Source organism: Balaenoptera borealis (genome assembly GCF_965194805.1).
Source record: "Balaenoptera borealis genome assembly, chromosome: 18".
Taxonomy (NCBI): Eukaryota; Metazoa; Chordata; class Mammalia; order Artiodactyla; family Balaenopteridae; genus Balaenoptera; species Balaenoptera borealis.
Window position 1 is genome coordinate 5,635,953 of NC_138877.1, and position 251,828 is coordinate 5,887,780.

Below are 251,828 nucleotides of genomic sequence, written 5' to 3' on the forward strand. Positions count from 1 at the left end.
TCTGAGGGAATGTTGCTACTAGCATTGGACTAAACAAAATCAGTGTTCTTTAGCTATTGGGTAGGCAAGCAACAGCGCCACAAAATCGAGATCCAAATAACTGTGGTTCTTAGCTCCCACCGCTACCACTAAGCCCCCCTCCACGCTCCCATTCATTTCTGGCCGTCCCAAAGCACTATCTTTAGTTTCCTCGTGTGCAGCCCAGGGTGCCACCAACCACCTCCACCCTTGAGCCCAACAACGCCATGCAGCCTCCGCTACTCCAAGCTATAGATCCCTGTTGATGGACCTTAGACTTTGTGTGCCCTAACGGCCTGGCAGACCCTGAGAAGTGAGAGTGAGAACGGCTCCCTCATCAGGTGTGTTTGGCCTTAAGGGACAAAGTGCTGGGAATTAGGGGACAGTTCCACGGGTTAGGACTACAGTCTTTTTCTCCCCATAACACACACCTCATCCCTAAGGGCTGGGTCAGAGCAGATCTACACACCACCCTCCAGCCTGTCCTGAAGACACCTCTCCCCGTCTGTCTTGTACAGAACCCTCGATGAATCCTCTCGAATGCCTCAGAGCCCCTCTTCACACTATGACCACCCCCCATCAGCTCACGCTCTCGCCTTGGTCCCAGCCTCATTGCTAAACACCCCTGAACTGTATGGAGCCCAGTTTCAGATGTAGTTTGTTTTCCACCGAGAGCTTTTCTGCCCTCATTTAAATCCGTAGCCATAAATAGATACTTGGGGTGGACGGGAAGAGATACCACATATTCTGTGAGCCACACATACCTCATCTCAGCTGTTTCAATATGGTATATTCAGTCATACATGAGTATGCAGTAATTTTTAATGTGTGTAAAGGTGGAGTTAAGAAATGAAGTTCAAGCAGGATGGAGGGGCCAGAATACTCATTCACCCAGAAATTCAACAAGCAGTCAAAAATTCACGTCCAACTTTATAGTCAGCCCTCCATATCTGTGGTTCTGCATCCACATATCTGAATCCACAGATTCAACCAACTTTAGACTGTGTAGGACTGTCATACGTTTTTATTGAAAAAAGATCTGCATATAAGTGGACCCGCACAGTTCAAACCGGTGTTGTTCAAGGGTCAACTGTATTAGAAAAAATATATCTAAAAACAATAATTTAAGTGTCTGTCCAAAGAAACTAGTAAAAGAAAAACAAATCAAGCCCAAAGTAAATAGAAGGAAATAAGTATCAGAGAACAAATCAATGAAACAGAAAACAGAAAAACAGAGAAAATCAAGCAACCAAAGCTGGTTCTTTGAAAAAGTCAAGATTGATAAACGTTTTGCTAGACTAGCCATGAAAACGGAGAGAAGACATAATTATATGTCATGAATGAAAGAGGAAGCACTACTACAGACTCTACAGAAAATAAAAGATGATAAATAGAAATAGAATAGAGCATTATGGGTAACTTGATGCCAACTCCGATGTGTGCTTTTTTCCCCATATCACCAAGCAGTTCTCCAACACCAGCTGGGTTCAACTCAATTCTGACACTATCTGCCTGGAGGCAGCATCAGTTCTACAGGTTAAAGGTTCAGTCCTACAAGACTGCTCACCCCTCCCCCACTTCAGGAACCAATCGCAAGTCCAGGTTGTCACCTGTGCTTCAGACTGACTGGCTATAGATCAGCCAGTGATACCCATGACCCCTTGTTGGGTATGATCAATTTGCTAGAGTCACTCATAGAACTCAGAGAAACATTCTGCTTACTAGAGTACCAGTTTATTATAAAAAGATATAATTCAGTAACAGCCAGAGGGAAGAGATGCATAGGGCAAGGTATGGGAAAAGGGGCACAGAGCTTCCACGCCTTCTCCAGGCACACCACTCTCCCAGCAAATCCACATGTTCACATACCTGGAAGCTCTATGAAGCCATCCCTTTGGGGTTTTATGGAGGCTTCATTATATAATCATGGTTGATTAGGTCATTGGCCATTGGTGATTGAACTCAATCTCAAGGTCCTCTCCCCTCCCCTGAGGTGGTGGTGGGTGGACTGAAATTTCCAACCTTTTAATCATGGGGTTGGTTCCTCTGGCAACCAGTCCCCATCCTTAGGTTACCTAGTGACTTTCTAAAAGTTACCTCACTAACATAACAAAAGACACCATTATCACTCTCATCACTTAGGAAATCCCAAGGGTTTTAGGTGTTCTGTGCCAGGACCAGGGATGAAAATCAAATATGTATTTCTTATTAAAAACCACAATATCACACCAACAAATTACACAACTGAAATAAGACAGAAAAATTCCTAGGAAGACACAAATTATCAAGACTGACTCAAGAACAAACAGAAAAATCTGAAAAGACCTATTAGAAAGTAAAAACATTGAATTAGTAATTTAAAATATTCCCACAAAGAAAACCACAAGCCTAAAGGTTGTAAATTCTGGTGGTAAATTTCATAATTTTTACCAAATATTTAAGGAAGAAATAATACACATTTACACAAACTTTCCCAGAAAATTGAAGAAGAAAGATTATTTCCCAACTCACCCTATGAGGTCAGCATTATCTGATACTAAAACTAAACAAAGAAATTACAAGAAAAGAAAGTTACAAACAAGTATACAAATTTTTAAACAAAGTATTAACAAATAGAATCCAATAATATATTAAATGGATAATGCACCATGGCCTAATGGGATTTGCCCCAGGAATGCAAAGTTGATTTAACATGAGAAAAATCAATCTGTATAATTCACCATATTAGTAGAATAGAGGACAAGAACCACATGATCATCTCAATAGACGCAAAAAAAAATTTTTTTGACAAAATCCAACATCCATTTCTCATAAAAACTCTCAATTAGGAATAAAAGGGAACTTCCTCAACCTGATAATAGGCATCTATAAAAATCTCTAAGCTAATATCACAATTAAGAGTGAAAGACTGAATACTTTTCCCTAAGATCAGGAACAAAGCAAAGATAACTTCTCTTATCACTTCTATCCAACACTTAACTGAAAGTTCTAAGCCAGAGCAATAAGGCAGGAGAAGTCAATTAAAGGCATGCTAATTGGAAAGGAAGAAATAACATTTTTATTTTTCACAGGCAATATTATCCTATATGCAGAAAGTCCTAAGAAATCTATTTAAAAACTATTAGAATCAATGAACAAGTTTAGCAGAGCCGCAGGATCCAAGATAAACGTACAAAACTCAATTACAGTTCTAAATTTTAGCAATGAACAACCTGAAAACAAAATTAAGAAAACAGTTCCATTCGCATTTTAGTTGTTACTAAAAATATGAAATAGGGATATTTCTGACATAAGATGTTCAGGGCCTGTTTTATTACTTTTTCTACTGCTGTGTTGCAAATTACCACAACCTTAGCAGCTTGGAAAAACACTCAGGTTTTTCGGTCAGAAGTTTAGGCACAGCTCACCTCAATCCTCTGCTCAGTTCTCCCAGGCTGCAATCACGGCGTCAGCTAGAGCTGTGGTCTCATCTGAGGCTCGGGAACCTCTTAAAAACTCAATCAGCTGGTAGGCAGATTCAGTTTGTTGCAGCTGTAGTACTCATGGAAGTTTCATCATCTTTGAGGGCAATAGGAGAGTGTCTCTCTGGTGCTTTATCCTCTTTTAAGAACTCCCTTAATTATGTCAAGCCCACTTAAGATTATATCCTTTTTTATTAACTCAATTATCAACTGATTAGTAACCAAATTACAGGGGTGAGGTCCCATTACATTCATAGGTCCTACCCACATTAAAGGGAGGAAACTATACAGGGCACGTATACTAGGAGGCGGGAATCTTGGCCGCCATCTTAGAACTCTGCCGACCACAACCTGTACATTGAAGACTACAAAACATTGCTGTGAGAAATTAAGGAAGACCTAAGTAAAAGGAGAAGTATACCATGTTCATGGGTTGGAAGACTCAACATTGACAAGATAGTCAGTTCTCTCCAAATTGGTTTATAGATTCAATGCAATCAAAATAAAAATCCCAACAGGCTTTTTTCGTAGACACTGACAAGCTGGTTCTGAAATTCATATGTGAATGTAAAGAATAGCCAAAAAACCTAGAATAGCCAAAACAACTTTGAAAAAGAAGATCCAAGTTGGAGAATTAACACCACCTATATCAAGACTTAGCATAAGGCTACCATTATCAAGTCAATGAGTAGGCAACGAGATGAATGAAACAGAATGTAGATTCAAAAAACATGTGCACAGCTGGCTTTTTATGAAGATGCAAAGGCAACTCTGTGGAAAAATGATCCACAAAAGAAAAAGGAATATAGGAGACTTCGTCAAAACTAAAACCTCTGCTTTTTGAGAACTTTATTAAGAGAACAAAAAAATAAATAAAACCAGCCACAGACTGGGAGAAATATTTGAAAATCATATAGCTGATAAAGAACTTGTATCTAGAATATATATTTTTAATCAGTTTTTTTCTTTCAATTTTGAGATAAAATTGACATACAGCAGTGTATGAGTTTAAGGTGTTCAGCATAATGACTTGACTTATATATATTATGAGATGATTACCACAATAAATTTAGTTAACATCTGCTACCTCATACAGAAACAAGGGGGAAAAACAGAGAAAAAAATTTTTACTTGTGATGAGAACTTTTAGGATCTGTTCTTTTAGCAACTTTCAAATATACCATAGAGTAGTGTTAACTATAGTCATCATGATGTACATTGCATCCCCCATACTTATTTATCTTATAACTGTTAAGTCTGTACCTTTTGACCACCTTCGTACCATTTGCCCATCCCTCACCCCCAGCCTCAGGTAACCATAAATCTGATCTCTTTTACTATGAGTTTAGTGATTTGGGGGGTTTGGGTTTTTTTAGATTCCACAAATAAGTGAGATCATATGGTGTTTGTCTTTCTCTGTCTGACTTATGTCACTCAGCATAAAGCCCTCAAGGTCCAACCATGTTGTCACAAATAGAATATATTTTTAATACCTCTCAAAATTCAAGAATAAGAAAACAAACAACCTAAATTTTTTAAATGGGCAAAGATATACAGACAGAAAATAAACACATGAAAACATGCTCAACATGGTTAGTCATAATGAGAAAAGCAAATTAAAACCACAAATTCCAGTACACATCTATGAGAATGGCTAAAATTTAAATGACTGACCATAACCAGTGCAGCAAGGATATGTAGCAACTAGAACTCTCATTCGGAAAACCATCTGGAAGCTTCTTAAAAAGTTAAACATAGGGCTTCCCTGGTGGCACAGTGGTTAAGAATCTGCCTGCCAATGCAGGGGACACAGATTCGAGCCCTGCTCTGGGAAGATCCCACATGCCGCGGAGCAACTAAGCCCGTGCGCCACAACTACTGAGCCTGTGCTCTAGAGCCCGTGCTCCGCAACAAGAGAAGCCACAGCAATGAGAAGCCCACGCACTGCAACGAGGAGTAGCCCCCGCTCCCCGCAACTAGAGAAAGCCCGCACGCAGCAACGAAGACCCAAGGCAGCCAAAAATAAATAAATAAATAAACTTATTAAAAAAAAAAAGTTAAACATAAATCTATCATATGATTCAACAATTCTACTCCTAGATTTTTACCCATGAGAAATGAAAGTATATGGCCATACACAGATTTGTATATGAATGTCCACAGTAGCTCTATTTGTAATAGCTCCAAACCGGAAACAACCCAAATGCCCATCTACCGTGAATGGAAAAGCAAATTATAATATACGCGCACCTTTTAACGGAATTAAAGGGAATCAACCAGTGATGCATGCAACAACACGGATGAATCTCAAAATAATTATTCTAAGTGAAAGAAGCCAGACAAAAACGCAAGCATACACACCGTATGATGCCATTTATTTAAAATTCTACAAAACGTGAACTAACCTATAGTGATAGAAAGCAGATCTATGAGACGGAGAGACATGGGAAGTGGGAGGGAGAGACTGAAAAGGAACACAATGACATTTTTGTTGGTCCATTATCTAGACTGCAGTGATGGTTTCACAGTGTATACATATCTCAAAACGTAACAAATTGTGTGCCTTAAATATGTGCAGTTTACTGTCAACTCTACCTCAATAAACCTATTCTAAAATTTTCAAGTTAAACATGTTTGGTAAGAATACTTCAGAGGCGATGCATGGACCTCATACAGCCTCACGTCAGCAGGTCCATAACATCAGGTTGTCCCTTTATTAGTGATGCTGAGCTTTGACAACTTGGTAAGGTGGCGACTGCCAGGTCTTTCCGTTATAAAGTGCATTTTTCTTTCTGGAATTAGTGAAATGATGTATAGAGTGATACACTGGCACCATGCAAATATCCTCTTCCCCAACTCCCAGTCAGCGAATTATTTTTGAAAGTTCTAGCTATTAAACAACTTAGGTTTTGTGAACAATATGGTCTCTATTTCAAGGACTCAAATCTGCCACTGTAGCACAAATGCAGTCCTAGGAACATGTATGAACAAGCATGGCCGTGTTCAAAAAAATTGTACTTACAGACACTGAAATTTGCATTTCTATAAATGTCACTTGTCAAGAAACATTGCTCTCCTTTGGACTTTTTCAACTATCTAAAACTACTGAAACCATTCTTAGTTCATGGGGTACACAAAATCTGGGGGGCAGAGGGGCTGGATTTGACTGGGGGGCTGTAGTTTGCTGAACCCTGGTTTATAGAATCCACTTATTGCCTGAATCAATTATTTCATTAAGGTTTGCAAAACAATAATTTTCCAATTCCATCATTCTTTCCACATACATTAGCTGACATCCTTCCGTAAAGGACTGCTTCTCATCAGTTAAGAATGAAACGCACTTTCCCCTCAAAAGGCAGGATAAATGCTCAATTCTTTCCCTTTAATGGCAAATGTTCGGAGAAAGACATTTGTGTCGCTGTCATAACCCAGGTAAGTGATCTCCTCTCTCTTTTTCCATAAAACTATGGAACCATGGATTTTTTAATTCAAACATAAGTAAAATATTTATTTATTTATAATCAATCTTAGTCTTTTTTTTTTTTTTTCCCCTGATGCTCAAATTGTCCCAAATTTGGCCATGAGAAGACCCCTTTAGGTTGGCTCCTATAAGTTTCAGGTGTAACCCCATTAATCTTTGACAGCTTCCTTTATGGCACATGATACACCAGGCTCACCTTATACCTCCTCTACCCAGATCTGGAATCACACATTTCCCCAAAAGCCCTGATTCCTTTCGTGAGGATTAATATTAGACTTAATTATACAAAAATGGCAATTTCACAGGTTTCAACCTAATACTAAGAAACCAAGGTCTGGATTTAAGTGTGCCCATTACTACTGTAGTATCATTGTTTCCAGGCCTTTCAGCAGACAGAGATAGGAACTAGTTTTCTTTTTTTAAACTATGAATCAGTATCAGTATTACCAATTCAAAATTAAAGCTAAAGGTGTTTTTCTTAACTTTTCTCTCATCTTGAAAATCTTGATTCACTACATCAACAACTTTACCTATTTATTTCATCCTCCAATGTACATTAGTTTCAAAATTACTATACCATTACTACAGATAATAAAACTGAATGAAATTTAAGATTTCTCTGCTGGGCTTCCCTGGTGGCGCAGTGGTTGAGAATCTGCCTGCCAATGCAGGGGACACGGGTTCGAGCCCTGGTCTGGGAAGATCCCACGTGCCGCAGAGCAACTGGGCCCATGAGCCACAACTACTGAGCCTGCGCGTCTGGAGCCTATGCTCTGCAACAGGAGAGGCTGCGACAGTGAGAGGCCCGCGCACCGCGATGAAGAGTGGCCCCCACTTGCCGCAACTAGAGTAAGCCCTCACACAGAAACGGAGACCCAACACAGCAATCAATCAATCAATCAATCAACCAATCAATCAATAAATCTCTGCTGTTCTCTTTGACCTTAGAATACATCCCACGGTCAGAGACATGCCACATTTCTAGAGAATGAGACATGCAACAAGGTCTTAGAAATAAAAACACGGTAGCTGTGGCACCGGACACACAAAGGGACCAATGGAATAGAGCAGTAAATTCACAGAAGATCCACGTGTGTAGGACTGTGACCAAAGGCACTGTCATTGTCTTGGTGTTTCAGCCGAGGCCCCGTGGCCGAGAACAAGAGATGACAGGTACCCACGTATTCTAGCGATACCGGGCCATCTACGTGGACACCGCTCAGAGGTGCCCCAGACACAGTCTCCATCGAGGTGGGGCAGTGATGGGAAGACAGGGGAGGGAGGTGGTCAGTGGCGAGGAAGGACTCCCAGCGGGGACATGTCAGGGCAGCGGTACTGCCCCTCGCCGCCAAGGCGGAAGAGAGGCGCCGCTCCCCGCCACCACCAGCGAAGGGACTGCAGCCCCTGCCCCGGAGCAGGAAGCAGTGCCGGGGTGGGGGGCGTCGGACCCTGCGGAATGCGAGGAAGTTTGACGGAGCAGCTGAGGAGAGATTATCCCCTCTGCTTCTGCGCAATCCCCGACAGCTGAACGCGGGGTGAGCGTGCTCCTGGGGGTGTGCTGTGCTGGGGGGGACCCCTCCCCGGCCTCTCCAGTCAGCCTCCTCCGGGATAAACCCGGGCGGGGCGGGGCGGGGGGCGTGGGGGGAGGTCAGGTTACCAAGATGCCATCGCACCCGCCAGGGCTCTTCCTGTCCTGCAGCCTCTCTGAGCCTTCCACCTGGTCCGTAGTGAAGAGAGGAGGCTGGCTGGCCTCACCTTACCCCAGTAAGCCCCAGGAAAGGAGTCCCGCCCTCTGCTCCCTCCAGGCATGGATTTGGTGGCTTTTATTGGGGCTTTTCGCACAAATGTTAATACATTCACTCTGCTGTACGGACCCAGGATTGCAGCTGGGAGGCTCCAAGCTGCTGACCGACCCTAAGCTGGTCGGACGCCCAAGCATCATCGACAGAGGCCAACACTGGACGCCAGGAGCCCCAGATGAGTTCACTAGTCTTGACAGATGTGTGGTGACCTCCTCACGCCCACGCCTTTGGACGTGTTTTTCTCTTGCTTGTAACTCCCACCTCCCGACTCCCCCCGCCCCCGCCAAATCCTCGCAGCCCCAGCGCTTTCCCCAGCATACCTTCCAGCTCATGCCTCTGACCCGAGAGTCTGCCCAGATCACAGACACCCTGCGGGTGTTTTCTCCAATCATCTGCAGGTCCCACTTCCCCAGCTGGGTTTTTGTTTGTTTGTTTGTTTGTTTTGGGTTTTTTATTCTGGCCCTGTGTATTGCAGGATCTCAGTTCCCTGACCAGGGACTGAACTCGTGCCCCCCCCACCCCCGCCCCCGCAGTGGAAGCGCGGCGTCCTAACCACTGGACCACCAGGGAAGTCCCCCTAACTGGGTGTTTGATGCTGGCCCTAGTGTCCTTTCCTGAATGCCAGTCCCAGGGCTCTCTTACATGATGAGCTCCAGGTAGATATTTTCAACATTTAAAGAAGAAGGAACATTTGTGTATGTTTGGAAAACTACATAATAAAAAGTCAGTTAAAACATAAATGTGAGGCTCCTCAAAATATTAACACTGGCTCCCCCCTACACTCCACCATGAGTCACTCGGGGCCACGTGTTGACATTACTAAGTAATCACCAAGTAACGCAGCTGACAAACCATTGCCAAATACAGCCCGTTGTGCTTCAACGTGACATCTGTGTTTCTAAAAACCACTGCTGCACACAAAATCACTCAATAAACAGCACCTGGCTTACGGGAGTAAATAAGGCCCAGGAACAACTAAATACCAGAGACACGTTCAAAACAGACAGTACCCTAGCGAAAACGGTAGCAGTTTTAACATGATAGATGGCTCATAAACACAAAAATTAGAAAACGAGCACGGCACTTTACCTTGGAAATGACCTGAAGCGGGCTTGCGAACGGGGGGCTGGGCGGGGCTGCAGCCTCCGTGTCCTCGAGGACGGTGGAAACGGGTAGGGCCCGCTGTCCTCGGTTTTCCTTGACACTGTCAAAGGGAAGCAATCCTTCCAGCCTTTAAGCCTGAGGCATGTGTTTCTGCCTTGGAGAGATAGGGCCTTTGAAGCAAGTGTTTACAGTAAATATCTGTTTCATCAAAGTTGAAAATCTAAGCCAACATTATAGACTTCTTTTACAATTAACTTGGGAATCACTGCCGGACATTTGTTTTCGACCTCTTCGTTTTCTATCACCGGCGCTCCGTGCTTTGGAAACCGCAGCGAGGCCTGAAACCACTGAGCCAGCCAGGACGGCGCGGAAACGGATGGCTCCTGCAGGATTCGGGGATTTGGGTGAAGGTGTGCACACACAAACGATGCCTTCCCCGCACGTGCTCCCTGGAGTTCTGAACCTGGAGCCTTAGACGTGGGCGGCGTGGAATGACTGTTTCTTCTTTTTTCTTTAATATAGAAAAGCTCACCTATGCAAAAGCAGAGGAAAGCCCAGCCTTTCGGGACCACAGGCGTGGTGAAGTGAGGTCGCTGGGAGCTGCCTGAGGCGTCCGGCTACCTGCGTACGCGTGCATGTGTGCGTGCTCGCGCCTGTGCGTGCGTGCACGTGTACGCGGGCGTGCACGTGTACGTGGGCTGTGCGTATGTGCGTGCGCGCATGCGTGTTTGTACAGGAGTGTGTGCGTGCTCGTGTCTGTGTGTGTGTGTGTGTGTGCGCGTGTGCACGTGCGCATGTTGAGAATTCCTACCCCGCTCAGTTCAGCTGGATACGGCTTGATGCTCACGGGCAAACGCAAAGTTCACATTATGCTCAGATTTTTCCCTAACGTATCAGTTGCTTTGGAACAAATTCACAAGAGTTATAAACAAAACTAACTGGAAGTGGAAACTTACACGGAGACATCCTTTCTTCTGAACACCACTCTCTCTTCGGTATATTATTTACTGATTTTGATCAATAAATACTTTATTTCATCAACACCTGTAACCCTCCTGAATATAGGTTTTATCAACTAGAAAAAAATAGATGTTTAAAAAAAAAAAAGGGCTTCCCTGATGGCGCAGTGGTTGGGAATCCGCCTGCCAATGCAGGGGACACGGGTTCGTGCCCCGGGCCGGGAAGATCCCACATGCCGCGGAGCAACTGGGCCCGTGAGCCACAACTACTGAGCCTGCGCGTCTGGAGCCTGTGCTCCGCAACGGGAGAGGCCGCGACAGTGAGAGTCCCGCGCGCTGCGATGAAGAGTGGCCCCTGCTTGCCACAACTGGAGAAAGCCCTCGCACAGAAACGAAGACCCAACACAGCCAAAAATAAATAAATAAATAAATAAATTTATAAAAAATATATATATTAAAAAAAAAACTTTAAAAAATAGAAAAGGAGAACAGGAGGAGGAGGGAGGCCTGGAGGAGAGGCTGCACCTATTCCTGGTGACCTGCACGTGTTCGAGGGGTGTGTGTGTGTGTGTGTGTGTGCACTTGTACACCTCTCTCCACATACTAAGCATAATTCCAAGCTGTTGATAGGAGCTTGCAAAATGCTTCTTCCTATCAATAGAGCATGCACAAAAGATACTGAAGATGGCATTAGTGGTGTCTGGATGGCATTCTTTTCTTTCAGGCTAGGAACTCTCAAGTCATATCCAATTTCAGCCCTAAAGTTACCTACTCATAATGAGCATGTCCTCTAAAATCCCACTCTCCACTCTCTTCAGTGACCCTGGGCTGAGCTCTCTCGTCCTCAGCCCTCACCAGCGCCTGTCAGCAGGAGAGTTAGTGTGTTTAAATATCCACAGACGTGTTTACAGTTTAGACATTTCCCAGGAGAGGCTGCCTCTGTGCTCTGCCCGAGTCCCATGCCTTGATGGTAGTAAGTCCTTTCAAAGACCTTACTATTCCTGATGATAATAATCATAATAATCATAAGAATAGTGACAGTCACCTTGTTCTCAGCACATCCTCTGTATGTGCTGGGGTCAGAGATAAAGGTTTGAGGCACATGATCACATTCTATATTTACCACGACCCTATGAGCCAAGTATTACTAACATCCTGGTTCAACAGATGAGCAAACAGACTCAGAAAAATTAAGTAAATCACTTGCCCAAAGACACACAGTTAATAGGTGTGTGTTAAAAAGTCACCAAAGACACTCCAATTGCTTGCTGCTGCCTCTGCCCTTCCCCTCCCCCCATCTGGTAACCTATCTGAAACCACACCTCTTCCTCCACCTTTCCTTGTCCCTTCCTCTGCTTTATTTTTGTTCACCGAATTTACCTTACCTGACCTCATATCATATCAATTATTTGTTTATTGTCAGTCCCCCCGTGAGACTATTAAGTCCTCAGAGGTGGGGACTTGGTTTTGTCACTGCTGAATCTCCAACACCTAGAAGAGGCTGGTCCCCAGAAGTCACTCCAAAAAGATTTGTTCAGTGAATGAATATATCTCACGCTAATTCAAATTAGGCAAAGTTGAAATGGTGTCATGCAAAATATTATTAAAGCTTCACTTTGTTTGCCAACATTTGAAGTGATTCGAATGTTTGCAGATTGTAAGAATTCATCAAGAAGCACACAATTTCAAAGCTGGTAGGACAGGGAAACTATAAGTTGTGTTTATACTGCTAACCATGGTTAAAAGAAAAACCTCGGCTTCTGTACTCCGAACACTTCAGATACTGAAGTGTGGGTTTTTCCACACCAAGCAATACTGACTGGGTGCTACAATTTAACTCAATTCTGACACTGACCGCCCAGCGTCAGCCCAGACCCCACAGGTTAAGGGCCCCGTCCCACAAGACTGTCCCCAGCCTCAGACACCAGTCACAGGGAGTGACTCCCCAGGTTAGCCACAACTTCTGCCCAGCTTGGCTATAAATTGGAGGTTCCCACAAGCCCCCGTCAGGTTCAGTAATTTGCTAGAACTGCTCACAGAACCCAGGGAAACAGTTTACTTATTGTTACCAATTTATGATGAAGCCTTCACCCCAGGAGCAGCCACATGGAAGGGATGCACGGGGCCAGGTGTGTGGGGAGGGGCCCGGAGAGTTCCAGGTGTGCCTCCCTCCCAGACCTCCAGGTGTTCACCCACCTGGAGACTCTCCAAAGCCCTTGAGTTTGGGTTTTCATGGAAGCTTCATTACAAAGGCTGATGGATTACATCCCTGGCCTTTGGAGACTGGACTCAATCTCTGGCCCTACCCCCTCCCCAGAGGCCCAGGGGTGAGGCTGAAAGTTCCAACCCTTTAATCACAGGGTTGGTCCCTCTGGCAGCCAGTCTCCATCCTCCCAGAGTCACCTCATTAACATATATTTGAATGAGGTCAAAAGGGGCTTGCTATGAATAACAAAAGCTGTTCCAATCACCTCTATCACTCAGGAAATTCCAAGGGTGCTAGAAGCCCTGTGCCGGGAACCTGGGACAAAACCAAATATATATTTTTATTATACGTACAATATCACCACGGGGGCACCATTTCAGCTGGAAACTCTGGGTTCAAGACCCCCTGAGCCAGGCTGTTCTTAAACATTGGAAATCCTGGGAGTGATTTTGATGATTCGTATGCTATTATTTTCTCATTCACTAACATTATAATTTAAAGTATTTTGGGTGCCTATAAAAATGTCACCCAAGTACTTACCATGTGCACATGGTGAAAAATTTGCCTGAAGTTCACTAACTTTGGAGCAGAAGTTAGATGTGATGAAACACTCTATAAGGAAGCCCAAACCACACCCTGGGCCCCTCCCTGTTCATTTAGGGGAGCGGACTCAGAGAAATATCAGAGCCACTGGCTGAGAAAACGAAAAAGAAATTACAAGCCCCAGATGGAGGCATTTGTGCCTCACCCTCACCCCGCAGCAAACCAAGACTTAATGGCAGTTTCTTTCTTTTTTTTTAAGAGTTTTTGTTTTTTGTCATTTATTTAGTTTTGGCTGCGTTGGGTCTCCGTTGCTGCGCACAGGCTTTCTCTAGTTGCAGCGAGCAGGGGCTACTCTTCGTTGCGGTGCGCAGGCTTCTCATTGCGGTGGCTTCTCCTGTTGCGGAGCACAGGCTCTAGGTGGGTGGGCTCCAGTAGTTGTGGCTTGCGGGCTCAGTAGCTGTGGCTCACGGGCTCTGGGATCTTCCCGGACCAGGGCTTGAACCCGTGTCCCCTGCATTGGCAGGCGGATTCGTAACCACTGTGCCACCAGGGAAGCCCCTTAATGGCAGTTTCAATCCCTCCTAGAAATGTCACCTTTAAAACAGCCAATCTGCAATTTCCTGATCAAGGCTGGTGAGGTACGACCCCCGCCTCCTCTTCTCCCAAAAGAGGTCAGCCTGGCCTGGAACAATCCTTTCTTTTCTTTGGCTAATAGCTCCCCTTCCCCACCCTCCTTCCGCCTATAAAAACCCCTTGAGTCCCCCACCTGGATGGGATGCCGCCCAATTCATGACTCAGCTAACAAAGCCAATCAGATCTTCAAGTTCACTCAGTTGAATTTTGTTTTTATAACAAAACATATGGCAACAATAATAATAGTTAATGACTTCTTTGCTTTGTCTTGCTACTTTGTATTTCTGTGGCAAAATAGGTCTTGAATCATGTGAGCCAAAAGTCACCTCTTGCCTGTAACGCGACCACCGGGCTACAGGGCCCCAAGTCCCACCTTGTCTGTGGTTCCTGATTCAGCTCCACCTGCAGGGTTGGCGGCGGGAGACGGGACCCCGCCGTCAAGCCATAAGGGTAGTTCTCCAGCCACTGTGTCCCCCGGGGGCGGGCCCCCAACCCTTCACGGCCAGCCCTGAGCTGAGGTTTCTTCTCACCTGGATTGCAGGAGGTCCCATCAGCTGCCCAGAATAAGCTGGACGGGCTTCCTGGGCAGAAGCCTTCGATGATGCAAACCCGTGGCTCCCCTAGGCCACCAAACCGTTCACGGGGCCCTGTGAGAAATAGGTCACTCCTTTGTCCGGAACCCTCCTGTCACGGACTCAGCTAAACGGTAGCTCCTCTTTCAGACACAGAACCAACTGCCAACCCATATGCAGCAGAAAGTAACTTGAATGCTAACTTCCCACACCTTCTGGGGCCCCGCACCGGCCTGTAAGGAAGAAACCAGAGTTAGGTTTGAACCTTGAGGCAGCTCAGTCCATCTCCCTCAGACCCTCCCTGCTTCCTGGCTTCATCCATTGACCCAAATCCCATGGCACTTTCTCCCACAGGGCTGTCCAGTGATCTGACAGCCTGGGAGACCGTGGCATGCTGAGAAGGCCAGTAGGTGGCCCTGGGGGACAGTCAGGACACTGTGACGTAGGAGGAAGGGCTGGGGGGGCCAGTGGGGCGAGGAAGGAGGGAGGCTCTGTCCACAGCGAGCGCTTACCGCATTCCAGGTGGGGCTTGGCCCTGGAGTGCAAAGACAGCAGGACACGACTCGGCCGACCAGCCGGGCACAGCCGGGGGCCTAAGGCTTGAGCACGAGCAAGTCAGACGCCTAACGGGGGTCCTGCAGAGCAAGGAATTTGGGCAGGTGTTTGGGCTTGCAGGACTGCCAGGAAGGTGTCCCTCTGTGCAAGCAAGAGTCTCCTCTGGATAGCTTCTCTGGAGAGCGGGAAATGAAACGAAGGAAATGAAAAAGACAAAGATGGAAAACATGCCGGGTGGGGTAATGGACAGACCACAAACCGAGGCCAGAAACACGAGGGCTAACGCTGAGCTCTTCTGGGAACTGGCTAGGGGGGTGGGGCAGAATTCTTCAGGCTCCGATTTGCTCAGCCATGCAAGGCTCTGGCTTGATTAGGAATAAGCCTACTGTGCACAGGGCCTGACCCCCAAACAGGGCACTGAGAGGCAGCTGCGGCTCTTAGCACGGGGATGCCCAGCTCCTGCCCGTGCACCGTCAGATGGGGGTAAGAGACACCCCAAGGATGCACCGACTTCAAACTGAAGTCACTGATTTCCACGATGCCTTGACACTATCCCCACAAACATGTGCTGAACACCCTCAGCTGCAGAGGTAGGAACTCAGGGGCAATCCCAGCTGACCACGCCATCCCTGGGCTGTGGGTCATTTTGCTTTTACCCCTAGAGTTGCTTCCAAGTTAAGGGAAGAGTTAAGCTGTACACCAGCTCCGTGGAGTCATGGCACTCTGACCGATGCCAAAGCTCACCAGCCATTTTCAGTGTGAAAATTTAGGTGCAGGCAGTGCCTTGCACTGAAGAGCATTTAAATAAGTGCTTTGGGGAGCGGAACGCATGCATCATACACTCTGCTTTGGAAACAGATGGATTCTGGAGCTCCCACGTCTCCTAAAAAGAAGGAAGTGCCGCAGCCCAACCCAAGGTGGTACCACAGGGTGACCATTCCAGAGGCAAGAGCCGGCATCTCCTCCCTGTGTCCCTGGCCGGCATCTCCTCTCTGTGTCCCTGGCGACGATGCACGTGACTGTGGAGGAAAAACTAGTTCTAGATCCCTGGGAAAAACACACAAGGAATGAGATGAAACGTCCTACTTAACTGGCCCCCGAACTCTCACAACCTGTTTTTCTGCTCTTTTCTATTTTATAAGCGTCCGTCCAAACTTTCTCACTCTGTCACACCCGCAGTCCTCAGGCCTGGACCTGCCTTCTCACGTGTCCCCACCCTATCCGTCCATGTCCCTGCACACTGGTCCCGGCTCATCCACAAAAGAGCTAAAACGGGTTGTTGCTGTCTCACATCAGCCTCAAGGAGCTAAGGTCCTTTGTCTATAAATTCAAGACAGAGAATAAGGCCTGGAGCTCACTGTTTTGACCTGCCAAGTAATTTCTAACCATAGAAAAGAGGCATGCAGGCTTCCAAATACCGCTCGGTGACACACACACACACACACACACACACACACACACACACACACAGAGAATGACCCAGTATGCACAGCCAACAGGCATCTAGGTCCTTGGGTGGAGATGTCATTTTGAAATTGCATCTGTAGATCTGGAGGAGAATCTAAGTTTACCCCTTTCTTTCCCAAAGAGAGTTTACTGAACAGACAAGAATGCCGGGCCGTTGAGGCCAAAGCACAGAGGGCCTGATTGAAGGAGTGTACTTGGGGTTTTACGCTCCATATCAGATTTAAGATACATGAAGATTAAAAACACTGGAACTCACCCAATAAGACAGTGTTGGTTGAGGGGCTTCCCTGGTGGCACAGTGGTTGAGAGTCTGCCTGCCGATTCAGGGGACGCAGGTTCGAGCCCTGGTCCGGGAGGATACCACATGCCGCGGAGCAATTGGGCCCGTGAGCCACAACTACTGAGCCTGCGCGCCTGGAGCCTGTGCTCCGCAACAAGAGAGGCCGCGACAGTGAGAGGCCTGCGTACCGCGATGAAGAGTGGCCCCCGCTCGCCGCAACTGGAGAAAGCCCTCGCACGGAAACGAAGACCCAACACAGCCATAAAAATAAATAAATTAATTAATTAATTTAAAAAAAAACAGTGTTGGTTGATCCCATACTAGTGAACTTATTACTTACAGGGGCACAGTTCCAATGACTGTGGGACCAGGGGACCGCTGATTTGGGGGCTGGAGCGCTCAAAGAAGGTAGGACGTTTCTTGGTGAGGTGGAAAGCCGGGCAGGTCTGGAAGGTCCCCACTTGTGAAGTGTACAGACGCACATGGTCTCTCTACTGACCGGCTTTAAGGTGACACTAGGCAGAGATGAGCGAGGGGGTGAGTCAGAATCTGGCTTCGGCCGCCGGGCCTGCAGCGACACACACACACAGATGGAAGCTGTGACCCGCTGCCCTGGGCCAGCTCCATTCCTGTCCTGTCGCCGAGCCCACATTCCAGACTCCATTGTGCCTCTCGGGGCAGCCGAGGAGCCTGCATCTCGGTTGAGGGGGTCTAGGCTCCTGTTCACGGCCCAGCAACGAGCCCTATAGGCCCCAGAGCAGCCTTCACCCCGCGCCCAGCTCCTGAGTCACCCACAGCAGAGCCCCAGCTTGAGTCACTCCGCTGTCATAAATGCCTTCTCATTTCAAAGCTCCTCCTCTGAAAATACTGTCGACCACCACGTCACAGCATAGAAACAAGAGCCTTAGAAACCGAATCTCAGAGCGGTGGGGTGAGCACGTGGAAAAGCCGTGTGTGCACAGCTGACCCCCCAACCAGCAGATGTTCCGATGGGGGGCACCGTCCTCAAGGCTCTGCTCCCCCTCCCCGCCTCCTTCCGGTCCCCAGGAGGGAGTGGACTGAGGGTCCCCCAACCTCTCTGAGCCGGGTGGCCCAAGGGGGTCAGCCTGACTCTCTCTCCTGCCCTCTCGGGCTCACTCAGCAAATTCACTCCCTCTGGCTCTCTAGGATCTCTAGGGTCCTGGAGGCAACAAGGTTAGAAGTACAAAACTGACTTCAAAGCAAAAAGCATCCACAGAGATAAGGAGGGTCACTTGGTAGTGATAAAATGATAACATCTGGACAGTTTCCCACGTGGGGCTGTCCGGTGCCACCGGCAACGCACAGTGCTCTTATCAACATTCTTGCATTGAAATCAAAATTGTTTTGAATATGATCCATTGACCAAGAAGCTATAACAATTTGATATATCTAATAACCTAGATTTAAATATATAGAGCAAAAAAAATGACTGAACTAAAATGACAAATAGACAAATCTACACACATAGTAGGTGATTTTGACATACTCTTTTCATAATTAACAAACATGAAAGTCAGCCAGGATGTAGATTTGGACAACCCAGATACCTCTTGGAAAAACAGTTCAGCATCATCTTTAAAATTACAGATATGCAAATCCAGAACTTCCATTTCGCAAGGTACAGCCCACGGAGAAACTGCACGTGACTCATATTCAGAAATATTCATAACAGCATTGCCCACTGCCAGCAGCCCTGTACGACAGCCAATTCCCCATCTACAGTCAAATGAATAAGCAACTGTGGTATACTCACTGGAGAGGGTCCTATAAGCAGTGAAAACCAGTGGACCAAGTCTGCGCACAACAGCGTGGACGAATCCCAGAGCACGATGCTGAGGCAAAGGAGCAGGATAAAGGGACAGAGCGGGACGCCATTCCTACGCGGTTTAGAAATAAAGCTGAAGTACAGTGTTTAAGGTACACACATGCATGCTCGCACTGTAAAGGGCAGTAAAGAGATGGTTATCACACAGTCAGGCTGTTGGTCACTCTGGGGGGGGGGGGGGGGGGTCAGGGGGTTGACCAGAAAGACGCACTCAGGGGACTCCTAGGCTGCAGGTATTAAACTGTACGTAGATTTTTATGCAACTTTAGGTATGTTGTTATTTACCAGTAAAAGCAATACTTTCAAAACTTAAGAAAAGCTGGTCAGAGCGCCCCCAGGAGCTGTCCTGCCCGGAGAAGCGCCGCCCTCTCCTCCTCTGGTCCCTTCAGGCACCTGGTCCTGCCCGCACCCTCAGCCCCCTCCCCACCCAGACGGCCCAGGGAGGTAGGCAGCTGATCCTGGGATGGAGGCCCGGGCTCTGGCCTCTCCCTGATGGGCAGGCCCTTTCTAGGCAGGAATGCCTGTTTCCTCCCAGGAAAGAAGCAAGGCCCACGCAGCCTGTTTGGGTTCGGGGCCCTGACCTGCCTTCAGCCCAGGAAAGAGGAATCCCTCACAGGGGCCACACTAGTTTGTAAGGACCCACGTGGGGCTTTCTTGTTATAAAAAGCACACGTCTGCCTTCACCTCCCTGTCTCGGGCTTATCAAGGGCAAGCAGGGCTGTGCTGGGGCAAAATTCAAAGATTTAGGATCTTCAACCTGTTGGCATCGGCTGTTCCCAAGGGCCGGAACCGAAGGGTAGAGGCAGACATGGCAGAAAACTAAAGCCAGGCCGTCCGGGTAACATCTCTGAACCACGCTCCTTCTTCCAGCCCTCGGCAGAAATTCCTGGTCCCCAGGGGTGACCCGATGCGGGATATTTCCGGTCCGCGCTAGGGACCCAGCCAGGTCCTGAGGCTTCCGGGAACCCTTTTTTTTTTTTTTTTTAATAGATTGCTGACACTTGTATATAAAATACATTCCCATAACAGACATTTTCCAAAAGCTCTCCAACCGCAGAGCGTCTACCTAAAGCCTGAGAAATGTGAGCCTCTGGCTTATTTCCCCTCTGCTCATCCACGGGCGGCGCCGCCAAAAATGGGCAAGAGCAGCCTGGGCCCACCTCCCAACGCCTCAGCTGCGGAGACAGACGAAAAGCAGGCTTCGTCGTCGTCGCTGGGCCCAGTCCCGCCTTCTTCCCTCTAATGAACCCAAAGGCCGCGGCACCTCGCGCTCCAGGGCGCCCCTCCACTCCCATCCCCCGGGGACGCGCCCACCGACATCCCTGTGCCCCCCCTAAGCTCCCCCTCCCCCTCCCTTCTGTGTCCATCAGGCCACCTGTAGGGGTCACTCCCTCCACCTCCACCTGCTCCTCTCGCTCGCCCGCACCGCCCTGGGCGTCCGGTCCTCCCTGCTGGTCCTCCTGGGCGTCTCTGCCTGGGCCCTGTCTGTGCCATGTGTGACTTTTTGCTTCCACCTTTGCCCCCCTATCTTCAATTCTCCATACAGCAGCAGAGCAGCCTTTTGAAATGAGAAATCAGACCTAGCCAGGCTCCTTCCCCTCACCCCTCCCACCACGTGGCTTCCCTCATTTTCTGGGTAAGATCCAAAGTCACCCCCGTGGTGACCTGGCCCTGCCCGTGTCTCTCCTCACCCCGAAGTGCTCGCCTTCCAACCCGCTCCCCCAGGTTCCTTCAGTACGTCCAGCTCAGGCCCGGCTGGGGGTCTTGCCCCACTGGTCCCTCTGCCCCTATAGTCTTCCCTTGGATCTCCACGTGGTTCCCCATGTGATTCCCTCTCTGGTCTCACGTGTCCTCATTACAGAGGCCTTTCCTGCCCTTGCCTCCTCACCCCATCACCGGCTCTGCTCACCTGCACGGTTCACAGAGGTGCATGACGTCATAGGTATATATTACACGCCTGTTTCCTGCCGCCTCTTACACTAGAAGGTACGTTCTGAGCACAGGGCCTTGGTTGGTCTGAATCATTTCTGCATTCCCAGAGCTGAGAACACTGACACACAGTAGGCACTCAGTAAGTATGTGTTAAATGGATGAATCAATGATTTAAAAATTATATAAATACTTTAAACATTTTATTTTACCTTAAAACACATATATATGGTCAATTATTTGCCAATATTTTGACCCAGGGCCAAAGCCTTTTCTTTGCGCAGTGCCCCAACTGGGGATTCTTGCTGTCTCCTTTTTTGCATAAATCACACCTATAATGTATTATCCACAATTTCAAATTCTGATTACTTTAAATGGGCAGGAGATCTTACAGACTGTTGAAAAGCAAATTCAGTACAGAATGCTTCCGTTCTTAAATTACTTTCCCCCAGTCTCCCCTACACTTACTTTAAAGCAAATCTTTGTTACCTGTATTGAATCTTTCCAAATCATTCAACTTAGCTTTCAAAGAAGCAGTTCTCCCTTTTACACTCATTATATTCACGTACGTAATAGTTAATTGGCTGACTTCTTAGTGTGTCATCACATTTCCTAAGTACAATAACATGAACCATGGGCATCAGCTGGTTTAGGAACAAACCCGGCTCCCCTCAAAGGTGTGCAGGTGAGCTGGGGAGACACCAGGTTCATTGCTACCTGCCAGCGAGTTTGCTCCAGTGAGACAGCATAGAGGAGGTCGGAAAATAGGACTCCTGTAGAAAACAAGTCCCTGATGCAAGCACATGGTTTATCTGATGGAAACCGGTCTGGGTCCCACAGGAGAGACTCAGAAAAGCAAAATTAGGGCAGCTAAATGTAGCGAAGATCCAAACACAGCCTAGGCAAGAAATTTCCTTCTGCCCCTCCTGGCCAAGGAGCTAGCGTTCATGAGAAGGGACTAAAGTTAGTATCAGAGCCATACTGAATGCTGGGTTTCAATCACTACAGTTAACCTGTATCACTGGTTAGTAAACTGAACCTAGCTCTCACTCTCTAGTAAGAAAGACCGGACAGTCATCCTCAATTCTTTGGTGATCCTTTAAATTCTAAATAACTCAATCCTTTTTAAAAGACAGACTTCTGGGGAGTTCCCTGGCTGCCCAGTGCTTAGGACTCGGTGCTTCCACTGCAGGGGGCCCAGGTTCAACTCCTGGTCGGGGAACTAGGATCCCCCAAGCCACTCTGGTGTGGCCAGAAAAAAAAAAGACAGACTTCTGAACCCGAAGTGAACCTAACTTTGAGCTGCTTTCCTCCCTGGGTAACATTTTATACAACCCCAATGTCTCAGTCACCCTGTTCTTCTGGTCATTTGTCACCCACGTGCTGATGGGGAACGATGGCCTCAGCTGTGGGTCTCCTCCCACATGACTCCCCATCCGGTCACTCACTGACACCCTCTTCCTAATGTCCCCCTGCTGGGATCCCGGCCTGGCAGGATCACATGCACATTGGTCATGGGATGTTCATCTTCCCTCCTTCTCAGATGTACGGGCTTCAGAAGCTGCTGGGCCCTGGTCCACCATCCCCACCTCGGCCCAGATGTGGGATCAGTAACGAGCTCTAAAAGCAAAGTTAAATGTTTATAATCCTTCAGGCAAAATTTTAGCCACAGCTTTCATGGCAGTTTTCAAATCCTCCTTCGGAATGAGAAGGACAGAGCTCGAGGCCCAGATCCTTTCCTCTGGGGCACTCATATGTATGTTTATGACACGTGCTTTCATCAAACCAGAGCTACAGGGACTTCCCTGGTGGCGCAGTGGTTAAGAACCCGCCTGCCAGTGCAGAGGACATGGGTTTGAGCCCTGGTCCGGGAAGATCCCACATGCCACGGGGCAACTAAGCCCGTGAGCCACAACTACTGAGCCGGAGCGCCACAACTACTGAAGCCTGTGTACATAAAGCCCGTGCTCTGCAACAAGAGAAGCCACCACAATGAGAAGCCCGCACACCACAGTGAAGAGTAGCCCTCGCTCGCCGCAACTAGAGAAAGCCTGTGCACAGCAATGCAGCCAAAATTAAAAATAAATAAATAAATTTATATTAAAAAAAAAAAACAGAGCCACGGTCCAGACCTTCCCCTTCTCTGATGGAATGAATGACCAGTCATTTTGTTAGACACAGATGTGAGCTAGTTCTGCTGCCTTGACTCCCATTCTGGAATCCATTTCTGAATGACCTGATAATGGTGACCTGCAAAGGTGATCTGGCAGCAAACCGACGACATGCCGTGCAGACCGATTCACGGGTGACAAAGGACCTGGCAAAGAGGGCAGGTGCATCCAGCCTTCCCAAAGGGCACATACCCTTCATGGGATCTCAGGCCAGACGGCAGGCAACTGTCAAACCATGTGGCCACTTCCTCTGTTCCGAGTCCTTCCTCATCATGTGGCTTCCTTAGGAGCTTGCTTAGAGGGAAAATATGCTGTTCAGGCCAACACATATACTTGGTTGATTTGACAGGTATATTTTTCATCATAAATTAATAAGACGACATTCAGACCTCTCCATTTCACTCTCACCATGTGTCTGTCTCTCCAAGACCAATCACCTCGAGGGTTCTGATGAGATAGTTCTGAACGTATGAGGCTGAAGGCCAGACCCCAAGCGAACACCACTGTGAGGCTTCCTGACGTCTGGTCAGCCTGTCGCAGCTGATGAGGACGCAGAGCAGGGGTTCTCAGCCCTGACAGCGCATTAAGTGCATGTTTAAAAGAATGTGGAAACACAGAATTCCTAGAAGAAGACACAGGCTCTTTGACATCAGTCTTAGTAATATGTTTTTGGATCTGTCTCCTCGGGCAAGGGCAACAAAAGCAAAAATAAACAATTGGGACTACATCAAACTAAAAAGCTTTTGTACAGTGAAGGAAACCAGCACCAAAATGAAAAGGCTGCCTACCGAATAGGAGAAGACATTTACAAGCGATATATTTGATAAGGGCTTAATATCCAGAATATATAAAGAACTCACACAACTCAATATCAAAAAAACAAACAATCGTTTAAAAATAGGCAGAGGACCTGAATAGACATTTTGCCAAAGAAGACATACAAATGGCCAGTAAACACATAAAAAGATGCTCAACATCACTAATCATCAGGGACATGCAAATCAAAACCATAATGAGGTATCACCTCACACCTGTCAGAATGGCTATCGTCAAAGACAAGAAATAACGAGTGTTGGCAAGGATGTGGAGAAATGGGACCCTCCTGCACTCTTAGTGGGAATGTAAATTGGTGCAGCCGCTATGGAGATTCCTCAAAAAATTAAAAATAGAACTACCATACGATCCAGCAATTCCACTTCTGAGTATGTATCTGAAGAAAATGAAAACACTAATTGGAAAAGATACATGAACCCCTAAGAAATCTTGCCATTTGTGACAACATGGATGGACCTAGGGTACTATGCTAAGTGACATAGGTCAGGCAGAGAAAGACAAACACCATATGATTTCACTCATATGTGGAATCTGAAAAAACAAAACAAACAAACATAACAAAACAGAAAAAGACTCATAGATACAGAGAACAAACAGGTGGTCGCCAGAGGGGAGGGGGTGGGGGGGATGAGTGAAACAGGTGAAAGGGATTAAGAGGTACCAACCTCCAGCTGTAAAATAAATAAGTCACGGGGATGTAATGTACAGCATAGAGAATATAGTCAATAGTATTGTAATAACCTTGTATGGGGACAGATGGTTACTAGATTTACTGTGGTGATTACTTCCTAATGTATATAAATTCAAATCACTATGGTGTACACCTGAAATCGTATAATATTGTATGTCAACTATTCTTCAGTTGAAAAAAGAAAAAGGGAAGAAGAACACCCGGCCTCATCCCAGATCAGTTAAAAGCAGAATCTTTGGAGGTTTCCCAGGAGATTCTAATGAGCTGCAGAAACTGAGAACCACTGGCTTAGTGTATTTCCCTTTCTGAGATGAAGAAAGAGCCCTTGGGTTCTGGAACCAATGTGTACAGTCTTCTCATCTGAGTTCTACTAAGCATTCGTAATAGTACTGGTTACCATATCCTGAGGGCCTAATCTTTGCCAAGCACTATGTTATGCACTTTTTATTTTTTTATTTTTATTTAATTAATTAATTTATTTATTTTTGGCTGTGTTGGGTCTTTGTTTCTGTGCGAGGGCTTTCTCTAGTTGCGGCAAGCAGGGGCCACTCTTCATCGCGGTGCGCGGGCCTCTCACTATCGTGGCCTCTCTTGTTGCGGAGCACAGGCTCCAGACGCGCAGGCTCAGTAATTGTGGCTCACGGGCCTAGTTGCTCCGCGGCATGTGGGATCTTCCCAGACCAGGGCTTGAACCCGTGTCCCCTGCATTGGCAGGCAGATTCTCAACCACTGCGCCACCAGGGAAGCCCCTATGCACTTTTGTATACAGTATCTGAACACCTAAAAACAACCGTATAAGGTAGACATTGTCATCCTCATTTTAAATGTTTTAATTTATTTCATTTTTTTACCTGAAAAAATAGACTCAGAAAGGTTCAGTAACTTGACCAAAACTCACACAGCTGGTCAAGTAAAGAATCCAGGTTTATCTGATTCCAAAGTCCAAGCTTCCCCATTCTGCCATGTTGCCTCTTGGCCTTTAATGATTGTAGGAAGCATGATTCAAATGTTCAGATTAGTAATGTTTTGGCCAAAATTCCATCCATGGAAAATCCAAGCTGGGAAGGCTGTTTCTCCAGAGACAGTTGACGTGAGGGAAACGGCTTGTGTTTAAGAGACTCAGCTCATTTACGACTGTCATCTAATTTTGTAGAACAGCAAACTAGAGGATCATTTTGAGCTGAATTACATTTGTATTTTTAATCAAGGGGCCAACATTATTGAGTATGTAATAACCCATCCTCTCTGTTTATTTTAATCCTTGAGAAAACAATAATTTCCCCCGTTCAACTCACCCCTGCCTTGATTTTGGAGACTCACTGCCAGAGTCTGACAAGACTCCTGCATGGAACAAAATTAGGTGCATAAAATATCAAAATGGAGGATCGCTCTGTTGCAGAAGCAGTTGCTGAGATGTAAAGGGTCCATGGCACTAGGCTAGAAGCACTTGTGGGGAGTGGCCTCCCCGTCTCTCCACACCCCCAGGCTGCCAGCCCTGTTCCGGAGTCATCAGTGGACCGCCACACCGGCTCTTGGTTCCATAACAATTGCTGGGAAACCAAAGAGCTGGGCTGAGCTGTGCAAACACTGCCCTGCACGGAACTCTGCTGCCGTCTCACACTGCTCACGAAGGTAATATCCTTTCATAAACTGGAGAATTAGGCCTCAGCGCTCAAGGTCAATGACGTGCACCGCGTCAGGGGCGCTGGCGTCCACAGTGCGGGTGCAGGAAGGACCCTCCTAACAACATGGTTGGATGGTTGGATGGTGTGTCCAGACATTTTACTTCCCTTTGCGAGTTTGTGATGATCTCTCCACTTTGATGCCCTCAAACCCTGGACCCGCAGCCTGAACCCCGAGACACTGTTCCATGGAAACAGCGGATAAATCTGATGTTTAGCCCCGTGTCTCGGCGGGAGGTTCATAAATATTTGTTGGGCGAACGAGGGAGATGGGGGCAGGAGTGGCGCGTCCCCAGGCCTTTGGTGGGGGCCGTATTGTGTTATTGCATCACGTAAACGTCACTGCTCTACCCATCTGGCCTCGCCGTGGCGGGCCTTGGGTTTGGTCTTGGGTTTGAGAGTCAGCTCCATACATTCGGTGACGATCCATCCCGCCCGCAGGGCCCGGAGCCCGTGCTCTGGGGCCGGCCGGCCACGGCCCTCTGGTGGCCAGGAGAGCCCAGGACACGACGGCCCAGCGCGGCAGTGACATCCCGCTGAGGGATCCGCGAGGGCACGATGAGCATGAGGGCAGAGGGCACGGCCTGCTCTAAGGCCCGGGGCAGAGAAGCTGGGCCCGGGAGTGGAGGTAGGGTGAGGGCGGTCCACTGTGCAGGCTGCAAACTCGAGCCCGGCGTCTCCTGGGTCCGCATCCCAGCTTCGCCGCTTCGCGAGCAGCGGACGTAACCCCTCCGCGTCTCCGTTTCCTCGCCTGGAAAACGGGAACCCGCTCCTCCTGTGGGGCTCGCCCTCTTTCCCAGCTCGCGCAGGGGAGAAGCGGCGGGCGGTGCGAGGGTAAGGCGAGCCCCGGCCTGCCCACGAGTGCTCCCTAAGTCGCCCCCGTCACTCCTGTTCCTGGGGGTGCAGTGACAGCGCGGCGTGACTGAGGACAGGGCCTGGGCAGAAGCAGCCTCCCTCCCCAGCACTTGGCACGCTGCTCGGCAGGTATTAGACATTCGTCGGGATGTCCCTGAATCTCCCACCCGTCCCAGTAAAACAGAGGGCATGACCGCTGCTCCAAAGCGTTGGGGTGGGGATTAAACGAGATGAGACACCTGAACGCTTTCCTGCACGATGCCTGGCCGGGGCAGGTGCACAGTAAAAGCCACGTGAGTCTGACCTCCTCCAGGGTCAAGTCCAGGCCTGCTGGGCCTTTCTAAAGCAAGATGTACAAGTTCAGTATTTCTCAAATCCAGGGAATGCCTGTGTTCCATGAGATGCCAATAGTGTTCTGTGAAAAAAAAAAATCAGTGCCCAAATACTTTCTGAAATGTATTAAATCGTCGGACACAGAAAGCACTAGGCACTCCTGTGTGCTTTTTGGTATTATTTTTCACTGAAGGGCTACTAAGACGTGGAAGACCAGGGGGTCACAACTATATGGTCCGGGGACTAGACGGGCAGATCTGGAAGCCAAAGAGAGGGCCCCAGAGAGCGCCAAGTTCATGTGGGATCTCAGGACCTGATGGAGGTGGCATTTCTTCAAATCAATGGGGCAAAGAGGTTTTATCCAGGGAACGACATTGTAACAAGTAGCTGGCTGTCTGATTTCTCCCTTCACTACTTCCAGGAAACATTCTATGATGTGCACAGAAGACAGATGTAAACATTTTTAAGCCATTTTTCCAAATCCCCACCTAATGAATATTCCAACATTTGCACTCAGCAAAACACTTGCTCCATTTAAGACACAGCAGAGAAGCAGCTCGTGTTGAGGATTCCCGGTGAATCAGCCACACGATCTCGTTCTGCACTAGCTCGGTCCCATTTCATGTGTGCGTTTTAGGTGAGTTCTTCCAGCATGTATTCAGAAAGTGTGCGCGCTTTAAAAAGAGCCCTCAGGGGCTTCCCTGGTGGTGCAGTGGTTGAGAATCCGCCTGCCAATGCAGGGGACACGGTTTCAAGCCCTGGTCTGGGAGGATCCCACATGCCGCGGAGCAACTGGGCCCGTGAGCCAGACTTTGCAAGTTGCCCTTCAACTGCATTTTTTTCTCTCGTTCTAAAAGCCCCTCCACGGTCCTTAGGACGTATCATCTTTCCATAGAAGGAAATTATTTATGCCAGAGCAGAGGATAGATACGATTCATTTCCAATAAAAGCTTTCAAGACACCCAACATTCTTCACCATGAGGCTGCTAAGCTTATCAATCTGTCCTCGGTTATTAAATACCTCAGAATCACTGTAGACCTTGTAACACATTCTGGGAGTTCACTGGACACAGAGTCATTATCTCAGAAGTACAAGAGCCATTTCAACTTTGTACCTAATCTCAAATTCTAATGTTAAAGCTTTGCCCCGTGGCATGTGGGACAGAGGCTAATAGATCCTGAGCGTGTGAATTCCAGTAATTCCCCAGCCATCAGGGCTAGGCCTCCCCAAACTGCCAGGCAATGTGAGTTTGTTAAAAGCAAATGCTTATAAAGAAACCGTGGTACGTTCATACCGTGGGGTACTACGACGTAACCCCCAAGCCTCGTCCTCCTCCAGGGTTCTCAGCAGAAGGTTTCTGTCTCTTAAGTTGTGCCAGCGAGACAAATCCAGGAGTCCCCCTAGACACCGCTCCCCTCGCCTCCGCCCCAGCCAGCCCGTGGCAGAGTCCTGTTGCCCTGAAGCTTCCTCACACACACCGACTCTGGCCCCTCCAGACCCCTCTCCACACCACAGCTCAGGATTTCCTTCTCAAAGCACAAATCTCCCCACCCCTGCCTGCCTGCTTTGGGATAGGATCATAAGCCTTATCTCACTTTGTAACTACATTCAGTAAATCAATGTAATTTCAAACCGGTTCTCGTCAATAGCTTAATACATAGTAAAATAGAGTATATATGATGTATAGAAGTCCAGACACTACATTGCTCATACGTGGGTTCACGATAGGAACTTAAAAAATACATCTGTTGGGCAGAGTGCAACAACTGAGATGGCTTTTAGAACGATAAATACATGTAATGCTGGGGAAATAGGTAAGATGCTTATATTTTCTGAAGCTTCCATTATACCATCGAATCATCTTATCCACGGACAGGCCATTTTGTAAGTCTACCTTCCTCATCATCCTATGATCACTTTTTATTTTTCCTTAAAATAAGTACGACACTCTGGCAGGTTATTAAAAACTAGCCAAAGTTCAGCCAAGAAATTCATTTTTGCAGCCTAAAACAAACACCATTTGGAAAATGGTTCCTTCCTGAAGGGAAAAGCTACCAGCAAACAGAAGTTTCAGTAAATAGGTTATAAACAACACAAGTAATCATTGCTTTTATCACCCCAAAATGTGCACAGACAGTATGCGATCACTGTCTTGTTCCTGGGCCTTGCAGTGGGTGAGACTTTGTGACGACATGGCCGAGTACAGTAGAATCACGTCTCTTCTTCTGCAATCTTGTCAATGACCCAAGATGCACTTTCCAGGATTTACTGGGCAAGGGCTGCACCACCGCACAAGGTGAGCCGTCGCTCCTCGGTCACTTTTTTAACGTCTTCGATCAAGTCGGCCACAATTCGGAGGTTCCTCAATCTGAAGAACCTGAGTGTTCTCCAAAGGAAAGCATTTTGAGAGACGGTGGAGTGCGTTTCTTATGCAGGGTAGGTTCACCCAAGGCCGTTGTGCCCGCAAACGGAAGGAATACGAAATCAGCTCCTGCCACCTGAAACCTAGAGACTGCTGTGCTTTGCTCAACCCACCTCCCTCTTTTCAAGTCAGGGACAGGCGAAGGGGTGCTTCCCACCCTAATGACCAGTGCAATCTAGATTCTGCCTGCAGTAAATGATAGCACCCTACGTCCAGCTATCTTAAAAAATGCAAGGCAGTGTGGCGTGGAGCTAACACGAGCCCTGGCCTAGGACGCACGGCCCCTGTCCGCCCTGTCCCTGCAGCCTCACGGGGGAAGCAGCTGGTTTTTCTAGCACAACCTCTGAGCCAGTCTAGGCACCCCACCTGCCAATGGTGAAACGCGTCAGCTTGAGGCTTCATTTCTTATCTTCTCTCACTGCTGAACCAACAGAGAGCTCTCCCTTGTGCTTAAGGGCCTTTCTGCTCTTCCCAGTGCTCTGTCCCAACTCAACCCTAGAAGCAAAACACCCCCTCGATGGCAGCCCTTCAAATGCTGTATGGAAAGACAAGAGTTCTGTCCCTCTTAAGTATCCCATGAGTATTCCTTAGATGATTTCACTTTTTCACGATGCTCCCAACAGGTCAACTCCAGATTGGCAGTGAACTTATAGAAACCGTGATCTAGAACTTCAGGTGAGTTCTAATACAGGCCCAAACCTGGATGATTAGAATCACCTGGGAGCCTTTGCGAACTCGATTTCTCATCTCCAGTCAGTCAAAATCTTCGGGGATGGATCTCGGGAATCTGAACGTTTGTAAAATTCCTCCAGTGATTCTGCTAATTATCCAGATTTGGGAATGACTTATCAGTAGAGTGGGACTGTTTTTTTGATCTTCAAAGAGTTCTGCTTCTTTGAAAACAATTAGAAGGTATGACGTTTTCATTAAGTCCTAGATCAGTTTAATTATAGGGCAAATCATTGACAGCAGGTGAGGAAATTTAAGAAAGGAACCCATTATTAAGGTGGATTATAGTAAGTGGCATATGACGAATAGTGTAAGCTTGTTTCTTCAGAAATCAGGGGTCCATAGTGGCTGCTTGAGGGAGAATTCCTGAGAGTAATTTAGAACCTTCCACAGGGAAACAAGGGGTTAAGATCCACTGACACCTGGATCTACTACCTTCCAGCTGAGAGACTTTGGGAACAATCACTTAACCTCTGAAAAGCCTTAGTTTCCTCTTTTGTAAAATGAACCTCATAGACACTGTCTTTAAGATGAATCTTTAAAAAACGTAAAATGCTGAGTACAGGGCCTATCACATGCTCAACTCAAAAATGGTGGGGGGCTTCCCTGGTGGCGCAGTGGTTGAGAATCTGCCTGCCAATGCAGGGGACACGGCTTCGAGCCCTGGTCTGGGAAGATCCCACATGCCACAGAGCAACTAGGCCCGTGAGCCACAACTACTGAGCCTGCGCGTCTGGAGCCTGTGCTCCGCAACAAGAGAGGCCGCGACAGTGAGAGGCCCGCGCACCGCGATGAAGAGTGGCCCCCACTTGCCGCAACTAGAGGAAACCCTCGCACAGAAACGAAGACCCAACACAGCCAAAAATAAAAATAATAAATAAATAATAAATAAAAAAATTTAAAAAGAAAATGGTGGGTTATTTCAGCAGCTCTGGAGATTTTTTAAAAAAGGGTTATCACAGAAAACACATCAATGAGGAGAAGAGGAAAAGCTTTCAAATAACACGCACAGATACTGGAAGACAAGGGAACTTAGAAAAGGGAGGGGTGGTCTTGGCTTTTCAACAGTCCACGAAAAACTCTTGAAAACAGACAATGTCATTTACTCAAAGTTCAACATGATACAGATGATTATCTCAGTGTCCCACCTGCGGGTACTGTGTTCACTCTGAGAACAGTCCTTCGGAGACGTGAATAAACAAGAGCGCCTCCAGGCCGGGGTTCCCAAGAATGGTGAGGATAAGTAAACAGCAGTCACTCAACAGTTGACGAAGCTTCAAGTTCTCAAGTTCATGTGCTGATTCTACAGGAGCAAGTACTACCCTGGAAGGGAGGAGGGGTGCTAGGAACAGTGACTGTTTAGATATTTTGCCCTCTGAGATTGTAAGTTTAAATTTCTAAACTTGGGATTTTTTGGAAAGACAATGCTACTAAATAAAGACATAAATAAATGCAAGGTACGTGCTGAAGAAACACGCAGGCGCGTACGGAATGCTATTTTACACAAATGGGATGTGTTCTGGGAAAATCTCTTTGGGTCACAAAAGTAGTAACTTTTGAGCAAAACCAGTAACACAGTGTCCGAAGTGTGTACTTCTAGTTTGCAAATGCATTCGAGGAAAAAAGGAAAAAACACACAAAACCCCACAAGCACAAATAAACCAACTTTAATAGATATTATTTTGTATTTATATAGCGCCTTCTTCAAGAACCTTAGATGCTTGACAGACATTATATCTAATTAATCCCCACAACAACCCTGTGAGGTAGGTATTACTCCCATTTTACAAGATAGGGAGACTGAAGCACAGAGAGGTTAAGTGACTTGCCCAAGGTCACACGGTTAAATTCACTGAAGAGCCAGGACCTGAGCGCCTTAGCCTCCCAACTCCCAGGTAAATACCTCATGAGAGAATCTTTATTGAAAAGTAGCTTTAAAGAAAGTATCAAGAGTAGTAAGTTATGGAAGTGAGGTCTTTCTACTGCCGTCAAGGAAAGAAAAAACCCTACACGGATGGTTAGAGGCGACGAGACCCATATATTACATTCCCCACCTCTTCCCTTTGCCTAAAGTCTCAGGGCTCCTGTCTCGAGCCAGCTTCTAAAGGTAAAGCCGCCAAGACAGAAGCCATGTGACTTAGAAGTGAGACTTAATTTAGAATATTTACTTTCAGTTATGATAATTTATAGAAATTTTTATTCCAATATACAAAATATGGGATAGCCATCCCAGCAAACATGTACACAGTTAGACAGCAATCAGCCACCATTTACAACTGAAACCCGCCCCTCGTTTCAATCAGTCGGACCAGCACACAACCTCACAACGTGTTCTATATGGGTCACTTTTCTTACTTACTATATCTGCATTTTCCCCCCCGACCCTAACCCTACATGTTTTTAAAGTATACTGTATTTCTGAGAAGCTTCAAAACATTTTACGTAGATGCAGCTGCACTTAGAGTGTACAAAGAAAATTGAGAACCATCACCCCATCGTCCCCTCCTGACAAGTCATCCTATTAAACAGGGTGTAGATGTGAACAGTGTGTGACTACCATGGAACTCAAAAACAACGCTAGAACTTGCTTTAACAGGAAATTTAACCTTGGCTTTTACTTCACTGTATGTTTTTTAAAATGCAAAATGTAAAAACAAACACAACATAGTATCCCAATGCTGTACCTTTATGCAAATGACTTCATCTATCTTTCTCATACATGTTGTGGCCCAAAGCAAGTAAAAACTGGTTCAGCTTCACGTTACTCCTCGTCTCCATACTGAAAGCTGCAGAAATTTAGCTTTAAATTCCAAGACAATTTGGCTGAAGCCCTCAAAATAAAAAATGCATCCACCTCCGCAGCTATCACCTTGCCCACATTCTTGGTTGTGATTCTCTGTGCCATGTTAGTAGATCAGGCAGGCCATATAATTTGTACAGAACCATTCCAGCCAGGGTAAGGCTTTAGAAACTGTCTCTTAAAAAGCAATCTGTCAAAATATATCATCATTTTCTCCCAGCACATCTGTTTCAACAGCCCAATTAGCTAAGTGACCCTGTTAAAGATCTATTCATGGAACGAACAGGTGAAGTCATTTCCTGAGCTAAAAGATACAGATAATAAATGTTAATAATAGCAGCAGACAAAATATTTTTTTGTTGCTTGTTTTTCAGATTCAACAGTATTAGTAAAATAAGTTTACAAAAATTAAAAAAGAAAGATTACTGCCTGGAAAAACATGGATAAAGAACATCTAAGACCTGATTGCTATTATCTTGAATATATATTCAATTATTTTCAGCCAGTTACATTCGGCCACTGTCAGACAACTTCCTTGATGCATGGAAAAGTGTCAACTGCAACGGTTTACATACATCTTACATCACACATATTACTTCTTGAAACTCCCAACAGAATGAAGTCTTAAACACAAAGTTAAATTCCAATAACATTTGTAAAGGTGGAAGGGGAAAAAAAAAAGACTTGCTTTCAAAGTACTTCTGGTCGACCTCATTAAAATGTAATCCTCACAGGGTCTGTTAGCTCTCCAGGCGCTGGGGCTGGGATGGATCACTTCTTTCCAGGATAAAGAACATTTGAAAATAACGTAACTGCTATGACATGAATTTTCCAAACGTGGCCTCAACCTGAAACAGAGTACTGAAGAACTCTCAAGACCAGCACACCACCACTGCACCAGGATTTCTTAGATCATTCCACAATGATAGGGAATTTTTGATAGTTTTTAATTTTGCTGAAATTAAAACTGAATAAAATAACTGACTGACAACTAGGACAAATATTTAGCCAGAGATATCAGTTCCTCCTGAAAAAGAATATGTACCTCCTCTCATTGCAATTTTTCTTAAGGAAACTTATGATTTAAAACAGAGTTTAAAATTCACCTTAAAAACAGAAACAAACAAAAGGATTAGTTAAACTGACAAAAACTAATAAAAATATGCTCAAATTTACTGACACAATCATGGGCACTTCATACAATACTTAGACTCTACCAGTTTTAAGTAAAATAAATAAGGAAAAAAATTATAGTTACAAAGCCAGTCTTTCCCCTTGGGGAAAAAGCCACTTTTGACCAACTGTTCCCTAGATATACATATACTGTATATTATTATAAGCTTCTTCAGAGAAGCAAACGTATTTGTCTTCCTGACACTGGATTCTAGTATCTGTTAGTTTCTTTACATCAGGAAGGCAACTGCAAGTGTTGGGCCCAAAAGTATTTCTGGTTTACGCTTGAAAAGACCACCCAGTATTGCTTCTCGACGTGTTCAACCAGGCAAATGTATGCAGTGTGTTCAACATCATCTCCTGCAATTGTCAGTACAACCTCACAGACTCCTTTTCTTTCTCCTGCACCCCCAAGGAGTTCAATCATTATTGGTGCCATTAATGAAGAGAAAACGCATGTCAATTACTGGAAGGCTGTTTTACAAGAGGAGCTGGTATCTCTGATTTCACTGCCTTGTTGTATGGAACTGCACAGCCAGCATGACACCTGAGCAAATCAATCAGCTACCATGCTAGGAAGAGCGTGTGAATCCAGCCTTTGCTTTACCGTGTGCAAAGTGTGCTACTGCCCCCTGAGCTTCCTGCATTTCTCTTTTCTTGGAAAACTGGTGCTTGATCCTTTCCCAAATAACCAGAGAAGAAATGAGGCAGAAAGTCTCTCTTCATAGCGGTTCCCTCAGTCCCGGGACTGATAGAAAAGGATGTAGCCAGACTCAGAGTTCTTTGAGATATCTGACGTCAACCCGTAGAATTCTTCGATAGCTTGTGCATCTATTTTCTGTGAGGCAAAACATAAACGTTAGTACAAAAACGAGCTCTTTGAACTGCTTAAATCCAATAAAATCTCCAGCCTTTCTTAGAATAATGCCTTTCATTTTCTCATTCATAAAACAGCTCTGCACAATCCAAATGGCTTAAATCAAAAAGACGGATGATACCAAGTATTGGTCAGAATGCGGAACAAATGGAACTCTCATTCATAGCTGGGAGGAATGTAAAATGGCACAGACGCTGGGGAAAATGTTTAGCAGCATCTTCTAAGGCTGAACATACAAATACCCTGTGTGTGACCCAGCAATTCTATTCCTGGGTATAGGCCGAACTATAGGAAACCACTAGTTGTCAACCATTTGGGACCTACAAAAATGGCTATTTCATGTGGTTCAATCTAAAATATACCCAAGAAAAATGAGGGCCTATGTCCAACAAAAGACTTGTACAAGGATAATCAAGGCAGTTTTATTTCTAATAGTCAACAATGGACAAAAAGTCAAGTTTCTAACGTGGTATATCCGTACAATGGAAAATTAGACAGCAATAAAGAAAGAACTACTATTGCAGGCAACAAGATTGAGTTGCATAGGTACTGATGAGTGAAAAAAGCCAGACACAAAAGCAGTCACACTGGATGAGCCCACTTATATTCAAACATAGGCAAAATTAATCACAGTAACATAATAAAATTCAAAATAGTGGATTCCAGAGGATGGTGGGTAGGGGAGGAAAGCTGTGGGTACTGACCAGGAGGAGGAATAAGGGACCTTGTTGGGGTGTTGAAAATATACTATATCTTGATCTAGATGGCGGTTACGTGTGTGCGTGCGCATGTGTGCATTCACATGTAAAAATTTAAGTTGTTTAAAATTTGCATACTTTACTGTGTCTTATAGCTCAATAAATTATTTTGTTAATAGTGTTTTTTTAAAACTAGCTCTGTTGTTGAAAGATTTCCCTTGTTTTATTCTAGACATTTTATTTTATTTTATTTATTCATCTATCTATCTATCTATCTATCTACGGCTGCATGGGGTCATCGTTGCTGCACGCGGGCTTCCTCTAGTTGTGGAGAGCAGGGGCTGCTCTTGGTTGCGGTGCAGGTGCGAGGGCTTCTCATTGCGGTGGCTTGTCTTGTTGTGGAGCACAGGCTCTAAGTGCGCAGGCTTCAGTAGTTGTGGCACGCGGGCTCAGTAGTTGCGGCACGCGGGCTCAGTAGTTGTGCTGCACAGGCTTACGTGCTCCACGGCATGTGGGATCTTCCGGGACCAGGGATCGAACCCGTGTCCCCTGCATTGGCAGGCGGATTCTTAACCACTGTGCCACCAGGGAAGTGCCTATTCTAAACATTTTAAAGGTTAGCTGGCCATTCCAGCAATGGGACTGGATGTTAGGGAGTAAGAAGTAGAAATTAGACTACACTCTGAAGACCTGTCATATACAATGAGAAGCTGGAAGGAAAAAGTCAAGAGCAAAATACATACACAACTTTGAAGAAAACCAAGAAATTAGGAAACTACTTACTTCTACAATGTCGTCATCAAACAACAACCAAAAATCATGACTCTTAACTATTGCAATATAATGGCCTCGATTGGGACCACTAAAACAAAGAGAAATAAAAGTTAATTTTATACGAAGTTTATTAGCATTGCTCTTCTATGCCCTATATTCTACGTTCTATAAAGTAGAAAAACTGAAACAGATAAAAATATTCCTTACCTATTCTTTCCCTCAAAAGATCAAGCTACATTGATCTGAACTGGCATTCAATTTTAAAACCAAATAATCAGTACTCTACTTTGAGAGATACAACCAGTATTCTCCTTATATAAAGCTATACTATAAAATTCTTTGTTGCCTTTTAAAATGATTATTTTTGAAGTAATTTTCCAATTTGCTTCTATAAAAGATTTAAATAAAAATTTCTAGCATTTTTTTGGGGGGAGGAGAGGCGATCACAGCCAGAACATGCTGAATTAAACTACAAAACAATGCATGTAGAATTATTTCTGAGTCTTAACCCTTGGCAATAGTTTTTCTCGAGGAAAGATTCCATGTGATGCTTGAAAAAGTAAAGATATTGAATCCTTGGTTCTGAAATCAAACTCCAACTTCATAAACTTCTTTAAACAAGTGACTTTTTTTAGTATTATTAGTGCTAGCTTTAAGTACTTAACTCTTAGCACCACTATAATTATTATAATTGCCTCTGCATCTCACTTTCAACAAATCTGGAACACAGAAATCTAGAAAAATGTAAAAATAAAGGTGGGATTATTTCTTTTAAAAGAAATTCTTTTTTTTTTTGCGGGATCTTAGTTCCCTGACCAGGGATCGAACCCCGTGTCCCCTGCAGTAGAAGCGCAGAGTCCTAACCACTGGACCGCCAGGGAAGTCCCTAAAAGAAATTCTTTACAAAGAACACGTCGAAGATTTTTAACCTCTCCCAGTTTAAATATGACTCACTGTAAAAGCTTATATATAATTTTTAAATCAAATTATAATTCTACCACAATTATTATATTACAGACTTTGAAGTAATTTTCAACACAGATTATTCTTTATGGTGAATACTCTTTTAAAAGTAGCAACCTCAGATATAAGAATAAGCTGCCTCCAAGTTCCCTCACATCTTTGATTCCACAGTTGAGATGAATATCTTAGGTGACAAAATGACACAGAGAGTACTTTTTCACTGTAGAGGAAAATACCTCAAAACTTAAAAAAAAAAACCCACTTTTAATGCTAAAATAAACCTCCAGTCTGATCATTACACCAGGGTTCTGTAAGGTACCCGATATCGTTTTCCTCTGTTCAGATGTCATCACTCTTACTTTAGAAACATAATGCTCCAAAAATGGAAAACAAAGATTATTGCTGAGGATAAGAGGCAGGAGGTGGGCTGACACACACCACGGAGGTTAAAGACTGTGACAGAAGCGGACTCCCTCCCAGCTGTCCTGACATATTCTGAGCAGAAAGCTGGGCGAGGGAGGGACAGCTCATGAGAGGCTGGGGTACAACGCGCTGTTAGTACAAGTTTCCAACAGCCGGGGGGAAAAGGATGAGTGCCCTGTTTTAAATTTATTACAGGAGGAAATTCCCTGGAGGCCCAGTGGTCAGGACTCGGCACTTTCACTGACGGGGCCTGGGTTCCACCCCTGGTCAGGGAACTAAGATCCTGCAAGCTGCACAGTGCGGCCAAAAATAAATAAATAAAAAATAAAATTATTACAGGAAATTCTAAATAGTCAATGAAGACTGTATGTTCCAAATATAAATGCTGATTATGTGATACTCTTGTGGTTTGAGAATTTTTTGAGCTATTTTATAAATTAAGATCTATAGATGAGACAGTACACTATATTGGCTAACAGGAAACAAACACACGGACTTATAAAATCAGAAAGCTTATCTTTGAAGACTATCTCCAAAACCTTTTTTTAAAGTGTTTTTCACAATCATTAACATGATCAACATATCCAATTAATCTCAGAAATAACTTATTTTGTAAAATCTCTTTGCGCAGTGTTTTTTACCAATAATCAAGAAAAAAGAAAAGGAAAAGAAAAACTAACAGGACTTAAAGTTCCCAGAATAATATTTAAATAATAAGAACAAGTATCAAATCCAGGCAATAACACACTATTTTAATACATAAAGGTTTTAAGAAGGAAGTGGTAAAATGTATCTGAAACATCCATTTGAAATAAACTTATGTTCGTCCTACAGCACCGAGGGCTACAGAAACCTCCGAAAGGCCTGCATCCGCGTGGCTCACGAGCATCCTGTGCGTGCAATGCCCACCACCGAGCATCTTGCCAGCACGGCCCACGGCCCTGTTACCTTCCACAGTGAACCACGACGGCCACGAGGTCGTACATTCTGTCAGGATTGGTTGCATCGCCTGAAGTGTTAAATAGACGAAGTTCTAAAGGAAAAACTACCCGGTAAGAAAGTTTTGTATATCGATGAAGTTGATCCATATATTTAAATCTTTTCAGATGCAGAGCTAGGATCATGGGCAGCTTTTTAACTTTCATCCTGTTAAAATAAACATGAAAACAAAATTTCATAAAAGACATTCACCATGTCCTTAAAAGAATTATCAAACCTCACGATTCAAGTAACAGTTGATAGTTTTCATAGCCTGGCACTGCCCACTTTTGCATATTTCTACCCATGACTTTTGTATTAGCAAAGCAAAATTCTGAAAGTCTTAAGACGGCCCCTGCCCCCCATCATCACCAAACCACATAATCTACACAGCACTCGGTATGGCTCCCAAAGAGATATGATGGTACATTCCTTTATTAAGAATTCTGTACTTCTGAAATATAGGTCACTGTGCCAGCTGCAGGAAAAACCAGTTCCTTAAGGCCGCTCGCTCCTTTGGAGGTGAATGGAGGCTGAGATCCATTTGTTCTATTCAGCTATATAATTCAGTAACAAACTGAGAGCAGGAGACAGTGAGAAAAGCATTAAAGACCATCCATTAAAGGCGCTTGCCAGAGACAAGGAACAGCTCCTTAGTAAGAGCAGTGGCTGCGTGCATCCTGGAAAGGGAATAAAATAACCTGGAAACGCAGGAGTGAAGCTTTTACCTGTGAAGCACGGGCCTCCCCATCCCCAAACGCCCTGAAGACCCCTCCAGGCAGCCTCTCCCCGAGAGGCCTCTGCTCCCCCATTTCACTTCAGCGCCAACGCTTGATCTTCTGGCACAAATAACTGTTCTCCTCAACCCTCCATCAGCACTTTACAGATTCACTTCATATCTGTACAGTTTATTACACTATAAAACATTTAGATGATTCTGGGTCTTTCTCTTCTAGGGTCTGGACTCCGGAAGGACAGAAACCGTCTCTTTTATTATATTTCTCCATCTAGCACACGTAGGTACTTGACAAACACTACAGAACTGAATTCTGTGTGTGTTCAGTGAAGCAAAACACTTTTCATAATTAAAAAATGAAATTTATTAAACCTCTGCCTCTAATGAAGTGAAAACAAATCATTTTATAGCATTATTCTAGATCTGCATTCTACAGATCTTAAATGTGGTACGGCAGCTTATTATCCCAGAAATGTTTATTAACCTGGCTTTTGGAAAACATTAGTGAAAATAAATGTAAAACCTAATCATTCCTGGAAAGCAATCTAGCAATACGAATTAACAGCCTTTATGGCCTTTGCCTCAGTAATCGAAACTAAATATATCATCTCAAATACAAGACTTCTGAGAAGAATTCAGTTCTGGAGTTATTTTATACTGTGAAAAAGTGGGAGAATCCTAGCTATTCAACAACAGGAAATACTGAAATACATTACAATACAAACACAACAGAATATTATACAACTTCAAACAATGCTGTTGAAAGTTTCTAAAGGGCATGGGAAAATACTTACGGAAAGTAAAAAAGTCAAGATATATATTTATATACACAGTAATCCAACTCTTAAACATCAGATGTTCAATTAAACTGGTATAGAGTTGTTAAAACAAACTCTTTCAAAACAATAAAAGCAAACTATCGTTTGAAAATGTCCAGTGAGGTGCAAACCCACAAGGATTTTTCTAAGTGTTAAATATGTTAGTAGTGTATTAGATACAGTCAGTTAAGATTAGGAAGAGGAGACAGATATGGTCTGGGGGTTAGGAAAAATGTGCTTTTAGAAATTAAGCCAGGGCAGAGGGGGGAAAAGCCCAAATGGAGAAAAGAGAACATGTCCAAATGCTGGCTTATAAAATACACCCCGTCAGACAACACGGGAGGAACACGAATCCTCCCAGCAGCACTTCTTCCCAGAGGAAACCCAACACTTGTGAAGAGACACAGGATAAAGTCAAACACAAATATTTGTGGAGCCACATTTTAAAGATGACGAGAGACTATCTCACAAAATTTTTCTCACACTGAAATGGCTCAGGAAGAAATGAACACATATATAAGCTGAGTCAAATTCATTACGGAGATGGTGCAGCAGAAGGAAGAACAAAGAAGTTGATTTCCTGCTTGAAACACCAATTCCACCAACACACCAAAGAACTGATAGGATTCTGGTTTTCCTTCCATGCAAACATGTGTGGAGAAAGGTTACCTTAGGGAGCTCTTGATCTCTGTCACTGTTGTTAAAAAAGTGGTCTCAGAATGTCTTTTGGCTCTCCAAAAGACAAATATGCTGAAGAAAAACACGGGAGGACACAGAACTTTTTTTTCCTTTTTTAGTTAAAGTTTGAAATAGACATTGATTTTTTAAAAAATATTTATTTATTTATGCACGCATGCATGCTGCGCTGGATCTTAGTTGCAGCACGTGGGATCTAGTTCCTTGACCAGGGATCGAACCCGGGCCCCCTGCATTGCGAGCACAGTCTTAACCCCTGGACCACCAGGGAAGTCCCCGACATAGATTTTTATCTTCTGTAAACTGACTTATAAATTGATTTTCTATTTAGATTTTTTTAAATGGCATTTACCTACTACACAATGATTAAAATTTGGATGAATTTATGATATACATTTTCTTGCTTTTACATCTTTAAAACAATAAGGTGTGTTCATTTTGCACTAACGTAAGAGGTATTTACCTTTCTATTATCTAATTATAATTAGATAATATCTAATTATAATTTAAAACTATTTTTAAAAAGTAGAAGGATGGAAAAAGACATTAACAAAGTCAGCAAAGCTGGCTCTGGCTGATTCTGATATCAGACAAAGTAGAACCCAAGCCAAGGAGTGTTACAAGAGATAAAGAAGGACATTCCATAATAAAGAGGGCCAATTAATCAAGAGGACACAATCTTCAAGTACCAAATACCAAAGCTTCATGCTCCAAATACCAAATTTGATAGAATTAAAGAAATAAACAGATAAATGCACAGAGTTAAAGTCTTTAACAGACTTCTCTAAGAAAAAAAGTCAGTAGGAATAGGGAAGGTATGAACAACCAAATTATGTATCTAATCAACATTTCTGGAATACTCCATTTCAAACTGAAGAATATATGTTCTTCTCAAGTACAACTGGACATTCACTAATGTACTGGACAATGAAAGAAGTCTCAATAAATTCCAAAAGACAGAGATCACAGGATATATTTTCCTGACAAAAATTAAAAAACAAAAAAATAGCAAAAAAACCCTGAAATACGGAAACTAAGCTATATACTTCTAAATAATTCATGGGACAAAGACAAAACCACAAGGGAAATTAGAATAGATTTTTAAATGGATGATAATGCAAATACAACCTGTTAAAATTTGTGGGAACACAGCCAAAGCAATGTTTAGAGGAAAATTTATAGCTTTAAATGTTTATATTAGAAAAGAAAAAGGGCAAGTCTTGACCACACAGAAAAGCTTAATAATTGTACATAAAATTCCATAGTTTCCTCTTATAAACTTAATGTCAAGCAGGACCAACTGGGGCACATGGTGCTGGGGGTGAGGGGAACACAACCTATGACCATACATGACTGTCAGCAGACATTTAAGTTGCTTCCACCTCCTCTTGGTTATTGTAAATACTAGAGCAATGAACATGGGAATGCACATATCTCTTTGAAAATCCTGTTATCAGTTCTTTTCGATATGTACCTAGAAGCAGAATGCTGGATCATACGGTAATTCTATTTTTAATATTTTTGAGGAACCTTCACACTGTTTTCCACAGTGGCTGTAACATTTTACATTCCCACCAACAATGCACAGTTCCCTTTTCTGCACATCCTCATCAACACTCATTATTTTCTCTTTTTATTTGAAAGTGGCCATCCTAACTAATGTGAGGTGGTATCTTATTGTGGTTTTGATTTGCATTTCCCAGATAATTAGTTATGTTATCTTTTCATATGCTTGTTGGCCACCTGTATGTCATCTTTGGAGAAATGTTTATTCAAGTCCTTTGCCCATTTTTTAATTGGGTGATTTGGTTTCTACTGTTGAGTTGTGTGAGTTCTTTACATTCTGGATATTAACCTCTTATCAGATATCTGGTTTTCAAATATTTTCTCCCATTCTGTTAATATTCTGCAAATATTTTCTCCCATTCATGTCACTTCATTCCGTTGTTTCCTTTGTTGCACATAAGTTTTTAAGTTTGATATAGTCCCATTTATCTGTTTTTGCTTTTGTTGCTTGTGCTTTTGGTGTCATATTCAAGAAATCACTGCCATACTCAACATCGTGAGGATTCTTCTAAGAGTTTTATAGTTTCAGGTGTTATGTTTAGGTCTTTAACCCATTTTGAGTTAATTTTTGTGAATGGTATGAGGGAAGGATCCAACTTCCATCTTTTGCATGTGGCTACCCAGTTTTCCCACCACCATCTGTTGAAGATCATTGAGCATATAAATGCGGGTTTATTTCTGGGGGGGCAAGGGTGCGGTGATAAGCCTGGCTACCTACAGGGGCACTGACCAAACTATTAAATATATAAGGATAATGGGAGCCAATCTGTAGTGTCAGAGGAGGGGCTTACAAATATTAAAAAGGAGAAAACCAGAATAAACCCTATGGTGTTGGATGAAACTGGAGGTACCGCTGTGAATTTGTGGTTTTTTGATATAGATAGACCAACAGATAAATAAGTACAGATGTAAATGTGTGTACATATGTACACACACGAGCACGCATGTCCTCCAGTTCTGTTCACTAAGGGGGCCCAGGAATAGTGACATGGCAACGGCAACGAGCACACCTACACCACAGTCCTGGTTTTTAAACGTTATTCTCCCCCTAAAAGGAACCAGGGCTCCTTCGAGAAACGGCTGGTACCACTGTGGGGGGCAAGGAAAGTACAAAGTGAGCCTGGACATCTTGTTGCACTAGAGAGTAAAGAGGGGCTGGAGAACGAAGGGACGGGGCAAAAGACACAGGAGGCAGCGGGAAGGGGCTCCTGCTGGCCAAATCGGGATAATGTGAACATGAAAATAAACGAGACAATCATTACCCACGGGATAAAACAGGAATCCCTGAGTCCTCACTGAGATTTAAAGAATGAAAAAAATTGTAAATATCCCCATTTCTCATCAAACTTTCAATCTCAAAATACGTATGAATTACAACTGGGGAAAAGCACAGCTTCACAGTGAAGAATCCTGGGAGACAGCACCTTAGTCAAGTGTCCACAGAGAACAGTACCAGTCACGGGAGGTGCAGGACAGAGCCTCAGAGCAGGCCTCAGACTGTCCTCGGAAGGGCCGGGTGCAAGGACGGTGCTGGGTTAACATCTGGGAACCTGACTGGGGGGTGTCCCCACTGTTCCCTAACTGACAAGCGTGTCTCGACGCGCCTGAGAACTGTCTGTGCAAATCATATGGTTTATGCCAAACACCTGCTTTCCTTCCGGGAGCCTGGAATTTTGGTACATGCCAGGCAGAGGATGCCTACATGTCCAGCCCCCAATAAATCTCGGCCACTGAGTTGGTGATGAGCTTCCCTGGGAGACAACACTTCTCCCACGTTGTCACATTTGATGCTGGAGGAACTAAGTACGTCTGCGTGACCCCACGGGGACAGGACTCTTGCAAGCTGGCCTGGCTTCCCCTTGGCTGACCGTACTTGTCCCCTTGCCCTGTAACAAATCTCAGCTGTGAGCACGACTATATATGCTGAGCCCTGCAAGTCCTTCTAGTCAATCCCCAAATCCAGGAGCGGTCTTGGGAACCCTGACACTTGACACATATCAGAATCGTGTGCCATTTAAAAGAACACAATGAGAAGAACACAGCATCACTTCTGTGTGATTCCTGCCCAAAATACATAACCTGAACCTAATCATACAAAAACATGAGACAAACCCAAAGAAGAACATTCTATAAAATAACTAATCTGTAATTTTCAAGTGCCAAGGTAATGGAAGTCAAGAAAAGACCAAGGAACTGTTCTAAATGTAAAAAAGACTAAAGAGACATGAATACTAAATGCAATGTGTGATTCTGGACTGGATCCTTTTTTCTATAAAGGACATTATTGGGACAGCTGGTGACACTAAAATAGGGTCTACGATATCAGTAGCACATCAGTGTTACTTTCCTGACCTGGATGGATATGGTACACAGGAGACATCCTTTTTGGTAGGAAACAGCTACCCAAGTGTCCAGCATCCTGGGACATCATTTCAGGAACTCACTCTCAAATGGTTTAGGGTAAAAAAAACATTGTTAGTATTGTTCACGCAACTTTTCTGAGTTTGATTCAAAATACACAGTAAATTAATCAGGATGATGATGATGATGATGATGATGATTCAATTCCTTGATACCAAAATACCATCTTTATAATAATATACTGAGAGAAGGTACAAAATCCTATCTAGGAACAGTGGAAACTAGGGTGAGGGTGAGTGAAGTACTTTCCCGTCATCCTTCCTCACCAAGAAAAAGTTTACATAATCAAGAAAGCTTCAAAGCAAAATATTTTAACTGTATTGGTTTATGATTATTAAACAATCACTAAATGCAGAAAATCACCCGATGGTACAGAGTTGAATACTGTTTATCTAGTAATTACCTAATGAGTCTGAGCTGTTGGTGATAAAAGAAAGAATGTTCTCTCATTGCAAATTGTCATAGATCGCTTTCAGCTAGAAAAGCCCATCTACAACACTGCCAAAGAATCACTATAAATGTCAAAAACACTAACTTACCGTTTGTGTGCTTCCTGTTTGCTGCGGCATTCTTCACAGTAGTATTTGTATTCACTGCATAGAGTTTCTGTGTTGCTAAAACCCCTGTGTAAAACACAAAATAATTTTGTCCATACCAGAAAATTATGTATTCATTTAAAAATATTCTAAACCAAAGACAGTCATTACATGTCAAAATAAATAACTCTGCACTTACCTTAAGCAGTGAGTAATGGATGTGTTTTGTTCCACGTCAACAGAAAGGTCTAAAAAATCTTCATCTTTGCTGCTTATCTGTAAAAATAGGGAAATACCTTTGATTTCTTTTTTTTTTTAAATCTTCACATTGGAGTATAATTGCTTTATAACCTTTGATTTCTTTAATCACAGTTCCAAAATGATAGAATTAAGTGCACTCTATTATTAATATTATTAAGTATAATTAAGTATATAAAGAATTCTTTTTCCCCCAAGTTATCCAAAAGGACACTGAATGAATAACTTTCATTATTTGTAGAGGTAAAACACCAAAGTGCACCTGTGACTGATTTTCTTACTGGCAAAGGCTAGTGTGATGTGAAATTCCACTACTTGCCCTAATCGTGGTAATACTGTGAAGCATAAAACAAACTGTGCTATATACACTATTTCTTAAAAAACACAGGCCAAGATTGAATGAGAATGTTTGGCAAAGGACGTGATATCTGTATTGTTTTATCATTTAAGAAAAAAATTTAGCCCTAAAGGCCAAACTATAATCTTCACTTATGACCTTCTTTTCCCCCCAAAATTGAACAATGTTCTGTTTGAATTATGAATGTCATCTTATAAAAATGAAGTTACTACTTATTCATCTGAACTGGAGTAGGACAGAACTTTAGTCATCACTTTTCCTACGCGCAAGGGGACGACGCGATGCAATGGGAGGGACCTCCGACTTGGTCCCCGGGGCCTCCCACTCGCAACAACTCTACACCCATTGATGGTCTGTTATGACTTTTCAATACAACACCAAAAGCATTTAAAGAACATCGAAAGCATTTCCATGAAGGAAAAAACTGGACTTTATTAAAATTAAAATTTAATACTTAAAATTAAAAACTTCTGATCTACCAAAGACACGGTTCAGAGGATGAGAAGACAAGCCACAGACTGGGAGGAAGTCTTTGCAAAAGACACACCTGATAAAGGACTGGTATCCAAAATATACAAAGAACCCTTAAAACTCCACAATAGGAAAACAAACAACCTGATTTTAAAAATGGGTCAAAGACCAGTAGAGATACCTCACCAAAGAAGATATACAGATGGCAAATAAGCACATGAAAAGATGCTCCACATCATATGTCATCAGGGAAATGCAAATTAAAACAACAACAAGACACCATTACACATCTACAACAGAAGAGCTAAAATCCAAAACACTGACAACAGCACACGCTGATAAGGATGTGGAGCAACAGGAACTCTCACTCATAGCTGGTGGGAACGTGCAATGGTGCAGCCACTCGGGTGGTTCCTTACAAAACTAAACACACTCTTCTTACCACATGATCCAGCAATTGTGCTCCCCAGGGCTGCACTAACCAAAGAGGCTGAGAAGTTATGCCCACACAAAAACCTGCACATGCATGTTCATAACAGCTTTGTTCGTAATTATCAAAACTTGGAAGCAACCTAGATGTCCTTCAGTAGGTGAATGGATAAACTCCGGTACCTCCAGACAATAAATCGTAATTCAGCAATAAAAAGAAATGAGCTATCAAGCTGTGAACAGACACGCAGGAACCTCAAATACATACTGCTAAGTGAAAGAAGCCAATCTGAAAAGGCTGCATACTCTATGATTCCAACCACATGGCATCTGGAAAAGGCAAAACTATGGAGGCAGTAAAACAACCAGTGGCTGCCAGGGGTTGAGGAGGAGGGAAGCAGGAATATGTGGAGCACAGAGTGAAACCACTCTGTAGGATACTGTAGTGACTGACACATCAGTATACATTTGTCAAAACAAAGAGAGATCAAACAACAGGCAACACCAAGAATGAACCCTTACGTAAACTATGGATTTTAGATAATAATGTATCGACACTGGCCCATCAATTGCAACAAATATATCTCACTAATGCCAAGGATGTTACTATTAGGGGGAAGTGGGGAGGGGGGCAATTTGGGAACTCTCTGTACTTTCCACTCCATTTTTCTTAAATCTATTAAAAAAAAAAAAAAAAAAAAAGACAGTTCCTTATTAGTCTCTGCCAGTATAAGTTTATCTGATTCAGTTAACTGAGTAGACTATGTTATTCTTTCCAACATCCATAAAGCATTTCCCTTACTTTTCTTGCTTGTGGACTCTTTTCCAGTTGACCACGCTACTCTCCTCTGCTATTAAAAACTAGCAGTACAACCATCACAGTAAAGACTGGATTGGGCAAAAATCATCAGTGAATGCTAAGTCTGGGGGGAGATTTTGATGAGGAACAAGAATATCTGTGTCTCCCACAGTCTGCCTACTAGTTACAAGGGCATAAAAAACAGTCATTATGAAGTGGAGAAACTGAACAACATCGTGAATGGGAGATCAAAATTAATTTTACCAACGAGGGGCAGACGGAACTGTGTGCCTGTATGTGATATCCTGACGAGGACACATTAACTATGAATTGTTCCGGCCAAGAATGTACAATCGGGGCTTCCCTGGTGGTGCAGGGGTTAAGAAACCGCCTGCCAATGCAGGAGACACGGGTTCGAGCCCTGGTCCAGGAAGATCCCACATGCCACAGAGCGACTAAGCCCACGTGCCACAACTACTGAGCCCACGTGCTGCAACTACAACTACTGAAGCCCGCGCGCCTAGAGCCCATGCTCCACAACAAGACAAACCACCGCAATGAGAAGCCCGCGCACCAAAACAAAGAGTAGCCCCCGCTCGCCACAACTAGAGAAAGCCAGCGTGCAGCAACGAAGACCCAATGCGGCCAAAAATAAAAAATTAATTAATAAAAGAAAAAAAAAGAACGCACAACCTGCATCTCATTAGAAGGAAACATCAGACAAACTTGATACGAGGAATGTTAGATTAAAAGGGGGAGGGGCATAGTCTTTAAAAATGTTAAGTATCATAAAAGACAAGAAGACTATGAACATGTTCCAGATTGCAGGAGGCTAAAGGAAGCATGGTGACCACAGGCGATGCAAACCACTGAACTCTAAAACCAGACCCTGTGCTGAGAGGAGGCTGTGCTGTGAAGGGGGTCACTGGCAGAACTGGATAAAGGTGCCTAAGTAAGAGTCTGACCTTTCGTGCGTCAAGGGAGAACAAGGTAAGAACTTAACCGGAGGCCTGCGTTATCCGACCCTATGAGTAAACCGTTTTCAAGAGATTTACCTACTGCTCCTCTTCACAAACTACCCAGCAAGGGGGTAGTTTCCCTCCTTGAGTGTACACAGTAGGCTTCAGTTTTTACTCCAACCATAAACAACAAACATAATTGTAGGAAAAGGAACAACAAATTAATATACTTCCCTGACCTGTAGGTTTCTTACGAGCTCAACTAAGACTGTAATTTCCAGAACGCGGCTCTATGGTCTCCTGTAGTGAAACAAACTCAAATAGTTCAAACTGAAGCGAGTATTTCTCTGCCACCTCAGTGTTCACTATTAATAAGCAGACAACGGAGAGGCGCATCTGTCACAGTCATATACTCTACACCTGAGGATTACAACTTTCAAGTTCATCTCTCATATCCATTCTCAAAGAACATTTAATATAATGGATTAGATTTGTTCTATATGAAATTTTATGATATACTTACAGTTTCACAAGTAAGACATCTGGTTTCATTAGTTAATGTTCCCTGAAAAATCTCATGAACCCACGTTGGGTCTGGTGTGCTGTTGTTATTTTCACTGTCAATATTACCGTTGGGCAAACGACCATTTTGTTTTTCCTGCTTTCTCTCTTCTTGTAAAATATCAGCAATTGTATTTAGTAGGTAATTTAAGAATTCATGGGCATCTTGCTGCATGTAGTTGTCAAAAAGCTCTAAAAATAAGAATATACAGAGACTTATTTCAGAATTAATAACTTCATTAAAAAACTAAATTAAAAAAAATTGTATTCTATCAAAACTAAGGAAAATGTTTGGAACTGTTATAGTAATGTACAAGAAATAGGTATCTTTCACATATACAAATTATGACTGAATTTGGAGAAAATAAAGTTATGATGAAAGAGAATCTTAAAAAAAATACTAATAGATCAATGAGAAAAGAGCAAAACCTATCCTCACACATAATGTACTAAGGAGATAAGAAACAACTGCTTTTTATTAGCTCACTTAATCTATTACTCCACAAATATTACAACATGGCAAGTTTTTTTTTTTGGCTGCTGCATTGGGTCTTCGCTGCTGCACGCGGGCTTTCTCTAGTTGCAGCGAGTGGGGGCTACTCTTCGTTGCGGTGCGCAGGCTTCTCACAGCAGTGGCTTCTCTTGTTGCAGAGCACAGGCTCTAGGCATGCGGGCTTCAGCAGTTGTGGCACGTGGGCTCAGTAGTTGTGGCTCGCGGGCTACAGAGCGCAGGCTCAGTAGTTGTGGCGCACGGGCTTAGTTGCTCCGCTGGTATGTGGGATCTTCCTGGATCAGGGATCGAACCAGTGTCCCCTGCATCGGCAGGTGGATTCTTAACCACTGCACCACCAGGGAAGTCCCAACATGGAAAGTTTTAAAGTGGAAGCTGGACAACCTCTTGGCAGTGCCAACGCAAATGCATAGAACCACAGAGGAAGTTGTTAACATTAAACAATACTGGGCCATACATGCCAGAGATTCTGATTAAGTCCGAGATGAGGCCTGGAACCTGCACTTTTCAAAGCTCCTCCAGGTGAGTCCGCTGTGCAGTCAGGTTTAGGGAACAAAGGCACCATGAACTACCTATTTAATCCAGAGAATCTCTAAGGCCCCTTCCAAATGTGAGGTCTGTAACTCTGTGGAACGTTCCCTGTAGTTACAGGAATAAGTAAATGTCGTGGAAACCTGAGGGTCACTAACATTAAGGGCTTGACCTGTGCTTGCATCATGCACCCTGAGCCTGAAAAGGAAGGACTTCAGGGGCAGGGTCTCATGCCCTGTGACACTGCTATTAACGGTATTTCACAAGTGAGGAAAGGGGATCAAGTGGTAAAGTCACTTCCAGGAAGCGGCAGGGCCAGGATTCAAGCCAGGCCATCCGGCCCCAGCGACCCACACACAGGCAGCCGGGGCCACCTGGCCACACAAGGCGCCCGTGGTCCAGCCAACAAAACGCACTCAGATAACCACCTAGTCAGGAAGCTTCACCTTCAGAGCTTCCGTAAACATTTAATAAGTGCCAGGAAGTTCACAGTTTACATTATTTTAAATGATAGAATAGAAATTGAGAAGAAAACTTAGGGAAAGCCTTCCTAAAATAAAAGGAATTAAAAAATTACAGACATGACTGCATAAAACTAAGTTCCATGCATTAGAACTCATTGAAAAAGTTAAAAACAGTAAAACCTGAAAGTTATTAACATCTTCAACATATAATATAAAGAGTTTATCTCAGTTGGCAAAGGACTTGAAATCAACAATTTATAGAAACAAGATTCAAAAGTTTAAATAAAACACATGAAAAAACATTCAACCCCACTGTAACGAAAAAGGTCTCGATTTTCCTGTCTCTAAAATGGAATACCATCTTCCTCTGCAAGGTTATTATAAAGACAAAATGGGAGCAAGTGAAAATATTCATTTTCATGAATATTAAAAGAAAATAATGATTTTAATCTAGGTGTCAAAAAGACCTTTGAAAAGTATCAGATTTAAGGTACAGGTGCTAGAGCAAGACTGTCTGGATCCGTCCTGTGGTTCCACCTCTGGTCGCGGGCATGTCACAGGCCAACACAATGATGCTAGGACCGCACCCGGAGCCATACTTCACTTCTCTGCTGTAAGTCTGTCCTGAGGGGTTTGATTAGCCTTAAACCAACTCCCCATGTTATTTTTAAGAACAATAAAAGCCCTGAGTCCTAAGAGTTACTGCATTAGCCCATGTGGACTTAACCTCTAACTGATCTGTAATTTGTTGTACTGCGTGTCTTCTGGGTTTTGCCCACGAGGGACAGTGGAGCCAAAGCATCTGACACCACTCCACCACCTGCTCCGGCAGAAGTCGCCGCACACCACCCCCACCGTGAGACGCCTGCACCTCTGCAAACCCTCCGGCTATCCTCTCCATCTCCGAGATCAAGCCAAGTCATGCTCGGAACCCTCAGATGGTGCCGCCAATGGACTGGTCTATGCCAAAGGTGAGATAACTGAGGTCAACGACCTTTCCCCTCGCCTCTCAAGGCAATCATCTCCATCCCTAAGAACACCACCCTGCCCCTCACCCCAGTCTCCTAGTCTCCACTATTATTGTACCTCATTTCCTTCCTCATCCTAGGGATTTTCTTCTTTTGCAACCCTTTGTCTGCTGTTCCTTCTAAGAGCTGCTTTCAGTTCTAAACTCCCCATTTCTTTGGCATCTTCTAGCTTCCTGCTGTCACCCCTAAACCACTACACTTTCACTTGCATATAAAAACTCTCTCTCAATCAAGAAAGCTCGTAAGATCTGGCCATCCTACCCTTAACCCTCACCCTTCTGGGGTCATGGCTAACCTCCGCTCGTGCACTAATGGCCTGATCCATGGTTTCTCCATCCACCCCGACTCCTGCCCTAAGCTGCTCCGTGTCCAGGCAGCTCCTGGACGTGAATGGAACCCCTCAAAAACCAAGAGCCTCCATCTCTCACTTACCCCTCCCCAGGTCACAGAATCACCAACCTCAGGAGGCCCACTAAGATGAGGACTGCAAGGAGATTATGCTAGAGGTGATTAGGGGTCTTGAGCAAAGTGGAAACAAACTGGGGAAGTCATGGAGAATCTAGAGGGAGGGATGATGGGAGAGGACCAGGAGAAAGACTCTATAATCACTGCTAAGGGCCTGGTTACGGTGAGGGATGAATAATTCACCACAGCGGATAGCTACATGATGGCTTAATGCCACAAGCTAGACTCACTCTTCCCTCTTAAATTATTTTAGCATATATGCATGTTTTTCAAAATAAATATTTTTTTGTAAAGCAGAAATATGCAAATGTTTTAATTTTTTTTAAAGTTGAAATATCTTTTTTGGGGGGATGTTCCTTTAATACAGAACAATGACATCATATTCAAAGAAATACCTCAATTGACCTGAATGCTCTACAAATGAGACGCAAAGTAAATCAGAAAATACTCTATTTTGTTAAAATATTTTAAATATTATAGTCCACTTTCTATAAACATAGTAAACCGAACATACCAGAACCTTGCAGAGCCTCAACTAAGAGCAGCCACTGTAGTTTTAAACACCAACCAAGACCACATAAACATCTGAACATCATCAACTAAATGGCCTCATGACAATCCCTGTAAACTGTATTATATTTCTAAACTCTTAGCTTTCTTATGGGTGGCTTTCTTCTCTGCAAAGCAGCATAATGGGCAAGGCGGACTTCAAACTTGCTTTGGCAAATTAAACAAATTCACTCATTCATTCACTCATCCAACAAATATCTAGTAAGCACCTCCGATGTGCCAGGAACTGGATTAAGTGCTCGGACTACAAAGGTGCATAGGAACAAATGGCTCCCGACACTGAGGAACTGACAGTCTAGCAGGAGAGACAGACAATGTCAATATTAAATAAACGTATATGAAATGTATAAGCTATCAAAGTCTTGGTATAGCTGTAACATCAATGCAAAAAAATAAAAGAGGGAAACTAAATCACTGCCTAAAAGTAAGTTTTCTTCATAATTCAGAAATAGCTACAGCTTTTCATCATACAAAATATCTTTCATGCTCTTTTGGAGAAAAAGGATTAATGAATATGAGAAATTATTTACTAAAATCTATTTAATAGCTGCTATTTGTGAACAACTAGTTATTTCCTCGCTTGAGGAAGACGAATACTTGAAAATGTGTTTATATTTTGTATCTGTATCTCTCCATAGCACCCGAAATGCTGCTGTGTACACACAGGTTCCCTGAGAACCAGCACCCGTCCCACTGCATTCACTGCTGTATCCCCAGCACTCCGAACAGTACTGCCACACATTAGACGTGCCTGACATGTCTTGAGTGAATGAATGAAGGAACAGATAACAGGGGTTGAAACAGCTAAGACGACATGAGAAGAAAAAACTTGGCCCCAAACAACAATGTGAATAATGCACTTTGCCTCGAGCCAGCTGGTCTGACTTCAAGTCCTCCTTAGATGATCCAGCTGAGTCAACTCTCGGTAAGTTAGGTCACCAACCTGTGTGTTAATTCTTCTAAACAAGGGAGAGCTGACAGAAGTCAATCATCATAAACAGATGGCTTCGTTTCCTACCTCCACGACTACAGGAGTCTCCCGGCCAGTCGCCATGCTTCTCCTCGTGCTGCCCATGGGCGCCCCTTCCTGCCACCAGGCCCCCGGCAGCCAGGGGACCTTCTGATGCGGAGCGGAGCCCTCCAGGGGCCTCCCGTGGCTTTCACAATAAACCGGGAGCTGCCTGGCCCTTCTTTCTCTCTGACTTGACCTTCATCTCACTCCACTCTAGCTGCAGTAATTTTCTTGCTGTCCTTCAAGCACTCAGGGCAACTGCAGTTTCTGTTCTACCTGCTTGGAACAACCCTGCTTCTGGTCTTCAAATGACTTGTCTCTCACTTCAAATCTCTGCTCTCACATCACTTATCAACTCCCTCATCCTCTACCACCTTGCCCTGCTTACTTTTATTTGTACCAATGCCACATTATCTTATGTAACTGTCTGTCTATCTTTCTCGCTAGAATGTCAGCCCCGTGAGGGCAGAGGTTTGTCTTATTTCATTATCCCTAACTCCTGCACAGTGCCTGGAACACAGTAGGGACTAAGCATACAATCATCAACGCAATGCAAATATTCCCTGTCATCAAAGACAACATATGTGTGGAGCAAGTGTTACCACCCCGTGTGTAGGAGCACAGTGCTGTAGTGTCTTCTGCTTTGATTAGGTAAAATGAATTAAAATTTTAAAAACACAAATCCATTACTGAAATGCAAATAGATTCCTTCCAAGGGATATCTAAATGATTAGTAATATAAAGCAATAGTGGTTAAAACAATATAGAGCTAACATCCACTGGGAATACAGAATGGGAAATTTTTAACATAACATGGAAGGAGGCTGATTTAAGAACACTCCAGAAAATACATTCTAAGATGGCGGTGTGGGAAGATGCCGAGTTAGCGTCTCCCAACTAGGGTGCCTGCCAGCCACTGGTGGGGACCTTGATGCCCAAGGAGACGGGAGGAACCCCCAAGTGAACCGGTAGGACGTGGGGGGACTGAAGGGGGAGGAGAAGTGGAAGCCAGACAGGGTTGGCGCCCCTGAGGCGGGGGAGATCAGGAAAGGCAGGCGGGAGGGACCGTTCCGGAGGAGCGAAACAGGAACAGAAGGCAACTGCCTGGCCCACTCGGGCCGGGGAGCCTGCTGAGCTCCCAGGCTGGTACCCCCGCTCCAAAGCCCCCTCCAGGCCACGTGGGTCCTGGGGACATAGGAGGGAGGCTGGGGAGATCAGGAGAGGCAGATGGGAGGGACCCTCCCGGAGGAGAGGGAGAGGAGCGCAGGGCGTCTGCCCTGCCCACTCTGCCCGGGGAACCTGCTGAGCTCCCAGGCTGGTCCTCTGCCCTCCAGGGCCCACCCCTCCCCCTGGCAGCATTGGTCCTAGGGGCATAGGAAGGAGGCCAGGGGAGAACAGGAGAGGCAGGTGGGAGGAGCAGGAGAGGAGAGAAGGGCGTTTGCCCCTCCCACTCGAGCCCAGGAAGCCTGCTGGACTCCCAGGTGAGGTCCCCTGCCCTCTGAGACCAGGGGTGGGGGGCACGCCTGGGCCCCTTCTGTTCCTTGAGCCTAAGCCGCACCCCCTATAGCTCCCAGGGCCTTTTCCAGTCATGTGGGTCCTGAGCATGGGCCCCGCCCACCACCCAAACCTCGCCCTTCCTTAGGCCCCTCCCTCCACAGCCAAGGGCTTTTCCCCCTCTTTTTTCTCCTTTTCTTTCTTTTCTTTTCTTTCCTTTTCCCTCCTCCTCTTTTTTACTACTGTGGTACTGATGTACTTTCCGGTTGTTGATTCATCTATATTTTCATTTTTATAGTCTTTCTAACATATCTGTTAGTTTCCTACTCTAATTTTATTTTTTACTTTGTTATTCTTCTCTCATTTTTTTTTTTTTTGCCACCCCATGTGGCTTGCGGGATCTCGGTTCACGAGCCGGGGGTCTGGCTGAAGCTCCTGTGGTGGGAGCTCTGTGTCCAAACCACTGGACTAACAGAGAACCTCAGACCCCAGGGAACATTCATCGGAGTGAGGTCTCACAAAGGTCCTCATCTCATCACCAAGACCCAGCTCTACCCAACAGCCTACAAACTCCAGTGTTGGAAGCCTCAGGCCAAACAACCAGTAAGACAGGAACACAATCTCACTTATAAAAAAAAAAAACAAACAAAAAAGAGATGACAAAAAATATGTCAGATGAAGGAGCAAGGTAAAAACCTACAAGACCAAATAAATGAAGAGGAAATAGGCAATCTACTCGAAAAAGAATTCAGAGTAATGATAGTAAAGATGATCCAGAATCTTGGAAATAGAATGGAGGCACGAATTGAGAAAATACAAGAAATGTTTAATAAAGACCTAGAAGAATTAAAGAACAAACAAACAGAGATGAACAATACAATAACTGAAATGAAAGATACACTAAAAGGAATCAATAGCAGAATAACTGAGGCAGAAGAACGGATAAGTGACCTAGAAAACAGATTGCTGGAATTCACTGCTGTGGAACAGAATAAAGAAAACAGAATGAAAAGAAATGAAGACAGCCTAAGAGACCTCTGGGACAACACTAAACACACCAACATTCAAATTATAGGGGTCCCAGAAGAAGAGAAAAAGAAAGCGTCTGAGAAAATATTAGAAGAGATTATAGTCCACAACTTCCCTAACATGGGAAAGGAAATAGTCACCCAAGTCCAGGAAGCACAGAGAGTCCCATAAAGGATAAACCCTAGGAAAAACACACCAAGACACATACTAATCAAAATAACAAAAATTAAATTCAAAGAAAAAATATTAAAAGCAGCAAGGGAAAAACAAAAAATAACATGCAAAGGAATCCCCATAAGGTTATCAGCTGATTTTTCAGCAGAAATTCTACAGGCCAGAAGGGAATGGCAGGATATACTTAAAGTGAGGAAAGAGAAAAACCTACAACCAAGATTGCTCTACCCAGCAAGGATCTCATTCAGATTCAACGGAGAAATCAAAAGCTTTTCAGATAAGCAAAAGCTAACAGAATTCAGCACCACCAAACCAGCTTCACAACAAATGCTAAAGAAACTTCTCCAGGCAGGAAACATGAGAGAAGAAAAAGAACCACAAAAACAAACCCAAAACAATTAAGAAAATGGTAATAGGAACATACATATCAATAATAACCTTGAATGTAAATAGATTAAATGCCCCAACCAAAAGACAAAGACTGACTGAATGGATACAAAAACAAGACCCATATATATGCTGTCTACAAGAGACCCACTTCAGACCTAGGGACACATACAGACTAAAAGTGAAGGGATGGAAAAAGATATTCCATGCACATGGAAATCAAAAGAAAGCTGTAGTAGCAATACTCATATCAGATAAAATAGACTTTAAAATAAAGACTGTTACAAGAGATAAGGAGGGACACTACATAATGATCAAGATCAATCCAAGAATAAGATATAACAATTATAAATGTTTATGTACCCAACGTAGGAGCACCTCAATACATAAGGCAAGTGCTAACAACCATGAAAGGAGAAATCGACAATAACACAGTAATAGTAGGGTCCTTTAACACGCCACTTACACCAGTGGACAGATCATCCAAATAGAAAATAAAATAGGAAATACAAGCTTTAAATGACACAATAGACCAGATAGATTTAATTGATATTTATAGAACATTCCACCCAAAAGTGGTAGAATACACTTTCTTCTGAAGGGCACATGGAACATTCTCCAGGACAGATCACATCTTGGGTCACAAATCAAGCCTTGGAAAATTTAAGAAAGTTGAAATCGTATCAAGCATCTTTTCTGACCACAACGCTATGAGACTGGAAATCAATTACAGGAAAAAAAACTGTAAGAAACACAAATACACAGAAGCTAAACAGTGTGCTACTAAATAACCAAGAGATCACTGAAGAAATCAAACAAGAAATAAAAAAATACATAGAAACAAATGACAACGAAAACACGACGACCCAAAACCTATGGGATGCAGCAAAAGCAGTTCTAAGAGGGAAGTTTATAGCAATTCAATCTCACCTCAAGAAACAAGAAAAATCTCAAGTAAACAGTCTAACCCTACAGACTTAAAACAACTACAGAAAGACCAAAGAAAACCCAAAGTCAGTAGAAGGAAAGAAATCATAAAGATCAGAGCAGAAATAAATGAAATAGAAATGAAGAAAACAACAGCAAACATCAGTAAAACTAAAAGCTGGTTCTTTGAGAAGATAAACAAAACTGATAAACCCTTAGCCAGACTCATCAAGAAAAAAAGGGAGAGAACACAAATCAATAAAATTAGAAATGGAAAAGGAGAAATCACAACTGACACTGAAGAAATACAAAGGATTATAAGAGACTACTACAAACAACTATATGCCAATAAAATGGACAACCACAAAGAAATGGACAAATTCTTGGAAAGGTACAATTTTCCAAGACTGAACCAGGAAGAATTAGAAAATATAAACAGACCTATCACAAGTAATGAAATTGAAACCGTAATTAAAAATCTTCCAACAAACAAAAGTCCACGACCAGATGGCTTCACAGGTGAATTCTATCAAACATTTAGAGATGAGCTAACACCCATCCTTCTCAAACTCTTCCAAAAAATTGCAGAGGGAGAAACACTCCCAAATTCATTCTATGAAACCACCATCACCCTGATACCAAAACCAGAAACAGGTATCACAGAAGAAGAAAATTATAGATCAATTTCATTGATGAACACAGATGCAAAAATCCTGAACAAAATACTAGCAAACAGAATCCAACAACACATTAAAAGGATCATAAACCATGATCAAGTGGGATTTATCCCAGGGATGCAAGGATTCTTCAATATACGCAAATCAATCAGTGGGATACACCACATTAGCAAATTAAGGAATAAAAACCATATGATCACCTCAATAGATGCAGAAAAAGCTTTTGACAAAATTTAACACCCATTTATGATAAAAACTCTCCAGAAAATGGGCATAGAGGGAACCTACCTCAACATAATAAAGGCCATATATGGCAAACCCACAGCCAACATCATTCTCAATGGTGAAAAACTGAAAGCATTTCCACTAAGATCAGGAACAAGACAAGGATGTCCACTCTCGCCACTCTTACTCAACATAGTTTTGGAAGTCCTAGCCACAGAAATCAGAGAAGAAAAAGAAATAAAAGGAATGCAAATTGGAAAAGAAGAAGTAAATCTGTCTCTGTTTGCAGATGACATGATATTATACATAGAAAATCCTAAAGATGCCACCAGAAAACTGCTAGAACTAATCAATGAATTTGGTAAGGTTGCAGGATACAAAATTAATGCACAGAAATCTCTGGCATTCCTATACGCCAATAACGAAAAATCAGAAAGAGAAATTAAGGAAACACTCTCATTTACCACTGCAACAAAAGGAATAAAATACCTAGGAATAAACCTGCCTAAGGAGGCAAAAGACTTGTACTCAGAAAACTATAAAACACTGATGAAAGAAATCAAAGATGACATAAACAGATGGAGAAATATATCATGTTCTTGGACTGGAAGAATCGATATTGTGAAAAATGACTATACTACCCAAAGCAATCTACAGATTCAGTGCAATCCCTATCAAACTACCAATGGCATTCTTCACAGAATTAGAACAAAAAATTTTACAATTCATATGGAAACACAAAAGACCCCGAAGAGCCAAAGCAATCTTGAGAAAGAAAAACGGAGTTGGAGGAATCAGGCTCCCCGACTTCAAACTATACCACAAAGCTACAGTAATCAGGACAGTATGGTACTGGCACAAAAAAAACATATAGATCAATGGTACAGGATAGAATGCCCAGAGATAAACCCACGCACATATGGGCACCTAATTTATGACAAAGGAGGCAAGAACATACAGTGGAGAAAAGACAGCCTCTTCAGTAAGTGGTGCTGGGAAAACTGGACAGCTACATGTAAAAGAATGAAATTAGAACACTCCCTAACACCATACACAAAAATAAACTCAAAATGGATTAAAGACCTAAATGTAAGACCAGACACTATAAAACTCTTAGAGGAAAACATAGGAGAAACACTGTTTGACATAAACCACAGCGATATCTTTTTTGACCCACCTCCTACAGTAACGGAAATAAAAACAAAAATAAACACATGTGACTTAATTAAAGTTAAAAGCTTTTTCACGGCAAAGGAAACCATAAACAAGACAAAAAGACAACCCGCAGGATAGGAGGTAATATTTGCAAATGAAACAACAAAGGATTAATCTCCAAGATATACAAACAGCTCATGGAGCTCAATATCAAAAAAACAAACAATTCAATTAAAAAATTGGCAGAAGACCTAAATAGACATTTCACCAAAGAAGACATACAGATGGCCAAGAGGCACATGAAAAGACGCTCAACATCACTAATTAGGGAAATGCAAATCAAAACTAAAATGAGAGGGCTTCCCTGGTGGCGCAGTGGTTGAGAATATGCCTGCCAATGCAGGGGACACAGGTTCGAGCCCTGGTCTGGGAAGATCCCACATACCGTGGAGCAACTGGGCCCGTGAGCCACAATTGCTGAGCCTGCGCGTCTGGAGCTTGTGCCCCGCAACAAGAGAGGCTGCAACAGTGAGAGGCCCGCGTACCACGATGAAGAGGGGCCCCCGCTTGCCGCAACTAGGGAAAGCCCTCGCAGAGAAACGAAGACCCATCACAGCCATAAAAAAAAAAAAAAAAGTCTATTGTGTATCAACTGACTCTGCCTAAACACACAAAAAAATCAAAAAAATTGAACTACTAAAAAATAACAAATACTGGAAAGATATCCCAGCTTTGATAAGCAAACATATAAAGCTGCAGGTATTAAACCACACAGAACTTTCAAAACACAGAAACGTGAACTCTGCGTTCAGCAGAAGAGTCGATCTAAATTTAAAAATCACTGTTCAGGGCTTCCCTGGTGGCGCAGTGGTTGGGAGTCTGCCTGCTGATGCGGGGGACACGGGTTCGAGCCCTGGTCTGGGAGGATCCCACATGCGGCGGGGCAACTGGGCCCGTGAGCCACAACTACTGAGCCTGCGCGTCTGGAGCCTGTGCTCCGCAACAAGAGAGGCCGCGATAATGAGAGGCCCGTGCACCGTGATGAAGAGTGGCCCCCGCTTGCCACAACTAGAGAAAGCCCTCGCACAGAAACGAAGACCCAACACAGCCATAAATAAATAAATTAATTAATTAATTTTAAAAAAAATCACTGTTCATGTAAAGATAATGTTATGGACTGCATGCACCTGCCCCTCTCCAAATTCGTATGATGGAACCCTAATCGCCAGTATGATGCTATTTGGAGATGGGACCCTTGGGAGGTCACTTAGGTCTTAAGGGCTGAGAATAGTGCTCTTACAAGAGACTCGAGAGAGCTTGCTTCTCCCTCTTTCTTCGCCATAAGAGGCCACAGCGAGAAGGTGGCTGTCTGCAAACCAGGAAGACAGCCCTCACCCGTCAGTGAATCTGCCGGCACCTTAACCCTGGACTGCCTGGCCTCCGGACTGTGAGAAATAAATGTTTACTGTTTAACCCACCCAGTCTATGGTGTTTTTGTTACAGCAGCCCAAACTAAGACAGAATACATGCGATATATTACTAAACAATCAGGTCAAGGAAAATGTACTATTACGTGAAAAGGAAAATAATATGCGTTCTGTATAAGTTTATGTTTCCCATGTTGAACATTTCTAAAATACTAACAAAGTCACTGAGAAAGGATGGCATGTTCAATTATCATGTACAGCTAACCCTTGAACAAAGCAGGGGTTAGGAGAGGTGACCCTCTGCACAGCTGAAAATCCACATATAACTCACAGTCGGCCCCCTGTATACATGGTTCCTCTGTACCTGGCCCGCACCTGTGGATTCAAGCCACTGCAGATGCTGCAGTGCTATAGTATTTACTAATGAAAAAAATCATCATATAAGTGAAGCCACGCAGTCCAAACCCATGTTGTTCACGGGTTAACAGTACATGAGTTTTCTACCAGGACAAAATTTTCTAAGTTTACTACCAACACAGACAAAAAGACTCTCTGAGAAGACTTGAATCACTCAGTCCACATTCTAACAGAGTTGTACTTGGCTTTCTTACCAACAGAAGATACTATACACATCTGTAATTCAAGAAAGTAAGTAGGTTTAGCTTTAGTCAGGGAAACACAAAAAAGATGTGTTTTTGTGAGCAATTAATCAACTGATCTATATTTGTATATGGAGAAAATGAACAAAATCTTTAACATAGGTATCAGATTCAAGAGTAGTAACCTAGAGCCATATTATTTCAGCATCTTCGTATGTTTTAGGGAACGAGATATGACCCATGCTCATCTCAATTCATGTGATAATGAACAGTGTCAACTGACTGAAGGGCAGGCCTCCCCTCTGGTGTGTTTAAAAACCAACACTAAAGACTTCTCAAGTCATATTTCTGTGCACATCATTATATTTGACAGATAACAAATCAAACGAAAAATACTACTCAATTTTATTTCTACAATGATTGAAATGCCTACATCCAAACAAACGAACAAACAGAATTCTACATGTTTCTCGAGTCCATCTGAACCTTCTGAGGTAGCACACCACACTGGACAGAACACGGGGCTCAGATGTCAGGAAGAAGTGTGGGGCTTGACAGGTGACCTTAACGTCTCTGAGAGCCAGTGCCATCACGTAAAGTGAGGAAGTAATGTCTAACTTATGGGCTTGCTAGGAAAATTAAATGAAAAATATTTTAAGAGAAAAAAGGGAAGTGGGATGCAATCAGTAACTATTTTTAAAAGGGGGGGGGGATGGTGGGGACAGGAGGTGAAGTTAAAACTACCTACCCTAAGCTAGAAAGTTTAATTTATTGTGTTAGGTCTTTCCTTTCCCTGGGGTGTGACTCCTGGCAAGTCTTTTAGCTTCTGTTTTTTTCATGGCTAAAATGGGGGAAGTCACATGCTCTCTCATCGGGTTATCGTTAAGGATCAAATGAATTAACACACATGAAAGCATTATGAAAACAACAAATGAACACTAAGTGAAAGAAAAAAAAAAACCAAAACCCCACAACTTTTCTTGATAGAAAAGCCAAGCAGGCAAAAAAAGAGAAATTATGATTTCTCATTTCCTGGCGCACAGAATTTGATCTTTGTACAATATACTTCAAACAGTGATCACACCTCACAGCAATCACTGTGTGACTGTCTCCTCACTAAACTGATGCTGCATTAGAGACAGGAGTGTCACCGTTGGCTTTCCAGCGGCTAACGCATCATCAGGAGTAAAGATGCTCAGCTGATGCTCGTTGCACCTGCTCCTCCTGTTACGTAAGCGACACATTAAGAAGTAGGAGAATTACCATTTTCTTTCCGTAATCTTGTTATGAACTTCTTAGGAGGTATGACGCCAACCTTTTTCTTCTGGGTCGCGATGCTGTGGAAGAGGTCTGCTAAGCACGTGAGAAGACTCTCCTTCTTCCTAGGCTGACTCTTGTACGCGAGAACTTTTTCCCGAAACGGACGACAAAAATAAAGTGCTTGAAGAACTGAATTGCAGTAGCAAGTATTCCCAAACTAGAATAGAAAAAAACATTTTTGTTAAATTTGAGGCAACACGTTTTTCAGAGAAAGAATTTCTATGTCTACAGCTGAGAGAAGAGAAAGACAAGATAGGGAATTGATGATCCTCATAAATTAAAAGGTATCTATCTGAGAGTAGAAATAATTGTCCTGACTGCAAATTACCCATTTTAACATTAAATGGATGCTCCTGGCATCAGTTTCAGGTTAAAACTGAAGAAAAATACATGCAATAAATTTGGCCTTTATTAAAACTGAGTTAAATAACTACATAGGTTAAATAGTGAGATTAGTTAAGGTTTAGGATTCTGGAGAATTCCTTTTTCAATTCCCATTGTTATGACAGTATTGGTTGTATACAAAGCATTTTCTATACTGCACATTTAAAAATGTAACTCTCAAAAATTCTTTAAAAAAAACCATAAAAGTGAGGTTTACTATCAGGTTCTTCAGTGCCATCCAAAAAATAAACAAAAACAAAAAATAAGGAAAAACAAGATACTCTGAAATATTAGATGAAAAAGTCATCAACGTGACAGCCTAACTACCACTGAAAGGCCGAAATGCCAGGTCACATTATTCTCGATCCGTCAGAAGGACGTGGCCTCGGCTCCAGAGCTGAACCCTGAGCTGCAGCCCCACCTCTCACTGGCCACTTGGCCTGGGGCAGGTGACTGATCACTCAGCCTCAGCTTCCTTCTCTTTAATAACAGGGGAGAAAGTCGTCCTACTTTACAGAGAAAATAACACAGACTTTGATAAATATTTTCTGCCTTCTTTTTTCCTTCCCATTAATAGACACTGACTCCCAAAGCCGGCTGATAAAACCCCTAGAAGTCCATCACTGAGGACCTGGGGAGTAAACAAGGAACGAGGACAATTCTCAGAGAACTGCCACGGGGCGGGGTCAGGCACACAGTGACCAGATACAGGCAAGTGGAGAAGAGTGTTGAAGAACAGGCACTCTTCAGCTATGTCCATAAACACGTGCACACGTTTGCTTATATTTTAAAACTAGGAAGGATATATCAAAAGCTAATAAAAACAGTTATTTATAGAGAAAGGGAAAAGAGTAGAGAGCAATGAAAGTGAGACTGCTGTACATGTACACGGTTATAAAAAGTTTACTTTGTACCCATATTTTTAAAAACTAAATTAAAATGAAAAAGAAAGAATAAATTCCTACAATTGAAAATAAATAGAAATAAATCAGACCTAAATGTGTACCGAGTTGGTGGTAGAACTACATAAAGAAAAGAATGAGGGCTTCCCTGGTGGCATAGTGGTTAAGAATCCACCTGCCAATGCAGGGGACGGACACAGGTTCGAGCCCTCGTCCGGGAAGATCCCACATGCCGTGGAGCAATAAGCCCATGCACCACAACTAGTGAGCCCGCGAGCCATAGCTACTGAAGCCCGTGTGCCTAGAGCCCGTGCTCCGCAACAAGAGAAGCCACCGCAATGGGAAGCCGGCACCACAAGGAAGAGTAGCCCCCGCTCACCGCAACTAGAGAAAGCCCACGCACAGCAAAAAAACCCCAACACAACCAAATAAAGTAAATTTTAAAATAAATAAATAAATAAAGCTTTAAAAAAAAAAGAAAAGAATGACTTCAAATAATTTTAAAACACAGGATTTTTACTATCCATGCCTACTGAACTACAGTCTAAAAACAAAAAGAACAAAGAAATCTTAAAACAGCATTCAGTACTCACACTGCTAGAATTAACCCATTGATATTGCTATTTTGAAACCACTGAAGATATACTGTAAGACAAAGCAAGGAAGGAATTATGTCAGTATCCCCTAGGAATCAAAAAAATTTTTTTTTAATTTATTTTTGGCTGCGTTGGGTCTTCGTTGCTGCGCGCGGGCTTTCTTGAGTTGTGGCAAGCTGGGGCTACTCTTCGTTGTGATGCGTGGGCTTCCCATTGCGGTGGCTTCTCTTGTTGCGGAGCACGGGCTCTAGGCGTGTGGGCTTCAGCAGTTGTGGCGCACAGGCTCAGTAGTTGTGGCACGCGGGCTCAGTAGCTGTGGCTCACAGGCTCTAGAGTGCAGGCTCAGTAGTTGTGGCACATGGGCTTAGTTGCTCCGCAGCACGTGGGATCTTCCCGGACCAGGGCTCAAACCCATGTCTCCTGCATTGGCAGGCAGATTCGTAACCACTGCGCCACCAGGGAAGCCCGTAATCAAATTTTTTAACGTAAAGGAAAAAAGATACAATAGTAAAAACCAGAAGAGTAAAAGCCCTTTAAAGTTAAATTGGAATTAGAAATAGCAGTATAAACTCATGCCTCTTTGTAAATCTTAAAATAAATGTGTGTGTGTGTGTGTGTGTGTGTGTGTGTGTGTTTGCGTTCTCAGGTTCTGTCCACTGAAAAGGTCTCCACATCAATAAATTTCCCCTGCATCCAGATTGTGGCCTCTAAAAACCCTTTTCCCACAAAAAGGAACTAGGACGACTTACAGATATGGCTATACAACGTAATGGACAGGAAATGTACAATGTACAAGATTAGCCTGGAATATCTTTTTGTGTGGCTTGAAGAGCCAACTTTCATCAAAAAGAATTACTGCAATGGATTAAAAAGCACATCAACTACACAAATATCTATGTGGTTTATTAGTCTCCAGTGGAAGTTGTAAACAAGAATATAAAAAAGAAAAGCATCAAAGTTTTACCCCACCTTTCTCATAAAAACATTATTTCAGGGGGCATTAAAGTTATTGTTTAGAGAATAATTCTGGCTAATAAATTCAGAAGAAATCATTGTAAATAATGGATTGGGTAATAATTATCCCTGGATACCTAAAACATTTGGTTAAAGGTTGATGGGGAACTTTAAAATGGGGAGCTCAGACCTGAACGCCCAATGCATTCCAGCATCATTAAAAATGAACAGCCAAAACTTTACATCCTGTGATGTGGTGCACCAAGAAATATGTAGCAATTCCTATAAAGTATTCTTGCCTTAAAAAACAAAATAAAATCCCTAAACTTTAACCAAGTGTCTAGATTGAACTACTAATTTACAAGATACTCAGGGAACAGAGGAAGAAGTTAAATACCCCAAAAAAGGAACAGGACAACAGACTCAGAGAAGATTTACAACTTCTATGTTCACATTGCTAGTCGGAGCCAAGAACTGATTTCGTAAAGATAGATGTGTTTACAGGCTTTCCAGAGAAATGCTAAAAGTATATGACAATGATACATTGATATTATTGATCATGAATACAACCATGGATATCCTTCAATAAAGCCTATCCAGGGGCTAAGTACACCTGCAGTAGAATCTCCAATATTACTATGATTATCTTACCAATTAATCAGTATTAATTAGTCTGAAAAATACTAGTAATTGTACAACAGTCTAATGACTCCAATGACCAACAAACTATGGCTTTGTAAACTGAACAGAAGATACAATCCCCATAATTTGGACACTTTATTAAAGAATAAACAACAGGGAACTCTAACAACTTCCACAGAGCAGGTAGATAAACAAAAGACAGCATCTCACAGTATATTAGAAACATTTATGATGATGAAGCTTGACCTACTAATAAAAAAGCAAATAAAATAAGCTAAGGAACTGGCATGTAGACAATGCTGAAGTCAGCCTCCTGCTAATCTTCTGACTACAAGCAATAGGTAACATTACAACCAATCTTTGAGGCTTTCTATTATGGTCTTCTTTACTTACCTTCATCAACCCCATTAAGGAAAAATTAAAGGTTGAAAGTACTACTATTTCTCCAGAATAAACTAACTTTCAATCTTATTCATAACTTTGAAGCTTTTCCTTCAATTTCTCTGATTTTTAATAGTAACTTTCAGTGAAGTTCCTGAAACCTAAAAACATATCCTTCAAGTATATAGCTTTCATGCAAAAGACTGTCTGGGATGATTTCCTCTGCACTCTTGCTTCTGAATAGGGTTGAAACCTACCCTGTGCTTTTTCAGCTGGTTCTGAAGATCAAAGGTATGACCAGGTTTAGAATCTGGGGAAGCAAATATTAAAGGTCTGATCACTGACTTCTCAATTGTTTATTGAACACAGTGACCTATCCCTGCTTTCTCTAATGCTTTTTTCTCTAAGTCTTGAAAAAAAAAAAAAAAAAAAAGATTTCTCATATCCCCATCAATAAGATCATTTTGAGCACATATCCCTAATACATGCATATTTGTTTAGAAATAATATATGTACATTATGTACACTAAAAATACAACAAATATGATTAAGATGAACATTTCAAATTATTATATTAATTTTTTGTTTTCACTAAAAATTATTAAGTAAGAGCAATGAGACTTAGTATGCTTTTTTGTAAACTATGGGTTATAGATTTTAATAGAGTATTTGACAGTTCAGTTATTTGGCTACATAGTTTTAAGGGATATCAAAGTTGAAAAAGGTATCTCCGCGAAGATACATACATAGGTCCAAGGGGAAAAGACTCTCTCCTTGACAGCCTTTACTTTCTAAACTATGGTATTAGATAGTCGATCCTATCTACCAAATTTGTTTGAATTCGTTTAAGTAATTATCTGTCTTGATACCAGCAAAGCCTGGCCACTGAGCACACAGGATCTGAAACCAAGCTATCTAGGTTCAAGTCTGGTTCTGCTACCCGACCCTGGGAAATTACCAAGCCACTCTCTCTCCATCAGTTTCCTCATCTGTAAATGACATTTATAACAGCACCCACCTCTACAACCTTGTAAAGAATTAAATGAATGATCTGCATGAAGAACTTAGCATGGTTCGGAATACCTCATCACTACATGGTTACTTTTGAAACAACCTTTTTTGAGCCATCTGTCCCTTTTGAAAAATTAGCTTAGCTGAAATAGATTAAATCCTGTAATCCCTAAGTCTACACTTGAATCATAATAGATTGCAACAGCACAAATGAATAAGAGGGGTGATACTGTTAGCCTTTGGTACCATGCAACTTGCAGTGACATAGGACCACTACACACGTGGACAGAGTAGTATGGGTGCCAGTGTCGACCAATTATTAAGAATTAGTAAAGCTTAACCTATATCTTTCCTTTTTAGATAAAAATAAACACTAGAAATGCTCATATTTTGGTCCCCAATGAATCATCTTACATATTTCATTTGGAAACTACTGGTTTTAATCACAATTATGTCAACAGTATTACCTTTAAAAAATGTTTTTAAATGTTTAAGTGCCCCACGGTCCCCCACGCTGGCTGGCGATGATGCCATCCTGTGAACACCCTCCCTTCTACGGGAAGGCCCTCCTCCCGCAACCACAATCTGTTTAGGTGGCCCTGTTTTACGTAAGTCTAGACCCCACGTGCCCCTACCCACCCCCTCTCTGCAGCCAGGTGAACCTAATCCAGATTCTCGTGGACATCTGTTCCTCCCCTCTCCCTTGCTCCCCCGCCCCAGGCTTCCTCACGGGAACCGACTTCTCTGTGCAAGTTCTGTATGACTGTCAGTCACAAGCCCTTTTGTAGACCCTGCAACAGGGTCGGGCACTGGATCCAATCTGGCCAGAGGCCTTGGGGCAGAGTTCTTTGGTCAGGTTTGATACAGACGGTCTGGGATCTCTGATGATATAAGATGGCCATCAGGTGGAGAGAAGCCAAAGGAGAACGAAACCAATGCAAAAGGAAACCAAGAGACATAGGCCTAATCAACTTTACAACCTACAAATGGAAAGTTTCATTTTTATTTCTCGCTCTCCTCCATAATGGCCCTTGTTCCCTGGATTCAGAGTTCCAACTAGTGACTACTAGCAATTCAGGTTAAAAAGACTTCTATAAGACAGTCTAGCCCCACAAACCTACTTGTGTTTGGGAGCCTACTGTGTTAGAAAATTAAAATAAAATCATATAATGAAATGATTTTTAAAAGGCTATTAAAAATGGAGAGACTGGGCTTCCCTGCTGGCGCCGGGGTTGGGAATCCTCCTGCCAATGCAGGGGACAAGGGTTCGATCCCTGGTCCGGGAAGATCCCACATGCCGCAGAGCAACTAAGCCCGTGTGCCACAACTACTGAGGCTGCACGCCACAACTACTGAAGCCCATGTGCCTGGAGCCCGTGCTCCGCAACGAGAGAACCCACTGTGGTGAGAGGCCCGGGCACCACAACTAAGAGTAGCCCCCACTCGCCGCAACTAGAGAAAGCCCGCGCGCAGCAACGAAGACCCACTGCAGCCAAAATAATAATAATAATAATAATAAAATTTTTTTAAAATGGAGAGACTGCACAGAAAGTAGGAAAGAGATACTACTAGTCTAAATCACTACTATCAACTTTACTAAAATAAGTACTCATTAGCTACAAGATATAAAGGAAAAAGGCAATCTGGTTTATCAGATTAAACAATTTGTTTTCAAAGAATTTAGCTGACTATAAACAGCGGACACGTAAGGGGGGTACTTCACAGCAAGAGAAAGCTTCCAAAGGCTCCTCTCCCTCCTCAGGATGGCTTCTGCACCCCCCGAGCCACACAAGTATTTCCCCTCTCCTAACGTCCTGTACCATCAGAAATACTAACGTACTCACAAGAGTTAACCCAACAGGAAATCCCCACTCTATGTATTATGCAAATCATAGTGATGGCATCAGAGTTACCATTAAGAGCAAACGGCCATAAAAGCTATCATTTGTGAAAATATTCCTCCAAGATAAAAACATCTACAACTGAAAATAATGGAAAACAGACTGTTATTAACAAAGTGAAGAGTAACCACTCTGAATTTTCTGGTAGATTAACTGTGGGGTTTTGGGGTGTTTTTTTTTTCCTTCTCTCCACTAAAAAAAAAAGAAAAAAAGTCTAATTTTCTAACTGCCCAAATACACATACTATTTCCCAAAAGCAAGTGCTGTTGAGTGATTCTACCACTTACTGGTCGCAAAAACGGATCCAATCAGGCAGATCTAATGGGAACCCTTTTCAGTATTAGCTTTTTGTAAGAGCAATTAAAATGAACCTGCACACTTAGCTAAGAACAGACTGATGAAAAGAAAATATACATGCGCCTCACTTTAACAGGATCCAATTGCTAGGAAAGACTAACCACCAAGTGCCTTAAAGCAGCTACCTTCCATGTTGTTTACAACACTGACTACTTGGCAGACAGGCACAGGGACAGGAGGAAGATGTTAAAACGTTCATCTCTTAGTTAACTAAGCCATCTCCCCGACCCCTCAAAGCTCCAACCTTAATTTTTAAGGGATTCTGTAATAGTGTGATAACTCTACGAAGAAAAAAGGGGGAAGGAAACGAGAGAGAAGGGTGATGACAATTTAAGGGCTGAAAACAGGGCTTATGGAAAACGGTTAAAGGTATGCGACACAGCCGCCAAGCAGCCTGAGAGCACAGATCAAAGAAGTTCATCGCTATCCTCGTTCTGCTGCATCTACTCTGACCACCAGTTTATTTCTGCGTGTAATTCAAGGTGTTCCTCAATCTTTCACAGCTGGAGCCCTGGCTACCTTAGGGATCTCAATTCTTCATCATAATAACCAGGCACAGAGATCAGAAACTGTATCAGAAATTCTTGCTTTCCTTGGTTTTATTGAATCTCGGTTACTCAGCTTCAGGGAGAAATATAAATTCTACCTTTTGAATTTAGATTGATGCACATGAAGTAATAAAAGTGATACCTTCTTAGAAACTTTGTTTTTTTACACACAACACTGGTATTTGGATACTGGTATCCAATTAAAAACAACGTATCAGCAGAAGAAAAAATAATATAGAGCTTTAAGACTCGTTTACTTGTTTTGAGGTTATCTGCAAAAAAGTTAGTTAGACACAAAATGGAGAGATTGGAATGTTTATGCTGGAGAAGGGAAAGGGAAAACAGCCTTCAATATAGAAAATACTACTATTCTAAGGAAAATGGGTTCTTCTGGGACACTAAAAATGGGCACAACTTTTCTACGATTTAAGACACAAATTAGCTTTGGAGGCTGAGCCAAATAAGGGTGGTAGCCAGCCACAGGGAAAGGGCAATGAGACTGAAGAACTGGGGTCTGCCAGCCCCAGAACTGAAATGAGGTTTCTGATCACTAGACAACTCTGTAAGTACGAGCATTTCAGATATTAGAAGTAGAGGCCAGACTGCTCAATAAACAAGAAAAATTAAATATATTCATTTAACTCTCCTCCCCATGATACCCCAATAAAATGACAGTAAAAGAACAGATGAGGCAAAAACTCAAAAGGCCAAAGAAGACAACGACAGACTAGAGATATCAGTGAACTTCAGAAAACAGAAGGCAGACAGAGGAGAAGTAGCCCAAAAGTCTCTAAGAGACAAATGGGAAACAATAGACTCACCTCTAAAGGGTCAGAGACATTTTGTGGGGTGGGGACCTCTGAGAACACAAGTCTGGTCGTCAGTCTTTAAAAGGACCATTTAGACCCCCAGGCACTCAACTGTTCCTTCAGCTGCAGGTTTAGTCTCCACAGAAGATGAAGAGGAGACTCTGGGTGGAGAACCCTTAAGGACAGCAGTGAGGCACCGAGCAGGAAACAGGACCAAATAAAACCCCGAATAACCCCCCCTGCCCCAGACAGGCACTGGAGGAGGCCTCCAGGCAGAAGATAAACAGCCCCAGAGAGACAGCTCCAGCTACTGAAATGGGATGGGGGCCGTGGGAGGGAGGGGCATTTGCCAGGGGCCACTCTAGACTGAAAGAGCAGCCCCACCACAACACAAGAAGCCCCAGTCATCCTTTCAGCATTTCACCCTTATAGATGAGTACAATTTGAGGAAAGCTTCCAACAGGAAAGATACCAAAGTTTAAAAGGGGGCGGGGAATAAACTCCAAGGTCTCAGAAGCAATCCAATAAGCATAAGAAAACCTCAGCAACAGCAAAAACTATAAATGACATCCTGAGAAAAGGAACAGAAAATACTGCCCCCATGAAACAAGAGAAGAAAAAAAAGTAACATTCTAAGAAATAAAAAATTCAATGAGCTGGACAAAAAAGTTGAAGATATAGTCTAAAATGTAGAATAAGGCAGATGATCAAAAATGGGAGAATAAGAAAAATAAAGAGTCAGTCTAAGTGTTTCAATATACAACTAACCATATCAAAAAAAGACAAAACAGAGAAATTACAATGATAGGAAGAAAATCATCCCAATAATAGTATCAGAAATGTGTTACAACTGAGGGAAATAAATCATCGGTCTGAATGGGTCCATAAACACTCAGCACAACAGGGTCCCCATCAAGACACACGATGAGATTTCAGAACACTGTGGATAGAGAATATCCTTAAGGCCTCCCAAAAACTTTGTAAAGGGGAAAAAAAAAGCCCCGTACATAAGAGATCGAGAACCAGAATGGCATCCACCCTCTCAGCATCAACAGAAGCCAGAAAGCAGCGGAGTAAGCCCTGAAAAATTCTGAAGGAAGGTTGTAACCTAGGATGGATATCTAGCTCTAACAATAACCAAAACAGTCTTAAATATACAAGATCTCAAAGTTTGTATCCACGCACACTTCCTAAACAAGCATCTACAGAATGTGTTCCACAAAGCAAGGGAGGGAAAACCCGGAAAGAAGTCGGGATGAAGGAAAGGACACAAGTGCGGGGAATGTGAAGGGCGATGGAAGAGACGTTGCCAGGCAGAAGCTGCACAGCAGGAGGACAGGGGGCTGGGTGGTACCTGACAGGCACGGCTCGGTGGAAACTGATATTGAGAAGGTCTTTTTGGCTTTCTTTAGTTCTGCTGAAGGCTTTGGGAAGAATAAATGAAAGTTTAGGACATGGAAAAATAAAGCAATGATTAATTCCATATTGGGAGAACGGGGGAAAGTGAAGTTGGGCAGGGATGGTGAGAAAAGAGAGTGAAGTTTCTTATCTGCCAAAACAGGAAGTCAGTAGATTTTTTTTTTTTTTTTAATGGCAGTATAAGTACCTTATTTAGGCTGTAAGGATACATTCCAGAAAAAAAAGCCCGAGGACTACTGAGCGGCCTCCTCTAGGGAGGGGAAGAGGAGGAGGGTGGGCACTGCTGATCCTGTGTTACTAGCTTACGCCCAGCGCAGACACGGAAGGGTCCCCAAGCAAGGCGAGACACACATACCACTGCAACTGCCCTCCTCAAATCGCACAAGAAACCTATCTGTACGTAATGACGTGCTAGTACTCAGTAACACACCAATCTGTTCAATATAACTTACGTTACCTGTATTATCACCAATACACATATTTTAAAACACTCACCATGGATCCACCTAACAGTACAGTACAGCATAAACTACCATGACAACTATATAACAAAGATTTGTGGTGTTTTCTCATGATTCAGGAAAGAGTTAAAAATTCTAAAGAAAGTTCTTCCAAAGTTTTAATAATGTATAATTACAAGGATTACCTCCACAAGGGCAGGGCTATGTTTTTTTCTTTTATTTCACACTTTTAAATCTATACCACTGGGATAACGCCAGAAGCAAACTGACAAAGACTCTATAGATACGTGGGGGCATTTACAAAACTATATTTATATCTGTACATTTGGACCACTTATATTTAGACACGTAAATAATTCTCAAAGAATCAAAGAGATCATTTGGTCTAGGCCATATGAAATTTTGGTTATGAGAAAATTCTGACACAAAATAGGAAAAAAATCAGGCTGACAAGTTAGAAACTGTTCCAAGACTCTTAAGACTTCAGGCAATGGGGACTTCCCTGGTGGCGCAGTGGTTAAGAATCCACCTGCCAATGCAGGGGACACGGGTTCCAGCCCTGGTCCAGGAAGATCCCACATGCGGCAGAGCAACTAAGCCCATGCACTACAACTACTGAGCCTGCGCTCTAGAGCCCATGAGCCACAACTACTGAGCCCGTGAGCCACAACTACTGAAGCCTGTGCACCTAGAGCCCGGGCTCTGCAACAAGAGAAGCTACCGCAATGAGAAGCCCGCACACCGCCAAGAAGACCCAATGCAGCCAAAACAATAATAATAATAAGTAAATAATAAATTTTTTAAAAAAGACTTCAGGCAATGTTGTTTCCCTCCCATTAGAGATAATTTTGAAATTCCAAGTCACGTTTCTTGGCATTAACTCTACTGATACAAAGGAACAAATTTCCTTTAAAAAATTATGAACTGCATTCATCATTCTTAACACTACTTCCCAGCATAATCTGAAGGCTACGTATCAACGGATACTTACGTTGACTAATCCAAAATAGTGCTCATTGACTGGAAACTGTTCTGGACCAATCTCTTTCTCTAATGCCGAGGCATTGGCGCCCTATAAAATGAAAAACAGAAATCTTAGTATTTACAGTATTTTCCCAATACTGTCACAATTATATACACATTACAGAGAAACCCTTAAAATAATTTTCTTGTTCCCTATAACTACCTAACATTATGGAAAGAAAATAAAGGGTGATAGTGAAGAATAAAGGGTTTTAATAATATGACTAAAAACTAGTTTGCAGGAACGTTCTCATGGACAAAGCCTGGATCAAGGAAGTATATCAAATCCTGCTCCTTGTTTTAAGTAATGGATGAGAGCCCCTGCTGTACCACATGGTCTAACAGGAGTGTAATCTCAGAGCAGCCATCTCAGAGAGCTGAAGTTTTGTGAAATTAAATATGCATATATTCAGTGACCTAACACTTCTTCAGAGGTATATACCTGAAAAATTCTCACACAGAATTAAAGGTGACAAGAACGTCTGCTGAAATGTCACTGACCACTGCACAGCTGACCGCAATCTAGATGGTCTATAAAATGACAGCACAGGGCTTCCCTGGTGGCGCAGTGGTTGAGAATCTGCCTGCCAATGCAGGGGACACGGGTTTGAGCCCTGGTCGGGGAGGATCCCACATGCCGCGGAGCAACTAGGCCCGTGAGCCACAATTACTGAGCCTGCGCTCCGCAACAAGAGAGGCCGCGATAGTGAGAGGCCCGCGCACCGCGATGAAGAGTGGCCCCCACTTGCCGCAACTAGAGAAAGCCCTCGCACAGAAACGAAGACCCAACACAGCCATAAATAAAGAAATAAAAATTAAAATGACAGCACACCATGTAGCAGTCAGAATAAATGAACTAGATTTACATACAAAAACATGGATATTTGTCAAAAACATAATATTAAGTAAACAAAGTAAACACGAGATCAACATAGACCACTACCACATACATATATAAAACAATACATGGCAAACGGGCTGGAAGAATGTACATGAAACACACTTCAGTGGGGCTGGAAGAAGAGGGCCGGGATGTGGAACTGCAGGGTGAAGGGCAAAAAGGAAAAAATAAAATAAAGCCCAACAAAAGAGGGGCCTTGCTCAGGCAGTAACTGTGCGTCACGGTCTCAGGAATACGACCGACTCAATTCTGCGCCTCTGAGGTCTCCAAGGGAAAAGGGACGCGGAGTCGGGGGAAGTGGTGGGCAGCACACAGGCCCTGAGCACCGGCACACACTAGCAAATGGGCTCAGGATGTCGCCTGAAAGGGAAGTAAAAGCCATTCTGAAAACACAGTAACTCTGCATGAGTCTACCTGGCAATTCCCAAGAACACACACTACCAGACAAACACAACTGATATTACTCACAAAACAGCCGACCACCACCTTGCGGATCTGCACACAGGACGACAACACGACACACACGCCATGCCTCCCCAAGGGTGCGGTCACGGTCACCACCACCCGGTGCCCATAGCCCGCCCCTGCTGTTTCCTGAGCCTGGGAAGCCCAGACCTTCGTCAGACGACGCCTCTTCGACTTCCTGACGGGCCTGAAATGAGTACTGATGAAAGGGACCGGGTGGGTTGGTGGTCAAGTCCCACCCAAACGAGACATTTCCTCTAAAATGCCCTCCAGCCACCCAGCACTTCTATATATACATGGTACTGTCTTTATTTTTTTAATTTAGGAATTACTATTCGGCTTTATATAAATCCCCGACACAATCACTAGTTCACAGATACTATTTATTTCTAAATTTGGCTCTCCATGAACTGTTTTATAACGACATGAAATTCAGTTATTACAGCAACTTCAAGATCCACTGAACAGAACCGTCTTGGTGGAAGGCTACAAGCCCACTCTCCGCCCCCGCCAGCTCAAGTATCTTGTCGCAGAATTTCCTCACATATGTTGAAAACTATCACTAAGCCAGATGTAAGAACTTAAACTGATATTGGTGTATTCAAATGAGTATAACCCCTTTCCCACAAAAAAAAAAAAGATAAGAAAAGGTGCTATTATCCAAAGTACAACCTCATGCATCTATGTACTTGGGACAATAAAATGCCAGTACACATACCTGGGGAAAACATTTCTGGCCCTCGGAATAAAGCAAGAACAGAGCACCACGTGCGCATTCTCCGCTGTAACACCAATCGCATGCCACACCCGTGCGCTCTGACCACCCTGATGTCCCACTGGTGTCCCTACACGCTTCCAGGCACTGCTCAGAAAGCCCTTCCCCCACCCATCCTGGCCTCAGGGTAGTTTTGACTACGGTTCAAGTTCTTAGCCTCTCTGTGCCTCAAGTTCCTAAGGGTAAGAGGGAAATGGCACCAACTACTTTACAGAGTGGCTACGAATAAACTGAGTTGAAGCTTCTGTAAAAGCATCTGGCTGTGCCTTGTACGTGAGCCAGTGTCCGCAAATGCTGCTTCTCTTCTCTCCCTTCCCTTCAATTCCAAGGGGAAGAAAAGCTACTCTCATTGGCCAGTAATATTAATAAATATGACCAGCTCCATGCAATAGCTAAGAAATAACAAGAGAGGGAAACAAAAATCAGAAGGAGAAAATGAGGAAGCTTCATAAAAAAATAGGTCATCTCCTCAATCTGGCCAACTCCACAACACGGCCCCTGGAAGAACGCTCATAATACTCCCCAAAAGCCTAACCACCAGCAGAACCACAATCCAACGAGGCTGGATTGAGGAGGAGGTTAAGTGCGATGAAGTGGAAACTCAGACCACTGTCATTTAACCTTTCTGGTAATTTAAGAATTTTTATTTGCAAAATAAAAGGGCCAGTCTCCTCAGCAATTTTCCAAACCCCCAGCTCTAAGCTTATCTGTTGGGTTTTCAAGTAAGCCTTTACACAAACATAGGTTTTCACAGCCAAAGATCAGGTAATTTCTAAAGTGTCTTCTAACTTAACATTGTCATATTTCCAATCACTTTTATCGACACTTCTGAGGACACTACTGTATTAACACAAAGCTCCAGGGAATTCTAAGCCAACTGACACATGCCAAGCAACACGATTCGACAGGGAGGGATTGTGGCTGCAGATACAGCAAGGGCAGCAGATGGAAACGGACAGTACAGAGAGGACAGAATTTGCTTGGCGACAGTTCTAAAGTAAGGCACAGCACAGTAAACTATACCTCAGTACAGCATAATGACGCCGCAGAGCGGATTCCGTGAACTACAGGAGGATAGTCCCGCGGCAGGAATTCAAGACTTTCTTGCAGAAACGACCAGAGCACATGTCTACCTCTAGCCAAATGCTAACTACAAAGGCAAAGTGTAGACAAAGCAATCCAGTTTCCGATGAGTGTTTTTTTAAATTTAAGTGTTTTCAATACTACAGTTAGATACAACTGGTGAAAAACCACCATGAAGCCAAAAACTTGCCTCACAATTTTTAGTACGTTTACCAGAGTTCTCAAACATCATCCCTTGAAGATTTTATTGAAGGCTGACACACCCTATCATGTCAAATAACAGTCAGTCAAGCACCGCAAGATTTAAATTGAGCCTAGAACAAGTCAACATCCAATAGTAATGGCTCTGAACAGCCTTGCATCCCCACACTTGAGAAATATGACCCTACTGCAATTAACAATGCTTTACGAAATCACGATTCTTTACTGGGATAAAGGGAAGAAATGTTGGTGTTCTCAGTTAGGAATTTCTGCTCTAAAGCTTTCGTGGGGATCAGGATTCATTTGTTTTGTCTGAGAACACAACACGCTCAGAAGGAAGAAGACATTCTTTCTGACAGTTCTGTCTCCATTTTTGGAATTTACATAAGATTATTTTAGACTCAGTACCTATTACTACAAATTCATCAAGAAGAAGTAATTAGATACTTGTGACCCTCCTGATGAAAACAACCAAAAGGTGAATGAATTTTTTAATTAAAACAATAATAATTTACTGAGCTGGTGAGAAAATAAGGAATCTGCAGAAACCAAAAAACGAAGCCATGGGAGAACCCTGGGAGATAAGCAAATGCCAAAGACAGATTTTACATGGAGGTCACCTGCCAACACTAGTGACCTGTGCACCCTACTCTGACAGCTGGATGGAACAGGTCATGGTAACCGATGCTGAAGCTTAGGGCCCACCAAAGACAGGGAGGCCAGCAGAAGACCCCAGCACGACAGTGAGCCCAAGAGGGCTATGTCTTCAGCTAAGGGGGAACGAGAAATAACCCTGCACCACAGAAGGAGACGGCAATGAAACCTGCCTGACTTGTCCTTGGTGTGGGAGTGGGGGAGATGATAAATATCTTCCCAACAGTTATAACCACAAGCTGGCCGTAATCAAAGCTTGTGACCCAAATTCACACGTGCGATATGATCTTACAAACAAACAAAATTAGGCAGAAAATGTAATTCAAAGAGGTCCTGAGTTGACAGTGCCCTCTTCCACCCTACAACTAGCAACCAACGGAATTACAAACTCACTCTAGAAGACAAATTCAATCCACCCCACGAAGAATTCCCACAAATAAACCTCCAAGAGATTTGAGTTCACAATCAAAAATCACACATACACAGAAAAACAGAAAAACAAAGCACCACGAGTAAAAGCCAGCAGAAGCACAGACGGCAGAATTAGATTCAAGATATTAAATACCAGGACTATTTCAGACATGATATAAAACAAATGCTTAATATGTGCAAAGAAACAGCAAAAGCTTGATTATAAGAACAAAGATGAGAATTTAAAGCCTAAGCTGATTTTTTTAAAGAACCAAATAAAACTTCTAAATATAAAAATTATAAAACTTTTAAATATAAAAATTAATTGAAAGTTAAAAACTCAATGGTAACTATGGAGACAGTTCAAAACAACAACAACAACAAACAACAGTGGTTGCCAGGGATTAAGGAGAAGGAGGGATGAACAGGCAGAGCTGAGAGGATTTTCAGGGCAGTGAAAATACTCTGTACGATACTATAATGATGAATACACGTCATTATACATTTGTTCAAACCCACAGAGTGTACCCCAAGGGTACACTGTAGTGTAAACTATGAACTTTAGGTGATTATGCTGTGTCAGCATAGGTTCATCAGTTGTAATAAGTGTGCCACTCTGGAGGGGCTGTTGACAAGGGGTGAGGCTGTGCACGTGTGGGCAGGAGGTATATGGGAAATCTCTGTACTTTCCCTTCAATTTTGCTGTGAAACTAAAACTGTTCTTAAAAAAAAAAAAAAAGTTTAATTAAATAAATAAAATCATAAAGAAAAAAAACCTCAATGGCTGTGCTTGAGAAACAAGGTTAATATTGGATAATATTTTAAAATCAATATCCCTGTCAATATAATGCTACTAATTGAAACTAAAGGTTTATTAAAAATAGGAAGTATTGTTTTACGGAAAAAATTTCACGGAAAAATGGAGCCCTTATGGAGCTACTGAGAGAGACCAGGGTACACTAAAAATAGCACTCAACTAGCAAAGCTACAGGCTTGAGTCTGGCTCTGGCCATGCCACTAACTAGCTGTAATACCTTGAGAAAAAATGCTTCTCTCTCGGGACCTGGGTTATCTCGTAAGATCTTGATCTCTATAGTACCTCCATCCCTACATTTCTAACAATGTGTGAACCTACCGGCTCTTCCAATCTTATTAAAACATTAAGGATAAAACGTTGCACAGTCGATTAAAGGTCAGACACTAACAAGGTTCTGGATGAAAGTTAGTACAGTATCATCCTCAGAAACAATCATCCCATGTAAGACTCTGCAGGCCATGGAGTAAGTGCCTCCTTAAACCTACCTAGTATGATTCTTAGAAAGCTGAATCATGCCAAAAATAACCACTCAAGGGAAAGAAGAGTAAGTTGAAACTATAAGGATACCCTTTATTTGTTGATAAGGATACCTATGTTTTGAAGATACCATCTGCAAATAGGAAAAAAGAAAATCACTTGGGAGACAGCTGCTTCTGATTAAAAATGTTTACACAGTCAACCGTGGAAAACACACATCTGACTGCCCTGCATCTGCCATTATGAGAAAGAAACAATTACACAAAAGCAAACTGATACCCAGGAATGTTTTCAAGAAAGTAAATTAAGGAAATCTCTTCCACAATCTAAAGCTAGACTATGGTAAAAAATGGTATCTATGAAGACATATCATTTTGAAAAGCTAATTATGTTCAATGTATACTGTTTAAGAAAATAAGGTACTTAATACATTTTAGTAGGAAATAAAAAATGATGAAAACCTAAAAGATGAACATCTCCATCAAGAAAACATACTTATCAAGAATACAGTCGTCTCTCAGTATCTGTGGGGAATTGGTTCCAAGGACCTCCACGTGTACCAAAATCCAAGGATGCTCAAGTCCCTTATGTAAAGTGGTGCAGTACTTGAGTATAACCTATGCACATCCTCCCGTATGCTTTAAGCCATCTCTCAATTACTTATAATACTCAATGCAATGTAAATGCTACGTAAATAGTTGCCAGCACACAGCAAATTCAAGTTTTGCTTTTTGGAACTTTCCAGAATTTTTTTCCCAAATATTTTCAATCCTCGGATGCGGAACCCACAGATATGGCCGGCTGGCACCTCCTTCTTTACATTAGTTAGTTCTTTAGAGCAGATAGTCTGTATTTAATACAAACATGAGAAAATACATTTTCCCCACTTCTGTGCTTCAAGTCATATCTTAGAATCCAGCGTTTATCATTCCAAGTTGAATACTGAAGTGGGTCAGATCAGGTCAGTGCCCAAAGGAGAACTGCCAGAACAGGCAGGAAAGGCTTCCTGATGATCAAAGGAGCAAGTGACCTTAGCAAACTAAGAACAGTTCTGGAGGCACAGGAAGAGCCGATGTGAGGACGTGAACACAACGAAGAGGAAATGAATGTGAGTCGTAAGAGGATGATTCCAAAGTAAGAAGATGTGAGAAACAAGTTTCTGTCTCCTAAACAAGAAAACGGAGAAGAAAGAGAGGGCTAAAAGTCCATGCCTGTTCTCCCGGAAAACGCTGTATCCCTCAAACTCAATCAAAGACAACACACATTTTAACGAAAAAACAAACCATTTCCATACCTTCAGTTTCAGGCATCATAAAAATCATCTCAAAGCAGTCCTTCAGAAAAGATGAACCTCAGTAATTATCTGAGTACTTCTGCCCAGCCCTGTGCCCAAAGCCGTGGAACGTTATTTTCAAACGGTCACACCCGTTAGCGGGGGGTGAGAACAATTCAGTGGGTCACAACCACCATTTTCTTCTTCAGTAAAGCAGAACAGATGACAGTACGTCTCCCTACCAAGAGTAAACAATGGTTTGTGGAACTTTTGTTCCAATACTCCAGTACGCATATATGAGGTCTAACTGTAAAACTAATCTTCACTGTGGGTTCAAATCCGAAAACTTTTGATATACATTAAAAAGGATAAAGAGAAACTGCCAAAGCCATAATCCAATTGGGGAGTACACAGTGAATAAAAGTTAGTTTTTCATGATGACAGGTAGAAAATTATTTTTAAAATAAATCTGAAGTCATAAAGGAGAGAACAGATACCAAACTGCTCTGCTACAACACAGCATGCACTACAGGGTGTCAGGACAGGAAAGACGCTGAGCGCTGGAGAATCTGGGGAAGGCTTCACAAACAGATGGAACGAAAAGAGCCAAGCCTCGATTTTCCTTCAGAGGTATTTTCATCAGCGCTTTGCACGTGCCCTGATGCACGTGAGGGCACGTCCCCCTCCAGCTCAGGCTGTGTGGCACTGAGCGAGGCCCACAAACCAGGAGGCCCGCCTTCCTGGCCTGGTTCTAACGCACGAACAACTAAGCAGCGTCACCTTCTGCAAATCACTGCTCACTTTCCTCACCAGCAAGGTGACAGAGACCAGATAGATGTGCGGCACCTACTGACAACCTAAAATGCTTCAATTCTAAAACAGCTAGCAGCAATATAGAGTCACATTGAAGGTGTGAATTTAGGGCAAGCTATTTCACCCCGAACCCCACTTGCCCCATCTCCCAAACAGGACAAACAACAGCCCCGCCGTGGCCCGTTTCCACCAAATGGACTGAGGGCGTTTAGAGCGAAGCCTGGCACAGAAGGCACTGAACACAGTCCCTCTGCCCCTTCCTCCTCCCACCCCGGGCTGGACCCCTCGAAGACCTGAAATTCCCACAGTGACTGAGGACGGACCTGGGGGTCCCACACTCAGGACAGTCATTCTAAGAATCTTAGGCCCGCCACAGTGGTCTTCTCCGCTTGTAGCTCTGCCACCAGAGCTAAAACGGGCTCCACGGAAAGGACAAAGGACCCCCGGACTGGCCCGGACCTAAGACGGCGCTGCCCTGTTGCAGCAGATCACAGGGGCTGCGAGTGCTTTTGAGAAGCAGCGGCCACACGGGGCAGAGCCACCCTGGCGAGACAGGCTGTGCTGCCAGCCACACTCAGCCGCGCGGGGCGGTCAGAGCCCAAGGCCAGCGCACAAGGCAGGGCCCGAGGCAGGTCCTCCGGAAGCCGTCTCCGTGAGCTCCTCAAAGAAGGGGAAACCGGACAAGTTCACTGTCCAACGGCAGGTGTGCACACCGTGTGTACGTCTCACCCTCCCTCCTACCCGCCTGACCACACCCCGCCCCCCAGGATTCTTCCCAAAAGAAATTAAAGGAGCTTACTTTCTCCTTCAACTGCCACCACAGGAGCACATATTACACGTGTAAAATTCCTCATCTAAGCTCTTCGGGAAAACTCAGTTCTATGATTAATCACTGGCCAAAGACTGAAAATTTAAAGTTACTCAGAAGTCGGCACTTACGTAATCCTTTTCACCTAAAAGTGATACATGTACAGACATGCCACGTAAAAAAAAGAAGCTAAGCAACAAATTACACATCTGCATCACTACCGTAAATCAATGACTAACGACCAAACCAAAAACAATAGGCATATAATTTTAACCTCTAAAAATTCAAATATCCACTAAAATTCAATGTTCCTATCAGACGTGAGCTAAAAGCTACAACCTTCAAATTATCTGACCTAATATCTCCAACAACGAAAAGTTTGGTTATATAATTCATGGCTAAATGTGTGTTACTTATAGAGAATATTTATATGAAGAGAATAAAAGAAGACATAGATTCATTTCAAATCTTTGAAGTCAGTCAAGGAATGGAAAAGTGTTGGCACTGACCTGGTGCCACAACCAAAAAACCCATGCTTTGACCTGTATGTGATCACGAGACGAAGAATTACTGAAAAAAATCTCGTTAATTCAACTCTGTCAAAGTAACAGCAGTGACACTGGCCCTCTTTAGCAAGAATTACTCTGTAACTCCTTCACATTTAGCTTAACAATAACATCAGAAAGAAAATTCTCCAACATGACCAAACATACTTAATGATTTGAATGGGCACAATGAATTTTACAAATCCTACCCTTCTACCAACGCCAAATAATTCACAAAATACCTTCATGGACGGTTAAAACATTTAAAACACAGCTATATCTGAACTCCATCACTGGCGCCATACCTACGACCAAAAAAGGGGGCAAGATTTGGTTTCCACATCATCTCTGCATACCTTTCAATGCAGAGATTCACCTGCATGGCCAAAAAAATTTACAAGAAATGTTTCACCATTTTAAGTCTTTTCTACCACATTCTTGACAGTTTTTATATTCTGTGTTACCGAATGTTTCAGCTCTATAAAAAAACAAGGGGCCCTGGACTGGCGCCAGGCCAACCCCCAGACACCTGACTTGGATGACTGACCTGTGTGCTGGTGCTCAGTCAGAAAACGTGGGGCAATGCTTTTCCACTTACGAAAACATGAGCACCTCTATTTTCCCCAAATCCTATGTTACAGTAAAGTGAATTATTTGTAAAGTCCCTCAGATTCCTGAGAGGAAAATCACCATATAGTTAAAAGGTATTATTAAGTTGAAGTGAAATCAAAACTATGTAAATTATTGACTGACTTATGCTGTTACTATAACAACAGAGTTCATACTCCAGATTCTAGGGGCTAACTGTAATAAAAACTAAAATTATCATCAAACTTAAACAGTTTTGTCAAACATAGAAAGGAACTGACTGCAGCCGGCACCACGTGGAGTCCTGTCCAAAACATCACTCAAAGTGGAATGACGTCACAGAAAGGACAGAGCAGGAAGTTCCAGGGGTCAGTCCCTCCACCAACACCATTCAGCTGAAAAATCCTCAGCATCAACTATTTCAGAACACTTACAACCAGGGGTTGTAAAACTCTTCTGATAAATTGAGGAGAAAACACTTTCTAACTCGTTTTATGAAACCAGCATTACCCTGACTCTGAAGCCAGACTAAGACTGTAAACTACAGGCAATATTCCTTACGAGTAGACGCAAAACCTCAACAAAGCACCGACAAACCAAATTCAGCAACATATTAAAAGGATTATTGACCAAGTGGGATAAATATCCAGAGTCAAGAACTCCAACAACTCAAGAACAAAAAAAAAACCCAATTAAAAAAATGGGCAAATGGGGGCTTCCCTGGTGGCGCAGTGGTTGAGAATCTGCCTGCTAAAGCAGGGGACATGGGTTCAAGCCCTGGTCTGGGAAGATCCCACATGCCACAGAGCAACTGGGCCCGTGAGCCACAATTACCGAGCCTGCGCGTCTGGAGCCTGTGCTCCGCAACAAGAGAGGCCGCGATAATGAGAGGCCCGTGCACTGCGATGAAGAGTGGCCCCCACTTGCCGCAACTAGAGAAAGCCCTCGCACAGAAACGAAGACCCAACACAGACAAAAATAAATAAATACAATGAAATTAAAAATTAAAAAAAAAAAGATAGCATCATGTAATGGCAATTCTATAAATCTGGGTTTAAAAAAAAAAAATGAGCAAATGACTTGAATTGACATTTCTCCAAAGATGATATACAAATGGCAAATAAGTACGTTTAAAGATGCTCAGTATCACTACTCATTAGAGAAATGCAAACCAAAATCACAAGGTACCACTTCGCACCCAACAGGATGGCCAGAATCCAGGCGGAAAAAAATGGAAAATAACAAGCACTGGTGAGGATGTGAAGAAATTTGGTGGTTCCTCCAAAAATTAAATATGGCATTACCATATGGCGCAACAATTTCAATCCTAGGTATATATCCAAATGATCTGAAAACAGGAAGTCAGACACTTGTATGTCAATGTTCACAGCAGCATTAGTCATTATAGCCAAAAGGTAGAAACAACTCCAAATGTCCATCAAGAGAGGAATAAAGAAAATGTGGAATAATATAATGGAATATTATTCAGCCATATAAAGAAATGAAGTACTGATTCATGCTACAACATGCATGAACTTTGAAAACATTATGCTAAGTGAAATAAGCCAGACATAAGAGGACAAACAGTGTATGATTCCACGTACATGAAATACCTACAACAGACAAATTCACAGAAGACAGAAAGCAGACTAAAAAAAAAAAAGAAAGCAGACTAGAGGGCAGTGAAGTCTGCAGACAGGGAGGAATGGGGAGTTTTACTGAATGGCTACAGAGCTTCCAAACATTTTGGAATTAGATAGTGGTGATGGTTGCACAATATGCTAAATGTAATTATGTTACTGAAATCTACACGTAAAATTGAAATGGCCAATTGTATGATATATATATTTGACCACAATTTTAAGAAAAAAAGAAAAAGACCAGGTGATCAAGGGTCAAGGATGCTACACTGGGATCCCAAAACAAGAGTTAATAAATACGCTTCCTTTCCCACCATCGTTTTCCTGGAGAGCAAGTCACTTGTTGAAATCCAAAATTTCTTGGGTGAAAAACATAACTGCGGGGATCAGATAAGGCCAAGTGTTGCTTGTTTAGTGTCACAAGCCCAAAAAGATAAGTTATCCTTGAAGCAAACAGCATCTACATTGCACTGCTTTGATTCAGCAAGCTACAACAGCGCAAAACAAAGACATCAGGAAAATTCTAGGAGGCACCTATGTCTGAGAAAAGATCCGTTCAGCAGGGTAGAGAGTAAGTGTCGTCCAGCTGCTGAAACAGCAAGAGGCTCAATGACACCCAGTGTTCATGGGTGGCACTTCTTAAAAATTGCAGTAAAATTCATCTTTTAAAATAAACACAGATTTACGTATTTTAAATACAACTAGAATACAATTTTCAGAATGCAGGGAGAAATCAGTGTGGGAACCTGAGTTTGGCGACATTATAAACTTCCCGTGCGGAGGCAGCGGGACCAGCGGGGGCCCGGAATCGGGGACAGCGTCTGAGCCCAAGCTCGGCACCACTTCATGAGTCATGGACGAGTCGCTGTACCCGGCTTGGTCTCCTCACCTTTTAATACAGGGAAACACCTACTCTGCCGAGCTCACAGGTGTGGAAATCAAACAACGAGAGTGAAACTTCACTTCGTAAAGGAATTAGAAGCATCAGTCACTCAAAATTCTCCTAAGTGATCGTTTTACCAAACTGATCAACACAATGGAAAATTCCAATAGAAGACAGTGAAGTACTTTACTTGTACTTTGTTTTGGAAGCTACTTGTGTAGGTAGAAGGAAAATACACAGCTCTTTAATCTATCCAAAAGTCTGAAGTTAGCTCCCTCTGGACAGTTGTAATAAATACTAGAACGAGCATCAGATCCCTTTTGTATGCCTCGTGTAACACTTTTATTTAATAAACACTGCAGGTTCACACACTGAGAACAACGCAAACTGTGGAGGGTAGAGAGTAAATCCTAAGTGTTAATTGCCACTCCCACCCTTCAGGTCCTTTCCCCAGAGACACCGGCTGTGAACAGCTTGGTTTCAGCTCTTGTTGTGGTTATTATCACACCTGTAAATAATCGCTATCTCGTCAACAGCTTTAAATCCGCCCTGCAAATGAAAAACTGGCGCGCACACACTCCAACTCTCCTTCCCCACGTCACCTCCTAATTTTTATTACAAATCATGAGATATAACACTGCTTCAGGGAATCTAGTAATTCTACATTCAAATCTCTAGCTAGAGTAACCAATTTCATAAAGGACTAAATTCCCGCTATGAAACCAGTTGCCTCTCCCTCTACCTTTCTCCCTCCTCCACACCCCCATCACTTGTTTACCTACACAGGGACCGTAACACTTACCTTTGCTTCTGTAGTGATAACTAGATCTGCCACCCTTTACTCCAAACCCAAGAGCTCCATGGACAGCGGCCCAAAGGGCAGCTAACGCCGCTCAGGAGCTTGACTCGAAGCAGACGGGGAGAAAGGTGCTGAACAACTTGGACGTAAGAAGAGCTTAGTTACGCATGCGAAAAACTTTATAGGTAACTGCCAGAAAACAAAGAAAATATCATCACTGCAACAAAAGGCAGTACAGGAAAGCCAAAAAGAAAAAAGTGAAGGAACAGAAATGTGGCCCTTGGTCATTAAACTACTGCCACTTAAAGGAGAACCAAGTTTCTTGTTCTCTTTCAAGCTCCCGCTTTTCCTTAAGTTTCTGGAAATCCTTGCTTAGCTGTTCTGACTCGTGAATGATAGATGACCAGCATCGGTATCTCTGGCTGGGACTCCTCCGCATTTGTCCTGAAAGCTCTGGTTCCCAGTTCCAAGGAAGCGGGTGCTTGGAGGAGTAGGGAGGCCGGGTACCAGGGGGCGTGGCTGCGGATGGCTGCTTCCCGGCCCCACGTCTGCAGGGACGCCGGCCCGCCGCACGCCCGTCCCTGATCGCTCCGCTCCTGAGCCCTGGCGGCCTATCCGCCCCCAGATAGAAGGTCACCCGCTCTCTGCAAAGACCACGTCGCTGGCCAGACCCCACGTGCCAGCTACTCCGTGTGAACAGGAAGACAGAAGGCTCCCCTGAGCCAGCTCTTCCAGCGATTACCATGGTGATGGCATCACAGCCACGCGCCAGCCGTGAACTGCAGGCTCCAAATTCAAGCCTCCACACGGGCTCTCTTGGGAGGACCACAGTCAACTGTTGTTTAGTGGTTCTTTTCTTTCCTGTCACTACTTTTCAGTCCTCTAGGAATTCCTCAAAAAGATCTGGTCCACCGGTAGCACCATTGACCCTCTACCTCTACTGTAGTTTAATAAACTAAGCACAAGCAGCCACGCAGCACACGCACGCAGACACACCTTTCTGTTACTCCCACAGACACTGCTGAAGAGCTGGATGTGCACAGACTGGCCTCAGGGTCCCTTACGACAGATCTCTTATAAAACAAGAGCTTTTATTTTAACAAGTATAATATCACTTCAAGTAGTCTACTCTCCACAGAATATAAATATTGTCTAAATCATATAAAAAACTTTACTAATAAACACCTACAGTAATGGAAAGAGCCCCTCTGGTGCTAAATCAATCTCAGCAGAAACTCGCAGCCCACACCAAAGGCTGTTTCATTCAGACCACTGTTCCCAGCAGTAATTTCCAACAATGTTCTCTTAAATATTACATATAGAAACGTAAAAGAAATTTATAGATCAATTATCTACTTCAGAAAAATATTCAAATTTGTTCTAATTTATAAAAAAAATAATTTTATTAGTCATACATATAACTGAAATGTGTCACCACACTCAAACAAAAAGGACTAAAGAAGCTCTCTTTATAGGGTTGCTAAAGACCCATGGGACAGAACTTGGAGGCAAAGTCCAGGGAAGTGCTTTGACCAAAAGCAATTCAATTTCTAAAATTTCTTTATCACATTTGGCTTGCCATCTAGACTCATCTTCTGTTATATTCTGAAACTGGCACAGGAAAAGGGGAAAAAAAGGTCTCCCCTATTCAGTCCGAGAGGAGGGAAAAGTAAGAGTTCAGTGAGTCCAGGGTGAGAATGTACACATCACCTGCCCAAATACACGGGGCACCCTCAGAGAAGAGGGAGCTTCTTTCCATCCCGGTCCCCTAGAGTCTCTCCTATTACCAAAAAACACTCTCACAATTACTTCATTTTGAACAACAAAGGGTTATCCGAGGAAGTCTGAAACAACCCCAATAAATGATAATTCTAATTCCTTTAGAGAAGTAAGAAATTTGAACACATGTATTAATTATGCTAGAGATACGATCTCATTATAGTATGTGATGGATGTTATAACAAAGGCGCCTTTAAAATCACTTATTTATTTATTTATTTATTTATTTATTTGACTGTGTTGGGTCTTCGTTTCTGTGCAAGGGCTTTCTCCAGTTGCGGAGAGCGGGGGCCTCTCTTCATCGCGGTGCGCGGGCCTCTCACTGTCGTGGCCTCTCCCGTTGCGGAGCACAAGCTCCAGACGTGCAAGCTCATCCAGACGCGCAAGCTCAGTAGTTGTGGCTCACGGGCTTAGTTGCTCCGCGGCATGTGGGATCTTCCCAGACCAGGGCTCGAACCCGTGTCCCCTGCATTGGCAGGCAGATTCTTAACCACTGCGCCACCAGGGAAGCCCTAAAATCACTTTTATAAAGGGTAGACTAGGTCAGCAATCAGTGATACATTATACGGCGATACTGGCAAACGAGCAAGCAAAACCCAGCGGTCAATACTACATGAATAGATATGCCATCCCAAGCCACAGCATCCACCAATGCTTCAAGACAAATTTAGCAGTGCTGCACGTAGGGATAGATGCACTTAAACGAAAGTAGAGATGACGCGCTCTGACCAACTGCGCTGGATGTCACAAAAGTGTCAAGAACAAAACGCTGCTGCTAAAGATGCCTACGAACAATCCGAAGATGAATAAAATTACATCATAAAATGAATGAAAACATTCACAATTTATTTTTTTATCTCAAATCTCTATGTGTAACAAAACTTATAAATTAAATATAGATAACCCTTTACTATATCAGCCGCATCCCTAAACACTTACATATTCAAACACTTAAATATCGAGGTCTATGAAATATACAAGTCCTAAGATATCTGCTGTTTTCTACGTAGGATACAACCATATATCAGCATGCGCAGCCAGGAGCAAGCTAGGGAGGGGGGGGCGAAGGAAACATGCTTCCTTCGCTATCAAGCTGGGTGAGACGCCCCACCCGGAATGCACGAGCTTTGTGTTCACAGGGTCCTTCCGTCTAGAAGTCAGGCAGAACTCCGTCTATAATTCTTCCCACCAGAGGCCCGGGTTACTGCGGAGCTATGTTATCAGGGGACTGTCTCCCCGACACAGGTCCATGTGAAAAGCACCTGCAAAGAGCAGGTGAGGCCCCACTGCCGGGGGATTCGGAAATGACTTTGTGCACGTGTGTGTAGCTGCCTACCCACTGGGCACCACTAGGACAAAGCACTAGGACAAAGCACCACTAGGACTAGACAGTCCATATCCACAGGGAACATACAGTACAGAAGGGGAGGACCAGGATCCAGCACATAAAACGTTAAGTCACACGGTATTTCAATAATAAAGCGATACCTGGGATTTGCCTCAAAATAATCTGGGAGGTTTACAGTAGGTGGGACGGAAGAAGACACAGGCTGGTCAAGGGATGCTCTGGGCCGTAGCCAGCGGACGGGTGCACGGCGGCACACGATACTATGCAACTACCTTACAGATGTCTGTTTTTCCATAATAAAAAGAGACTACGCTTGGTTAAAACAAAACGCAAAACACGATTAACTGCCAAATAAGTGATACAGGTAACTGAATAGTTCAGAAAGAGGCAGCCCCTCCACATAATATAATCACAAGTAAGATGTTTACCACACAAAGCAAGAATCAAACCTCAGTCAGACTGAGACTTCTCACTGACCGTGAACGCGGCATTGTGGTGGACAGAATTAAAGCGCTCTCCTCAAACGTGGGCAGGGCCCGTGACTTGCTTCTAACCAACAGAACATGACGAAGTCACGGGACGACAATGCTGAGGTTGCAGAAGCCTCTGCACTGCTCCCGGGCTTGCTCTCTGACTCAGTCACTGGCTTCGAAGAAGCAAGCTGCAGTGCTGTGAGGCAACCCATCCCGTGGCAGAGAGGGCCATGGCAGAGGGCGCCGCTTGGAGGAGAGGACTACACGGAGGACAGGTTCCACGGAGGAGAGGGCACGTGGCCAGGAGCCGTAGGCGATCTCTCAGCGCTAAGAGCCAGCCAAAAGCCAGGGCCCTCACTCAGCCGGGCCCTCTGCAAGGCTGCAGTCAGCGTGCTGGCCAGAGCTCGGTTCTCATCAGAGCCTCAGCTGGCAGTGGATCTGTTATGATGAACGTCTGTCGGTTTAAGCTGCTAAATTTGTGATTACTTTCAGTTCCAAAGCTCTACATTTGCCACATTTTGTATAGTGTTTGCCCCTTCAGTTGTGCTATTATTCCATCTCTTGAGTTTAAAGAAATAATGATTCTAGAACTCTAGGATACGGCAGAGACATCCATGTTGACTCTGCGATAGGACAACGACGCCCCGCCCTGCCTGAGACAGTGTGCCAGGTGTCACGGCACACCTTTCACTTCCAAAGGGCCCCAGGTGAGACAATAAATGATCCCGCGGCCTTGTATTCACATTCTATACGTTAAACATTATCTTTCCAAGCACAATCACCTTATTCTTTTCAGTTTGCTCCTACTGAATACACTACACATCTCTAACTATTACTGTTAATATTTTGCTGGACTTTTCCCAGATTGATGATTTCTTTGGCAAAGAAGTTCAGCATACAGTTCAAAATATAATATTTAAGATGCAGACACACTTAATAGAGCTTGCCTTAGTTTACATCTGAATGGAGTATGATCACTTTCTATAATGCTGATATACCCTATATTCCTACAGCTGTGATAAATTTCCTACAGCTTATGCTACACACATGTATAAAACTGTTTCTAAAACAGTCGTTCTTAGATAAATTTAATGTCTGAAACTCCCTTAGAAAGACAGAGTTCTCCCACAGCAATTCTATACATGCAAGGCCCACCTTAAATTATTTTACATGGTAGGATATAAATAAATGCAGGTAAAGTCATACACAAGTACTTGCCTATACTGATTCAGATATTTAATTTAAAAACAATTTCTTATATGGCTAATGTGTACTAGGTACTATGCTAAGGACGGAGTATAAAAGTTTACTTATCCCTACAGAAAAGGAAACTGAAGTTCTGCCTTTGTTGTTCACCATCAATGTACAAGTGACAGCGAAAAAGATATTCTAGTATTATTGTCCCTCAAAAAGGTTCTACTAATTACCCTATAATAAGGTGAAATACAAATTAAAAGCTCACTTCCTACTTGCAAAACATATTACTAGTGTACTTTCATTAAAAATCACAATATGCAACGTAAAAAGCTATTTACAAAGCCCTTTTAAAGTTTCTCATCTAACATAATTCTAATCTCAAAAACAGACTAGTTCTTTTAATACATACAGTATGTTTTTGGTAGGGCCTAATAGAGAAAAAATAGAAAAATTCCTGCATTGTCCCATGAAAGAGAAGATGGTGGGAAGATGGTGGGTAGTGACTGGGAGGGAACATGACGGTGGCATCAGAAGTGCTGATAATGTTGTTTCTTAATATTGGAGCTGGTGGGGCTTCCCTGGTGGCGCAGTGGTTGAGAATCTGCCTGCCAATGCAGGGGACACGGGTTCGAGCCCTGGTCTGGGAAGATCCCACATGCCGCGGAGCAACTAGGCCCATGAGCCACAACTACTGAGCCTGCGCGTCTGGAGCCTGTGCTCCACAACAAGAGAGGCCGCGATAGTGAGAGGCCCGCACACCGCAATGAAGAGTGGCCCCCGCTCGCCGCAACTAGAGAAAGCCCTCGCACAGAAACGAAGACCCAACACAGCCAAAAATAAATAAATTAAAAAAAAAAAAAAATTGGAGCTGGTGCATAGGTGTATTTAATCCGAAAATTCACTGAGGTTTATACTTATATGTTAAGCTAATCAGTACAGTTATGAAAACATATAGAAAGTCAAAAGTTTTAGATTATGAAATCTTGATCTACATCAACAAGGTATATTAATCAAATAAGTTATTTTTAAGGCTTATTATGTCCCCATAGGCAATATAAGCTACAATAATAATATTATAATAAGAGGTACCATTTATTATCTATAATGGGCCAAGGATTATACTAGGTACTTTATATATATAATCTATTTTATCTTCAAAACAACCCTTTTAGATATTATCCTAATTTTATAGATAACAAAACCGAAATTAGCACTTTGAATCCTTAAAAGACTGGAAATTTGACTAATGCTACTCTTTCTTCATATGTAAATGAAGCAATATCTAGCTATAACAAATTCATTTTAAAAGATCTTAACTTGAAATTAAAATTTTTTAATTGCAAAATGTTCATTTGCTCTAACAAGAGACTGGAAGATTTCACAATTATTTCCATGTCAGCTGACAGTGAGTATTCAGCCAAAACAACATACTAAAACTACAGATTACTACATAATTTCAAAACACTACACAAGAATTCCACTAAAGCCTTCTGTAAGCATTCCAATTAAAAAGGAAGAAGATTCAAAGAAGTTAAGGGGTAAAACTCTAATGTTAATCTGATTTGAAAATATTAATGTGAACTATTTAAAAATATGATTTCCTTCATCGAATATGTGTGTAACGTTTAATCTAAAGGTTAATTTTTTTCACTAGGACCTAAATTAAGAAAGAGGTAAGTATAATTCAGAACTACAAAGAGAAGGCCCTACTCCCCGGCGGGAAGTGCTGACGCGTCAGGGTTTCCAGGCGCTGATGATCCCGGACACCCAGTGACTCCACCACTGTGCTGGACAGACCCGTCCCCGTGCCTGCCCCTCCCCCTTTCCACTCACCCCAAAACTGCCTACATTTTTTTTTTAATAAATATATTTATTTTATTTATTTATTTTTGGCTGCACTGGGTCTTTGTTGCTGCACGTGGGCTTTCTCTAGTTGCGGTGAGCAGGGCCTGTCCTTCGTTGTGGTGCTTGGGCTTCTCATTGTGGTGGCTTCTCTTGTTGAGGAGCACAGGCTCTAGGTGCGCGGGCTTCAGTAGCTGTGGCTCGCGGGCTCTAGAGCACAGGGCTCAGTAGTTGTGGCACGCAGGCTCAGTAGTTGTGGCTCACGGGCTCTAGAGCGCAGGCTCAGTAGTTGTGGCGCACGGGCTTAGTTGCTCCGCAGCATGTGGGATCTTCGCGGACCAGGGCTCGAACCCACGTCCCCTGCGCTGGCAGGCGGATTCTTGACCAATGCGTCACCAGGGAAGTCCCCGAAACTACCTAAATTTTGACTGGGGATTTCCACCTGCAGTAAGAAGGTAATGTGTAGACAAATCAAGAGAAGTACTAGTATGTTATTAAAACTTATTTTGCTGATACAGGGAATTCATAATTTGTGATTGAGTACACAGTGAGCCATGAAAATACAGGGTTGCTCGCAGACACCTAAGGAGCTGAAGAAGGGACCTAACATTTACTGAACCAGACCCCTGACACAGTATCTTATTTACTCCTCCTAGTAACCTCAGAGCAGTATTTTTGGGCAAGCAGTTGAGTATGGCAATTATAAACAAAGACTCTGGCTCCAGACTTCCAGGGATTTGAATCCCAGCTCTGTACGACACTGGGAAAACTCCTTAAGCTATCTGTGCCTCAGTTTTCTTATCGGTAAAAGATAACACCCGTTCCAACCTCACAGGACTACTGTGAAAACTAAATGAATTAATCTATGTAAAGGGCTTAGAATAATGTCAAGCACACAGTAAGCACTACCCAATTGTTACACATATTATTTTTGGCCCATTTTATATGTAAAATAAACTCAAGGGTTTATGGTAATATGCCCAAAGTTGTCACTAATAAATGGCAGAGGGGGAGCTTGAATGCGGGTCTGTGTCAGACACAGAACTCCTACCCTTCATCACACTACCCTTCCCAAACGTCAGGTGCTCAAGTAACCATATAAGAGTAAGACATTTCCCAGTGAGTCTCCTTCTTGAAGAACGACAGGTGGCAAAAGACATGAAATTCTGAGCCCCACTTTTCCACGTGGCAACGGCAGCCCTTCTGCATGAACCATGGGCCATGACGCTGCTGAGCCAGAGTAACTGATCAGGGCTGAAACACACCTTGTCCATTTGGCTAAGGAGCTGAATTTATACACTGTTTCTATGGGAGAATCAATAATGAGCGCCAATCAACTGACTTTAAAAAAGACCTTTGAAAAAAAAAAAAAAAAAGACCTTTGGAAATCAGTCTGTTAGTTGAAGACTTCCTGCATAACCACTTTCTTCCAATGCTTGCTATTCCAGTTTGGTAGCTTCCCAGAAGGAAGGACAAATTAATAATAACATAAACTAGTTCCCACATAACTTCAATCTAAACCACCATGTTGAAGGAGTTCATTTAGAATCTGCTCATCACTGTGAAATATCGGGATCTCAGATTTAGTTCCCCTGCACTACTTACTTGTCACTATAAAGGGCTAGTTGTCATAAGGTCCTTTTTTAACTCCAAAACTCTCTAAATCTGTTACACCAAACTTCTTTTATCAGTAGAGAAAATGAGAAACAACAAAAATAAGTATATCTTGGTTTCCAAGACATCACACAAGAGAAAGATATTAGAGCAAATATATTAAAATGTCTGATTTGAGAGCACAAGCATTAATAATTAACTCAATTACCCACAAATTGTGTTTTAAAAATCATGTTTGCCACGCATGGAAAAGACCAAGAGAACATACAAAAACATGTTATCAAATACTAGTAATTGATTAATGGGTTATAGGTGATTTTTAGTTTCTTTACACATTGCTGTCCATCACAAACATTTATTCTTTTTACAATCAGTAAAACAGTAAATTTCTTATTAAGTATCCATGTAACCAAAAGAAAATATTCCACAGCTGTGAAAGACTTGGGTGTGGGGGGCTGGGTAGAAGGTGACGGGTTGAGCAGTCACAAAGAGGAAAAAAAAAATCAAGCAGTCAGCTAACTACTGATACATCCACTTCCAGAAAAGGTCAGCCATTATTAGTTTAATGCAAAATTAAGTACAAATTCCACCACTATAGAGCTCCAATCCTGGCTCATTAAGTGAGGTTAGACATATTTAAACTAGTTAGTTTAAAAGATACCCAAACTAACTAATTGCTACTCCCCTTAAAAAACTACAGTTCCAGGCTTCCCTGGTGGCGCAGCAGTTGAGGGTCTGCCTGCCAACGCGGGAGACACGGGTTCGAGCCCTGGTCTGGGAGGATCCCACATGCCGCGGAGCAACTGGGCCCGTGAGCCACAACTACTGAGCCTGCGCGTCTGGAGCCTGTGCTCCGCAACAAGAGAGGCCGCGATAGTGAGAGGCCCGCGCACCGCGATGAAGAGTGGCCCCCGCTTGCCGCAACTAGAGAAAGCCCTCGCACAGAAACGAAGACCCAACACAGCCAAAAATAAATAAAATAAATTTATAAAAAAAAAAAAAACAAAAAACAAAAAACTACAGTTCCTTGAGTCCCTATCTTATTTCTGAAAGAACTTAAGATGGCAATACTCCTTTAAGCCATCTGTTATGAATTGAACTGTATCCCTCGCCCCAAAAAAAGATATATGTAAGTCTTAACTCCCAGTAGCTTGGATTGTGACCTTACTTAGAAACTGGGTCTTTACAGAAGTAATCAAGTTAGAATGAGGTCATTAAGGTGAGCCCTAATCCAATGACTCGTGTCCTTATAAAAAGGGGAAATTTAGACATAGACACACACAGAGGGAAGATGTGAAGGGACACAGGTGAAAGTGGCCATCGACAAACCAAGGAACATCTGAGGCTCAATACTTCCAAGTGAGGCTATCAGAGGCTAGGAGAGGCCTGGAACAGATCTTTCTCTAGCACCTTCAGAGGGGGCATAACACTGCCAACACCTTGGATTTGGACTTCTGGCCTCCAGAACTGTAAGGCAATCAATTTCCCTTGTTCTATGCCACCCAGTTTGCAGCTCTTGTTACAGAAGCCCTAGAAATCTAATACACCATCCGATAAACATGCAGTGGGACACCCTCATAACCACTGCTTTTCCAAAGAACACTAAACAATTTTATCTGTAGAATAAATATACAGTGACACTAATCTACAGGCACAACAATATACAACTCATGAAAGGAATTCATACTATCATTTCATTTTAGTGTCCAATTTTCTTATGAATGTCTTCTGCGAGAATGTAATATTTAACTATAGTAATATATTCCTGGTTGAGACATAACGATTCTGAATTAATCTAATCATCCTGACCTACAAAGTTGATATATTATACTATAACTGAAATGTTACCCCCCCGCCCCCCCCAAAAAAAACAAACTCCCAACTGAAAGGTACAGGCTTTTTTTTTTTTTTTAAACATCTTTATTGAAGTATAATTGCCTTACAATGGTGTGTTAGCTTCTGCTTTATAACAAAGTGAATCAGTTATACACGTACAATATGTTCCCATATCTCTTCCCTCTTCAGGCATTTAACATAAACCAGAATTTAAGAATACATAGGTCAGGGCTTCCCTGGTGGTGCAGTGGTTAAGAATCCGCCTGCCAATGCAGGGGACATGGGTTCGAGCCCTGGTCCGGGAAGATCCCATATGCCGCAGAGCAACTAAGCCCGTGCGCCACAACTACTGAGCCTGCGCTCTAGAGCCTGCGAGCCACAACTCCTGAGCCCACGAGCCACAACTACTGAAGCCCACGCATGTAGAGCCCGTGCTCCACAACACGAGAAGCCGCCGCAATGAGAAGCCCGCGCACCACAGCAAAGAGTAGCCCCCGCTCACTGCAACTAGAGAAAGCCCGCATGAAGCAACAAAGATCCAACTCAGCCAAAAATAAATATAAATAAATAAATTTATTTTTTTAAAAAAGAATATATAGGTTATAAAAACAAAGAGACCCACAAACAGGCACATGATAGTGAAAATGCTGAAAGTCAAAGACAAGGAGAAAAACTTGAAAGCATCAAGAGAAAAAGGATGAGTTGCTTAGAAGGGACGCCAATAATACTGACAGCTGACTTCTCAACAGAAACAAGGCAGCAAGAAGGCAGTGGGGTAACATTCAAAGTGCTCAAATAAAAAAACTATCAACCAAGAATACTAAATCTGGCAAAGCTTTCAGACTAAATGTGAAACAAAGATTTTCCCAGACCAAACCAAACAAAACAAAACAACCCTGACAATTTTTTGCTAGCAGACATGACTTACAAGAAATACTAAAGGAGTTTGTTCAGGATGAAAGCACATGACCTCAGATAATAACTGTAGTCCACATGAACAAGAAAAGAGGACCCGTGACAGTAACTGTTTCAACTACAGAGGACACCATAAACACATTTTTTTTTCTTGTCTTAACTGATTTAGAAAGCAATTGTATAAAATAGTATGTATGTACAATATATAAAGTATTACTGGGACTATAATATAGATAAATGTAATATACGTCATACATATACCAGTAACAGCACAAAGGGGTGGGTTGGAGGAAAGCTGTAATAGGCTTAGCAAATAGATGGTAAAGTACTAATTATGACAACGTATTGCTACGTTTATAACATTAACAGATGTAATATATATAAAAATAAAGCCCTAAAAGGGGAGAAAGGGAATGGATCTATATAGGAATAACATTCCTATATATCACTGGAATTAAGCTAGTATAAATCTAAAGGTGATTCTGACAAGCTAAGATGTATATGGTAAAATTTCTAATTTTATAGATTTTTTCCCTGACTCCTGTCTTTTTTCCCCTCTATTTCCCCTTTATTGCTTTCTTTTGCATTAAGTGTTTTCTAATGTAGCATTTTACTTTCATTATTGATTCTTTCATATATATGAAAAAATATATATATATAAAGGACCGCAAGTCCTTTGAGGACAAAGTCTGAAACTTAAATGCAACTTGAGTGTCTAGTACATAACCTACTTAACGAACATCATCGATACTGATTCGTAAAAATGAACCTGACTGCTCTATTGTTGCACTGGGATAAATCGTATCCCCCAATAAAAACATCTGAAAGTCCTAACACCCAGTACCTCAGAATATGAACCTTATTTGGAAATAGGGTCATTACGAGGGTAATCAAGTTAAAGGTCATCAGGGTGAGCCCTAATCCAATATGACTGACGTCCGTATAAAAAGGGGAAATGTGGACACAGAAACAGACGTGGACCGAGGGAAGACGACGTGAAGGAACAGAGACAAAGTGGAGGACATCAAGTGAAGATGAAGGCAAAGACTGGAGTGACGCATCCACAAACCAAAGACTGCCTGGAAACCCCCCGAAGCTACAGGAGAAAGGCAGAGAGCAGTCTCCCCACCGCCTCCGAAGGCGCCAGCTCTGCCCACCCCCAGCCCCTGCCAATTTTGGACTCTGGCCTCCAGAGCTGTGAGACAGTAAAACTCTGTTATTTTAAACCACAGTTTAGGGTTCTTGGTTTTGGCAGCCCTAGGAAACTAACACAATTGATGTTAAAGAAAATGAAAATATGCAATCAGTATTATATAATCCAACCTTTCTAATATGATCGACGCTGAAGATGATGGAGAATTAAAAGGAGCACAGTTTTGACCTAGAATGAACAAAATGACAAAGAAAAATGTCCATTATGTTCAATACATTAAGTGAAAAGAGCAAGTTGCAAACTTTATTGGGGGGGGGGGGCGGTGATGACACACACAGTACTGTATGTTTATATATGCTCAAGTAATGTCCAGCCACACAAACACACACACACAGACTCTAACAAATAATTAACTCCTGGAAAGGGCTGCCCCTCCTTCTCTTTGCAGGAGATAGGTTTTTTTACTTCACACAATTTTGTCCTTTTTAAAATAATAAATTTTTTTGACTTTTTAAAAATGAAGAATTAAAAGAAACTACTGTTTCCAAGGAAACCAAAGGTCATAATATTCTTTAACAATGCATACAGCTAAACCTGAGTGGTTTATTTCACTTTTAAAATCCTCATTTTGATAGTTCAAAACAATTCATTCAACCTCAAAGGCATATATGCCACCCCATTTCTGAAAGTGGCCACGTCATTATAGTTCAGAATCAGTACTAAACATAGGTTGCTTGTAAAAAAGACAGAAGGAAAATAAGATAAAAATAGGTCTATTAATAAACATTTCCTATAGGAAAGTATTTAAAGAGGAGTTCTGCGGTATTACAAATAAATAGATGGAGAAATAAATACTTTTGAAAACTTTTTTCTAGCATTTAAATTCAATAAAAATAAATAATTGACAGCTTTAAAAAAATAATATTTATCAACCACTCCATGTCTACCAGGAATACAATTCTGAAGGTTTTTTCAAATACTCTATCGTGAAATTTCGTTCCTCAACTGGGCCACGCCTATTCAGCCCAGCCTTCTTCCGGTCACAGCACCACGTCACATTTAGAGAGGGCGCATCAGCTTTATGTCAACCAAACGTGGACCCAAATGTCCTAATTCTTGTTAATGATCCAGCCTGGATTTATCATCTCTAAGTTTGCGAAGTACTCAGCACCAGCACCGCTAAGACCCACCGGGTGCCAGATCTCCGCACACGTTCCCCGGGAAGCTGAAAACTACAGAAGGCACCTCCCACTTCACCAAGTTTGCTGAGGTGACCCTGGTCATCATTAACAGAACACACTGAGGTGGTAAAATAACCACAGTGCAGTCCCAGAAGTAAAAAGGAAAGACGGTGACAGCTGGGGTGAAACACTGCAACCAAGAGAGAGAGACGGCAGGACACGAGAAAGGAGGGGCAAGGCAGCCACGCCACCTTGAAAGGACTAAAGTAACAGAACAAACCACAAACAGAGAGACAAAAAAGGTGGAAGAGTCCACTTATATCTTTTCAGTTGAAAAGGGCAATCTATAAATGTCTTCAAACGAGAAGACAACGATGCAGATTTTCAAGTGTGGTCATCGGGCGAAGGCTGGACTTTCACAGGGAAAACCCACCAGAAGTTGGGTGTTCTCTGCACGACCATAACCCATTTGGGACACACTGAATGGGAAGCTCTGTAAGACCAGAGCTTATCATGGTCATCTCTGTATTCTCAGGACCCGCATACACCCTGACAGAATGCAAGCCTCCGTGAATACTTCCTGAAAGTACTCATGAAGAAAGGCACTCTTTACAAAAAAAGAAAAAGAGAGAGAACATGTTGCTATTAGCTTAAAAATAATAAATCCACCCCTCCTTCCATGAAAAGCACTTATATACTTACTCACCATCAGGCAGAAGGCTTACTTAGGTCACTGAAATAAAAAGCACTAAAATAAAATCAAAGGCAGTAATAGTCTAACTCCATTAAAGTACACCACTATTCACAAGTAGGAAATGCTGGTTGGTTCCTGCACCTATGAAGCATTTCAATAGGAACATCTGTCCATTATCACTGGAAGAACATCCACTTCTTGTTTTAAGTTGGAAATAAATTTTTATTGGCATGCAGCTTTAGACGCATGGACGACTACACATGGAGATTCTAAGCAACCTTAGACATTCTGTAGACACCACACAACTCTTAGGAAAAGCTAATGATCTTTCTTTTGAAGCAGCGGCAGCAAAGGATAAGCCAGTGAACACACAGGAGAGTGAAGATACACAGCACCTCACGCAATCATGTTCTATATTAAATATCACGTACTTCACACTACAGTATCACAAAATTCTTGACTGAGTACTTTTGTGAAAGTAAAGACTTCATAGTTTTTCTTCCAAAATGAATTACATATATAAACTGTCTCTCCCTTTCTAATACAAATTCTATGCACAAGGTTTTAAATGATGAAGTCTTATATATAGGTATTTTCAACAATACTGGGTCTCTGATTAAATTTTTAAATTCAGCAACCCATTAACGCCTCAAAACATCTAGCATTTACCCTTTTCTACCGACACCTTATTTTACAGATATTTAAATAATCCTCTTCTAAAAGCAGGTTGGGTAACTGCACCGCAGGCCAACAAGAGATATCATTCCAGTGGGGGCAGAGGCATGAGTGAATCAAGTGCAACAATATGGCCTCAGGAAAGAACAGGAAAATCTGAAAGGAAATAAGGCCTGAAGCTAACTTTAAAACACACGCTTCATTCTAACAATGACAAAAAGTTGGTATGCTTTTTTTTTTAGTAGAAAAAATAAGACTTTTCTTCTGAAAGTAGTATTCCCAACTTATCTAAGCTTCTAGAACATATTTGAGAATGTTACAAATTAGAACATTTTTATTCCCAGACGAAAGGAATAAAATCTGTCTACAAAATATTCAAAACAGGGTAAAAAGATAATCTACATTCTTAGTCTGCAATATTATAATCTAGCTCACTTAACTTCAAAGTAAATGTCTGCTTTCTCAGAGGCATATACTATTAATAAACTAATTTTTCTTATGATGAAAATGAACTAAAATAACTGCATTTTACTTTAAAAATTTCAATTTTGGTTACTAGCATTAGTAGTGCCAATGAGTCCTTACCTCATGGAGGGGAGCAAATCACTTTACAAAGGTAATAACAATAACTACAAACACTACAGATGATTAACCCTGGGCCAGGTACCATTCTATAACCCTAGGAAGTGGACATTATTTCACCCCCATTTTACAGATAAGAAAACCGTGGCACAGCGAAGTAACTTGTTCAAGGTCACACTCACACCCACAAAAATAAATGCGGAATATCAGAAAGGGCAAAAATTCAAGTCTTTTTTTTAAAATTTAATTTAATTTTATTTATTATTTTTGGCTGCGTTGGGTCTCCGTTGCTGCGCGCGGGCTTTCTCTAGTTGCTGTGAGTGGGGGCTACTCTTCATTGCGGTGCTCGGGCTTCTCATTGTAGTGGCTTCACTTGTTGCGGAGCACGGGCTCTAGGCGCGCGGGCTTCAGGAGTTGTGGCACGCGGGCTTCAGGAGTTGTGGCTCGCAGGCTTCAGGAGTTGTGGCTCACAGGCTCTAGAGCGCAGGCTCAGTAGTTGTGGCACACGGGTTTAGTTGCTCCGCGGCATGTGGGATCTTCCCGGACCAGTGATCGAACCAGTGTCCCCTGCATTGGCAGGTGGATTCTTAACCACTGCACCACCAGGGAAGTCCCTCAAATCTTTTTTTAAAATGGCATTGGAAAAGAAAAAAACGTCAAAAATAAGTAAACAGCGTGGATTAGCCTGTTAATGAATAAAATGGTGATATCACTAACCTCCAGTAAATACTTTTGAAGGAAGAAATATATTTACTTTGGACCGTAATTTTCCATAAATTCTATAACATTTAAAAAAAAAAAAAAAAAAAACAGGGGGACCTCCCTGGCGGTCCAGCGGTTAAGACTCCACGCTTCCACTGCAGGGAGTGAAGGTTCAATCCCGGGTCAGTGAACTAAGATCCCACAAGCCGAGCGGTGTGGCCAAAAACACAAACAAACAAACAAGAAAAGAAAAAACAAACTAGGAAACTAAGTATAATTCATATTTAACTATATCTAATTCCACGCTCCTTATATTATCTAAAACATGATCAGATGCAACCTACTGAATGGGAGAAACTATTGCAAACCATGTATCTGATAAGGGACTAATATCCAAAATACATAAAAGAACTCAGACAACTCAACAGCAAAAAAAACCAATGCAATCAAAAAATGCACGGAAGATCTGAATAGACATTTTTCGAAAGAAAACATACACGTGGCCAACAGTAACCTGAAAAGATGCTGTACATCGTCAACCATCATGGAAATACAAATCAAAACCACAATGAGATATCACCTCATACTTGTCAGAATGTGTCAAAAAGACAAGAAATAACAAGTGTTGGTGAGGATGTGGAGAAAAGGGAACCACTGTGCACTGTTGGTGGGAATGTAAGTTGGTGCAGCAACTATGGAAAACAATATGGAGGTCCCTCAAAAAACTAAAAATAAAACTACTATATGATCCAGCAACTCCTCTTCTGGATATTTATCAAATAAAACAAAAATACCAACTCAAAAAGATAAATGCATGCTTATGTTCAATGCAGCGTTATTTACAACAGCCAAGATACGTAAACAACCTAATGTCCATCAATGGATGAATGGATAAAGAAGATGTGGTACATGTATACAACGGAATATTACTCAGCCATAAGAAAATGGACTAAAAGTCTTACCATGTTCGACGACATGGATGAATATCATGGGTATTATGCTAAGTGAAGTAAGTCAAAGACAAATACCATATTATCTCACTTATATGTGGAATCTTTAAAAATAAAAAAAGGCTCATAGAACAAAGAACAGACTGTTGTTTGCCAGAGGTGGTGGAGGTGGGGGGGGGTGGTGGAGAGAAATGGGTGAAGGGGGTCAAACAGGTAAAAGAAAATTAATTAAACATGATTAGCATTCCCAAAATGATGGTATCAACAATCATTTATAAACTCTCAAAGGATCAGAGAATACTGAGTTTTCTATCTAGAAGAAAACAAACACAGAAGGAATATTTACATGTCTAGTCCAACCCCTTTATTTTACAGATGAGAAAAACCAACTCACAAAGTTTTAGGAGACTTTCCCATATGCACAGATCTAAATGTCAAAATCTGGACTAGAAATTTCCTTCTGGTTCAACTTCTCTTTTTAATATATCATGCAGTAGGATACATTACAAAATACTATATTAAGTTTCTGGAATTGAGCTACTGAAAGAGAATTCAAAACAAAATCAGATTATTTAAATCTAAAAAAATGAAGGTTTCTGGAAAGGAATTAATGCTAACTAAACAAATGCTTCAATAATCTTTCCTGAGACAGTAAAAGGTTCAGGAGAGCTTCAATAAATCTGACTTTAAAGGCAGGAAGAAAGAACTTGTGAGAAAATGGAAGTGGACTCAGTCTCTGGGGGCCTATCAGAGGCCCAGAACCAAGGAAGAAAACTAGGTGTGTTGCCATCAAGCCTGGCTGAACGGGCCACATGGGTCGTGGGACAGTAAATAATTAACCTACTCAGAGATCTATTATAAAAAGATTAGCTGGAGGTGGAAGGAGAAAACCACCAAGAGGTAAGCAAAGCCAAATGATATGAGACTAGAGTCTTTATACCTGTTTCACCTAACTGAATACGGTATTTAAAACCATACTTCTTAAGCATATGAAAAGTTTCAAATTCCAATGGTCTTACCTTTATTTGTGGTAAGTGCCAATAATGCACGTGGAAAACTGAAATGTGAAATTTTACCTAGGGCATAGTTTTTTTAAAAAGACAAGACGGACTTCCCTGGTGGCGCAGTGGTTAAGAATCTGCCTGCCAATGCGGGGGACACAGGTTCAAGTCCTGGTCTGGGAAGATCCCACATGCCGCGGAGCAACTAAGCCCGTGCGCCACAACTACTGAGCATGTGCTCTACAGCCCATGAGCCACAACTACTGAGCCCGCATGCCACAACTACTGAAGCCCGTGCGCCTAGAGCCTGGGCTCTGCAACAAGAAGCCAGCGCACCGCAACTAGAGAAAGCCCGCGCAGCAACAAAGACCCGACGCAGCCAAAAATAAATAAATTAAAAATAAATTAAAAAAATAAAAGATAAAAATAAATAAAAAATAGACAAGACAAGCTCTGGGAGGTAAAGTAAGTTATTTTCTTTTCTGCTGCCTTAAGAGTTTCCAAACTCTTTTTTATAGAATACTTTCCAAATTTTCTATAATGAGAATGTGCAATTTTTAATGTCCAATATGTATTTTAGCCAAATTCGAATGATCAGCAGGCTTAAATAAAACTTATTCTAAACGATCTCTCTGCCAAGGTCCTCACACACATGTTCAAACATTCCTTACCAACCATTTATAGGACAGAAGACTCCCTATTTTTGAAGTTTTCATCTCTCCTAAATTAACATTAAAAACAGCAAAATTAGTAAACCAATGGCAACTCACTTTGAATGTTCCCATCATAGAAAACTTTTTTACTACTAAAATATTAATAAAAATTAATTAAATACTTCGCTAATAAAAGAATCACACCCACCCTATTTCTCGAGAAGGAACAAGGGCCGCTATCATTTACTCTCATATTCGGACTACATGAAGAGCCTATCCCGCACCCCGAGGAGCAAGGCGCCACGGGTTTGAGGTTTTCCTCCCGCCCCCCTCTCTGGAGTGATAAACTGCACTGACCACACAACGCATCTGACTCTGCGTGAGTGACCCCAGTGAGACTCAAACAATAAGAAAAGACAAAGAGCCAGTCTCACCTGTGACTTTCCTGCACTAAGTACAGTCAGCTTAAAGTTTCCCACGCGCAGAGTGCTGTACTGGGTACAGGCTTTTTCGAAGCAAACCTGTCAGACCCACGGAGCAGCGGACTTGTGGCCTTGGCTTCAATGACACCATGTTCTAGGGGATCGAGCTGGCACCCAGTGACTGGGGGTGGGCAAGGAGCCAGGCCTCCCCACGATCGACCACGTTCCCCTGCAACGACTTCTCCTTTATCCAACCCCCTCCCCTGCACACCCTTCCCCGCCAGGACTCCTACAACCCAAACAGGAAGCGAGGGTGCTTCTCACATCCGTGGAGCCCCCAGCGCTGTGCTTCCTAACAACCCTGACCCGTACGGTCACTTTCTAGTCCCGGGCCACCACAAGCTGCTCTACAACTTCCACTTCAATTTCAAAACACAGGCCATCCCTCTACATGCATTCGGTCGCTCTTCCCATTATTTCACAATCATGAAGAATAATATTAAATATTAGGTAGCTACTCTGTGCCAGGCCCTGAAGTCTGAAGCTACTTCACCAGCAAAACAAGCACCATGTGATACTGAAATTATTTCATGGGCAAACAACAAGAGGCATTTCTAGAGGTACCCTGCAAATTGATTCGTTGTAACCTAAACATAATCACTCACCCTGTCAGCCTGTAACACTAACTTAAGAGAAACAAACTTAACTGATGTTCCCATGTCAGAGGAACAACTGTGATCTAGAATAAGACACATCGAAAGAGATTTGCTTTTAACAGTTACTTAACCCTATTAAGGTATTGCTATTTGCCCAGGTACCTTGTGTTGACATGTGAAAAAATTATGTCAATGTTATTATTTATAGAATAAAACGTCAACTCATTATAAGCGTTTTCACAGCTGCTGATTCTGAGAGATCATTCCCATTAGGACCAGCCCCTCTCCTCTGCATCGCCCCACACACCACCCCCATCTCAGGCATGTTTAACCAAACTTACTCCCCCTAGACATCAGCAGAAGAAATGAAGGATGCGGGGAGACTTTTACTGTATGCAGAAGGTAGTGCACCACCAAACTGCAGAAATAAATGATAGTCCTTTCACTTAAGGCCTTCAGAATCTAATAAGGAGATAAGAGAAAAATTTACAACACAGCAAGTACGGTAAGTGTTACTGAGATCACAAAAATGCTGTGAAATTGTATGAGGGGGATGGAGGGTGGGGAGGGACAGGGCTAAGATTATTCAAGGAAGGCTACCTGCTTGAGAGACAGCGGTGACCAGGTCAGAAACCTACAAAGGCACAGAGATAAATACCTTTGCTTTTCTTGATTGTCAATTTTGTAGTATCTCAGAAGACAGACTGAAGTTCTCTTTAAAGAATAAGATTGTAGGATACTTTGATATACTTAGCACTACCTTGGGAGCGCATCAGAATGTATTCAAACATGAACATGGGCACATACAATTTTAACACTACTTTTGGAGCAATCTCATTTGGCCGGGCACTGATGTTTCCCTATCTGCCAACAATACACACACCCCGCATGTAATGAATGCACCTGGGCGGAAGCCCTAGAGAGAGTTTTGGAGTCTAAAATTCTTGAGATCAAAATCCCACTTACTCAGTGTTTGACTTGGCAAATCTCTCTCTGCCTCATTTTCTTAACCTGATTAGAGCATATATGAATACGTTTATGTGAATATTGTTTGTCTCTCTTAATTAGAATGTAAACACTATGAAAGCAGAGACTGTCTTGATCACTGCTGTATCCCCAGCACTCAGCACACTCTCTTGTACGTAGTAGGTGCTAAATGTATACCTGATAGACTTGAGTGGATGAAACAGTGAAGAGCAACACATCACTCCAGAAACTCTAGACTTTGACAGTGAACTATGACCTGACAATCTGTGTAGCTCAGCAATCTGGTAAGATTATCACTTTCAAAGACTTAATTATCACATTCCTTTTGAAAGAGAATAATAACTGGCATATCTAAAAATAATTAATCTACCTGACCCTTGGAAATCCTTTTATTACAGTCCCTTTGGGCTTCCCTGGTGGCGCAGTGGTTAAGAATCCGCCTGCCAATGCAGGGGACACGGGTTCGAGCCCTGGTCCGGGAAGATCCCACGTGCCGCAGAGCAACTAAGCCCGTGCGCCACAACTACTGAGCCTGTGCTCTAGAGCCCGCGAGCCACAACTACTGAGCCTGTGAGCCACAACTACTGAAGCCCGTGAGCCACAACTACTGAAGCCCACGCGCCTAGAGCCCGTGCTCCCCAACAAGAGAAGCCACCGCAATGAGAAGCCCGTGCAGCTCAATGAAGAGTAGGCCCCGCTCGCCGCAACTAGAGAAAGCCCGCGCGCAGCAATGAAGACCCAACACAGCCAAAAATAAATAAATAAAATTTTTTTTAAAAAATAAAATGAAAAAAATACAGTCCCTTTAACATCAATGGTTCCTAAAATATGAATTGTGCAAGAAAAACAAACATCCATTTGAGGAAATGGATTCTTCATGATTCTTTCTTCAGTGTGATGTCTTTAATACTGTAGATTTTAATCCCACTTGATTTCAGCCATTTTTATACTGTTCCTCAGCGTGCAGTACAGAATCTGCTTCTAAAGCATCTTTTCGATCTGATTCATCGCTCCTTAAAGAAAGGTATATGAAACGTACCACCCTTAAATGGAAGATTGCTGGGGGGGATCTCCCACATGCATAAAAAGGGCTGATAAGACGTAAAACAGAAGGAAAGATTTCAGAAGTCTTTAATAACATCATCAATAGGCCCACGTGGTGAAAAATAACTTTTTTTCTGTGATGGCTCATACTTAAGATCGCAAGATGTAAGTCATAAGGAGCTAATGAAACGAATTCGCCCCACAGTGTGGAAAACTGACCAATCACAAAACACCAAGATTTAAACGCACCCACGTTTTGCTCAACTCGGGACTTTTCCACAGGTATTAGCACTTTTCCCTTAAAGTCGATTTAAAAGCCCCAGTAAAACACAGACAGCAACCCTTGCCGTCAGTTCCTGCACAGAAACACTTCAAGCCACACACTGATGCGTCTGGGGCGTTCAAGTAAACAAATGACAGGAATGCTTAAGCTATTTTCAAGATCAACGTGGATTCCCAAAGACAAGACTGCCACCTGGACACGCGGCTGGAAACGGGAGAGCTTGTTCCTCTCAGGAGAAAAGGGGGAAAATTTCGACAGCACTTATTTAAAGTTTCCACCTTCACACACACCCCCTTCCCCTCGGCGCCGGCGGGGACTCGGCCTCGCCAGAGGCGCGGGGAGGAAACCTGAGCCGACTTCCGTGCCCTCGCGGCCGGTAAGGGGATCCTGCCTTCCCGCCGCAGCCCCTCGCCCGCCGGGGACGCTCCCGGCCCGGCCGGCCGGGCCCGAACCCGCGCGCCGCCGGACGGAAACGCGGGCGCCGCTCGCGTGCTTCCACCTCCGGCCCCGGCCGGGCCCGCGCCCCGGCTCGCGCGCCCACAGCCCGGCGCCTCTCCGCTCCGCCCCGGCGCCGCGGGGACCCGCGGCCGAGCCCAGGCACCGACGACCCGCGCCGCCCCCGCCGGCCACCCTCGCGCGCCCGCCTCGCGGGGCCGCTCCGCGCTCGCTTGCGCCCCGCCGTCCAACCGCCCCCGCCCGGCCCGCGCCGCCCCCTCCCGGCCACGGCCCCGCGCTAGGCCCCGCGGGCGGCGAGGGCGGGGACGAGGGCCACCCGCCGCCCTCCCGCCGCACCTACCATGGTACAGATGGAGGCGAATTTGGAGACTGTCATTAGGATTTCCATCCGCCCAGCGCCATCTTCCACCCAATCACAGCGGCGGCGGCGGCGGCGGCGGGCGGGGGAGGAGGGCAGCCGGGCCGCCCGCTCGCACCGCAGCCAGCGGGCGGACCCCGAGCTGCTGCGGACCCACGCACCGAGCCTGCTCAGCCGCCGCTGCCGTCGTCGCCGCCGGCGCTCCGGCACTCCCTGCCGCGGGCCCCAGCCCCCGCCTGCCGGCTGCCCGCCCGCCCCCGGCTCCTCCCCGGCGCAGGGCGCAGCCGCTGCCTCGGGGCCCGCGCCTGCCCGCGAAGCCGCCCGCCGCACACCCCGCCCAGTGCGCTGGGGAGCGGGCTCCGCCGAGGCCCTAATGCCCGGCCTGCTGGCAGCTGCGCGGCCCGGCGGCGCGCCCCGCCCACTCCCGCGCGGCCCCGCCCACTCCCCGCGCCGGCCCCGCCCACTCCCCGCGGTTGCCTCCCGGGCTCCGGAGCGCGCGACTCGGGGAACTCCCGCGCCGGCTCCACCCCGCGCTCGGCCGGGGCGGGGCTCGGGCGGGCCACCGCCTCCCGCCCGCGGCCCTCGCGGTCCTAGAGCCCGCTCTCCGCGAGAGGGGCAAGAAGGGTGCTGGGGGCGACCAGCGTCAATCCTGGAAGGGGCTGACCAGCAGCCTCTACCAAGGGCGAGGGAATAGCTAGCCCAGACAGAAAACTGAGGGGGTGATCTCGATAATTCTGGGTGCGGTGGGAGGAACCCTGCTTCTGAACGGTTAAAATAGCCCGGGTCATCCAACGTCCCAAGCACCTAAAATGTAAGGTGGTTTGTTTCTTTTTACGTACATTGGGTGAATAACCTGAGTCAGAACACCGTAATTTAGCGAAAGACAAATTAATTAATTAAAAGTGAAAGAGGCAAAGAAGAAACTATATTTGGCTCCTTGAATTAAGAAAGGTAAATTATGGGGAAGGGGGCGAAGCTGATTTCCGCCCGCTTGTTGGCCATAAATTTAGAATTTGATTATAAATATAGTATCTAAATATACTTGTTCTGAAAGTTGAGTTGCAAAATAGGGAAGGCTCTCAACCCAGCAGTGATGATGTTATTCCCAGGGACAAGGAGTCCCGCAAGTAAGAAAAATGTCGTGTGAGAAATGCTAAAGCAGTATTAGCCAGGGGGGATAGTTCCTACTTTCCGCTTTGATAAAATGCATCATTGCACCCTGTTCTTCGTGCCAGACAGCTCAGCTTCGTTTCTTCCTACTTGAGAAAGAAGTTCAAGTTAGTAGAATAACTTTATAAATTATTGTATTAGAAAGCTTGTGATTTTTCATGATTGAAGAACTGATGGGATGCTTCTTTAGGTTCCCCCATTTCAGTGGGGCAGAAATGATAAATGACAGACGGATCTCTAAAATCAGATATGCCTTAACTCTTCAGTTCAAAACATTTAAAACACAAAACATTCAAACAAAATTTAGGTGAAAAATAGATTTCTGGTACATGCATGCTGTTTCCATAGTGATTCCCATTATAAGCTTGCTTGGGGGAAACAAAATTGCCAACAGAATATAGCCAAGTCCCATAGTAGCTGGCCTGCTGCTCCAGGCACCTGCCTCCCTGGAAGCCGAGACTTCCCTCTCTGCCCTGATACCCGAGCCAGTGCTAGAATGTGCCAGAACCACACATTCAGGTAGCTGGGGTGCTCACCTACCCATTCCCCTGCCTAGACTTGGAAGTATCACCCACCTGAGTTGTTTCTTGCTATGTTCCATCCTGCTTAGACCTCCAGGGCATGACTGGGCCTCCTACCAGTGTTGCCATGCCCATGACAGACTGGACCCTGTCTGTCTCATCTATTTGGATGAAAGTCTAGTTGTCATTCTGTCCCGTTGAACAGGCCTAATGTGCCAGAATTTGAGCCCCATCTCCATCTCGGCTGCCCACCAAGATCTCTCCTTGTCCATGGGACAGAGGCCACCAGCTTTATACGTAAGTGTATGTAAGAACAAGGGCTTTTCTAAATGGATTTCTGGTAGAATTATCTGAAGTTGTGTTTAGTTGATGTTATAGCCAGCTAAATTCACTGATGAGGGACTTCCCTGGCCGTCCAGTGGTTAAGACTCCACGCTTCCAATGCAGGGGACACAGGTTTGATCCCTGGTCGGGGAACTAAGATCCCCCATGCCGCGTGGCATAGCCAAAAGATTTAACATTTTTAAAAATTTAAAAAATAAGTTCACAGGTGATAACACAGATCCTAATAGCAAACCTCCCAATGCCTCGCCTCCTCAGCGTTAAGGTTGAGTGGAAAGGCACAAACGTAAAGAGAGAATCTTCCACGTGCTAGGTGCTGCACTGGGGTGTTTGTTTGTTTGTTTGTTTTTTACCATAAGTAATGCAGATGAAGATAAGATATAGCTGAAATGTCACACTTGTGCCCCCAGAGCTTGAAAGGGATCATCTGGACTTAGAATACAGTTTTTACCTGCAGCCGTATCAGCTTTACAAAGAGCTTCATTGTACGTAGGGAAAGATGAGTTTGTGTACAACTGACCTCTTTCAGGCCTTCCTGAGTGTATCAGCTACAAATTACACCCTGAAAACTTCAGGGACCAAGCAAGTAAACAAATTAGGGCAAGCTTATTCCATTTGGTTAGCACGATGTTTTTAAATGGTTTTGTTTGAATAATTTTACACAATCCTTTACGGTCCGGTTCCTTGCAAGCCACTTCATCTTTTCTGTTCTCTTCCTGTCTCCAGTTAACCACGTGTCACTTCATATATTTCTGCCACCTCTCTTTTCCCCGAAGCCATTTGGGTTTGCACCAGCTGACATCAATGAGTGAAATGCTGCCCTTGATGGGGCGAGGAAGGATGTGGTGGAGAGCGGTTGGAGAGGCACATAAGGCAGCCACAGCGACAGGGAGTGCTTATCAAGGAATTACGCGTGCACTAAGCATTTTCTCAAATCCCCGTAACAACCCAGTGCAGTAGGTGCTATTATTGTCCCCATTTTCTAGATGAGGAAACGGAGGCACAGAGATAACTTTCCCAAGGTTGCACAACTAATAAATGATGGAACAAGGATTTTAACCCAGCTCCAGAGGCCACACTTGCATCCACCCTGCTAACCCAGCTCAAGTCAAAGTGCCTCATTTTGATTCTAACAGAAGGAGGCTGAGAGGCACTCACTCCTTTGGGACCAGGTTACAGCTACAAAATAAACGCAGATAAGTATTTCTTTGTCTCACTTCCCTCATCTGGAAAATAAGGGAAATGATTATGCCTACCCCAGAGGGGTGTGACAAGGATAAAACATGGAGACACAGTTAGAAAAGTGCCTGGCACTCAGCATAGACTGGAGAGCTTTGAATGGACATTCAGTATCAACATTTGAAAAGTCAGGATGGGCAAGTACAGCCCTCAGGGCTGCCAGTTTACTCTCTGATGTAACAAGCCTCTGCCGTGTGCCAGTCGCCTGATTAGTATTTTAGATGCATTTTCTAATGTAACCTCCCAGGGCCCTTGGAGCTGGATCATTTTGTGCTCATTTTACCACGTTCACCACGGCCCTGCCCAGCCAGCGCAGGGCCAGGGGCCACGCCCAGACACTCTGACTTGAAAACCCAGGGTCTCTCCCCTTCTCTACCCTGCTCGTTGACAGCTGAATGAATTAACCTGCTTGGTGGCGTTAATTAACATCATCCAGCTGTCCAGAGGTGGATGTTAATCAAAACAGTGATGTTCTTTTGTTGGTTTGAATCAACAAATCAGTGACTTACTTTTCAAGGCTGATTTCTAATTCAGATGAGTAAAGTCAAAGCATATGCCCTATGGATATATGACTCTGATTTGCCGGGCAGCATGGCATATAGCTAATGTATCTAAAACGTTGTCGTTATTTAAATCTAGGTTTTCAAAGAGGGCCAAAGGCACAGCCCCTTTACGTTCTATTTAAAACTGAAAAATGAGTTCATTCATTAAAACAGATATCTATTGGTCACCTACTGATGATTAAGGGAAATCTGTGCGCTCAGGGAGCACACAGTCCATTGGGGTAGACAGATGAGTTTTATGGAAAATGAGCTGGGAGAATGGAGAACTAAGTGCAGTCAGCTCTGAGGCGGGTGAGACTAACCCTGCCTGCAGGAGGGACAAGCTGAGGACAGCCTCACAATCCAGAAGAATAGGATGGACAGTGGCGGGGGAGGGGAAGGCAGAGGGAAAGTCAGGTGCACTGACCCATAGGAGCCAGGGGTATGTCTAAGGCTGCGGCACTGAGTGTTCTGTGGAGTTTGTGGAGATGAGTGTGGAATGTTAAGGGGACAATCTGACCCACAGTGACACCAGCAGGGATTACGATCTCTGGAACCTCTACCATCATATCCATCAGTACTAAGTGGTAGAATCAGCCTACCTAAAAACCTGTTCCTTGTTCTTCATAATCTCCATTTGGATTCCCACCCTGGAATTTCTTGAGGCTAAACATGGCAGAGAATCCCAAGGAGACATCAAACTAACAGGTATGTACCTGGGGAGAAAGCCTTGACTTCTGGTGAGCCCAGAGGTAAACTGGAGTATTTTCTTTTGCGCGTAGCTGCTCGCTAAGCAGGGCCTGACTGCACGAGGCCGGGGAGGATGACGGGGAGCATCCCGCCGGCTGTTCAGGAAAAGTGCAAAAGTTGCTGAGCTTAACTTGAGAAGGGGATACCTTTTCAGATGCTCCCATCAGCCACCCCTTTCTTCTGTGAAAAGGGGAGAACAGAGCGAGACAGAGCCATAAAGCGACAACCCTGGATACAAACATGATCCGTTCCAGTCATGTAATTACTCAGCAATGTGCATCTGAGTTGCTTTTTTTAGTCAACACATATCTGTTGAGTACCTCCGACTCGTGGAGTCTTGTGGGAAACAGGGAACAAAGAAGCTCGTTCCTTCAAAAAGCGTGCCATCGGGACTTCCCTGGTGGCGCAGTGGTTAAGAATCCGCCTGCCAATGCAGGGGACACGGGTTCAAGCCCTGGTCCGGGAAGATCCCACAGGCCGTGGAGCAATTAAGCCCGTGAGCCACAATTACTGAGCCTGCGCGCTAGAGCCCGCGAGCCACAACTACTGAGCCCACGTGCCATAACTACTGAAGCCCGTGTGCCTAGAGCCCGTGCTCTGCAACAAGAGAAGCCACCACAATGAGAAGCCCACGCACCACAATGAAGAGTAGCCCCCGCTCGCCACAACTAGAGAAAGCCTGCGTGCAGCAACGAAAACCCAATGCAGCCAAAAAATAAAATAAATTTTAAAAAAAGGAAAAAGTAAAAAAGCATGCCATCTAGTTGAGAGAGAAGACTTGTACACAAATCACTTTAAGTACCAGTTGTGTGATTTATAGTATTATAAGGGTTCAGAGAAGAAAGTGATTGTTTCTTCTTTGGGTCATCCAAAATGCTACCCCTTACTAGAGAGTAGGGTCACCTGATCCAAAGGGAAAAGTTGGAAAATCTCAAAGAGTAACATAATTATGTCTTTTAAGTAACACTTGCCTCTGTCTTATTCCTCAAGCACCGACAAGCTCCATGCCACCTCTGAGCGTTTGTTCTGGCCGTTCCTTCTCCCTGGAACACTCCCCCTCCTTTACAGGGCCACCTCCTCTAGCCCTGATGCCACCAGATCCCCTCCTCTCGTGTAAGCTCAAGAGAACTGGAACCCTGTCTATCTTAGAGCTCTGTCCCCAAAGCCTGAGAAAGAACAGTAAGTGCTCAATAAATAAATGTTAGTGAATGAACGGAAACTGATAAACACCTACACTTTAAGTATGTCCGCCTCCAGAGCAAATAAAAACAGAAGAATCCTGGTACATAGAGCTGATTTATCTTGACTAATCAACACAATGAATGTGAAGTCTCACAAAGCACTCGCAGATACTCTGCTGTTTCTCTGACTGTCTTCGGTCTGGAGTTTCCCATTTTCAGTTCAGCATTTGCTCAGCTCTTGTAAGAAGGTTCATCAGAAAAAAAAAGAAAAGAAGGGAAAGAAAAGAAAATGTACTTTCTGGACTCCAGAAAGCCTCAAGCATCTACAACTTCCCCAATCACAGCTCTGATTTTCTTTATTGTGCCTTTAGGTTTTTTCCTCTGGAGACAGCTTCTTACTTCATCCTGCCCTCTCCTTAACAACCTACTTCTCAGAAATGTCAGGGTGGTTTTTCTATATGATTTACCAGAGTTTAACCATACACTTGGAGTTTGTATTGTAAACGTTTGGCTCTAACTTGTGATTTTACTGCCATTTTTGCATCTTCCGGCCCACCGGGCCTCCTGGGCACTTGACCTTGAGGAACCTGCCTTGAGGGCACCTAGTACGGGGCAGTGTACCCCCTGGGGGTTTCCTGAGACACACAAGCTCTGTCGTCACTTCAGACAAACAGGCATGGCTCCCACTTCTTCTTTTTAAAAATTATTGAAACAGCAGAGCATAGCAATGTTAAACAAAAGCAAAAATTCCAAAATAGATTTAGCATACAGAAACTCCTGTCAGACATAACAAGAAACTGTTCATGGTGATCTCCCAGGATTGTGGAAGTGGGAATGGGTGAACTGGGGAACAAGATGGAAGAGAGAATTTTTACTGCATACTTTTTATGCTTTTTGAGTTTGGAAACATGCAAATGTATAACTATTTCAAAAATTAAGTAAATTGAATTTTTTTAAAACTTAAATAAAAGACAGTTATGTGACAATATTTTTAAATTACTAGGCACAATCCAAACCAAAAAAAAAAATTTTTTTTTAAGTAACTTAGTGCGAGCCCAGTTCAATTCTGGTCTGTCTCTGCCTAAATAGAACACACACTTGAACTCTGACACTTCCTTCCTTAGGACTCTGTTTGGGCTCTTCTGCCTGCATTGGCTCAGACTCTGCAAGTTAAGAAAGATAACAGTCTCTTTACAGAAGGGCAAGCTTTTGTTTGCCTGCTTCAAGAGGGCTAACCATGGGTGCTTCTCCTGCTCTGTCAAAAGGAAGAGGTTGTGGAGGAAATGAGAGGTGGGAAGAAGGGAGGTGAACTCAGAAAATCCTCTCTGTTCCTGGCGCTCCATCCTCAAGGCCCAAACAGAAAAGAGGTGAAGTGATCCCCGTTCCTCACGTGATCACGTAATCAGTGATCACATGACCACCATTACCCAACACCTGTCCACGGCACAGTCCTGTGCTTTTCCCCAGCACAGGAAGAGTGCTCGTCTTCCCAGGCATCTGAACCTTTTCTGGGTGTTTTTGTAGGGCTTTTTTTCCCCTTTCCTTTAGCCTTTCCCAATTCCCTCTGGTCAATTCTACTAAGCGTGGTAGAAATGTTACTTTTTTTTCCTTTTAACAACAGTTACACATAGGAGCAGATATATCTGCTTTCTGACACAAAACTTGAGGATACACAAACGACAGATGATACCAGAATTTCTTTTAATAGGTCTTCCAGGTAACAGGGAAACGCATGCCCATCTTTCCAAGGCGCAAGCCCAGGGCTGCTCCTTTTGACAACCTGGGCACACAGTGTCCCCAGAGGAACTGCTTCCTTGTCTTTGCTGCCTGTAAGCAGCAAGGAGCTTTTTATTTTAAGGATTCCATTGTCAATCATTACTAAGAAATAGGAAATAGACAACGAAAATAATAAGTAAGGGAAAAACAGATTTTATAAAGCTCTACGGTTGTTAGTAGTAGTCGACTTCTGAGATACCAATGGGCTTCAAGTTAAGAGTTAGGGTGTCGCCTTGGCTGAATCCCTCCCCTCCACCCCCAGAGGATGTCCAGTCTGCGATCCTGAACAAGCCCTTTACGCTCTAAGCTCCAGTTTCCTCGTTATACGAAGGGAAGATCCCTACTTCATCAGGTTGTTGGGGAGATTAAATGAGATACTGCACAGAAGGACTCAGAACCACAGCTGGCCCCCGTGATGAGTGAGATAAAAGAGTGCCTGGCGGCTTCCCTGGATTCTTTCCTCTTTTCTCCTCAACAAGATGATTCAGTCAGAACAGTGTATGGTTGCTTGATTCAAAGAGTCATGAATTCACCATAGCCAGATGTGGAAACAACCCAAGAGTCCATCAACGGATGAGTGGATAAACAAACTCTGGCAAATATATATAATGGAATATTATTCAGCCTGAAAAATGAACAAAATTCTGACACATGCTACAATATGGATGAGCCTTGAGGACACTATGCTAAGTGAAATAAGCCAGTAGCAGAAGGACAGATACTGTATAATCCTACTCACATGAAGTATCTAAAATAGTCAGATTCCTAGAGGCAAAAAGTAGAAGAGTGGAAGCCAGGGGCTGGGAGGAGGGGGGACGGAGAGTTGGTGTTTAATGAGTACAGAGTCTCTGTTGAGGCTGTTGAAAAGGATTCCGGTATACACGGTGGTGATGGTTGAACAGGAATGTGAATGTACTTAATGCCATTGAACCGTACACTTAAAAATGGTTAAAATGGTAAATTTTATGTTCTATATATTTTAGCACAATAAAAAACAATCATTAAAAAAACTCACCAAGGACTTATAGATAATGCCAGTGTTCCTTTATACTGACTTCCTTTGCCCTCTGGCCTCACAGATCACTTCCGTTATGTTGACTTGCCTCCAGATTCGCCTCTTCTGCCACCCTTAGGCGCTGTCTTCTCAGCGCTCCCAGGGGTCTGCCTGGGGATTCCTGCTCCATTCTGAAGCATGACCGGGAAGCAGAGGCTACAAACACGCCAGGTATGCCTGTGGCTCAACTTGAAACCAGGCCTCGGTTCCTGCCCCTCTGCCCATCTGCTTCAGTGCTTCTCCTTCACAGACTTCCCTGGTCTCCCTCTTTTCCACCTGTGCTGACCCTTTGGATCGAGGGACTTAGCTTTTGGCTTGCCCGCTTGGCTGGGCACTTAGCCCTGCGAGGTTCAGCTTCCTGTACCTGCTCCCTGACGACTCTGAGTCTGCCAAGCAGCTGAGGTCGTTTTCTGCGTGTCACCAGCAGGAGCCACCAGTCACTGAGGCTGGACACTTGAGCATCACCCATCTCTGCTTTCCCTCCTCTGCCCTTCCATCAGTTCCACCTCAGGAACACCTAGTGTATGTGTTTCCTTTGGGACCCACCCTCCCATCCCGCTTGAGATCAGGGCCCAGCATCCCCTAATGAGCCACCGCACCAGCCTCCATTCTGGTCTCCCTTCTCTAGTCTGGGTCCCTCTGGGCCTCTCTCCCTGGGACAGCCAGAGCTGTTGTCCCCAGATGCAAATCTGGGCCTGGTGCTCTCCTGCCGAGAAGCTCCACAGATCCCCAGGGCTGGAGGACCAAGCTGAAGTTCTCTGCTTGCCAAGACAGGTCCCTCGCATTGGCCCCCACCTGCCACACCAGCTCCCCCACAACCGCGCCCCACTCCTCATCCCAACACACCGAGGTCTCCCTCTCCCCACGGGCTTCTGCCACCTCTGCCTTCGCCCACATTGCTCCTCCCGCCAAGAAGGAGCATGTGGCCTGGTTTGCCCAGAACAGTCTCTGTTTACACCTGTTGTTCAGTGTAATTGTTAATAGCCTTCCTTTCACTCTCCCAAGTGTCCTGGCTTAGGCAACAAGTTGTGTGGTCGCTGCATTTGCCCTAATTCTTCACCTGGCAAAACTCTGCTCATCCTCCACGATCTGCTGGATGTCGGAGGTGCTGCGAAGCCTTGCCCGTCTCCTGCAGGCGGTGCCCACTCAGCCTTCTCCCTGCAACTTCATGGCAGTGTTTATCACGGCGCATCGTTAGGGAATCGTCTGTCTCCCCTGCTAGACTCCTGGAGTCTTATATATCTTCTCATCCCCAGCACTCAGAAGAGTCCCTGACATAAAGTAGGTGATCAATTAAAGTTTGCTGAAGAGGAATGGGAAAGATAAATTCATTTATTAAGTGAGAACTATGTGCCTGGCGCTGTTCCAGATGCTTGGCGAAGCAGATGACCATCCACGTTCTCATGCAGTTCACATTTAAGGGGAGGAAATGGACATAAGTTAGTTTCTGAACAGATCACTGGCCGGGGGGTAGAGGTACAGGATTTGCTTTGACCAAGTGGGCTCACCCCCAGAGCTGGGCTGTCCCCTTGAGGCACAAGGCTGTCTGAGGGATGAAGACCACCTTGGCCAAAGCAAGCATTTGGTCAGAAGGGAAGAAGCAAAATGTGTTGATGAAAGCAGGGTCAGGGAGATGCTAGGATGCTGGCTTTGAAGATGGCAGAAGGGGGCACAAGCCAAGGAAAGGGGGTGGGCCCTCAAAGCTGAAAAAGGCAAGGACATGGACCCCTTCCTGGAGTGTCCAGAAAGGAATACAGCCCCATCCAGATCTTGAGTGTAGCCCAGTGAGACATGTGTCAGACTTCTGATCTTCAGAACTAGAAGATAATAAATTTAAGTTCTGAAAAAAGGAGAAGGGAAGAAGCAAGGAACAGATGCTGGGTAAATGCATCCATTTGGTAGGATTAGGGGAACGATCCACTTCCAGGCCAGAGCTGCCTCTGGTAATGTCTTCTTTCCATCCTGTCAGCGTATCTCTGGGGCAGTATGTTTAACTCGTTTGAATGTAATTCAGAATGTTATCATAAAGCCGTGGATGAGTAGCCCCCCTGGGCACACACCGCGTTAGAACCTGTTCACATTAGTACGGGGTCAGGATCAACCAGCCTTGTCATGGAAACTTTCCTCAACCATTCTTGCTCCCTAACACTTACATTAAGCACCACTGATAGTCCTTTTTAGTCATCATAATATCAAATCTGTACGAAAATATTCCCAGATTGCTCCCATTCAAATATTAAAATAAAAACAAATCAACAGACATGAAAATGGCAATATGGTCTATCCCGTGGACATAGTTCCAACAGAAGAAGGCACTCAGGGCACAGTAATTACCAGGCCAGACCTCTTCAGGATTAGGCCTACCCTGGAAAGCCCTAAATACCTTTCCTCCTGGGTCTACTATTAAATGGCCTGAGAAAGGCTCAATCCTATAGCCAAAGCACATAAAAGAAATTTTCTTCTCACTGTCTTTTTTTTTCCTTCAGAGATGATGGAGCACCAGTTTTGTGGATGAGAATATCAAGTAGGCATTTTGGTGATGCTCATAATGAAGTTAGTTGCAGAAAATGGGAGCTGCATCAGACAATACCGAATAAATTATTTTGTGCTGTCTCCTTTTAATGCCTGGGTTAAAGCAACCCAACCCAACTGCAGTTCTGCAACACTGGGTGAGTGCGCCAATGAGGCAGAACCCTGCTCCATCCAACGATCCATCACCTGTTTGAACCTGAAAAGGTGTCACTCTTAATCTGTCCCTCTTCACTCCATGCCACCACTCTAATTTAAGTAATTTTCCTGCTTCCAATACTGCAGTAGATTTCTTCCTTCTTCTCTTTCTTCTTTTTTATGAAAATTTTCAAACATATAAAAAAGTAGAGGAAATAGTAAAATCAACCCAATTTACCCATCACCCAATTTTTCTACAAAAAATTTACATATGGTAAAATGCATGGATTTTAAGTGTACGATGTTTTGCTAAATGTATATACTTGTTTAACTGCCACCCCTAATCAATATATAGAACTTTCTCATCACCCCAGAAAGTTCCTTTGCCATCCCCCAGTTTGGCAGTTATCAATACATAGCCACGCTTGTTTCATCGGTGCCCCTACCCCTGGACCCTCCAGGATGATTTTGAAGTAAATCCAGACATCAACTAGACATGCAACTAGAGAAAGCCCGTGTGCAACAACAAAGACCCAAAACAGCCAATAAATAAATAAATAATGTAAATAAAATAAATTTAAAAAAAAACAATGATTCTTTAACATCAAATACAGTCTGCATCCACATTTCCCCAATTCTCTATTTTTTAAAAAAATATTTATTTAGGCTGTGTTGGGTCTTAGTTGCGGCATGCGGGATCTAGTTCCCCAACCAGGGATTGAATCCGGGCCCCCTGAATTGGGAGCACGGAGTCTCACCCACTGGACCACTAGGGAAGTCCCTCCCCAATATTCTTTTAATAGATTTACACTTGGTCTCTTCACTTTTGATCTATTCCATTGATTTTGAAAACCACTCCAGATGAACATTTCCAGTCCACCATCATGATTACCTACTGTGTGCTCCTTAGTCTAGCATACCTGGACTCTGTATATCTTTCCAGTTTAAATTCCAATGTTCCTCCTCATCTGGCTTATCCTTCCACAAAAGAAAACTAGCTTTTGTATGAATAAACCTGTTTCCCCACTGCTGAGAATTTGATTATGTGTCTCTTCTCTCCACCCTGCCCACAAATGTTCATTAAATAAATGTTTGCTGGACACCTACTAAGCACCAGGAACGAGCTAGTAGCTACAGAATAAGTAGTGAACAAGATAAATATAGCTCCTGCCCTCAGGGAGATCATGGCATCCTCCCCTCTCTACCTGTTGGAACCCCATTTACTTTAAGGTAAAGTCCAAATGTCACCTCCACTGTGAAGACTGCCCTGATCTCTTCAGGCAGAAGTATTCTTTCACTTTTCTAAAACTCCTGCTTTGCTCACTTGTTCTGCTTCTAGCCTACGTGCCACATAAGGACTTTGAACATAAGACATGTAGACATAGTTACTTCGTCTTTGTAATACTTTCACCATCTAGTGGGAACACAGTGAATGACTGAATGAATATGTTAAGACTAGTTATTTAAAAAACTGCCCATGGACTGCTGAACCTGAAACAACTGGTCAAGGAAACATCTCTGACACAGTTTCAACTCGGCATAGGTGACTGCAGTGCCTTGAGGACACTTGGGGAGAAAGTTCATCTATAAAGCAACTGGCAATTGGCCTGGAGATTAAGAGGATGTACCCTGAAGTCTTGCCATTTTTTAGTTATTTTGTCCCATTATAGTATGTTTCTGAACTTGGCACAGGGAATTAAAAAGCTGATTTTCTACGGTCGGAAATTCTTAAAAATACTTCTCTGTCATGATAAAACTTTGAAAACATGTAAAAGCATGAAGAAAGAAATTAGAATCATCCATAATCCACCATTCAGACAAAAATCACGGTTAACGTTTTGGTGTATTTCCTTCCAGTCTTTTTCGTCTGCAGTTTGAAAAGAGTCTGCTCTGGAGTGCTGGCTCTTACTCTGGTGCTGAGGATGGGCGGGCTTACGGAGGAGAACATTCTGCTTTCCGTATTAAAGCAGTGTGGTCTCTGTCGCCTCCACGTTCTGCCTTTCCTCGCTGATGACTGTTTCTTTTTCCCTACATTGCGTTCTACCTCTTCCCCCACTGAATGCAGAGTTATGGTTTTGTGACCCTACTTTGGGTCTTCACGCAATCTCTGGTCCCCACATCATGTCCCTGATCAGGATCTCAGAGCCCTGTCACTTCAAATCCATTCATCGCACCTCCTTGACTCTGAAACCAAGTTCCTGGGCCAGATCTGGTCTTTATCATACTTTCGCCCCACTTGTAAGCATTTTCGCATGGCATTAAAAAGCCTCTGTAAATTGAAATTGAATGGTTGCATATTATTCTCTTTTATGTTTGGCCATAATTATCCTAACCATCCTCCAATATTGACCTTACGTTAGTTTCAATTTGCCACTATTGTGAATAACATTCCAATGAATATCTTTGTAAATAAATCTTTAACCATATATCAGATGACTTTCTTAGGTCAACTGCATAGAAACAAAAGGACTGACATAAAATATGGCACAAAATATTTGATATATATTGCTAACTTGATTTCTAGAGAGTGTGCAGACTTACACTCCCACAGCAGAGTATCGTGTGTGTCTTGCGGCATTGTTGCCAACCTTGAGCATTATTGTCAAAATAGAGAACAAAAGGGAATTTTGGAATAAAAAGTAGATTTCTCAACCCGATCAAGAGCATCTGAGGTACAGTAGAAACTAACACAATATTGTAAAGCAACTATACTCCAATAAAAATTTTTCTTAAAATTGAAAAAAAAAAAAGCATCTGAAAAATGTACAACTAGCGTCACAGTTAATGGTTTCAGACCAAATCCTTTCCCCCTAAGATCAGGAACAAAGCAAGGCTGTCCACTCCAACCACTTCTATTTAATGGTGCATTATTTTAAAATATTTGCTTATATGAGATATTTAAAAATCACTGTGCATTTTAATTTGCATCTCTTTGTTTTCGAGAGTAACTTTTCTTAAGTTCATTAGCTATTGGTAACTCTTCTTTTGTGAATTATGTATCCGAAGTCTTTGCCCACGCTTCTGTTGGTGTCCTATGGTTTTTTAAGTTATTTGTGTGAGCTCTCTATATTTTTGTCTTAAATATTTATTTTTACAAGTTTGTAGTTTGCTTTTTTGAATGCCACATTTTTGCAATATAGAATTTTTATTTTATTTTTTAATAGTGATCAAAACTATAGAGTTTGTCTCTTTTTAAGTTGTTTTTATGCTTCACCATCTCTTCTTACAATTGCATGGTACTACAGAAACGATACTGCTTCCATATTCAAGAACTGGTTGGGTAGTTCAAAGCCCTATAACCAATTTTCCTATGAAAAGTAGTTCTTATATCCTGAACTGATATTATTTGTGTCACTATAGTGCATCAACATGAAAAAAAAAATGGCTCAGAGAATCTAATTTGCAATATTGGTTCAAAGTTACAATGTGTAGGATTTATATTAAGCTCTGAGTCATGCTTTTATCTATAATTCTCAATTAAAAAGATGGTGAGGTTGATTACTCAAGAAGCCAGAAAGGAGCGTAAAAATTTATGAAAGAATTTCACCAGGAAGGATAGTTTAATTTGGACTGAAAGTTCACCTTACTAATTGTTCAAACTGGAAGTGAAGAGTTTTCTCCTGTTCAAGAATAGCTAAAGGAGAATAAATAAGAACGGTTATTTTCATGTGTCATCAATCAATAGTTTATTGACTATATTGAGTATTGAATTTTCCAAAGGTTGTTAGTCTAAAAGGGGATGATTTTTTAATGTTAGTCTGTTAGTTTATGAAAGTGACACTAATGAATCTTTCATTTGACTTTATTTGTAGCTTAAGTCATGTATAATATCTCCAGGTCATAGCTGATAAATTACTGTATTTTTATCATACTTCATATTCTATTGTCTCATAATGAGTTTGGATGTGAGTCAGTAAGATAAGATGTACCTCAGAGTAACTACTTTCCAGAATTAATATCAGCATGTGATGAATAAGATTTTTATGACATCAATATTCTCAACATAAAACAAAGAGAAAGTCCAGGTGAAGCAATTTAAGAGAATAATTTAGACGAAAGTACAAGAAAGAATCCTGGATTACTGACCTTCAAAAAGAATGCATCTATCAATCACAATTTCAAAATACATCAGTGGAAAGAGGAAAATCGCACTATACAGCACTGCTGAAAGGCGCTCTGAATTTAGAAACACACAATTTGAGCCCCTAGCTACCTTGCCTGCTCTGCTTCCCCTATGCCAATTCAGTCCAGCCTTTCTAGAATTTGCTTTCTGTCCCAGCACAATGCCTGCATGGAGCAAGGACTCAGCACATGGTAACTCTTATGAACACCTTTTCGGTAGGTCCTTGGGGAACAGAATCAATGCTTAAATGCCAGGAGGGTGGGCTGTAGGGTCAGGCTGTGGGATGTGACCTTGAGCATGGTTATTTAACCTCCGGGTGTCAGTGTACTCTCATTTAAAGTGAAAATAAGAATAGCATCCTAGGTTTCTGTCAGGATTAAATGAAACAAGGCATACCAAATACCTGGTATATAGTAAGCATTTTTGGTACACTTGAGCTGTTCATACACAGAGGAGAGAAAAACACAACCAGCTGGATATCCTCTGTCTGTATCGTCCTCTACAAGTGAAACAAAACAAAACGAAACATATATAAACTCATTCTAAGGGCCGCTTAATCAGGTTTAGCTGCATGAAATAAATAAATACCCTTCCCCCCACCACACACATACACACCAGCAGTTTAGGAAAACAGAAGTTAATTTCTCTCACACACTAAATAAGCCAGAAGGTAGGCAGCCCAGCGCTGCTCTAATCGGTACGTGATTATCTGGATCCGGGGCCTTTCATTGTATTGCTCTCCATCCACAGAGAGCTGCCTCATGGCCCCTGGAGGGATCCTTACCATCTGGTCTCCTTTTCCAGGCAGTGAGAAGGAGAAAGGGGGGGAAAGGGCCTGCCCTTACCCTTTAAAAATATTTGTCAGTTGTTGCATCCAACACTTCCATTAACATTCCATTGGTCAGAACTTGGTCTCAGGGTCCCATCAAGTTGTGAGGGAGCCTAGGAAATAGTCTTTACTCTGAGTGGTCATGTATCCAGCCAATAACTGGGGGTCTGAGCACAAACAAAGGAGAGAATGGACACTGGGAGGAAAACAGCCCAGCAGATAACAGACTGGCTCAGAGCAGGAAACAGAATGATAATATTTAAGAGGAATGAGGGCAACCCCCCAACTTTATGTATTTGCTTCCTTATTTGTTAGGGCACAGTTGTCAGTGGTTTGCTTCATTGTGTTTTATGTTTTAATCCTAAGAATTATGAAAAGGATTACAGTCTCAGCCCTCCTGGAAATGCTTACCAGAAGAGTATCCAATCCATTCCGACCTCGGCGCTTAGCGAGGAAAAGCACCTAGGAAGGATTTCGAAGAAAAGCCACCAGATGACTAACCGCTCAGAATAAGACCTAGGACAGACCTTTAAGGAAGGGGCGTGAGCCAGCCAGGGAAAGAAACGGCTAGAGGGTGACTAAATAATGATCTCCTGCTACCCAAAGGACTCTGCCCCAGAGGAGAGGGGAGAGGAGGAGGAGACAGAGGAGGGCCAGCTGTTCATCTCCGCTGAGACTGGAGAGAAGGGAAGAAGCAGCAGTGACTTAGGGTGACCTGTAAGGAGAAATGTGCTGACTGGGCGGGCGGCTGTTAACACACCGCAGGTGGAGATTATACACGTACCTCTTCAAACTCTGAGATATTGGCATATGCTCCTCCCCGAAGGCGGGGTTGGGGGCAGGAGGGGCGGGGCACAGGTTGAGGGGGGGTGAACCACTTGAACATCAACGGTACCCTCTCCCGTGCCTCGGTTTCCCTCATGGAATAACTCTGCTTCGGAGTTCAGAAAAGGGATACTGTGTTGATCTGAAAGATAAGCTCTGGTTTTGCATGTGTATAAAAACCAATAACTACACAATGTCAGTATCTTGCAGATTAGATCCTACAAGGAGAGAGGAATGGATTTTCCATGTTTTAAGATATCATTTTAAGAATTATAGTAGTAATACAATGGCTTTCCAATCAAGATGGTACAGCAAGGTGCATTTCATCCTCTGTGAAAACAGTAAGCAATGCCAAACGAAATGTACACAGAGAAAATTTTTTTAAAAAAAGATAGAACATGGCTCGGAAATAAGACAACTACTCATGAGGACAAGAAAGAGAAAAGAAACGGTAAGAGCCGAGTGGGACCTGGGCTGTGGGTCTCAAAACAAGCAGTGGTGGCTGAGAATCTGGCTCCTATGGTGACGAGGACAGAAAGTCCCACCTGAGGCTAAAGACCAAAGCCATGGTCACTGCTGAAGCCAGGCGCTGGGGTACAAAACCCCCTTCCCCCCTTTCCCTTTCCCTTCTCTAGGTCCCACTCCGCAGGGGGAAGGGGTTTCCCTCCGAGCTCTCCTAAGCTCTGTAAGAGGCGGCCACCCTGTGAGGTGAGGTCACCATGGATCTGCAGGTCTTTCTGCCTCTCTCCCATTCCCTGTTTCTGTTCAAGTTCGCCATTGCTCTTACATCTTCATTCTGTCCTACAACTATAATTAAGTCTTTTGTGCTCTGTATAGAGGTTCAGTGCAAAAACAAGTGATGTGAGTGAACCCACAGAAAAGGAAAAGTATACTGTGTCATGACACCTGCGTCATGACTAAAGACTTTTCTAAATTCTCTGTATAGCTCAAAATCACGTTTTAGTTAGCTTCCTGTTCGGATCATGACTAGCTTGTACAGCATTTGTTATGTTTTCCCCAGTTTCTAGTTTCCTTTTGTGTGTATGTGTGTGTGCATGTTTATATGTAGTTATTGAAATATCTTCACTTTGTCATTAAGTATTTCCAGGTTCCTAAATATTCAATGTGTGTAATGAAATCTATTTTCTTCCTAAAGACATCTTCTTGGAGGGCTTTTACTTCCTGTTTTAATCTGAACTGACAGCTTTCCAGGCCTGTTACACACACGACCCCCTGTGGTTCTTTTCAATGACTTCCTAGGCTGGTTCCTGGGCTTCTGGGATTCACACCTCCCTCTTTCTTGGATTTCTTCTCCCACAAGGAGGGGCACATCCTTGAGTAATTTTTCCAGAAAGGGAATATGTAGAGATAAACTTTGTGAGTGCTTAACATTTTAATTTTATCCTCACATTTGCTTGTTTGATTGGATGTAGTTTTAAGTTTGGGGATCATTGCTCCCCTATGTTTTAGCAAACGATGTCACTTTAGATATTTCTGATTCTAATTTACTCCTTATTTCCTATGAGAGACTTCTTTTCTTTCCTCACTGCAAAATTTAGCGTTTTTCTTTTTAAACTTGGCATTCTGAACCTTAATCAAAATACGTCTGTGTGTGTGTGTGTGTGTGTGTGTGTGTGTGTGTGTATTTAATTCCTTGCCTTTGGTACTAGTCAACTTTTTCCATCTGAACACTTGAGTTTTTTTCAGTTCAGGGAAATTATCTTTAGTTATTTCTTTAAACACTTTCTTTTCATTCACTGTTCTCTCCTTCCAAAACTCCTATTAGATAGATACCGAATCCTCTCTGTTTCTTAACTTTCCCTCATTTTTGCTCCATATTTTGGAATATCTCTCTGTCCATATCTTCTGGATCACTGTTTGATCTTTTACTTCATTCAGACCTTCTACTTTTGAGTTTTCATTTTAGCAATCATGTTTTTAATTTTTGAGAATTTTGAATTTTCTCAGGGCTCTTTTTTCATGGCCATCTGTTCCTATTCTTCTTTTCAATGGATAAATAGTCTATCTTTTGGAGTTTAGATTAGAAAGTTCTTTTTTAAAGTTTTGTTTCTTGTCTCCCACTCTCTGAAAGGATGTGTTCTACTTGTTCAAATTGGTCTTTCACAGCATTATTTGCTTTTAAACGTTTTACGACCTTTGATTGACATGGCTTGGCTTAGGAATGATGGGATACATTGATTTTTACAGGCAACTTACATGCGTTTCCTTTGCAAATAGCTATAGACCCATTTACCTGAAAGGCCTCTCCCCCACGCCACTCCCACCCTCCATCCCCACCAGAACGGGGGTTGGGGGGGTAGGATGACTAAGAAGTCTGTGTAAATGGGTCCGTCCCCTTCACAGGCAGGCTCGGAATTGTGAGCACCAACAGGAATCCCCTCTGATAGTGGAGACCTTCACTTGGGGCTCCATATGGGGTCCCGAGTCTTAGCCCCTGCTCTGCCTCAGTCTGCTGCCCCCATCCCTTCACATGGGATCTCCGCAGACACAGCTTTTACACTGTCGGAGTCAGGACTCCCAGGGCTGCGGCCCCAGCAAGTGGTGCTGCTCCAAATATTTCATGGAAGGGAGGGACTAACTGTCTGAGCCAGTCTACAGATGGCCCTTCAAGTCATCACTCCTTCTCTCCCAACTTGCTGACTCCAAGTCCTGGAATTTCTCCAGGGCTCTGCCAGGAAAAACAGCCACTACTTCCATGGTGGTCTGGAGTTATCATTTTGTTCTGCTATGATCCACTTTCTATCCACTTTCTATCTGCTATAAATCTTCTAAAATGTCTTGTACGAGGATGGTGCTTTCTTCTTCTCAAGGGCCCCATGTCTTTCCACTGTTTTCCTACATCCTTTCCCATTTCCCTGGGATCTACTCGGCTCTGGGCTTACAAGTGGGAAGAAGACAGACACGGTCCCTTTTCTCGTGGGGTTTATGATCTTGAGTAGCTGAACAGACAACTCATGGCATTAGCACAGTGTTACAGGAGGGATTCCCTGACCAGGTGAGAAAAGGCCTGCAAAGGAAAGGGTGTTTAAGCTGAGATCTGAAGGATGATCAGGTTTTCTGTTGGTACAAGAGGAGGGGTGTGGCCAGAACAGAAAGGAAGGAGGAACCGCACTCTAGCCTGGAGGAACAGCATGTGAAAATGTGTAATCCCTGTAGGCGAGGGTGGCCAGCACCTAAGGGATCTATCTACACGTGTCCTTATGTCTCATGGGATAGGATGGGCCCAAACAAGCTGCCTCTGAGAGCTGCCCACCTGTCCTAAGATGGTTCCTTTCCTGTGTTTTGTTTCAAAAAGGACCAATGTCTTTTTTCCCCCAATTTTTAAAACTGTAGCAAAATACACATGACATACAATTTAACATCTTAACCATTTTTAAGTGTACAGGTCAGTGGCATTAAGTACATTCATATTCTTGTGCAACTGTTTCCTCCATCCTTCTCCAGAACTCTTTTCATCTTGCAAAAGTGAAACTCTGTACCCATTAAATAATAACTCCCCTTTTCCTCTCCCCCTAACCCATGGCAACCACCATTCTACTTTCTGTCTCTGTGAGTTTAACTACCCTAGGTACCTCATCTCATTGGAATCACGCAGTATTTGTCTTTTTGTGACTGGTTTATTTCACTTAGCATAATGTCCTCAAGGTTCATAGGTGCCAATATCTTAATACCCTGTACCTCCTGATAATCTCCAGAAGGAAGAATGTGCCCCAACTTGAGTGGAAAGTGGGAGGAATTAGGTTGTGATAAAACTCAACCTCATTAAGGAGACTGTTGAAACAGTGGTGTATCAGCAGAGGACACTAGAATTTTCAAAATCTCAAATCCTGCACTCGCTAGCATGTAAGATCTCTGACTCCATTGTATATTAAATAGTCAGAAAGTGCATCCTGTCCTGGCAGTCTAACTTTAATCGGTTCGATCCAGAAAGCTTCCTGCCCAGTGACGTGACCCCTAAATTCTATTCTTGAGAAAGGACCCCTCCCTTAACATTGGAGCAGGATCCAATTATTCATTCGTTTATCTGGTGTGTGCTATGTCATGTTCCAGTATGGTGGCTGGTTTCCATTTGCATCTCTGACCCAATCTCCACCTTCTCCACTCTGCCTTGTGTCCCACGGGCTGACCTGTAGGATTGGCTTTCAGTTGGACTTGGGTAATTGGAGGCACCAGCAGGAGATTGGAGACCGGTTGGCATATTTATTACCCTGGCTTTCTCTCAGCAGGGTTGCTGTGGGTTGGCTGCTTGAAAGGCAACACTTTCGGACACCTAGTATGCACCTAATTATCTGGAAAATGCTTTCACTATGCCCTTTCTCTATCAGCAAAAAAAAAAAAAAAAAAATTAAAAGTAGTTTGCCTTCATGTGTCAAGGATAGCACTATATCTTAACTGTCCTGCCTTAGAGCTAAATCAAATCCTGCTATCATAATATAATCTGGAGGGAGCTTGTTTGTCTTGATATTCTATAGGACATCACGCTGGTCCATTACACTGATGGCATTATGCTAATTTGATTTGGGGAGCAGGAGGTGGCAAGCGCCTTAGGTGCGTTGGTAACACATGGACTTCAAGAAGTTGGGAGATAACCCTCTGGGAAGTCCAGGGCTGCAACATCACTGATGTTCCAGGGGCCCAGTGGTCTGGGGCATGTTGGGGTGTCTCCTGCTACACGGGAGAGACAGCTGCTGCATCTCGCCCCATGTACCACATAGGAGACACAACATGTAGTGAGTTTAGAGGCAAACTAAACCATATTTTTCTGTGTGCCGCTCTGACCTAATTACTCGGTCTCTCACAAGGCTACTGGTTTGGAGTGGGCACAGGGTATGAAAGGTTCAGACACAAATCCAGGCTGCGTTACAAGCAGTCTGAGCAGCAGACCCAGTGGCGTGGAAGGATCTGAGGCAGACGGAGATGCTATCGGGGGCTCCTGGCAAGCCCAATAGGACCCAAGTAAAGTCAACCGCTGATAACTAGTTTTTCAGTTGAAAAGCAGCTCCTGGACTGTTGGAGAGGCCCATAGGGACTGAACATTTGACGCTGGGTCACAAAGGACTATGTGATTTAAACTGCCCATCACGCCCAGGACATGCCCAGCAGCACCGTTGTAAGTGTGAATGATACCTTGAGACCAAGCTCTGCCGGTCTGGAAACCACAAATCAGTCACTCCAGGCTCCATGGTACCTCTTCCTACTGCTTGACTACCTCTCAACACACGCCGATGGCCTGATGGCGAGTTCCCTGAAGCCACATACAGAGGAGGAAAAGCGGGGCTGGATTTATTAATGGATGCACACGGTAGGGTGGAACCAGACAGCAGGGATGAGCCACTGAGCTTCAGCCCTGCGCGGGGATGGCCTGAAAGTAGGGAGGGGGAGGCGGTCCCCCCAGTGGGCGGAACTCCAGGCATTCCTTCTGGTTTATTCTTTATGGAAGGGAAGGAGGTCTGAGGAATGCCATCCATCCAATTCATGGCCAGTGGTAACATGTTCACCACGTTGATTGGGGACTTGGAAAAAATAAATTGTCTGTTTAGTGACAGGAGAGCTTGGGGAGAGACGTGTGGCTGGACTTTTTGGAATGTGCACAGAACGTACACAGGCTGCCAGAATACAATTCCACAGACTGGGAGGCTTAAACAACAACCGTTTATCTTCCCACAGTTGTGGAGGCTCAAAGTCCAAGATCAAGGTGCCATCGGGACTGGTTTCTGGTGAGGCCTCTCTTCCTGGTTTATAGAAGGTGGCCTTCTCTCTGTCCTCACCTGGCCTCTCCTCTGAACATGCATGGAGGGCTTTTTGATGTCTCTTGGTCTTTTTTTCCCTTTGTTCCTCATTTTTGTTTATTAAAATTTTTTTCCTGCTTTACTAAGCTATAATGAACATACAATCGTCCTCTTCTTCTAAGGGCAACAGTCCTATTGGATTGGTACTCCACCCGTATGACCTCCTTTAACTTTATCTCCTTAAGGCCCCGTCTCCAAATACAGACACACGGGGGTTATGGTTTCAACACATGGATTTAGGGGGTACAACGCAGCCCAGAGCGATAATCAGGTGGTCAAGATGGTCCCCCCTGTGGATGTGTATACGTCTCTTCCTCGCCACCCACGTGCCTGCTCCATGGGCCCATGAGCAAAGGACACACGAGGCGGGGGTAGAAGCTGTGCACAGGCCAGTAGCGTACTCTCTCTCACCAGCGCTGGTCTGGCTCCTGACGAGGCTGAATGTCCAATCTGCCAGCAGCTGATCAACGCTGAGAGCCTAAAATGGCACCGCTCCCCAAGGGGACCAGCCGGAGACCCCCTCCATCACGGAGGGGCCAGAACCAGCCTCAAAGAGACAGATCTTTGCTCCCATCATGGATTTTCCTCCCCTGCCCCCAGGACTTCTGCCAGCACCAACATTCCTGAACTTAGAGAATGTCTTATCTATCACCACAGTGTTGCAACTCAGCATCTCCTCCCCAAAGAAGATGCATTTTCAGAGGCTGTCATTTGCCAGTGGGAGCTTGACCATGGAATTCACTGGCTTTATCACATGCTTCATTCCCTAGAAAGAGATTGCTTAATAGAGGGGCCTGCTGAAGACAGATATGGTGACAGCTGGAAGGCAAGACCCTGCAAGGTGGGTACCTGCCTAGTGGATGCAGTCAGTTCCCCAAACCAGCAGCCAGCATTTGGTGCCACTGCCCCCATAACCGGACTGCAGTGGTCTGGGAACCAAGGCCGGGGGATAGGAGTGGCCCTTCTCACTATGACTAGTGGCCCTTCTCCCTATGTCATAGTGAGAAGACCTGCTTCCTGTCTGACCTTGGGCTTGTGGCCTAGGAAGGATATTTCTGCAGGGAACACATAGTTCCATTCAATTGGAAGTTGAAACAGAGTCTGACCCTCAGCTATTTGGGGCTCCTCATGCATGAGAACTTTTAAGATCTACTCTCTTAGCAACTTTCAAATATACATACAGTGTTATTAACTATAGTCACTGTGATGTACAGTACATCCCAGGATTGATTGATTGATTGTGGCCGCACCGTGCAGCATGCAGGATCTTAGTTCCCCAACCAGGGATCGAACCCGTGCCCCCTGCAGTGGAAGCGTGGAGTCTTAACCACTGGACCGCCAGGGAAGTCCCAGGATTTATCTATTTTAGACCTGGAAGTTTGCACCTTTTGACCACCTTCACCTATTTCACCCACCCCCACACTCATTTTCAGGTTAAAGTGGGAACAGAATCTTAAAGACCTGTCCCCAACCTCCTGATGCAACATGTAGCAGAATAGCATGCAGGACGGAAGGCAATTCCGACTCCCCAGATCTTCTCAAACTTTAATACTGTTGCATGTCATCCGGCGACTTTATTAAACTGCAGAGTGATTAAGCAGGTCTGGGTGGGGTTAAAGATTCTGAATGATAACAACGGTCCAGGTGACGTTGTCCTTGGATCTCACTTTGAAGTCATACAAGGCTGTAGCTCTGTGGTTCACAACCTGTTACAGTTTAGACTCACCCAGGGGCTTTTAAGAAATACTAATGTCTAATCCCCTCTCCTAGAGATTCTGATTCAATTCACCTGGGGCTTGGGTTTTTGTTTTTTTTTTAAAGTCTGCCATATAATGCTAATAGTTCCTTAGAGGAATGTTTTTAGGACCAAGTGACACAGTTGATTATTTCCAGTTCATTAATGATGCATTTTGAAACAACCTTTCATTCAATCATCCATTCATTTATTCAACCTCCAACTCTTATGACTGTATGTTCCATTTTAGAGAAATTATGTCTATGACTTCATTTTTCAAATAATTTTTAGCATTTTCTAGAAACACCTACATTCTTTCTGCTGGATTTTCATTGGGTTACTACATAATGACATTAAACTCTGAGTAGCATCCTTCCCACAAAGTTCACACTAAGCTGCTCCTTTTGGAACTAGACAATAGCAAAGGAGAACAAAATTAAATAGCTTAGACAATGAAGAAAAAAAAATCTGTCTTCAGTTTATATTTTATTAGAGGTGACTTGCCAATCTGATGATAGGTTAAAATTATCCAGAATAAAAAAAGAGTGAGTAGTTCTACAAAAATCTTCTTTGTTAATTTTTAAGCACTTCCCTAAGGAGTTATGCATATAACTAAAATTCTAGGTGACTTCATCCAGAGAGGTAGACTTTGCATCTATTCAATGCATGCAGGAAAGAAGGTAGAAATACTGTTTCTATCTTGCTATGAATGTCCTTATGGATGGCTCCTTGTGTGCATGTGCAGAAGCGGTTGTAGGGTACATACTAGTAGAATTGCTGAGTTACAGGGAATGTGAACATTCAACTAGCAAGGTATTATCAAATTGTGTCCAAGCGGTTGTGTATATTTATCATCCCACCAGCAGTGTGTAAGAGTTTCTACTGATCTTTGAGACTTGTGATTATAAGACTTAGTTTTAGCCAATTCAATGGGGTTTATGTGGCATGTCATTATAGTCTCTTTTTGCATTTCCTTAATTACTAATGAAGTGGAGCAACTTTTTTCCTGTAAGTACTGCTCTCATCGCATCCCTTAAATTTTGGTATATTTCATTTTCATTCATCTCAAAGTATTTTCTTTTTTAAAAAAACATATTTATTTATTTACTTATTTGGCTGCACCGGGTCTTAGTTGCAGCATGTGGGATCTTTGTTGCAGCATGCGGGATCTTTTAGTTGCAGCATGCGGGATCTAGTTCCCTGACCAGGGATCGAACCCCAGCCCTCTGCATTGGGAGTGTGGAGTCTTAACCATTGGACCACCAGAGAAGTCCCTCAAAGTATTTTCTAATTTCTATTATGATTTCTTCTTTGATCCATTGGTAACTTATAGTGTATCATTTAATTTCCACACATTTGTGATTTCCAAATTTTTCCCTTATGTTTCCATTGTGGTTTGAGAACATATTTTGTATGATTTCAGTTATTTTGAATTTTTTGAGAGTTGTTTTATGGCCTACTATATGGTCTATCCTGGAGAATGTTCCATGTGCACTTGAGATGTCTATTCTGCTATTGCTGTTTGAATAGTCTATAGATGTCAGTCAGGTCTAGCTGGCTGATATAGTCTTGCTAATTTTCTGTCTGATTGTGCTATCCATTATTGAGATGGGGTATTGAAGTCTCTACCTTTTAGTTCTGAATTTTATATTTCTGCCTTCAGTGACCTTCTGTTTAATCTTAACACTAATCTCAGAGTAATCTTTTACAAAAGTAAGTCAGATGTCACTCCTCTTCAAAATTCTCTAATGCCTTCCCACCTACCTCACTCAGAGTTCAAACCAAAGTACATACAACGCGTAGAGGTCCCCCACTACCTCTCACCGCGTTCCATGCCATCTCCCCTCCTCTTTGGTCCAGCCCATTGCCAACACCCCACCCCCAGCATTGCTAAAGCATGTCGGACACTGACATCCACAGACACTCTTTGTCCACAGGATCTTTGCACTTGCTGCTCTCTTTGCTTGAAAGGCTCTTCTCTCAGGCATCTGCATGGCTTCCTTCCTCACTTTCTTCAGATCTTTGCTCCTTCTCAGTGAGGTCTTCTCTGATCACCCTATTTTAAATAGTAATGTCTCATCATTCCCCTTTCCTGCTTGATTTTTTTTTTCTCCACAGCACTTGTCTCCATCTGTCATAATGTGTATATCATAACATAATCATGTAAATGGTATATTATTTATGATCTGTCGTTCATCATTAGAATGTAAACTTCAAGAGCACAGGGATTTTTGTCTGTTTTATTCCTCTGTATCTCCAGCGTTAGATCAGTGCCTGTCACATAATAGGTGCTCAGTGAATGCATGCTCCGTGAATGAATGAATGCCCTGAGTACTGCTGAGGAAACCAGTCAGCTGGGCAGCAGACAAAGTTGGATTCATTACCAATCTCAAGTGGACCCTAAACCCCAATTCATTCTGTTACTATAAGACTCTGCAACTGTGAACGAGTTTTCTTAAAACTCCATTAATACTATTAAAATCCAATTGGGCCATCTTGTTGCTTCCATCCATTTCCATCTTTTCCATCTCTATTTCCAAATATTTTTTGAGCATTTACTACTTGCTAAGCACTGGATACAAAGTAGTACGCCAATAGTGACTAAGTCCTTACCTTTATGATGCTACATTTAAATTTTCTGAAATCCATTGTGCCAAAGAAATCAGACCACTAACCCCAGAAGTTCCCTATCCAGTTTACCCTCCAGTTTCAAATATCTTCTCCTAGATCAACTAAAATTAAATATAATTCTAGCAAATTATTTAAATTGAACCTTACCAATTTCATGCATGTAAGTCAGCTTTCAAATACTACAGAAACCAAATTTTAAGTATCACAGATTCGTGAAAACTAGTTTGAAGAAAATAATTGGCAATGGAATTGCATTTACAAAATGTGAAAGCTTTGTGAACATTAGCAGCATTAAAACAATGTCTGACAAAGATTATTCACATAACACTTTTTGCTTCAGCTACAAGTCCCAGTACTAAAACTTTTAAAAAGCATTTTGTATCAGTTATTTTGCAGAAGTATATTGATGTCATTGTGGTTCATTATAATGGTTAAAGTTATTGTCATTTTTCCAAAAAAGTCTATTTCAAGAATTCCTGGCATATATGAAACTTTAGCCAGAGTAATTTTTCTAATGGCTAAAAAGGTTTTAGTCTTTTGTCAGCAAGTACTGTAGTCAAAATATTTCAACCACAGATTCTTCTTTATTCCATCAGAGTACAGCCAAGTACCTGAATGACAGCAGAAGGTAGAGACAGGACACTGTGCCAGTCAGCAGAAAATTCTGAATCTAATCAGAGGACAGAGGCCTAATTGCTCACCTATTTCATCTGACAGCCAGAAAGACTGTTTTGAGAAAATGTCTGTGGATTTCTTTTTAAAGTGTCTCCAAGAGAAATTTTAACAAGCATAATCAAGTGCGAGTTCCATACGTATCTGATTTTCCCACAAATCTGACCTAACAAGCAGTTTCACTGGAAATATAAGGACGTGAGAGAATAACAGTGAAGCAAAATTAGCCTAATTACAGGATAAATTAAAAATCCAAGAACTTGAACTTCCCTGGTGGCGCAGTGGTTAAGAATCCACCTGCCAATGCAGGGGACATGGGGTTGATCCCTGGTCCGGGAAGATCCCACGTGCTGCAGAGCAACCAAGTCCGTGTGCCACAACTACTGAAGCCAGCGCACCTAGCGTCCATGTTCTGCAACAAGCCACTGCAATGAGAAGCCCACGCACCCCAATGAAGAGTAGGCCCCGCTTGCCGCAACTAGAGAAAGCCCATGTGCAGCAACAAAGACCCAACGCAGCCAAAAAATAAATAAATAAATAAATTTATTATTTTTTTTAATCCAAGAACTTCAGTTCAAGGCAATTCAGTAGTTGCCGTTGCAATTCTGATAGGAATTGCATTGAATCTATAGATTGCTTTGAATAGTATGGACATTTTATCAGTACTAATTTCATTCCAATCCATGAGCACAGAATATCTTTCCACTTATTTGTGTCTTCTTCAATTTCTTTCCTTAATGTCTTATAGTTTTCAGTATACAGGTTTTCACTTCCGTGTTTAAATTTATTCCTAAGTATTTTATTTTTTTTGATGCAATTATAAATGGGATTGTTTCCTTAATTTCTCGGATAGTTGTTAATGTATAGAAATGTAACAGATTTTTACATACTGATTTTGTATCCCGCAACTTTACTGAATTCATTTATTAGTTCCAACAGTCTTTTTTGATGGATCTTTAGGGTTTTTTGTACACACACACACACACACACACACACACATATATATAAATATACATATGTAGTGGAATATTACTCAGCCATAAAAAAGAAAGAGATCTTACCATTTGTGACAACATGGATGGAGCTTGAGGGCGTTAAGCTAAGTGAAACAAGTCAGACAGAGAAAGACAAATACTGTCTGATCTCTCTTATACATGGAATCTAAAAAAAAAAAAAAACAAAGACAAGGTCTTAGATATAGAGAACAGACTGGTGGTTGCCAGAAGCAGGGGGAGGGGTGAAGGGTGGGAGAAATGGGTGAAGGGAGTCAAAGTGCCAAATTTTTAAAATAAATAAATAATAAAACAAATTAAAGGATAACTTAATCCACTGTGTCTGATTCATTTACACTTAGTTCATCAAAATGTATTTTGGGGCTTCCCTGGTGGCGCAGTGGTTGAGAGTCTGCCTGCCAATGCAGGGGACACGGGTTCGAGCCCTGGTCTGGGAAGATCCCACATGCCGCGGAGCAACTGGGCCCGTGAGCCACAATTACTGAGCCTGCGCGTCTGGAGCCTGTGCTCCGCAACGGGAGAGGCCGCGATAGTGAGAGGCCCGCGCACCGCAATGAAGAGTGGCCCCCGCTGGCCACAACTAGAGAAAGCCCTTGCACGGAAACGAAGACCTAACACAGCCAAAAATAAAAAAAATAAAATAAAATAAAATAAAATAAAATAAAATAAAATGTATTTTGTTGTAAAATAGATAGCTAGTGGGAAGCAGCCTCATAGCACAGGGAGATCAGCTCGGTGCTTTGTGTCTACCTAGAGCGGTGGGCTAGGGAGGGTGGGAGGGAGATGCAAGAGGGAGGGGATATGGGGATATATGTATATGTATAGCTGATTCACTTTGTTATAAAGCAGAAACTAATGCACCATTGTAAAGCAACTATACTCCAACAAAGATGTTAAAAAAAATAAAAAAATAAAATGTATTTTGTAAGACCCATTTAATATCCAAGAAATCTTTTGAGCCTTTTTAAGACAAGTCTTTTGCCTTTGAACCAGAGTTCTAATTTTCCATATGAATGACGCTTGGACCTTGAAAGATAGACGATCAGTTGATTTTCAACTTAGATTCTTGAAATTTTAAGTGAAATGCAAACTTGATATTCTGTTTATTGTTTGAGCACTGAATAAGGTCATTAAAAAAAAAAAATTTCTCAACTCAGGTCCAGGTAGCCATAATCAATCAAACAGGGCTAACAACAGACGTGAAATTTGTCTGTCACATATTTCCAAGTTGTGCCTTACTGTCTAAACATAACTAGGTCTCCATAAATCACTGCAATGTCTCTCCCAACTCTCACTTCAATACTTTTTCTGTCTGAATACTCCTGATATTTGATTAGGTTCTTCCTCACGTTGCTCTGGCCTTAAAGTCTAGGGCAGTTGAAGATATTTTAGAAGCTGGAGCAAGAAACAGGATTTGGGAACAGAAAAATCTGGATGCAGATAATGAAGATCTGAGTTATGGGGCTGAGATTCAGTTTGAATGTCTAATCACATGGTCACAAGCTTGTTTATGCCTGTTTTCATGTAGAGAATCAAGTTCTGGAAGGGTATAATCTTTGTCTTACTTGATTTAAAAAAAAGTTTACCTTCATTTTTTTCTGCTTCTCAAGATCTCAAATTAAAATTTTCATGGAAAAAAGATTATTTTGTGTAATTATTCTTCACCGTATGTTTTTCAATTATTCATAGTATTTCTGCCTCATTACTTTGGCTATCATTACAGTAACATTTTCCTGGAGACAAAATTCTCATTATATACTTTTTTTTTTTCTATTAACAATTTAATTTCTGAACTCACCCAAACTTCAGCTATTTTTGCTTAGGATTGAGTCTACATGCCAAGGGTCTAATGTATTTTTTTCTCTTTTTTTCTTTTTTTAACATCTTTATTGGAGTATAATTGCTTTACAATGGTGTGTTAGTTCCTGCTTTATAACGTACTGAATCAGCTATACATTTACATATATCCCCATATTTCCTCCCTCGTGCCTCCCTCCCGCCCTCCCTATCGCACCCCTCTAGGTGGTCACAGAGCACCGAGCTCATCTCCCTGTGCTATGCGGCTGCTTGCCACTAGCTATCTATTTTACATTTGGTAGTGTATATATGTCCATGCCACTCTCTCACTTCGTCCCAGCTTACCCTTCCCACTCCCCATGTCCTCAAATCCATTCTCTACGCGTCTGTGTCTTTATTCCTGTCCTGCCCCTAGGTTCTTCAGAACCATTTTTTTTTTTTTAGATTCCATATATATGTGTTAACATACGGTATTTGTTTTTCTCTTTCTGATTTACTTCACTCTGTATGACAGATTCTAGGTCCATCCACCTCACTACAAATAACTCAATTTCGTTTCTTTTTATGGCTGAGTAATATTCCATTGTATATATGTGCCACATCTTCTCTATCCATTCATCTGTTGATGGACACTTAGGTTGCTTCCATGTCCTGGCTATTGTAAATAGAGCTGCAGTGAACATTGTGGTACATGACTCTTTTTGAATTATGGTTTTCTCAGGGTATATGCCCAGGAGTGGGATTGCTGGGTCATATGGTAGCTCTATTTTTAGCTTTTTAAGGAACCTCCATACTGTTCTCCATAGTGGCTGTATCAATTTACATTCCCACCAACAGTGCAAGAGGGTTCCCTTTTCTCCACACCCTCTCCAGCATTTATTGTTTGTAGATTTTTTGATGATGGCAATTCTGACTGGTGTGAGGTGATACCTCATTGTAGTTTTGATTTTCATTTCTCTAATGATTAGCGATGTTGAGCATTCTTTCATGTGTTTGTTGGCAATCTGTATATCTTCTTTGGAGAAATGTCTATTTAGGTCTTCTGCCCATTTTTGGATTGGGTTGTTTGTTTTTTTGATATTGAGCTGCATAAGCTGCTTGTAAATTTTGGAGATTAATCCTTTCTCAGTTGCTTCATTTGCAAATATTTTCTCCCATTCTGAGGGTTGTCTTTTCGTCTTGTTTTCATTATATATTTTCCACACTAGAAAATCCTAATTGGTTCTTATTTGAAATTGTCCTCCTGCCAATTCACCAAGACAAAGGGCAAATCCGATGGAGCTGATTGATACTCAGAGTTTCCAACTAGAGCCTCACACGTAAGAGGACAGATCCATGTTTCCTCCTAGCTTAGAAAATTTGCCCTGCTGGAGTTAAACTGCCAATGTCTCCTGAAAACCAAAATAAAACAAAACGTATACTTTGTTAATCTGCTTCTACAAGGAAAAATACAAAAATGGAAACAGAGATGTGAACTTACTTTAATGACCGAAAGTTACGGGTTTCTCTTAGTAGTTTACTCAAGCCTGGTGCAAAGTCATAAACTGGCTTCATTTTAATGTCACATTCCTGTTCATTTGTTGACCTTATTTTCTAAGGCTATTGGATGGCTTTCATTTCTCTGAGTTTTAAAGTTGTTATCCATCTGTATGCCTTTACATATACAAAAATACTTTCTGCCTAAAATACCCTTACTACTTGTTCTCTGGTCAAAGTGTGACTTCTTCATCAAGTTCCACCTCCTCTGTGAAGCTTCATTTTTCAATCCAGGGATTCTTCTCTCCCATGCCTTCCTCTAATCTAGGCGCAGTGGATCACCCACAGAACACCCACACTGCTCAACTCCATGTCGTCTGCTTTTCCACTTAGAGTAGTCTAGCATCTTCCGCTTCCACCAAGCTCTCTGTGGAGTCCTTGAGGGCAAGGATCATGTTTTATTCATTTTTATAGTCTCATCATGCACTTCAGTACCTTATTTAATCTAGATGCTTATAAATATTGAATGAATTTTGAGTTTTCCTACTTTCTACATTTAATTTACTTCACATTTCCTTAAGTTTCAATCCTTTTCTTATTCTTTTTTACATTAATGATCTCAAACTGGAGGTAAATTGACCTTTAGACGCTTAGGAAACCACTTTGCTTTTCAGATCTGTACGATGGAACTAATGACACAAACCTACTTTAAAAGCCTGTAGTATAAATAATGCCTTACTCTCTTCAGAGGAAAATGGTAAATAAATAAAAATAGAGGTTCACTTTGGAAAACCATTTGGCAATTTTCTATGAAGTTAGAGATACCTTATGATCAAGCAATGCTCTAGGTATCACCCAGAAGAACAGAAAACATATTCACAAAAATATTTATGGCAGCTTTTTTCATAGTAGCATAAAACTGAGGGGAAAAAAACCAAATTTCCATCAAGAGGAGAATGTATAAATAAATTGTGGTATATTCATATAGTAGAATACTACTTAGCAATAAAAAATAAACTATTGGTACAAGCAACAACATGACTGAGTCTTAAAAACACCAAGCTGAAAAGAAAGAGCCAGACAAAAAGTGTACATACTGTACAGTACCATTTATATGAAATTTAAGAATAGGCAAAACTAATCTATGGTTATAGAAATCAGAATGTTGGATTGTTCTAGTTGGGGAGGGGATTAGCTGGGACGAAGCACAGGGAATTGTTAATAGGAACGGCAATATTCTAGATCTTGATTGGGGATATTGGTTGCAAGGCTATATATTTACATTAGTCAAAAATCACCCAAATGGGATTTCCCTGGTGGCACAGTGGTTAAGAATCCTCCTGCCAATGCAGGGGATACTGGTTCGAGCCTGGGCCAGGAAGATCCCACGTGCCACGGAGCAACTAAGCCCATGCGCTGTAACTACTGAGCCTGCACTCTAGAGCCCATGAGCCACAACTACTGAGCCCGTGTGCTGCAACTACTGAAGCCCGCATGCCTAGAGCCTGTGCTCTGCAACAAGAGAAGCTGCCACGATGAAAAGCCCGAGCACCACAACGAAGAGTAGTCCCCACTCGCCGCAACTACAGAAAACCCGTGTGCAGCAACGAAGACTCAACACAGCCAAAAATAAATTAATTTTTTTAAATGTACCATTTTGTTTCACTAATTGAAACAACTGTAGCATACTAATGTTAAGATGTTCACAATAGGGTAAACTGGTGCCAAGTATACGGGAATTCTCTGTACCATTTTTCTAAAAAAAAATTTTTTGCTAAATCTAAAACTACCCTTTAAAAACTATTAATACTTATTAATATTAATATTTATTAATATTAATTAAAAATAAATTTAGAAAATATTAAAAGTATAGTGATGAATAAACAATCACCTCCCATGTACTCAATAACCAGCTTAAAATTAGTCAAAATAGTTAAAGCCTCCTGTATACCCCTTTCTTTACAGTCCCCTCCCTACCAGACAAGACCACGTTTCTAAATTTGATTTTCATTCCCTTGTATTTCTTGACTACTTTCACTACATATGCATATATGCCTAAGCACTATATACTATTGTTTTGCATGTTTTAAAATTGTACGTGTATAAATTGTCCTATTATGTTTGTTCCACACCTCCCTCTTTTTGCTTCATCACATTTGCTGGCTCACTCTTGACTTACTGGCATGTAATATTCCACCGTATGGATACCCCATAATGGGTTTATGCTCTTATTGGTGGACGTCTCCAACTTTTTCCTTCTATTCCTAGTGCTGTTATGGATATCCTTGTCTACACAGCAAAGTTCCCATAAGATAAGCAGTTAGAAGCGGAATGCTGGAATTCGGTATTTGCATATTTTCGGTTTCACTAGATTTTGCCAAATTGCTTCGCAAAGTGGTTGCAACAGGGGTACGTACCTACCAGCAGGTGCGTAGTGTTTTGACGCATTGAGGGGAAAAACGTTTGAAAGACATATAAACTGTACAACATGCTTTCTTCACCATAATTCTGCTTTTGTGCCCACGTAACCATCCCCACAAACTACAGTTCGGAACACAGAAAAGAGCCCAGACAACATCGGACCAGACCGCTCCGATGCCCGAGGACGCAGGTACACGCCCACTTCCCGCGTGGCGTCGGACGCAAGGGCTGACGTCAGCACGCTAGCGACGTCTGCGCCTGTTTGACGCCCTTGAAGGCCCCTTTCCGGGCTGTCTGGCAAGATCCCAGTGTCAGCTTGTGTCGGTCGGTTACCTCTTTTTCGCAAGAAAGGAAAATATCCTCACAGGTTCTTCTGGTTCTCAGGGACGACACCCTTACCCAGGAAAGAGTGGCTGTCGGCCGGCTTTTTCTCAGGCAGCGCCGCGGGCAGCCCGCAGGCCCTTCTAAGGCGCGCGCGCGGCGCCGCCTCCTTCTTTTCGGCCGGAACCGCCATCTTCCAGGTACTGCACGCGCGTGGCTCTTGGAGCCTCCTGTCCCTCCCCCTGTTCCTCAGGCGTGAGTCCCAACCCTGTGGCTGCTGAGGCCGTGCATTGGAGCCCTAGGGAGATTATTTAGCCAGCCTGGGGTCCGCTGGCCCGGGCGGTGGAGCTGTATCCGTCCAGACTCGGCGCGGCGGGCGCGGGGCCGGGGACCAGGCTGCGATGCCGTGGGTCTGCGGGGGGGACAGGCTCTGGAAAAACGAGGCCGAGGCACCGGGGTGAGGCGATTCTGGTCCATCGAGAAAGGAATTCGTCCTTCAATAGCCCTCGCAGCTTTAGCCCGGCTCTCCTGGGCTTTCTTGGATTGGTTCTGGCGCCGCGTGGCCGCTTGCTTTTCCAACGCCTTCAGTGTGGCATCTTAACCCCTATTGTAGGATCTAAACTGTAATGCTCTGGGGTAGGAGCTTCGGGGCAGTTGGAACGGGTTGAGAACCAGGCGCCGGGTTTAATCTCCTTTGAGACCTGGGTGTGTGTGTGGGGAAGTCGGGGGTCGTGGTCGGAGAACTGCAGAGGTGCAGGATCCTGAGTCGCCCTGGATGAAGAAGCCCAGCCCATTCGTCGTTGACGTGGGAGATTTCCGGTTGTCTTAATTCTGGCCCGGGACCGCAATTGGAGAAAGGGAAAATACTTTGTTTGCCACGGGTATTGTTTTGTTCATGCCAGGGCAGCAAGTGTTGAGCGAAGGGATTCCTGAATAGCTGTGTCTGATTTAGGCGTTTAGGGGGAAAGTTAACTGAATAACTCCTTAGTCTTAGTTTTGCATCTTTGTGTCTAGTTTGTAGCAGCCAGCTGCCAGAGTTGAGGAAACTGCGGGTTGCGCCCCCGTAATGGGTCCCATTTTTGGTAGTATTATAGACTCTAAATCGTCATTGCTTGGGACGTTAAATATTGTTTTTAAAAACTCACTCTATAATATGTGTATTGGGTCCTGATGGATTTCGAACTCGGAAAAATGGGTCTAGTGGAAGGAGCGTGGGCTCTGGAGTAAGAAAGGACTTTCAGGGCTTCCCTGGTGGCACAGTGGTTGAGAATCTGCCTGCCAATGCAGGGGACGCGGGTTGGAGCCCTGGTCCAGGAAGATCCCACATGCCGCGGAGCAACTAAGCCTGTGCGCCACAACTACTGAGCCCGCGTGCCACAACTACTGAGCCTGCCCTCTAGAGCCCACGAGCCACAACTACTGAAGCCCGTGCACCTGGAGCCCGTGCTCCGCAAGAGAAGCCACCACAATGAGAAGCCTGCACACTGCAACGAAGACCCAACGCGGCCAAAAATTTTAAAAATAAATTTATAAAAAAAAAGATACTTAAATTACTGATTCTGTCACTTTGTCTCTCCGTAAAGTGAGTTGACCTGCAGAGCATGTCTCCTTGTTTATGAACTTAACAGGAGTTTATATGAACTTAATGCAAATGTAGACTTGAGAATTAGAGCAGTACTTGTACTTGATAGATTTTTTTCTCACCACTTAAAGTGAAGTGTGCATTCGTTGTAACAGTGGTTTGGCTTTGATGGGTTAGCTGAAACATTCTTCGGTCTCCTTGCCACACAAGTTACGTGAAAAAGGTACTTAGGAGTCACTTTTCTTTAAGGTTAAGATGTGGTAATAAATTGAGAGGTTGACTTACATTAGAACACCGTCGACAACCTAAGCTGGTCTTTGGTGTATTTTGCCTTGTGGTAGGAGTAGTCAGCAATGGTAGTTGTGCCCTTGGATGATCTGAGGCAATTAAAACCATTATTTTGACCTTTTGGGAAACAAAGTGAAAGGTTCAACTCAGTAGCCTATATGTGAACTCTTAGGCAGTGATAAAGTACTGTTTACTAGTGAGCGCTTTGCATGTGCTAGGAATTGCTCAATGTTTTGTAGACATTACCTTAGTTGGTTATAAAAGTATTAAGACCAGTTTACATATGAGGATCAGGATTTAAATGTTGGTCTCCCAGCAGGTAAGTGGCAAAACCTATGTCAAAATCAAGTCAGTGATTATAAAGCCTTCTACCTCACATTTTCTGGTAAACAACTGAGTAATTAGATATATGAAGTGAGTTAGACATTTTTGACAGTTAATAGGTGCCGTATTAGAGAAATCCATAGGTTGATAAGAAAAGGGGTTTAATCCATTATGTAAAAATGCAAAACTGAGTTTTGTCGTGCTTTGCAACAATAAACTGCCTTCTAGTTCGTAACTCCAGTGTTCTTGGCAGTCTAAGCTGGGTTCTACAGATGTAGTGTGGCGCAAGTCCTGTTGTGTTGTTACATTCTAATAGGGAAAATACTGGTTTGGGTTCTAAAATTCAGTTCTGCTTCTTAGGAGTTGTAGGCAGTTTTGGCAGAAATCTTGGTAAAATTACTCTTTCTTACCGTTTATAAGAGCTATTGATTCGTGAGCCAGCTTTTTAGATAGTTGCCTAATTCTGGTGTTGCTACTGAACTTAGTGCATTTGTAATTACACATTTTTTGGCTAAAGGGGCAAATGTCAATTTTGCAGTTGTATTTGACTGTTTGATACTTTCTGGTTTCAGTAATTCGCCAAAATGACCAACACAAAGGGAAAGAGGAGGGGCACCCGCTACATGTTCTCTAGGCCTTTTAGAAAACATGGTGAGTAGATCCACCCTCCTTGGGAGCAAGCGTGGCATACATTTGTGTTTTATTACCTATGTGTTGTGGTTCATATAATGTGTTCTTAATAAATGGCATTAATTAATTAGCACCTACCTAACTTATTTGTAGTAAATAAAAAGCATGAATTTTATATAGTGGTTCTTAAACTGTCGACTAGCAAGATTTTAAAGTACACGTAACTGCCGAAAAGTAGTGTGTGTTGAAAGCTAGTAAGGTTATATATTTCTCTTACTCTTGACTTTTTAATCTTGATATTGACTGTATTGGGGTTTTTTGTTTTTTTGCAGGAGTTGTTCCTTTGGCCACATACATGCGAATCTACAAGAAAGGTGATATTGTAGATATCAAGGTAAATTATAAAATTGGGAAATAACTACAGAGTAACATCAGAAGTTAGAAAAATTGTGTTTAATATTAAAATCTGAATAGGGTGTATTGCATCTTTTTATCTTCCTAATCGAGGGAAAATCCATTTCCTGAAAAAGAGCTCATGAGAGTATAGAATAGCTATTTTATGTTATATTTTTATTTTTGTAATAAATTTATTTATTTTTGGCTGCATTGGGTCTTTGTTGTCAAGTCTTCGTTGCAGTGCGCAGCCTTCTTATTGTGGTGGCTTCTCTTGTTGAAGAGCTTGGGCTCTAGGCGCGTGGTCTTCAGTAGTTGTGGCTCACGGGCTCTAGAGCATAGGCTCAGTAGTTGTGGCGCACGGGCCTAGTTGCTCTGCGGCATGTGGGATCTTCCCGGACAAGGGCTCGAACCTGTGTCCCCTGCCTTGGCAGGCAGATTCGTAACCACTGCGCCTCCAGGGAAGTCCCTAGAATGGCTATTTTAATTTTACTCTCATAAACGAGAGTTTTTAAAGTGCTATTCTGGAGTCTAAGAATTTTCTCATTACTTGTTTTTAACAGCTAGTGGAAAAATTAAGGGGGGGAAATCATGTGAATTTGTATTTAAATGTGTCCTGGCACTCTAGAGCTTAATGATGATTGTCTTTTTGATTGCTTAAAGCAACGTGAAAATGACATTTCACCGGCTCTGAAAGCTCTTGAGTTGCCATCTAAAGAAAAAAAAATCTTGGAATATCTCAGTTACTTTGGATTTAAAAGGAGGGGGAAATTGCTGGCATAACATTTATCTCCTTTCTTAACAGGGAATGGGCACTGTTCAAAAAGGAATGCCCCACAAATGTTACCATGGCAAAACTGGGAGAGTCTACAATGTTACCCAGCATGCTGTTGGCATCATTGTAAACAAACAAGTTAAGTAAGTAATGTCATAGTTCTTTGTGCCTACTTAGTATTCCCTCACACCCCCCTTTCACTTTGCCAGTTGGACTTATGTCTTCATTGGTCATTCAAGTGGGGCAAAGGAAATACCTTTTTAAAACTCAAGCAAACTGGGTGTTTGTCTTGTAACCTGTCAGAGGAAACAAATTGTAATAAACTTACTGGAAAGTCTTGGGTTTGTTAGCTAAGCCGTTCTGGTTTTCACAGTGTAAAAAGTTTAATAAGTTGTAAATTTTATTAGCGGTCTGGTTTTGCTTAAATTATTTGGTATTTCAGAGTCTGTCACCTCATCAGAAGAGAGCTTAAAAGTGGGGATGTTTGCCTCAAGGCCCCATTCAGTAAGATTTAATAAATGATTATAAATTTGCCATCACCTTGTTGATTTATCCTATCTGGGTAAAAAAATGTTCATGGTTTAATTAATAAATGAAACTGTTGAAAGAATTTTCTGAATTTTAGCTGTGTTTTTGATGCACTTAAGAGTGTCTTCTCTCTCCAGGGGCAAGATTCTTGCCAAGAGAATTAATGTGCGTATCGAGCATATTAAGCACTCTAAGAGCCGAGATAGCTTCCTGAAACGGGTGAAGGAAAATGATCAGAAAAAGAAGGAAGCCAAAGAGAAAGGTACTTGGGTTCAGCTGAAGCGCCAGGTGAGTGCTTGGCAGGGTTTCTTGGTATTGCATACGTTTTCAGTTCTGGGAGCACTTTGAAATTGAGTTACAGTACTTTTCATAATTGTTCCCTCGCCTTTTTTTAATAGCCTGCTCCACCCAGAGAAGCACACTTCGTGAGAACCAATGGAAAGGAGCCTGAACTGTTGGAGCCCATTCCCTATGAATTCATGGCATGATGGGTGTAAAGAAAATAAAAGACCTGGACTGTGTAAATGTTTCTCTTAATTGGGTAGAAGTGTATGACCCCCTTCCCCAAACAAACATTTAAAGCACATTTTAATTGTGTCCGAATTCAGTGGGTGACATCTTTTTACTTTTCAAATTTAGTGATTTTTCTTCCTGAAAGATGTGAGGTAGTTTGTTGTGCAGTATACTCCACTGGTTAATAAACTGCTAGATATTATAAAATACTTGTACTAGTTTGAAAATAGTCTCTAAATTCCTATGAACAAAGGATTTAAAATGAAAGTTATCTGTTGCATTATAGTTAAGCTTAGGAAAAGTTGATACTCATAATTGCATCATAAATTAAGTAGCTGTGTTTTGAGGATCGGGAACTTTGAAGCCTCCTATTTAAAAATACATGGTTTAAAGCCCCTTCCTGGTCCTTTGTGAGTTACATGTTAGTTCTGAGTTGTTTAGACCTTTCGTGCAGCAGGGCTCAGAAAAATGTTAAAAACTAGAATACCTTTTTTATTTAAACTGGGTAAGTATTTGTATAGCATCTAATATGTGGCATTCTAAGCACTTTACATAATGTACTCATAAAAAACTTGGAATAAGTTTTGTTTTGCCCATTTTACATGAAAGGAAGCTGAGGCACAAATAACTTGCCCGAGGTTACAGGTGCATAGTGTTGGGCAAAGATTCAAACCCAGGCAATCTGGCTGCATAATCGGATTTTAGTCATCAGTTCTATATTGCTTCATATTAATAGGAATATTTTAAAGCTACTTTGTCTAGTTGGAACACATTTTAGGTTTTGTTACTTCCTGGATATTTTTAACTGGATGTGGTAAACATCCAGTAGGGAATTGATCACATCCCCCTGCCTTCAGTATTCTGTGATAATACCTGTAGCAAGCTTATTTAAAATGAAAACCTTGACTACTCACTTGGTATTCTCTCCCCACTATTAGACTTGAGGACAAGAACCTATTTATAATTTTAGTAAACACTGTGAATAGGTGAAAACCGAGTGTTAGTGGCCTTCAGTTTCATCTAGTGTTGTGTGATGGTAATAGGGCTGCTTTGGAATCCAGCAAACCTTGGCTTTGAATCTTGGATTCCTAACCTAACTCAGTAAATGGTGGTTATTAATTGCTCTTAAAGATTCACATCTAGTGGTAGAGGGTTATGTTTAAACATGACTGTGTTGGTCAAAAGAAATTGTTTACCAGCACCACCACAGAAAAGAAGGAAAACCTTATAAATTGCGTCAGTTGGCATTCCTGTTCTGTGTTTTTCCATCTTAAGTTGATGGTACCACTTATGCACCAGGTTGAAGTCACTTTGCATATTTTAAAATTCTATTTCATGAATATCTTTCATAGCCATTTCTTCATTCCTGCCCCTTTAGGCACATTTTGATTTCTCCTTTAAACTATTAAGCAGCTTCAAGGCATCATGTTTATTGAGCCTCCTACTGTATTGCATATTGCTTAACCTGTGTGTCTCTGTAACTCATGGTTTAATTTTCAAGGTATGTGTAACTAGTCTGGTTCCTACTAAATTGTTTTTCTCTTTATTTCTGTTTTCCTACGTGATGGCTTTAACTATTAGGAAAATTGTGTTACGGAACTGCTCTTTGTTGCCCCAGTTTTGCACACGCACTTGCCTTTGCCCGAAATACCTACACTTTGTTTGATGGAATTCTTGCTTGTCATTTGATGGAATTCTTGCTTGTCGTTCACTCACCTTGAGTCATAGGTGAACCATCCCTGATTAAAGCATTTTAAGGAGAGGAATGAAAGTGCTTGGAATCAGAGATTACTTCTGGTTTGGGTTGGTGGAATAAAATCCCCCATATTTTTGTGTGTTTGCTTCTCACGGTGTTTATAGTTTTTAAAAACTTCTGCTTTCCTCACTAGACCTGAGGTTACGGACTGTGCCTTATATTTTGCATTTATAGTGCCTGGCACATAATACACACTCAGTAAATGCTCTTTAATGAGAAAAGCACTGCTTTTTTTTTTTTTTTTAAGACATTTCTTACTTTATGTTCAGTTTTATTTTCTTACGTACTTTATAAAACTATAGTGTTTCTGAATTTTGAGGGCTAACCAACCATTTTGCTCAGGAGTAATTGGGATTATTAAATCCTTCATGTGGAAAAATCAAGAGACCTCAAACATTTCTTTGTTCATTCTCCAGACAGTCATGTTAGTTAACCTTGCTTTCTGTTGCTGCTTCTGTAAAATGAGGGTATCATCTGCAAGTAGGGATTGGACTGAATGATTCCTAGAGGTCCCTTGCGTGCTTTGAGTCTGATTCCATGTTTAACTATGACTAAGTGAAAGGAAGTATAATTGTGACTTGTCAAAAAGGAAATGGTGGTGTAAGATATCTCAGTTCAGGAGGGCTGGTGAGGCTGGACATTGGGAAAAGGAAGGGCTGCAAACAAGACTGGCTAAGGGGAGTTATTCTTAGGGCAGGTAGTCAGAAAATGTGAACTCTTCATCTGGTGTATGGTGCAGCAGTTTTCTAAAATACTATCAATGGCAATATTATGTGAATATGCATAAAGCTTTTTTGGATTTTTAAAGATGGGTTTTCTCACATGCACAATACTGAGTTTAAAATGTGCTTTCCAAATTCTTGGTTTATTTTGATTGCTTTCCTAAAAGGTTGTACCAGTTAGCCCTCCGTGAGTGAGTGAAAATGAAGTGCCTTTATTCGCACGTTCAAAGCCCTATATCATCTGCCCTCTACCTACTTTTCTGACCTAATCTTCTACCACTTCCAGCCCCAAAGTCAGATTCAGTAAGTTACGAGATATTTGGAGGTCAAACCCCATTAAGGAAGTTACAATCTAGGAGGAGCAGTACAATCGGAAATCCTATTTAAATCAAGGCAAAATAAGGCTTCAGGGAGTGTAAAAGGACAGTAAAGGGGAAAGTTGATGTTTACAGGGCCCTTGTTTTCACTGATTTTTCGTGGTTTCTCTTGTTTGCTTGACCCTTTCCACATACTGCTTCCTTGGCTTCAGCTTACAGACTAGTGAAAGCCAGCAAATTAAGCAAGCAGCTTTTCGTTTGTCTTCCTCATTCTTTTGTAGCTTAAGTTCCCAGTCTCCCACTGCAAATATGGCTTCCGCCTACACCACTCTAATGAAACTACTCCTAAAGGTTACCAAACACCTGCTAATTAAATTTAGAGACTTTTTCCAGTTTGGCTTTATCTCCCTGGTATTTGTCAGAGCCAACACCTTTCTCTTTCTGAGGCTTCTGCCATCACACATTAGCCAGGTTTCCTTCGTCCCCCTTATTCTGGATTTTCCTTGATGTTCTACATCTGTCACTCCTAAGTTCTTTCTGGGTGATCTAAGCCAGTGGTTCTTCAGGTGTAGTTTCCCAGCTTGCAGCATCAGCATCTGGGAACTTGTTAAAAATGCAGACCTACTGAATCAGAAATTCCGGGGAGTGGGCGTGGGCAGCACTTAACAACAAGCTCTCTGGGTGATGGAGATGCATGCTCCAATTTGCAAACCACTAAATTTATGTCTAGCCGTCTCTAATACACTTGAGACTCAATTTCAGAGCTCACTTTCTCTGAAGCTCTAGATGTGTATTTCCAACTCCCTCTTGGGCACCTCCATTTGGTGCAACTATTACACAGATGAGCTTGGATGTTTTTATTAGCGGAGAGATGAATTAAATTGAAACCCTTGAGATTTGACTAATGTGTGTTGGCTGATAAAATTACGTGCCTGCCTTGAAATGCAGGTCCTTTAATGAGTAACCATCACAAAGTGAATTTATAAATTAATCCCTACTGTACAATTCCCTTTTCTCACACTTAACCAATGAGAATGAAGGAAAATATTCTAACTATAAAACTTTTCACCCTGTTCGTAAGTTAGTAAGAGCCATGGTTGGGAATGAGGCTGCGTGGCTTCTTGAACTTTCTCTTCTGATCTAGCCAGGTATCTCTTAAGGCCTGTTCATGTTCAGTTGAACCTGATCCGAAGGGCTGAATAAACTATATCACACTGAAATTTTCTTCTGAACGTTGTGGCCAAAAAGCCCCCCAGTTTCCTGTATCTTCTGTACTCCCGTCAGGGTAGATTTGCATTTTTCTCTGCACTAGGATGGGAAAAATTGTAAATATAAACACTGGCTAACATTTAGCAGTAAGCGTCGCTAAAATATAAGAAGTTAGGTTTATCTTATTTTTTGAGCACAAGAGAATTTTAAGCTGAATTTGATTTGAGATACGAGTGTTCATAGCATATTCATCCAAGCCCCACTTAAAGGAAAAAATTGGTATTGTTCAAGCAAGAAACCTTCATAGAATCTTAGACAAATTGCTTGGTTATAAATAACAGTGAGGCAGCATCTGCAGCTGTTGCTTCAGAGGTGGAGAAAGTGTGTAGAGGCGTGAATAAGCAGGCCAAGGTTCTGTATTGTGATTCTTTTCCAATAGCAAAGGTGAGTGGTGAGGAGCAACTGATGGGCCATCTCTCAAAGCCCCTAATGGGAAAGGCACAGAGAATCCTCTCAAAGCTTTCCTAGCAAGAGTGCAATTTGTGGAAATCATTTGGATCAGAAAAGAAATGCCACGGGGTACTCTGCTGTCTACAGAATGAGATGATGGCTTAGCCCAAGTGAAGATGTGATTGGATTTTTGCTCCTGAGAAAGAACAGAGTTCAGATTAATTGCTCATGGCAGATGAGTACGTGAACAGTCTGAAGATTCTTGAGAGCAGAGACCATCTCCTGTCCTTCGGATGCTTCTAGCTCTGTCACTTGCATATACTAGGGGCTGCCTCAAGAACAGTTCAGTGGCGTCCCATAGCCTCCAGATGATTCCTTACTGAGGCATTTATTGCCATCCACACAGTCTGCTCCCCAACCTTTGGGTCATCTAGTACATTACTAATCTTTGACACTGCTTGCTGTATATTTCCTGCCTTCCTGCTTTTGCTCGTGCTGTTCCCTCAACTACGTAAGACATCTCTCTACCCTTGTGTTTCCATCTGTCAAGTATGCTCAGGGACCAGTCGTTTCTCCCTGTAGCTTTTCCTTACCCACCCCCCACTTCAGATTTCTAACAAGTTTCAGGTGTACAGCATTATAAATCAACGTCTTGTGTACACTACAAAGCGATCACCAAAGAAAGGTACAGTTACCATCCGTCAGCGTACATTTGACTCCGTTCACCCTTTTCACCTACTTGCCAACCTTCTTCCCCTCTGATAACTACCAGTTTTGTTCTCTGTATCCATGAGTTTGCTTTTGTTTTGTTTTATAAGATTCCACATATGAGTGAAATTATTTGGAATTTGTCTTTTTCTGTCTGACTTATTTCACTTGGCATTATGCCCTTGAGGTCCATCCATGTCACAAATGGCAAGATTTCAATTTTTTTACAGCTGAGTAGTAGTCTCTTACATATGTCACATCTTCATTCATCCATCTGTGGACACTTCCATATCTTGGCTATTGTACATAATGCTACAATGAATATAAGGGTGCATATGTCTTTTCAAATTAGTGTTTTTGTATTCTTTAGGTAAATACCCAGAAGCTGAGTAGCTGGGTCATATGGTAGTTCTACTGTTTTTTGAGGAACCTCCATACTGTTTCCATAGTGGCTGCATCAATTTACATTCCCACCAGTGCACAGGAGTTCCTTTTTCTCCACACCTTACCAACATTTCTTTCTTATCTTTTTGATAATAGCCATTCTAACAGGTGTGAGGTGATATCGCATTGTGATTGGTTTGCATTTCCCTGATGATTACTGATGTTGAACATCTTTTCATGTGCCTGTTGACCATCTGAATGTCTTTGGAAAAGTGTTTATTCAGATCCCCTGCCCATTTTATAATCGGATTTTTTGTTGTTGTATTAGTTCTTTATACATTTGGATAATAGCCCCGTACTGGATATATGATTAGCAAATATCTCCTCCCATTCAGTGGGTTGCCTTTTTGTGTGTGTGTGTGTTTTTAAGTATAGCTGATTTATAATATTAAGTGTACAGCATAGTGATTCAATATTTTTATAGATTATACTCCATTAAACGTTATTACAGGGACTTCCCTGGTGGTACAGTGGTTAAGACTCCACGCTCCCACTGCAGGGGGCTCAGGTTCGATCCCTGGTCAGGGAACTAAGAAGATCCCACATGCTGCGTGGCACAGCCAAAAGAAAAGTTATTACAAAATAATAGCTATAATTACCTGTGCTGTACAATATGTCTTCATATACATAGTAGTTTGTATCTCTGCCTTTCTGTTTTGGTGTCTTTTGCTGTGCAGAAGCTTTGTAGTTTGATATAGTCCCATTTGTTTATTTTTGCTTTTGTCTCCCTTGCCTTTGCAGTCAGATCCACAAAAACATTGATGTCAAGGTTATTGCCTATGTTTTCTTCTAGGATTCTTATGGTTTCAGGTCTTACATTCAAGTCACTAATCCATTTTGAGTCAGTTTTTGTCTATGGTGTAAGATAGTGGTCTAGTTTCCTTCTTTTGCATGTTGTGGCTGTCCAGTTATCCCAACACCATTTATTGACGAAACTGTCCTTTCTGCATTGTATGTTATTGGCTCCTTTGTCGTAAATTAATTGTCCATATATGTGTAGGAAAAAGAAAAGACATTCAAATTGGAAAGTAAGAAGTAAAACTGTCGCTGTTTGCAGGTGACATGGTACCATACATAGAAAACCTTAAAGACTCCATTAAAAACTGTTAGAACTAATAAATGAATTCAGTGAAGTTTCAGGATGCAAAATCAATATACAGAGATCTGTAGTGTTTTTACACTAGTAACAAGCTATCATAAAGAAAATTTAAGAAAATCCCATTTACGATCACGTTTAAAAAAAACAAAACTTTAATTCAACCGAGGAGGTGAAAGACCTGTACACTGAAAGCTGTAAGACGTTGATCAACGAACTTGAAGAAGATGCAAATAAATGGAAAGATATTCCATACTCATGAATTGGAAGAATTAATATTGTTAAAATGTCCATACTACCCAAAGCAATCTACAGATTCAGTGCAATCCCTATCGAAATTCCAGTGGCAATTTTCACAGAATTAGAACAAATAGTTCTAAAATATATACGGAACCACAAAAGATCCTAAATTGCAAAGCAATCTTGAGAAAGACAAAGCTGGAGGTATCATGCTCCCTGATGTCAAAGTATACTACAAAGCTATAATTATCAAAACAATATAGTATTGGTATAAAAACAGACACAGAGATCAGTGGAACAGAGTTGAGAACCCAATAAACCCATTCAGATTAAATTCTCTGTTGCAGCTGTATTGGAGTTCTGAGCCCGTCTGCTTTGTCATTGCACTTACATGACCAGTGTTCTCCATCCTACTCTCCACAAGATTTGAAATCAGGGGGGTTGAGATGCCCACTATTGAATGGCTCTATGACTTTGAATAAGTGACTAAACTTGTCCAAACCTCAGTTTAGGAGATATTTTACCCATTTCACAGGATTAAGATTAAGGAAGAGTTAATTGAGAATTTTTTTGGTAACTCAACAGTGATAGATAAACGATAATTATTTTAATTAACTTCACTATGGGGATGTCTGAAGTCAGGCAAATCTTATACGTTGTTGTCCTCTCAGTAAATGATAATAGAAAGCTGTTGTTTATGTTCTGTACCAGCACTTAACAGCCTCGCAGCAAGTAGATTTTCAATCATTTGGCTGCTGAATTAAAGTAGGGAGCTGGTAGAGGAGAGAGGCGTAATTTTTATACTGGGGAAAGTACTTGAAGGCGAAGTCTGAGTCTCCAGCCTCAATATTCAAGGATTTAGAATAGACAGGAAAGGTAGTTGATATTGGGTGACGGATGGTGGTAGGAGAGACATTCTTGAAGTAGGGGAGGACCCCTGGCAAAGTTTTGCCGGAGGGCTAGAAATCAAGCTTCTTTGGCTGGTGAAGGGTTAATAGCTTTCCAAGCCTGATATTATTTGCATATTACTAAATTCTACCCTTCACAGTCATTCTAAACACCCATGGATTTGTGTATTCATATCTGCCTACACATTTCTATTATCTTTTTATATTATTTTTTTTTCTATTATCTTTTTAAAACCACTTCAGCATGCCTGTGTCATACTGCTTGCACCACAATTTTACATAACTGGATACAAAGGAATCCCAAATGAAATAGAGGACAGGCAGCAACAATTTAGGCACGGCTGTTTATAATTCTACAGTCAGTAACATAGTACCGCATAAAAGGCCACGGATGATCTTGGGTATTTGCAAATGCAAAGAGCTTCCAAGGAGAATGAATAACATTTTGAGTTCTGAGCAAAGGTGCACTGTACGTGCAAAATGGAACATAGCTGTCACCAGGCAGAGAACAGTCTTAGGAATCTTACTTATGGGGCGACCTTAACCTAAAATGATCTTATACCTGACAGGGAATGTAAGGGAAGGAGGTGAGGAGATAAGCCCATGATTCAGCCAAGAAAGGGCTCCCTTTTCCCTTGTTAAGTTCTGCATTTTAACTTCAGGAAAGTGAAGGGTGTTTGGACAGATCCCATTGACTGCTGCCTCTTCTGTTGCTGGATTTCTAACAGGGTAGCAATGTGTGTGGCCTTCAGGGAGGAACTGATTCAAGCTGGTCCTGGCAACCCTGGTATTCTCCGCTAGGTACATGAATACACTCGTTCCCAGCTTCTCAGTTCTGGCCACTGAGATGTAAGAGAGTCTGCTGCGTTCTTCTGAGAATTATTTTATTTCATAATAAAAAGAGATGAAGAGGGTCCCTCCCTCCCTTCCTGTTTGGATGAGTACTTGATGTTTAGTGAAGTAGGAGCCATTTTGTGTTCAAGAAGGAGAGGCCAAGAGAATCTGAAAGGCAACCACCCAGGCCCCTGTCACTGAACTGCTCAAGGACCCCTGGAACCTAATCGTTTCAAGGTTGTTCTGTAAATAGTAACTGTCTTTATGGTGACTTTTCCCCAGTCAGGAAAGGCGGTTCCGGGCTTCAAGTCTTTCCAGTCAAACTGAAGTTGAACAGAAGGGGACTGCCTTGTGCCGAACCAAAGGACAGTACAGCTGTAATAAGGCAGTTCAGCTCAGGACATTCCCTGGAACACTTTCTCCTGAGAGCCGATTGCTCTCAAAACCTAGGTATTGGGATAATGGTTACACATGTGACTTCCGTCTTCTCCAGTTCACACAGTGAAGACACCATTCATTCAGAAAGTCTGTCAGTGTACAAACATTTATTAAAGACCTCACGAGCCCCAGCTGCCACTGTGTGCTGGGCACTAAAGACACAAGCTAGAGGCCCTGCCTTCTGGGAGAGAGACATGAAATAAATATTCCACCAGAACGTAATGACAGTTGGGATCAGTGCTGCCTTAAGGGTGCCCTGAGAGTACCTGGGATACAGGGGTGGGGATGGCAGCAGTGACCAGAGGAGGCTCCCCCGAGCGGGGGGCAAGGAAACCAGTCACCCTCTCTTCCCGGTCTGCTTCAGGGTTCTTCAAGTGAGAACCAGAGACAGCAGGAGCGATGGAGAGGACGAGGTACCAAGAAATGGAGGCAGAAGAAGTGATGGAACTTGGTGATTAATCCATGTGGAAGCGAGAGGGGTTAGAGTCGAGGCCTCTCGGGGGCCAGAACCGAGGGCTGGGTACGAGTGTTCAGGGATCCGGCACACAGGTTGCTGGCTTGGGCTTCTGGGCGGATGGAGGCACATTCGCACACTCACCAGTGTGGTCGACTGCCAAAACGGACCGCTTTTCCTACCCCTCTCTGCATCCCAGCCCTTTCAAATGCGGCTTTGCAGCTCTCTTCACCAAGGAGTGGAGTGCACTTCCGGCCCCTGGAATGTGGGCTGGCACCACGACTTGCTTTGGCCAACAGAAGGCAGCAGGGGTGATGGGTTGCCCCCAGGAGCCTAGGTCTCAGGAGGCCTGTTACACCTCCACTCACGCTCTTGGAACTGTGCGCAGCCACCATGATCCTGGCCCGCCTTCTGGGTGAGGAGAAACATGTGGCGCAGCCACTGCCCCTCCCACCACCGCAGCGGGCAGCCGGCCAGCTGCCTGAGGACACCAATCTGGAGCCACCAGCCAGTCCCCACCCCCGCCCCCATCGCCCCTAGCCCGCTGCCGCCAGGCCTCTACACATGCATGGAAGAATGAAAGCCTGCGGCCAACGTCAGCTGAGCCGGGCCGGGATTAGGATAACCACTGCACTGACCTATGGACTGGTGAGCAACCGTGAGGGATTGCGGTTTCAAGGCAGTAAGTTTCGTGCAGTTTGTCAGGCAGCAAAAGCTAACTGATTCAACCAAGATGGAGAAAGGGGTGAGTGAGGGTGGGGCTGTCTAAGAGGCAATTGGACCTGTGAGGCTGGAGCACAGGAGGCAGAGGCCTGAAGGTCTAACCTGCAAGGACAGAATCCCAAGCCTTTTTTGCCTTGCCACTGTGGGCTCCCGAAACCCAAGACTGGCCGGATTTTGCTTTTGTGTCCTCTTCCTCCCACTTCCACTCCCACCCTAAACTCCGCTTTACACCTATAAATAAGTACTTGAATGATGAAGCAAAGGTGTGACTCAAGTCATAGGACGGTGTTTGATGGAGAATTAGTCCGGAGCCGAGCTCTCAATTAGTTTATTGAGTTCGCTAATGAGTCAGCTCAGCCAGCACCAGCAGCCCGGGGCTGGGTTCGGAGGCTGAGCTGTAGACAATGACTGTCCCCAAGGGGCCTTCACAAATCTGGAGCAAGGTCACAGTGTCTGCAACTCCCTTATACTGATACTAAGTCAGGGCTCTTTTTCCTAATAATGTCACCCCTCAGCACCTTTCAAAAGTAAAAAGGGCAACATTCGACAGGAATTTATCCTTCCCATTGTTGCAGAAACATCCGACCGATTGCATTTTTCCTTTCTTTCGTCCCCCAGCTCATAATTCTGATCTCTGGTCTAGTGACCCGGTCTCGCCTCTGCAGGATGGAGGGGGCCGCCAGGGCTACGCAGGCACAGCGGAGGCCAGATCTCCAGGGCCCGGAGGCCGGAGCAACGTAGGCCCCCGTCACAAAGCGGGCGCGCGCGCCGCGGTGACGGTGCCCTGGGCTCTCCGGCTCCGCCCCCTCCGCGCCGCTGCGGGAAGGGGCGGGAAGAGGAGGAGCCGGAGGCGGCCGCGGGGCCCCCAGCGCGCCCAGCCCTTTAAAAGCCGCCGGCCCGGCCCGCCGCGCCGGCGGCTGAGGTCCCCGCGCACCGGTGTCCCCGCGCTCGACCGCGCGCTCCATGCGGGCGCCCACCATGTCCGGACACTTTCTGCTCGCGCCCATCCCCGAGTCCTCCTCCGACTACCTCCTGCCCAGGGACATCAAACTGGCCGTGCTGGGCGCCGGCCGCGTGGGCAAGAGCGGTGAGCGCCCCGGGGAAAGCGGGGGCTCCCGGCGGAGGGGAGGGCGCATGGGGGCCCGGACGCTTCCAGGCCGCTGCCGGCCTCCCCCCGCCAGCCTGCTTTCCCGCCGCTTCCCCGGACCTTGCACTCCTGGGCCCTCGCCGGCGGGCACCTGTTGGAGAATGGGTGCCGGTGCGGCGCGTAGCGCACCCCGGGCCGCACCCGCCCCAAAACCCGCGGAGGCCGCGGCCGCACGCTTGGCGCTGCGGGGCCTGAGGATGAAGGCAGCATCCGCGGTACTGCGGCCCGTCACGCCCCCATTTCCCCGAGACGGTCCCGGTTTGACCGTCTCGTCCTAGCCCTTCGGCTTATTTGCCTCTTTCCTTTTCAGCAATGATTGTGCGCTTCCTGACCAAGAGGTTCATTGGCGATTATGAGCCGAACACAGGTTAGGTTCGTTTCGTTCTGTTGAGGCTGCGTGCTCTGATTTTCTTTTTCCTGAGGAGAGTGTGAGAATTTAAAACTCAACTCTCCTTCTTTCTCCAGGCAAGTTGTACTCGCGGCTCGTGTGCGTGGAGGGAGACCAGCTCTCCCTGCAGATCCAGGACACTCCCGGGGGCCTCCAGGTAAGGACCGCAAGAGCAGGCGGCTCCTCCGCTCCCAGAGGCCCGAGCCCGGTGTCTCAGCGCGCCTGTTACGCGTTCAGACGGAGGGATGTGCCGTCCCCGGGTGGGGCCAGTCGTCGGGGTGTTAGAAACCGTCCACGATGGGGGGCGGGGAGGGTGGGTGGTTATAGAGGCCGCCTGCCCCCGTCTGCCACCTCGGAAAGGGCAAGAGATGCTTAACTTCTCTTCGCAGCCCTGGCCGGGGCATCGCTGGCTACACGGGTCTCACCACTTCTGTCAGAAGCAGCTCAGCCTTGGAACCCGGAACAAAACTGGGGGGGTGGGATTCTGGGGAGGGTCTTCTCCCCTAGCGAGGACCGCCGAAGTGCTCCTGTTTCTCGCTGTTCCTCGCAGTAATTCCAATCAGATAACCCCATGGCAAGCAGTCAGGAATGTAACTTGATTAACAAGTTACTAATTGCTCTCCCTTCTAGGGAGGAAAGGTCTTGTGGAAGAACAGAAAGAAGGAATTTGTTTCTGTAACATTCTCAAGAAGGACATGCTAAAAATATACTTATGGGTTGGGGAATAGATATTTATCTTGGCTTATTTTCAAAGTTCTGTTTATTCTGAGTTAGTTCCCTAAAAATTGCGCCATCCTGAGTTGAAGTTCTCATTGAAGTCATCACAGACTGGTTCAATCACAGGCTACCTGCCAAGCAAGGGGGTTAAAAGTAATGTGTCGGTAACAGCTAATAAAATAGCCCAGGCAGGGAGCTTGCCTGAGATTTGGCTCTTTCCATATCAAAAGCCTCCTTCTGCAGAAGCTGGGTAGACTCTGAAACTATATTTAGTGATTTCTTTTTCAAACGTTTTTTTCAAGGGTGGCTTTGATGTTCTTTCCAGTTTCTCCCACCGAGGGCGTCCTTGATCCGGGCTCACTTTGCTCTTTTCAGGTCCAAGACAGCCTCAGCCAGGCGGTCGACTCCCTGTCCAAGTGCGTGCAGTGGGCAGAGGGCTTCCTGCTGGTCTATTCCATCACGGACTATGACAGCTACCTGTCTATCCGCCCCCTGTACCAGCACATCCGGAAGGTCCACCCCGACTCTAAAGCCCCCGTCATCATTGTGGGCAACAAGGGGGACCTTCTGCACGCCCGACAGGTGCAGACCCGTGACGGCATCCAACTGGCCAACGAGCTGGGCAGCCTGTTCCTGGAAATTTCCACCAGTGAAAACTACGAAGATGTCTGTGATGTGTTTCAGCATCTCTGCAAAGAAGTGAGCAAGCTGCACAGCCTTGGTGGGGAGAGGAGAAGAGCCTCCATCATCCCCCGGCCGCGTTCTCCCAACATGCAGGACCTGAAGAGGCGCTTCAAGCAGGCTCTCTCCTCCAAGGCCAAGGCCCCCTCCGCCCTGGGGTAGACCCATCTCCACTGGACGGACTCGTCCCCTTTTTATCACGCATTCATGCAGCTGAGAAGACTGGGGGGTCACCCTTTTTAATCACACATTCAGAGTTTATTTTTATACAAACTGTTGGTTTTCAAGTGTATGTGTATTTCTGAAAATTCAAACAGTGATTGCCTAGAAGTTGGATAGAGTTTTTTTTTTTTAATAAAAGATTTTTTTAAAACTGTAACTCCTAGCCACTTTTCCATTAAAGGCAAATGGCAACATTGCTCCTTGTTTTTAAATGTCTTTTTATAGAAATCATACTTGCACCAGAGCCCAGAACTGCTCCAAGCTTACCCCCAGTCTGAACTCTGATTGGTGGCTTCTGCAGGGAGGGGTTGATGCAGAGGGAATCTGGTGTGGGAGAAAGGACAGTCTGCAGAGGAGGAAAGGGATTTGAGTAACTGCAGGATGTCTTTAATTAGGGCACTTTGTCCCAGGCATGAAACTGACACCATGTGATTTTCAGCGGAAGGGGTTCATTGTGCACAGATGCTAAAAAATTATGACATGAATAACATTATTATTTATTGGTGCAGATGGGAGTTTATCCTCTCCACCAGTATTTAAAAAACAACCCCCCTTCCAGCATTCCCATTGTCCGTAAGTGCACCCTCCCTGGAGTTGCCGGAAAATTCTCCATCCCTCTCTGTCTCCTTTACCCTAACCAATGGCGCACCCGGTCTGTCAATTCTCTCTCCTATTTTTCTCTAAAGCATCACTTTGCCTTAATCCAGGCTTTTACAGCTCTTGCCTGGATGGGCAAGCAAGCGTGTGGGCGAGGCTCTGGTTTCTTGGCTCTAAATCTTTCGTCACACCAGGACAACCTTACTAAAACCAACCCTGATCATCTTATTTCCATGACTGAAAAAACTCAGCTAGTTTCCCCTTATCTGCTGGATAAAATGAGGCATGGAATCAAGATTATTTGCCACCTCTCCACACTCATCATCCCCTCCTTCCAAAACACATGCGCGTGCACGCACACACACATACACACACAAACACACACAGCTGACAATCCATTCCAACAGAACACTCTGACTTTCTCACTCTTCACCAGGTACTTTCATGCCTCCCTGCCTTGGCACAAACTACTCCCTTGAATATTTTGTCCTATTCTCCACCTAAAAGATCTTTCAAGTCCCAAGTCACATGCTACATTCAACTCCTGGGGTGCCTTCTCTGAGTCTTCCTCTATTCCTGTAGCATTTGTGTTATAACCCAACCTTTTCATGAGGCTATTTGTCACCCCCATTGGAAGGAGCACTGCTTGAGGGCAGTCGTTGCATTTTATGACTTTGTATTCCAAGCTTCTAGCCCAGTGCTTGCACACAGACTGGTAGGTTTTCAGTAAATATTTGATGAATAAATGAGTGACTACGTTGTTTTTCGTGCCAAGGACAACCATGGCAGATTACAATGAAACAACTTGCCACTTCTGCAGAACGAGGGCAGGAGGTGTTCTCAGTAGTTGAAGGTTCTTTATTAGCAGTGACAGGAAATGACACGTGCAGCTTCTGGCCACTGCAGACCATTACCCTTGACTGTGTCCAGACCTGTGATGTTAAACACCACCCTTCCCTATAGTTGGGGGGTGTCTAGGCAAAATGCCATAAAGGATTAATAATATTAGATAATTCACATCTAAAGGTGTATCCATATAAGAAAAAAAGTTTATTTTGGATTCCATTATCTTTTTTTGTTGTTTCGGGGGGATTGCTTTGGATTCCATTATGTTTTAAAACGTGCCTAATTCTCTTTGTTCTTTGCATACTCTCAGCACCGAAGGAGTTCTTCCGATCATCAGCCATTCCTGCTTCCTACCACCCATCTTAACACTGAGGCGTGGACATGAGAGCAACTGGTCCTCCTAACTGCTGCCATGCCCATAGCGTGCCCAGGTGGCACCGGTGCCAGGGCTCTTCTGCCCTCAAGGAGCTGAAATCAAACATCCCATGAGGAAAAGGTCAATCATAATGTAAAAGCTAAAGAACAGCACAGGAGACGTCCCAAGGCAGCCAGGATCCTGTTCCACGTGAACGAGCCTGGGGACAGGAAGAGCCCTTGCGCTTGCCAGGATCCAGCACAGTGTGGACCAGTGGGGTCAAAGGATGAGTCACGGGGCAGTTCCAGAGGGAGGAGCAGCCTCAGGGGCTCGGGCAGAAAGTGGTTCTCCTGTCCTCAGCATCACAGAAAACTGACTTCCAGGGCCACAGAGCTTCCTCTCTTCTCTGGTCCCCAGATCCGGCCCTGCACAGCACCTGGCCTCTGGGTCTCGTGGGGACCTCAGTGTCTCTCCTGATGGCAGCGGGGTCTCTTGAGGGTCAGGTGCTTGGAGAATGCCTGTAAGGCTCCTGAGATAGCAGCGCTGGACATAGAAGAGGGGAGACCGGAGCTATCAGGAGACGGTTATGGGGGGAACGTTGTCAGATTTCTGTGTCGGGAAGTGGATCTGAGGATTTGGGCTTGACTGGGCCCCAAGGAAGCCCTTAGAGAGGAAGCTGGGCCCTGAGCCAGGTTCTTCCCTCCAGAACCGGGAGGACAGAGCCTTCAGAGCCCTGGGTGTCATTATATTGCTGACGGGGGCAGAACTCCTGAAACATTAGGCAGAACATTGAAAACTTAGGTGGCTGTGGACAGGACAGTCTATGCATTTTCATTTGGTAGGTTTGCCTTACCGCCGAGGTGTCATCATCAGTGTGAGGGTCGCCTCCATCCTCACAAGGGGGGAGGAACTACAGCACCCTTGGTCTCTCTTCACCGCCCCCCCTCCCGCCCCCCCGGCCATCCTCACTCTGTCTTGAAATTCCTGAATCTCTCTCCATTGGCACCACCCATTCTCCTTCTGGTCAGGGCTTGGCTTTAATTCTGCCCTCCGACTGCAGAATGATTTAATTCATGTGCCTATCAGTGAGGTTCTAGAAGAATGGACGGGATCCAAATGGCTCAACTGTACATCCTACAGTCATGCTGTACTTCACATGCGACCTATGAAAAGCAAACTTGAATGATGGAAAAATAAATCAATTAGAACAGAAGGAAATAAATTTGTTTTGCTCGTGTTGAGGTGAAGGGAAGTTCAGAAGTTTGTTAATATCCATTTAAAGAAATGGATTAAAATAAATAGCGTGGAAGGTGGCAGTGAACAAAAGAGCAAATAGGAAAGACCAGATGACTGTTTAGTCATGAATGTGGGACTCGAGTAGCTTTTTTCCCTTGTATGTGTTGCAACTTTAACTTCTCATTACGCAAAGTTACCAATTCAAATTTACAGTGGGAAGATACTTTGTGTGATTAATAATTTATTCTTACCATTTGATCTGTCTCCAAAAGGAGGGATATTTTGAAAGACTTTGTTAAAATTCGTCTCAAGCTAGTTTGACACTCAATAAGAAAGATGTGATATAGGGGGAAAAAATCCCCAAACAATTATCTTCCAAACACCATTAAGTTAGCCAGAGCTCAAGGAAGAGTGAACTGATGTAAGTGATGATTGGGTTGTGATAGCGGACATTCCGGCATAGAGTAGAAATGTGCTGAACCCGGATGAAATATTGTCATCTCTCATGTTTGGATGCCCTCGGGTACCTCCGTCCGAGTAGAAAATTAACTTTGTTAGGGCCAGACGTGTCCTCCTCCAATTCAGCTCCATAGGACCTGTGAGACTCTCCCATACATGACAGCACCCCCAAAAAGATATTCTGGGCGCCCTCTATCAAACTGTTAGAGGTGGCTCTTTTCCTCTTGGTGAATTGGAAAGAGAGTGTTCTCCAGGGCATGGCTACTTGAACAAAATAGGTATCATCCCTTTTTTAAGATATCTTTTTTTTTTTTTTTTAATTTTTATTTATTTATTTTTGGCTGTGTTGGGTCTTCGTTTCTGTGTGAGGGCTTTCTCTAGTTGTGGCAAGCGGGGGCCACTCTTCATCGCGGTGCGCGGGCCTCTTACTATCACGGCCTCTCTTGTTGCGGAGCACAGGCTCCAGACGCGCAGGCTCAGTAATTGTGGCTCACGGGCCCAGTTGCTCCCCGGCATGTGGGATCTTCCCAAACCAGGGCTCAAACCCGTGTCCCCTGCATTGGCAGGCGGATTCTCAACCACTGCGCCACCAGGGAAGCCCCCCTTTTTTAAAAAATTTATTTTATTGAAGTGTAGTTGATTTACAATGTTGTGTTCATTTCTGCTGTCCAGCAAAGTGATTCAGTTATACATGTATATACATTCTTTTTTTATATTCTTTTCCATTATGGTTTATCACAGGATATTGAATATAGTTCCCTGTGCTCTAGAGTACGACCCTGTTGTTTATCCATTCTCTACATAATAGTTTGCATCTGCTAATCCCCAAACTCCCAAGTATCATCACTTTCGATTTCCCTCATCTCTTTGTGCAGAGCACCTCTGCGATGACGCACATGATTTCAAATTACCTAAAGGTTATTGAGAACCTGCTTCAGGCAAGGCCCTGTGCTGAAGGGTGTGGTGTCTGGATGACATTCCTTCTCTGGGAACTCAATTCAGCAAAAGATCTGGGGGCCACCTTGCGGGTGGGACTCTGGGGGGCTGAAAGGTGAAATAAGACGCTGACCCAGATGTGGCGGTGTTGACAAAATTAGCGGGGAGTGCAGATCACAGAGCAGAGCAGGAGCGGAGGCAAATACCCCAAAGGCCGTGGGAGGAAATGGCCTGCCTTCCTTCACAAATTGTAAAGCATGATTTCCTCTGAGCATCGTTTTATGTTCGTGAGGACTAATGCGTTACAGTTGTAAAACACTTACTGCCATTTCTTACCAGCGTTCTCTATTACAATCAGAAGAACAGGGACTTCCCTGGCGGTCCAGTGTTTAGGACTCCGCACTTCCACGGCAGGGGGCACGGGTTCGATCCCTGGTTGGGGAACTAAGATCCTGCATGCCCGGCTGCGTGGCCAAAAAAAAAAAAAAGGAAGAACATTGTTAATGGCAAGACTTACTTATATAAACAGATTTTGCCTGACAGATTTTGCCTGGAAACACTCACATGGATTTATTGGGGTTTTTTTTGTTTGTTTTTAATTAATTAATTTATTTATTTTTGGCTGCGTTGGGTCTTCGTTGCTGCGCAGGCTTCTCATTGCGGTGGCTTCTCTTGTTGTGGAGCACGGGCTCTAGGCGCGGGGCTTTCAGTAGTTGTGGCACGTGGGCTCAGTAGTTGTGGCACACGGGCTTAGTTGCTCTGCGGCATGTGGGATCTTCCCGGACCAGGGCTCGAACCCGTGTCCCCTGCATTGGCAGGTGGATTCTTAACCACTGCGCCACCAGGGAAGTCCACTCACATGGATTTGGATTTGTAACTGTGGAAAAGAAGATTCAGGAGCTCCTGCCAATGAACAGTTACTAACCAGCTTTATGACGGCGGGTACAAATGGGTTCCAGGGTGGGATCAGATTCACATTTCGCTTTGTTGTTGATTCCATGTGACCTTGTGCAAAGTGAAATGTAAGTTTCCTAATCTTAAAATGGAGGTAATACTACCCATCAAGCAGAATTGTTGGCAGAGCTTGACACATACGAGGTACTCAGTTAGTTGTAATTGTCTTATTATCATTGTTTTTATAAATGTACACTAGCACATTATGAAGCTGCTTCAGGAAAATAAAACGTGCTTCTTGAGCTTGCTTGTATATGCTAAAAGGAATAGTACTTGCTTTAAAAGATGTGATTTTTTTTTCCCATTTCACATCTGGGAAAAAGAAGGTTTGCAAGAGAACGATTATTCCTTCAGTAATAATACCAATAATCAATAACAATTATTGATCCTTTACCATGTGCTGACACCTTAATTTTCTCCATAGCCCTTTGGGGACAATTATTATCACACCCATCTTTCAGATGAGGAAACTGAGCCTCAGAGAGGTCACACAATGGCTTAAGGTCACATAAGCCAGGAAACTAGGAGGCCTGGCTCGAGGAAGAAGAAAGAATTCCCTTCTGTTCAGGGCTGCCTCCCTGGCCAGGCCTTCAGGCCCACTAACAGCTATGGGGGGATCCCAGGGGTTCTGTTGCTATGTATTTGAGCCCTGGAGGAGAAATCTGCTTTACGAGGAGCTCCTGGAGAGGCACTGAGGCTGCTGTCTCCTGTTTCAAAGCTTTGAGCAAGGTCCCAGTCCGGACTCCACCCCAGGCTTCCTGTTTACCCAGGGAAGTCAGACCTGAATGGGGGAAGGAGGGGAGCGGGGTGCCACAGTTGGCCTGGTGCTGCGGCTGGTGAGGCTGGTGCTTCATCCAGGTCTCCTCAGTACCACCTGGCGGGGCTGTCCTTCTCTCCGAGGGCTCTCTCCTTGAGCCGCCACTCTGAAGGCCATTGTGGGGGTGGGGCAGTGGGCAGGGGATGGGGTGATGGGCCTTATCAACATCTGTGGGCCCCAGGGATGCATTCTCTCCTCGCACTGTTCTCTGAATAGCACTTGGAGGAGCTGCCTCCTGGCAGCCCCGGTGATGCATGTGTTTTCTTTTCTCCTGGAGGTGGAGGTGAGCACCTTGCAGGGGAGGAGGGGGCCGTGGTGAAGGTCACCTTCCAGGGGGCTGTGGGAGTGAACGGCTTACCGCAGAGCGGGAATATGCCAGGAGCAGAAATTCACAGCTCACCCTGGGGGCAAAAAGGGCCTCCCCACCCCAACTCAGTACTGGGGAGGGGGGCCTGGGGGGGAAGAGAGAGGAAACAGGTTCAGGGTTTAAAAAGAAAGGCCAATGAATTTCTCCAGATGGAGAAAATAGGAGGCTGCTGCCCCAGTGTTTGAGGGGCCATTGGTGGGATCTGTGATGCTGGTTACATCTTTGTAACATAGTAATAAAACTGACAACAACAACAATTAGCTACTATAATTACTGAATAATGCGCTGTTGTTCCGTGTATTACAGTGGGTTAGCATTCTTTAGAAAAATAGAACCAACAAGGTAAAGATAATAATAATGATTATTATTATTATTACCAGGAATTGGCTCACGTGATAGTGAAGGCTAAGAAGTTCCAAGATCTGCCATCAGCAGATTGGAGACCCGGGAGAGCCGATGGTGTGGGTCTGATCTGAAAACTGCAGTCTCAACATCCAAGAGCAAGTATGTCAGCTTGAGCCCAAGAGGCAGGAAAAGATGGACGTCCCAGCTCGAGGCAGAGAGGCCTCTTACTCAAGGAAAGGTCAGCCTTTCTAGTCTGTTCAGGCCTTCGACTGATTGGATGAGACCCACCCACATTAGGGAGGGCAATCTACTTTACTCAGTTTACTGAATCACATGTTAATCTCACGTAGAAACACCCTCCCAGACACATCCAGAATAATGTTTGGATACCCCATGGCCCAGTCAAGTTGACACATAAACTTAACCACAACGTACAGTAAGTCTTAGGTGCACTTGCTCATTTAATCCCCCCAATGATTCTATGAAGTAGCTCATTATTATCATCACCATTCGACAGATAAGGATAATGAGGCTCAGAGAGGTTCATTAACTTTCTTATAGCCTCTCAGCGGGTAAAGCGGCACAGTTGAGAGTTAAGTCCAAGGCTTTCTGATTTGAAAACCACTGTACTGTCTTGCTTCCCATGCCAATCATCCCACTGTGTGCACCCTCTGGAAGCTGCTACCATTCTCCTAATGAAGCATCTGACCTTGAATATTGCATGGTGTATCCATCCAGGCTTTCATTTACAAGCAATAGAAAAGACTGGCTGATTTAGTTTAAAAAAAAGCGGGGGGAGGTTTATTAAAAGGCTTTTGAGTTAACTCAGTCACTGGGTGAGCTAGAGCACCAGCTGCGGCTGCACAGCTACAAGGGAGGCCAAGAAAGTAAACAGCTGGCATTTTCAGCATCTGCAGTGGTAGGTGGTCCCTGCCTCCTACCCAGACCTGTAAGGCGAAGGCTCACTCCAGACTTTGGAAGGGGGTTCTCACACCGAGCAGTGGCAAAGGCAGGCCATGGCAAACCCTGGGGCTCCTTAAATACGAAACCCTAAGAATCAGTACATATCTGACATGGGGGAAACCGGAGCTCTAAGACAGTCAGTAAACACCCAAATTCTGTTAGTAAAGAGAGTTAGTGTTATGGGTTGAATGTGTTCCTTCAAAAAATATGTCAGGGACTTCCCTGGTGGTCCAGTGGTTAAGACTCCACGCTTCCACTGCAGTGGGCGCGGGTTCGATCCCTGGTCAGGGAACTAAGATCCCGCATGACACGCAGCATGGCCAAACAAAAAAAAAAAAGAAAAAGAAAAAAGATATACTGGACTCCTGAGCCCCAGAACCTCAGAATGTGACCTTATTTGGAAACAGGGTCTTTACCGAGATAATCCAGTTAAGATGAGGTCACTAGGGCACGCCCTAATCCAATAGAACTGTGTCCTTACAGAAAGGGGAAATCTGGACCCGGATGGACATGCACAGCAGGAAGGCGATGTGAAGAGAGGAGAAAGCCACGAGAAGAAGGCAGAGACTGGGGTGATGGGCCCACAAGCCAAAGAACTCCAGACGCTGGAGAGAGGTCTGGAACAGATTCCTGCCTAGAATCTTCAGAGGCTGTTTGGCCTGGCCATCAACTTGATCTCACAGTCTACCCTCCGGGACAGGGAGACAATCCACTTCTGTTGTGTAAGCCCCCTGGTTGTAGTGAGTTAGTAAATAGCTGAGCCCACATTCAAGCTGAATCTCTCTGCACCCAGAGCTGGGGCCCTACCCCCTACACACCTTGCTCCCAGGCACGGCAGAGCGGAAGGAACTATGACTCTGTATTCCATTCTTTTTTATATATATATAAATTTATTTAATTTATTTATTTATTTTTGGCTGCATTGGGTCTTTGTTGCTGTGTGTGGGCTTTCTCCAGTTGCAGTGAGCGGGGGCGACTCTTCATTCTGGTGCATGGGCTTCTCATTGCGGCGGCTTCTCTTGTTGCCAGTCACGAGCTCTAGGCACGCGGGCTTCAGTAGTTGTGGCACATGGGCTCAGTAGTTGTGGCTCGCAGGCTCTAGAGCACAGGTTCAGTAGTTGTGGCGCATGGGCTTAGTTGCTCCGCGGCATGTGGGATCTTCCTGGACCAGGGCTTGAACTCATGTCCCCTGCAATGGCAGGTGGATTCTTAACTACAGCGCCACCAGGGAAGTGCTTGTATTCAATTCTTGAATTAGGATATGGGTTTAGCAGACGTGAAAGCCTTGAATGACAGCTGTCAAAGCCCATCCTTACTGAACACGGAATGTCTCTGATGAGAAAAGCTGCCCTCAAAAATAGAATGGCCTTGGACACAAAGAGATACCTGTGCCATTGTCCAAAGAGAAGGCTGTGTGTTCCTACCCCGAGCCCGCTAATGTAGCATCTCTATTAAATCACATGAGCACACAAGTGATGCCCCAAGTGACCCACGCCCCCCGGCAGAGGAGACTTAGTAAATCAATGGCTCAGATCACGAGGCTCTCTGTGGAAAGCGCTGTCACTGACGTGGGGAACGACTGTCTTAATCCCTGCTTTCTCTTGCACGTGTCTGTACTGATGCTGTGACATCTCTTCCAGTGCAACCAGATCACCTCCAAAGAGACCACCTGCCTGCTAGTGAGACCCCTAGCTGACCACACAGATCATGTTGTGGAAGAGGGGGGCGTGTGAGCTTGTGAGAGCCGGTCACCAGGGGTAGAGTGTTGGAGGAGGTCGCCAAGAAGATGTGACCTCTGGTTTGCCCCGACAGCTGGACTCGGGCAGCTTGAGGTCCTTCACCCTGTCCCCTGTCCTCAGAATGTGCCCTCAGCTTGCCCTCCCCGCCCCCCAGGAGCTGCCCCAGGATGCAGCCTTGAGACAGTGACGTGGTGTTGAGACCATCTGGACTGTGTATGTGACTGAGCCCAGTTAAGGCCTCTGGATAAACTTTTAAGATTCCAGAGGGCGGGGTGGAGATCGACTCATCTTGCAGCCGCCCAAGACAAGCCAGTAAGTCAGTCCCCTTGCTTATTGAACTTGCTACCTGCCAATCTGCGGTGGTCTGCCTCTTCTGATTTCACCTGGGAAGCTCCGAGGAGTTTTGTGAACCAGCAGTGCAGAGGTATCTCATCATGATTTTGACCAGGGTCTAGTTAGTATCCAGTCATGTTCTTTTTTTTTTTAATTTATTTTTATTCACACATGTAATACAAAAAGATGTTCTCATTACAAAACTCCAACCGGTACAGATATAACTAAAGTTCCTCTTGATCACTATTCCCAATCCCAGGCCCTTCTCAGAGTGTGGTGGATGGCATTCGAGACCTGTTTACGGAGTTTCATTTCCCCTTTTCTCACCCAGTTACTGTCTTCTTCAGGAAAAGGAAGTATTAGATTTATCTAAGTTATAACAGTGGAATTTTTAGAGTCAAAAACCTTATTTATTTATTTTTATCATTTCTGTTTTTTTATTTATTATTTTTTTACATTAATTTTTATTGGAGTATAGTTGCTTTACAACTGTGTTAGTTTCTACTGTACAGCAAAGTGAATCAGCTATACGTATACATACAACCCCTCTTTTTTGGATTTCCTTCCCATTTAGGTCACCACAGAGCACCGGGTACAGTCCAGTCACGTTCTTTATGGCATGTTTTCCCTCTGGCAGAAGATCCAGTCACATAATGTTATTCAACTATCATGTCTTGTCCGTCTCCTTTAATCCAGCTCTAATATTTTTAGATTCTTCCATCCAAAGCCCAGCATTTATTGGCAAAGGAACTTTTAGAAAATAATATACTTCAAGTAGCATTTCAAATTCTCAACACAACCTACCTGAACAGCTTCGCTGGATCTTTCTGAGGAGGTGGTGCCTCATCATTACTTTGGCACAAAGCAGAGCAGTCTTTTTTTTCAATTTCATGCTCCAGAAGGTAAAAAATAAATGAACACTTCACAAGATTCCCTTTACTGTTTCTTGGGTGCACTGAAAACAGTGAGTCCCATGAACAAGCAAGAAGGAGGCGCCTGACTGACAATTTTAGACAGAAAGGCCCTGGTCGCTTGAATGATCCAGCTGCATTGAACGGTTAGGACTTAGGACAGTTAGAACCCCATCGGTCCTCACAACTCCCCATGGAGGCGACAGTTCAGCAGCCATAGACCCCTCTCTTCATCGTCCCCATCCCCAGTGCACTTTAGGAAGCCAACATGCTCACGTGTGATTCTGTTTTAGGAGCACTTGGGGGTGGGACGTGGGGTCTTTTGCCATAGACACTCACTTGGGTCTCAGAGGCCCATCACAGGCCCCAGGGTCAGCTCCTCTTGGCTCCCAGCCATCCCAGCTTTGAGAAGAAGTATCTGTGTGAGTAATAATACTCATCCCGTGAATGGTTTACAAGTAAAGTCATTCAAGTGGTTACAGATTTAGATGCTCAAAAATAAGCAGTCACGTCACTTTTCTCACACTGACATGCAAATCTGAACACCCACTAGAATGATGGTAAGGATCCAGGGCTACAGAACATTCCAAGTGGAGGAACACTTGTGCTAACTCTCATCAAAGCAGCCTGTCAACATCACTGTTTCCTCCCTCCCTCCATCCTTTCCCGGAAGGAAGGATGCTATGCCTTCCTCCGGTCCTTCTGCGTCCTCCTTGATCTCTGCAGGCTGACTTCAAGCCTGTTGGAGGTGAGGGGCAGGTGGCGAGGTGGGGTCCTCCCCCGTCAGGCATGGTCGAGTCTTACCTACCTATCTAGACTGGCAGCCCGAGTTTCCCGGACACGATCCTCTCTCGATTCCTAGAAGACCTTATCTACTCATCGACCCTAAACATGGTCGGTCTGTCCTGTTTCCTGGCCCGCATTCGTGTGTTCCTTGCACCTGGAACTCCTGCCCATCAAGCTCTTAGCCTGTCTGCAAGAGCAAACGCAAATGTCACTTCCTCCATGGAGTCTCCTCTGACATCTTCACGCCTCCACCCTGGGTGCCGAGCGCGTAGTAGGTGCTTGATGGATACTGTTAAGTGAGTGAGTAAATGAAGGAAAGAACGAACTGTTCATTGCCTCTGTGGCTCTTAGTGACACTGCTTAGAGTCACAGAATATTACAGCACAAGTGGGCTGGGGCGACATCCAGGGTACAGGACAGCTGATGGTTGTCAGAGATCAGATTAAGTTAATTTGAATTTTACGTGTTCTTATTCTGTTTGTGCTGGGAGGAGGTACATGGATATGGCTTCACGAGACCACTTGGTCCTGATGAGGATGTGATCTTGCTGATGCTGAGTTTATTTGGGAACCAGAAGTCTGATGTTTGTAAATAGTCCTTTAAATGGAAGCATTAAGGGTGAAGGTTGTTTGTTATGTTCTTCCCGAAGACTGTTGAGAGCCCAAGTGTCACATGATTGTGGCAGAGGCAAAACCGAGCTTCTCAGATCCTGTGAGACCCTACCCTGCGTGGTCCATGTCACTGGAGCCGGGCCACCTCCTGCCTCCACCCCCGCCCCCTACACTTCTCGGGTGGTTGAATGTTCTCTGCCATCCATGGATCTCGGATGAGGCTTGGCTGAGGTCTTGGCTGGCTTGTTCCATCCCTCCCATGTTGACCCCGGGTCGGGAGATGAAGAGAGCAGGAGCCTCAAGACTGACGGAGCTGGGCTCCTGGGTCATCGACCCGCCGCCCACATGGTAGATCCCTAGAAGCAAAGGAATTTCGTATTGGTAATTGCCCTTTGCTTTGGCGTAGCTTTCTGGAGACTTTGCACATTTTTCACGGATGCTATCTCATTCAGCCATCAAAGGAGCCCTGTGAATTAGGCAGTGAAGCTGTTATTTCCACTTTTAGGAGGAAACTGAGGCTCAGAGAGATTACGTGCTTTGCCTACATAACTTGGATGTGGTAGCATGGGGACAGGAGCCTTGTTTTACTCACCGCTCCTGCGCTCTCTCTCCTCCACATGCTGGCTTGTGTAAACGTTAAGAGCTTCGTGCCATCAGCTGTCCCGTCACCAGCATTCAGTTGGCTTATCTGGTGATATAATATGATGATAATAGTATATCATAGCATATGCAGTATATTTATATGTATACTTATATGCTGTATAGAACTAGGCACGGTTTTCAGTAACGCTTTATGTGCACTGTTACCAACCCTTTCAAGTCAGGTCCCGGCAAGGGTCCTCCTGCTTGGTGTCACTTGTGCCAATAGAACAAGACTGACTTTAGGGCAGAAACAAAGGAAAGATTTATTCTTTGATTAAAGAACAGGGAGCTGCGACCCCCGCTCTAGAGCACATGCTCTCCATGCTCTCCCTGCTCTCCTCGCTCTCCCCGCTCTCCCCTAACGGCCATGGGCGGGGCTGCTTTATAGGGTCTGGCAGCGGGGAAGGGGGCGGGGTTCTTCTCGGGCGCAGGCGCAGCTGTGCCGCTCCCGCTCCAGAGCCCTTGCAGCCTCTCTGCACACGGCCCGCCGCCGCCATCTTGAATTGAGTGTCACGTGAGGTGTCTGCGCGCAGCCCGGAGCTGAGCCGTCGGTGTAGCCCTTACGCATCGGGAACTCTGGAGTGCAGGGCCGGGTGCGAGGCCTCTGCACGTGGCCCACCTGTGAGCCAGTGACGCTAGACTCAGCACAGAGGAAAAGAAAAAAAAAGGTTAGACTTTATTTTGTTACCCAGATTCTGCCTTTATTTCTCCGGAATTGTGAATGGGCTTTGTCGGTGACATTAACACCTCACACCCTTCTGAGGTAAATCCTGTGCTCATCACCCCCACTTTACAGATGAGAAGACTGAGGCACAGGGTAGTTCAGTAGCTTGCCCCGGTTTGCCTGGCTGCTAAGAGGCCGGCTCGGAGTTCAGGCCTAGGCTGTCGGCCTGCAGACCGGACTGTCTTAGCCGCGAAGCCGCGCCGCCCCTCATGAGCCGTGTCTGTGGGGGGAGCACGCAGGCTGCGAGGCTGGCTGCTTGCCGCCCTGCCCGCTTGTGGGAGGGGAGAGCGCGGGGGCCCTGGGGAAGCAGCAAGGGCTCCGTGTCCGGACTCGGACACTCGCCGGAGCTCCTGGGCTGCCGGCCTTCCCGCCGGCATCGGGCTCCTGGGTCCCTCGTCCCCAGCACAGTGGACGCGGTGGCCCGAGCTGCCAGCTTCCTCTGGCTCCCTGGAAGGCTGGCGCTGGGCTGAGGACAGACTCTTCCGATGCTGCTGGAAGGCCCAGCTGACGAGGACGGTGATTCAGGCCGATTTCCTCGAGGTTCAGAACAGGCCAAGTGCCTCTTAACGTTCCGCCCGCTCCTCCTTTTTGTGTGTCAGACACTGTCGGTGCGTTGAAGAGGTTTTGTCAAGCTCGCGGGAACAGGTGCCGATGGTTCTCTGATGTCCTCCGCACAGATTGGCCCTCACCGGAGGGGACAGGTCTCCGTGTGGCTGGGGACCTGCAGTGTGAAAAGCAGCTTGGATGTAGAGTTAAGCAGGCACGTTCCATGCTGTGCGTCCTCGCCAGCCGTGGACCCCGGGCAGTAGCGTTCCTGGACCACGGGTTGTGGGGATGGTGACCAGGTACAAGCTGCTGGAGGTACAGGATGGAAGAGGGCACAGGTTCCTGCCTTGATCCAACCCAGCACAGCCCCCCACAGAGGGCTTCCTCCGTGAGGCCCCCGGAGTCTTCCCTTGGCTTTTAGATGCGTTGGGAGGTGTGAACGTTGAAACTGAGAGGCCTGCAGGGTGTATGAGCTGATATACTGGGGCACTTGGATGCACCTCTTGAAGCTTGGGAAGAGATTTGGGAGTGAATGCGTTTGTCCAAAATGAGGTGTGCATTGGGAGGACCAGAGGGAGGGTAACCGAGGATGGCATCAGGGTCGGTGGCAGAGCTGGGGGAACCAGGGGTGGGTGAAGAGGAGCAGCCCATGGCAGGGCCGAGGAGGAACATCAGAGGCTTTGGGGGAGCCGGAGGAGTGCACTGTCCTGGAAGTCAAGGGCGGCTAGAGTGCCAGGGCGGGGGTGGGGGGGTGGGGCGGGGCGGTGTCAACAGCAGCACCTGCCAGCCACAGTTCGGCTCTTCTTTAGCAACGGTTGTTTTTGTTTTGCTAGCAGACTTACTTCCTCCCCCTGTTTCTTTTGAAGTTGTATCAGGTTTCCCTTGGATACAAGGTGAAAGGTAAATCTCTCTCCTGGCTCTGAGTCTCTAGCCACTCCCCTGAAGCCAACCCTCTTTTACCCGTTCCTTGTGTATCGTTCCAGAGATATTATCTCCCGTTACTTTTTTTGAAAAGCAGAATTGTCAACATATGCACCAGTTCACCTCCCTGATGCAATTGTGTTCAAGTCCCATGAACACACACACACAAAAACCCAAATTCTAGTTTTTTTGATTTTTGTATCATTCTCCACATACTCTTTTAAATATTGCAAGTTTTGTATTATTTTCAGTGTAGAGTAGGGTTGGTAGTTTGAAGCAGTATGTTCCTTTCTCCATTGGGAACTGCCACCAGGCTCCTCTTCATGTTCTTGAGGACCACCCTAGTTTGTAGTCCCTTTGCAGAATGAGAAGATGGACACATGTGAAAACCAATGAACGACTGAGGTAGTAGCTGAGCCACTTCCTAATGTTCACAAGCATCATTCATTCGGATTCCTTTTCCAGGAGAGTCTCCTTTATATGATGGCAGGTTTCAACATTAAACAAAGTTTAAACACATGAACACTTTAACAGGCATGACTGCCATCTAAGAACACAGGGCATGGTTTTGCTGACCTCACATCACAACAGGTGCTGGTTTCTGCCATTTGCACCTCAGGGACACCTCTTCCTAGGTCCACAAGCCAGCTTCGGGGTCTTACTCTCCCTCCCTCACTGGGACCCTTTACAGAACTTTCTGCATGGATGGATAGAGCCAATATACCTGAGGTAGCAGAGTTTTCCAGTTTTTATTTTTTGGAATAGGTATATTTTCCTAAGGTTCAGAATTTTTTTTAAACTATAAAAAGGCATAAAGTGAAAATCTTCACTTCGTTCGGTCCCTATTCACCTAGTTTGCATCCCCTCTACACCCAAAGGTAACTAACCCCTTGCACTACTTTCCAGTTATTTCAAATATGTTTCATTCAGACCAAGCTTGATTTGAGTCTTTTCCCCCTGGAATATGGATTCATTTGACAATGTCAAGTAGTTTAACAAGAAAAACACAGCTATTGAGGCTAAATTTTGACTTTGAATTCAAACCAGAGATGTTATTGTAAGCCCTGTGGGTGGTATTTTTTGTACAGTTATAGAATTGGGTTCTTCTTTTTACTCTGCTGGGTAAGCAGTTCCAAAATGTTCAAGTGTTAGCAATGTTCAAACAGCCTTTTGAACAAACTAAATTCACCCAAGGGATAGTCATACCTCTTGACTCAGTCCCTTGAGGACTTTGACCCAGTAGACAGTCTTCCCATTGGATTGCCAAGGGGCATTTAGTGGCCCATGTTAGGATTCAGTAAAGTGCATGAAACAAAATGTTGTGTACGGGCTCCCAGCTGGTTTGGGTCAGGGTGTCACTGTTCCGGTGCAAACTGACAAGACACACAGTGATACATGGGCAAAACATCTTCTTCAGCCCCAGATCAGTGCCTGTGGGAGGAGCACCTCAAGTAATTTAATTTTGGCTATTTAGTTTCACAAAGGAGGAATTTCAACAGTGCTAAAAGTGTCTGGGAAAAATAGCAGCAAAACATGTCACACAAAGGGAAGTACTACACAAAATGTACCCACGAACATAGCTGAAAATGAATTGTAATTGGCGCTGAGGTCCAGTGAAGGCTGTGGATTGCAGCAGAGTTGAAAACCATGTTGAAGGGCAGCAAAAGCAGCTGATGGACACCGAGGCATCAGCACAGCACAGAAGCAGGAACTCCAAAGCGTGTGAGTGTGTGTGTGTGTGTGTGCGCATGCACGTGTGTGCTCTCCTACCTCATCTGCCGCTGTCTCCCACCGCAGACAGCAGGGGTATGGACAGACCCCACCCTGGAGGCTGATGAGCTGAACCTATGCAGGCTGACCTGAGAGAGGATAAAAGCAGAGAGAGCATCTTTTTTTTTTTTTAATAGATTTATTTATTTTATTTATTTATTTTTGGCTGCATTGGGTCTTCGTTGCTGCACACGGGCTTTCTCTAGTTGCGGTGAGCGGGGGTTACTCTGGGTTGTGGTGCGCGGGCTTCTCATTGCGGTGGCTTCTCTTGTTGCGGAGCACGGACTCTAGGCGCACGGGCTTCAGTAGTTGTGGCACGTGGGCTCAGTAGTTGTGGCACGCAGGCTCAGTAGTTGTGGCATGTGGGCTCAGTAGTTGTGGCATGCGGGCTCAGTAGTTGTGGTGCACGGGCTTAGCTGCTCCGTGGCATGTGGGATCTTCCTGGACCAGGGTTTGAACCCGTGTCCCCTGCGTTGGCAGGCAGGTTCTTAACCACTGCGCCACCAGGGAAGCCCGAAAATCAGTCATTTTTTGTCCTGGTTGTGATTTAGTGAAGCCCTTGCCCCAGGAGAGGTAAGCAGAACCTGCTGTTTCATCACGGGATTTTTGCGAAGTCCCCTCCCCACAAAACTCCCTCCCTATAAGTTTCTATTGACCTGGGATTCTGAGTTTATCCATTTCCTCCCTCCTCCCCCAGGCAGAGCTGGGGCAGCAGAAGACACAGCACACCAGGGGGAGGACCCAGCTGAGACGGTAGATAGAGGCTCAGTTGGCCTTGTTGACAGTCTTTCTTGAAGGGAAGCATGTCAGTTAGGAGTACTTTCGGCTACAGGTAATAGAAACTCCAAAATGACAGTGGCTTAAATAAAAAAGAAGTTTCCTCTCATATTAAAGAAATCCCCAAACTTGGAAGCAACCCAATATCTTCAAGTAGGTAAATGGATAAATAAACTGTGGTACATCCAGACAATGGAATGTTATTCAGCAATAAAAAGAAATGAGCTTTCCAACCACATAAAACGGCACAGAGGAAACTCATACACATATTGCTAAGTGAAAGAAGCCAGTCTGAAAAGGCTCCATACTGTATGATACTAAGCATATGGCATTCTGGAAAAGGCAAAACTATGGAGACAGTAAAAAGATCAGTGGTTGTCATGGATACCAGGGGGTGGGGGAGGGAGGGATAAATAGGTAGAGCACAGGGAATTTTTAGGGTGGTGAAACCATTGTGTATGATGCTGTAATGATGGATACCTGTCATTATCATTTGTCAAAACTTATATACAACATAAAGAATGAATCCTGATGTAAACTGTGGACTTTAGTTAATAATAATGTTATCAGTATCAGTTCATTGATGGCGACAAATATACCACACCAATGCAAGATGTTAATAGTAAAGGAAACCATTGGGGGCGTGGCTCTCTGAACTTTCCTCTCAGTTTTTCTGTAAACGTACAACTGTTCAAAAACAAAGTCTGTTAATTAAAAAAAAAAGTCCAGGGTAGGCTACGTTGGGCTGGAATGGTAGTTCCATGGCCGTCTGAGACCGAGGAACCTGTCATCTCTCTGCCCTTCTAGCTAGTGTGTAGCTCTCATCCTCAGGGTCCTCCTTGTGGTCCGGGATGACTGCTGGAGCACCAGCTATCTAAGTTACAGGCAGCAGGAAGCAGCATCCCAGATGACCTAGCTTTCATTTATTAATCTTCCCAGAGTTCTACCCAGTACTTGCATTTGTATCTCACTAGTCACATGGACACTCATAGCTGGAAGGGAAGCTGGGAAATGTAGTCTTTTCTCTGGGTGTCTTTGGCACCCCTCGTGATACTGCAATTCTGTCACTAAGGAAAAATAGAAGGGGTATTGGGTGGCAGCTAGCTGTCTCTACCTCAGGAAGGCACAACCTTTTTTTTTTTTTTCCTGCACCTCGAAGCACGTGGGATCTTAGTTTCCCAACCAGGGATCGAACCTATGCCCCCTGCAGTGGAAGCACGGAGTCCTAACCACTGGACCGCCGAGGAAGTCCCAGGAAGGCACAGCCATTCTTGGGAGCTTAGGGTTTGGCCTTTTAAAGAAGCCCTGTAGTTTCTCAGCAACCCTGCTTGGGGGACACTGCTGGGTCTTGCCCCAGCCTGGAGGAATTCCAGAAGGACTCTGTGACTGATGGGGAGGAGTGTGAGGACTGCTTGACTGGGAGGGGCTGGGAAGGAACACTGCCCACCCCTTGCCCCTTCCGAGGAAGGCTCACTGGGCTGCAGGCTGACATCACTTTTTCTGCTCTCATATTGGAGGGAGAAGCGGGATGGACCAAACGATGACTCGGGTAGTAACACGAGTGCAGTGGTGAAGCACTGGGCCTCCTCTTCTAGGGAAGGGAAGGCCTGCCTGTGTGCCAGCGGGGTCTGGGGGCTAGGGCAGCAGAGCACGGCCCCTGTTTTCTGTGCAGCGGGAAGCGGAGCAAACACACGAACTCCCAGTTCCTTAAGGCAGGCTGGGCATCCTCCCTAATGAATCACAAGCCCTCCCGGTAGAGCGGGAGCTGCTGGCAGCGCTGATGGGGCTTCTGGCTGACAATACTCACTGTGATCTTCCGGGTGCGTCAGATGCCCTGCTAATCGCCTTAAATGACCGCGCAGCACCGGAGGGCAGAGCGGCAGGCGAGGCTGTGACGGGGAAGAGAGCAGGGCAGTCATCTGTGGAGATGCTGGGTCAGAGCAGACCTGTGACGGGCGTGATGCATCTTTCCTCCAGCCTGTTAACGGGGCTAAAACCCCGTAACTGCCCACCGCGAGCTGCCAGTATCGGAGCCGGGGTGGTCGCGGGGGACCCGCTGACACTCCAGCCACATGTCGTGGGGCGGGGGTGGAGGGGGGTTTTCTCTGCTCCATCCTCCTCTGCTGACCAGACCCTGGGACCCGGAGCCCCGATAATTAAGGTCGAACGTCTTTTTCTCTTCGTGTGCGCAGAAAACACTTGGTTTTAAAACCATTATATAATACATCTGCTTAAATATAACGTTACTTAACAGCATAGGGCCAGAGCCTCTTAGAAAATGGTTTTAGCTACAGCGCTGGATCTGAAAACTGTAGGAGAACAGAGGAAATTACTAAGTGGGCCAGTTTGTATTTATTAGTAGAGATTTGTGTTTGTGTATCAGATGAGACAAAGAAGTTTAAGGTAATTTGGTAGAAAAGTGTCCATTATAAAAACTCACTGTGGCAGAGTGTTTCTTTTTCTTTATTCATTCAAAACATATCTCTGAATATTAGCTGTGTGTCAGGCATTGTGTGGGTTTGCCGACAGGGACGGGAAGATAAAAGGGAGTTGAGGGCTGGGGTCACCTGATCACCAATGACCCGTCCTTGCTGGTTACTGCTGAGATGGTCATCATTGTGGACAGCCTGGCCGGCCAGGCCTCTGGAGCGTCTGGCCAGGCTGGAGAGTGCACTTCCCGAAGATGGCCTGGCCTTTCCCCTCTGGGTCTGCAGCCGGGCTCCCCTCTACCCTCTTCCAGCCCTGGAGACTCTAGCTCTGACCTAGGAATAAAGGAAAGCCCGATTTTCACCACTTCCCAACTTCTGCAAAAGATCTTTTGCACACCCCAAATCCTCTCCTCATTATAAAGATACAACATGCATGCTTCTGACGACGGCATTATGTCTGTCTATGGAATCCTCTAGAAGCCTTTAAGGGCCTGGGCTTCTGCAATACTAAGCCAAGAGACTTGTAGGAAGTCTCTGCCGTCTGTCCTGTTGCATCCCTCATGGGGCAGATGCCGTTGTTGGCTACCAAACACCCATTTCAACCTCCTTCTTGCAGGGCTTACAAGGGCGCTGCTGTGAGAGCACAAAATGGGAGGCCACTAAAGTGTTTTTTTAGATCATTTGTGCATTTCCAGTCATTTTGGCTGCAGTGTGATCACTGAGTCAGGATATTAACCAGAGCTGGGGCAAGCTTTGGCCCCTGCGGGGTCGTAGGTGAGTCAGAAAGATGCGTTCTATTCATTCATCAGGGGAAAACCAGGTTTAGGCAAAGAAAATACAGATGATTTTTGGAATTTATTATCCAAGTATTTGTGAGATTTTCGTTACAGTTAGCTCTAAATCCTAAATAACTTTAAAAGACATATCAAAAGTATCAATGCTTGACAGGTTGATGACAAGATTATAATTGTTTTAAAAAGTGATTTTGGATAGAAAGGATGCTTCTCTTTTGTCTCCTGGTTAACAGTGCTTACTGAATCTCATGTGGCCATCGGGCATGGGTAACACGTTAGCTGACATTTATCTGGACTTAGTTAGCATTTAGTCAAAGGGCCAGCTTGGGGAAATGCCAGGGAAGTGAGTAGTAGATTCAAATCTCAAATCTATACACTGGTGGCCAGTGTTAGGCCCCCTCTCTGCATTTTCTTTCTCTGCTAACTTCAGGCATGTGGCTGTTCCTCTTTGGAGCTTACTGAGCCTGGGTCTGGTCCCTGAATGATGTTTGTCTTTCCAGAGGTAACGAAGACAGACACAGATGACAATGGGATGACTCTCAAAGAGGCACAAGTAGCATTACGCTTGAATTATTTAAAAGCCTTTTTTGTTGCTATTGGAATGCTTTTAAACATCCTGCAGAGAGAGAGAGAGAAAAAAAGAAGGGAAAGAAATTTAGAAACGAATGAGAACTGAATTGCATAGCAATAGTTCTAGCTGTCAGATCTGCCACTGCACCCAAGATCTTCCTTAACAAAATGATTTCCCTTTTTATCACTCCACGTTATCATTTTTTATCATTCATTGTTCATCTTAAACACAGGCTGGGCAGGAAGGTCTGCCTTTTCCCATTTATCACTCACAAAAAGCTGTAGTCTATAGTGTCTTTTTGGAGGTTTACAAGAGGGTAACACCAATTTAAGGCAATTTTCCAGGTCAGTCTTGGGATAAGGATAAACCATCGTGGATGGTTTAAACAAATGAAGTTTTACAGACTCATATACTTGAACAGTTTTTACAGGCTCATCTACTTGAACAGTTTTACAGGCTCATATACTGTAACGTTTATTTTTAGAGCAGTTATAGGTTCACAGCAAAGTTGAGCAGAAAGTACAGAGAGTTCCCGTGTGCTTCCTGCCTCCACCCCCAGCCCACAGAGCCTCCCCAGGATCACGTCTTGCACTGAGTGGTGCATTTGTTATGATGATGATGATGTTACATGTCCCTGTTATCAGCCAAAGCCCATTACATTAGGGTTCACTCTTGGTGTTGTACATTCTATGGGTATTTTAAGAAAGTATAATGACACATATCCATCATTATAGCATCATACAGAATAGTTTCACTGCTTTAAAAATCTCCATGCTCTGCTTGTTTGTCCCTCACTCCCTCCTAACCCCTGGCAACACTGTCTCTAGAGTTTGCCTTTTCCAGAGTATCACATAGTTGGACTCATACAGTATGTAGCCTTTTGGATTGGCTTCTTTTACTTAACAATATGCATTTAAGGTTCCTCCATATCTTTTCATGGCTGATAGCTCGTTTCTTTTTATCGCTGAATAAATGTCTGGATGGACCACAGTTTATTCATTCACCTACTGAGGGGCATCTTGGTTGCTTCCAAGTTTTGGCAGTTATGAATAAAGCTGCTATAAGCATCTGTGTGCAGGTTTTTGTATGGACGTAGTTTTCAACTCCTTTGAGTAAATACCAAAGAGTGAAATCGCTGGATCTTGTAGTAGAGTATGTTTAGTTTTATAGGAAATCGCCAAACTGTCTTCCAAAGTTGCTGTTACCATTTTGCATTCTCATCGGCAATGAGTGAGAGTTCCTGTTGCTCCACATCCTCGCCAGCATTTGGTGTTGTCAGTGGTTTAGGTTTTAGGCATTCTAATAGTATGCAGTGATATTTCATTGTTGTTTTAATTTGCAAGTCCCTAATGACTGTGATGTTGATCGTATTTTGGTATGTTTATTTGCCATCTATATATCTTCTTTGGTGAGGTGTCAGTGCAGATCTTTTGCTCAATTTTTTTTTGGCCAGCCGCGTGGCTTGTGGGATAGTTCCCCCACGAGGGATCAAAACCGGGCCCCTGGCAGCAAAAGTGCCAAGTGCTAATCACTGGACCTCCAGGGAATTCCCTTTTGCTCAATTTAAATTCAGGTCTTTTGTTTTCTTATCATTTAGTTTTAAGAGTTCTTTGCATACTTTGGATATCAGTTCTTTATTAAACATGTGTTTTGCAATTATTTCCTCCAAGTTTATGGCTTATCCTCTCATCTTTCATAGAGCAGAAGTTTTAAACTTTAATGAAGTTCAATTTACCGCTTCTTTTCTTTCATGGATTATGCCTTTGGTGTTGTATCTATTATAAGTCACTGCCAAACCCAAGGTCATCTAGATTCTCTCCTTTGCTATCTTCTAGAAGTTTCATAGTTTTGCATTTTACATTTAGGTATATGATCCATTTTGAGATAATTTTTGTGAAGGGTATAAGGTCTGGGTTTAGATTCTTTGTTTGTTTGTTTGTTTTACATGTGGATGTCCAGTTGTTCCAGCACCATTTGTTGAAAAGACTGTCTTTTCTCCATTGAATTGCCTTTGCTCCTTTTTCAAAGGTCAGTTGACTATAGTTGTTTGGGTCTCTGGGCTCTCCATTTTGTTCCATTGATCTATTTGTCTATGCTCTCACCAATAGCACAGTATTTTGATTACTGTAGCTTTATAGTAAGTCTTAAAGCTGGATAGTGTCAATCCTCCAATTTTGTTGTTCTCCTTAAACATCGTGTCGGCTATTCTAGGTCTTTTGCCTCTCTATATAAACTTTAGAATTGGTTTGTTGATACCACAAAATAACCTTCTGGCACTTTGATTAAGATTGCATTGAAAGTAATAAGTTTACATTTTTGTTGAGTCTCTACCTAGTAGTAGAATCGCTGGATTGTAGAGTAAACATATGTTAAGCTTTCATTCAGTTTATGTTCAGTTTTCCAAAATGGTTTTGCAAATTTACAGCCCCACCAGAAGTATGTGGGAGTCTGAGTTGCGCTATATCCTTGCAATATTTAGTGTTTTTCGTTTTAGCTGTTTTGGTAGGTGTATTATGGCATCACATTATCATTTTAGTTTGCATTTTTCTGGTGACTAATGAAGTTGAGTACTTTTCAGATGTTTATTGGCCATTTGGATACCCCCTTTTGTCAAGTTCCATTCAAGTCTTTTGTTCATTATTTCTACTGAGTATTCTTTTTCTTATCAATTTGAAGGAGTTTTGTTTTTTTTTTTTTCCTATTCAAAATGTGAGTCCTTTGTTGAGCATGTATTGCAAATGCGTCTTCCAATATGCAGGTTCTATTTTTACTCTGCTAATAATGTCTTTTGATGAGTAGGTGTCTTCATTTTACTATTTTCCAGCTCAACTCATTTTTTTCCTTTATTATCAAAGTTTTTGTATTTTGTTTAAGAAATCTTTGCCTCCTTCAAAAATTGATGTTCAGAGCAAAATTCAGTCGTCAGAATGGGGCTGTGTGTAATGGTAAATTTATTTATTCACATATCTGTTCACTCCATAAATATTTATTTCCTGGTATATTTATATAATGGAATACTGTACAGTAATTTAAAATAAGTGAACTACAGCTGCATGTATTAACAAGACTGTATCTCAAAAAGCATAATGCTGAATGACAACAGTAAGTCACAGAAGTACAGAGAATATATGATTCTAGTAATATAGAGTGGAATAATAGGCAAAATTAAACAACATGTTGGGTAGAAACTCATACAATTGTGGTAGACCCTTCAAGAAAAACAAGGGAATTATTGATATAAAAGTTAGGTGTACAGGCGCCTCTTGGAGGGAGGAAGGGAGTGTGGTCAGGGGAGGGCACACAAGGGCTTCTGAGGCATTGGTGAAGCTCTGTCTCCTAAGTTCCTTGGTGGATTCACAGGTGTTTATTTTACTGCGCTTACATCTGTACATGTACAGTCCGTGCACTCCTTTGAATGTAGGGTAGAGTCACAGTAATAAAAAGAAAAACAAAAGATGAGCATTTAGATTGAAGGGACACACCAAGTCTTAAGCAGAATAGATACAAATATGTCCTCACACAGACACAGCAGAATAGAACGACAGAACATCAGCAGCCTAGAGAAAATGTTCAAAACCACTAGAAAGTCATGTGCCTAAAAAGCAATGATACTTTGACTGACAGTGGACTTGGCAGTAACAGATGACAGCAGCTACCTGAATGACACCTCCAGACTGCTGAGGGAAAAGAATTCCTTACCCACAAATTATACCCAAGATCTAAGGTGCAATAAAAACATTTTGGTCATAGAGACCAAGAGAGCTTACCTCTCACAAAACCTCACTGGAAGAGCGACTGAAGGATATTTTTCAGCAGAAGAAAACAGGACCGGAAGGAATGAGTTGGAGACAAAAAGTGAAGACAGGCAAAGAAACTAGTCAGCATGTTGGAAAATCCAAAGTAGCACTAGCTGTAAAACACAAGAAAGCAAATTCAAAGGATTTTAATAAGTTGGAATTAAATAATACACATCATGGGCTTCCCTGGTGGCCCAGCGGTTACGAATCCGCCTGCCAATGCAGGGGACATGGGTTGGAGCCCTGGTCCAGGAAGATCCCACATGCCGCGGAGCAACTAAGCCCATGTGCCACAACTGCTGAGCCTGTGTTCTAGAGCCCACGAGCCACAACTACGGAGCCTGCGTGCCACAACTACTGAAGCCCGCACGCCTAGAGCCCGTGCTCCGCAACAAGAGAGGCCACCGCAATGAGAAGCCCGCGCATTGCAACGAAGAGTAGCCCCCGCTCGCCACAACTAGAGAAAGCCCACACGCAGCAACAAAGACCTAATGCAGCCAAAAAAAAAAAAAAAAAAAACCACATTATTAGCATGACTGGTGGTGTATAGCATGCAAGGATTATGAGAGTCTTGCTTTGTTCTCTGGGAAGAGTAATATATTAACTCCAGGTTTTTGTTGAGTACGCACAGTTTAGAGTTTTAATGGTAACCTCTAAGGTAATAAAGTGTATAATTTTCAAACTAAAAGAAGAAACTAAGAGAATAAAAAAATATACAGCAGGTAGGAAATGAGCAAAAAGAAACATGAAAAATGCATGATAGATAGAAAACTAAGATTTATCTGGTAGAAATAACTCCCTGTAATGAGCTATCGCAATAAATGCGGGCAGTTAAACCATATATTAAATTATATACTAATGAGCAGATTAACAAATTAATACTAATGAGAAATTAACAGAATCTGGCTCTGTGCTATTTTCAAAGAAGAAAGGTCGAAAGTGAAAAGACAGTAAAGGATGTTCAGGCAAAACAGAAAGGGGGCATAGGAGGGGTTGCATCGGGGTGGAAATACCCCAGGCAGACGGCCACCAGAGGGGAGTGGGTCGGGGGAGGCGGGGGAGGAGGCCTAATGAGGAAGTGATGTGAGATCTGAGGTACAAATAACGAGGGTGAGTGGCCATGTGCAGACCTTTAGGCAGAACATTCCAAGGGTCTTAAGGGAGGAAGAAGCTTAGCATGTTTGAGGAGCAGAAAGGTCAGTGAACTGCTGAAAGAGTGATATACAAACTACATCAGGAAGGGTCTTGGAGGATATTTGCATTTTATTTTTAGTGCAGTGAGGGTAAATTGGAGAGTTTCTAGTAGGCGAGTTACATGATCTGTCTTTTAAAAGATCTTTCTGGCTACTGTGTACAGATTGCATTCTGGAGAGTTACAGAGAAGCAAGAGGGGAGCAGGAAGGTCACTTAGTAGCCAGGAAAGTTATTCAAGAGAGAGAAGAGCATGACTTGATCCAGAGGGGACGTAGTGGACATATGGAGACATGGGCAGGTTGGAAATATGTTGGTTGATTGGGTACAGAGTCCACGACAGGGAGGAATCAAGGCTGACTCTCAGCTCAGGGCTTGAACACCTGGGTTGGTATCGGTGTCTTTCACTGAGATGAGGAAGATAGAGTGGCTGAAGACTGGGCGGGCGGGTAGAGGTTGCAATCAACAATTCTGTTTAGGTTGAGATGACTATGAGCTTATGAAAGCGGAATTATCAACTAGGCAGCTAGATGTCTCAGTGTGAGGTTAGTGCAGAGTTGTGAATAGGAAATATAAATTTGAGAGTTGTCAGGATGTGGACTGGACTGGATAAACTCACTTAAGTAGTGGGTGTAGATAGAGAAGGATCTAAGGTGGAGACTTGAGGTTAGGGTTACTAGATTTAGCAAATAAAATAGAAGATGCCCAGTTAAATTTGAATTTCAGATAAACAATAAATACTTTTTTTTAGGGTATGTTCCATGAAAAATTTGGGACATACTTATAATTTAAAAAATCATTTGCTGTTTATCTGAAATTCAGATTTTATTGGACATCCTGTAACTTATCTGGTAATCCTACCTGAGGTACTCCTATTTTTAGATGAAGTAGAGAAGGATGAGAAGTAGAGAAGGATGAGAAGCAAAGAAAATGTTCCATTTAGTGTGGCTGTGTATCCTATTTCCCCAGAAAGTGGTGCCATAAAACAACTATTTATTATGCTCACAGATTCTGTGGGTCAGGAGTTTGGACAGGGAATAGTGGGCATGTCTGGGGTCTCAGCTGAAAGACAAAGGCTGGATCGTCTGAAGGCTCACTTATACACACGTCTGGTGGTTGATGCTGGCTGTTGACTGGCGTTTTGGCTACGGCCATCTGCTGGAGACTGTACTTGTGGCCTCTCTGTGTGGCCTGAGATTCTTGCCAATATGATGGCTGAGTTCCAAGGGTGAAGAGAAAATGAGAAGAGGCAGAGACAGAGAGAGAGATTTTATCACTCAAATCTCCTGATTCCAGGTAACTTGATCCATTCAACAAGGAAACTTTAAAGGGGAAACTCTTCCATGCCTTGCCTTGTGCACTGGACCATAGTAGGGATGGGAAGAAAGTGATTGCTCACTTGTCAAATATTTATGGACCAGGCCCTATGCAGGGCACTGGAAATACTATGGTGCTTAGCCATGGCCTCTGCCCTCAAAGCACTCACAGTATGGATGGATATGTGAGGTAGGAACAGATATGCTGGGAGAATCAGGGCTGGGCATCCCAATCAAACCCAATCTGGCTTTGGGGGAAGAGGATGCAAAAGTGCAAGCTATTTAAATAATCTAGTAGGTGACTAAGGATTCACAGGGTGAAACAGAGGACAAGAGCAGGTGGAAATCTGGGAGAGGGAACAATCGGCATAGGTTGTGTTAGTTTAGAAAGACTTCGTGCAGGAGAAACAATTTGAGTTAGACTTTCTGGGAGGAGGAGAATTTAGATAGTGATCACTTTCCTTAGCCAAAGTAACATCATAGACATCACCATCGTAAACAGGTAGAAACCTAGTAATCACATCAGTTTAGTTGAAGTTTTAGAAGAAGTCACATCTTCAATTACTTATTACATATATTCCCATTCAACTTTAAATAAGTACTAAAAACTCCTTAACCTATGTTTTTCTATCCTTTCCTCTGTCATGAAGAAACTCCAGGAGTGAATTTATCTTTTCTTTTTAGTTTTATTGAAATATTTATTTAAATAATAACATAACCATTCACCCATATTTTCCCAACAATAATGTGACCCAGTAGGAGGAGACCCAAGTCCTTCCAGGTCACAGAATCCTCCATAAAAGGCTCCCTGGGGAGCCTTCAGGAGAAGCAATGGAAAGGGGGTGACTTCTTGATATGAAAAACATCTCACCAAACAGTCAGAATTTCTGAAGACTGACTGCAAACCACAGGGGCCATCACCACTCAAATGGCATTTGCCATTTCTCACATTTTCATGATTAAAAATTTCAAAAGTACAGAATCGTTGAAAGACTAGTACAATGACTATCAATGAACCTCCACTACCAAATTCAACCATTGATAACTTTTTGCTATATTTGATTTATCTTTCTACATATTCACATATATCTTTGAGTATAGAAATTAAGTTACAGGCAGGACACTTCTATGTATTTCAACAATCATCTTCTAATAATGAGAATATTGTCCTACACAACCATAAGAAATTTTCAAAAGTCTTCAATATGATCTAGTAGCCAGTGCATGTTTAAATTCCCCTAGTTATTCCCAAAGTGTCTTCCTTGGTTTTTCTTTTTCTTTTTTTTCAAGCCCAGATTTACCAAGTTTCTCTTATTGTATCTAGTTAAAATGGCTCTTTAGTCTATTTAAATATGGACCAGTTGTCTCACTTTTTTGTGTGACACTGATATTTTGCTTTTGTTTTTAAAATCAACTGTATTGAGGTATAATTTAAATTTAGTAAATTGCAGTCATTTCAAGTATACTGTTCATACATTTTGACAGATGCATCAGTGCAATCAGCACCCCAATCAAGATACAGATTTCTATCATCCTGAAAAACTCCTTTGTGCCCGCTGCAGCCATTCCCCTTCTGCCCCTGGTCCCAGGCAACCATTGATCTGCTTTCCACTATCATATGGATTTTCTGAAGAGACGAGGCTGTTTGTCTTGTAGAATGTCCCACGTGCCTAATTGCCTCCTTGTCATGTCATTACCTTGATGCCCTAGTTATTGAATTTTCTGTGCATTGAAATTAGGACTAAAGACTTCTTTAAGTGCAGGTTAAACACTCTGTAGGTGGAGAATATACTCCATAGGTGGTATGGAGTACTTCCTGTTGCATCATATCAAGAGGCTCAGTGCCAGGTGTACCATCGTTAGGGATGCCAGGTTTGCTCCCTTGGTTGAGCTGTTGAGCACAAGGGCTTTTCTAGGTAAAAGTAAAAATTGGCAGGTCAGGTATGGGGTGGTACTTTGGTCATGACCAAAGATTCGTATCTCCCCACAACTTTACCCAATGGTTGTAGCATTCATTGATGGTTCTTGCCTGAATGAGTTATTTCATAGGGAGTTGCAAAATGATGATTTCCTAATTCTATCATTTCTTCTACTTTTGTTATCTGGTATTCTTTGGTAAAGAAGAACTTTCTTTCATGAACTGGGGAGGAACTTCAGCTCCTAAAAAGGCAGAGTAAATTCTGATTCCTTTACCCTTAGTTACAATTAGGGAAAATTTGAGCATTGAAAAAGGGAAGAAAACAAACAAACCATAATTGAAAGTAAAATACTGAACAACTAAAACTCTGATTTAATTTTATTTTTGCCTATGTAATACAAGCATTAAAGATGGTTTAATGCAGAGCATTGTGAATTGTACTGGTAACTCTTATTAGGCTGCCTGTTATTTAAACCTTCATTTAACATGCAGGTTTAAGGCTGGCACACTCACTGCATTTCCCCCTTTAGTGACTTGAGCTGATAGAGGGGAGGGATGTGGACTTTGGAATCAAATGCATCTGGGCTGAATCCTGGCTCTGCCACGTACTTGCTGGGTGGCTGTAGGAAAGCATTTGACCTCTCTCTGCCTTACTGCTTCCCTGTGGAGGTAGAGCAGTGCTGAGAATGAACGCAGGTGCCATAAGTGAAATGTCTGGCCCAGGTGAGCAAATGATCATCTTGGATCCTTTCGTTTCCCTTGAAGGAGAAGTAGGGCCACAAAAGAGGAGCTGCCTGAGCTTCAGAACCAACAGAGAAGTGGGGCTGTTCAGACACTTAAAATTGTGGCCACAAAGGCAAAGTCATGATTCGCTGTTGGCTTACTCTTCCTTCCTTTACTTATCTGGTGCTTGTTGAGTGATGTCTTTATTCTAAGAAGAGAAGGGTGCCACCACATGTGTGTTGCTGCCGTGGTCCTGACCCGTCCTTGGGTGTGGGGATTTCTCCTGGGACACTGATGCTGATTCCCATCCAGCCTCTCCCAGGATATCTGAAGCCAGAAACGGAAACCAGTGCAGGTTGGGAAGGGAGGGGTGGGCTGGATGCTGATGGACAGTGGCTTCTAGAAAGGCAGAGCCTCTGAGAGAACCAGGAGGAAAAGGGAAGACTTGTGTTTTAGCACAAGTTTCCATAAGCAGTTACTATGCAAGAAACCACTCCAACCATGAATAAAGTATCAAATGAATGAAAAAAGCAGGAAATATATGTATTAAATGATGCAAATCATGTGCAGGAGTTGATACGAACAAACACGCTTGTGTGGCTGGGTGAGGGGACGCCAGCTGGTGGAGGTGGCTCAGAAAATGTCATCCTAAGAGGAGATGTGCCAAGGGAACCGTGGTTTTCTCTCAATTTTAGTTTCCATCTTGAGGAAAAGTTTGCAGCTTTCCTGCTGTTATAGAGGAAATACTCCACATGGCTGATTTAATGTAGTTTTCCTCCAGAATACTGAGATTTAAGACCACTATTTTTCCTATGTTTGGAATTGTAAGCTCATAAAAATATACGTGCTCCTAAATGATGTAAAAGGCAGATACCGTTCCAAATAATTAGGGAGTTTCTTGATTTTAAAACACATAAGCTCATACATTTTAGAGGTTCAGCAAGTGATATGATTTCACAAAATCTGTTGTGATACTGTGGCCTGATGGGATTTTTTAAAAAAGCAGTAGCACCCTAAGGGACTTCCCTGGTGGTCCAGTGGCTAAGACTCCGAGCTCCCAGTGCAGGGGCCCGGGTTCGATCCCTGGTTGGGGAACTGCATCCCACATGCCACAACTAAGAGTCCTCATGCCACAACTAAGGATTCCGCATGCCGCAACTAAAGATGCTGCAACTAAAGATCCCGCACGTGACGACTAAGACCTGGCGCAGCCAAATAAATAAATAACTATTAAAAAAAAAAAGCAGTGGAACCCTAAGAAGATTTGAAAATGGAGCAAGCATCAAGTACCAATTAAATAAAGACACAAGGTAACTTCAGAGTGTTATATAAATTATTTTTAAAAGTGCCTCATGAATATATTAGCAGGGATATTTATAACGGAATTATAATCCACTTGTACACCAGACATTCTGCCCCCGAAATCTTGTGGTCAGGAGACTGACAGCTAGACCATTAATGTAACCACGTGGCTGCTCAGAGCACTGTATCAAGTATGGGTAATTCCAGGTGTGCTACCCAATAAAAATGGACCCTCTGCCCTCATGTTAACTCCTTTTAACAGGCCTGGTGGGCCAGGGATCAATAACATTTAAAGCTACAGAGTTTTAGATGTGGCTGCCAAAGCCAGCAACACCAGCTGTGCTGGGGGAAGAAGAGGCCTTTGGCACCACATGCAAGACAAAACCCAAAATATTTCAGAAGAACTTCAAATTTTCAAAGTTCTCTTTTCATGAGTATGTGTTAATGAGTTCCCAGGAAAAGCCGGGCACGATTAGGAAATGTCTCAGGAAAAATGGGACGCAGTCATGTGGAGGACGAGGGTCCTTCCAAGGTGGGCTTCTGCTCAACGGAGATTAGAAATTCATTTTACAGTCTTCTTGCTGACATCAACAGAGGGCACAGCTGGTTGAGGGCTTTCACTTTCCCCTCCTGGGCTATGACCTGGCCAAAGAAGCGCTGCACCAAATTCAGGGACGGGCTAGAAACCCAGCACAGGTGTGTGTGTGTGTGTGTGTGTGTGTGTGTGTGTGTGTATACGCACATGCGCGCATGTATACACAAAAAGATGCATATCCAAGATGTCAGCTGACCCTGAGGGCATCCGTAGAAGTATGATGCTCTTTGTTGGTTACTGTGAATCTGTGTGCTTTAGACGGTTCTAACATGTTAGTCAGTTCCTGGTTGTTATGATTTTTTTCTCCCTCTGAGAATATTGGAGGGTCCAGATCTCTTCATTATATCAATGTAAGTCACTAACTTAGGTGCTTTGAGGACAAAAAGACAAACCAGACACAGACCCTACCCTTGAGGGGTTTACAGAGTAAGGCAGTGGTTCTCAACTTTGGTCTCGCCCTGAAATTGCCCCGGGAGCTTTGTAAAATGCTGGAGCCGGTCTCACTCGAAGAGATCCTGACTTAACTGGCCCAGAATGTGGCCTGGGCTCCTGAGTGATACTAATCTGCATTCAAAGTTGGGAGTCATTGCAGTAAAGGAGAGACAAAGGCTCCCAAAGTCCATCAGCTAAAGAGGAGGAACAATTTCCAGCCTCCAAGAGTGGTAATACTACTATATGAACATTATGGAAGTGACATAAAGTTTGAAGTTACTGTTCTCTTTTATGTACATACATACTTACTCATGCATGTATGTATATACGTGTACACGTATATATTACAGACGTGATATACTCTTCTTGTTATAGATCCGGTGACATAGAAGTAACCCAGGAAACATAGCTCCCCCTAACTCCCCACTCCCGCTCCCTAGTGGTGTGCCGCCCACAGTAAGTGCTCCCTGTGCAGTTCCCCAGGCTCCTTTCTGTGCATTTTGAGCACCTACACATACACACGTACTTCTGTTCCTACAAAAGTGAGATCAGGTTACGTAATTTGATTTTTTAAAAATTTAACAATTTTCATGGCTACACTTTTTCATAGCTATTCAGTGTTCTTGGCTGTTTGGTATGGATCATTCTCTAGTTTACTTAACCTCTCCCCTATATGGACATCCTTTTCTGGTTACTTTTGTTTTAATTGATGTAAAAACTCTTAGAGCAGTAACACCAATAGTTCAACAAGCAAAATTAAAACTATGACTCAGAATCTCATTCCGATTTCGTGAAGAACTTAGTCATTGATGTCTTATGAAAGTCACAAACCTTTGTTTATGAATCTGGAACCACTTCTGACTTAATGCTTGTGCTTTAGGGCAAAGAAAAAATGGAGAAATGTTCTGGAAAATAAGTACGGTTTCTACTGGAAACCATGAAAGGAACATGAGTGTGATCATTTTTGTGTGGGAGGAAAAGGATTAACAATAGCTCAATAGACTGAAAGAAAAAGGAAGCAGAAGGGGTGCAGCGGCAAGCAGACACCCCCTCACTACATTTCTGATTACCTCCCTTATTTCGAGATGAGCCTGGTTATGCATGTGTATATCACTTGGGGTGACTAAGCTGAAGGTGGTGTGGAAGGCAACAGCTCTCTGTCCTCCGTCACTGGCATTATGAGCAAGTGATGCTGAAGGGGGAATCAAATCAGGAGCCACCTTCATGTTTACTTTCAATTTCATGAAATCGCCACTGCTATTGTGGAGAGTGTCACCTGCTTCTGAGAACTCCCAGCTGGTGGTGAAACCAGCAGGTAGATTTTCCAGGCTGGAATGCAATTGTGCAAGCATTCAATTAGACGTTCATTCCATCTGAAATAAAAATCATACCGTGCCTGGCCCACACTTTGCCAGCTGCCTCCAGCATGGCATGGAAGGGATTGATTGTTTAGAGCCTGATCGAAGCGCTGAGTTACCCTAGAGGTAACAGCAGATGTCTCGATTCAAGAGGTCCTGAGAGAAATTCTCTGATGCTTGAGCCTGGCACTTTGCCTGACCCTAGCTAGTCAGAGTTAATACTATCATTTATCAGGCTTATTGTACTGGATGTGCTTATTTAGAAACATAGCTGCTTGGGGTTTAGGAATGGATTATTTTGCCTAAGAAACAGATGAGAGGAAAGAAAAACAATCAGCATTCCTAGCCAGGCAGTTTAATTTCCCTAGAATTTTTTCTCTTCTAGTAAATAATTGTATCATGATATTTTGGGAGATATGTCTGGGAAAACACCCAACATACATCATACGCTAATCCTAACGGAGCCAGGAGTTCCGGAGGCTTCTGGGGCCAAGGACCGATGCATCCATAGGGCTGGGGCCCAGCAGAGGGCTTGGGTTCCAGCCACGTGGGAGGAAACATGACAGTGGCCTTTCTCAGGGGAATAAAGCATGGTACCTTGGGTGCCAGGCAGTGTGAGCTCAGGAGTCAGATATTCAGAGGAGTGTTGGCCCCTGGACAAGCTGGGGAACCCCCACCCCTGTCCCACAGGAAGTTGAGAACGATGCAGCACCTCCCATGGGGAGAGGTGGAGCCTGATGAGGATACCCACCAAACACCCTGACTGCTGGGGTCTACACCACCTTCACTAAGCATCTACCACGTGCCAGACAGAAACCAGGTGCTCTATATGTGCTAGCTCTTACCGTCACTACAACCTTGGAGGCGGATATAATTATTCTCATTTTACAGATGAGGAAAACGAGGCTCCAGGGAAATTAAGCTGCTTGTCCAAGGTTAGCTGGCTTGCAAGTGGCAGAGCCAGGATTCAAACCCAGGTTGTGCTCTTCCCTCTGTGTTGCTGTGTCCTAACGAAATGTTAAGTAAATATGGTAAGAAACGTGTACCAGCCCTTTTGTGGCCATCGCTGAAGCGCCAGAGGCCAAAATGAAGTTCAATTCCTTTGTGACTTCTGACTGAAGCAAGAACCGGAAAAGGCATTTCAACGCGCCTTCCCACATTCGCAGGAAGATTATGTCTTCCGCTCTTTCTAAAGAGCTGAGACAGAAGTACAATGTCCGATCCATGCCCATCTGGAAGGATGATGAAGTTCAGGTTGTACGAGGGCACTACAGAGGGCAGCAAATTGGCAAAGTAGTCCAGGTTTACAGGAAGAAATATGTCATCTACATTGAACGAGTGCAGCGGGAGAAGGCTAATGGCACGACTGTCCATGTGGACATTCACCCCAGCAAGGTGGTTATCACCAGACTAAAACTGGACAAAGACCACAAAAAGATCCTCGAACGTAAAGCCAAATCTCGCCAAGTAGGAAAGGAAAAGGGCAAATACAAGGAAGAAACAATTGAGAAGATGCAGGAATAAAGTATTCTTATATACAACTTTCATTAAAAACATAAAATGAAAAAACAGAAACGGGTACCAAAGAAAATACGATTCACATAACGCTCTTAATGATCCATATATGGATCAAAGTATGTCTTCAAGATGGACTTTCTGGGGCTTCCCTGGTGGTGCAGTGGTTAAGAATCCGCCTGCCAAGGCAGGGGACATGGGTTCGAGCCCTGGTCTGGGAAGATCCCACGTGCCGCGGAGCAACTAAGCCCGTGAGCCACAACTACTGAGCCTGCGCTCTAGAGCCCGTGAGCCACAGCTGCTGAGCCTGCGAGCCACAGCTGCTGAGCCCGTGCACCTAGAGCCTGTGCTCCGTAACAAAGAGAAGTCATTGCAATGAGAAGCCCGTGCACCACAATGTAGAGTAGCCCCCGCTTGCCACAACTAGAGAAAGCCCACACGCAGCAACGAAGACCCAACGCAGCCAAAAATGAATAAATAAAAATTAAAAAAAAAAAGATGGACTTCCTTCCTCCAGCCTTGACACTAACAATGATGGCGGCCTCTGTTGCTAGTGGCCAAAGAGTGGCACTGCAGACACTGGAGGATCCCAGTGCTCTCCAGAAGTCAAGGCTTTGCATTGATTTTGGAAAGACCTTATAAAAATTTGAGAATGTGGAGGTGGGGTGTGTGTGTGTGTGTGTGTGTGTGTGTGTGTGTGTGTGTGTGTGTGTGTTGGGGAGGGATTTCCGGAATTGGGACCAGAGTGAGCAGTGAATGGACTTGACTACTTTTGGGCTTGAGGTCCCTCCCAATCCAAGGGTCACCCCAGAAAATCCAGGGCCAAGCAGATGGCCTTAAATACTTTGAAATGAAGAAGAGTAGCCAAGACATAAGGAGAAATCATCAGAAGCTCCTAACCCATCTCTCTGGTTCTCTAAGACACTCACAGCCGGTAGTTATCCACGGTGTAACCTCTGAGCTCCACCAGAATCCAGGGATGCAAGTGGAGGTTCAGTGACCTCCAAAAGCTGAGCCTGTGGGCTTCAGCCAGATGGGGCACCTCCCACACCCCCACGGGAGACTCTGCTCTAGAGGAGCAGGGGCAGGAGCAGGGGCAGGAGGTCCAGGCTCCTCTCAGCCACAGTTTGCTCTTCCTGCAGCCCCTGAGCTCCAGCAGCATGAGAACGAGAAACAGAGCTGTGTGCCTCTGGTACAGGGACTTTGTGTCAGGTCCCTGGGAAAAGAAGATGGGCCTCAGTGTAGCAGGGTGATATGTCATCATATTCTGGGGGCTAATTTTAAGCCAGAAACCAGAACTTCACCAATTTTGGACTCTCTTCCGAGGACAGCAGACAGCTGACAAAGGCTGCTTTCAGTTTAACTTTGGGCAAATGGTCCAACATGCTGTGACCTAGATTTCTCGGCCGTAAAATAAGATCAAACAACTTGTCTGAAACTGGGCCGCAACAACATCGTGAAAGGTGCTGTATAAGCCAGGGGCTGCAGAATCATGGCGTCTCAGAAGCCTGACAAGATCATTTGGTTCGTCCCCTACCTTCACACCGGCACACGCTTACGGAGTCTGCACAGAGGAGGGGCTGTTCTCATTTTATCGTCCTTCTGAGCAGATTTCACACCGTTGTCAGGCAGTTTTGATAGTCGACACCTTGTTAAGAAATCCCCCCCTTGTTGTCCTAATTCCCACATCTTGCATCCCCTGCACCGCCCCTTCCATTGTCCTTGGCATCCCTGGTACTCGCTGTGCTGACGATGACCCTCCCGTTGCTGCCCCAGGTAAGGGCCATGCCTCGGAGGCAGAAGTCAACATCTCTGGAGAAAAGAGACAATCCGAAGATCTCTGCCAGGAAAGAAGAACATGGAGGAACAGGAGGCAACCCTTCAGGAGCTGCACGAGCTTAGAGGACTCCCACGGGGTAGGGGTGATAAAAGGCTTCTGTCTCATGGAGGGAGTGCAGGAGCTGGACCAGGAGTTGTCCATGGGAAGGACCTCAGGATGAACATGTGACAGCTGTGTGCATAACTGTTGGTTGCACATGGCTGAATGTGCTTTCTTGTGCCCTTGGCTACACTCCAGATCCCCCCAGGATAAGCATTCCCTCCACCCTTCCCTCGGGAGGGAACTCTGATGGAAATTTTGAGCGGTACTGGATCATAGCATTTGCTTTGTGAGAATATTTGCTGTTGTCCCTATTCATCTTGCTGGCCAGATGTTTCCTGGTCCTTCTCTAATTGCTTCATTCATTCCACAAACATTTATGGAGCGCCCACCATGTGCTACGTGTGGAGGACTAGCTGTGAGCACCACATGCCTGGTGCCTGTCCTCAGGGGGTGTCCGGTCTACAGAGAGGGGCTCTCCTGTTCCTGAGCCTGGGCTCCTGCCTTCCCCTTGATGTCCCCATCGCAGGCTCTGCCCTGACACCCGCCAGCTGCCCAGGTGGAGCACCCCTCCCGGGCTGTCTCCCTGTTGTGTACCAGCAGTGCCTTCTTTTTATTTTACTATTTTATTTTATTTTTTTAACATCTTTATTGGAGTATAATTGCTTTACAACGGTGTGTTAGTTTCTGCTGTATAACAAAGTGAATCAGCTATACGTATACATGTATCCCCATATCCCCTCCCTCTTGCGTCTCCCTCCCACCCTCCCTATCCCACCCCTCTAGGTGGACACAAAGCGCCCAGCTGATCTCCCTGTGCTATGTGGCTGCTTCCCACTAGCTATCTATTTTCCATTTGGTAGTGTATATATGTCCATGCTACTCTCTCACTTCGTTCCAGCTTACCCTTCCCCCTCCCCGTGTCCTCAAATCCATTCTCTACGTCTGCGTCTTTATTCCTGTCCTGCCCCTAGGTTCTTCAGAACCTTTTTTTTTTTTTTAGATTCCATATATATGTGTTAGCATATGGTGTTTGTTTTTCTCTTTCTTACTTCACTCTGTATGACAGACCCTAGGGCCATCCACCTCACTACAAATGACGCAATTTCGTTTCTTTTTATGGCTGAGTAATATTCCACTGTATATATGTGCCACATCTTCTTTATCCATTCATCTGTCGATGGACACTTAGGTTGCTTCCATGTCCTGGCTGTTGTAAATAGCCACCAGCACCTTCTCAGTGTGTGTGTGCTCTCTGCAGGAGGACTCCCAGCCAGACAATCCTGTGCTCTGCCTAGGAGGTGATGTTAGGAAGGTACATGGTCCAGGGGGTTCCAGAGGGGTCAGTGGCGCTGTGTGGATGCTGGGCTACTTCTGAGCCGGGGATTGCTCATTTCAAGACTGTACTGTTTCAGAACAGTCATAACTGACAAGGAGAGTCCACTAGGCTGCTGATAAAGGAGCCAGATGCTCACTCACGTGTCCGCAACAATGAGTCACAGTTCATCCCCAGACGTAATGAAATAACAAAGCTTGATGAAGCCCCTGGTACCAGGAACATGAGTGATAAGATAAGGGGCCTTGGTAATAGGACTGGACTTTCTGGCACAGGACCAAGCCCTCACCAGCCAGTTTCAAGCCACCAGTGTGGAGAGATCACAACCGTCTTGCTGTCATTCCAACCCCTTGGCTTGGCATCGTCCGGCAGAGGCAGGGTGAGAGTTAAACAGACGACACAGGATGGAAGAAGGCAGTGTTGTTTTAGACACAGGTAACGTGCAGGTTACCCACACAGGCGTTTTGCCTCTCGATCAGCTCTCCCTCCTAACTACCTTAGCGTGTTTTCTAGAAGCGAGGAAGGAGAAATTTTAACGTTCTGTGGGCACTCTTATGAAGTGTTTAGAAAAAGATGAAACTTAAAACCTGCCTGAAACGGGGTTTGGAATGACCTCTTAATGCTCACATCCACATCTTCCCAGCTGAGTTCCTCTGCAGCCTTTGGCCACAGCCCTCAGGGTGAATGTAGCACTGAGCAGAGGGGAGGAGTGCCCGGGCAGAAGCCTTGGGAGCTCCTGGCTCTGTTAGGATTAGCATATGATATATAGCATATGATGTATGTTGGGTGTTTTCCCAGACATATCTCCCCAAATATCGTGATACAATTATTTATATTTATTATAGAAGAGAAAAAATTCTGGGGAAATTAAACTGCCTGACTAGGAATGCTGATTGTTTTTCTTTCATCTGTTTTTTAGGAAAAATAGGCCTTTCTCTGAAGGGGGCAGGAGAACAGAGACCCATGAAATCTAGCTCCCTCTTCTGCCTGTGAATCCAACATACCCCACCTGAGGTGTAACTGGGCTTGCTGGTCTTTGCCTGTGGCAGGTAGTTTGGAGTCTGGGTACTTGTAGCACTATTAGTAATAGTAGTAGCATCTAATTACTTCTGAGGATATGGAAACTATAACTGCATATCTTCATATGGAATTGATATCTGCCTTTAACAGTGAATTGGGAAGTGAATTTTGGAGTGTCACATCTTATTTTTCCATTGACTTGCATTATTAAATAGGAATGTATTCCTTTAGAAGAAAAAAAAAAGATTTTAATAAAACTCCATGAAGGAATACATCACATACACAGAATACTAAAGTTTTTGTATAAAATCCTAATAAGGATACCGAAAATCAGTTACAAAATATAAACAGAAACCTTTGGGTGTTAATTTTCATGACAGTTGCCTAACGTTCTATAAAAGGAGCAGCAATGACAGCCCAGCTGCAGAGAACATTCTGGACAGGAAGTCAATTTTCATGAACTCTTTTCTAAAACCATATAGCAGCATAAAGTGCTATTTTTTTCCCCTGTGTTGATCAGATCCTGTATCCTAGAACCTTGAGAGTCTAATCTGTGGCATGATTACCTTAAAGCTTTGGGTTTGATTGGATCTGAAAGGAGAAACAAAACTATAGATGTAATCAGGAGCACTGTATCAGTCAGGATAGGCTAGGTTTTGCTGTGACAACAAACAGCCCCAACCAGAGTTTATTTCTTGTTCTTGCCATGCGTCCATTGAAAACTGACAGGGAGCTGTACTCACTGGAGCCACTCAGGGACGCAAGCTGGCAGGGCAGCTTCCACCAGACGTGCTGCTAAGAGGGAAACGGAGGTCTCTGCGGGCTCACACCAGCAGTGAAATGCTCAGCCCACAAGAAACACAGACTTTCTGCTATCACTCGTTGCTAAAACTAACCACACAGCCCCACCCCTCCAGAAAAATCCAGACACCCCCTGTCCTGTGCCTGGGTGGGGAAGAGGTATCCGGGGAACAGTGCTAATGTCCACCGACAGCGTTTGCTGATACACTTTCAACCATGAAAGAGGAGGAAGCAAAGCTGGGACTCACCCCCGGGGAAGGCAAACGAAGGGAAAGAGTCTCCAGGAAACGTACGTGGAACCAGCTTCCTAGTCTGTGAGGGGAAGAGAATCCTTTTCCAAACAAACAAGATCTGAGAAAGGTCATCACCAAAATACCTTCAATGAAGACAATTCAGAAGGATTTACTTTATTTTTTTATTTTTATTTTTTATAAGAAACAAAGTTTTTCTGTTTTTTTTTTTTTAAATTTTATTTATTTATTTATTTATTTATTTATGGCTGTGTTGGGTCTTCGTTTCTGTGTGAGGGCTTTTTCTCTAGTTGTAGCAAGTGGGGGCCACTCTTCATCGCGGTGCGCGGGCCTCTCACTATCGCGGCCTCTCTTGTTGCGGAGCACAGGCTCCAGACGCGCAGGCTCAGTAATTGTGGCTCACGGGCCTAGTTGCTCCGCGGCATGTGGGATCTTCCCAGACCAGGGCTCGAACCCGTGTCCCCCGCATTGGCAGGCAGACTCTCAACCACTGCGCCACCAGGGAAGCCCGGATTTACTTTAGACAGAAGGAAAATGATCTCAGATGGAAGCTCTGAAATTAGAGATATGGGGAATGTGGGGTATATTGGTTTCCCGATGCTGCTGTAAGAAAGTTCTACAAATGTCAGGCATAAAACAGCACAAATATATTCTCTGGCAGTTCTGGAAGTCAGAAGTCCAAAATTAGTTTTCTTGGGCTACCGTCAAGGTGTCGGCAGGGCTGGTTCCTCTGGAGGGTTTGTGGGGAGAATTCGTTTCCTTGCCTTTTTCAGCTTTCAGTGCCGCCTGCATTCCTTAGCTCATGGCCCCTTCCTCCCTCTCAAAGTGCATCACCACACTTTGTGAGGGCACCACACTGCCCTCTCCTCTATTCCAGCTCTCTCTCATTCTCACCATTGTGAATACACTGGGCCCACCCAGATAATGCAGAATAATCTCCCATTTCAAAGTCCCTATTTCCATGTAAGGTACCAGAGTCACAGGTTCCAGGGATTAGATGCGGACATCTTTGGGGGAGAGGGTGTCATTATTCTGCTTACCACGCCAGGTAAATATCTACTAAAACAAGGTTGGTGTAGCTATATCAGACAAAATGGACATTAGGGCAAAAGTCATTCCTATAGATAAAGCGGTACACTGATTATTTTACCGTCATACATTGGTAAAATAATCAATGCACCAGGAAGACATAATAATTTGTAACATGTATACCCATTGTAGAACTTGTCAACATCCTTCAGCCAAAGGCCACTAGGAACACACTTGTATACTTAAACACTGGGTGCGACCAGGCAATTTCATGTAAAAGTCAAGAAAGTACAACCCGAAGAGAGTAAGGCCCTGTGCATCAGGTCCAGCCGACTGGAAGACACTGTCCGGAAACAGCATTTCCAGGCCGCCGCTCTGCGGGAAGCCCTGCCCTGCTTTGTCTGAATGGCTAATGCCTCGTGTGAGCCTTGGTTCTGCATCAGAGCTTCTGGACTGTGTGTGTGGGGGGGGCTGGACTCCATGGCCCTGCCTCTTCCCCCTGGTCTTTCACCTTCTGTGGTCACCCGTGGAGGGGGATGCACTGAGGCCACTGGCTGTTTCCCTGTAGACCCCCCCCCTTCCTCTCTGGATGACAGTAAGGTCCCCTCTGGCCCATCATCAGGGACCCAAAGCCGCCCTACTGAAGCCCTCCTGCACCCGGGACTGAACACACCACTCCCGGGAGATACCGCTCCCCTTCCTGCCGGGCCTGACTCAGCACCTCTGACCCGTCCTTCCTCCTTCCGTCCCCAGCCTTTCATGCCGTCCACGTGTCCTGGATGAGGGTCACAGGGTCTCTTCTGTTGCTGTCCCTCATCCCTCCAAGCAGGGGTGCCCACACTTCTGAGTGAGCATCACACAGCCCTTCACCACATCGCCTTATTTATTGGATCCTCACCACAACTGGGTGATGCTTTTATCCTGCTTTTAAAGCCAAGGAACAAATCTTCAGTGGTTGAATTTCCCACTTTAGTGAGCTGACGGGCATGGGCATTCCCAGTGCCTCTGAACTCGCTGGAATTATCTGCTGCCTAAGCCGGTTTGGTCCGTCAGGTGCCAGGAGACCCACCCCTGCCACCGTCCACAGGAGGCCTAACCGTGGTGGGATGGTGAGACTCGGGTGATGGTTCTGTGGCATCTGACGTGGCCTCCTGGCCCAGCTGGGCCTGCTTCTCAGGCCCCAAAGTCCTATGGCACTGACTGAATGTGGGGGGAGGGTACAACCTCTTCCCCAGGGCTGTGCTCTCAGCATGGAGGTATTTTCAGCTGGAAAGAAATACCCCTTCTTGGGGCAGCAGGTTTCTCTGGAAATTTGTCCATGGCCTGTGGTCGACCTTCCACTGCTTTTCTGCTGCCAGGCCTCTCAGGCCCACCCCTCCACCTGGTTTCTGTTTCCCTTTCCTTTAGCAGCAGCAGTGTGGGCTCTGGGCCCCCCATCTCCTGCAGACAGGCCCTCTGGGGGTTCAGCCCTGTCTCCTGGCTGGTGTGGGGGTCGGGCTCCCTGCTGCTGCCGGTTCTGGTCGCCCCACTGCCCTGTGCTTGGTTTCTTAGCTCTTCCACCCCCTGTGGCGAATTCCTGCCCTAAATCATGGGGAGGGGATCCTGTTTTCACGGTTGAATGCTAAATTGTACACCTAAAGATTTCTACCCACTCGGGTGTCTGGTGAAGACCCAGGCTGGACCAGATAGTCTCACTGAAAAGGGAAACTGAAGAAGGAGACAGAGAGACAAGCAGTTTTTGAAGGAACGGCTCCCAGGGAAGCTGGATGGCACGAGGGGAGGAGGTGAGCAAGGGTGTGATCTCAAGAGAAAGTCCCCGGAGCCTGGCCGGCCCCTCCCCCTGGGGCTCTGGGCGTGAGTTCCCCTTAGAGCCGTCTGGACTGAAGCTGCGCCCAGCAGTCACTTAACCAGAAGCGGGGGCAGGGGGGTGAGTTCCCAGGCCCCCTGAGTGGCTCCAGTGGTGTGGGAGCCGCAGTGCAGAGGAAGACCCAGACACGGAAAGAACACCAGAGGGTCGGGGAGCACAGAGCAGAGTCCCAAGAAGGCAGGTAAGGGAGGGGCTCCAGGGGAGAAAGCAGAGAAGGTGTGGGCTCTTGCTGTGCTCGGAGGAGAAATCTCTGTAATTTGGCGGAGAACGAATACTTGTAGCTTACCCCAGGCTGTAAGGAGACCCCTGGGAGCGGGACAGCATCCCCAGGACCCAGCTCGGTGCAGACCCAGAGGGGGCTCAGGAAACCCCCGCTGCACCGCGTGGTCACCCTCCCCGCCATCAGGGCTCCCCCTCGCCAGGCCAGGGGCTGTCTAACCCCACCAACGCCAGGGTGTTTCCTCTCAGGTTGTTTGAGCAGAGAACCTGAAATTGTGTGTGAACACCTGTTCATGAACGAACACACTTTTGGTGATGCTGTTCACAAAGCAGTGTAGGTTCTGCAGATAAATTAAGGGTTTCTGGATCCAAGATCGACATAAAGGCAATTGCATTTTGGTATAACAGCAACAAACAGGAGATGACACAGAAATATGAAAAACTTGGGGAAAAATATCTAAATATTTACAAGACTTCTGTGGTCTGTATTGAGGGTGAAAGAAGACCCAGAGGAACATAGACAATGTACACGGACTAAAGACTCAGTGGGTTAAAGACGTCAACCCTCCTTAGAGAGTCAATGCAATCTCAAAAAACCCAACTGGGCTTGTCTTGTGGGACTCCAGAGTCTGATTCTAGAATGCATGTAGAAATGTGAAAGCCCACGCAGGGTCGGGATCGTGGCTCACTCTTGGGGAGAGGCAGGAGGATGGACAAGGGGGAGGGGCTGCACGGGCCCCTCTAAGGAAAGGACGGCGTTCTCTCTCTTCATCTGGGGGGTGGTGACGCTGGTGTTTATTGTCTAATCTGTAGCTGATGTATTCCACATTTAAAAAATCGTGAAAAATAAAAGCAGCAGTAGAGAGGGTGTCTGGGAAGGAGCTGGGAGGACCCAGGCCAGAAGTGCTGAGGGTGTGAACCAAGTGCTGGCCGGGAGAATGGAGAGGCAAGGGTGGCGTCGTAAAGCCTCCAGGCGGTGGCCCCCAGCGTTAGACCCCAGGGAGATGGACCCCAGGGCGTCAGTAACTGATGCTCCACTGAATAAGGGCAAGGGAATTGTCTGGAGCACCCAGTGACGCCCAGGTTTCCAGCTAGGAGACTGGATGATCGTGCTGGGCAGGGTAGCAGGGGAGTGGCTTGGGAGGGATGATACATTCTGTTTAGGGCGAGTTGAATGTGGGGTACTTGTGGGAACACCCGAGCAGATTGTTTAGTGCTCAGGTGTAAGGACTGTAGCTCTGCAGAGCCGGTAGCCAGCTGCCTTTGAAAAATGTCCAGCTGCTAAAGACTGCTCCATGTGGTTACTTCCTCCTTCTACTTGTCAGGAGAGGCCAGAAGCTCCCCCAGGCGCTGGTAATTTTGCAGCCTGAGTCACTGAATGGCCTTTCTCTCGTGGTTGGTTCATCTTTCTTTACCTAAGCACAGAGTTTAATGATTTTTCAGGCTCCTTTTCCCTCAGTTATAATGTGGAACTGCTCAGTATGGTACTTAAGAAGCTCATTTCCCACGTAAACGTTATTAGAAATCGAATTCCTTCACTATAAAAGGGCAACGCAATAACCTCAGCTTCCCAGGCTAAGTGGAGGAGAGAGGCGCCGAAAGCTGCAAGTAAACAGGAAAGGCAGAGGGAGTGAAGGAAAATGTAATCCTTATTCTAGGCCCTGGGGAGCTTGAGGGGAGGTTCTGTCTGCTCTGTGGACCCGTATCTGGGACTCTGCAGCAATGTCTGGGGCAGGAGCGCCACGAGATCATCTGGAGAGAGGTGACCTTCCATTACCTGTCTAGCCCAGGCAGGTAGAGTGACCTGCTAAGGTGACGTGGCTGGAGGGACAGTTAGGGCTGCGGCTGGGGGCAGAGGGGTGCCAATGCCCACGGCTTGAGAAGCACTCAGCCTTTCATGACCCTGGGAGTGACTGTCTCCTTAAGATTTTGCACCCAAGGCACTTTTCTTGCTTTGACTAGCCCTGGCCCCAGGGTTGCAGACCCAGGACAAAAACTCAGACCTTGCGATGCTTCGTTCACTGTTCTCTCTGCTGTACCAGCCTCTGTGGGATCATCTTTCACAGTTCAGCTCGCCAGGCACCTGAGGGCCCCTCTCTCTTCTCCCTGGCACTCTGCTTGTACTTATTTAGAGTGCTGATCGTAGTAAGCCGTTTCCATCGCTGGGAGGGGAGGCTCCCCGACCCTCTCTGCCAGGAGTGCCCCAGGCAGTGCCGGACACCACAGGTGCCAAACAAGGAAGCACGTGAAGAAGCACCATTCCTTGAGGTGTGCCCCTAACCAGAGAGAGCAGGGAGGTTTGGAGAAGTCCTAGTCCTCACTCCTTTGCTTCACAGCTTGTCTCTGTTGAGTTAGAGGTTTTGACTGTTAATTAGACCTTCTATTAATCACATGCCCAGGGACAGCCAGTCTCAAGCTTGTCAAAATAGCCCCTAAGAAGCAACCCCTAAGGTGAGACATGTAACTAAGTCCCCTAACTCTGCAGCCTGCCTCGTCAGACCCCAGCTGGACTGCATCCTGTTGGGTGGTCTTCCTGGTACCTGCTTTTTAGAAACTGCCCCACCCCCATTCCATCCATCCTTCCGTCCATGGAGACTGCCATGTTTTTAACAATGCAACCCGGATTCCCCACTGTATTCGACTGGCCCAGGGGTGGGCAAACTGAAAAATCTGCGCCAATTCCTCATATAGGAATTTAGAATTGGGCCTGGTAGGAAAATCAGTCTCTCTCTAGGGGCTAAATTGTGATGTGGAAGTCTATGGCCACTTCTGTTTGCAGTTTTGAGGTCTGAGAAAGAGAAAGTAGACCTGAAAGGGAGAGAAATGAAGCAGAGATGAGGGCCAGAGAGGTGGAGGGCCAGCTTCCCTGTGATTCCAGCTTCGGTTCCTGGGCCCAGGGTCCAGGAATCCATGAGCTTCCCTAGGTCACGAGGGGTTCTGCTCCTTGTAACCAGAAAAGTCCTGGTGAACTCAGGACTCAGCACAAGGGCGCTTGATGACCCCTCTGCCCGATGTCAGGACCCAGCCTTGTAGCAGGGATTGGGACCCTGTTCTGGGTAAGGCCTGGCGTCCTGGTCGCTCTCAGCTGGACCTTTGCTTTTCTCACCCTAGACTTGCAGCTGAGTCCTGCCTCTTCTGACTGGCTTCCTTGAGGGTGACCACTGGTTCTTTCCCTGCCTGGGGCCTCTACTGCTGGACTCAGCTTCTAGGTTCTGCCCACCTGTGGGGACACCCAGCTCTTTGGCTGGACCCACATCAGCTACTGCTGTGTCCCGTGAACCTCTTGCTTTACTGCCTTTGAACCTACTCTCAGCATTTCTTTGGGGTCAGTCTCCCCAGATGCTCCTTTCCTGAACCTCTCCCTGCCTTCCTGACGATGGAGTGAATCCTGGGGGCAAAGCCTCGCTGAGTCCTAAGATACACAGTCTGCTTGTTTGTGTTTTATGTTTCTTTAAAAATTGAGGAAGGGGACTTCCCTTGTGGTGCAGTGGTTAAGACTCCGCACTCCCAATGCAGGCAGCCGAGTTCCATCCCTGGTCAGGGAACTAGATCCCACATGCATGCCACAACTAAGGAGCCCACGTGCTGCAACCAAGACCCAGTGCAACCAAATAAATAAATAAATATTTTTTAAAAATTGAGGAAGATTGTCCCTCAGGCTCCTGAAAAAGGTAATAGAAGATCATGATTAGTGCCGAAGTCTTCACAAGTCAAAAAAAATGGGTGGAAACACTGCACCTTGCCCCACTCGTACCTGTGGTGACGAGTTGGGGTGGACATAAAAACCATCAAACAGGCAACCTCAAAAACACCCCATCATACCAATAAACTACTTAGATATTCACCACCCGTATAAACAGACATCCCCCTAGATTCATTAGCCGCTTTATCAAAAATTTAATACTAAATCCGACACAAGCCGCATAACACAGCCATATAAATATCACTTGTACACAACAAGTTGATGTAGCGTAAACCTCTAAAGCAAGGCACTGAAAACGCCTAGATGGGCTTGCTAGCTCCGTAAACACACAGGTTTGGTCCCAGCCTTTCTTTTAATTTTTAATAGAATTACACAAGTATCCACACTCCGGTGAGAAAGCCCCTAAATCACTACGGTTAAAAGGAGCAGGTATCACAAAGCTTACCCCTTGTACCTTTTACATAATGATTTAACTAGCAAAATTTTAACAAAGAGAACTTAAGTTAAACCATCTGAAACCAGGCGAGCTACTTATGAACAGTTACTAGAACAAACTCATCTATGTGGCAAAATAGTGAGAAGATTCATAAGTAGAGGTGACAAGCCTAATGAGCCTGGTTGTCCAGAAAAAGAATTTCAGTTCAACGTTAAATAATAACCAAGAACCCCTTATAAGTTTCAATGTATATTTAAACGTTAGTCGAAAAATGTACAGCTTTTCAGAGATGGGTACAACCTTAACTAGAGAGTAAAAACAAACACCACCATAGTTGGCTTAAAAGCAGCCATCAATTAAGAAAGCATTCAAGCTCAACAATAAATATATCTTAATGTCAATATTAAATAAACACCTAGTCTTATTACTGGACTAATCTATAAAATTACAGAAGCAATACTGTTAATATAAGTAAAAAGAAACATTTCTCCTTGCAGAAGTTTACATCAGCAACTAATAATATACTGATAATTAATAGTAAATTAATATAGCCCAACACTAAACTATTTATTAAATACTGTTAATCCGACACAGGTGTGCACCCAAGGAAAGATTTAAAAAAGTAAAAGGAACTCAGCAAACACAAACTCTGTCTGTTTACCAAAAACTTCACCTCTAGCATCACTAGTATTAGAGGCACCGCCTGCCCAGTGACAACTGTTAAATGGCCGTGGTATCCTGACGGTGCAAAGGTAGCATAATAATTTGTTCTCTAAATAAGGACTTGTATGAATGGCCACACGAGGGTTTTACTGTCTCTTACTTTAATCAGTGAAATTGACCTCCCTGTGAAAAGGCAGGGATAACAAATTAAAACGAGAAGACCCTATGGAGCTTCAATTAATCAACCCCAAAAAACATAGTTAAAGCGCCAAGGGATAACAAAATTTCAGATGGATTGACAGTTTTGGTTGGGGTGACCTCAGAGCACAAAAATACCTCCGAGTGGTTAAACCTTAGACCCACTAGTCAAAGCATAGCATCACTTATTGATCCAAAAAATTGATCAACGGAACAAGTTACCCTAGGGATAACAGCACAATCCTATTCTAGAGTCCATATCGACCATAACGTTTACGACCTCGATGTTGGATCAGGACACCCCAATCGTGTAACTGCTATTAAAAGTTCGTTTGTTCAACAATTAAAGTCCTATGTGATCTGAGTTCAGACCGGAGCAATCCAGGTCGGTTTCTTTCTATTATGTATTTCTCCCAGTACAAAAGGACAAGAGAAATAAGGCCCACTTTAAACAAGTGCCTTTAAAACAATTAATGATATAATCTCAACTTAATAAGCAAACACAAAACAATCACCTGAGACCAGGGTTTTAGTTAGGGTGGCAGAGCCCGGTAATTGCGTAAAACTTAAGCCTTTATACCCAAAGCTTCAAACCGTCTCCCTAACAAAATGTTTATAATCAATATCCTAATGCTTGTTATTCCTATTCTTTTAGCCGTAGCATTGTTAACATTAGGAGAACAAAAAATCCTAGGCTACATACAACTCCGAAAAGGACCAAACATTGTAGGACCACATGACCTACTTCAACCCATTGCTGACGCAATCAAACTATTCATTAAAGAACCACTACGACCAGCTACATCTTCCACCTCAGTATTCATCATCGCACCAATCCTAGCCCTGACTCTAGCCCTAACAATATGAATTCCCCTACCCATGCCATATCCCCTCATTAACATAAACCTAGGGGTGCTATTTATACTAGCCATATCAAGTCCAGCCGTATACTCTATCTTATGGTCCAGATGAGCCTCCAACTCAAAATACGCACTAATCGGGTCTCTACGAGCAGTGGCACAAACAATCTCATACGAGGTAACACTAGCAATTTTTCTCTTATCTGTACTTGTAATAAATGGGTCTTTCACCCTATCAACCCTCACCACAACACAGGAGCAACTATGGCTGATCTTCCCATCATGGCCACTGGCCATAATATGATTTATTTCTGCCCTGGCAGAGACCAACCGAGCCCTGCTGGATCTAACAGAAGGAGAGTCTGAGCTCATATCCGGCTTTAATGTAGAATACTCAACAGACCCTTTCGCTATGTTTTTCCTAGCAGAATATGCTAACATCATTATAATAAATATATCCACAACAATCCTGTTCCTGGGAGCATTTCACAACCCACATACACCAGAGCTATATACAATCAACTTCATCGTCAAAACACTGTTATTAACAATGTCCTTCCTATGAATTCGAGCATCCTACCCGCGATTCCGATATGACCAGTTAATACACCTACTCTGAAAAAATTTCCTGCCTTTAACACTAGCCCTGTGCATATGACACGTATCACTACCCATCATAATGGCAAGCATCCCCCCACAAACATAAGAAATATGTCTGATAAAAGAGTTACTTTGATAGAGTAAATAATAGAGGTTTAAGTCTTATTTCTAGAACTATAGGAGCTGAGCCTACCCTTGAGAATTCAGAATTCTCCATGCTACCATTTTACACCACATTCTATAGTAAGGTCAGCTAAATAAGCTATCGGGCCCATACCCCATAAATATTGGTTTATATGCTTCCCGTAAACCCCATTACTTCTATCATTATTTTAACAACTGTTGTTTTAGCAACTGTGGTTGTAATAACCAGCTTCCACTGATTACTAGTCTGAATTGGATTTGAAATAAATATGCTAGCCATTATCCCCCTTATAATAAAAAATTTCAACCCATGAGCCATAGAAGCCTCCACTAAATATTTCTTAACACAAGCCACCGCATTAATATTACTTATATTAGCAGTCATCATCAATTTACTCTATTCCAGCCAATGAACCATTACAAAAATATTCAACCCAGCAGCATCAAACAGTAATAACAATAGCCCTGGTCATAAAGCTAGGACTATCCCCCTTTCACTTCTGAGTGCCCGAAGTAACACAAGGCATCCCATTAATGGCAGGTCTAATCCTGTTGACATGACAAAAACTTGCACCCCTATTATTTGTTTACCAAATCTCGTCATCACTCAACCTAAGCCTAATACTATCCGTATCCATGTTGTCCATTCTAATTGGAGGGTGAGGTGGGTTAAATCAAATCCAACTCCGAAAAATCGTGGCCTACTCATCAATCGCCAACATAGGATGAATAATAGCCATCTTACTATATAACCCAACTGTAACAACTCTAAACCTAGTAATCTACATTATAATAACTTCCACTATATTCATATTATTCATTCACAGCTACCACTACATTATCACTATCTCACACATGAAACAGAATACCTATTATCACAGCCGTTACCCTAGCCACCCTGCTATCGATAGGAGGACTCCCGCCGCTATCAGGATTCATGCCCAAATGAATAATTAGCCAAGAAATGACAAAAAACAATAACATTATTTTACCCACACTAATAGCCATCACAGCACTACTTAACTTGTATTTCTACATGCGACTCACTCCACAGCACTGACCACGTTCCCCTCCACAAACCACATAAAAATAAAATGGCAGTTTGACTCTACAAAGCAAGTAATCCTCCTACCAACCATGATTGTGATATCCACAATACTCCTGCCTCTCACACCAATAGTATCAGTATTGGAATAGGAATTTAGGTTAAACCAGACCAAGGGCCTTCAAAGCCCTAAGCAAGTATAACTTACTTAATTCCTGCCTAATAAGGGTTGCAAGACTATATCCTACATCAATTGAATGCAAATCAAACACTTGAATTAAGCTAAATCCTCACTAGATTGGAGGGATACATCTCCCACGAATTTTTAGTTAACAGCTAAATACCCTAGTCAACTGGCTTCAATCTTCTCCTGCCTCCAGGGAAAAAAAGGCGGGTGAAGCCCCGGCAGAATTGAAGCTGCTTCTTTGAATTTGCAATTCAATATGAACAATTCACCACAGGGCCTGGTAAAAAGAGGATTTAACCCCTGTCTTTAGATTTACACTCTAACGCTTACTCAGCCATTTTCCTATGTTCATAAACCGCTGATTATTCTCAACCAACCACAAAGACATCGGTACTTTATACTTGCTATTTGGTGCCTGAGCCAGAATAGTAGGTGCTGGTCTGAGCCTACTAACTCGTGTTGAACTAGGCCAGCCTGGAAACTACTCGGAGACAACCTAATCTACAAGGTAATAGTAACAGCCCATGTGTTTGTAATAATTTATAGTCATGCCCATCATAATTGGTGGCTTCAGAAATTGACTGGTGCCTCTAATGATCAGAGCATCTGATATGGCTTTCCCCTGTATAAATAACATGAGTTTTTGACTACTCCCCCCTTCTTTCTTATTACTGCTGGCATCATCAATAGTTGAAGCTGGTGCAGGTACAGGCTGAACTGTGTACCTGCCCTTGGATGGAACTTTAGCACTTGCAGGGGCTTCAGTTGACCGTACTATTTTTTCCCCTACGTTTAGCTGGTGTGTCCTCAATTCTAGGGGCTATTAATTTTATTACCACTATTATCAATATAAAACCACCCGCTATGTCCCAATATCAAGCACCACTATTTGTATGATCGATATTAATCACAGCAGTATCACTTCTATTATCATTACCTGTACTAGCAGCCGGAATCACTATACTACTAACTGACCGAAACTTAAACACAACCTTTTCTGACCCTGTTGGAGGAGGGGATCCAATCTTATATCAACACCCGTTCTGAATCTTTGGACACCCTGAAGTATATATTTTAATCCTACCTGGGTTTGGGGTAATTTCACACATTGTAACCTACTACTCAGGAAAAAAAGAGCCTTTCGGATATATGGGCATGGTGTGAACTATAATATCAATCGGATTCTTAGGGTTCATTGTATGAGCCCACCACATGTTCACAGTAGGTATAGATGTTGACTCACAAGCATATTTTACATCAGCCACTATAATTATTGCTATCCCAACAGGGGTAAAAGTCTTTAGTTGACTAGCAGCACTCCACGGGGGTATTATTAAATGGTCCCCAACCATGATGGGGGCCCTAGGTTTCATCTTCCTTTTCACAGTTGATGGGTTAACAGGTATTGTCCTAGCTAACTCATCATTAGATATTGTCCTTCATGATACCTACTATGTAGTTGCACATTTTCACTATGTACTCTCAATAGGAGCTGTCTTCGCTATCATAGGAGGGTTTGTGCACTCATTCCCACTATTCCCAGGATATACACTCAACTCAACATGAGCAAAAATTCACTTCATAATCATATTTGTAAGCATCAACATAACCTTCTTCCCACAACATTTCTTAGGTCTATCTGGCATGCCTCGACGATACCCCAACTACCCAGATGCCTACACAACATGAAATACTATTTCATCAAAAGGCTCATTCATCTCACTTACTAACAGCTGTCACGTTGATAATTTTCATTATCTGAGAGGCATTCGCATCCAAACGAGAAGTCCTAGCAGTAGAACTTATTACTACAAATTTAGAGTGGTTAAATGGATGTCCTCCACCATATCACACATTTGAGGAACCGACTTAACATCAATCTAAAATAATCAGGAAAAGAAGGGATCGAACCCTCTTTTATCGGTTTAAAGCCACACCATAACCATCAGCCTGCCACGTCTTCTGTCACAAAGGGAGCGAGGACCAAGGGCCCAGGACAATTTTGGGCGTCTGAAGCATCTCACCTTCAGACAGAGGGCAGGAGCAGTAAATAAACCCAGACGTTGCTCAGCAAAGCGCTAGTGGGAAATAAAGGGAGAGTCAGCCTGGGCTCTGCCTCGGGGTGTCCGCAGCTTCTGTCTCACTGCAATCCAGAGACTCAGAGCTGGCCCAGCCCCGGGGAGGTAGGCATCTGAATTTTGGCAAAAACTAAAACATGGGGGAAAGAACATTTAACTTTTTATTTGGATGTAATTTCAAATTTACAGAAAAACTGCAAAAATAAGAATAGTAAAAGGAACATTAATAAACCCTTCACCTAGATTCACCTGTTGTTAACATTTTAATCCATCTGCTTTACTGCTTTATCATTCTCTCTCTCTCTCTCTCTCTCTCTCTCTCTCTCCTCATCTCAATTTTTTTCTGAACCATTTGGGAGTAAGTTACAGATACCAAGGACCTTTCCCCCTAAATACTTCAGTGTGTATTTTCTAAGAACAGGGATATCCTTTTACATAACCAAAGTCGTCAACTTCATGAATTTTCATAAATTGATAATTTTAACTTAATCTACTCTTCATTTTCAAATTTTGTCAGTTGACCAATAATGAGCTTTCTAGCATTTCTCCAGGACAGGAGTTAGTCCAGGGTCGGATCTTGCATTTAGTTGTTATGTCTATTTTGCCTCTTTAATCTAGAGGTTTCTTCTTTGCAATGCCATGCACACATGACCTTTGAGGTCTTCAAATCCTGCATGGTCAGGGTTGACTTGCAGAAGGACAGAATGGTCTCCAGTGAGTTGCATCAGAAAGGGATTTAGCAAAGGATATTAAATTGCTTACAGAATCATTGCAACATCTAAGGCGATGGATTGTAAACTGAAGCCTCCAGCTTCAGAATCGTATGTCTAGGTCCTGAATCGCACTACACCATCAAGATTGCTGCCCAGTGCCCTGCCTCTGGACACCCATGAGCTAGTGACCAGACACTGGGGGTGGGGCAACCTCTGGCCACGCTGATGAAGAAAAGCCTGATGCCTCCGTCGGTGTGCTCGCCGGTTAGGGGGGCAGCAGAAGTGCAGCCTCCGCCTCGCTCTCTCCAGATGGTCCACATCCACACCCTTGGCTGTAAGGAGTCTGGGAACTGCTGTCTCCCGTGTTCCCACCTCCATCACATCCACCTGCCTTCTTCGGCTTCCTACGTTGATTAGGCAGCAGCCCTCCTAAGAGTTGAGACGTGCCCCAGTCCCACACTCTCCTTGCCTCAAGCAAATCCAAGAGCCCCAGCTTTTGTAACGGAAGTTCCAAAGATCAGAGGGAAGCTGGCTTCGAGACCAACCTTACAGCTCAGACCTGAGGGGTAGCCTTTGATTCTGCACTTCTCCCCAAACTCATCGTTTTGGGACAGTAAAGCTAATAGGAAAAGCAATGACCGGAGTCAGTAGATAAAAGCATCCCTTGAGATTATCATGGCTACGCAAAGACTGGCAGGTGAGGATTTAACAGTTACAGTGCAAATCAAAGGTAGAGCCAAGGAGAGTGGAAAGCACTTGGCTCAGCGTCCGAGGCTGGGTTTGGGCTGGGTCACCGTTGCAGAGGCATTTCTGGGGTTCTGGAGCAGACCGCTCAATAGTGCAGGGGGAGGTGGGGACCAGGGACCAAGCAGGAGTGGGCCCTGAGGCCTCTGCTGCCTCTGCTGACGGATTATTCAGGGGCCAGCTGCTTCCGTTTTGGAATTCTCCAGACCAGCTTCTTTCTCCTGGCCCCCTCATCTTCCCCTTTTCACCTTTCCCCTGTCCAGCAAGCCGCACTGCGCCACTGGGCAGCAAGTTCTAATCTTGGCTTTGCCACTAGATCAAGTCACTAAATTTTGCAACCTGTGAACGTATGTGAAGCCAAACCATAAACTATCAACGACAGATATGAGGGATTATTGCTATTATTGACTTTGAACTTTTTATACCTCCACTTAACACCAAATATACTGTAAGTGGGCCATAAATATTAAATATAAAAATGATAATGACGTGGCGACATGCTTACGAAGGAGTGTTGCTTGGTGCATCCGCTGCCCCTCCTTCTGTTGTAGGGACACGGCCACACTTAGGAGCGCTCCGTCAAAATTCACCGCCACTGAAGATTCTGGAAGGGAAAGCTCAGTCACTGCCGACAGCCTCACCACTTGCAGTTCTCATCTAGGGAAAACTAGTCATGCAGCAATTATTTTCAAGATGGGGAAGAGAGAAAGGACATGAATAATTAGGAGGAACTGAAGAGATGCAAATTTCCCTTTGCTCAGAGCTGGTGGATCAAGATGCCTCTTTTTATCCCATTTAATTTGCCTTACTTTCAAGTGTATGTAAAGTAAGGAGAGGGTGTTGGAGGACAGGAAAAGAGAGAGGCGAACAAGAGAGACAAGAGGAAAAGAAAAGCAAACTTCCTGCTACAGGGGAGGCAAGTTATTGCTATTCTATCAGAAAAATAAAACTGCAAGAAATTACCGTGGGCAAGGAAGGATCCTAATCCTTTATGGGAATCCCGGTGGCCACGAGGGGAGTGTGCCTGCCTATCCCCGGGTCCCTGTCCTGTGGCCCTTCTCACTCCACGTCTGTCTCCCCTGGCCCCCAGCTCTCCTGCGTGGACTGTCGGATGGTGAGCAAATGACTCATAGCCTCATCACGCAGCCCCTTACCTTCGGCTGAAAGTCCATTAAGTGAGAACAGTTTCCCCCTGTGCTGACCCGCTCTGGGGCAGGCACCACACTGGGCACTTTGCATGGGGTCAGGCTTCCCGGGGGGAACCTCCCCAGGGTGTGCCCAGGAGCAGGGCTGCCTGCAGGACCCGTGGAGCCCCTGCGAGCGGTCTCTTTGTGGGCCCTCTGGGGAGGGCGCTCTCTGAAGGGTATGAGAGCTGCTACTCAAGTTTGGTGCCAGGGCAGCGAGACTCTGGGGAGCCTTCCCAGATTCCGGGGGTGCCCAGCACCCTAAGACAGAGCGCCCCATGCTCCCTATCAAGGCACTTACCGTGCTGGGTTGCAACCGTCCCCCACTAGCCTGTGAGCCCCACGAGGCCAGGCCCTGCTTTTCTTTTGTTCACCACTGTATGCCCAGCGCAGAGCGCAAGGGTAAGGAGTGGGTACTGAAGACATACCAGTTGCACAAGTGAGTGAAGGGGTTGGGGTGGGAGGGGACAGGCGTTCTAAGAACTACCAGGGCCTGTCCCCTCCCATCCTCCTGCTTGCCCTGCACGTGGCCTCGTGCAAGAGGGCACAGTGAGATGGCCAATGGGAATGGAGAGACGAGCCACCTACGATCTAGAGGACGGCTCAGCAGACACCCTGGCAGCTAGCAACTTGAGCAGCCACCGGAGATGCCACCAGTGTCCTCAGCGGCGTTGGGTGTTTGGGTCTCTTCCACAGCTTCAGTGTTGTGGGTCCTCCAGGCTTTGGGGCAAAGCACCAAGGGTCTCATCTTCCCATCCCACCAAAGTAGGCCAAGGCACGGGGCTGGGGAGGGAGTGGCCGACCCCAGGCCATGGCTGGGCACTGCTCCTGAGGACAAGGGAGTCCAGCCAGGCACGGCCAGGGCCAGCTGGAAAGGAATTGGGTGGAGAGAGAAGGCCCACGCAGACCAGTCTTCAGGAATGCCAAAACGAGGTCTAGTTGGCATGGCCTGAAGAAACCCAGAAGCAATGTAATTACCGCCGCCGGGCAGGTTCTCTTTATCACCCTCTCTTTGCTGATGAGAGTGGCTGGGTTGCTTGTGCTGGGTTACAAGGCTGGTGCCTATCCGGCTGCCTCTTTCAGGATGCTGGTGCACCTGCCCGGGCTCAGCTTGACCTTGAGGCCCCGAAAGAAGACCCGACATTGGGGAGACTTAGGGAAATGGGAAGAGCCGGCCCAGGAGGCAGCCACTCCAGCTGGTGGACGGATGCATCCTGCGAAAGGAACGCCAGCCCCACCGGGTGGTGGGATGTGTCCTGACGAAGCAGACACTGCGGCGTGCCCTGGTGGTGTGTCCTGCGGCCACAGTCTTGGTCAGAGGAAAGAACTTTGCAGCCAGGAAGGCAAGATAGGGCATCGATCTCACATGCCAAGGAAGGTGTGTGCCAAGCTCCTTCCGCATGTGGAAATGGGAAAGCGAAGGAATGATTTGAGTAACAAACACATGGCTTCGGGTATCGCACACAGAAGCAGTAAAATAGATGCTCGGGTGAGTTGTCGGGGGCAAAAAGGCAAAAACCCAACTTAGGATATTCTGCCAAATGGAATAAATCCAAAGTAATTGGGTTGCTAAGCATTACCCACCACAAAGGAAACCATAACATATCTTAGTTAAAAACATACGGAAGATAAACACAAGCTGACTTACTCACTGGGGAAATCATGATTATTTTTCCAGAGAGGGCCACAGTCAAGGGCTGTGCCTTTGGTGTAAAGCGTTCAGTAAATATTTACCAAGTCCTTGCGTTTTGTGTGTTCCTGATGGTCTAGAGTGGTGGCTGCTGCTTTGGACCCAGACGCCACATGGCTGGTTGACATCCTGTCTTCATATTGTTCTGTCTGAAACCCCAAAAAAGGCCATTGGGGTTTAGAAGGATAGACGTCTCTCTGGGAAGATGTGGATTTGGGAGGCACGACTCCACCCTTTGAAGGACAATGTCTCCTGCCCCTACAGAGCCTGGGAGGCTGGAGGAAGGCAGGATTGTCCCAGACATGGTGATTCATGCTTGACAGTCGTCAGAGAAACCACTTGCAGACCTGCTGAAAACCTCATTGTGTCCCACTTCAGAGGCTGTGTTCTGGGTTGATGGAGACCTGGTAACACACAGTCCTGTTCAGTCCTCATTCTGTGGCATCCAGAATGGCCTCACCCCCGCTGTGGACCAAGCTTTCAGAGGCAGGGCCAGAGAGGCTGGCTCCCAGGGGGATTAGGACAGCTCACGTTTGCAGTGCTTGCCCATGCTGTCTCTGTGTAGGTGTGACACGGACTTAGTCTGACAGATGACGATGCTGAGGCTCAGAGAGGTTAAGTAAGTTGCCCGAGGTGACACAGCCAACGATTAGCAGAGGTGGGATATAACACTTGACCACTCTGCCATCTGACCTCTCCCAAACGGGGAGGCTTCAGAGCTGGGTAACTGGGGAAACAGCCATAGGTTTGTGCTTATTAAGGCCACATCCAATTCTGGAGTTTCTCCTTTTTGGTGTTCTGCTTCTTGCCAGAGAAGGAAATGATGCAAATGTCAACTGTAATTTCCAGGGCTCAAGGAGCGTCCATTGGACAAAGCATAGGTACCAGCAGGTGCAGACTGGTGTCACTGGTGGAGAACGTTCAGGTGTGTGACAGCCAGTAACACAAATGTCGAAGTGACACAGTGTCTCAGTGAGGGTTCACATGGAAGCACAGTTGATACAGTGTACAAATGGTGATTTATATTTGTCTCCTAGAAAATAATCAGTAGTCCAGAGGTAGAAAACTCACGTGGCCTGTGGCCCTGGCAGGTGGCACAAAGTGATACAAAAGAGCCAGCTTAATCAAAGTGCACTTGCAGCTCTGGGTCCTGCGGAGGAAGTGGCTTCGCAGGCGGCTGCACCCACCGGCGGGTTAGACATTCTGCTCGCTCACAGCTGCAGTGTCCCTGCGCACGAAACCCGTCTGCACAGAGAAGGGCTCCGGCGTGGTTGGGAGGGTCGTCGGACAGGGAAGAGGGGTGCTCTGTATGCTCCCCACGCCTTTCCCTAGCATCCAGTGTCACTCTGCTCGGGGCTGTCACCAAGGCATTCATTCATTCATTCATTCATCCCGCCCTCGCTGTTCATCCCTCATCATTCATTCAGCGTCACAGCCTGTCGTGCTGAGCCGAACGCTGGTTATAAAAGTGGAGAAGACACAGCCCCTGTCTTCAAGTTGCTAGCTGTCCAGAAAGCAGATAGACCTGTTAAACAAGTGCAGTGCTGTGGGTTATGCACTTGTTATGTGGGTTATGCACGCTTGGAGATGCCATGCCTGAGAGCTGGGCTGGGGCTTTTCCAGAGAGAAGAGCCTACAGCTGGATCATAAGGATGAATGGGAGTGTCCCCAGGTGGAGGGCAGTGAGGCAGGCAGGAAGGGCCATCTCAGTCTGTGGAAGCAGTGCAGACAGGAAATCACGGTTGGCTAATCAAATAATCCTTCTGGCCACCCTAGCTTCCAGTCTGCTGATCAATCCTAAATCCGGCACTGGGTTATTTTTCTGAAAACCTAGTTTTCACCATGTCACTCCCCTGTGCCAACCCTTTCATGGCTTAGGATGAAAACCCCAGTGTCCTTTTTTTAAAAGCATAGTTGATTTACGATATTGTGTTAGTTTCAGGTGTAGAGCAAAGTGAATCAGTTATATATATGTATTTTTCAGATTATTTTCCATTATAGTTTATTATAGGATATTGAATATAGTTCCCTGTGTTTTACAGTAAATCCTTGTTGCTTATCTATTTTATGTATAGTAGTTTGTATCTGTTAATCCCATAGTTCTGTTTATCCCTCCCCCGCCTCCCTTTTCCCCTTTGGTAACCATAAGTTTGCTTTCTGTCTGTGAGTCTGTTTCTAAAACCCCAGTGTCTTGATTGGTGCCCAAGGCCCTCCACTGTCTGAGACCCACCCACTGCTGGGCAGATGTCCTGCCCCCTGTGCCCAGCTAGCCTCTCCTTTATCCAGTGCAGGTCTCTGAAATCTCCAGCCTTGGGGGGAAACTCAAAGCCTCAGAGGCCACAGATCCCATAAGAGTGGGAGGTGGCAGAGCAGATGACAATAGGACACCTGTGACAGCAGACTGTTGGCCATTGGCGTTTCCCCGCCAGGTCTCCTGATGGCCGTGCTGGGTAGGGCCTTGCAGGTCTGTCCCAGAGGCTGTTCCAGGCTCAGTCCTGCCTCCAGGCCCTGGTCCAGACTGGGCCCTCTCCTGCCATGTCCTCCTCTCCTGTCCATCTCCTGTCCTTTCCTCAGCACTTTACCTCCCATGAAACTTCCTAAAATACTCCAGGAAACAAAAGCTTGCCTCCTGCCATACCCAAAACAAATCTGTCCAAAACCGGATTCATCTTCCTTTTCCAAACTAGAGGAGTTCAGTAGTGATTTAACAGCATCCTCGCTTGTACTCATCTGGAAAGCGCCGTTTGTCCTTGATTCACAGGGAGTAAATCTCCTGGCTGTGCAGTCGGAGTGTCTGGGTTCAAATCAGTGACTTGGGTGACTGACTTAACCTCTCTGAGCCTCAGATTCCTTATCTACATTAGGGCCAATAACAGGCCTTCCTCTAGGAGTTGGTGACGTTGGCCCAGCTGGCACCAGCCTGGGCTTGCTAAGGACTCAGATGATCCGTGCTTCTCCTCCATCTCCTAAATTATCCCTACGGAGAACTGGTTTTCCATCATGGAGTTTGTGCCGGAGCCTCACACCTCAGACAACCAGGCTCCTGTTAGGAATATTATTAGGGCCCATTTCCCGGAACGTCCCATCCTTCCCCTCCTTCCCATGGGGATGCACTGGCCCGGTGACCGGCTGCTGGGGCGGAGGAGACCTCCAGACACAAGATGATATGAAGGGGGGAAGAGAAGGAGTTCATGTTCTGGGAAAACAAAGCAAAGAAATATCTGTGTTGATATTTGAGATGGCCGGCAGCTCCCCTTCCCTCTGGGGAAAGAAAAGCCAGGCCCAGGCTTCCTTTCCAGGGGGTTGGACCAGGCCCCACTTTCGAGGCCACAGCCCCACCTGGTGGCGCTGTCACCACATGGTCACCTCTCTTGCTGGGGCCAGACTGTCACTGTCCTCCTACTGACAAGAATCTGCCCATGATTTCACCACCAAACACAATATCTAATTTACTTCCTCTACAATAAACCGTTGCCACTGGGAAAGTTCTATTCATTCCTGTCCCAACGAGACTTCCATCTTGGGCAAAACATTCTTTTCTAAAGGGGAAATGCCATTTCGGCAACATAAATCTGACATACCTCATACTCCCTGGATTGTAGGGAAGCGCCCACTTCTCTAGGATAAAAAAGTCACCTTCCAGGGTGATACCTGCACAGGTAGCCTGCCTCCCTCCACGCATCTCCTGCTTTCTCCTGTGCCCCCGCTGCACCCCCTCAGCATCCTGCTACGGGTCTGTGCACCTGCCAGCCCCTCCTGGGAACGTCCTCCCCTTCCTGGCTGGTTCCTCAGGTTCATTCTGAGCTGCACCCAAATACCGCAGTCTAAGGGAGCCCTTCACTCTGTGCCCTCAACGATGAAATCATGATCATGTGTCATCTCCCTTATGACATCGGGAAGTGTCTTTGTCCCTTATTTATTATCTGTTTCTCTCCCACCTACAACGTGAGCATCCTTCATATTTCATGTTTGTGTTACTGGTCTTGTTCTCTGTTTTACTGGCAGCATAGAGTGCCCGGGCTATAGACACACTCCGTAACTATTTGTTGAATGAACTCATTAATTTATCTTTCAAAACTGGGCTCCTCTGCCAGCTCAGCAGCCCTTGCCTGTTCCAGGGCAAGGACCGGGGAACGAGAGGAATGACAGTGATTTTGCAGGAAGCAGTGAGAACACTGAACGTGTGGATTGGCCTGTCTCCGAAGAGATCACTGACTTCCTTATTAACTCACTGAGCAGGTCGCCTGGACCAGTGCGGCTGGGTCTCCCCTGTGCTGGGAAGAGACTCGCATCCCTTTTCAGTAACCTTTCCAAGTGCCTCAGCTGTCCCTGGGCCCTTCTTGTCTCTAACATGGAGGGGTGTGTGTGTGTGTGTGTGTGTGCGCGTGCACGAGCCTTGACTCTCACGCCCTCTGTGCAGGGTGAGGGGAGGAAGGGTATTTTGTTGTGGACACTGCTTAGGCTATTTTTGCTGCTTAGGAGACTAAAAGTGCCCCAAAGAGGGTGGAGGAGCAGCGGATAAACCCTCGCTGTTGTGCTTATACCATTCTCACACAGAGCTCTCAGATAAGGGATAAAGAGGCCATTTAATTTCTGAGCACTGGCGCCTAGTAACCATGACTGTCAGCAGGTGTCACTGTCCCACAAGACGTGAAGTGCAGGGACGGACCCATAAATCTGGGTGGGGGGAGGGGAACCGGAAGAGGCTGGTCCTAAAGCAAGGGGTGAGCAGCGACCTCTCTAGGGTCATTCACATGCTGGTTTACGGGGCAAAGTAGCACATGTCTGGTCTCCTAACCTCCCTTGAGTCAGGGTGAACCTTTTAGTTCAGTTAGCTTATTTTCTTTTGTGGGGATGTGTTTGTCATTTGTGTTTTTTGCAATGCCGTCCATTTTCTCTACTGGACGCTGACCTGGGAGGCGTGGGGGGCTGGGACTTTCCCGAGCCCGCCCAGACAAGCGGCAAGGTCACCAGCCCTTCTCTGCCTGTCCATCTGTCCTGGAGCTTCGAGGTTAGACTCTCCCCTGTCCCCGTCCCTGCTCTCTGGGGGCATGGGCTCCCCCCTGCAGACAAAGGCAGCCTTGTCACAGTCACCTATGGCGTCTCCCTCCAAGCACTGCTTCCTGCCTCTAACGGAGCTGTTCCTTCCGCGGGGCACATTCATTGGAAACTCAGCAAAGCTGATTGGGAAGAGCAAGGCCTTGCTTCTGTCCAGACCCTCAGGTTTTGACAATTTGTCCTCCGTGTCTAACAATTTCTGAAATATGCACATCACTGACAAGATGTCCCAGGGAGACCTAGGCCTGGGTGCTGGTGCTGCAGCCCTATCCCAAGTACTGTCCCTGGGCAGGGGAGGGAGAGCTGGTCTGCCCCACGTGTGTCCCCAACAGCCCCTGTTAAACCATCTCATGACCCCCCCGCCCAAGTCAGAGGAGCCCCGAGGTTTCTGGGCCCCCGACTCTTGCCTGGTCCTGGGAGGCCAGATCTCCATTTCCCTGATAAAGTGCACGCAAGGTGGGTGGTGATTGCATTTAACGATGTTCTGCCCTGAGGTCAGCAGCACCTCACTGCAGGCATTGGGCCAGGTGTGCCAGGGAGGTGGCCAAGGGGCAGCCCCGGCTCTCCAACCCCGTCCACCCCGCTGTCTGTGACATGGGTAGGAGCAGACTTGAGAAGAGCTACTCTCTACTCCACACTCCCACCCGCCAGGAAACAAATAGATGCAGGGGAGGCATTTCCTACGAGGCTTTCACTACATTCTGGTCCCTTCGTGAGTTCCCGTTTCTAGCTTATAATGCTTCTGGGGTTAACTTTCAAACAAAACAAAACAAAAAAAGACAATACACTGTGATTGTCTACAACTCTCAAAGGCAGGACAATGAAAGTTTAAGACACCACCACATCTGCTCTGGAACATAGAATTATCTATTTTTAAGAATGGACCAGATTTCTTACGCCTCCTGATAGAGCATGGTAAATTTGAGCCCGAGGAAAGTGACCATTCCTGCCTTGGTCTCCTTTAAAATGATCTCTCAGGGGCAGAGACGTTGAGAGGGTCCTTGAACGATGGGGCAATAGAATTAGGGAATTATCTTGTGAACGAACGCCCTTGTGGGACACCCCAGCAGATGTGTTCTTGCTCTTGATTTGGTTTTTCCCATGGCTTCCTCTCACGCCCGTTCTGGCCCTGTCCCCGTCCCCATCCACAGATCCAGTCATCTGGATTGCTTGAGGGTACCCTGAGGCTCACAGCAAGGGCACAGACACCTTCTGGGAGACCTTTACAGAGGGAACACCTGTATTCCTGACTCACTGACAATATATGTCCCTAACCAGAGAAATGAGTTTGGCTTGGTACAAACAAATGTTTGATGGACAGAGGGGAAGAGGAAGGAGGGAGGGAGGGAGGGAGGGAGGGATGAGAGCTGATTCCCTGCTCACTGTCTTCCAGATTAGAACGCCACACTTGGCAGGGAGGTCCTGTTCATTTTATACTGAATTCTAGAATTTTAAGACTCAGGGGGACACTTAAATAATCTAGTACAGAAAAGGAAACTGAATTCCTGAGGGAAGAAGGGACATCCAAAGTCACACTGTTTACTTGGAAATTGATCACATAAATTAACCTGTTGATATTTTGTACTGTTAGCAAAAAGTAAAGTTGAAGTTGAGATGTTTTAAACCATTTGGGCCAATAGGGTTAACAGTATGTAACAAGTTGTAGGCAGTATTTCATTTCTAAACACTAGAGGTTACTCTTACTGTTGTAAAATCAAAATGTAACAAGTATTTTAAAGTGTAATGGAAGCGTGAGGTCCGTTCCATTCCATCCTCCAAGGTAGTGGGAGTGGGATTGCTTTTCACCAGATGCAATCGCAGCCCCTCTAAGGTCCTTCCTGTGACCAAGGTGCCCATCCCGGCCTCCCCACGTGCCCCAGGTGGTCCTGCTCAGATGTGCACAAGCTCAGTGATGGTTTGATCTTGGAATTTTGTACTTTCATTGTGTAAAAGTGCTTTTGTTTTGTTTTTATGCATGAAATTATTCTTTTGGCAAATACGAGTTAGATGTGGACCCCGCCGTGCCAGGCCTGGGTGGTCTGTGGGTGTGGTCCCTGCTCTCAGCCAGGGGTTTTGCCCTTGAGAGCCCACAGCAGGGAATCAGGAAACACAAGAGGGTGGCATTGATGGGAAGCTTGGTCAAGGAGGTGACACTCAGGTCTCCCAATTCTGAAATTAAGTTTTTGGGGCCTGAATGGAGGACTTGACATTCTCCCCTCTTCAGTTTCACCTGAGCTTTCAACTGGTCCTCCTGCTTCTCAGGGCCACCTGGCTTCTGGTCACTCTATCCCATCAGCTGTTTCTGTGAGATGAAACATTTAGTAAGTGTGTCTCTGTGTCTTTCAGGGTTTGTCAAACATAAATGACAATGATACCAGACCGCAGTGTGCAGAGTGTAGGAAACGGCATTCTTCCTCTCCAGGCCCATACTGTCAGGATTCCTGACGGGCCCGGAAACAACCTGAAACAATCGGGGTCTCCTGACCTGGGGTGGGATGCAGCACACCTGGGCGAGAGACACAGCTTTTCTCCTGGCTCCACCTCCAGCTTCAGCGCCTTCGGGTCATGTTTACCCCACCCCCGCTCCTTTGAGCTCATTCTTTCCATGAAAAGAGAAAAAGAAGCAAAACAGCTGAGTAGTTGAGAGGCTCTCTGCCTCCTTTTTGGAGTTTGTTAACATTTTCAACATTTCCCGAAGTCTTTATCTTCTTTACCCGTGAAGCTGAAAAATGTTCCCTAGGAACTCTCTTCCTTGTAATTTTTTGCAGGGTAAAACCACAAGATGTATTAAACTTGTGCTGTTTCTGGCTAATTGACGGCACTTTTGTAAACTGTTTAGGGCAACTGCCAGTGGGTTTGGGCTCAGCTGGACCAAACTGGGGGGCTTTCAGTCAGAGCAGGTGACTGACACCTTCTCGGGGTTTCTTCAGACCCCCTTCTGGTCTCCAGGTCTCGGCTTCCCTCCTTCCCTGCTCCCCATCCTGTGGCCCTGATTTATTTCGATATTTTGAGCTAATCAAGAAGTATAGAAATAGTAAAGTTATTGAGAGGAAGAAGTCTAAGTTGCCACCTCCGTGTAACGCCATCGGTCTCTCGGTTCTCGAAGAGAACCTGCTTTTGTGAAGCGCCAGAGAAGTTTGCTCTCCCAGGGTGAAGCCATTCAAAGCAGGAACAGTGAAAATGATTACTGTGGGTAGTTAGATGGGTGGATTTCACCACGCTGTCCTGAGTGTTCTTTCACTTAGAAGGCTGAGATACCTGAAACGGCAGGGTTTATTTTTGAAAATAAAATACTAAGTACAATAACAAAAATATAAAAACAAGTTATATTTTTGTTTTGTTTTTTCAACTTCAACATGAGTATTAAAACATGTACTTCTTTTAAAGTTCTGAGTTGTTCCATTAATGTGTTTTAAATTGACTAGTTTTAAATTCAGTTTTTGTTTCTATACAAGTTGCTTTCATTAAAAATTAACTTTTCTTCCTGTTGGCCCTCAGCGAAGCCCTTCTCTCAACATGGGTGGCCCCTCATGTCAGTCTGTATAGGACCCATTCACCAGCAAGTGGCTTTGCTCTATTTTTTAAAATTTATTTTATTGAAGTATAGTTGACTTACAATGTTGTGTTAATTTCTGTTGTACAGCAAAGTTATTCAGTTATACATATATACATGTATACATATGTACGTTCTTTTTCCTATTCTTTTCCATTATGGTTTATCACAGGATGTTGAATGTGGTTCCCTGTGCTATACAGTCAGACCTTGTTGTTTCTCCATCCTGTATACAATAGTTTGCATCTGCTAATCCCAAACTCCCAATCCTTCCCTCCCCTCCCCTCCTCCCCCTTGGCAACCACGAGTCTGTTCTCTATGTCTGTGAGTCTGTTTCTGTTTTGTAAATAAGTTCATTTGTGTCATATTTTAGATTCCACATATAAGTGATATCGTATGGTATTTGTCTTTGTCTGACTTACTTCGCTTAGTATGATAATCTCTAGGTCCATCCATGTTTCTGCAAATGGCATTATTTCATTCTTTTTATGGCTGAGTAATATTCCATTGTATATATGTACCACATCTTCTTTATCCATTTCTCTGTTGATGGACATTTAGGCTGTTTCCATGTCTTGGCTATTGTGAATAGTGCTGCTATGAACATAGGGGTGCATGTGTCTTTTTTAATTATAGTTTTGTCCAGATATACGCCCAGGAGTGGGATTGCAGGATCCTATGGCAACTCTATTCTTAGTTTTTTGAGGAACCTCCATACTGTTCTCCATAGTGGCTGCACCAATCTACATTCTGATTGGCTTTGTTCTAAATATGGACTTTAACAAACACACTACAGAAATTACATACACTCTCGTTGAGTGGAACTCTGGAGGCAACTGAGAAAATATCCAACCCAAGTTAAAAATGATCTTTGAATCCACTGGAAAAGGTTACTATGGTTCATGTTAATCGCAGAGATCTCTGGTAGCATGTTTCTTCCTAGGCTTTCTCATTCTGCAGGATCCTTATAATTTTAACTCTACCTTGGCACACCTGGAGGGGGTGTGTCTCAGAATCCAGTGCGACAACTAGAATATGAGATAAGACTCCTGGTGGAGAGGCGGCGTTTGCACAGGACACCTCAGGGAGAGGAGGGCAGCAGTGACCGTCCAATCCCAATAGCCCTGAGAGGAGCCCCAGGTAGACCCCAGGGGAGGGACAACATGGGCAGAGTGACCTGCAGACAGGAGCAGCCTCGGTGAGCCTCCCTCGGTGACACTGTGGCTGATGACTCTCTTGAATTAATGGACCAGGCAGGCTGTGCCCTGGCGTCTTGACATGTCTCGGGATGCATGGCTCTCTTCTTGCCTGCGTGTGTCCTTTTTTTTTCTTTAATATTTATTATTTATTTGGCTGTGCCAGGTCTTACTTGCAGCGTGCAGGATCTTGGTTGTCGCGTGCGGGATCTTTTTAGTTGCAGCATGTGGGATCTTTAGTTGCGGCATGCGAACTCTTAGTTGCGGCATGTGGGATCTAGTTCCCAGACCAGGGATCAGGGACCCTGCCCTGGGAGCGTGGAGTCTTGGCCACTGGACCACGAGGGAAGTCTCCCGTGTGTGTCCTTTGATGGTGGCATGCAAATCTCTGATGGTGGGCCAGCTTATGGAGCTGCCGAATCAGGACATTATAGAGACGTTGGCTCTGATGGCCTCCACGTTTAGAATCTGAGTTCTTAAATGGATAAGGCCCCGAGAACATACTTTTTCTGAAATGAGAAATCTATGATGAAATCCTCAGTTCACAGTGACTATAACAGAGGTTAATTTGCTCCAGGTTATATCCCAGCGGGCTGGGGTATAAATCCGTGTTTTCCGGCCACAATGGTTGTGCTCACTACCGGCCACCTCTCGTGTGTGTGTCCCCTACAGCTAACCTTGTGTAACTTTTCTCAGGATCTTGGATCTAATAGTTTTGGAAGGCAGCGCCGTGGGGAGAGAGATTTCAGAGTGCATGGTTTGCTTCTTCGAGCATTTGTTTGTGACGCGTCCTCTCTCTCCAGCACTGCTACAGGACCACCGATTCACGCAGACTGGCAAGCCAATGGCAGTGCCACAGTGTTCAAGCTCCAGAATCCACTGGATCAGTGCCAGCGGAGGCGAAGATCTCACACGTTGGTGCCAACCCCTCCGGGGCTTTCATCTCTGTTCCAAGGAATTTGACATTTTCAAAAATCCGAAATCAATTGGAATGGAGCCGGCTTTGTCCAGCAGGTTATTAATGGCCCTGGAGCCGACTGATCATATTTGCACAACCTTTCAATAAACAGCTTCAACAACAACTAGGGTGGAAAAGAAAGCACACACCCCATCCAATCGGGACAAACTCGAAGTATTGATTGCACCACCTCCTTCCCCAACCCCCCTCTTTCAAAACAAATTTCGAGTCTTACACCAGGGAGGTTGATCATTGCCAAACTCCCATGTCACCAGGTCCCGACTGTGTTTTGCTGGCATAGCGTGTTGCCTCCTTGAACTGAACTAACTTCCAAGATTTCCTGAGGCCAGGGCTATAAACAGCTGAATCCTGGGGAAGGCAGACATGAAAGGAACATCTGGGTGGGCCCAGGAACTCCAAGTAGCTCTTCCTGATTGATCACTTCTCAGCTCGTTGGACAGATGCTGCCATAACCCTCAGTCGGAGGGTCTGGTCCTCCCAGAGCCTGTAAACAGGAGGCACTCCTGCCGGGAAGGCGATGAGCAGGCCCACAGAACCTCTCCACCCAGGGAGGCTTCAGAGTCGTTATTAGGCTTCTTTCTGTTTAGACCCTGTCCTGTTAGTGAGAAAAGGAAGGAAAACCATGGGAGAGATTTCAGAGGAGCCCGGTCTTCTGGTCTACACCCCCGTCCGTGCTGCTCTGCTGACCTGACAGCCTTCTTGGTCCTCACCCATGGTGGCAGTGACAGTGACAGTTTGGTGACAGGCAGACATGGATTTTCTCCTGTCTCTTAATTGTTCCAAAATGTGATGTGTCAATACAAGTTAATTGCTTAATTGTGCAACACCCTTCCCACTCCCTCACTTTCGTTGGCTTTAATGATTCATTAAACCTGTTTTGCTTATTCTTTTTCTCCTTCAGGTGTTTTTAGCTCCTATCTGACTACACTGTCACCCTGTTTGGGACTGAGGATAATCTCTAAGGTCTTTGTGACACCTTCCAAATAATGACAATAGATACGGTCAAGGGGCAAGTGTATGGATGCTGTAGACAGACGGATATGAGTTCGTTTATTCATTCAACAGACGCTAAACACTTTTAGGCCCTGTGCTGCCTAAATGTTAGCTGTGCCGTGCACCCTGATTCAGCCAGGGGGTGAGTTTGGACCAGTTCTTTAGGACCCTGAGCCACAGCTGCCTCACCTGTAACCATGCAGATATGATGTCTCTGGGTTTCCATGAGGATTCAAGGGGATAATGGGCAGGGCTGGCGTTGGCAGGACTCAGTAATTTTTTGTTTCCTTTTTTTCCTTTGGGCCAAACACAAGGGAGGCAGTTTTGGTGGATAATTTGATCCACGAAACCTCAATTTGTTAGTCAAATGAACCCGTGGAGACATGGCCACTCGTCTATACTTACCACTGTGTAAAAAGCAAGGCCTCTGACCCCACTGCATATCTTTGAACAGTTGACTTTACCTGGGCAAACACTAGGTATCAAAGAAACAAATAAAAGCAACACAGACGTTCAGTTATTCCAGGCGGGAGTTAATTAGACTTACCCAGTCATCAAATGGCATCTGGACTGTCAAGTTTTAGGATAACGCAGTCTTGATGAGGGACCAGGAGGCCTGGTTCTGACCCCAGCCAGGGCCACTGCTTACCTAACTAAAGCATGTGACTTTGGACTTAACCTCTCTGTCTTGGGCCAAACTTCCCTTTATCTGACCAAGGAGGGGCTAGGTGCTGGGTGGTCTGGGCACCCTTCTCCTTTCTCCCTTCTCTCTCTCTCTCCTGGCTTCCTTCCCTCATCCCTGGGGCCCCTCCAATGCTGGGCCTGTGCTGGACAGGCATCAGAGGACTGCCCTGCCCTGCTGGGGCCCTCGGGGCTGTGGGAAGACAGGGTCTTTTTTTCTATTCTGGTTGTAACAAGTGACGCGCCCAGACGACATTGATGTTCTGTGAGCTCAAGCTGGAAATGGTTGTTGGTATTCTTCTTATTGTTGGTATTCTTCTTATTGTTGGCTTTCCGCGCAATTCTAGAGGTAGAGGAGCAGGAGAGATGTAGCTCGCCAGAAAGGTGATGAGTCATCCCAGATGCAGTCCTGAAGCTCGGGTTCTCAGAACTCAGCAGGCGGCTGCTGTTGCCAGGAGAGGGAATCAGTACCACCTACAGACATATGGTCTGGCTTACCTGGTTATCTTTTCTTTTTTAACATCTTTATTGGAGTATAATGCTTTACAATGGTGTGTTAGTTTCTGCTGTATAACAAAGTGTATCAGCTATACATATACATATATCCCCATATCCCCTCCCTCTTGCGTCTCCCTCCCACCCTCCCTATCCCACCCCTCTAGGTGGTCACAAAGCACGGAGCTGATCTCCCTGTGCTATGTGGCTGCTTCCCACTAGCTACCAGCTTACCCTTCCTCCTCCCTGTGTCCTCAAGTCCATTCTCTACGTCTGCATCTTTATTCCTGTCCTGCCCCTAGGTTCATGAGAACCTTTTTTTTTTTTTTTAGATTCCATATATATGTGTTAGCGTACGGTGTTTGTTTTTCTCTTTCTGACTTACTTCACTCTGTATGACAGACCCTAGGTCCATCCACCTCACTACAAACAGCTCAGTTTCGTTTCTTTTTATGGCTTAGCTGGTTATCTTGTCATCTGCTTTCTGGTACTAAATGATGTTCTATAGATTTTGTCTCAGGTAACTTCTTAGTCTTACACCATAAGACGCAACATCACTCAATGCCCTGAGTTTAGATTTAGACAATAGCCTTCCTTCCTCTTTTTTTTCTTTATTTTTATTGTGGTAAAAAACCACGTACCATAAAGTTTACCATTTGAACCACTTTTAAGTATCCAGCTCAGTGGTGCATTCACTTTGTTGTGCAGCCGTCACCACCGTCCATCTCCAGAACTTTTCTGTCTTCCCCAACTGAAAAATCTGTCCCTTCTCCCTGGCCCCTGGCCCCCACCATTCTACTCTCTGTGAATGTGACTGCTCCAGGTACAACCTTATTCTTTCCACCGCGGTTGGGAAGGAGGGTGCACGTTCACCCTGGACAAAGCTCTTCACAGGGAAGGGCTCAAGAATCTCAGTACATGAGGTTGTGGGCGCCTGCGTTGTCCTGACAGCATAAGACAGCCTCAGGGGCTGTGGTCTGTGTTGCCATGGCGATTCTGCCCCGCGCTCGCCCCAGCGGTCCACAGAAGGAAAGGATTAGGGGTCACTTTGGAGCCAGTCAATCCTCTCCTTGGTCACTGGCCTTCCGAGGGGCCCCTGCAAATCCTCAGACTCACCACACCCTCTCTGAGCCTTGAAGGTGACCTTCTCTCTGCCGCGCACTCCCTGTGCCTGGCGGATGCCGCCTGGGTCGGGTGCCTCTTCCTCCTGAGAGCCTTTTCCTGCATCAGGGACCCATCCTATGATCTCTCACGCCACCCCAGCCTTACGACTATGGAATTCCTTCCTGTAATTAATTGTCCCTTTGCTGGTCACTCTCCCTCACTGCTGTATCGCCTGAGCCTGGCAATAGCAGAGGTGGAGGTCTGAGACATGCAAACGACTAATGAAGAACATGCTCTCGGGGACATGATCCACAAGGAGTGAGGGGCGTCAGGCAGGGGGAGACGCTGAGCCAACATGTAGCCTCGGCCTGATCCCCGGAGAGTTCTGGAACAGGAACAGCACCTAAGAGCCGTCCCACGTGGGATAAAGGGGCAGGCTTTTGTACCTACACCAGCCAGCAGGCGTAACCTTGCAGACGTTTTCAGGGGATGTGGTGTCCTGAGGAGGGCAGCTCTCTGGAGAAGGTGCAGCTGTGTTAGCAGCCAACACTCTCGCCTGGGGCGCGTGGGGCCCTACAACGCTGTGTGTGTGTCGAATGAAAACTTGTTGAAATTAACGAGGAATCTGCCATCTAGCGAACATTCACCACGTGCCAGGCACGGTGCCCTGCCTTTTACCTGCACCGTCTCGGTCTGTCTCTAAGCAGCCCTATGAGGCAGGTGCCAATTGCGCAAGTGGAGATGGACGTCCAGCAGAGCTAGGCGACGTGTCCAGGATGCACACACACGGGGTGGCTGCGTGGAGGCCTAGCTCCGCCTACCTGCTCCAAGGTGACGCGCACGCGCAGTAACGTTTGCGATGCGCCGGGCTAGACAATGCGCTGACACCTCTCTCTCTGCCTCTTTATTTAATTTTTATTCAGAATAGGAAATATCGTGTTATTTCCTTTCCCCATTTTGCTTTTCTGAGATTGGGCCTGGGCAAACCTGCAGGGTTGCTAAGCTGGTAGGAACATTTAAGCGACAAACCTGGTCCGACCCCTCCCCCTCCGAGGTAGCCTTCCCCTCCCCTTGGCAAGGCTCTCGGTGAATGGGAAAGGTGTCTGTGGCTTTGGATCGGTTTCTGTTCTTGCCCTGGGGAACTCGTGGCGGGGGCGGAGACCCCGCATTCCTGGCCACTCCTGTTCCCACTCAGCCCGTGGGAACACCCGTGTCAACAGTCGTCGTCGCTTTGCCTGTCCCAGGACCCGGGCCATGGCAGTATCTGTCCGAATTAGAGTCCGTTGACTCTCTTCCGTCGACCCTGAGCAGCTGCTGCCCTTGTTTGCCCCGCGTGGTCAGCAAGCAGACAACCGTCCTGGACAAGCCCCAGCAGCTTCCGGCCGGAGGGAGCAGCCGGCACCCCCAGGCTCCCCGGCTTCAGCGGGACAGACGGCGGCCTCGGCTCGGCATTCCAAAATTGTACCCAAGAAATAAAGCATTCATACGAAAGTGTAAAGAGCCCTGATATACCCGCCAAGGGGCAGCCTCTGAGCCCTGGCTCCATCCGAGCCCCTCATTCTGAGCAGGAAGAAGCTTAGCTGGCGCTTAACTGAGGCGGTCCTCGCCGCAAGATCGCTGGGGTTTATATCCTGGTTCCCTCGAAAGGGGTTTAACCTCTCTGCCGCTCCATTTCCTCCCGTGTAATATGGGGCTGAGAATCCTGTTGGGAGGATGATATAAGCGAATAACATATGGTACTTAGAAGAGGGCCCTGTACACAGTACATTCTCAATATAAAAATTAACATTTATTTGTCTTCCTGCTGGCTACAAGAGCGCTGAGTGGTGAGGTTTTGGTGTTGGTAGTGGTGTGTTGTTTCCAGCGTTAAGGATCCTTCCAGACAGGAAATTGGCAGCATGGAATGCTTGTCAGTACTTAGCAGAGTTTGGCTGCAACCAGTAACGAATGATGGCAGCTGGATGCCCAGAGTTCGAGTTCAGGTCCCATCCCTGTTGCATTATCCGTGATGAGCATCCGCCACTGCCACCTGCCATTCCCGCTACCCCCGGGACTCTTCTGGTCTCTCGTCTGAATAGACTCACTGTGGGGATGTCATACTTCCTGGACCAGAAGGGTACTGTGTGTGATCTATCCCACTGTTCTTACACGGCGTCGCTCTTGGAGGTTTACAAGGGGTTTCCTTACACTTTCGTTTCTTCCATCTTGAAAGTACTAGGCAGATATTTAAAATTTAGTGCTGAACTGAGTCTTCTTGGGCCCTCCAGTGGCAGTCTCCGGCGGTCTTGCCGCGTAAACATCAGGCAAGGACTGCTACAGCCTCACGCGGCGGCACAGTAAAATGGCCCTCCTTGAGCAAGGCCCGCAAGGATGGTGCGCTCCTTCTCAAGCTTCATTGCCTTCAGTGCCAGTGAGCCGCACCCCGCAGGCTCCTCCTGAGTCAGACCAAGCACGTCTCTCCCTGGCCATGGAGGTCTCTGTGAGCTGCCACGCCCGTCACAAGGAGTGCCCTGCAAAGTCCTGACCTGGCAGTGAGGGCCGGCAAGGGAGGGGGCTTTGGATAATCCCAGGTGAGCCTTCTTTGGAAAGGAGTGGAAGACAGGGATCTGTCAGTGAGCCATAGGCTTGTCACACTGCCGTGCCCGAGCCTAGCCCTAGACACTCTGGTGCCTAGCAGTGCCATCTCCTGGCAAAGGTGAAGAGAGGGTTAGTTTCTACCTGCCCTTCCTGATTCAATCAGCTCTCGACCCAGTGAGCGAGCACACGCCAGTCTCTCGGGCTGTCTCCCTGACTCCCAGGCCAGACCTGCTCTGGTGGAGTCAACATCTCCCATTTTATTTGGTGGCTTGCAGTCAGTAGGAATTTATAGACACAGCCAGTCCTTCCAGGTATTATTATGCTCATAAGGTGCAGAAAAAATCGCTCAGCTGCACCCTCATCTCTATTTCTCTTAAGCTCGGGAATCCTCCAGGTTTTCTGTGTTCCTGGAATGACCAGGAGGGGGCACTGTGTAACCACACAGCATCTCCCTGACAGCTCCGTGGACTGGTTTCCCCAGGTCCTCTGCGACCTGGCCATCCCTCTACCTGCAGAGAGTGGTGCCACGCTCCATCGACTCTGGAAACCTAACCTACATCTTACCTGGACCAGAACACCTGGATGAAACTGCTGTGTAGCAACACCATCTTCGCAAGGTCAGAGCAGTACATTTAGCAGTATCCTTTCTGATTGAAATGATGGATATCTCGTTCTTCGGTGCTGCAGTGACAGTGAATTTATTGATTTGGGTTGAATCACGAAATGATATTGACACCAACTCTTTACACTCCTGCATTTTGTCAATTAATTTGAAAATTGGTCTGTTTTCCCCAAATAAGTTCAGAGCATAAAGCTTTAATTGCATGTGTGATTTTAGGTACTGTTAAGAATTAGGAGGAAAGTATTGTGTAAAAACAAAATATGAGTATTTTTTAAAACAGATTTACTGAAGAATAACAGAAAACAATATTTAGCACTTTTGTGTCTAGGTTTTACATTGGCCTAACACGGAATAGGAGAAATTTTTGTATCAATAACTGTATTTTGGCACCAACAACAAAACCAAAAAGCTTAAAAAAAAAAAAAAAGGTGCCATCAAAAGAGAACTGATGCACCCAGTGATGTATGAAACAAGTATTAGCAGAAATAAAATAGAATGAGGTATGTGGGAAAGGGCTTTGCAAACTCTAAACTGCCAGAGTAGGGCCATGAGAGGGGAGTGAAACAACACTTTCCTTTTGGCTGCGTTGGGCCTTTGTTGCTGCGCTCAGGCTTTCGCAAGTTGCAGTGAGCGGGGGCTCCTCTTCGTTGCGGTGCGCGGGCTTCTCGTTGCGGTGGCTTCTCTTGTTGCGGAGCACAGGCTCTAGGCACGCAGGCTTCAGTAGTTGTGGCACGCGGGCTCAGTAGTTGTGGCCGGTGGGCTCCAGAGCGCAGGCGCAGCAGCTGTGGGCACAGGCTTAGTTGCTCCGCGGCATGTGGGATCTTCCCCGACCAGGGCTCGAACCCGTGTCCCCTGCATTGGCAGGCGGATTCTTAACCTCTGCCCCTCCAGGGAAGCCCACAACCCTTTCTAAGATAAAGGATAGCCCTGAATTATCAGCTCTCTGCTGTTCCCAGGCAGCATTTTGTCAGAATCCACCAGTGGGTGTTGGCTGCCCCCGAGAGCTCCTACCCCTTCTCCCCACCAGGGGGCTCCAGTCCTCTCTTCTGCTACATTTTCTTTCCTAGACCCCTTCCCTTCCTTTCACCTGTAGATTCCCCATCCTTCCCCATTATCCTCCCACAAAGGGTTTCCCTTCCTTGTTCCCCACTCAGTCTGTGATAAGGCCATTAAGGCTTTTGGGAGCAACAGATGAAATAAAGCAGAGCCCACCAGCCCCACTGTATTGAAACTGTTTCTGTGTCTATCGCCCCACTAAGGGGAAAGCGTATGATTTATTTGTGTGTGTGTCTATCCCAATGCCCAGCACAGTAGGGTAAGCCAGAGGCATTCAGCAAATTTTGTGAATCTCAGCTAAACTGAAACCTCCAAAAAATGTGATCAAGGCTTCACGGAAGCAATACTTCAAGAATCCACTGCTGATAGATTTGGATAATTTAGAAATCACAGAAGAGGGGGCTCAGCTATCAGCTTTGACAGCGTTTGCTTTTAGCTTACAGCTCTCCTTCCTCTTTATCATGGCACGAAGGAGTACTTGGCAATGAATCATGCTTCTCTTAAAACTATTTAAATCTATTTTATATATTTTTATTTTGTGTATTTTAACATATATTTATCCTATATATTAACTCATTCAATGTTGTTACTAACTCTATAAGTTATACATTACTGGCCCCATTTTCAGAAAAGGAAACTAAATTTCATGTCAATACTAAATGACACTGAAAACCGTGAGTTATGGAAGTGAATTTGTTTTAGAATAAGAAATCACAAAATTTTAAAAGCTGACAAATACCATAAACACTTCAAAATCCAGGAAAATACACAATAATACCTGACATACCTCTACAAGACTTTTTCCTTCATTAAAAAATTTGTAAAATATACTAAGATAACCAATTTTAAGGGTACAGTTCTGTGGCATTAAGTACATTCACATTGTTGTGCACCCATCACCACCATCCATCCCAAGAACTTTTTCACCTTCCCAAACTGAAACTCTGTCCTCATTAAACACTAACTCCCCATTTCCCCTCCCTCACACTCTGGCAACCATCATTCTACTTTGTGTTTCTGAATTTGACCATTACAGGTCCACCTCATGTAAGTAGAATCATACAATATTTATCTTTTTGTGACTGTCTTATTTTGATTAGTACAATGCCTTTAAGGTTCATCTATGTTGTAGTGTGTGTCAGAATTTCCTTCCTGAATAATAAAGACTGAATAACATTCCATTGTGTGATTGTTTAGCCATTCATCCATCGATGGACTTTTGGGTTGCTTCCACCTTTTGGCTCTTGTGAACAATGCTGCTGTGAACTTGGGTGTACAAATATCTGTTCCAGTCCCTGCTTTCACTTCTTTTAGGTATATACCCCAAAGTGTAATTGCTGGATTATATGGTAATTCTATGGTTGATTTTTTGAAGAATTGCCATACCATTTTCCACAGTGGCTGCACCATTTTACATTCCCACCAACGATGCACAAATTGTCCAATTTTTCCACACCTTCACCAACACTTGTTATTTTGCTTTTTTGATAACAGCTATCCTAATGGATGTAACGTGGTTCCTTCATTTTTCGACTTCATACTTTCTGATCTCTTCTTCCTATGTCAATGATTTTGTATTATCATTTTCTATAGGAAGACAGTCGTTTTTCTTGCATGGTGTATGGGATTCATTAACTATGTGACTTCACATACACATGGTCACTGTGCATAATACTGCTACAGACTTGTGTCTCTCAAACACAGAAGTCCTGATATAACACTTGATTTTCATAAAAAATAAAAATACATATGATGAATTCAACTAATAGTCTGCATGGCTGAGTATACTCCTGAGAGGAGAAAACTTCTGTTTGTCTCAGTGTCATTGAAAACCAACTTCTCCACTGAAAGTTGTACGTGCCTGGTGGTTAGAAGAATGTTTCACCTCTGTGTCCGGATGCTGGGAGCATCAGTGCAGTGGGAGGTGAACATATTCCTAGAAGCTGTTCTTCCACCAGGACAGCCTGCAGTAACTTACCTGTACACAGAAGGGACTGGGAACCAACTATATACATCTCATCAAACCGAATTAAATGTATCCCTACTCAGCTTCTCCTAAGCAGGATTCCCAAAATGCCTGTTTCTAGTCCCATGCCACCCAACACTCGGAGCAATGTGAGTGGTCTGTCTTTTTCCTACTTATCTGTGGGAATCCTTTATTATCCCAGATACAAGTCCTTTATCTATTACATGTTTCACAAGCATGGTCTTGTACTCTTTGCTGGCTCGCATTTTCACTTTCTTAATAATGTTTTTGATGAACTGAAGCTCTTAATGTTAATATAACTCAACTTGTCTATTTCTTTTATGGTTAATGATTTTGGTGTCTTGTTTAAGAAAAGTCCTGAGCTCAAGATCAAGAAGATATTTTCCTGTTTCCTCCTCGAAACTTTGTTTTATCTTTCACATTTAGACCATCAATCCATCTAGAACTGAAGTATGGTGTGGGGTGGGGAGGGCAAGATTTGTTTACACACACACACAGACACACGTGCGCTCGCGCTCACACCCACCCACCCACCCACGTGCACACACACACACACACCCACACACACGCACACCTACACGCACACACAGACACACCCACACCCACACCCACACATACAGACACATGCACACAACAAATATATATAAAAACCAGTTGCCATAACCCCAATTATTGAGAAGACCATCCCCTCCAGTCCGCTGCACTGGAGCTTCTGAAGTAAATCTAGTCTCTATGTATGTGTGGATTTATTTCTGGACTCTTCCTTCTGTTCCACTGGCTGTTTTTCTATTTTTGCATCCATACCACAGTGTCTTAATTACCATATGTTTATAATAAGTTTTGATATCTGGTACTGTAGAAGCTCCAGTTTTGTTCTTTTGTTATTCTTGGGCCTTGGTGTTTCTCCATGAATTTTGGAAGTAGATTATCAATTCCTAAAACAAACTGCTTGTATTCTAATTTGGATGATATTGACCAATAGGTCAGTTTGTGGAGTATGTCGCTTACCTTTTCTGTGTCTCAGATCCCTCTTCTGAAAAGACAAGACCAGAATACTGACTGAGCAGTCATGAGTGTGACGTGAGCAATAGGCTTGCGGACTAAAAAAAAAAAATCACTGTAGAAATGCTGATTTTTTTTTTTTTAATAAAATGAGAAGGAACACGTGTAAGGATTGGGGCACACCCTTCCTACAACAGGTTGTAAAAAGGTTGGAGCAACTGTGGGATCTGGTCTCTGCATCTCCTTTTTCCTTCACTGGCTTGGAACTCAGAGGCTGGAGTTCAGGGAGGAGGAAGAAAGGGCGAGGTTTCCTGCCTGGGCTCCACCTGTGCCCCCAGCCCCAGCGCTTCCTTGTGATGACTGTCTGTGTGTTTGTCTTCTCAGGTCGTTCACTTTGCAGCCTGGAAACTGAGGATGGAATCAAGTTGTGATTTATTTTTCAAACACACCTGCTGAGTGCCAGGTCCAGTTCTGGGTAGCTGTGCCTTTCAGGTGTTCTGTGTAGAGCGCCCACCTGGAGAGGGGATGACCAGGCACCCGCGGTGGGGAAGGGCTTTTCCCTCGTGACAGTCCCCCTCCTGTCCCCTGGAGCATGCTCTGAGCCGAGCTGAGGCCTTTGGTGTGTGGCCGGCTGCCTAGGGCAGGAACTCGAGGCGGTCTTCTTTCTCTGCCAGTCAGGCTCTTTGCCAAACACTGCCGCCTCAGCCCTAGGCGCTTCCTTCGAAGGCTTTCCTCAGAATCCCCTGGACAAACACCTGCCAAAGCGGAATCCCCAGGCTGGGGCAGAGGCAGGCAACAGGGCTCCCCGCATCCCCTCTTCACGGGCCATTCTCTTTGCTTGCGACTGTGGAGCCCCGGAGGGCGACCACGTCTGCACCGCGGGCAGTGCCCCAAGCGGCCACAGTCCCCTCCCCACCGCCGCAGTGCTGCCCGAGCCCCAGGGCACCCGCGGGCATTCCTCTTCCCGGGCCCTGCAGGCTCCCTCCGAGCTTCTGCCCTTTCCAGCTCCCCCGGGGAGGCCCGGCAGCCGGGATTTGCAGGACCCGGGGAAGCGGCAGGCCGGTTACAGACTGCAAGGCCGCCAGCTTGGGGCCTGCGTTCCCCGGCCTGGGGAGCCGCCCAGAGAGGGCAGCGGGCAGGCCCGGGGCCGCTGCGGGGTCCCGGCCGACTCCGGGCAGCTGAGCGGAGGGCGGGCTCGGCCAGGACGGCTGGAGGTGCAGAAGGGCCGAGGTGCTGGGCAGGGGGGCCCCCGAGGACACGGCCAGAGGCCCCCCACCCCTGGGGCGGAGGAGGGGCCCGGCTGAAGCGGGAGCTGGGGCGGATGGGACGCCCAGGCTCCCGGTCGCTTGACTCCCCGCCCCTGTCAGAGCCGCCCGGGCTGAGGGCATCCAGACGTGGGCAGGGCCGCTGCGGCAGGCCTCCTGGTCACCGGGTACCTGGCGTGGGGGGGGGGGGACAGCGAGAGAAAGGGGACAAAGGGAGCCCACCATAAAACCAGCCGCAGGTCTGTGATCGCCAGAGCCTTTGTTTAGAGCTGGTTTAAACAAGCTGTGAGCCTTTGGAGGGGGAGGCCATAAACTGAAGCGAACATAAAAGTGTTTACTGCGAGGGACAGTGAGGTGCCGGGACCCGTGGGGCAGCCGTGGAGGAGCGCCGCGCGCAGGCTGCCTTCCCCGGCCTGCTGGCGGGTCCCACATCACGGGCCCCACGCGGACGGAGGGAGGGGAGGGGGGGAGGGGAGGGGGGAGGGGGAGGGGTGCCGCCGCCCACCGGGGAGCCCGCCGACCGGCCGCATTCCAGGCGGGGGGCGGGGGGAGAAGGGGCAGGGTCCCAGGTCCCTGTGACATCTCGAGATTCATCGCCGGGGGCTGGGAGATCTCAGAGTCAGCTTTTCCACTCCTCTAGGAATTCCTTCATAATGGACTTGAGGGGTTACACTAATAAGAGGGTTGAAGGGCAGTTGTTTGTGGAAGAAATGCCTCTCAGGCCCAACTTATCAGCCTGGAAAAGGTGTCGGGAGGCGGGTTTCACCGGAGGGAACAGCATTCCTCAGGGGAGCTCCACGCAGCTGTGGGTGGTGCGGTGCAGCTGTTTGTGAAGGTGAGGCGCAAGGCGGATGTGCCTGAGCGTCCGGGGGGGGGGGGACCTCAGCCCTGAGATGCTTCTGTGGACCCTCCGTTCACTCAGCACACGTAACCGGCACCTGTCGTCGGCCGGGCAACCAGGCAGGGGCTCGCCAGGAAATTGTGTACATATGCACACTCCTGCTTCTTAAAAGATTAATTCTCCCCAAGGACCCATGTAACGGGATACTTTCGGAGAATGGCAGTACCAAAGAAAGCTAAGACGATTCTTGGAAGTATACGGGGCTGAGGTCAGAGGGCATCATTTGTTGTCTGTGCTCAGAGGGAAAGACTGACAGACTTTTTTTGCAAAAAGTCACACTGAGGTCACCTTCCTACTAATAAGGAAAATGAATAATCAGAGGAACCTGGTCCATGCGTCAGGGTTTTTTTCCCCCGTAAAATTTCGTGCTGACTCTGGCTGGCAACATGTGTGGAAGTGGTGCTAAGCTGGGTCCTCCAAATGCAACGCCCAGATGGAGAGAGCTCTCAGATAGAGACTGGGGTTGGGGGGTGGATGCCACCACCAAGAGAACGGAAGGCAGTCAGCTCTCCCACTCAGGAGATCTTAAGAAAAGTGAGTCCGTGGGGATCCTGTGCCCTCGGTCCTGAAAAACCAGTGCTTTGGGCAGGGGGAAAACAGGGCAGGGAAAGGGTGTGGGCTTTGCAGTTAGACAGTTGGTTTTTGAACCCCACCTCCTCAATGTAGTAATTGGACAAATGGCAACATCTCCAAGCCTCTGTTTTCTCACCTGTAAAATGAGGATAATAATATCCGCCCCCTCCACCCAGGAACTTGGTATGAGGATTACGTGAGATGGCATAGGTGGAGCGCCTGGCATCACTTCTCCTTCCCTCCCTCCCTTCCCTCTTCCCAGTGAAGCAAAATTTAGTATCGCCCCCCTCCCAAAATTCTGAAAAATGAAAAATTATAATAACAGAAGTACCAAAAAAAAAATAGATGAGTTCTCCTTGTTTGAAACATCTCGAATTCCTTCACCAGTGACACGCACTTTCACTGTCCATATCTCCTGAACGACATTGGTTTAGGACTTTCAGTTCATTCATGTAGTACCTACCGTGTGCTAGGACTGGACTAGGCAATGGAGATACAGAAATGAATGGCATGGTCCTTAGCCACAAGACAAATAACACAGGAGCAAATAATTTCAAAGGCACAAAGGACTGGGGGGAAATACAGCAGAGCCCTGCTTTGCCTTGCTTGGGGGTGGGGTTGGGAAGAATGTGGTTCCTGGTTAGGTAAATCTGGAGGAAGTGATAATTTCTCTAGAAAATCTCTAAAATTTCAAGATATGTCAACCAAAGATCAACAGAAGTAATTGAGAAATAATTAGTGGTAGATTCAATGATTATTTCAATAAGAATTATTTGAATAAGAAGTTCTCCTGATAAACATTCATGGGGTGTCTATTTGCAAAACTGCACAGATATGAAGATACGATGCATGAAAATGAGCAACAAGAAGCTGGAGTTCTAACAAGTGAAAAACTGACTCTAAATCAAAGCAGCTGATGCTCTGCTGGGAGCACATCAAAAGCACGATGAGAATGCGTGGCTTTTCATTTGCAAAGCGCCAGTTTTTGAGCCACTAAGTTATTTTAGAGACCATCCTCCTCCAGAGGTCAGTGTTCCTTTCCTGACCACTTTCCTGACCACCTTCGTGGTCCCAGCTCTGGGGCCTCTGAGTCAACGCCGTCACCCCATCATTCAGTGTGCCTTGAGCATCACAGGACACACACATCAACAGGGATCAAATATGGAAAGTGACTTAAGTGCTGAATGATGTGAGAAGCACAGAAATTCCAGGGGATTCGGAGAAGGAGAGCTCAGGGGAATCACAAGGGCACGGAGAGGGAGGTGGTGGTCTGGGGTGTAGTGTGTGGGAGGGACAGGAGAGAGGCAGGCAGGCTGCAGTGGGGAAAGGACTGTTTGCGGGGGACGAACGGCTACTGGCCAATGGGGAAGCTGGGCATGGAGCCTGGATTCGATGAGGGGGGCAGTGGGGAGCCACGGCTGCTGTAGCAGTAGCAGAGGGTCAGCAGCACGAACTCTGGAACAGATCGCCAAATGCGAACCTTGGTTCGGCCACTTCCTGGCTGTGTGATCTTGGGGTGTTACGTGGCCTTGCCGTGTCCCATGTCTCAGTTTCTCCATCCATAACGTGGTCCCTAAGTGGCAGCTCTGTGGTGAGACCAGCGAGTGCTCAGCACTCTCGGGGTCGGTAACCAGGTGCAGTTATGGAAGTGCTGGTGGGAGAACAACACAGGGACCAGAGGCAGGAAGGTGCCAGGAGTCTAAGACTTTCAAAGTTCAGTCTAAATTACATGACGTGCCATTTGCTTGCTTCATGTCAACTTTTAAGTCATGCGTAGCTGTAACTGTATGTCTGCTCGGCTGCTGTAACAAAGCACCGCGGACTGGGTGGCCTAAACCACAGGCCTACATCTCCTCACAGCTCTGGAGCTGGGACGGCAGAGATTAAAGAGTCTGCAATTCTGTTCTCAGAAGGCCTCTCTACTTGGCGTGCAGACGGCCGTCTTCCTGCTGCATCTCACATGGTCTTTTCTCCGTTCCTGTCTGTGTCCTAATCTGCTCTTCTTACAAGGACACCAGTCACATGGGATTAGGGCCCAGGCCCTAATGTTAATTTTTTGTTGTTGCTGTTGTTTTCACTCTCTCTGGGGTTTCTTTCTTTTTTTTTTTTTAACATCTTTATTGGAGTATAATTGCTTTACATTGTTGTAAATGTTGTAGCCTAATGTTAACTTCATCACCTCTTTAGAGAACTTGTCTCCAAAGACAGTCTCATTCTGAGATACTGGGGATTAGGACTTGAACGTGTGAATTTGGAGGGGACACAACTCAGCCCCATAATTCAGAAACCATAAGCTCTTCTAGGTGCATCCACTGGTGTGTGGAGACCTGGGGGCTGGGGGAGTGCACTGCGGGGGACTTGCCAGCCCTGTCCCTCTGCCTGGCCCGGACACTCCCCTCTGCTGGACAGTCGCCGCCCGGTGGGCTGCTCCAGCTCCAGTTCAAGTCTTGAAGCTCCTCAGGGCAGCTTTTCTGAATCTGCTTTTCTGAAAAGTGGTAACATGCACATCCCAGCTGCAGTCACACCAGCAGCCTCAAAAAAAGAAAAAAAGAAAAGGGAGAGAAGGAAAAAAGAAAAGAGGGAAGTGATTGGGGTTCCTTGGTCTGTTACAGCGCAAGATAAGTTAGCAGAGATGCTGGAGCCTTTATCAAACCATCCTGAGTAGGAGAAAAGTTGTTTCTTTTCGTTTTGGGTTCTTGATAAACCATTCTAGGAGACAGATAAGAAAAAAGGGGAACAGAGCAAAGACTATAGCCCCTCAGGTTTGTGAAACGGACGCTTGAGCAGCTGGCCCAGGTGCGGGAGGAGCTGCGGGAAGGGGCACAGGACATGCCCTCGCGGGGGAAGCAGTGCGAACACAGGGGAAGGTTCAGGGCCTGAGAAAGACGCGGATGCTGGCAGGGGAGGGGGAGCGGAGGTGGATGGAGATGAGGGAGGAGAGAGGGAGTGGGGATGGGAGGGGAGTGGGAGGGAGTGAGGGGAGGAGGTGGCAGGCCCAGCGGGGAGCAGAGGGAGAAAGTTCAGTTTCTAGCAGATAAAAGCGAAACTGAATTTTTGGCATCTTCTATTCTTAAGGCAACTTTGACCTACTTTGCCTCATCTGTAATCTGCTCCTGGTATCTAAGTAATGCATCTCAGCGCTGAGCTGAGATTGTTATCCAGGTATTTGAGATCTGTTATCTTGTGATTGGAAGATGCTGGATGGGTTTCCTGTTCTCTTACCCACCTCTCCCTCCGTGCTGAATAGTGCTTGGTCATCCTGTTCGGGTCAGGCTCCGTGCAGGGTCCCACATGCCGGGCCGGGCTCAGAAGGTGGCTTCCCACAGGGAAGCACATGGACCACCCTGCTTTCTGTCTAAACTCCCGGGGTTTTATGAAGAGGTCTTCCTCATTCATTTGTGTGGCTGCATAGCTTAAAAAGTACCACGTTTTATTCACCCAGTCCTCTCCTGGTGGTCATTTGGGTTCTTTTTAGAGTTTTGTTACTGCAAGTAGTGCAGATATTTTTTCCTGTTTTTGCCAGTGTACTTTTGGGCGATCCCTTCATAGAGGGGGAATTGCTGGGTGAAAGATTAAAGGCATAGATAACTTTTCTAGACATCGCCCAGGTCCCCTCCCACTATAAATGTATGAGAGGCGTTTCCTCACAGCCTGGCTAACGTTGTATACTGTCAAACTACTACATTTTTGCCAACCTGCCAGCAGAAAAACTGTATCTCAGCGTGATTTTACTTTGGGTTTCTCTCGATACGAACGACGTGGAGGACTTTGTCATGACTGAGGGCCCCTTACAGTTCTTGTCTTGTGAACCATGTCCTAGTTTCTCAACCATTTTTCCATAGGTTTCTTGACCTTTAAAACCCTCTGTGAAGTGAGTGCAAATGTTTTTCCTAATTTGTCTTTTGTCTTTTTACTTTGTAACAGGGCTCTATGCCATGTATAAAATATTTGTTGTTGTTCTTTTATTTAAGCAAATTTATTAACTCCTTCTTAATTCTGATTTTGAAAACACAGGGAATTTTCCCCCATTTTTGGTTTATGGATTGGAGCTGTCTCCTTTACTGTATACTAAATTCTCATGTGCAGTTGGATCAATTTCTGGACTTTCTTTTCTGGTCCATCTGTCTGCCTGTCCTTGGGCCAAAATTAAACTGTTTTAATTATAGAAGCTTTATAATACCCTCTCGTGTGTGGTAAGGCTACCCTTTCTTCTCTCCATCATTGCTCTTTTCCAGGGTTTTCCTAGTTCTTGCTTGTGCACAAACCATATTTTAAAAATTTTAAGGCGAATTTACACAATTACAATACATAGATGTTGTTTAGATCCTCATTCAAACAAAAAATTATTTTAAAAAAGGTTTGTATCAAAACCAAGGCAATACCCATACTATGTATTTGATGAAATTAAGGAATTATTGTAAATTTATATGTGTGTGTGTGTGTAATGGTATTGAGGGTTTTTTTTTGAGTTCTTATCCTTTAGAGAAATACAGTGAAGTATCACAGATCAAATCATAATTTATATTTGCCTCTAAGTAATCCTGGTGGTGGCTGGAGGAGATACAGATGAAACAAGATGACCATAAATTGATAATTATTGAAGCTGGGTAATGGGTGCTTGAGGTTCATTTTACTACTCTATTTATTTTTATATATGTTTGAAATTTCCCATAATAAAAAATTCAAAAAGGGGAAAGGGGTTACAAGTTCTAAAGGTTTTTGAAATGTGGAGCAATATGAAACATTTTTGAAAAATAAGTTTTAGCAAAGAGTGGGTACTTTGCATAAGGAAATTTGCAGTCAGAAGCCGGTAGTGCAGAGGACAGAAGTGGGGAGAAAATGTCTGCTGTGGTTGCAGGACTGACTTGGCCCAGGGCCAGGTGCATGAGCTAATCATTTTCTCCATTAAACATTTACCTGTAACTGAACTATCCTTTTCTGGAGTTAAAGGTCCAATATAGATAGGTGTGCCCTGATTTACACACCAGATGAGGTG

The 251,828-nt window shown here is 44.6% G+C and overlaps 3 protein-coding genes, 2 long non-coding RNA genes and 1 pseudogene across 10 annotated transcripts; 4 read left to right on the top strand and 2 right to left on the bottom strand.

The window, feature by feature from the left end:
- Window positions 1–9,288: 9,288 nt before the first annotated feature.
- Window positions 9,289–19,024, bottom strand: LOC309615814. Of its 2 annotated transcripts, XR_014237074.1 has the most exons (4): window positions 17,422–19,024; window positions 15,292–15,414; window positions 14,738–15,012; window positions 9,289–14,609 (listed from the first exon to the last, which is right to left on the bottom strand). It is a non-coding gene; the product is annotated as an uncharacterized lncRNA (long non-coding RNA). The 2 variants fall into 2 exon arrangements; XR_014237075.1 differs by having other exon boundaries at window positions 9,289–15,012.
- Window positions 19,025–32,225: 13,201 nt separating this feature from the next.
- On the bottom strand, window positions 32,226–111,496 carry USP12 (ubiquitin specific peptidase 12). Its single transcript, XM_082365110.1, has 9 exons — window positions 111,168–111,496; window positions 75,220–75,300; window positions 63,807–64,020; window positions 49,831–50,060; window positions 46,233–46,309; window positions 46,037–46,120; window positions 39,231–39,428; window positions 36,906–36,984; window positions 32,226–35,385 (listed from the first exon to the last, which is right to left on the bottom strand). The coding sequence occupies exons 1-9, from the start codon at window positions 111,213–111,215 to the stop codon at window positions 35,284–35,286; spliced, it is 1,113 nt and encodes a 370-aa protein (XP_082221236.1). The 5' UTR covers window positions 111,216–111,496; the 3' UTR covers window positions 32,226–35,283.
- Window positions 111,497–111,771: 275 nt separating this feature from the next.
- On the top strand, window positions 111,772–125,177 carry LOC309615476. 2 transcript variants are annotated; one of them, XR_014236862.1, is made up of 3 exons: window positions 111,772–119,931; window positions 120,766–121,041; window positions 122,247–125,177. It is a non-coding gene; the product is annotated as an uncharacterized lncRNA (long non-coding RNA). The 2 variants fall into 2 exon arrangements; XR_014236861.1 differs by having other exon boundaries at window positions 120,766–125,177.
- A 21,077-nt stretch (window positions 125,178–146,254) lies between these two features.
- On the top strand, window positions 146,255–151,322 carry RPL21 (ribosomal protein L21). Of its 3 annotated transcripts, none has more exons than XM_082365135.1 (6): window positions 146,255–146,280; window positions 148,847–148,925; window positions 149,237–149,298; window positions 150,103–150,215; window positions 150,738–150,888; window positions 150,999–151,322. In XM_082365135.1, exons 2-6 carry the CDS (start codon window positions 148,859–148,861, stop codon window positions 151,086–151,088), a joined length of 483 nt encoding a protein of 160 aa, XP_082221261.1. In that variant the 5' UTR covers window positions 146,255–146,280; window positions 148,847–148,858; the 3' UTR covers window positions 151,089–151,322. The 3 variants fall into 3 exon arrangements, with proteins under 3 accessions (XP_082221261.1, XP_082221259.1, XP_082221260.1); XM_082365133.1 differs by lacking the exon at window positions 146,255–146,280 and adding an exon at window positions 147,522–147,662; XM_082365134.1 differs by lacking the exon at window positions 146,255–146,280 and adding an exon at window positions 147,864–147,885.
- Window positions 151,323–162,278: 10,956 nt separating this feature from the next.
- On the top strand, window positions 162,279–164,764 carry RASL11A (RAS like family 11 member A). Its single transcript, XM_082365132.1, has 4 exons — window positions 162,279–162,499; window positions 162,870–162,926; window positions 163,025–163,104; window positions 164,040–164,764. Exons 1-4 carry the CDS (start codon window positions 162,376–162,378, stop codon window positions 164,505–164,507), a joined length of 729 nt encoding a protein of 242 aa, XP_082221258.1. The 5' UTR covers window positions 162,279–162,375; the 3' UTR covers window positions 164,508–164,764.
- Window positions 164,765–199,699: 34,935 nt separating this feature from the next.
- LOC309615505 (large ribosomal subunit protein uL24 pseudogene) lies at window positions 199,700–200,640 on the top strand (annotated as a pseudogene). Its single transcript has one exon. The product of its transcript is annotated as a large ribosomal subunit protein uL24 pseudogene (transcript).
- Window positions 200,641–251,828: the final 51,188 nt, after the last annotated feature.

Bases quoted from the DNA above. Each gene is read 5' to 3' on its own strand.
- USP12 (XM_082365110.1), bottom strand. From the start codon at position 111,215: ATGGAAATCCTAATGACAGTCTCCAAATTCGCCTCCATCTGTACCATG. The intron at 46,310-49,830 runs GTAAGTATATCA...CTATTTTTACAG, and splicing joins GATGTCTTACTTGTGAAACT to ATAAGCAGCAAAGATGAAGA. The intron at 46,121-46,232 runs GTAAGTGCAGAG...TGTTTTACACAG, and splicing joins TCCATTACTCACTGCTTAAG to GGGTTTTAGCAACACAGAAA.
- RPL21 (XM_082365135.1), top strand. From the start codon at position 148,859: ATGACCAACACAAAGGGAAAGAGGAGGGGCACCCGCTACATGTTCTCT. The intron at 148,926-149,236 runs GTGAGTAGATCC...GTTTTTTTGCAG, and splicing joins TAGGCCTTTTAGAAAACATG to GAGTTGTTCCTTTGGCCACA. The intron at 150,889-150,998 runs GTGAGTGCTTGG...TTTTTTTAATAG, and splicing joins GGGTTCAGCTGAAGCGCCAG to CCTGCTCCACCCAGAGAAGC.
- RASL11A (XM_082365132.1), top strand. From the start codon at position 162,376: ATGCGGGCGCCCACCATGTCCGGACACTTTCTGCTCGCGCCCATCCCC. The intron at 162,500-162,869 runs GTGAGCGCCCCG...TTTCCTTTTCAG, and splicing joins CGGCCGCGTGGGCAAGAGCG to CAATGATTGTGCGCTTCCTG. The intron at 163,105-164,039 runs GTAAGGACCGCA...TGCTCTTTTCAG, and splicing joins ACACTCCCGGGGGCCTCCAG to GTCCAAGACAGCCTCAGCCA.